The sequence below is a fragment of the Macaca thibetana genome, chromosome 3 (assembly GCF_024542745.1).
Source record: "Macaca thibetana thibetana isolate TM-01 chromosome 3, ASM2454274v1, whole genome shotgun sequence".
Taxonomy (NCBI): domain Eukaryota; kingdom Metazoa; phylum Chordata; class Mammalia; order Primates; family Cercopithecidae; genus Macaca; species Macaca thibetana.
This window is the reverse complement of record NC_065580.1, coordinates 78,235,775-78,460,000: the sequence shown is the minus strand read 5'-3', so window position 1 is coordinate 78,460,000 and position 224,226 is coordinate 78,235,775. Positions and strand designations below refer to the sequence as shown.

The following is a 224,226-nucleotide window of genomic DNA, read 5'->3' as shown; positions in this document are numbered from 1 at the left end:
CCTCCCATCTCTGCAAGAGGGCTAATTCTAAAAAATGCAGTTTGGCTTCGTAACTTGCTCTTGATCTGTGCCAAGATTTTAACGCTAAGGAAACCTGAATTTGAAAACATAACCCTGAAAACCCTGAACATGTTCAAAAATAACCATTGAAACAGATGTGCCCATATTTCCTCCTTTCTCTCTTGGGGTGTAGGTCTTAGCATTGTTAGATGGAACATCATTCTAGAGACCAGAATGCTTTTAGCTTTGAAAATTCAGAAAACATCCTTTTCTAAATTTTGTTTTTCTCAAATTCATATGCCTCGCAGCCTTCTTCCACCCACCTCCACATTTCTCAGTTAATCACTGGAACATTTACCAACAGGCCACATGGCTCTGTAGTTACTTGCTTTCAAAATAAAGCCATAATAGTTTTTATGAAAATTGGGTAAATATCCCTGCAATGCTATTTTAGTTACCAGTCCCAACAAGGCAATTACATATGGCGAGCATCCAGGATATCCTTTTAGGCTTTCAAGTTTCCTCTCAGTGTCATTACTTTACACAGCATTTAGCAAGGCTGTTTTTTTCCCAAGCTGCTCCAGTCCAGATCATTGGAAACAGCAAATTGGGATGCATCCAGGTCACCAAGAAAGGAGGGAGTGGAGGGACTGACCAAGGCCACCACTGAAATCTGAGGGGGACGAGCCAGAGTGTGGCTTGTCAGTTGTTCATCCACGCCTGGTGGCGACTGGCATTGGTTCTCCCAGGCAGCTGGTAGCTCAGGCCTTCACAACGGCATGTTGCTTCTCCAACCCCCACCTCTGTCATTCCCCAACTCCTCCCTGAGGGGAAAGGGAAAAATATTACTATTGTGTGGGTAGGTTGTCCGGGCCAAACGCTCTGCTAAGGGTGAGGTGAAATAATGTCTAGGAGAATTTGTCACACAGTGTGCCAAGGTTGGGATTGTAATTAATAATACTGCCAGGTTCAGCACTGACATATAGAAAGTGAATATATTTCCTTTAACCCTCAGAATAACCTTGGAACATTTGATATACTTGTTCTTGTTTCCCTGTTTCAAATGAGGAAACAGAAACTCAGAAAGGTCTAGTCGTTTGCCTGGGCCTGCATGCCCATTGTGCAGAAGACTGGGAATGGGGGTGCTCCAGCCTTCCCCAGCAGGGCCATGCGCTGCTTCCCAGGGGTACTTCTGGTCATGGGGCAGGAAGGGAGGAGGAGAAAGCAGAAGTGCCACGTTTAAATAATACAGCTGCAAACTTTCAACTAAAAATAGCACTTTGAAGTGTTTGCTTATAGGCAAAAAGCATGATTTGTGTGTCAGTCCCTCAGATACCTGGGAATGTATGGCTCTTCTTTTAGAGGTTGGAATGAAGTCTTCTCGAGCTCCCCAACACCTCATATTGAAGGGGAAGGTCACTACATACTGGCTTGGGTATTTAATACCATTTCTTAACTAGCTGTAGAATTTTTAAGACCCGGATTCAAATATTGCTACTACCTGTTAATAGCCAAATGGCCTGAAGCAAGTCAGTTCACCTTTCCAAGTCTCCATTTTCCTGTCAGGAAAGCAGGAATACAAGGTTTATCTGGGTTTTGTGAGGATTAAGTGAGATATAGAAAACATAGAGCACAGTACCTCCCACAGGAGGAGCACTTAAGACATCGAATTCCCTTTAGAACTTTAAAAGTCATTGATAAGAAATCAAGTTCTGAGTGCTTAGCATGAGCTTGGTACTGTGCAGAAGCACCCTGTCAGTTCATCCTCACAACATCACACGATGAATACTCATCATTACCTCCGTTGTTCTCATGGGTAAACAAGACCTCCAAGGAGTGGATACAACGTCTGTGCCACAGCACTATGGGATCCATCTCCAAAGTCCATTTGTTTCCAGGACAGTATGGTGCCTTCTCATTATCAATTTTCCATCTTATTTTTAAAGAAGAATATTATCTCTCTTGTTTATGATTGTGATTATTTTTCTCTAATTTTACTTTTTTGTACAGTACAATTCAAGGTTACCTCTAGTTATAGAGTAATAGTGTTTCTTATATAGTGTCTTTATAAATTTGTAAGTGCATGGTGAGGGCAAGAGAGTACGTATGTGCTAAATGTCCATGAATTATATGGCCAATACACATCACTGTGGCCTCTGTTTTTATTCTCATGTACTTCTACTTGTATAAACACACATATACACACACCCAACTGAATTCAGCACTTTTTAACCATGCCCCACTATCTTGAACGCTTTTATTTTTTTTTTATAGACAATTACTTGGCATCTTCATATGTGTACAAAATAATTAATGGAAAGTAGAATAAGAAAATTAGATGTCGTAATTAAAGGCTAGAGAAGATACTACTCAGCTGTCAAAGTTAAACATTAAATTTAGGTTATTAGAACTGGCTGCTGGCCTTGTGTCTGTGAAATTTGTTTTGCTAAGTAGTTTGCATTCATTCAGATGAATGTTGCTGTTGCTTTTATTTTCCTAATACAGGAAGTAGTAACTCCCATTATTATATTAAGCTGTTTCCTTTCTAAGACACTTTTGCAAGCTCGATCTGCGCGTTTCCTCTGTCACACTGATCTTATATACTGTATGTGTGCTTCCTGAAACCATTTAAGCATTGATGGAAATTATTAGTGTGTTAGTGCAGCCTTAACAGAGAAAAGTTACTTAGTCTAAAAACATTCTTTCCTCCACAAAGAACCTTTCAGTCTTGTATGACTCCATGTGTTGCTAATACACAGCAATTTTCATGAGAGACTGAGTGGGTTTGGGGTTTAGAAACAGAATGTTTTTGGAGTTTCCATTTCTGGACATGGATTCAAATGTGGCTCCTATCAGCCAGTAATTGGAAATAATAGTTCTTCTGTTGGCTGCCTCATCTATATATACATAGACAGGCCCCTTAGATTCATTTTGCCTGAGCAGGTGTTCATGTCACACAGAAAATTTTGTCACCCCTGACTTCTATGCATTCTATAGAGTTAAGCATTTCAACTGAGTTGTGGACTTCAAAATAATTTGAAGTTCCTAATTCACCTTCACCTTGTACCCCTAGTTGAGCCTTTGTGGTCAAACGTCGGGGAGAGCAGTCTATAGAATATCCTCTGTCTGATGGCCATACCCAGGAACTCATTTGGGGGGATGAAGAGGGTTACGATTTTTTCCTCCATGATTTTTTTTTTTTTTTTTTTTTTTTTTTTTTTTAGACAGAGTCTTGCACTGTTGCCCAGGCTGGAGTGCAGTGGCGCGATCTCGGCTCACTGCAAGCTCCGCCTCCGGGGTTCACGCCATTCTCCTACCTCAGCCTCCCAAGTAGCTGGGACTACAGGAGCCCGCCAACGCGCCCGGCTAGTTTTTTGTACTTTTAGTAGAGACAGGGTTTTCTACTGTCTCTACTGTTAGCCAGGATGGTCTCGATCTCCTGACCTCCTGATCCACCCGCCCCAGCCTCCCAAAGTGCTGGGATTACAGGCCAGTGAGCCAGTGAGCCCGGCCCCTCCATTACCTTTTAATGTTCCCCTTATCCTCTTTATATCTTCAATGTATACCATCTTTTGTAAGAAACAAGTTCCATATGTGTTATTGTGTTTTTCCTTGCTATATCGAAGAGTATTTAGCTTCGTTTGGTCTAAAAATTCTGTCTTGGTGATGTCCCTTGAAAATGTCCTGAAATTGATTATGGTGATGGTCGTACAACTCTGTGAATGCAGTAAGTCCTTATTTACTGTCATCGGTTGGTTCTTGGGAAACTGTGACTTTAAGCAAAACAATGTATAATGAAATCAATTTTACCATAGTCTAATTATACAAGCAGGAGTTCAGTTCTTATGATGCAACAATTTATGGTCACAAAAACATCACCAAACTTCTAAATAAAGACCCAAAACACTTCTAATATTTAACATTGAAATAAATCTAAGTTATATGTACATTTAAGAAAGTTTTTAAAAAAAAAAAAAAAAGTAAGATAATTCCTTACCCAATTCTTGGTGGATCAGTGAGTGACGGGAAGTCAGAGTGTTAGTGGGTTAAATTAATAAGTGTTGGCGAAGCGAAAATTCTAAGGCATTGCCTACCATCAGGCAGTTCAATCACAATCACAAATACAGTGGGCTCACCGGGTGCTTTTCTATCACAGTGTTTATTGTCATGTTTCTGTATAATTATATACTTGAAGGATTTTTTATGATAAATTTTATTTATTCATTTATTCCTTTTCCAACCTGCTTATTCCACTTCAGGGTGGTGGATGGCGGGAGCCTATCCCAGCAACTCAGGGTACAGGATGGGAACCAGTCCTAGACAGGATGCCACCCCGTAGCAGGTCACACCGACACACACCCCCACAGTCATTCACACTGGGACCCTGTAGAATCGCACATTCACCTGACTTATGTAGCTTTGGGATATGGGAGGAAGCTGGAGTGGAGCCAGGAGAAAACCCACTCAGATATGGGCAGAATGTGCAAACTCCACCCTGACAGTGGCCCTGGGCCAGGAAATCCTTTTTTTTTTCTCATCAACATTATAACAAAATGACATTATTCAAGGACCTACTTGCTGTGTACTACAAACAATTGAACAGTATGGTGAATTCTAAAAATGGGGTGAATTCTATGGTATTTGAATTATAGCTCAGTTAAGCTTGTGTGTATGTGTGTGTGTGTGTGTGTGTGTGTGTGTGTGTGTTCCCCCTTGGTTCAAAATTCTAATATTTAATAAGTTCATGTGCTTAGTATTAATTTTGCTTGTGGTTTTATAAACCTTTTCAAATTACTCCCCTGAGCCTTTGAATTTCCTAGCTAAAGAGCTGTAGTTTTTTTAGTATAACCTTATGTACATGCATTTATCAGTCAACAAGTACATATTTAGCACCTCTCTTGAGCTGCAACAGCCAAATTGTTATAGGAATAATAGTCATAGTAGGGAGAGAGGAGCAATTGCCACAGGAATTATTAATAATAGTTTTAAATAGTTGGAACTACAGCCATTCTGTTGGGAGAAGCACAATAGTGACTTAACTGTGATTGTGGTGACAGGGAGCAACAATTGAGTCCCTGCTAATGGGCCAACAGGGGAAGGGGTTGAAAGGAGGAGTGAGTGGTTTACATTACAAAAGGATTGTCTGAGAGCTGCTCAAGTGTGGTTATGAGGGGAGGTCAGGCTGGAGACAGAAAGGATGATAACCGTGGAGCTGTCAAGGGCATCTCAGGGGTTTAGGCAAGCGCTGTGGCAGCTAGACAGGGCCAGCTGAGAGCAGACATGTCCTGGCCCTGCCTAGCGTTGATTGATAAAAAGGAAACACAATGAGAAGATAACTGAGCAAACCAGGAGGCCTGGACAAGTGTTACAAAATTTAAAAGTGAGCCTTGGGAGCCATCAGAACCTTGGCTGAAAATATTTCTGGCTTCACTTTGACCAGAGTTGGACCATTTTGTGGGGGAATAGAACTACTGAAAGGTGTGTGTGTGTGTGTGTGTGTGTGTGTGTGTGTGTTTGTACATGAATAAAATGCTGTAATTGGCAGATGGATTGAAAAGAGTACATGCTTGACATCTATTGAACTGCTTCCTCCTGGCTGCACATATACTAAACACACACACACACACGCACACGCACACACGTGCCTGACTTTCGCTGGAAGCTTTGGGGTATATAAAAAAATCATGAACATCCAGACTGCTGTCCATATTCCAGTTGTCTCATTTGTGCTGACACTGCCCTTTGTATCATTTTCCTCTCCAGTGCAGGCTGCAGCAGCCAAGGATAATGTATTGCATTTAGTTGTCATGCATTAGGGAGACAGAAAGAGCAAAAGATGATGATGGAACAAAATGGGGCAAAATGTTAAATATTGATGAATCTGGGTAAAGGAATGTCCTCCCCATTTGACCCCTGCCGCCCTCCTTATCCCAGTCTCATAAGACTTGTACTCTTGCCAACTACATGGCAGCTCCAGTGGCATTCTTTTTGTTCCTCAGACAAACCAAGCTCTTCCTGCCTTTGAGCCGTTGACTCGGAGCTCTCTCTTCTCCCTGAGCTGCAGATGGCTGGCTCCCTCTTGTCATTTAGCTCTCAGTTGAAATGTCACTTACAAGAGAGGACATCCTGCTAACTGGAGTAATGACCCAATCACTTTCTATCCCTCTGTTTTAATTATCTGCCTAGACCCATCGCTAGCTAATAATTTTGTCTGTTGTGTTCACCGGTGTATCCAAAGAACCCCAACAGCACCTGTCTTTGGGTAGTGCTCAAAAACTATTTGTTAACTGAATTAACTGATCTAAATGCCCAGAAACAGGAGTCATTAAAAATGATGTCAGTGCCTTACGGATGTGCTTTACGCAAGAAAATGCTTCCAAACTCCAATCAGGGGACGTATACTCAGAGAAGACCTGGGTCCTACTTTAGAATATTGATGAAGGAATGCACACTTTTATATTTCAATTTTAATATTACCTTCTTAAGGTGTATAAAGTCTTTTTTATATTCTCCAGTCTAATAAGCCTTTTTTAAATTATGAAATATCTATACAAATTATATTGGTTAAAAGGACCACTGTCTCTCTATATATTTACATAATATGTATATTTATACAATGATTCCAATCATACAAGTAGTGTGACTATGAAGAAAAAAATGGAAAATATATGAAAATAATCATTTTAAGGATATGGAATTATGAGTAATTTTTACTTTTTTATCAAACTTGTTGCATGTGGTTCTATTATGTTTCTAATTTAGAAAATATTTTACAGAGACAAAACATAATACAGGATAAATATGATCAAATATTCATAAAACTGAAGTGCAATTTAGATATGGAAAGACTTTCCTGAATCTGGCATGCTTAGTGAAGCTTTACAGAAAATACTGGTAATTGATCTGTGCTTTGAAAACATTCATTGGATTAATGAGGATAAACAAATAGAGCATTTTAGGTTAAAGAAGCAGAATGAACAAAGGAAGGAAGAAACTAGCGCATGGGAGACTATGAGGAGACCATCTTGATTGAAAGAAAGCTCATGTTTGGGGGATGGTAGGAAGCAAGTTGGGAAGGTTAGGCTAGATCACATTTTAGAAGATCTTCAAAATTGGTCAGAGAGGTTGATATTAGAAGTGGAAAGAAATAAAGAAGTTCTTATAATAAAGAAATACGCTGGTCCTTCTCAAGAAATAAGATTCTTGAAAAGAAGGATAACATGATGGCGTGGGTGTTTTAGGAAAATTACTCTGTGCAGGGAGAGAAACAGAGCTGGCAGTTTGGAAGTGTGACACCAGTATCCATCTGGTGTCCATGGCAGACACCAAAATCAATCACAGGTCTGCTCTGCCGAGACGCAGCCTGAGAACCATCTTCACTGGCCCTCCAGTCAGCCAGTACTAATCAATCAGAATTGGCCATGAAACCTGATTGCCTCCTGTGTGTGTCAGACAAGTGAATGATAGGCAGGAGAAGGACAGGAGAAACCAGGTGAGAGCCCCAGGCTCATGACTTGGATTTTAGTAGTTCTGAGAATATAAGAAGGATAAGTATCCTGAGATGTTTCTTTCGTATTTGTAGGTTTGTATTTTAATTAGGGCCAGAAATAGAGATCTTTTTGTATAACTCATTATTCAGTTCTAAAAATGTTTTGCTTTTTTTTTCAGGGTCATTGTCACTGGTATACAGTTTCTAGGCACTTCCTAAAAAAAAAAAAAAAAAACTTAAATATTTAGTAAGCCTTGAAAACAGTAACTCCAACAAATGATATGCCAAAAAGAGACTCTCACCCGTTTTAATTTACAAAGATTTGGATGCACCTGCTCTGTCCACTCGTGGGAGTTAGGTTGTCAGAATATGTTAGGCCACTATTTTTGGTTTTTTAAGAAAAGGTTTTTTCTGTTATTTTTTAAAACTGGGTTTGAGATTGCAAAATAGCAAACAAAATTAAAAATAAAATGAAATTGTCTCATCTCTGGTGGAGGTGGGAGGAACTTCTACTTTGTCAGTGTGTGGGCTGCGAACAGAACAGAATGTTTATCTTAACTGCCTGTTGAAGTTGAAAAATAAAGTTAGCAATAGCCAAAAGGCCGCGTTTGAATAACTTGTCTCAAAAGGGAAAACATAAATCTAGTGGCAAATCAGCTCTGCTATATATGCTACTATTTATTGGATGTGTCTGAGAACATTGTAGCTTGACCATATAAAATTTTATTTCTTCCAACTGATTGGTTCAAGGTCACCTCCCAATACCTGTAATTCAAAGTTTGGTTGCTGGGACCAATGACAGTTGAATTTTTGTGTTCATAACCTTTCTTTTCTTTTTTTGTCTCTATTTCTTCTTTTTTTTTTTTCTTTTCATTTTTCTGTGGCTTGTGATCAAGAGCTTACAAGACCCTATGAAAAAATTAGTTGAAAAAGAAGAGAAGAAGAAAATCACCCAGCAGGAGAGTACAGATGAGGCCGTGCAGGAGCCGAGTCAGTAAGTCACAGGTTCCTTCCCTCTGCATCTTTCTTCCCACAGGTGAGAGTGACGTGGTTCTCGCTGACCGAACCTGGCTGGGCCTCAGACACAGACTCGTTGTCTTACTTCCTCACTTCTCAGAGTAGATGTATTAGCATCCCGGCCAAACCCCTTTAACACATGTTCCTGCTAGGTCGTGACTCACGTATCCCAGTAAGAGATCAGTTTCCAGGGGACCTAAAAGGGCACACTTGTGAGGAGCTGACTGGGGCAAGACAGGGCAAATGTCCCCAGCTCTCCCTGGCTCTCTGCCTGTGGCCTGAGCCCCAGCTTTGCACTTTCTCTGGTTTCTGGACCCTATCTGGTCTTTTGTCAACACTATATGCTCTTCTAGATAGGAAATCCCCTGGTTTTTCTCTCACTGAAGGAGCTTTCCTATGAAATTGCCCCGGGACACATGCATACTAAGGCATCATCATATGAAAGTGTTGGATTTTGGCACTGTATTTTCTACCATGCAGAATGTCTGTTTTCTTCTCTGTGAAACAGAGAGCAGCTTTGAGTACAGGAAATGACTACTCTATCTCCATTTCATGCTCCTTTTCAAAGAAGGTGCCTCTTGTCATTTTAAATACTGAGATGAACTTTTCAGCATGTGTGGTGCATGGTTACCATTCTCATACAGTGAGAAGGAGGTTTAAATGTGAATCTATATCGTTTTCTGTGGAGATGTAGTAGCTTGCAGGAAAGTAGTTAATCTTTGAACTGGCTGACCTAGGAAAACAAAATGGATGCCCTTGCTTCTATTCTCTACTCCTTTTCCATACACACAAAAATTTAGATGACAATCTTATAGTAAAATAGGCGTATACTTTTATTGTATTTCTAAATCAACTTTCAGACATATTTTTTGTCCCACAGGAAAATTTGCTGCCAATATTAGCCTTTTTAAATTTTAAAGCATATATGTACTAGGTAAATTTTTTGGTGCAGAATGAAGACAAGTTCCCACTGAAGGACAGACTGTAGAATATGATCTGAATCTAGTACAATTGGCTAGTTTAAGGTGAAGCAGTTTAACCCATTCCTGATGATGGTAATACTGCTAGCTTCATTTTAGTGAGCACCTGCTATGAACCAGGTACAATGCCAGGTGTTTTATTTATGTTAATTCCATCTCATGACAACCTTCAGTGATATCAAGGCTGGAATTTTCCTCATTGTGTAAAAGATGGAAGGAAGGCTCTGGAAGGTTAAGGGGCTGCCCACATACTCTTGTGTAGTAAGACGTGAGGCCTTGAGTGGGTCCCTGTACCTTCTTTTCACCATATAAGTTCATACAATCAAAATAAAGCATTCACCTTTACTTAGAAGGGGATTACCTGGGATTTTCTTGATTTGTTTTAATTAATTCAGATTTCTCAAATACTTTAGTATTTCATTTCAAAAGCTCAAAAAGTATAACCCAGTAACTATTTAAAATGACAGTGAACATTGAACATGAATTTTGTTTAGAAATAGCAGCTGAAGATGCATCATGGTTCTAGGAAGAAGGTTCGGAGGCACCAAGTGAGTCTCAGGGCAGTGATGTGTCTTTGTGTTTAAAGAGGTGGTGAGAGTTGAGTAGGAGACGGCCAGCCTGGATTTGTGAGTGGTCCTGCCTGCAGCCTCTGTAGCTGAGCTAACCTCTGGAGGTGTCCCCTCCTATAACACTAGGAATCAGAAGAAATCAATTCTGACTGATTTTTTACAGTTTTTTTACTATTAATTTTTACTGTTTTTTTAAAGTGATGACTGTATGCATCTATCTTATTTATATCTAGCTGCCCATCTAGATATTTACAGAATATTTGCCTTGTGATGAAAGCAAATTCAGATATTAAGATGCTACAGAAAGGGACAGAAGGCCAGCAAATTGGCATGTAAATGACTATATGTTGACGCTTCTTCGTGTGTGTGTGTGTGTGTGTGTAGTGTATGTGTCTGTGTTAAAAGTGAAGTAATATTGTACTGAAAATCTGGCTGTATCATAAATATAACACTGGTAGAACTTGACGACTAAATCTCTTTTTTATTTTAAGATTAATTTCATTAGAGGAAGAAAACCAGCGCAAGGAATCCTCTAGTTTTAAGAGTAAGTTTTGATTTTTATTTAGAATTGCTTCTGAAATATTACTTAATGTTCAACCGCCAAGTCATTTTCCTTTTTGGCAAACTCCTCCTAGGCCTTTCTTCTTTTTCAACTGAGAAAAGGCTAATTTGCTTTTAGACTCAGTTCTAAATGTTCAGATATCCACGATGTCAACCCTACAGCGTTACTGAGAGAGGCTGTGTATTGTGAACCAGAAAATCACATCACAGTCATGTCAGCAGCAGCTCTTCAGAGGGCAGCCACGACGGGAACTGGCAAATCACTGTTTCTTTTCACAGCAGATTATAAGATTTCTGCTGTGACCCTGACTCCTTCTAGTTTTAATAAGATGAGGCTGTGACCTCAGGAGAGGTGGATTTGTGGTATGTGTGGGGTGGGTGGGTATTTGTCGATGTTGGAAACAGATGGGAACTGCTCACTCTGCCCTGCCAGCTGATGCCTCAGCCTGCCAGTGCCGAGCAACCCCCGGATCCCTCAGGTGAAGTGAACCTGATGTGTTAGGAGAAGGGGTCAGAGCATTGGAAGGTGGCACAGTGTGCTGTGCAGGCTCATCAGCTATTTCTGTCTCCCGCTGTTACTGCCAGTTTTTTCATTGGTTCTTCACCTCACCAAGGGGTGGAGGGTTTGATAGATGGTGGTAGAACTAATGTGATGCAGTACCAAGCACTTCACTGGCACCCAAGCTCCTTGGAGATGCGGGGGAGTGTTTTACAGGTGTTATGAAGAGAACTACAATTACCCCAACAGTGTGTTTACCTGGCCTCCCTGGGGACATATGCACCTCTTCCTGCTTCACCCTCTGGTATGGTACCTTTCTGGAAGATAGGAGGAGGCAAAGCAGATTCTGGAACTTCCCCTCTGCTCCATTCTTCTCCTTCACCCTCTATCTTCCTTTTTATCTTTCTACCCACTTACTTCTCCTCCTATTTGCTTTTCTCCTATCTGCCTTTCAACAACAACAACAACAACAAAAAAAAAAAGACTCACTTTTTTGCCTCTAATGCTTGCTTCATGTCATCCATTCACGCATATACACCTTCACATACAAGTACTCACACACTTGTTCATTTGTTCAACAGATGTTTATGGAGCCACCTCTGTGCCAGGCATGGCGCTGGGCTCTGGGCATACAGTGGTGCACCAGACATAGTCAGTCCTTTCCGGGGTGAGGCTGACAGTCAAAAGGGGAAGCAGATGGTAATTAATCATTACACAAGTAATCCAGCAGCTCCAGCTTTGGTGGGAGCTCCAAGGGAGAGGTGCGGGGCTTTGGGCACATGTGATGGAGAGGACACAACTTTTTGAGGAGATCGGGAAACTGGCTAATCCAAGTGCTATGGCAAGACTTGTCAAAGCAGAAGAAATAGCCTGGGCAAAGGTTATGGGCCCAGGAGGACCTGGAGAAAGTCAGAGAAACCATGCTCCAGAGCATGACGAGGAGCAAGTGGCAGGAGGAGAAAGGGAGCAGCTGGGCCTGCTCTTGGCCGCAGAAGAGCTCTCTGTCTATGTGGATCCAAGCCCGCCAGCCTCAGTGTACCCACAGCACGAATCACTAATGTTGTCATAGTCAAGGTAATTGGATAGGAAAACATGGGTTCTGTGGGAAAATATAAACTGCAGCTTATTATATTTGTATGCAAGTTATAAATCTATATAAATTATATATTCATACAATATGCGACAATGCAGGGGAATCAAATTTTCTCTCGTTCCTTGTGCAGTATAATTGCTTGTGGTATTTGCATATTTTGAGATTGTAAATGTCGATCATCTTGTTTTATATATGCACAGAATAAAATCCATTATAATGAAGTATCATATTTCTTTTATTCTGTGACTTGCAGAAAGGCTAATGAACATATGAGCAAATCAAGTTTTAAGGTTGTTCTATTACAAACATACACACAGACACACTTTATTGTTTAGAATAGTTTTTGGTTCACAGCAAAATTAGGGTCAAAGTATAGAGATTTCCCATATATTCCTTTCCCCAACATATACATAGCCTTTCCCACTATTAACATCCTATACCAGGTGGTATATTTGTTATAGTCAATAAACTTACATTGACATCATTATCACCCAAAGTCCATAATTTACATTAGCCTTCACTCTTGGTGTTACACATTTTGTGGGTATTACAAATGTATAATGATACGTATCTACCATTACAGGACCATACAAAATAGTTTCACTGCCCTGAGACCCCCGTGTGCTCCACTATTCATCCCTTCCTCCCCTCACACCCTTGGCAAACGCTGATCTTTTTACTGCCCTCATAGTTTTGTCTTTTCCAGAATGTCATATAACTGGAATCATGCAATGTGTAGCCTTTTCAGATTGACTTCTTTCACTTAGTAATCTACCTTTTCATTTTAGCCAGGCCCATATGGCTAAAGTTCATTAGCATCATCAAGTAATAGTTACTTAAGTCACACACTTGTCCATGGAAGGAGAATTGTTAGATCAATGTCGTATGATTTTCAGGTTGTCTGCCAAACAAAGCAAAGATTCAGGGCTGTTAATTCAGCATTCTCTGAGAGCCAGTAGCAGGAGTCCAGTGTAATCTGAGGACCCCTGCTTCTGCCTGAGTGAGTTTGTGGATCCCATTTCTTCCTGAGACTGTGCATTTACCTTACACTGCAATAGCATATGAACATGCACGCCATTTCGAGTTGTTGGTAACCAGTTGCACACGTTATATTACAGCTGAAGATGGAAAAAGTATTTTATCTGCCTTAGACAAAAGCGCTACACATACTGCAGGCTCAGGTAATCTAGATTAAGGAAAACTACTCAATTTTAATTATTTGACTCAAACTCCTCACAAAATGAAACTAACTCATAATTTGTTTTCTTTCCTCTCCTCTAAAGGACCCATAGATGAACTGTTAGACATGAAACCTGAGGAAGGTGGTAAGATTTATGTGTTTCTTCGGGATTATGATTTGTTTGGTTTTTTTATTTTTTATTTTTTATTTTTTTTGAGGCGGAGTCTTGCTCTGTCGCCCAGGCTGGAGTGCAGTGGCCGGCTCTCAGCTCACTGCAAGCTCCACCTCCCGGGTTTACGCCATTCTCCTGCCTCAGCTTCCCGAGTAGCTGGGACTACGTTTGATTTTTTAAATTACTCTTTTGCATGTAAGAAAATGTAATCTTATTCTTTTTAATAGCTTTGCATTCCAAAGCAAAGTTTCTTGGGTGACAGTCTTTATAAATGACCTTAAATATGCCCAAGCACAAATTAGTATGGGGGATCTATCATCATTGGTATAATGAATTTCATAATGTTCAAACTACTACAGCTAAAAGTTATGTCAGGGGTCACATGCTATAGTAGAAAAAACATGGCTTTCAGAATCACACATGTGGATTTAAAAACTGGTTTTACCATAAATGGCCTGTATTTTAAGTGATTTGTTTCATACTTAAACTCTCTAAGCCTCAGTTGTTCTCATTAGTAAAATGGAAACAATAGCAACAGCCTTGGTGGTTTATTGTCAGAATTGGAGATCGTGTGTAAGAGGTACTTGATGGCCTCTAACACAGGGTTGTGTCAAATGGTCATGAGTTGAGATAGTAGGACTAGTAATGTTTTCTGGGTGGTTTACTGTGCTAACTCTCTACTGACCCTTAGGTAGATGCAGAGGGAGAGTTTGCTTAGTTAAGTCCCACACCCGAATTTACCAAACCTAAAATCACTTACAAAATAATCTCCCAAAAGAGAATCCAGAACCATGGATTTGAGTGAGACATGTATAGTGTTAAGTAATCCTAAGACATGGAGAGGGTTCAGCCTAGTTATAGCCTTAGCTCACCATCTGACCAAGGGTTTCTTTTTAATGATGTACCAAGAATCCAAAATACCCCCGAAATTTGGAGCCAAACTCCACAGCCTCCTATATCCTGGTGGCTGTCATGCAGCCTCCCCTGGCTTTACAGGTTTCTCACAGGACTACAGATTGGCTGAGGTCATCCTGCAGGCCCCAGTCAACCAGGGCAGACAACTCAGTTCAGCCTGGGCTTGATGTTGATTTAATTTACAGAGTGTACGAGGAAGAGAGTTTCTGGAAGACAGAGGATATTGGTTAAAGTTTTTTCAAAAGTAGAAAGGCACCACACCTCTAGCATTAAGTTTTCACGGTTTAGGGATATAAACTTGAGGACAGTTACCTGCTTTCCCTATTACTGTCTTATGACATGTAGAATACTATGCAGTATTGTGTGAATATCCATGCATGTTTTATCAAAATGACTAATCATTTGTAAACATTGAAATCATACCAGGTAGTGGAAGTAATAAGCAGCTAATGTAGATTGCTATACATGGTGTCCATTTTTGTAAAACATTTTCCTCCTTGGCTTAAGAACACATTACTTTGATAGAATAAAGGCATCTTTTACAAATTATTCTTTGGCAGGGATAAATATTTTATTCTTACCAAAATTAGGTAAAGACAATAATAGAACAAGCCTAGGTACCCACCACCCAGTTTCAACAAGTCTTACCAGTTAAGAAATGTATTTATAATCCTTCACATGCTTTAACTTACTTTGACAGGAAGGCTGTTATTCCTCTCGTTCCCAACATCTTGTTTATATAATTTGCTCTTTGCTTTTATTATCACCTTCTTTAATTTTATCATTTTAATGTTTGAATTTGACTAGGTAGTACATTCACATTGGGACAAAAGCCGACTTATAATAAAAAAAATACACAGTAAAAGAATCCTCACTCTCTTTCCTCTTCCTTAACCCCCTCCCTATTCTAATACTTCCATTCCCCCAGTGTATCTTGGTGTTTCTTTACCCAGACACAGCAAATACGAGTATGTATTTTGTTTCCCTCTTTCTTAAAAAAGAAAAAAAAAAAAAGGTTCTTGGCTTTAGAATTTAATTTTCTTTAACTCAGCAGTAAAGGTACAACCCTAACCCCAGTGGTCATGCATTTCTTCAGAGAATTAAATCAGAAATGCCGCTGCCTGCGATAGATGCTTACTTTTATAAACTTCCTCAAAAGCATGTGCCAGATATGTTGGAATGAGATTGACACTTGACACTTGTCTACTTATTTAAAACAGCTTTCATATCTCATTGGTTTATAGTTACAATCTTTGTTAGTTTTGTAGACTAGCAGTCCATACCCCTTTTTTTGAGCACTCTATGTAATTCTAAAGATAGAGATATTAATGTGCTGGTCCCTTAAAATGTGTAGTTGTTCTCAGGTAGAAGTATTGGTTTGCACATTGTCTCAGTTAAAGACAATGTCACATAATTTCTCTTTTCTCTTTCTCACTACCAACCCACACAGCCCTTCTTCAGGCATGAGCAGTGCTGCCCCACTGTCTGCCTCCGCTTCTATGTTGTCGATCCATAAGGTAGCATCGGCTTAAATATTAACATGGTCTGTAGAATAAAAATATTCTGTCAGTGCACAGAAAACTTGTGGTGACTGAAGAAAAGAACACTCATTAATTTGTTGACTTCAAAATGTGTGCCCTTTGGAAAACTGCCGGAAGGCCCAAATCCTGAATTAAAATACTGATTACAATATGCACAACATTAAACAGTCAAGAAATAAAAAGAGCTTAATCCAGGGATGACTGACTTTATAGGACTTGGGGGCGATAAGCTCTAGCACCCTGCTGCTTGGGGGCCGGTTCACTCCCAGTGGTAATTCTGTTAGACAAGTAATGGCTAAACCGTGGTACAATGTTATCAAAAAGCAGACCGCTCATGACAACAGCAACGATTCTCAAAGAGCCATTGCCCAGAAAATCACTCCCATTCAGTGTCATAATGACATTGGCTTTCTCCTACTAAATAGCTAATGTGATGGAAAACCAATATTTGACCACAGTTTATAAAACTGTTTTAAGTAAAAAAGTTAGTGACATTTTGAGCCACGTGAAAGTGCTCTCAAATTGCCTTATGACCACATGTGGCAATCTGACCTCAATTTGTTATGGAGAAGTCTTTGTGTTTCCCAAAATCCGGCCAAGAAAAATGAATAGCAGATACCTGAACAAAAAAGTGGTATTACAAGGCAGAAGAAAGTTCAATGAATTCAACTCACCTAAGTCTCATAAGTTGGCCTTACCCAAAAGATCCCTTTCTAGGATAAGACTGAGCCAATTAAAACAATTTTAATTCTCTATATTCTAAATAAAATGTTTATCTCCTGCTACTTCCTTGGTTGCTACTTCTAGACTTATGATTCTAAATTGTGGTTGCATGTCAGAATAATAGCTCATTCAACAGCTACCACAGGTGGGGGTGAAAACTTTTAGCCCACAGCAATCATACATGTTTACTTCTGAGTTCCTCCTGAGTCACTCAGAATTGCCTCCTGCAGTTATCCATATATTACCGACTAGGGATCTGACTGCTTCCTTGCATACGAAGTGGCAAGTACTAATAAGCACCTTCTCTTTTCTCATAAACTTTCCCTCCTCTCAGTCTTCCTCAGCACCCTGGGATGCACTGCGGGCTTGGATACTTTTTTTTTTTTTAACCAAATACTGTTCTTAGCTGATCACCCTGTAGCCTGTAGTGCTCTCTATAGATTTACCTTTTTAAAGATTGCTATAAAGATTCTGACTGGGGGCGGTGGCTCACACCTGTAATCCCCAGCACTTTGGGAGGCCACAATGGTTGGATCACTTGAGGTCAAGAGTTCGAGACCAGACTGACCAACTTAATGAAACCTTGTCTCTACTAAAAATCCAAAAATTAGCCAGGCGTGGTGATGGGCATTTGTAATCCCAGCTACTCTGGAGGCTGAGGCAGAAGAATCACTTGAACCCAGGAGGCAGAAGTTGCAGTGAACCAAGATCGTACCACTGCACTCCAGCCTGGGCAACAGAGTGACACTCTGTCTCAAAAAAAAAAAAAAAAAAAAAAAAAAAAAAATTCTGTAAAGATTCTATAAATATTTATCCCTGCCCTAAGTTTTATGTTTTTCAGTAAGATTACTTGTCTGCTAAGATCTACTGCTGAAATGGAGTAGTAAGCTTGGGGATCATGAGCAAGAATTTTTTTTTAGTGCCTACTTAGGGTCCAGTACTGTTGGTTTGTTGTTTGTTTTTTGTTTTGTTTTGTTTTTCGAAGAGTAGGAGTAGTTTTTCCTCTATCTGTTCTTTTTATAATCCATATCATTTTTCATCAGGGAAGTTCTTAGAAGCAGTGTTCTTGAGTTCCAAACAAGTACAGTTTGTTATAACATAGAATATGTTTTTCTTGTTAGCCATTGTCGTAAGGTGTTTTCCTCCCTATCTTCCCCGTACTCTCTTTGGGTGATGTGAGGATAGTGTTGGTGTTTGGGGTTTTTCATCTATATTGCAAGCGTGTGGCCTTTACGATTAGTCATAATGTCGAGAGTGGGGATGGGGGAGAAAACCAGAGAGATGGAGTCTTCCTGTTTCACACGCAGATGAAGGTAAATTAAGTGACATTTATCTGCCAGCTTTCCTGTGCTCTCGTTTTTGGTCTATGTAGTTATGTTTCCTTCCATCTTCTGTGTTCTAATTTATGCTGAGGTCATGAAACTCAGTATGAGTTCAAAAATACCACCTGAGTGAGCTGTCACCAATTTCCCACACTGCGTCTGAACTTAGAAGAGCTTCCTCTCTATGTGAGTTTTCACACAGATATTGCTCATTGGTTCAGGATCAGTTCTCCCAGGGAATGTTCTCCCAGGAGCATCGGGTTTTTATTTTTGAAAACTTGTGCAGTACAGAGCAAACATGCTGAGTGGATCTGTCATCTCAGCCTTTCTGCCATGGTGCCTGCATGGTGCCTGGCTGCCAGCGGAGCCATCAGACCTTAGAAACCCTCAACACTTTACAAAAGCTTAAATATTAATTTGTACATGAGATCCTTAATAGGTTCTGAAGTAACAGCAGAGTGCTGCAGTGAGAAAACACCTTGACCTGTGCGTCAGGGTCCCTAGCAAGATTGTCTGTAACTAATAAATTTTGTGTCATTGGGTAGGTTATTTAACCTGGGTGTCGTTTTCCTTATCTGTAAAGTGAGTTAGAGGAGATGATCTCTAAGATTCCTATTGGTTGCAAAAAAAAAAGTATGATTTTTCTCATTGGGACAAACCATCCGGTTCCCAGAATATGTTTGGGCAATGGCAAGTAGAGAAGTTCTGCCGAATTGAATGAAGGCTTTTCAGATGGCTGTGTGGATGAGTGGCTGAAAGGGCTGCATTCGTGCTTGACTGTAGAGGTCCTGAATACCACTAGACAGAGTGTTACTTTACCCAGTAGTCGGGGAGCCATTGAAGGCCTTTGAGTAAGTGAGTAATCTCACAGCCAGCTTGTCTAACTTTGCTTTCTGTTGCTTATAACAGAATACTGGCAACTGGATAATTTATAAAGAAAAGGGTTCATGCCTGTAATCCTAGCACTTTGGGAGATCAACGCAGGAGGATCACTTGAGACCAAGAGGGCAACAAAGTGAAACCCTATCTCTACAAAAGTTTTAAAAGTTAGCCAGGCATGGTGGCATGTGCCTGTAGTCCCAGCTACTCGGAAGGCACTCCAGCCTGGAGTACTATGGTTGCACCACTGCTCTCCAGCCTGGATGACAGAGTGAGACTCCGCAAAGAAAAAGAAAAGAAAAGAAAGAAATTGAATTTATTTCTTAGAGTTATAGGGGCTAAAAAGTCCAATTCCAAAGGGACACACCTGGTGAGGGCCTTTTTGCTGGTGGGGACTCTGCTGAGTCCCAAGGCAGCTTAGGGCATCATCACATGGTGAGGGGGCCGAGTGTGCTCCCTCAGGTCTGTCTTCCTCTTCTTATAAAAGCCACCAGTCCCACTCCCATGATAATCCATTAATTCATTAATCCATGAATGGGTTAACCCATATGTGAGGGGAGAGCCCTCATGACCTAATCACCTCTTAAAGGCCCCACCTCTCAATGCTGCCACACTAGGGATTAAATATAAGCCTGAGCTTTGGAGGGGACAGATACGCAAACCATAACACATGCTAAGCAAAGATACACAGTAAGGGAGTGTTCCTCTATGGAGCACCAGCAGCCTCACCAATGGGCAAACCCAGAAGGGCTCCCAGACAGGAATTTGTCTTTGGAGTTCCAGAAAGAACTTGGAATTGGAGGTAGAGATTGGAGAACCTTCTGAGGTGACGTTGGAACCCTAAGAATAGGAAAGATCTTCTATAGAGAATGTAGGGAAGGTATGATGGTTTGGGATGAAACCTTAAGGGCAGCCAGAGTAGGAGGAGGCAGTGGAGAAGGTACTGTCAGGGAGATGGGCGGTCATCCAAGAGAGCCGCCTCATGGGAACTCCCAGGAGATGGCAGCATTTCCAGGCCGGGCAGTGGTACAAATGATGCTGTACAGGTCAAGGCTTGGGAAAAGAGCATTGGAATTGGCAATGAGGATCTCACTGCTGACCTTCAAGAGAGCTACTTCAATGTAGGGTGGGGGCAGGAACTTAATTACAAGCAGCTGAGAAAAGAGTAGAGCCAAAGTAGAATATGTGGTTGTAGAAGGAAGAAGAAACCAGAACAGTAACTTGAAAGTGCGAGGGGACGGTGGAGAGCAACATCAAGTGAAGGCTGATTATCGTTGAGATAGGCACACATCTCCTGTGGCTAGGGGAAGGAAGCATTGGAGAATGAAAGACTAAAGATGCTGGATCTGAATAATGGTGGGAACACAGCAAGCTTCAGGAAGAAGGGGAGGGCACAGAGAGGGCTCATCTTAGAAAGGAGAGGCAATGCCTGCAAGTTCATGGAGTTGGAGACAGGTGAGGATGTGAGTACGTCATGTCTGTTGGCTCTTATTTTTGCAGCAGTGTCTGTGGTTGGGTTATCTGATAAGAAAGTAAACCTGGAGACTTAAGAGCCTGCAAGAGAGTGAAGGGAGCTTGGAGTAGCATCTGTGGGCTTGGCACCTGAGAGATCCCCAGCCCTTGTTCATCCTTTAAGACAAAAGCAGGAGTGGGGCACCATAACCGAGAAGCAATCCACGTCTGCATGGGTGGAAGCCCTGACTCCAGTTGGGAGTTTCTTACTAGAGTTTCTCCCGAAGAGCTTATCACATCTCTGCATGTGTCTCCATTTTCTCTCAGTTGACTTGAATTTTTTTCAAAGAAAATGATAGCATGATTCTCAAAAGCCAACTGACTATAGAGTTATTTCTCAAGTCTCAACTTGTGTGGTTACAGACCTGAACCTGTCCTTTTCTACTTGTAATTAGATTTTTCTTATGAGATATGTGTAATAATTTTAAGCATCTTAATTATCAGTACAATAATTGGGAGGTTTTTGTATTTTATGGTTCAAGTCAGTGCCAGTTTCATTGCTTTTAGCTAAGTGGTGTGGTGAGTTCTCTTAAAAGAGAAAATGTGCACTATGTAGCCTGTTAACTGTTGAATAACCAGGAAGCTAAATAAAAGGCTAAATTCAGTAGTAGACCTCAGTGTAGGCAGAATCTGTATTTAGAACTGGCTGTAGGCAATATCCTCACCAAGGGTCCTTTTCTCTTTTTGGTCACCAAAAAGTTTGAGTTGAATAGGATATGGTATTAATAAAAAGTTTTCTGATTGCAAGTGATAGAAAAACCCTACTTGAAATAGTTTAGGTTTAAATTTTTAAAAACAAAAAAGAATGTATTGATCCATGTAGTGGGGACACTCAATTGTGGATTGGCTTCAAGCAAGGCTGGATCCAGGGGCTTAGACAGTTTTGTCTCTCTCCACCTCTTCAGGCTGTTTCCCTCTATGTGTTGACTTCATTATCACTGGAAGCCTGAAATTTGCATCTTTAGAGATTGGAATCCCAAAGAAAGGGAGGTCCTCTTCCATTAAGTTTCTATATACCAAATTCAGGGAGGTGTCTGGCATGTGTCCACCCCTGAGCCAGTCACCACGGCCTAGGGGATGGAGGACTCTGGCCAGCCTTGCCGCTCATTCACTGGGGTGGAGGGTAATGAGTCATTTCCAGTGGCATCTCACCAGGATCACATGGAGAAGGCATTTTCCCAAAGGGAAGACTGAAGAAGCAGAGGGAAGGGATGCTGAGTTAGCAAAAACCACCAAAGTCCATTATAAACACCATAGCACAAAACCTAAACAATAAAAACAAAGATGGAGCTATTACAGTCTGTGGTTATTTTTAGAAGGCTTACAGTTTATTATTTGTTGTTGCTAATATTAGTAATGATCTTCCCTGGACAGACATCTAGGATTTGACTTAGTGAAGGGCTGTACAAAGCAACTGTAGGAGGAACATACGTCATTTCCAAGGTGCATTTGAAATTATCTGCTTCTCCAGGGTCTACACATTGACTTGACTTGGTTTCAATAAAACAGGTTTGGTTCAGTAACTATCTGGTTTCAGTCAGGGCAAAAAGTAAACTGTAAGAAAGGGTTTGGGCATTCCAGTCCTACCTGAAAGTAGGAAGTGTAGAGTTTTGTAATGTTAATAATCATTAAAAGGGTGATGCTGGGGAGGGGAGCATGCATAGATACAGGTGTTGATGGACGCATCCTGAGCTGCGAAGGTTGCTTTCCTTTCCTTTAGCTCCTGCCTTCATCAACACAGGTGGGCCACCTGCCTGACCTTACAGTCCTGCCTCGCCCACCACGTGCAGGCTCAAGTGGTTCCTGAACAGCCCTGTTAATATCACACTGTCTCAGAAGCCTGTTTAAAATGCCATTTTCCCCATCTTCTCACCCACAACACCTACAGGCTATGTCTTAGTGAGAATTTCTGTGATAAGACAAACAATAAGAATGCTTACATTAGACAGTTGTCCGACTAAAATGATGTTTTGCCACTATTTTTAAACCACAGTGACATGAGAGTGACTAGATTCTTCCCCTCCCTGATTTATAGCCTGTCTGCTCAGCACATCAGAAATCCCCTTCATCTTTAGATCTTTATGTAAAGTGTGATTGAAAATAGATCCAGTAAAGCCAACACAGAGAACTTAAAAAAAAAAAAAAAAAGAAGGCTTTACTTACTAATTATCTTATATATTTGAAGAAAACCTGGTCATCTCATTTAATATGACCATATCAGAATTGCAGCATGGCTCAGAAAAAAAAAATATTAAACATGATTTTTTTCTTCTCTTTATGAATTAACAACAAAAATGTTTATAGTTTCCAAGTGGCAATTAGATACCACCACAAAGCCACAGTTGATAATACTATCTGTCTTTGGTTCTCAAAATATGTAATAAACCCAATGAAAGGACTTGGTGTAAGATTTCTGATAGTAATGCTACTTGTATTCAATATTCAGTATTCTGCCAATGTTCGTAATGTAAGGATGGCTGTCTTCTTTAAGGCCTTCCTTCTGAAAATGCTACTTGTATTCAATATTCAGTATTCTGCCAATGTTCGTAATGTAAGGATGGCTGTCTTCTTTAAGGCCTTCCTTCTGAAAAGGGAGTTAGGTTTAAGGTGTATTTCTTTTGGTCTTCCTGACAACACCAAGGTGGCCCTTATTAACATGATAACCTTATGGATGAGCAAACAGAGACTCAAGGGGGTCTAAGGGTTTTACTGAAGTCACACAGCAGGGAAGGGGTGGACCTGAGGCTTCGCCTCTGATCTGGTGCTCACTTCAACTCCCCCAGAACTGTGTCTCTAGCCTGTGAAGCTCCCTGACCCGCAGCCTCTTTCCCTTTTATTTTATTGCTACAAAAGGTACTCAGGCAAACCAGACCCACTTTTCCTTTGCTTCATGCAATGGAGTTTCAGCAAAGTGGGAAGGAAGTAAGGATGCCTCTCTTGGGCATTGTTGAGCTTCTGGACATCCTTCCCTTCCCTGTCGTGCCCTGGACTAGGGCGTGGTGAAGGTTCTTTCCCCATCCTGGGTGGTAGGACAGGCTGCCACATGGTGTGTTGCTGTTCCAGCCAGGCAATGTGTATTGAGGGCTTGCGTGGGAAGATTTGGGAAGCTATACAAACAAGGAACTAAGATCTCCAACACGTTTTCAATCTTGGCTTTGTTTCATATCTGAGAAATGTTTTGGCAAATTTGCTTTTATATTAAAGAAAAAGCAAAACCCTAGAGTCTGATGCCCAGAAACTGAACTTGCTTTGGAGGACAGGGGACAAGGAAACATGGGATTAGAAATTTAATTCTATAAACTCTTAAGAGAGGCTATAAGAATGGCATGAACTTATATTTTGATGACCTTTTTCTTAAATCCAGCCATCACCCAGTCTCCCCCTTCGCAGCCCCCACAGCATTGATTCCTGAGGGCTTGAGCCCTCCGTGGTGATGTTTTGTTCTCTGTTACTTCAATCAGCTTGCCTGGGACCAGTGGCAGGGACCCCGGAACCCGAAGGTGCTGACAAAGATGACCTGCTGCTGTTGAGTGAGATCTTCAATGCTTCCTCCCTGGAAGAGGGCGAGTTCAGCAAAGAGTGGGCCGCTGTGTTTGGGGACGGCCAAGTGAAGGAGCCAGCAGCGCCCACTATGGCCCTGGGAGAGCCAGACCCCAAGCCCCAGACAGGCTCAGGTTTCCTTCCTTCGCAGCTTTTAGACCAAAATATGAAAGACTTACAGGCCTCGCTACAAGGTAGGTATGGTGGGGATCGAAATGGGGTTTTTTGTTTGTTCATTCTTTTTATTTTCAATCCAAAAGCACATTTCTTCCTTCTTTGTGTTTTTTAATGTTTTCTCTATTTTTATTGACTTTTAAACTGGAGACTCAGAATCACATTCCAACTTTATGTTGCAGGGTTTAAAATACATTCCTTTTCATAATTCTCCCCCTGTGTTAACATCAAAGGTTAGAGGAGTGGTTCTAAATCATATTGTCATCCTTGGATTTTAGACGACTTGTGGCATACTTGAGAGGATCAAACTGCTTTCATGGTCAAGGCCCTGTTGACTTGGCCACTCCGCCCTGAGTTCTCCACGTTCCCATAAGCATGCCCTCTTCCTGGATGCTGACTGACATTGCACGGGGCTTCTTCACTGTTTTTGCAGATTAAGTTTTATCTTGCACTTCTGCTCCCCTTCTGTTCTGATCCACCTCTCCCCTGAGGACCCCCAACTAGCTCCGCTCTTGTGGTTCTGCCCGAAACACAGGGCCAAACAGTACCTCCTCAGCCACAGAAAAAATAAGAGTCTCCACACTGATCAGAAGTGGTTTGTCAGGCCAGGCATGGTGGCTCATGCCTGTAATCCCAGCACTTTGGGAGGCCAAGGTGAGTGGATCACTTGAGGTCAGGAGTTCGAGAGCAAGCAGCCTGGCCAACAATGGTGGAAGCCCGTCTCTACTAAAAGTACAAAAAAAAAAAAAAAAAATAGCCAGGCATGATGGCACATGCCTGTACTCCCAAATCCCAGTTACTCAGGAGGCTGAGGCAAGAGAATCGCTTGAACCCAGGAGGCAAAGATTGCAGTAAGCCAAGATCGTGCCACTCTACTCCAGCCTGGGCAACACAGTGAGACTCTCTGGAAAAAAAATGCTGGGGGGGGGCGGTTGTCAACATCAGTAAGGGTTCAAGGTACACCAACAAGTGCTGGCTGAGAATTGCTAGCACTGGAACACATTGGTTTACAGGGCGAAGTCTGAAACTCAGGTTGAAATTCAAATTTTTAAGTTTGAGTTTCTAAACACACAAAGGAAACCATTTTTTAGTATTTCAACACTTTTTCCTTCTTTCATGTGACTTTAATTGTAAAACAGGAATCACTTAAGAAATTCTCAAACTCTTTTGGTTTTTCTATGAATTTAGGCTGTCTCCCTAATAAACAACATGTTTATCTGGCACTTAAAGCTAAGAACAAAACGGTAAAGCTGGAACGATTAAGTAATTATGGGCTATTAAAACCTCAGGTCTTTGGAGATGAGATCATGGACACAAGAGTTGGTGGGCAAGACCAAAAAAAAGTCTCTTTTTTTTTTTTTAAATGAAATACATGACTCCTTTTATCTTCCTTTTTTTTGTCTTGTTTCGTAGCCATTTCATTTATTTGCAGTAATGGAGGTAGAGAGAGCAGGGATAAATGAAATCCAAAAATGTTTCTCCACCCTGAGTTTCACCCCAGGTTTCACCACCTCATTCACGGGAGCTGCAAATGAATAAGGCTGCCAACTGATTAGAGTTTCATCCCCACCCACCTGTGGTGGAGGTGCTAACAAGCCCTGAGAGAGTCAAGGCAGAGCCCAGATCCTCAAGTGATATCTTAGGGCTACTGAGGTGTGTTGCAGAACGAACCTCACTCAGATCCTCAGCTTTGGAAACACAAGAGCCCCTACTACCCAGAGGGAATGGCTGGGACTATGTTCCTGCTTAGCCAGGGTGACTGAGTGTCAGTCATTGTAAGAGCCCATGCACACACATCCGCAGACAGCCAAGAAGTCAGAGCTCCACGCCCACTTCCTGAGCAGGCAAAGTGAGAGAGGCTCATCTCAGTGCCCACAGTGGGGCTGCCAGACGATGCCTGAGAGCTATGACAAGGGCAGCGGCCACGGGGAATTGCACTTCAGCCTTGCCCCATATACATGGGAAAGGCACCAAACCACATTGAGGTCTAAGGAGGGAGGTGTTCTGAGAGGGAGAGAGAAACACAAGCTCATGCTACGGAAAGAGAAACAGGAACTGCAAAGGGAGGCCATTTGTTACTCAGGCCAACAAAATCTCATTTGAGGTTGCCATCCTACTAGCACTTCAGCAAGTCTCTCATTCATTCAACAAATATTTACTGGGCCCCACTGTGTGCCAGGCGCTGGGAATTCAGCTGAGGACAAAACAGACAAGGCTGTCTGCTGTCCTGGAACTCACACTGTAACAGGATGCAGATAGGCAGAGAATAATAAGCATAATAATAAGCAAATCGCACAGTAGGCTAGAAAGTGATCAATGTTAGGGAGAAAAGGAAAAAGTAGAGCCTGGGGATAATGAATGGAGTTTTGGGACTGTCAGGGTAGTAGGTCAGGCTGCACAACTGAATAGGTTCTTACTGGGAAGATGAGATCTGAGCAGAGACTTGCAGGAGGTGAGAATGAACCATGTGGAGCTCTGGGCAGACAGAACAACCTGTGCCAATGCCTAAGGTGAGGACATGCCTGGTACAGTGAAGGGTCTTCAGGAAGGGCACTTGGCTGGAGCCAACTAAGCAAGGGGGAGGGATGCTCAGAGGATGCAGAGGCGGAGGCCAGGCCATACAGGGACTCATAGCTGTTGGAAGAACTTAGACCCTTTTTCAGCCCAAGTAAAACTGGGAGCCATCACAGCATGTTGAGCCACAGAGTAACATGATCTGATTTCCTATTTAAAAGGGTCATTCTGTCTGCTAAAAGTTTTATTTCCTCTGCTGGGATTCTATCAAGGTCAGTGTTAAAGGAGTTACCACCCAGGCACAGTGGCTCACGCCTGTAATCCCAGCACTTTAGGAGGCCAAGGTGGGCAGATGGCTTGAGGTCAGGAGTTTGAGAGCAGCCGGGCCAACATGGTGAAATCCTGTCTCTACTAAAAATACAAAAATTAGCTGGGTATGGTGGTGCACACCTGTAGGTCCAGCTACTCAGGAGGCTGAGGCAGGAGAATCATTTGAACCTAGGAGGCAGAAGTTGCAGTGAGCTGAGATCATGCCACTACACTCCAGTCTGGGTGACAGAGTGACTGAGACTCTGTCTCTAAAAAAAAAAAAAAAAAAGCTGAGTTAACTTGTAACTACTGTACTATTTCCTTTGCATGCAAACAGCTGCCAATTGAATACCTACAGAATTGAAATGATAGGAGGGAAAAATGCCAAACCTAGGTGGTTGAAATAAGCAGCCCATTCAGCTTCTGCCACACTTACAGATTCCCAGCAGCTGCTCCCAGTTCAGGGATCCTTGATCCTTCAACACATGTTTGTTACAAATGAAGGATGGACATTCTGCTTCCATAACTGATCCTATTGTCAAATTTTGCCTTCTATGTTTCTATCAGGACCCTCAGTCCCCTCAAAAAGGAAAGGATGAATGTTAACTTGAGATTTTTTTTTTCACTGCATCCATGGCCTAGAAAATCTACCTGTACATGGCTGGGCATGGTGGCTCACGCCTGAAATCCCAGCACTTTGGGAGGCCAAAGCGGGCGGATCACGAGGTCAAGAGGTCTAGACCATCCTGGCCAACATGGTGAAACCGTGTCTCTACTGAAAATACAAAAATTAGCTGGGAGTGGTGGCACGCGCCTGTAGTCCCAGCTACTCGGGAGGCTGAGGCGGGAGAATCACTTGAACCCGAGAAGCAGAGTGAGCAGAGATCACACCAGTGCACTCCAGCCTGGGCAATAGAAGGAGACTCTGTCTATTTAAAAAAAAAAATCTACCTATGCACATGAATAGTTATATATAATAGTTTAATAATTATTATTCAACATTGGCCACCCTATATTGAAACTGCTTCCCGTGATCAACCAGATAATCTCAAAGACCTATTTCAATAAACCACTTAAATGACTAAGTAGTCAAACTAAACACAGAGTAGAAAATCTCATTGGGTTGGCCAAGTACTGTGGCTCACACCTGTAATCCTAGCACTTTGGAAGGCTGAGGCAGGAGGATTGCTTGAGGCCAGAAGTTTGAGACCAGCCTGGGCAATATAGTGAGTCGCCATCTCTACAAAAAGTAAAAAATAAGAAAATTTCTTTTTAAGTAGCTGAGCATGCTGGCGCATGCCTCTAGTCCTAGCTACTTGGGGGGCTGCGGTGAGAGGATTGCTTGAGCCTGGAAGGTGGAGGTTTCAGTGAGCTGTGATCATGCCACTGCACTCTGGCCTGGGCAACACAGTGAGACCCTATATCAAAAAAATATAAAGACTATTTGGCATCCTGGCTCAGTGAAACACCGGGGAGGAGTTCAGAGCCTGGGTTTTATCTTACAATCCCCCCCACCCCTCCTCACTCTGAAGCTGGTGGTCAGGCCCCTTCAGTTCTCTGGGCCTTTACCTCTTATCTGTAAAATGAGGTCATGGACTTAGCTTCTTATCCCTGTGTTATCTTCTTACCCCTCGGTTAGTTCCTACTGCAGAGATGCGGAGGTCTAAAATTATATGATTCAGTGAATCTACAATTTGTAGATGGTAAAATAACAGCCAGCACTTGGTGTGACACGTGCTATGTGCCAAGAACTGTCCTGTGTGCTTTTCACATGGATGAACGTTAATCCTCACCACACCCTTCCCAGCCAGCTACTATTACCCGTTTTATTGCCTGGGAAACTGAGGAACAGTGGTTAAGTGATGTGCCCCAGATCACACTCCTGTTAATGGGCAGGCCAGATTTTGAGCCCAGGCAGCCTGACTCCAGAATCCATGCCTTTTACCATGCCCCTCGGTACAGTCTCTGATAGCAAAAGGGATTTCCCAGTGGGGCTCTTCAGGCATCTCTTTGGAAGCCGTCAGAGGGGCAGAATTTGTAATGACACCCTGGCCTGGGCATCCTGGTCGCACACAGGGATGGAGACATTTGGGGAGCCATAAAGGAGGAATGGGTGTGGGAGACAGAGGCTAAGTCCACACAAAATTGAATGATGCTCCACAATAGAATATTTGAAATTGAGATTGTCCTAGGAAATCATGTTCCTGTGTGCCAGCAGCCACATTCACTCTGGCACAACCCTGCTGAGTCTCAGGTTGTCCTGGCTGGCTGTGAGAGACTGGGGCACCGAGTCCTCAGGGACAGGCACCAGGACTGAACTGCAAGCTCTGGGCCACCTCCCCAGCTCCCTTAACCCGTCTCACAATCCACATTTCCCCCTCTTCTTCCTCCTTCATCTCTTCAGTTTCCTCCTCTGTCGTCTCCCTGGATTCTCCCCTGCTTTTCTACCTCTCTACCTCTCTTCTTTGTCCTCTCTCCTCGTTCTGTCCCCAGTCCCCTGGGGAAACGGAGAGGAAGGGGGATTTGGAGAACACTGACATCTTCTTTTCCTCCTACTTTAAGCTCTAAGAGTCCGAAACAAAGGAATGCATGTAGAATGAAGTTGTGCTGAAAATGAGAAGATGAAGTTAATTTTAGCTGGGATTTCTAAGAGTGACTGAAGTTATCAGCATGATAGGGGGTGGGGGTTCCTGTGTCATGCAGTGATGAGAAAATTGTGCCTTCCTGAGGCCTCTTTGTGTGAGTAGGAGGAGAGCCAGCCAAAGAGGCCACCTGAGCTGGAGACAGGCAATGCTGAGAGGCCCTTAGAGTCAATGTTCTCAATTCTCTACCCATTTCCAAAATTTAGAAGTAGACACTGATACTAGAAAGATTACCAGTGGCTCAAAATAAACGCATCAGGACATCTTTTAATTTAGGACTCTGCAAACCAAAGTTAGGAATCTTGTTCCAAATCCCCAAAAACATACAGCCCTGTGTTCCTTCACGGTGTTCGTTTTACCGAATTCTGAGATGCCGTTGCCATCTGGGTGGATTTCCATTTAAGGCTAATATAATGTCAGGCTTCGGGTTATCTCCATTTCACCTTTCATCAAACAGTGCTCACCTCTTGCCATTCCTGGCTTAGCCTGCCTCCAGGTAACTGACATTCCCAGTACTCAGAATCATGTGAGGGAAAAGACCATGGGGTATATTTTTAGTTTGAATGCAGAGCAGGCACTCTTAGCACAAGGCAATGGAACTGAGTTCCACCAAAGTGCAGCCCTTCCTATGCCTGCTGAGGGGCATTTGCAGGCCTTGGAACTCTGCAGAATTTAGTCCACAGAAGGAACTTTGATCTACTCCACACCCGTTTTATAGATCAGGGAATCAAGGAGCCCCAGAAAGGCCTTGTGACCTGCTTAGTTGTTGCAGTTGTTCCACCATTTGAATAAGGTCTAAACTCCTCAGCATGGCTTATAAGGTCCTTTAGGACATGACTGTCTCCTCACTGTCCACACCGCCCACATCTTTGCTTAGCTGTCTTCGTGGCATTGCTTCCCTGGAGAGCTGCGTGTGCTATCAGTACGCCTGACTCCAGCCATATCAAGCTTCAGTGCACCCGTCTGTCCCCACCATGGGGTCTTGGCACATGCTGTCCCTTCTCCTTAGAGCATGCCACTCACCTCCGCAGCATGCTGCTTGTCTTACCTGGCTAACTTCTCATCCTTCAGCATCTCAGCTCCAATGTCATCTCACTGAGGAGCCTTCCTTGAGTCCCCCCGCCTGAGCAGTCAGGGTGTTTCTGCTCCCCACGTCCATGACAACCTGTACTTAATCATTCCTCTCCCCTTACCTTATTGTAAAATTGATTCACTTTATTTTAACTTTTAATTTCTATGGGAATAGTAGATGTATGTATTTGTAGGGTATGTGAGATATTTTGATACGGGCATGCAATGGGTAATAATCACATCAGGGTAAATGGGGTGTTCATCACCTCAAGCATTTCTCATTTATTTGTGTTACACACATTTCAATTATACTCTTTGGGCTATTTTTAAGTGTGCTATAAATTATTGTTGAGTGCAGTCACCCTGTCATGCTATCAAATGCTAGATCACATTTATTCTATCTACCTAGATTTTTGTACCCGCTAACCATCCCTACTACCCCCACCCCTACCACCCTTTCCAGCCTCTGGTAACCATCATTCTACTTTCTATTTCCATGAATTGAATTGTTTTAATTTTTAGCTCCCACAAATGAGTAAGAACATGCAAAGTTTGTCTTTCTGTGCCTGGCTTAGTTCACTTAACATAATGTCTTCCAGTTCCATCCATGTTGTTGCAAATGACAGGATCTCATTCTGATTCCATTTTCTGTCTCTCGCTCGAGGTCGTCATGGGAACAGGGCCCATATTTATGTTGCTCACCATCGTATTTCCAGAACACAGCTCAGTGCCTGGAATACGGTAAATGTACAAAAGTACTTGCTGGCTGGCTGGCTGGCTGGCTGGCTGGATGGATGGATGGATGGATGGATGGATGGATGGATGGATGGATGTCAGGCAAGAAGTGGGGGAAAGGACAACTGACAAATGACACTAGATGAAAAGAAACCAGTCCTAAAATGGGAACCCTTGAAGATGATGCCCTCAGGGGTTACTCCTGTCGTCTACTTGTCTACTTAGCTTACAAACTCCCAGATTCCGATTAGGTTTACTGAGGGCCTGCTCTCTAGCCTCTCTCCTACCTGGTTTCATCTACAAGATCCCATTTTATCCAAACAACCCCCAAATGAGGCAGGACATTTTATCTCCCCCTTGCAGGTATGGAAACTAGGCCTGATGGGGAACTGTGGGTATCAGGGTGGTGCTTGGCCACGTGGTTGTGGTGTTCCCACTCTCCCCTTCACAGGCAGCCCCAAGAGAGCTCTCCAGGCTGTGATCCCCGCCCAGCCCAGGTCTTCGGCTCTCCCAGCTGGTAAATGACACCCATGGCAAAGCACAGCTCTGGGCGGTGTCCTTTGGCTTCACTTGCTGCTCTAGCTGGCCAGCCTTATGCTTGGCTGATTTAGGTTTTCCTTTACGTGAGTAAGGGGGGCAGCGTTGCTCTAAGAAAATTTTATATGTTTCCTGCAAATGGGTAGCACATTTGACATATCAAAGGATCCTGAAAGCTAGGGTAGTCATTTTGTTCACAGAACTCACTGCCCTGGTCGCTCACTCTTCACCACCCCTCTCCTGACAGAACTACTCTGAGATGGGCTGACATCTTTCTGGCCACACCTTCATGTTAAAAATGCCTCAGCCAACTTCACACCAGCTAGAGAACAGTTGATGGCAATTATGGGAATATTAGCAACACTAAGTTCTCTTTAAATAGCATTTTTTCCTGACAGAAGCCAAGACATTTGAAATCTGGCTTGGCATTCAATCTGTAATTACCCTCATTGCACCCTTCTCCTAAATAATTTCCAAAGTGATATGAATGAGGTTGAAACTGTAGCTGAGCTTAGTATTTGCTTTTTTTTCCATAAATAGTTGGTGTCATAGACATACTATTTTATCCCTTCATGCTCATGTAGTCGAATTGTTAGACTGATGCTTAATAACTGTTCTGAGAAAAGAATGTGACTTGGCAAACTGGCTGTCGTTTCTGCTTCACACCATGGGGAAAGGGAGTAATGATGCCCTGTGTGTGTTTGTGAACATTCTGAGGTGTACTGTTCCCATCATCTTAGCTCCCAAAGAGGGGATGTCTTCAGGCTTTATGATCTTCACATCCTCTGCTACAGAGAAGCCCCCAAATCCATGGATTCTAGGTGTTCATTGTATGGTTCCTGAGTGCTTCAGGTGAACAATATTTAAAAATCCATACTTACAAAGGAATTCAAGTAGAAGATATCTGTTTTGTCTATAAAGGAATCTGCCATTATCATCTTTTAAATCACATGTTTGAAAATATAATTTGTATTCCTGGGTCCTCTTATTTATTTTTTTATCTTTGAGATGCATTCTCACCCTGTCACCCAGGCTGGAGCACAGTGGCGCGATCTCAGCTCACTGCAACCTCTGCCTCCCGGGTTCAAGTGATTCTCCTGCCTCAGCCTCCTCAGTAGCTGGGATTACAGGTGCCTGCCACCACACCTGGCTAATTTTTGTATTTTTAGTAGAGACAGGGTTTCACCATGTTGGCCGGGCTAGTCTTGAACTCCTGACTTCAAGTGATCCACCTGCTTTGGCTTCCCAAAGTGCTGGGATTACAGACGTGAGCCACCACACCCGGCCTCTGGGTTCTTTTAAAGCATGACTTGATACACAGATGTTTCACTTATTTATAGCTTTTCAAGAACACGCACATTACATGATGGGAAGTGAGCTCCATTTTGACGTATAAATTGATTTCTGCCTCCTTTTAGGAACGTGTTCATGTGATACTTTGAAAAATACAATGCTTCGAGTCTGCCTCTTTTTTCCAGTGTTCTCTGCAGCTGAGTGTCATGCGTATTTTTGAAATGGGAAGAATTACCTTGTTTGAGTTCCCACTGTGTCACATAGCGTACAGGGATCGGGAGGGGTTGACTTCTCTACTCCCCCCTGGCTTTTCTGAGTCAGTTCCAGTTCTCTCTGGAAGTGTGGGCCCTCCAGGAACTCTGTCCGAGGACAATAGGATTGAAGAGCATAAAGCTGCAAGATTTGGAGTCAGCTGCCTGGGGGTGTGGAGTCCGGAAGTGGGCCCCTCTGATTCTTAGGAGTACCTCTCTCCTAGTCCTCACACTGGCCCGAAAGGCATCCTGTGATTCTAATCCAAATGGTGACTTAGGCAGCCTCAGCGACCAGCTAAGGAAGTGCTTCCCGAACTTTTACTTACATAACAATCACTGAGTGGTTGCTAAAATCATTTCCTGGGCTCTACTTGCAGGGATTCTGATTCAGTAGGTCAGCAATGGCTCATGAACTTGAATTTCTAACCAGCACATAGGTGATGCCCATGCCTCTGTTGAGGACACACATTGTGAGAACCATGGCTCTGAGAGACTGAGGGCAAGCTGCAGGGGTTAGGGGAAGGGTGGCATGGGCTCTGGAGGACAGGTGGGTCTTGGGTACACTTAGTGTTAGAGAAGGATTGCAGGAAACGGTGACAGTTACCAGTTACATTCAGTATGATCGGCATTGTTTGGCACACACAGCAACCACAACTGTAACTTTCCACATTTACCACTGTTTTATGTGATTTGGGTCTAGAAGGAAAATGGTCAGGGGCCAATTTTCTAGGAACCAGGGAGGTTATGTTATTCCTGGATTACACCAAATACTGGTTATTTTAAAAAACTGTTTTATTGCCATATAATTTATATGCCAAAAATTCACCCATTGTAAGAGAACAGCTCAAGGATTTCTGGTAACTTTATATTGTGCAGCCTTCACCACAGTCCAGTGTTAGAACATTTCTGTGGTCCCAGACAGCTCCCTCCAAGTCTAGTGCTTTTGATTGTTTGTGAATTCTGTTATGTATGTGTTCAAATACCTTTCCAATGAATAACAATGCCTTTTAGAACTCTTCGTATTTTTTCATTGTTCTAGAGTCAATAAATAGGTCACAGGCCACCTGTTTCATTAAGTTAGTCTTAATAAATAAGTTTGTGAGGTTTGTGCCATTTGCCTAAACTGAAATACTTCAACCAGTGCATATTATTATAATACTGAATATGTGCCAGGTACTGCTTTGCCATCTCTTAAAATAATGTTTTAGAAGTGTACTTCTCATGGTTTAAAAGAGTGCTCTGTTAATGTAATAGTCATATATTTGAACACCCATTGGGTAGCATTCAGTGCACTAAAGGATATAAAGATGAATAATACATTGTCCCTGGCTTCCAGGGGCTCAGGACTCTAGGAGATGAGATGAAAATATAAACTAAGAAATAGAGTATAATTCTATAATGAAGTCCACTGGAAAGTCTGAAGCTTAGAATGGCAGAGTGAACAAGTGGCATTAAATCCTATACTTTTTGTGCCATATACGGAGTGGCATTCTTGCTCTGGACATTGGTTTCACTGCCCCATCTGAACTCTGCCTTCCAAACATGATCTCTCTTGAAGGCCTTATCAGATACAAAGCTTTTCCTTAAAAAACACTGTGACCAGAGTATCCCAATAAAAGGATAACAGTTTTAAGCATAATGATCCCAACAGTGATGCATCCTCTGATGGTCTACATTTTATAGTGAGAATCAACAACCCACTTAATCAGCAAACATCTACCTGTGCTGTGTTAAGTATTTTGGAGCAAATTGAAAAACAAAAAATTTCTTGTCTCATTGAGAAGATAAGACTTGCATATATAGAATGAAAGCAGAGGTGCAAAGAAGCTTATGGTAAAGTTCTGCATTAAATATGAGTCATGCCAAAACCTCCAGGACAGACAGTAAATGCTGTGTGGAACTAGGTTTGCTGTCCCTAAAACAGGAGTGCTGAATGCCTCTTAACCATTCTGGGGCAGGCAGGGCACAAGGGGCATTATAGAACATGTGGTTGGGTTATACAAGGTGTATTAGTCCATTTTCACACTGCTATTAATATAAAGAACTGCCCAAGACTGGATAATTTATAAAGGAAAGAGGTTTAATAAAGGAAAGAGGTTTAATTGACTCACAGTTCAGCATGACTGGGGAGACCTCAGGAAACTTAAAATCATGGCAAAGGTGAAGGGGAAGCAAGGCATGTTCTTCACAAGGAGGCAGGAAGGAGAAGTGTGGAGCAAATGGGGGAGAGCTCCTTTTAAAACCATCAGATCTCACGAGAACTCACTATCAGGAGAACAGCATGGGGGAAACCATCCCCATGATTCAGTTACCTCCACCTGGTATCTCCCTTGACAAGTGAGGATTATGGGGACCATGGAATTACAATTCAAGGTGCGATTTGGGTGGGGACACAAAGCCTAACCATATCACAAGCCAAATACCATTGTAAGGGGGAGGCATAAAGTTAAAGAGGGATTTCTTTCCCCCACATATATTTGTACTGGACTGTCATTTACTTATCTGTATTAATTAAATCTCCCAATTTATATTAGCTATGTAGAAAATAAAAGGACTGGATCACATTGGAAGTTGAGAAAATGTGCAGTTACTAGTCCTATTGCTTCATTTAATGGTGTTCTCTTTTTTAAGCTTTTCCCCATTTGTGACAGAAAAACAAGGCACCTGCTTTCCTTAGAGCACCACTGATAATCTTTGGTATGATCATGAAATGATTGTGCTTGAGAAGAAAAATGGGCATAAATAAAGCTAAAAAGCTAAAATGCCTTATCCATAGCAATTGTTTGTTTCGTTTTCAGAATCTAACCTTTTCCTTCATTTTTCATATTTTTGGATTGGGTTTGTTGATGTATATCTCCTGTCTCCTCAAATGTATTCCAGTATGAGGAACATGGGAGAAATGTCTTATTTTTATTCAGAGGCCACCATGGTTGAGAACCAAGAACATGGCCATCAACTGGTGGGTTCATGTGACTTCTTCTCTAGATGTGGCATGCTCTGGTTTTGAATATTAGGCTGGTCAGAGAGCAGTGTCAGTCCTCCTCCTACTCCATGGCCAGTACCAAAGACAAGCAGTCCAAATGACAACAGCCCTGCAGTGAAAGGTAAAAACAGCATTTTATCTCCCTGAAATGACAGCTGCCTTCCTTTCCAGTGGCCTAACCCATTTTCTGTACTACTTTGCTAATTTCCATTTGAACTTCTAGGGCTCAAAGCAGGGCTGTGAGATGGAGAATTTTGCATAATCCCAGAAATTACATTCTGACTTCTTTTTCTGGCTTAATGTCCTCATTCATAATTCCCTTTATCAAATTGTACCTAATGTCAACGAGTCAAATATCTACATGTGATTGGGTGGTCCCCAAGTTTGGTTGGAAGTACCAAGGTATGAAAGGCCTCTGAGGTTTGCTATTTTTAGCCAAAAATACCATTGCCACCACCAAATAGGGCATTTAATTTGTGCTCCTCAGAAAGGGCCAGGTTTCGTAGTTGTCAAAAGAGGTCGTTTCAAGTTCATGAGATCTGTTCTCTTTTGGGACAGGTCTCCCAAGGGAGCCTGTGCTCAACTGAAGATATCATCTGTGTTTGCAGCTCTAGCTCTGTTTCTTTGGTCATCACTGACTTTCTCTTGTTGGCCACAGGAAGTTAAAGGAAGTGTTTATTCCATTATCATCAAAAAGTGTTCCTATGATGTTCTTTTAAGTGTTTTGCAAATAAGTTGCACCTGCTTTGTCTCCAACAGTGGCTGCCTGGGGAATGTGAGGATTGTCCCAAAGCACAATCACTGACTCCTCACAGCAAGGCCATGGTAACGCTCGGAGGACCTCCTAAGACCCTTGAGGAGGTTAGAAGGAAGGGGAAACAAGTGTGTAGCATATTTTCACTGGAGTCATCTTTAAGATATTTTGATATCCTCTAGCAAGAATAGAGATAGGCTAATCCAGTGAAATCAGTCATGCCCCATACAGTTTCCTTGGGCCACCTTCTTCACGACTAAAGCAAGATGAATGACTCCCTTTTTGTAGGCAGTACCCTGCCCACTCCCCCTCCAACTCAGCTATAGTGAGCTCTCTTGTTTCAGATAATCATATCAAGATAAACCAGGTGATTCCAGGGCTAATTGCACATGGAATTCAATGTTACATAGTAATAACTTGCATATTACCAACTAGTCTTGATATAGTTTTCTCACTATCATAGATACAACTGATTTTTACATGTAGATACATTGATATCTACAAAAGACTTTTTTTTTACAAAAAGAGAAAGGGAGGGGAATCAGAGGTATAAAGTGGTCAGTACCCTATCTTAGCATTTCAGTGCCATTTTGATGAAAGGATCAAAGACCCTGTTTATATTGATATAATCCCATTGCTTCTATCCCCTCACTAACCACTTTTAGCAACTTGTCCTACCAGTACTTTCTGAGACTCTTTTCAGCCAGATGGCAAGCACATTCCTAGCTGCTCTCAGCTAGAAGGATCACCCATCAGAGACATTTTCTTCATGTTTCTGACACTCCCACCTGTTGGAGAAGAAAAAAGGCACAGGTCATCCAAGCCAATGAACTTAGATTCTCATGTGGAATGATTTATGTCTTTTAAACAAAGCCTTCGTCTTACTTAGAAATAACTTGCATGAAGCACTCTTTTGAGAATGTTCTCCTCATCTGGAAAATAATTTGGCTGTATGATCGTGGTATTCAGGAAGTTACGGCAGGTGTTTAGGTGGAAGAGCAGAAGGGAGTATTCCAATGAGGCTGAAGAGTGAGGGGAATTGACCCCCTGGGAGAAGGGAAGGCATGTCAGGGCCCTCCTTTTGACAGGAAAGGATTGAAGAAGGCAATGACCCTGAGAGAAGAGGAGAAGCCAGGCCTGGGCGCCAAACGCTTTTGGGCCTGTTGCTTTGACGGGTAAAAAGAGTGGCCATAATCTTTCTCCTGACCCAGCAGATTTGAAAAGATTCCTCCAGCAGGCAGTGGAAAGCCCCTTGCTTTCTCAGCCATTCAGTCTGATTTCTGAAATAACTATGCTATTTCCTGGTTGTGGTGAAGTGGCAGGGCCTGAGGGTTTGAGCAGCTTTTCATGGGCGATGGCCATTAGTAGGGTTGGGGTGCAGGTGGGAGTTTGTTAACACAAGAGCTTGTTATTCACAGAGCTTCAGGCCATGATTTGGAAATGTTAACCAACCGGCCAACCAGCCACAGGAGTTGGAATTCCCTAACCGTTGTCAGAGACAGAGTGCAAAGGGATTTGTCTGATTGAACATCCTGCATTTTAAGATGACCTGGACCTGCCTGCATCCCGCATGGCAGAGGCGGCCATTTGGAAGGTGGGTTTGCTCATGTTTCCTCTTCTCTCCCCAGAACCTGCTAAGGCTGCCTCAGACCTGACTGCCTGGTTCAGCCTCTTCGCTGACCTCGACCCACTCTCAAATCCTGATGCTGTTGGGAAAACCGATAAAGAACACGAATTGCTCAATGCATGAATCTGTACTCTTCGGGAGGGCACTCACATGCCGCCCCCAGCAGCTCCCCCGGCGGTAGCAGAAGTATAAAGTGATCAGTATGCTGTTTTAATAATTACGTGCCATTTTAATAAAATGAAAGGGTCAACGACCCTGTTTATATTGGTATAATTATTTACTCTTATTTGGTTTAAAGGGTTTTCATGTATCTCTATGTGGATCTAAACAATACAGGATTGTCTAGAAGCGGTTTCCAGGCCGCCGCTCTCCTGCCTACATCCCATCATGGCTGCTGCGGTGTCACTGGGCTACCATGAGATCCAAGTTGAAATCAGGAGCCTACTTTGTAGGTTTGAATGACGTGTCCTGAAGCCTCAGAGGCAGCAGGAGACTATCAAAGCTTAGATGCCTCCTTCTCTGCCCCCAGACTCTGTCCCACTTGGAGGAGGGCTGTAGGAAGATTCCTTCCTGCCAAGCCACCTTCCAGTGAGCTCTGGATGAAGCTCTGGCCAACCAAAGACACTGTCCCCACAGCAGGTGCCTGGTGGTCCACGTGTTCTCACACAGGTAGAGGAGCTGGGCTTCTCGCCAAGGCACAAACCTTTCTATGGAAAGCAGCCATATTTGCAGATACCACTGTCTCCTTTTGTCCTCTTCGTGGCTGGAATTCAAAAGCATGTATTTCTGAAGCCCCTTGTGACATTGTTTTTTTTTTTTTTTTTTTTTTTTAATTAAACAGAAAAGATATTTGACATGCAAAGTCAAGTTGATGGAGTCTGTTGTGGGGACTCAGTGATGTGCTGAGGAAAGTGCTCTGGGTGTGGGTGTGGGGACTGGAGTGGGACAGAGGAGAAGGATGGGTCCCAACTGCAGCCTTGAAGCTATTGATTTGACCCCGTGCGCCACCCAGGTAAGGCAGCAGCAGGCAGGACGACACGGGGCTTGAAGGATCAGACGGGTGGGAGCCACAGTTTTACATTTGGGCAGCTCGGATACTCTGCCACTATTACACACCCCAGAGCTCTCCCTGCCATGCATGTCACAGGTGACCTGCTGAGGGCCCACACACATCTGTGGTAGCCCATGTATACCCCTTTCAATGAACTAGAGGCCCAGAGTAGGGGTGGACTCCAAGACTGCCCCAGGAGATGGTTCCCCATGACTGGTTGGGCCAGGAGGTCTCTCCTGGACTCCTGCAGCTTCAGTGCCCAGCTCTGAAAGGGCTTCCTGGGGCCACTTCCTGAAATACACACACACAGGAACGGCTCATGGAAGGGCCTGGCCACAGCAATCACCTCCGTCCCTACAAGACACCTTGGAGGACTGGAGATGGGAGACTGTTGAGGTGTTCTTTCTCTGCACAGGAAAGTGCACTGCAGGTGAAATGGGGCATGTTACGGAGCTCACGGAACCCTGCTCACATCCGGGCCTACCATAAGCTATCCAGGGGGTCTCCTTTGTTAGAATCTCATTTAACAGATTCCTCAACCTGGCATTGGTGGGCTTTGAGGGTATGAAGAGTTCAGCACCAGGACCTCACCTTATAAGCCTTCCCGCACTCACACAGGAGGCCTTGCTGTACCCCCAGCCTCTGCTCCCCACCCTGGGCCTGTGCGTTTGCTGTGCACATCTCCTGGGATGCCATCACAACCCCACCTACCCTTCCCGAACATACCCAGAGCCGACGTGTTCCACAAGGACCTCTCCAAGTGCACCCCCAGGTCTCCTGTGAGGAACCAGCCCTCACCTTTCCCTGACACTTCATCAGTTCCTTCCCTCCCTTCCTGCCTCTCTCCCATCTCGTCCAGCAACACTAGGATGGTGCTTGCCCTGGCCTCACAAGGACTGTGCTTTATGCATGTGCCTCTACCACTAGGTGCTATGACCCCAAAGAACAGTCTCCCTGTTTCTCCAAATCTCTGTCTCCCCAGCAGTCAGCACCCTGCAGTCACTTTGTCAGCAATGGATTAATGATTACAGGAGTCAAGCTGCCCTGTGTGGAATGTGGACTCAGTCCTAGTTTCATCCTGGTTCACATTTGCAGCTGTGAAAACCCTGCAACCACAGTAAGAAGATGAGGGAGGAGGTCCTGACTCGCTCCGTCCAGGCTGGAAGCCCAGAGAGCTTGGTGGGGAAAAGGGTGGGACAGCAACACAGGTGGGTTTCATCTATTTCAAATGGATTACTTTAAATACTAACAGGTGGCATTTAAAAGTTGCTCTGTAGGTGGAGGGGAGAGGATTGTAGTAGCTGGACAGGCTTCGCTACAAGGAAAAGGAAAGAATTGCACGTGGAGGCATTTTCTCCCCAAATTTTCTTGACCTTAAAAAAAAAGAAAGATTCAATTCCCTTTTGACCTTAAAAAAACGAAAGATTCAATTCCCTTTTCTATCTGCAATCCGCTTGGCCAGCCTCTTGATCCCTTTTGATACGCGTGTTTTGATCCGGGCTCACGCAAAGCCCGTGGACCACCTTTTCAGTTTAAGAAGCAGCAGCTGCTGCCTGATTCTCTTTTAAGTGGCCTGCGTGCCTGCCGTGCCAAAGGGCTTCCTCCAAGACCCACCTCCCAGACCCTCCTCAGCCACCCAAGGACTGGCCCTGGCATGAAGAAGACAAAGGTACCATACCCTCTTCCTGTACACTCCCACTTGTCCCTCATTTTCATTTCATGATGGGAGCCTGGTCTGAATCACAGTTGCGCTGAACCCTTTGGGGAGATTCAGAGAGCACCTGTTCCTGGAAAGCTTTCCTGCCAATCCAGGTGGGGCGGTCCACCAGCCTCCCTTCCCTGTCCGCCAGCCAAAATTTAAAGAATATACAAATTTAAGAGAGGGAGGCAGAGACAATTCTTTTTCCTTCTTTCCCCAGCTGGCATGGGCTCTTGGTGTACGTTATAGACTCATTTCCTTCAAAATGTAATTTTAGAAATGTCAAATTGATTTTTGAGCTCTGGGAAAGTGAGAAAAGCACCCGTCAGCTTCAGAATTAGAAATGCACCAACTTAGGACAAACCATCACTTTTTGTCAGTGGTTTTTCCTAAAAAGATGTGATCTACTCAGAGTTGGCAGCCCTGGGCGGCCCGAGGCATCGGTGGGCCTGTAAGCAGGGCTTATGCATGGTGCTATTATTACCAGACAGGGGTCCTGATCCAGACCCCAAGAGAGGGCTCTTGGACCTCATGCACAAGAAAGAATTTGGGGCGAGTCTATAAAGTGAAAGCAAGTTTATTAATAAAGGAGGCCAGGTGCAGTGGCTCACGCCTGTAATCCCAGCACTTTGGGAGGCTGAGGTGGGCAGATCACCTGAGGTCAGGAGTTTGAGACCAGCCTGGCCAACATGGTGAAACCCCGTCTCTACTAAAAAAAATTAGCTGGGCATGGTGGGGCGCCTGTAATCCCAGGTACTTGGGAGGCTGAAGCAGGAAAATTGCTTGAATCTTGAGAGGCGGAGGTTGCAGTGAGCCATGATTGCTCCATTGCACTCCAGCCTGGGTGAAAGAGCGAAACTCCATCTCAAAAAATAAATACATAAATAAATAAATAAATAAGTAAAGGAATAAGGAATGGCTACTCCATAGGCAGAGTAGCGGCATGGGCCGCTTGACTGAGTATACTTAGTTATTTCTTGATTATATGCTAAACAAGGGGTGGATTATTCATGAGTTTTCTGGGAAAGGGGTGGAGATTCCCCTTTTTGGAGTAATCACCTCTTTAAAGCATCACCTCTTAATACTGTTGAAATGGCAAGTTTCCAACGCATGAACTTTGGGGTATATATTCAAACCATAGTAGGCGTGGTGGGAAATGGGCTGCGTGCCCAGCTTTTTTCATGAGCTGGAGTCTTACCCTCAAGGACCAAGAATAGAGAAAGTTCCTTAAGGCAGAATTGGGATGCTGTTATTAGAGAAAGAAAAAAATGGATGCTAGACAGGAAAATACAAGACAATCACTCTAGTTTCCAGTGGAAGACTTTCAGGAAATGCTTTTCCAGTCTTTCAAGAGGGCAATGAAACAGGGTTGTTAAATAACTGCAGTGGTTCCCAAAAAAAAACCCTATTAAGCGCCTCCCACCTGTGCCATGAGGCCACTCCCCAGCAGGCACTGGGGCTGGAAGTTTGGAGCTCTTAGTGGCCCATTGAGAATACTGACCTTCCCGCTGACTTCATGGGATCACAAAAGGAGTCCTAGAGCTTTTTGCTTCCAACCTGCTCATATCCATGCAAAGAAACTGAGGAGACCAAAGGAACGTCAAGTACTAAGTTTAAAGTTAAGGAAACCCAAGACTAGTCATCACATTCCTGTGGTTACTAGTCTTGGTTTTCCAGGACTGACTCCCAGGCCAATGCTTCTTAAGTGTTTGCTAGGAATTAAAAGTTGTAGAAAACAATTCAAATGCAAAAACAGGCAAAACTCCTGTCCTTCATGACCGCTTTTATTTTTATTTTTTCAGAAGTTAGTTACTAAGCACACCCTTTGGGGATAGCATCCAGGAGAGACATTTAGGACAGTTGTTAAGTTTGCTCTGAAACCAGACAAAGCTGTGGTCAAGCCTGGGCTCTGCCTGCTATAAGTCATATACTCTCTCCAGCTTGTTTTCTCATCCATAAAATAGGAATAGTAACATTTCCTTCCACTTGGAGTCATTACAAGGATTGAGTTGATGTCCCCCAAAGACTTTAGTATTGTACTTACAAACAGCAACACTCGAGTGTGGAGAAATGTGCCACCAAAGTTCACTCTCGGTAAAATGTTGGAAGAGGGAAGGGAGAGATTTGTTAAAGGGCACAAAATTATAGCTAGATAGAATAAGTTCTGGTATTCTATAGCACTGTAGGCTGACTGTAGTTAACAATAACATATACTTCAAAATAGCTACAGGGAGGATAGTGAATGTTCCCAACACAAAGACATGATACATGTTTGAGATGATGGATATGCTAATTACCCTGATGTGGTCACTATACATTATATGGATAGAAACAACACTATGTACTCCATGAATATATACAACTATTTGTCAATTTTTTAAAATTAAAATTTTAACTAAATTTTAAAAATGTGGCTGGACATGGTGGCTCACTCCTGTAATCCCAGCACTTTGGGAGGCTGAGGCGAGTGGATCACCTGAGGTTAGGAGTTCGAGACCAGCTGCCCAACATGGTGAAACCCTGTCACTACTAAAAACACAAAAAAAAGTAACTGGGTGTGGTGGCAGGTACCTGTAATCCCAGCTACTTGGGAGGCTGAGGCAGGAGAATTGTTTGAGCCCGGGAGGCAGAGGTTGCAGTGAGCTGAGACTACACCATTGTACTCTAGCCTATGCAACAAGAGTAAGACTCCACCTAAAATAAAATAAAAAAATTTTAAAAAATAAAAAAAACACTTATCCTCTCCCAATGAATTACCTTGCATGAGACACGCCAGGCTCTCTTTTCTCTTCATATCATTTGTTACCTCATTCATAAATATGGGAATGGAGGGAGGAGGACAGGACTAGAAAGTCTATTGAATAAGTTGTCCCTGATTTTTCCATAAAGCTGGAAAAAATTCTGTGGTAAGACTAGGAGATATTAAGTGGATTCTTGCGTCCACAGACAAAAGGGACACATAACAAAACTCACCAATCTTAAAGGTATCTTGAGAACAAATCACTAATTGGAACACTGATAAACAGAAATTAGAATGCAGAGCAATTAAAACTCTCATGCATTGTTGACAGGAATGTAACATGGAAGCCACTTGGGGAAACAGTTTGGCAGTGTCACAGAAAGTGAAACACATGCTTACCGTACAACCCAGTAATCCCACACCTAGGAATTCACCCTGAAGGAACAGAAAAAAAAAAAGGATGTCTACACACCAGTAACAGACAAACAGAGAGCCAAATCATGAATGAACTTCCATTCACAATTGCTTCAAAGAGAATAAAATACCTAGGAATCCAGCTTACAAGGGATGTAAAGGACCTCTTCAAGGAGAACTACACACCACTGCTCAGTGAAATAAAAGAGGACACAAACAAATGGAAGAACATACCATGCGCATGGATAGGAAGAATCAATATTGTGAAAATGGCCATACTGCCCAAGGTAATTTATAGATTCAATGCCATCCCCATCAAGCTACCAATGAGTTTCTTCACAGAATTGGAAAAAACTGCTTTAAAGTTCATATGGAACCAAAAAAGAGCCCGCATTGCCAAGACAATCCTAAGTCAAAAGAACAAAGCTGGAGGCATCATGCTACCTGACTTCAAACTATACTACAAGGCTACAGTAACCAAAACAGCATAGTACTGGTACCAAAACAGAGATGTAGACCCATGGAACAGAACAGAGCCCTCAGAAATAATACCATACATCTACAGCCATCTGATCTTTGACAAACCTGACAAAAACAAGAAATGAAGAAAGGATTCCCTGTTTAATAAATGGTGCTGGGAAAATTGGCTAGCCATAAGTAGAACGCTGAAACTGGATCCTTTCCTTACTCCTTATACGAAAATTAATTCAAGATGGATTAGAGACTTAAATGTTAGACCTAATACCATAAAAACCCTAGAAGAAAACCTAGGTAATACCATTCAGGACATAGGCATGGGCAAGGACTTCATGTCTAAAACACCAAAAGCAATGGCAACAAAAGTCAAAATTGATAAATGGGATCTAATTAAAGAGCTTCTGCACAGCAAAAGAAACTACCATCAGAGCAAACAGGCAACCTACAGAATGGGAGAAAATTTTTGCAATTCACTCATCTGACAAAGGGTTAATATCCAGAACCTACAAAGAACTCAAACAAATTTACAAGAAAAAAACAACCCCATAAAAAAGTGGGCAAGGGATATGAACAGACATTTCTCAAAAGAAGACATGCATACAGCCAACAGACACATGAAAAAATGCTCATCATCACTGGCCATCAGAGAAATGCAAATCAAAACCACAATGAGATACCATCTCACACCAGTTAGAATGGCAATCATTAAAAAGTTAGGAAACAACAGGTGCTGGAGAGGATGTGGAGAAATAGGAACACTTTTACACTGTTGGTGGGATTGTAAACTAGTTCAACCATTATGGAAAACAGTGTGGCAATTCCTCAAGGATCTAGAACTAGAAGTACCATATGACCCAGCCATCCCATTACTGGGTATATACCCAAAGGATTATAAATCATGCTGCTATAAAGACACATGCACACATATGTTCATTGCGGCACTATTCACAATAGCAAAGACTTGGAATCAATCCAAATGTCCATCAGTGACAGACTGGATTAAGAAAATGTGGCACATATACACCACAGAATACTATGCAGCCATAAAAGAGCATGAGTTTGTGTCCTTTGTAGGGACATGGATGCAGCTGGAAACCATCATTCTTAGCAAACTATCACAAGAACAGAAAACCAAACACCGCATGTTCTCACTCATAGGTGGGAACTGAACAATGAGATCACTTGGACTCGGGAAGGGGAACATCACACACCGGGGCCTATTATGGGGAGTGGGGAGAGGGGAGGGATTGCATTGGGAGTTATACATGATGTAAATGACGAGTTGATGGGTGCTGACAAGTTGATGGGTGCAGCATACCAACATGGCACAAGTACACATATGTAACAAACCTGCACGTTATGCACATGTACCCTAGAACTTAAAGTATAATGAAAAAAAAATTTAAAAAAAAAGAAAATGCAACTAATACTGCCAATATTGAATAGAAAAAAAAAAAAGAACAGTGTAATGCAATATGACTGGTGTAAGAAGAGATTAGGACACAAACATGCACAGAGAAGACCAGGTGAAGACAAAGGGAGAAGACAGCCATTTACAAATCAAAGAAAAAACCCTTAGAAGAAGTTAACACTACTAAAACCTTGATCTCACACTTCTCACTTCCTAAACTGTGAGAAAATAGATTTCTATTGGTCAAGCCACTCAGTCCATGGCACTTTGTTACAGCCCCAGCAAATAAATGCAATAATAAGCAAAAAAAAAAAAAAAAAAAAAAAAAGGGAGGTCCACACAAAAACCTGTATGTGAATGTGTGTATCAACTTTATTCATAATCTCCCAAAACTGAGAGCACCCAAATGTCCTTCAAAGATTAAAAAAACTGTGGTATGTGCATACAGTGGAATATCATTTATTGGCAAATATGAATATTGATACACCACCGTGATAATCTGCAGCAATATCATGTACCCCCTGCCATGATGCAGTGGGATGGACACTTAGCCTCTGTGCTATTCTCTCCCCAAATTCATAACCCCAAGCTTGGTGTCAGAACATATCAAACAAACCCAAATTGAGAGGCATTCCACAAAATACCTGAGAAGTATCTGTCAAAAGTGTCCAGGTCATGAAAAACAAGAAAATACTGAGAAACCACAGATGGGAGGAAACTAAAGAGCCATGGCAACTTAATGCTAAGTTGGGGGACCCTGGATTAGATCCCAAAACAGAAAAAGGACATCATTGGAAAAACTGGTGAAATCCAAATAAAGTCTATGCTTTATTTAGTAGAGTAGAGCAGAGTAGAGTACAGTATAGTATAGTATAGTAGAGTGTGGTAGTAGATATACTATAATAGTATTGTAGAAATGTTAATTTCTTAATTTTGACAAGCTATGTAACGTGAACAACATGGGAAGCAGGGTAAAGGGCATATGGGAACTTTGTGGTATCTTTGCAACTTCTCTGTGAGTTTCAAAGTATTCTAAAAGGCTGGTTAAAAAAAAGAGAGAGAAAAATGCCGGCCAGGCGCGGTGGCTCACGCCTGTAATCCTAGCACTTAAGGAGGCTGAGGTGGGTTGATGACGAGGTCAGGAGATCGAGACCATCCTGGCTAACACAGTGAAACCCTGTCTCTACTAAAAATACAAAAAACTAGCCGGGCGAGGTGGCGGGCGCCTGTAGTCCCAGCTACTCGGGAGGCTGAGGCAGGAGAATGGCGTGAACCCGGGAGGCGGAGCTTGCAGTGAGCTGAGATCTGGCCACTGCACTCCAGCCTGGGCGACAGAGCGAGACTGGTCTCCAGATATCAGATCAGTGGTTGCCCAGGGCTGAGTTTAGAGGAAGAGTTCATTCCAAAGGGACACAAGAGATTTTTGGAGGGCAGCGGATAATGGAACTCTTTATAGATTGATTGTGTTGGTGGTTCCATGACTGTATGCATTTGTTAAAACCCATAGAGGTGTACATTAAAAAGAGGGAATTGTACTGTATGTAAATTGTGCCTCAGTAAGTATGATGCTAAAAAAAAGAAAGAAGAAATTGGATTCTGGATCCTCCACAGAGGGATGCCAGCAGTACGGAGAAGAGGAACCTCTGAGACATTACCTGAAGCTGAGAGACTCAGCCTGAGTTGTAAATTAGGGAGTCTCATTGGCCTCCAGCTCCAAGGAAGAGACGGCTACTCACACTGGTGTCCTCCTGCAGGGATCTGCCAGCATCCGCTTGTGTAAAGTCAGGACAGGCCAGGTTATGCTTTTACAAAATCACCACAACATCCCGGTGATTTAAAACAAGGAAGCTTGCTTTCTTTCCCTTTTGTGCTCTATTTCCAACATAGCTCAGTGGGCTCTGCCCCACAAATCCTCAGGTGCTCAAGCTGACAAAGGCATCACTGGCCTACAGCTGATCACATAAAACACAGGAATCTCTCCATCACAACCACAAGGAAAAGCTGAGCTGAGAGTCACGCATTGGCTGTTTTATGCTTCATCCTAGAAAGGGCACACTTCTCTTCCCTCCAGTACCCAGAACCAGTCACAAGGCCCTGCCTAATTGCAAGGGCCTGGGAAGTGGGATCAGATAGATGGACTATTTCTTGAGCACTATTATCTCTTAAAAAGTTTGTTGATCTTTAAAATGGGTTGCAAACTTTGCAACAATAAAGTCTAGTTTGTTCAGAGGAAATAAAACATGCTTTACAGTAGGGTTTTCTTTGTGTGCAGTTTTGCTTTTAGTAGACAAAGGTCTTGTAATACTGGCAGTTGTCTTCTTACAGGAGATTGGAAACATTCCAAGTGAACGTATCGAAAAGACCAAAATTCAAGATGACTGTCACTCCCATATACCCCACTTCTAAGCAGTCTTGGCTCCCATTTTGCCAGGAGAAACAGTCTTGGGCTAGGAAGTCATGCTCTGAGGCACAGGACCTCCTGCATTCAGCTGACTAGCTCAGGAAGTCAGTGTGGTAGGCCTTGCAGAATAACTTTTCACCCAGAGAAAAATCAGAGTTTATCATATTCACTCTTCTTTGATTCTTAGCTGGTGATAATATGAAACAGTTTGTCAATTATAAAAGCAAGAGATACCAATACAAGCAAAAGCAATGGACAGTTACTATAGAGCAATAGGAAACTCTGAGGGAGCAGGGCAGAGGGGTCCAGAAAAGACACGCAGCAGAGGGGTGTGCAGCTAGAGTGGGTGGACCATGCAACCAGCCCAGGGTGCTGAATCATTGTAAGGACTGCCCCATGAGGACTGAGCATGGCTCCACTTCTACTGTTTCTGTAAGTTTCTTTGATCAGTTGCACCTCTTTGTATTCTCCTCTGCAAACAGAATCTTTGGACTTAGTACAAAATAAACACCTATGTCCTATTCTCAGATCATTGGTAATAAACTGATCTGAGGGCCCTGCTGTTCTCAACATGCCCCAGTGCTTGCTCTAGAGTTCTTAAGCATTTAGCCACAGTCATTGAACCAGCGGGAATTCTCCTTGGCAACATGATTAAACTCAATCAAATGCTGGAGCCCCTCAAGCTCTCTCTATCAATGTCTTCCTCCCCATCCCCCACCCTGCTCCTATTGCCTGTCACTCTTGGAACATTTCAGTAGAACATCCAGACCACTGGATGTCCCTTCTTCTATTGCTGGGATGCAGCCGCTGACAGCATCTCAGTGTTGGGCAACTACTGGCCTCATTATTAGCAGGGGCAACTTGTTCATGATTTGCCCTAGTAGAGAGCTGACTGGAAGTGTTCAGGAAACCTCTGAAACCAGATAGGGTCTGATATGGTTTGGCTGTATCCCCACCCAAATCTCATCTTGAGTTCTAATCCCCATAATCTCCATGTGTTGTGGGAGGGACCTGGTAAGAGGTAAGAACCTGGTAAGAGGTAAGAATCTCCACATGTTGTGGGAGGGACCTGGTAAGAGGTAAGAGGTAAGAATCATGGTGTGGTTTCCCCCATGCTGTTCTCACGATAGTGAGTGAGTTCTCATGAGATCTGAGGGTTTTATAAGCATCTGGCATTTCCCCTGCTGGCACTCATTCTCTCTCCTGCTGCCTTGTAAAGGGGCGCCTTTTGCCATGATTGTAAGTTTCCAGAGGCTTCCCCAACCATGAGGATCTGTGAGTTGATTAAACCTCTTTTCTTTATAAATTACCCAGTCTTGGGTATTTCCTTATAGCAATGTGAGAACAGACTAAGACAGGGTCTTATACCCAGGCCCCCCTCTGCCAGCCAGTGAGGAGGCAACTAATTTTAGGAATGCCTTATCAGCTCAGGCTGGGTTATGTATCAGCCCATTGGGGCTTCCTTCCCCAACTACTTCACAGGGAACTCTTTATTCATTTTGGTATGAGGTATCTTCTTGCTGATATATCTGGCCCTGAACTGTGGTACCCCAAGAATCTGTTCTGCACTGAGGGTTTCCTCCCCTATCTTCTGTCCATGGCACAAAAAGAAGGCATTCCTAGGACATATACAGCATCTGATAGGTCAACACCCTTGCTTCTATCCTCTTCCAGAAATTCACTGCTATTTCTGATGGCTGTGTTATAAACTCTTTCTGACTTACTACAATAAAATCTATTCTGGTCCAGGGATTTATGGACCCCCTAGCCTCAATGGTTCTGTACATCCTCTGAGATATGTAAGTTTTTGTGAAAATGCACCTGTGTGAATGTTTAACTTGATGAAATGGTCTAGAGCTTCCATAAATTCTCAAAGGGGTGGATGAACAAAACAAGTCAGAAAAGTCGTGCTCATCCTAGGATTCATGCTGATGCAGAGGGTACCAAAGTGCTTGAAACTTCCCGTGAGCACTAACAGCCCACAGTCAACACATGTAGACAAGCTGGAGGTTCCTCTGGCCTCCTTTCCCACCACAGGGATGTAACTGTCATTTTGTTCTTGGTCCTCTCTCTTTGCCCTTAATGATCAAGTTGGCCATGCATGGGTCTCAGCAGTCAAACTGAGGTGTATTTTTATCTTGCCAATAGAAGCTGCCATCCTGGGTGAGCTGTGACTTTGGGTCCAGCTGGAAAGGAAGAAAATAGCAGGGAGAGAACAAATCCTGACAACACACTAGCCTGAGCTCTGGCTACCTGCAGTTTGCCACCCATCTGTTACCTGCCCTCAGAAGCAGCCCTGAAGGGAGCCCTTGCTTCTTGATCTTGGGCTTATATGGTGAACCTGTGATGAGAAGCCCAGAGCCAATAGCCTAGTTGTTCTGCCCTATAAACCAGGTCCGTGGTTAAAGAGAAAGCACCTTGAAAAGACAGGAATGGGTCAAGGCTGACACCTGAAGTGCCCTGGTGTCCAGGCCTTGCTTTTCAGGTCTGGGCAGGGTGAGGAGAGCTAGGCACACAGGATCATGATGAGCAGGGCAGATGATGGAGAACCAGTACATGCCCTCTGGCCTTTTCCACGGGCGATCAGTGTGGTCGGGTGCCTGACTGCTTCACCTACTGAAACCCAGGAAAACAGTAGACGACAGAGAAGGAAGTAGGTCACCCTCCTGTTGGATGAATGGCCTTGAGCTATGAACCACCTTTGTGTGTTTATTCTCTTCTCTCTGACCCTACATGGACTACGAAAAATAAAAATAGCTATCGTTCATGGAGTAGTCACTCTATGCCAGGCACTGTGCTATGTGCACATAAGCCCATGTCATCCTCTTAACTATACTACGGCATAGATTTTGCGTATGTGAACTTTTAAATTAAAATACATGTTACATACCATACAATTTACCATTTTAAATATATGATTCAGTAGCTTTTAGTACATTTACAAGGTCATGCAACGATTACCATTATCTAATTCCAGAACTTTTTTATTACTCCCAAAAGAAAGCCTGTACTTAGTAGTAGTGACTCCCTATTTCTGCCTACCCCAGACCCTGGCAACCACTACTACTTTCTGTCTCTGTAAATTTTCCTATAATGGACATTTTGTATCAATGGAATTATAGAGTATGCAGTCTTTTGTGACTGGCCTGTTTCACTTAGCATAATGTTTTGAAGGCTTGTTCATGTGGTAGCAGGTATTGGTACTTCATTCCTTTTTATTTCTGAATAACACTCAATTGTATGGATAGGACACGTTTGATTTATGCAGTCATCAACTGATGAACATTTGGATTGTTTCCACTTTTGGACTGTTATGAACAATGCTGCTATGAACATTTCTGTACTCGGTTTTCATGTAGACATGTTTTATTTTCTTTTTCTTTTTCTGGAGGGCTCCCACTATTCTCAGAACTGATAAGAATGATGTTTAAATTCTTTGTAAAAAATAATGTGGATTGGCTGGGCGCGGTGGCTCATGCCTGTAATCCTGGCACTTTGGGAGGCCGAGGCAGGCGGATCACAAGGTCAGGAGATAGACACCATCCTGGCTAACATGGTAAAACCCCATCTCTACTAAAAATACAAAAAACAATTAGCTGGGCGTGGTGGTGGGAGCCTGTAGTCCCAGCTACTTGGGAAGCTGAGGCAGGAGAATGGCGTGAACCTGGGAGGCTGAGGCAGGAGGATGGCATGAACCTGGGAGGCGGAGCTTACAGTGAGCCGAGATCGCGCCACTGCACTCCAGCCTGGGCAACAGTGCGAGACTCCATCTCAAAAACAACAAACAGACAAAACAAAAACAAAACAAAAAATGTGGATTTTTTTTCTTCCTTAAATTTTTATTATTATATTTTAAGTTCTGGGCTACATGTACCTTTATGTACAGAGTGGGCAGTTTTGTTACATAGGTATACATGTGCCATTGTGGTTTGCTGCACCCATCAACCTGACCTGTTGTCACCCACATTAGGTATTTCTCCTAATGTTATCCCTCCCCTATCCCCCACCCCCTGACAGGCCCCAGTGTGTGATGTTCCCCTCCCTGTGTACATGTGTTCTCACTGTTCAACTACCACTTATGAGTGAGAACATGCAGTTTGGTTTTCTGATCTTGAGATAGTTTGATAGTTTCCAGCTTCATCCATGTCCCTTCAAAGGACATGAACTCATCCTTTTTTATGGCTGCATAGTATTCCATGGTGTATAGGTGCCACATTTTCTTAATCCAGTCTATCATTGATGGACATTTAGGTTGGTTCCAAGTCTTTGCTATTGTGAATAGTGCTGCAATAAACATATGTGTGCACGTGTCTTTATCGTAGAATGATTTATAATCCTTTGGATATATGCCCAGTAATGGGATTGCTGGGTCAAATGGTATTTCTAGTTCTAGATCCTTGAGGAATCACCACACTGTCTTCCACAATGGTTGAACTAATTTACACTCCCACCAACAGTGTAAAAGCGTTCCTATTTTTCCACAACCTCTCCAGTATCTATTGTTTCCTGACTTTTTAACGACCGCCATTCTAATTGGCATGAGACAGTATCTCACTGTGGTTTTGATTTGCATTTCTCTAATGACCAGTGATGATGAGCATTTTTTCGTATGTCTGTTGACTGCATAAATGTCTTCTTTTGAGAAGTGTCTGTTCATATCCTTTGCCCACTGTTTGATGGGCTGGGTTATTTTTTTCTTGTAAATTTGTTTAAGTTCTTTGTAGATTCTGGATATTAGCCCTTTGTCAGATGGATAGATTGCAAAAATTTTCTCCCATTCTGTAGGTTACCTGTTCACTATGATGATAGTTTCTTTTGCTGTGCAGAAGCTCTTTAGTTTAATTAGATCCCATTTGCCAATTTTGGCTTTTGTTGCCATTGCTTTTGGTGTTTTAGACATGAAGTCTTTGACCATGCCTATGTCCTGAATGATATTGCCCAGGTTTTCTTCTAGGATGTTTATAGTCCTAGGTCTTATGTTTAAGTCTTTGATCCATCTTGAGTTGATTTTTGTATAAGGTGTAAGGAAGGGATCCAGTTTTAGTTTTCTGCATATGGCTATCCTGTTTTTCCAACACCATTTATTAAATAGGGAATCTTTTCCCCATTGCTTGTGTGTGTGTCAGGTTTGTCAAAGATCAGATGGCTGTAGATGTGATATTATTTCTGAGGCCTCTGTTCTGTTCCATTGGTCTATATCTCTCTTTTGGTTCCAGTACCATGCTGTTCAGGTTGCTCTAGTCTTCTAGTATAGTTTGAAGTCAGGTAGCGTGATGCCTCCAGCTTTGTTCTTCTTGACCAGGATTGTCTTGGCTATGCGGGCTCTTTTTTGGTTCCATATAAAGTTTAAAGTAGTTTTTTCCAATTCTTTGAAGAAAGTCAGTAGTCGTTTGATAGGGATAGCATTGAATCTATAAATTGCTTTGAGCAGTATGGCCATTTTCATGATATTGATTCTTCTGATCTATGTGCATGGAATGTTTTCCCATTTTTTTGTGTCCTCTCTTATTTCCTTGAGCAGTGGTTTGTAATTCTCCTTGAAGAGGTCCTTCACATCCCTTGTAAGTTGGATTCCTAGGTATTTTATTCTCTTAGTAGCAATTGTGAATGGGAGTTCACTCATGATTTGGCTGTTTGTCTGTTATTCGTGCATAGGAATGCTTGTAATTTTTGTGCATTGATTTTGTACCCTGAGACTTTGCTGAAGTTGCTTATCAGCTTAAGATTTTGGGCTGAGATAATGGGGTTTTCTAAATATACAATCAAGTCATCTGCAAACAGAGACAATTTGACTTCCTCTCTTTGTATTTGAATACCCTTTATTGCTTTCTCTTGCCTGATTGCCCTGGCCAGAACTTCCAAAACTATGTTGAATAGGAGTGGAGAGAGAGGGCATCCTTGTCTTGTGTCACTTTTCAAAGGGAATGCTTCCAGTTTTTGCCCATTCAGTATAATGGCTGTGGATCTATTATAAACAGCTCTTATTGTTTTGAGATACATTCCATCGATATCTAGTTTATTGAGAGTTTTTTAGCATGAAGGGCTGTTGAATTTTATCCAAGGCCTTTTCGTTATCTATTGAGATAATCATGTGGTTTTTGTCATTGGTTCTGTTTATCTAATGGATTACATTTATTGATTTGCATATGTTGAACCAGCCTTGCATCCCAGGGATGAAGCCAAATTGATCACGGTGGATAAGCTTTTTGATGTGCTGCTGGATTCTGTTTGCCAGTATTTTATTGAGGATTTTCACATCAATGTTCATCAGGAATATTGGCCTGAAATTTTCTTTTTGTGTTGCATCTCTGCCAGGTTTTGGTATCAGGATGATGCTGGCCTCATAAAATGAGTTAGGGAGGATTCCCTCTTTTTCTATTGTTTGGAATAGTTTCAGAAGGAACGGTACCAGTTCTTTGTACCTCTGGTAGAATTCGGCTGTGAATTCTTCTGTCCCTGAACTTTTCTTGGTTGTTAGTATATTAATAACTGCCTCAATTTCAGAACTTGTTATTTATTCAGGGATTCAACTTTTTCCTGTCTTAGACTTGAGAGGGTGTGTATTGTTCAGGAATTTATCCATTTCTTCTTGATTTTCTAGTTTATTTGCATAGAGGTGTTTACAGATATCTGGTAGTTTGTATTTCTGTGGGATCAGTGGTGATATTCCCTATATCACTTTTTATTGTGTCTATTTGATTCTATTCTATTTGTGTCTTCTCTCTTTTCTTCTTTATTAGTCTGACTAGCAGTCTATCCATTTTGTTGACTTTTTTCAAAAAACCAGCTCCTGGATTCATTGACTTTTTTTTTTTGGAAGGGTTTTTCATGTCTCTGTCTCCTCCAATTCTGCTCTGATCTTAGTTATTTCATGCATTCTGCTACCTTTTGGATTTGTTTGCTGTTGCTTCTTTTAATTTTGATGTTAGCGTGTCAGTTTTATATCTTTCCTGCTTTCTCTTGTGGGAACTTAATGCTATAACTGTCCCTCTAAACACTGCTTTAAAACCTCCCAGAGATTCTGGTATGCTGTGTCTTCATTTTTATTAGTTTTAAAGAACATGTTATTTCTGCCTTCATTTCGTTATTTACCCAGAAGTCATTCAGGAGCAGGTTGTTCAGTTTTCATGGAGTTGTGCAGTTTTCAGTGAGCTTCTTAATCCTGAGTTCTAATTTGATTACACTGGTGGTCTGAGAAACTGTTATGATTTCCATTCTTTTGCATTTGTTAAAGAGTGTTTTACTTCCAATTATGTGGCCAATTTTAGAATAAGTGTGATGAGGTGCTGAGAAGAATGTATTATTTGTTGATTTGGGGTGGAGAGTTCTGTAGATGTCTATTAGGTCCACTCGATCCAGAGCTGAGTTCAAGTCCTGAAAATCCTTGTTAATTTTCTGGTTCATTGATCTGTCTTATATTGACAGTGGGGTGTCAAAATCTCCCACTATTATTGTGTGGGAGTCTAAGTCTCTTTGTAGGTCTCTAAGAACTTGCTTTATGAATCTTGGTGCTCCTGTATTGGGTGCATATATATTTAAAATAGTTAGCTTTTCTTGTTGCATTGATCCCTTTACTATTATGTAATGCTCTTCTTTGTCTCTTTTGATCTTTGTTCTTTTAAAAGCTGTTTTATCAGAGATCAGGATTGCAACTCCTATTTTTTTCTTCTTTCCATTTGCTTGGTGAATATTCCTCCATCCCTTTATTTTGAGTCTATGTATGTCTTTGCATGTGAGATGCATCTCCTGAGTACAGCACACTGATGGGCCTTGACTCTATCCAGTTTACCAGTCTGTGTGTTTTAACTGGGGCATATAGTCCATTTACATTTAAGGTTAATATTGTTATGTGTGAATTTGATCCTGTCATTATGACGCTAGCTGGTTGTTTTGTCCATTAGTTAATGCAGTTTCTTCATAGTGTCGATGTTCTTTACAATTTGGCATGTTTTTGCAGTGGCTGGTACTGGTTGTTCCTTTCCATGTTTAGTGCTTCCTTCAGGAGCTCTTGTAAGGCAGGCCTGGTGGTAACAAAATCCCTCCACATTTGTTTGTCTGTAAAGGATTTTATTTCTTCTCCACTTGTTTAGCTTAGTTTGGCTGGATATAGAATTCTGGGTGAAAAATTCTTTTATTTGAGAATGTTGAATATTGGCCCCCCCTCTCTTCTGGCTTGTAGAGTTTCTGCTGAGAGATCCGCTGTTAGTCTGATGGGCTTCCCTTTGTGGGTAACCCAGCCTTTCTCTCTGGCTGCCCTTAACATTTTTTCCTTCATTTCAACCTTGGTAAATCTGATGATTATGTGTCTTGGGGTTGCTCTTCTCGACCAGTATCTTTGTGGTGTTCTCTGTATTTCCTGAATTTGAATGTTGCCCTGTCTTGCAAGGTTAGGGAAGTTCTCCTGGATAGTATCCTGAAGAATGTTTTCCAACTTGGTTCCATTCTCCCTGTCACTTTCAGGTACACCGGTCAAATGTAAATTTGGTCTTTTCACATAGTCCCATATTTCTTGGAGGTTTTGCTCGTTCCTTTTTATTCTTTTTTCTCTAACCTTTTCTTCTCTCTTTATTTCATTAAGTTGATCTTCAATCACTTTTATCCTTTCTTCCACTTGATCAATTTGGCTATTGATACTTGTGTATGCTTCATGAAGTTCTCGTGCTGTGTTTTTCAGCTCCATCAGGTCATTTATGTTCTTCTTTACATTGGTTATTCTAGTTAGCAATTCGACTAACCTTTTTTCAAGGTTCTTAGCTTCCTTGCATTGGATTAGAATATGCTCGTTTAGCTTGGAGGAGTTTGTTATTAACCACCTTCTGAAGTCTACTTCTGTCAGTTCATCACACTCATTCTCTGTCCAGTTTTGTTCCCTTGTTGGCAGGGAGTTTTCAGTCTTTGGAGGAGGACAGGCCTGCTGGTTTTTAGAATTTTTAGCCTTTTTGCACTGATTTTTCCCCATCTTTGTGGATTTATCTACCTTTGGTCTTTGATGTTGGTGACCTTTGGATGGGGTCTTTGAGTGGACGTGCTAGTCCTGTTTGTTTCTTTTCCTTCTAACAGTCAGGCCCCTCTGCTGCCAGTCTGCTGGAGTTTGCTGGAGGTTCACTCCCCACCCTGTTTGCCTGGGTATCACCAGTGGAGGCTGCAGAGCAGCAATAACTTCTGCCTGTTCTTTCCTCTTGAAGCTTCGACCCAGAGGGGCACCTGCCAGATGCCAGCCAGAGCTCTCCTGTATGAGGTGTCTCCCAGTCAGTATACACGGGGGTCAGGGACCCACTTGAGGAGGCAGTCTGACCCTTAGCAGAGCTCGAACGCTGTGAGGGGAGGTCTGCTGCTGTCTTCAGATACATCAGGCAGTGATGTTTAAGTCTGCTATAAGCCCCTGACTGGGGCTGCTGCCTTTTTCACAGACATCTGTCCAGACAGGAGAAATCTGGCAGACTGGCCATAGCAGCCTCGCTGAGCTGCAGTGGGCTCTGCCCAGTTCAAACTTCCCAGCAGCTTTATTTACACTGTAACCTTAAAAACCACCTACTCAAGCCTTCAGCAATGGTGGACGCTCTTAGGTGCACCAAGCTCAAAAGTCCCAGGTGAATCTCAGATTGCCGCTGTGCTGGCAGCGAGAATTTCAAGCCAGTGGATCTTAGTTTCCTGGGTTCTGTTGGGGTGGGACCCACTGAGCCAGACCACTTGGCTCCCTGGCTTCAACACCCCTTTCTAGGGGAGTGAATGGTTCTGTCTCACTGGCATTCCTGGTGCCACTGGGGTATGGAAAGAAAAAAAAAGAGTCCAGGCGCAGTGGCTCATGCCTGTGATCCCAGCACTTTGAAAGGCCAAGGTGGGTGGATCACCTGAGATCAGGAGTTCGAGACCAGCCTGGACAACATGGCAAAACCCCGTCTCTACTAAAAATACAAAAATTAGCCAGCTGTGGTAGTGGGCACCTGTAATCCCAGCTGAGGCAGGAGAATCGCTTGAACCCAGGAGGCAGAGGTTGCAGGGAGGTGAGATCGTGCTATTGTACTCCAGCCTTGGCGACAAGAGCAAGACTCCATCTAAAAAAAAAAAAAGAGCTCCTGCAGCTAGTTCGGTATCTGTCCAATTGGCTGCCCAGTTTTGTGCTTGAAACCCAGGGCTCTAGTGGTGTGAGCACCGGAGGGGATCTCCTGGTTTGCAGGTTGTGAAGACCTTGGGACAAGCGCAGTATCTGTGCCAGAGTTCCTCAGGCTCAGACCCTCAAGGTTTCCCTTGGCTAGGGGAGAAAATTCCCCGACCCCTTCTGCTTCCTAGGTGAGGCGACACCCTACCCTGCTTTGGCTCGCCTTCCATGGGCTACAGCCACTGTCCAACCAGCCCCAATGAGATGGACGGGGTACCTCAGTTGGAAATGCAGAAATCACCCACCTTCTGCATTGATCTCGCTGGGAGCTGCAGACTGGTGCTGTTCCTATTTGGCCATCTTGAATCCACCCTCAACCAAAAAGACCTTAAGTCTTTTTACTTTCTTGAATATACACCTAGGAATGGAATTGCTTGGTCTATATTTAACCTTTTGCAGAAATGCCAGACTGTTTTCCAAAGCAACTACACCATTTTACACTTCCACCAGAAATGCACGAGGGCTCCAATTCTTCCACATCCTCACCAACACTTGTAATTATCTTTTTGATTATGGCCTTCCTAGGGGGTGTGAAGTGATATCTCATTGTGGTTTTAATTTGCATCTACCTAATGGAAGTAGCTATTTGCTATGGACTAAATTGTTTACCCCATCCGCTCCCCACCAAATTCATATGTTGAAGCCATAACCCACCCCCCGCCGCCATGTGATTGTATTTGAAAATAGGGCCTTTGGAAGGTAATTAAGGTACAAGGAAGTCATAAAGTTGGAGTCCTGAAACAAAAGAATTAGTATCTGTGTGCGAGACACCAGAGAGCTTGCTGACTCTTTCCATTTTATTATTCTAATTAAGGAATGGATAATTATCTCCATTTTATGAATAAAGACTCCCATGCTCACAGAGCCATCCCTCACCCTTTTCTGATGCCAACGTCTGGACCATTTCTTCTTATGCCACACTGCCTCTGGGTTCCAGAATGTGGGAGGGACATATGTGTGGCCTGCCAGCTGACCAAAATCACAGATGGCACAGTGCTGAGACCTAGTTCAGTGAATAAGGGGCAGAAACTTGCCAAGAAGGAGAAATAAGTGAATGTCTGAATCTCCAAGTTGCTTTCTGTGCCCATGGCTTATGCCAGCTACAGATACAAAGATTAATAAGAGGGGCCCAAGGTCTTGTACACTGGTAATTCTCAACCAAAGTATCCAGTGCAGCCTGTTCAATGCTGGTATTCCCAATCTTCCTAATACAAATTCTTCCTAATACAAATTCTAAGGTAACAACCTCTATGACCAAAGGATCAATGTCCATCTCACATGTACCTACTTTAGGCAATCTCTGTAAAACCAGACCAAACAACCTGCAATAAAAAGTGTACTTAGACATATGAATTACAGTCAAGAACGATCTCTTGGCCATTTTCAGGCTTCTACAGTTTGCTTGGGGCAAGGAGTCCCTTTTAATTTTCTAGATGAGGCAGTTCAAGAAGCATAAACGAGAGGACAGATTTCTGGACTCCCTGGTGCCCACTTCACAAATCCATCTCAACTGAGTGGAAGGCTGTCAGTATGGGCCACACTCCAGAAAATGCTCTGTCCTCTGAACTAAAACTGCAGCCTTTCCCAAAGACTGCATTATGTAACCCCATTCCAGGCTTACATAATTTAATCCTGCTTACCTTACAGTATGAGGATGTTGGGACCATTTTTTTTTCTGGGAAAGGAGATAAAGCTTGAAATTATGCCATGTTGGGATTCTCCCACCGAGCCAAAGTTCTCTTTACCATGCCTTCTCTTAAGCCACTTTGATTTTAAGAGATGTCGCTCATTTACATTAAAACGAAATTGTTTTGCCGCCATTTCCTTTTTTTCCCTTCCCTACTTTTTCTCTCCTTTGATATTTAGAGATTAACATGCATTTTCTCTCAAATTACAAGGTTAACAGGTACTACTAGAGAATACTTAGAAAACCAGAAGAGCAAATGTTAAAAAAATTATCTACCCAGGATAAGCACTTTTTTTATTTTTTTAATTATACATTAAGTTCTAGGGTACATGTGCACAACGTGCAGGTTTGTTACATATGTATACATGTGCCATGTTGGTGTGCAGCACCCATTAACTCGTCATTCACATTAGGTATATCTCCTAATTCTATCCCTCCCCCCACCCCCTCCCCACAATAGGACCCGGTGTGTGATGTTCCCCTTCCTGTGTCCAAGTGATCTCATTGTTCAGTTCCCACCTATGAGTGAGAACACCTGGTATTTGGTTTTCTGTTCTTGCGATAGTTTGCTGAGAATGATGGTTTCCAGCTGCATCCATGTCCCCACAAAGGACACGCACTCATCCTTTTTTATAGCTGCATAGTATTCTGTGGTGTATATGTGCCACATTTTCTTAATCCAGTCTGTCACTGATGGACATCTGGGTTGATTCCAAGTCTTTGCTATTGTGCAACAGTGCCGCAATAAACATACACGTACATGTGTCTTTATAGCAGCATGACTTATAATCCTTTGGGTATATCCCCGGTAATGGGATGGCTGGGTCAAATGGTATTTCTAGTTCTAGATCCTTGAGGAATTGCCACACTGTTTTCCATAATGGTTGAACTAGTTTACAATCCCACCAACAGTGTAAAAGTGTTCCTATTTCTGCACATCCTCTCCAGCACCTGTTGTTTCCTGATTTTTTAATGATTGCCATTCTAACTGGTGTGAGATGGTATCTCATTGTGGTTTTGATTTGCATTTCTCTGATGGTGAGCGATGATGAGCATTTTTTCATGTGTCTGTTGGCTGTATGCATGTCTTCTTTTGAGAAGTGTCTGTTCATATCCTTTGCCCACTTTTTAATGGGGTTGTTTGTTTTTTTTCTTGTAAATTTGATTGAGTTCTTTATAGGTTCTGGATATTAGCCCTTTGTCAGATGAGTAGATTGCAAAAATTTTCTCCCATTGTGTAGGTTGCCTGTTCGCTCTGATGGTAGTTTCTTTTGCTGTGCAGAAGCTCTTTAGTTTAATTAGATCCCATTTGTCAATTTTGGCTTTTGTTGCCATTGCTTTTGGTGTTTTAGACATGAAGTCCTTGCCCATGCCTATGTCCTGAATGGTATTGCCTAGGTTTTCTTCTAGGGTTTTTATGGTTTTAGGTCTAACATTTAAGTCTCTAATCCATCTTGAATTAATTTTCGTATAAGGAGTAGGGAAAGGATCCAGTTTCAGCTTTCTACTTATGGCTAGCCAATTTTCCTAGCACCATTTATTAAACAGGGAATCCTTTCCCCATTTCTTTTGTTAGGTTTGTCAAAGATCAGATGGCTGTAGATGTGTGGTATTATTTCTGAGGGCTTGTTCTGTTCCATTGGTCTATATCTCTGTTTTGGTACCAGTACCATGCTGTTTTGGTTACTGTAGCCTTGTAGTATTGTTTGAAGTTAGGTAGCGTGATGCCTCCAGCTTTGTTCTTTTGGCTTAGGATTGCCTTGGCAATGTGGGATCTTTTTTGGTTCCATATGAACTTTAAAGCACTTTTTTCCAATTCTGTGAGGAAACTCATTGGTAGCTTAATGGGGATGGCATTGAATCTATAAATTACCTTGGGCAGTATGGCCATTTTCACAATATTGATTCTTCCTATCCATGCGCATGGTATGTTCTTCCATTTGTTTGTGTCCTCTTTTATTTCACTGAGCAGTGGTTTGTATTTCTCCTTGAAGAGGTCCTTTACATCTCTTGTAAGTTGGATTCCTAGGTATTTTATTCTCTTTTGTGAATGGGAGTTCAGTCATGATTTGACTCTCAGTTTGTCTGTTACTGGTGTATAAGAATGCTTGTGATTTTTGCACATTGATTTTGTATCCTGAGACTTTGCTGAAGTTGCTTATCAGCTTAAGGAGATTTTGGGCTGAGACAGTGGGGTTTTCTAAATACACAATCATGTCATCTGCAAACAGGGACAATTTGACTTCTTCTTTTCCTAACTGAATACCCTTTATTTCTTTCTCTTGCCTGATTGCGCTAGCCAGAACTTCCAACACTATGTTGAATAGGAGTGGGGAGAAATCACCCGTCTTTTGTGTCACTCACGCTGGGAGCTGGAGGCTGGAGCTGTTCCTATTCGGCCATCTTGGGCACGTCCCCCATAATTCTTTTTTTTTTTTTGAGGCATGATCTCACTCTGTTACCCAAGCTGGAGTGTAGCCTTAAACTCAGCTCAAGCGGTCCTCCTGCCTCAGCCTCCCAAGTAGCTAGGTCTCCTGGAGTGAGCTACTGCACCTGGCCCATAACCACTACTATTATTTTTGTTTACATTCATCTTTTTTTTTTTTTTTTTTTTTTTACCCACACATATATGTATTTTTACAAAACAAAGGGATCACACTGGTTTGTGACCTGTTGTTTTGCCACTTGGCATAAATGCTGCCCCACTTATTCAGAAAGTGTATCCTTCTAATGGCAGATATGAGTGTATCTCCAGCCTCCTTTAGCACTACTATCCTTCCTTTTTTGTTCTTTGCCAATTTAAAAGCAAAAAATTGTTGGTTTTTGTTTGTTTTTTTGAGATGGAGTCTCACTCTGTTGCTCAGGCTGGAGTGCAATGGCATAATCTTGGCTCACTGCAACCTCCGCCTCCCAGGTTCAAGCAGTTCTCCTGCCTAAGCCTCCCGAGTAGCTGGGACTACAGGCGTGAGCCACCACACCCAGCTAATTTTTGTATTTTTAGTAGAGACGGGGTTTCATCACGTTGGCCAGGCTGATCTCGAACTCCTGACCTCAAGTGATTTGCCCGCCTTGGTCTCCCAAAGTGTTGGGATTACAGGCATGAGCCACTGTGCCCTGCCTAATTGTTTTAATCTGTATTGCTTCAGTTACATTATTTAATGTAATTTAATGTTAAAAATGTTACAGTGCTAAAGGAGGCTGGAGATACACTCTTATATCTGCCATTAGAAGGATACACTGGCACATCCTTTCCAAACATTTGTTCAACATTTTTAACATTAAATTACATTATTTAATGTTAACATTTTTAAACATTTATTTTCATGTTAATCACTTCCTTTGAATTTCACCTTTCTTTTACATTAGTCACATATAAAGCAGTCAGCTAAGTTATATGCACTTTCTGCTGCAAATTGGATGATAAATGGATGGGCAGAAGGTGGAATCAGCAGAGGGAACAGGGGTGTTTACAGTTCTGCAGAATGGTCATGTTGTTTCCTTATCTTTCACCAAACATTACAAAAAGAATACACGCTCATTTTAAGAAAAAAAGTCAAATATTTCAAAAGGGTATATGAATATGATGAAAGCTCACCTCAACACTCTCCTTCCCTCACTTACCAGTTCCTCTTCCCCAGTGTCACCATCTTCAGCCTTTTCCTCCTACATCCTTACTGTCTTCACAGGACTTGCTTCACTGGCCATGGATTTGGAGGAGCAATCAGGAGAAAGGGTTAGGGATCTGAAAAGGAATAGCTTCTTCATACAAAGCTCCCAGGGCTTGCTGCAGGGTGGTCATTGGGAAGGGAAGCAGAAGAGAGAAACCACACCAGGTGTTTGTCTGGAATCAAATGGGCAGGTGAACAGAGAGTCAGCTAAGATTACCCTGTCTGCCTCGATTACAGTCCACAAGAAAAATGGCAGGCCGTTTGTTGCAGCACATGAGCAGTGTCCTTTGTTAAGTCCTGTCCCTTGAGTATAACCTGTTTCCTTTACAAAAAAGTAGAAAAGAAAGCCTAAGAAAAGTTTTGCTTTTGCTTTTCCAGCACGAACCCTTCTCCTCACTTGGCAGGTCCTTGTGGAGCCCTATACCCACCATTATCCATCTTGCTTCCAGACAGTGGTTTGAAATAACATCCATTGCCTGCAGAGTCATGCCCAATTCTGACTAAAGGAATGTCATCAATGTCATGCTTAAAGCAGATGCCAAGACTTGAGTAGAATTTGTGGTGTGTGAAAGGGGATCTACTCCTTGTTATCAGGAAATCTTTTGGAGGAAAAATGATCTAATTGTTCAAATTCTTAGTGTTAAGAAAATGGCTGTTATGAAGGAGAGAGCCCATCACCAAACTGATCTAAAGCCTTTGGGAAAAAAAAAATTATTTTTACTCTTCTCTTTGAGAGATACATATGGAATAAGACAGGTCATTTTAGAACCAGTGGGTCACCAGCCTCCTATTAACTAAAAGAAAGACATGAGGTGGAGATATTCCTCATTTTCTTGAGAAATTCTGCCTTTTATTCTTTTCAGCTTTAAAAACTGATCACCTATCCTGCTCCTTCTTGCATCATTTTCCACAAGAAATCCTTTTCTAACATGCAAACTGTTCAAAAAACAAAATTGTATGTGAGAAAGCTTTGTCTTAGACCTAGTCCAAAAGGGCTTCATCAAGCAGTGTCCATTCCAAAAGAGCAAGCTTCATTTTCTGGACCCAGAGGAGGACAGACTTATACGGCAAGGCTCTAGGTGATGGTGGAAATAATGGGATATGTATGGGAAAAGAGAGGGCTGTGGTATTAGTTCTCTAACCCCATGTAACAAATTACCCCAAAACTTATCACCTTAAAAATAACAAAAAAATTCTTATTTGACACAGTTTCTGAGGGTCAAGTACCCAGGGGCAGTTTATCTGAGTGGTTTCTGGCTCAAGGTGTCTCATGAGGTTGTAGTCATCTCAAGGCTTGGCTGGAGCTGAAGGATCTGCTTCCTTGTGGTTTTTGGCAGGAGGTCAGGGGCCTCCATAACCTCACCATAGGGTCCCACCATAAACTTTCTCAGTATCCTCCCTACATAGCTTCTCCCAAAGTAAGTGATCCAACAGAACAAGTACCAAGACAAAGCCAGTCTTTTTATAACCTGTTTTTAGAAGTGACTTCCCATTACTTCTGCAGTATTCTGTTCATAAGAAGCAAATCTAGCCCACACTTGAGAGGAAAATTAAGCTCTACCTTTTGAAGGGAGGAGTATAAAATAATCTATGGACAAATTTTTAAAACAACTACATAGGCCAGGCGCGGTGGCTTATGCCTGTAATCCCAGCACTTCGGGAGGCCAAGGCAGGCAGATCAGGAGGTCAGGAGTTCAAGACCAGCCTGGCCAACATGGTGAAACCCTGTCTCTACTAAAAATACAAAAAATTAGCCCGGCATAGTGGCAGGCGTCTGTAATCCCAGCTACTTGGGAGGCTGAGGCAGGAGAATGGCGTGAACCCAGGAGGCGGAGGTTGCAGTGAGCCGAGACTGCACCACTGCACTCCAGCCTGGGCAACAGAGTGAGACTCTAAAACAAAACAAAAAAACAAAGCAAAACAAAAAAACCCCAACTACATATATGATACAAGTTACCTACACCTAGTCTCCAGTCTGCTCTTTGGTGTACAGCAGAGGTCAGCAAAGAACCAGAAAGTAAGTATTTGAGGCATCGTGGGCCAGATTCTGTTGCAACTATTGAACAGTGCCATTGTACTGCAAAATAGCTATAGGCAATCCGTAAATAAATGAGTGTGGCTTTGTTCAGGAACACTTTACACAAACAGGCAGCAGGCTGGGTTTGGTCCAGGAGCAGTAGTTTGGCCCTGGAAGTCTAGCATACACAGTGACTTTGGTTCCTTGCTATTACAGTCTTGACAGAAATTCATCTAAGATGTCATGGCTCTCTGATCTCCCACCATCATATGTCAGTCACTGCACCTCAAAATTTAGTGGTGAGATAATAGGAAGACAGAAAAACAAATCTGAGAGATTTAGGTGGAGAAAACCTCAGGACACAGACAGTCCTTATCTTTGGAAATAAGAATGTAAAGGAGAGCTGGCTTGGTCCAACAGGGGGTAAGACTGTGTATTCCACTGAATCACTAAGGTTGAGATAAGGAAAGAAGTCTGAGAGGAGATGTTCTCTAAACAATTGGAACTATAGCAGTGGGATTTTGAATCAACATGTGAATTAGGGGATCCATCTTAATAAGGCTCCTACAGCTCCAAAGAACCATGAGTTCACCAAGAGTGAGTGTACAGGAGGAAATCAAGACTTGTGCCTATCAGAGAAGAGGGTAGACGTCAGAAGCTTCCCAGAGAGAGGTAGGGAATATATAGGGGACGATGAAACTTCAGAGCTAGATGTGACCTTAAACTGTGGGATGGGGGATGAGGGATGGGAGTAACCCCTCAGTTTGCAATATTCATAAATAAACTTAGCATAGGGTTACAACATGCAAGTTCTTAGGCCTAATATTCCATTCCTTGTTCCTGAGGTCTGATTTTGCAAATACTGTATTAACTTCTCAGGGCTGTTTATATTACTTATTATATGATTGAGACAAGAAGACAGGGCTGGGAATTCCACTTTCCTTCACATGAATTCACTTGCAATGGAAATTTAAAATTGTATAAGGTAGATAATTTCCTGCCTAAATAACATATACATAGCTGATACATCCCACCATTTAAAAAGTTATGTTTTATTTTTCTCAGCCAAAACCACAGCTACTGGTCACTTTTAAGTTCAATTTAAAGATCAAATCTTATCTCTTTGAGATGTGCTTTGGAAGTGAATAACACTCTGCTGATAAATTATTTCTCAGAGTGGTTTGTTCTTGTTTTCACGCTACCATATGGCCATGTCTGGATAACTGGGTATAATGTCAACACTCTTTTGTTTTGTAAAGCTTTTCTCCATCTTATTATGAATCTAAACAAAAAAGTAAAAAATTAATTTTATTACTGCAGCTTTGCTTGCAAGAAATAGGCAACTTCCTTTGAAATGATTTCATTGAATTTAAACTCATTTATATACATTCTGAGGTATAAAGTGATGTGAGAACAATGTTTTCTCTATTTAAAGTGATCATACTTGGGAACAGTACAAAGACTTGGAACTTAAGACCTCTAGAGCTTCTCACCTTGTGATGGAGAGTGTGCAAGTTAAATGCCAAGAAGAAGTCAGGTTGTAGAAATCTGATCCAGTTAGACACCCCACACCTCCAGAGATGCAGGTCAGGAACTCAATGAGTATGGAAAACTGCCATTACCCCGAGCCAAATTTATCTCTGTCGGGTAATGAGCTAACAACCCCATTCTTTCCAAAAACATGTGTGAACTATTCCAGTTTTACTAATAACTTTATTTAAATAAGACACAAGAACTTCTATACTGAAAAAATACAAAACAAAAGCCACACATTTCCTTGTGTAAAGCCATATTGTATGGTAACTCAAATACTGTTCAGCGCAATGGCTAGAATTAAACAGTACAATTATATACAAAATTTAAACAATTCCTGACAAATTTCTACAGCTGGATGTAGGATACATTTGAGCTCAACAACTTCTGGGAAATTTACATGGCAAAGCGTAAGCTTTAACACATTTGGTTCAAAACTTTAATATATGCTAAGAACAAATGTACAACACAATTAATATTTAGTATCTCATGAGAAAATAAAAGCACATCACTATAAATATCGTACATCAGATTTAATCACCAAGAAAGCATATTCAGTCCATTTTTCTGAAATTGATATTGATACTATTGCATTTTATTTGGACAAAAGCAGAGTGTAAGATCAACATATTACGTAATGCTAAACCAGATATCAGAAGTTAAATGGAGCTCATATTTATCTTACAGAACTAGTAATTTTCTCCCTTTAACCATAATCTACAAAATAGAGTATTTTCATCAAGGCCTGAGATTATTAGGGTTAAAGGTATCTGCTGCTGAAAAGATTGTTTTAAAAGGTTCCCCTGTGAAAATGACAAAAGTAAACTGAGTCCTTTTTTCCATGACAGTCTCCTACAATATAACACTGACTAATTTAAAGGAGCCAGAATGCACCTTCAGGAGAAAATATTACGGCAAACTTTGGTGGAAAGAAGAGAATTGAGATCATGACAAAATAATACACAGAATACACACGCACCCACACAAACATATACATATATATATCATTTCTTAAAAAAAAAAAATCAATGGTGTTGCTTTCTATAGACTCATCCTTCAACCGTCTTAGAAAATAAGCAAAGAAAAACCCAGGAATGAATGAAGGGAACTGAAACGTTCCTTTAACTTAGGCACATTGTTCCCCTAATTCTTAAGAAAATTGTGCCATACACTTTAGGTGCAGATGAAACAACTCTAGGTTTTATTGAATTGAAAGTAGTGGAATACAAATACAAAAACTTCGCTTTTGGATATTCTTTGTACTGAAGAAAACAATGAAAGTTAGGCTTTCCCACTGACCAATCAGGAATGCCTAGGGCTCTCTTCATACTTTGTGGAGAACTTGCGTCAAAAGTTTGCAAGTTAAAGGCTATTTTCTTGAGTTTCTGCTCTACTTCACATGTCGCAAATTTCAAAACTATTCATGATTATGTATTATGAGAGGCCTAAATGAGATAGCTTCAAACTATTGCTCTTCTAAGTCACCAAAAAACCTGCTTATTTATGTTGCAACAATTCTGAGACCCAAGTATTCTATGTAAATGAAGATCATGCACCTAAACTGCTTGAGGAAAACAATAACCAAAAGTATGTCACTTTTTCACCTGCAAAATAATTTCCAAGGGAGAAACTAAACATAAATATGTCTTTAGATAAAATGGTAACAGTTATGACCCTGATGGCTAACATAAACAAAAAAAAATCTCAACCATTCAGTCAAACACTTCACTTATTTTGAAATTAACTCTAGACATTCCTGTCTTTAAATTTCATCACAATGCGGAATGTTTATGTACAGTCTAGTACTGAACATTTTATTTGCAACATTGTAAGAGTCCTTTACTGAGCAACACCTGAACTTTTAAAAAAGCCACATGTACACATGTTGAAACAGTGAATGCAACAGTTGTTTTACTTGTAACCACATGACATAAGTGATGTCAAACACCACAGATTTTGCTGGTTCTCCTCATGTTCACCCATGTCCAGGATTATCATTCTCCTAGGATTGAATGCACTTCTTATTCTAAGAATGTGGAATGTAATGAGGAAAGGGAAATGCATAAAATAAGGAAAGGCAAAAGAGTGATGTTCCCTCTTTAGCTTTTTAGCTGTGAAATATTTAATATCCCAATATGATATACATTCCAAGTTACCTGAGTTTAGACTTCAACTGAAGTACCTGAAGCTAGGCCATAGGGTGGGCACTGTGCAACTGTTGTGGCCATTTTTTTTTTTTTTTTTTTTTTGCATTGTATGTATTACAGAAGTTAGAAACAAACACCTGGATCAATTGTAAACATAATCCTGAAGTACAGTATTTTCCATAGGACAAAACACAGCAAGACATTTTCTATTTAGACAGGCAACTTTTTGATATAGAGCTTATTTATACTGAAGAATCTGGAACAAAACACAGGACACAGTACTAATCTGTCAAACATACTATGAAATGCATAGTCTCCACTTAAAATGCTGAATGACACACACATTTTGCAAGCATTACTGCTTTCCACAAAAACTGCTGAATAGGAGTTCCGTCCCTGCCAAGATCAGTGTTTAAGAGATACTTTATGATGCTGATAAGTATTGGTGGTGGTGGTGGTGTTCAGAAAGTTTGTCACTCCATGCAGATAGATGTCTGAAATCTTGTTCCTAATCCATGGAACATAGGGTGGAGGCCAGCTCCCCCTTTTTTAGATGATCACATAGTTCTGAGCAGAGATGTGGTCCTCACCCTGCAGTTCCTGCAGAAGCTGCTGCTGCTGGGATGGCTGCTGGGCAGAGGCCTCCATGGAGCCCGCTGTGCTGGTGTCATCGGAAAGAGACGTAAATGAAACCCGGGATGAGAGCTGCTCAACGGTCAGAGCTGCCAAAGCTGAGCTCTGGCCAGAGTTAGGAGAGTTCTTGAGCATAAGGTCAGAAGCAGGTAAGAGGGGGCCTAGAAGTTTTACAGGACAGAAAGCTGATCCGGTTGGGATGAAATTAACCTTGTTTTTGTCAGGACATGAAAAGAGAGGGGCCGAGATAGGCTGACGAGACCTAAAACCATAAAACAAAATTAGATTTATAATCACGAACACAGAACAAGTTAAGCATTTTCTGAATTAACTGGAGTTCTCTAAAACAGCTAAAATGTAAATGGCAGGAGATGGGTTAAGTGTATACAGAGGGATAAACATCTTCCATAGCACAAGTCAGTTGGCAGACTATTCATGCACACAGCATGGAAGTGGTATTTGAGACAAAAGGATTTTCAAAAGAACCAGGAAGACAAATAGAGATCATTAGTTTGCTTTTAATCATTTAGGAAGGTAGAAAAAGTCTGCTATATTATAACTGAAGATTATGTAAAGTTAGAATCACCTTTTCTGTTAAGAAAAAGTACATCGGAGGCAGGGGGCATTAGTCCATCATATATTTAGTTTTAAACAACTTCCTCCTTTTTTCTTTCTAGATAGACCTCCACTAGCACAGACGGGGGGTGGAGTGGGGAGGGGAGAGTTTCAGTGGTCTCTCAAAAAGCCAGTCAGTTCAACAGAGGTTGGGTCCACAAGCCCTTCCTCTCCTCCTGTTCCCAGGAGCTAAGCCATCAGCTCCTGCAAGATGGGTCCTTCCAGATTGCAAGAGCACTGCACCCTCCACTAGGCACCTGCACTGGAACAAAGGCATGAGTGCATCCAAGAACCACACAGTCTTCTGAGCTACTCTGCCCAGTGTTTACAGCATGAACCTCTTTTTCTAATTTCATTTCTAACTTACACATATTAAAATTTCATTAAGAAAACCCCTTGTGAACAGAAAGTCTGAATAAACAAGCTAGATGCGGCTATAGGGCAGCTATAGGGAAGGAGACTAATCTCCTTCCGGCTTGTGAAGTACACTGTCTTTAAGCTAGTCACACATAGATACTAACTTTGCTCCTAAAGTCTCTTTGTTAGCCATCTAAATTAAGAGTTCTCGAAATGACAATTCTTAATGATTAAAAATAGATCTTTCAGGTAGTAAGAATAAGTTTCCAAGTTTCTTTGTATTGGCTTATACATTTCCAGCATACAGACTCCAATTCTCCTTCAGTAAGATCTCTCTTGCCTATTCAATTCTCTTTACATAATTTGCTTTTGAAACACATTATCAGCTGGATAGAGTAGTTGATTCATATGTAATCAACTGGTCTCAGTAAAAAGCTTTACAGCTTTGCAGATCCCAGCTGACAGAAAAGACATTACTTACGCCATTTCCTCAAAGACCTTCACTCGCTCACATCCCTCTGGGGGCTCCCGTTTGAACATGTAGCTGTTGTTTGGTTTGGGAGATGAAGCATACTTGGGTAACGGTGAGCTACTCCCACTGTCTGTAAATTTAAAGCAGTTATATTAACTAGTGATTGAAAGCTCTTTTAAATTAAATTTGATTTCCAAACAAACAGCCTTTTGCACAATTTATCCACTACTGCCCCTATGCTTTGACCACAGTCTCCTTTATTGCAAAGCTATTTCTTATACCCTGTGTAGTACATTTCTTCTAAATAAAAACTTTAATGCAACAGTAATCTGCCATACCACAGAACATAAAAAGAAGGACATTTTGGTCCAGAAAACTTTGAATACAACAGAGCTGTAATCCTGAAAACAAATATGTTATTTATTATGTATTTCAAGAATGCAACTGACGGGGCAATGTGCTTAAGTCATACAGAAGAATAAAACAGATTATAATGATACAGGGTTCTCCACATGCCTTCTCACTGCCCAACCAATTTAACAAAAATGAGTAATATTCATTACAAAAGTTCTTAGCAGAAAAGTTATTTTTGCTAAATATCATGAATAACACGTACGCGGGGGAAAAAGCAAGCTTATAAAATGTCTCTTTCTACCTACCCAGCATAAAAAACATAATTTGCTCAGAATTTTACCTTTAAAATGTTTATAATAAAAGGGCTTTTTCAGCAGAATTTATATTTTTGCTACTAGAAGACATGAGAAATCTCCAAACATCTCTACCTAACACATTTTCCTCATATTTTTGGCCAAAAAGAAAATGGTCTATTCATGAAAAGCCATAAAACCCATAAGCAATTTCTCCCTTTCCTACCTGGCAAGAGATTTTGGAAATTCAAATCCACTAAAATGTGTCATTATTTTTGTAAGATGCCAAGCTGTAAAGTCAGTAACATGTTTGTATACAATAGTCCTATTTAAACAAATTCTGACTTAATGCAAACCAATCCCCACTGCTAAAATACTAAGCACATGATCTATTGAAATGTATTATTTTCATCTATTTGAAAGACAGCACCAGTATCATAATTATGTTCGTCACAATTTTGGTAAGTTGCTTTAGTGTAGAATACAGGACACAGTCCAATATTCAGAAACTGAGTAATAAGAATGTTTTGTCATCATTAATGAAGTTATAATACACACTTAGGAAGAAGGCCCTTGATGCACACTAATACTTGTTAGTCTTGTGAATGCAGATTTATGCTTATATTTCTGGCTGGGAAACCACTGTCTGCAAAATAATAAGGTTACACTATTGGGAAGCTAGAAAACCACACAGTTTCTCTATCATTATTATGCATGATCCTACAGAGTAGGCACCAAACAGCCTCTTGGAAAAAATTAAGTCTCAAGAATGAAATTTGGTTTCTTCATATACTTCATATATTCAGATTTGAGAATTTTCTTAAGTTTAATATTTATCCTATATCTTGCATGAACAAATGGGAGGGAGGAGGAGGAGGAGGAATAGGATTGTCTCTCTTAGCCTGATACAAAGCATAACTAGCCTGATTGGAGGTCTGAATTTGCTGCTCTATTTAAGCTAGGCTAGACAAGACTGGTCCATGATTAAAAAATAAAAATAAAAAATACCTCAAATTTGGTGTAATATAAAAAATATGGCTTGACCTTACCTTACTATGCAAACATCAACAAACCAGGCAAAGGAAATATATGAGATCAAAAATACAAGTTAAGTAGGATAGATACCCCATTCTTCACGATGTGCGTATTTCACACTACATACGTGTATCAAAACATCTCATGTACCCCATAAATATATACGCCTACTATGTATCCACAGAAATTTAAAAAATAAAATTAAAAAAATACAAGTAGATATGGCATGAGATGCCTCCATGGAGATTACCGCTGGACATAACTTAGCCTACAGGGCACAAGCAGCATCAGCCTCAAACCATGGGCTTGATGCCATCAGCAGTCATGTCAGCAGTTAAAGATCCACCCGTTATCACGTAAGGAAAGTCATCTTGGCCACAGTTAGTCTTCTGTGTTCTTTTTCTTACTACATCATCAGGCCTATCACTTTCTTTCTCTCACTATTTTACTGATGGTTTCAAAGGACTTTCTCATAACTGAAGGCTAGATGTGAGTTGGATAATCTATCTGCAAAACTGATTATCTTCCTGTTAATCTAGAATGAATTAATTTTCTTTTTAAAGTATTTCTAATTTCAGAGGCTGTAAGTGAATTTTTTAACAGAGTTTTACCCTCTTAAACATATTCTGCTTTTTATATACTGCTATCCTAGACAGACAGTACTCAGTGTTATTATATCTTTCTGCCTTTTCAATAAAAATTGTTTTTTTAAATTATGTATTTAATATTAGGTGGTCTGGAAAGCTTGAAAGAAAAAGTTTTGAGACTATAAACAAATATTTGCTAAATCTGGAGTTTTTCCTTCAGGTTAAGTATGCAATTGGAGAGACTGTAAAGAGGGGTCAGGGAATGCAGACATCTAGTCTGGGGCTTTAGCTCTTGTTGTATAGTTCTATGTTACCTGGAATACAATCACCTCTCCGGATTTCTATATAATTAAAGGAACTGCCATTCATGAACTCTAAAATTCTGTGATTTTTCTTTAATAGTTCTAACATATAAAGATGACATATTTTACATATATATTTTTTCTTGCCTTACAAAGTGGCATGCTTTAAAAACAACCCATATGACCAACCTATGCTACTCATTCCAGACTTGAATGTATAAAATATTACTATTCATTTAAACCTCTGTGTTGAATTTAATAGCCACATTTCACTAACAGAACATTATAAGTATAAATATGCCTGCTCAGGAGATTCAAGATGAGAAGTCTCATGGTAATCTTAATTCAGTCTCTTTTGTTTACCAGTAATGGTAAGTTTTCTCATTCTGGTATCTCAGAGAATAATATAGGATCATAACTAGAAATACAATTGAGATTAGGTTAAATGTTACTTTATTACTTTTAACATCATAGCCAATGTCAATAAAATTAAATGCAGTGAATATATTTACATATTTCTATATTCACGTCTCATTTTTATATATAACAATCACTCAACTCTGAAAATCAAGAATATGGAAAAATGTGATTGCTGTTTTATAACAGATCATACATATGCATTTGCACCACATTTACCATTAAAATACAAGTAGCTTATCAAATACTTTTAAACATTCAATGATAATGAATTAAAGCTTAGAAAAATTAGAGAAGTTATTAAAGTTTGGAATTTCATATAGAAACAATATTCATTAAACTACATGTACTTGTATAGCTTGAGTTTTCTGAATTTCTTCTGACTTTTATTATATCTGGTATATTGTGGGGCCCATAATTCTTGTACACAAAATTATACATTTGGTCATACCACTGCACTTCAGCCTGGGTGACAGTGAGACCCCATCTCAAAAAATATATCACATATATAAAGGTTGATTCATTTATGCAGGTAGTATGTAAAATCTCTGCCATGGTTCTATCTAGCCCTAAGTCCATAGATGTGCATTATCTCTATCACACTACTTTATCAAATTAAGTAAAATAAATTCTAAAACAAGCAATAATAGAATAGTGGTTCTAACCAGAGTTTCTTTCACATTAGACTTACCAGTTGTTTTAAAAAGATCAATGTCTAGATCTCATTCCTGAAAGATTCTGATTTAATTAGTCTGGGGAGGAGCCAAGCATTGCCTTGGGGTGGGGAGGTGGGGGTAAAGCTCCCAAGTGCACCTGAAGCACAGCCATATCTGAGAACCAATCACGAAATGGTTAAGAACATTAGTTTGGAGTGAGGCCACCTGACTTCTTCCTAGGCCTAGGTGCATGGCATAGGGTAAGTCTGATCCCTCTGTTTTTTGATCTATAAAATAGATAATACCACTGACATGACAGCTGTGAAAATTAGGATAAGGGCTGGGTGAGGTGGCTCACGCCTGTCACCTCAACATTTTAGGGAGGCTGAGGCGGGAGGATCACTTGAGGCCAGGAGTTTGAGACCACCTGGTCAACATGGTGAAACCCTCTCTACAAAAAAAAAAAACAAAACCCAAAACCAAAGGACAAAAAAGGATTAGGATAGTGCCTGAAACACAGTAAGCTCTGAATATTATTATTATAATAGTAAAAAGTAACACATCATTTCTAATCTGAAAATTTAAAATGAACCATTTGAAAATTAAGTGCCTATTCTGCTCCCTCTTGAGAGAGGAGAGTAAAGGAAATGTTTTTAATAGATTTGTGTACTCTACTCAGGTACAAACAGATAAAATTTTGTTTCTGAGAGAGAAGCAGAATAATATCTGGAGTACTAGGTTGTCCAGGTTTATAACTGCCTGGCATGAACTCTGCCAGTTCAAGATGGCATACTTTAGTGTAAAGAGATGTATCATTCTGAAATTAAAATCAATGCTTAAAGCATGCAGATTCTATAGACTACTATGCAAAGAAAATACTTTTATAGTATATGCAGCAATAATCAGTAGAATGTAATTCTTATTCTATCTTTCCCAGGTAATTAACTGACTAGGAAAGTGAGTATACTTTACTCAATGACATACTAAAGCATAAAATTAGCCAAGAGTTAAAGTAGAAATATGATTGACTAAATAGTACTTAAACAAAATTACTACTCTAGTGTTAAAATACACTTATTCTGCTTCAGGAAATAAAATTATCAACTATAATGGGATTTGAAGGCCTAAAGAAATCAGGAGAAACACAGAATTGTATATCATTTCTTGGCAATAAACTTTAACAATCAGGTTGTATTACCAATTGTATTAAAAAGCCTGTATTTTCAGTTAACTCCAAGACCAACTTGGAAACTTACAAGTAAGGAGAACAGGCTTTTACAAACAGCCTCTAAGGTTTTTCTAAAATTCCAAGTTAACACCTTGTGAGAATGCTAAAGAATTGTAATGAACAAAGACATCAGTTATACATAAGATCTCCTTTAGATCAGCATTCAGCAAAGAGTAAAGGGGAAAAATGACATGAGAACCTTTTGTTTCTTACACTTAGAAACTTTGTTTCAAATCAGATTGATTTTTTAATAACTGGGACTCAACTTACATTCCAAGGCCCATTAATTAAATATTTATTATATGTAGGAGGTATTTTATATTTTGTAATCATTTGTCATTCCATAAGTATTAATTAAATTGATACCAACTTACAAACTAAGCCAAAAAATTACTCTTTAGTTTTTGTATACTCAAAGTAAGTACAGTGCTTCCTTCCACAACATAATCTTGATATGCAGAACAACAGTGCTAACTATTATTGTTGATAGGCTAACTACTCACTCTAAATCTGATATGACAATTAAAAATGAAAACAAGTCACTTTTAATCTGATATGACAGTTAAAACTGAAAATGGTCCTCAAACCAATTTATAGACTAAAATAATGATTCTTATAAATCTTTTTTTTTTTTTTTTTTTTTTTTTTTTTTTTTTTTTTTACGTAAGAAAGTGGCAGTCTTTTATTGCAAATATGCACACACTCTCGGGCGAGGTTCTCTGGTCCTCAGGTGTGGGGGGCCAGGGAAGTCGCGCCGGTGCTCTCGGGTGAGGTTCCCCGGCCCATGAAAACGGGGGTCGAAGAAGTCACGCGGGCTCCTGCTGGCGGCGGACTTTTATGCATTGGTACTGGAAGGCGGAGGGCAGTGGGCGGGATAAAGGCGTGATGGGGCGTCTCCGTAGGCGTGGCCGGGTAAGTTTCGATCTCTTCAGATTGACGTCACCTGGTGCATGCTCGGTTGATCTGCATCTTCCCAGGCATGGGCTGCATTTTCCCACGCGCGGGAAAGTTGGTGAGGAAGAACCCAGAAGCAACATGGATTGTGCCTCCTTATTCACCTTTCTCCATCTTGTCCTTTCTCCCTCACCCAAACAGTCCAACCTCTTATTGATTATAAGAATTTGGGGCGCCGTTGTCTGTCTGGCTGCTTCCTGCTGTTAGGGGGCATAGTTAGGGTCTGAGGTTGGCAGTTGGGTGTAGGGATGCAGGAGCATTTGGTTGCAGGTGACTCAGGTGATCTCTTGGACCTTGGCTCAGGGAAATTTTATTAAAATGGGAGCAAAATATAAGGCAAGGCAGAGGATTAGTATGGGAATTAGGAAATCACAAAGGGCACCCTGCCAAGCTAGGTCTTACATGACAGTAAAAAGTTGGGAAACCCACTGGTTGGGGGATGGGTCAGGAAGGAGGGTGTCTATGGGGTTTATGAGGGAAAAATCAGTTAAGTTAAGATGAAGAATGGTGAGGAAGCGGGAAAATTTGAGGAGGGTGTTCATCCTTGAGTAGAACCTGGTCACCTTAGGCTCGGCGAGGGTGACCAGGGTCTCCGAGTGTGGGCACCGTCAGTCGTCGTCCAGGTGTAGGAGCTGGAAGGAGCCTTCTGGCCGAAGGAGAAATTCTCAGAGCGGCACCAGTGGAAAGCTGGAACACTTGTTCGGTGTTGGTGGCTGGTTGGGTTGGGAGCCGGTTCGCTGGGGAGGAGGTTCGTTAGACCCCTAGGGGATGTTGAGGAGGGGTCTCCTCCCAGGTCGGGTTTCAGCACCAGCTGTTTTAATTTAATTTAATGTAACTTAATTTAGGAGAGCTAAGCAATTAAACATGAGGCCAAAGTACGTAAGAAAGTGGCAGTCTTTTATTGCAAATATGCACACACTCTCGGGCGAGGTTCTCTGGTCCTCAGGTGTGGGGGGCCAGGGAAGTCGCGCCGGCGCTCTCCGGTGAGGTTCCCCAGCCCATGAAAACGGGGGTCGAAGAAGTCCGATTCTTATAAATCTTATTGGTAAAACTAAACAAATTGGATTACACAAAATATTTTGTATCTTGTACAAAAGTAGGTATCTCAAGAAAATCACTATAATACAATCTTAATTTTTATATTGTCAAGTTTATTAAATGGCAAAATTTCCAGGAACATCAGTTGTTTAAAAAAAAAAAAACTGAAATCACATTGTTCATGTTAATATCCTACAACTGTGGTCTCCCAATAAGAGAGGCATGAAACAATATGCTGATGTGTAGGGAAAAAAAATCAGTGCAATATACATATTTACCTTTTATCTTTAAAAACAAGTAAACTTTACTAACATTTAGGGAAAAAAGAACATTGGAACTTCTAATAAAATTTTCACTACAATTTTAAATGTTCACTTAAATATTTACTGAGCATTTACTATGTTCAAAAGAGTAGGCAAAGCAAAATGCTATCAATGTTATCAGTGCAATATTAGATAAAATTTAGTATTTCCTCTTTTTAAAAAACATCTTGCTAAAAGGAAATGATCTTATAATGTCTTTAGGCAGAAACCAACATGGAATCTTAAACATCATTATAGTGACCTTAAAGTCTGTTCCATCTCCAATATTTACTACCTTATGGTAATCATTTCCACATCTCCCATGCTGGAACTTCATAAGAACTTTGCTGTTATCCTGATTTCCTCCTCCTCCCTCACCTCATACAGCTAATCAGCCACCAAATGCTGTTGACTTTTCTTCAGCCCCTTTCCTCCAGTTCCTCTGACCTTGCTATGCTTCCTCATCTTTGCCCTATACCTGTGGTCTCCCAATTAAGAAGCATGAAACAATCTGCTGACATGTAGGAAAAAATATCAGCAATTAAATATATTTATTTTTACATTTATACATACTTTTTATCTTTTAAAACAAGTAAACTTTAACAGTTTGTAGAATGAATTATATACATATGTCACCTAGAAATATATAAACTTTATTAGGGGTACAGATTCAAAATTGCTAACAAGGGTATGGAATAAATAAAGTTTGAAAATCACAAGACTAGACTATTAACATGGCTACTTATCTTGTCCTCCTACTGCTTCTACTTCTGTGTCAATGTGAGTTATAGTTCTTAAATGTGAAGCTGGTCATATCCTTTAGCTGACAAAGGATCTTTCCTTGGCTTTTCATTTCTCTTAGCAAAGCTTACAGGGGCCTTACGAAACAGTGAACTTTCTAACTCTCCAGTCAAACTGTTTTCTACTCTCCACCATTCACCCCATACCCCAACCGTGCAGTATCTTACTGTTCTCTACACACTGGGCCCTTTCACAGCTGAATGCTCATGTAAAGACTATTCCTTCTGCAAAGGCAGCAAGATGTAGTATCAGGTTCCTACAGAATATCTTTGTTGGCAGCTAGATGCCATGGAAGTTAGCTAGGTTACTTAATTTCTCTAACCCTCAGATTCTGGGACCTTTAAATAATGACCGCGTCACCGACCTATAGGACTGTGGTGATACTGTTGGAAATAATACAAATAAAATCACCTGAACACATTTAATCATCATAGCAATTCTATGAGACAGGTATCCCCAATTTATAGGTGAGGAAATTGAGATACAGATAGATTGAGTAGCTTGTCCAAGGGCACATAATTAAGTGGCAGAGCAGGGATTCAACCTGGCTGCCCCAGAGTCAATGTTCATTATTGTTACGCTACCTGTTTCACTAAGTTTGGATCTATCTCAACTCCAGTGTCTTCATTAGAGATGTGAGGAGATGACCAGATGAATCAAGTTCCTTCCAATCTAACATTCTGTTTCTAATTAAAGGCTTATAGCTCAGCCAAGAGCTTCATTGGGTCTGCCTTCTGTCAGTGTCACAAAGAGATAGTGTAAGGAGTGGTCCCTATGAGTTGATACTTCTCAGAGGAACACAAAAGATAATGGGGGAGGAAAAATCCAACAGATTCCCTTTTCCTTGAACCTAGTTGACACCTATTATTTTCCACCCAGTTACTATCAGAGTTTACTGGTTACCAGCAAGACCAACAGCAAGAAGGGGAAGATGAAACAGTTTTGGCAGTTACTTCCTTTCCCCTTATTTCAACAACAAATTTGAAATTCATGGCCTCTTTCCCACCAAGAGCCTATCACTAAATTTAGCATAATCTTAGTTTAATTACTCTTGGTTTTTATTTTTATGAAGAGTATCACACACTCTTCATGAACATTAAAAGCCTAACATAAAATTTAACAATTCAAAGAAAACACATTTTCAACATAGCTATAAAAATATATCCGTTAAAAAATGGACATATCATGAAGAAAGGTCTTAATACTCAAAAAAAATCTCCATTAAGCACTACACTGTGCTAGGCACTAGTTTATTTACTGACAGTAAAGCAATGACCAAAATATGGTCATTTACTCTTGTTGGAGCTAACATCATGGTAAATAGATAAGCGATTAAATGAAACATATATGCAGGTATGTTAAAATTTTTTGATTTGCTTATATTCTAAACAGCAATAATGGCTAAAACTGAGTTGTATACCTAAGTAGTTTTGAATTATGAATAATAACTCATAGACAGCTATCACAGTATCTGCCATTGGTACAATTGTTAACATTTTCAGAAAGAAGGGACAAGAGCATCTACTGGATACTTATTTTGTGCTGTTAGACACTGGAATGTATGTATCTTAAGATGCTGTCTTGAAAGAAAGATAGGTAAAACGACCTTGGGACATAATTCTAGAATAGATCAATTTTAACCTATAGACTAACTCCTTTGTTGGAATAATATCTTTATACTCTGTAATTTTACCACCAAAAGGTTCCTCTAGGATAATAAGCATCATAGAACCATATCAAGAGAATATTTTGATAAACACATCCAGGTTCAAAAGCAGTGATTTTTCAAGGTGTGGTAGCTCAAAGAAGTGTACCCATCATATCTGGTTTTACAATATAAACCCCCAAAAGAAAACTGCCATAAAATATTGGCTGATTACCTAAAAAATAGAGGGTTAAAGCATAGTAAGGGCACAGGTCAAAAAAAAGGTCAAGAAATAGAACCCTAGAGATAAATACAAGTATGTTAAAATGTATGTATAAAGGAATAGGAAGATGCCAAAAGCAGTCTGTTTCAGAAGTCTGCCTAGGGTCAAGCCTAGACCCTGGAAAGACAAAATAATACTTTTTTTTCTCCTAAGACCAAGGGAGGCTCAGTCCTAACACTAAAAGTTTAGCAATATGAATATTTACGAGTTAAATCACAGAATGAGTTAAATAGGCTTATATGCATTGGCTTGGGAAACTCTATCCACATAGTGTACACTGTTCCTTCAGGAAAATATAGCTTAAATTATAAGTAATCAATTTATGGACTCTTGGAATACAACTCTCAGTAGTTGGCCTGAATAAAATGATTCCATTTATTTCATGATTATAATAATCAATGTTTCCAAAATATCCTGCAAAACTGTAGAATTTTATAACAACTGCATAAGTGAACTGTGCCAAAGATCAATGATAAGTAGCTGACTGAAGTCTACATTTTGTGGCTTGCCCAGCACCAGTTTGGCTACCATCAAGCAATGCTGGCAGAGCTGCTTAAGCAACTAATATTCTGACACTGCCATCTGTATTACATAAATGGCTATTTTTGCTCCTTGCATTTTATTTTGGGTATGATAATGTGGAAGAATGTAAGCTACCTCTGAGGGTACATTCTGACGATGTCAAGATGAGTGCTCTTATTCTGGATCTCTGAATTCTCCGCACAGAGAAGAGCAGTAGTAGTTCCTATGGCTATTAGTTAGCCTGGAAACTTTATACATGTGACCAGTGTGACCAAGTTGCCTTCAATCTTTAGGTTACTGGAAAAATCTAGTAAAAAATCAAAACAAAACACCAAAAACCCATTCACTTGAAACAGTCTCTCAACAGTTGAAACTTTCTTGACAGAGTGTTTTTGTCCTGGCATTGCAATCCATACAGGCAAAGAAAAAAACCAATGTGCGATGCAACTAAAATTATTTTATAGGTCTCAAATGATACATAATTCATAGCAAATAGATGTTAGGAACACACAAAAATAACGTTAGCAAAGTCAGAAAAAGAATACGTATATAAAACGAATACTAGAAAAATAATCAGCTCACCAGCACATCCCTCATTAGGGCAGCTATTCACTGCAGCTATCCCTCTCCCCTCCATGTCTATCCAGGCTCCTACAGATGTCTGAACTAGTTACTCTACCACAGAACAAATCTCTCTACAGCAACTGCAGAATATGTAGGTACTCCAAATCAAATCAATTCTAGTTAACTTCAAAATTATAGAATTCATTCTGTTTTCATAATGATGAAAAGCTCTAGGAAAGCTATACAGCTTCCTTTTATGTCTCTAATAAACAAAACACCAATTTATGATTTATTGTAGAAAACATACATTATAGGAAAGAATTAGTATCTTTTTTTGAGATGGGAGTCTTGCTCTGTTGCCCAGGCTGGAATGCAGTGATGTGATCTCAGTTTGCTGCAACCTCCACCTCCTAAGTTCAACTGATCCTCTTGTCTCAGCCTCCTGATTAGCTGGGGCTGAAGCTGCATGCCACCACACCTGACTAACTTTTTGTATTTTTAGTAGAGATGGGGTTTCACTATGTTGGCCAGGCTGGTCTTTAACTCCTGACCTCAACTGAGCTGCCCGCCTTGGCCTCCCAAAATGCTGGGATCACAGAAATAGTATTTTTAAAAAACAGCAAAACCCAGAGTTTGGGCTTTACATGAAGAAGAAATGAGTCAGAAACTAGCCTACAGTTTGAATGACATAACATATTAGTTCCAGAAATTGTAAAATTTCTGGACAACTCCTTCCTTTATACTTTTAATATTCTAAACATCATTGTCTAATAGTGTATTATTTGTTTACATTCCTAATTACTTCCTACTAGACTATAAATTCCTTAAAGACAGATATCACATCTTAATCATCTCTATTTCTCCACTCTCTAGTACAATATCTGACATACAATAAATGCTCAACAAGTATTCCTTAAATAAACTAGAAGTATAACCTCAGTTGAAATACATAAATCTCAACTCCCAATTCTAAAATACCTATGTGTACATACTTACATATATAAAAGGGATAGGTGCTATTTTCATTTTCTCTTTATAGTGTTTGATTTGTTTGAGAACTAGAAACCTTGTATTGCATAACAGAGGGCTACACAGTATTCCAGGGAATAGTAACATCAACTTGATCTTAATCACAAAATAATGCCTCTCAGCTAAATATGGTAGATATTATGAAACTGATGTCATAGGGCTTTAATTCTCAAACTGAGGTGATCTTGTAGAAAACAGAGAAATGTCTTAAATAATTCTGAAACCCATTCTATATTTATAAGTTCTAAAGAGATTTTAAAAAAATCACTATTAAGCAACATTCATCACCACTAATTGTTTGCCATGTGCCAAAAAGTTGTGCTACGCATTTTGCTATATCTCATGTAACCCCAATAATGATATGAGGTAGGTATTATTACCCTATTTTACTAAGAAATATTTTTTAACTATTAGGAAAAAACCTTAGCTTTAGAGATGATCTGAACCAATGTTCTCATTTTACATATTAAACAAACAAAAAAAAGTATAAAGAAGTTAGTGTTATGCAGGCTTATATCTGGTATGTAAGAACAAAAGGACATAGAGGAAAATATACCAACAAAGGCAAACTTAGGAAAAGGTCTAACCTGTCTAAGAAATGGTCAGAATTAATATTATTAGATAACTGACACAAACTAGGCCAGAGAAGGTGATTTTGACTAAGCTGTGGAAGTTAAATAATTGATATTTTTTCCTGAAACGATTAGGGAAACTAACAGGTGATAATAAAGGTGATTATTTTTATAGCAGCAGCTACTATTCATTAAATCCTTGAGAATTAATGCAGGTTTTATGTCCAAACCTTCACAGGATTTTCAAATGCATTCCTATGGTCCCAAAGCCAGTGCTACTCTTAACTTCTATGTTATAACATCTCCTGCAAAAGACCCTGGCAGGAGAATGACATGATTATACCTTCTCATAATAAAATAGATTATATATCTTTAGGAAAAAGAGCTATTATATATTAAATAACACACACTGTTTGAAACTTATGATGTAAGTGAAGACCTGTGAGCTACAGAAACCACTATTCACTGGGAGGCCCTGAAGGCAATCTCACAACTAGTTAACCAAAATGGAACTCATCTACCATCTTCTCAATACCATTTTCTTTTTGGTTCAGCATCTCTCAATTATCCACAGTATTAAAGAAAACAGAACTCCAGAATTAATTGTCTAGCTGTACTACCACCATTATTTCTACTTTTCATTTTTACCCCAGGTACAAGTGTTAAGTAGCAAAAGTGGCCAACCTGAACTGTACTTATCCTTTCTACTGGCATAACAAAGAATATGAGTTTGGAATCAAGACAGACTGGTTTCTCCATTTACCACCTACACAACTTAAATCAAGTTACTATTATCATTTCCATTTACCTTCAAAACAAACATTCCTACTGGAAGCAAGATGTTTTATTGTGAAACATCCACATTAAAAGGTTGTGAGGAAGTGATTAAAGGTGTTTATTCTCACAGGATGCTTCAGTGAAATGAAAGTTTCCTAGTCTGACATTTTAAGACATGGAGGCTTCCCACGTGAAGCCAAGAGATATCTGGTACTATATTCAATATATCCTTAATGAAGGAAGGGGGTCCACAAGGCCTTCAATAATGAAAGAGTCAACAAGAAAGGGGAGAACTGTTAAGATCTACCCACATATAAAAGCAGAGGACAAAATCCAAAGTAGCTTCCACTTAACATCTAAGAAGAGTTACATATAATAAGTAAAAGACGTTAGACACAAAGAATATATACCTCATTATTCAATTTGTATGAAGTCTAGTAACAGGGGAAACTAAATTATAGTGATGGAAGTCAGCAAAGTGGTTACTTTCAAGTGGAGAGAGGAAGGATGCTATTGGGGAAGAGGCGCAAGGAGCCTTGTGGGATAATAAAAATCTTCTATATCTATACGTGACCTAGGTAGTGGTTTCATGAGCACACACATGTAAAAATTCATTTGGCTGAGCACTTATGATCTAGGCATTTTACATACAACAACATATCAATCATAGGGGATGGGGTCAATTCAGAACAAGGACCGTAAAACTAAGATTTTATAACCATATAACTTTGTATAGTTTTACATTTTTGTTGCCATTGACCTATTTCTCTATGGTGACAAGCAGTAAATTTGTTATAAACATAAGTTCAGTATTTCTTTGCAAGTAGGTAGGAAGGTAGAAGCTGGGCAGTCTACATGGCCTTCTGTAGCTAGGTCTTAGGGGGCTAGAAACAGAAAGAACCCAGGGAGTGTTGGCAGACAAGTGGTGGTAGACACAATGATAGAAGAACATGGAGAGATAGTTGGGCTTGATAGGAAATAAGAATCCCAGAGGGTCTCAACAGTTAATAATTTATCTACATACTATAATATAATCCCTGATGTCCTGTAGGTACTCACTGAGCTTTATAAACTTGGTTAAAAATACACTCTTTTCCAACAGAATTTTTAGAAATGATTTCCTCGCAAATCAATCTGATTATAAAATCTAACTTTAAGCTTGAGAAACATAAACTTTACCATAACCATCATCCGCTCTGGACAATACCAAGGAAAAGACCTATGTATTATATGAAGTTGTACACACTCCATTTTATGGCTTTCATTAGCTGTTAGAACCATGCGCTGTGCTTCTCTGACACATTTATGGAAGATGTTTGTTAGAGTCACAAAGAAGGGGGTATGTGAAACCAATGAACAAACAAACCTAGATTAACCAATCTTTAACAATGTCACCACTCAACAAAAGAAAAAAAAAGGATGTAATGGTCTAAGACAAGGTATAATGAGCAAGGCCCCATAACAAACCCTCTAAGTGGACGATTCCATTCTTACCTTTATCACGATCATAGAGCAAATCTTCTGTTGAGCAAGGGCTACCATCCTGGGATTCCGGGGGACAAAAAGGGGAGACACAGGGTGAATGACTGCTGCAGCTACTGCTGCGCTCCTGGACAGAAGGAGTCTGAGTGTCAATGCTGCGAGTACTACTGCTCCGGTAATGAGCAGGGAGTGGAGCTCTTCGACCATCTGGTATGTCCAACGGCTGTAAGAGGAATACCATTAAACATCCAAATGCTGGTGCATACATTCATCTACATAGAAAGCGCATAGTATTTCCTTTGATTTCCTATTCCACCACTACTGACCCAATTTATTCTTCAAAGGCTAAAGATCAAGCTTGTATCTTAAGCTAATTTCTATATATGTTACCTTTATTGAACTAAACATTTCTTTTCAAACAAACTGTTGGCCTTAAAAATTCCATAGCTCACTGTATGTACCTGTAGGTCAGCACATTCCACAAAACTCTTCAAGGACAGCAGGAGTCCTGTGCCTGGTACTACTCCTGGCACATGGCAGATATTCAGTAAACATTTGCTGAATGAATTAACAAAGCTAAAAAAAAATCACTTTGACTTGCTTGTAAGAAAAAGTGAAATCTCATATTCACAGGTACAGATTTTTCTGTTTGTTCTTCCTTCCTATTTTAATTTTTTAGAGGCCATGAACAGAACCATAGTTTCTATTTCCTTTGCAAATGATCCAAAATTTCTAATAAAGAGGTTTATTCTATTAGTAATCAATAGAGGTTATTAATGTAACTCAGAAGAATTTTAATATTAGAAGAATTTGGATGTCAAATTCTACTAATTTGGTATCCAACTAAGTAGGACTACTCGTAATTTTCCTTAGTTTGAATACCTTGTTCTCAGTAGCAGAAAGAGAAAAAAGGAAACCATCATCATAGAGCCATATATTTTGGACCTGAGGGTACCTCAGAGCTCACTGGTCCATTGTTTTGTTTTCACAAATGAGGAACCTATAGTTCAGTGACACAGCTAATTAAGTGGCATCAGAGATGCTGCTGCAGTGGACTCTTTCTACCTAACTACTCTGCTTCTGTAAAAATACATCTTACGCCATATTCTTCATTTGTGTGCTAACAAAGTGAGGTTAACAAGTAAAATTCTCTATATTAAGTTACTATATAATTGAAAATATTTGCTGTTATTAAACACACAGGATTGCAATGCTAGGGAAAAGAACCAATATGCTGTTAATTTATTTATAACTTATTTTCACTATTTATTGTGTCTACTGCTCTTACTCTGATCATTGTCATTTCAGAGATTTTAGAAACACTGTCGAGAGGGGAAATGAAGGAAGGTAAAATCAGGTGAGATTCAAAATGTATCAATATTTTCTATACCAAACAAGTGAAGGCTGAAATCCAAAACTTTGCAAATGAGAACTTCATTTAGAGTTCTGCCCCTGCTGCCCCTGGACTGGAGAAGAAACAAAGAGGCTGAGGGCTTTACTTGCACTACTAGCATGACATACTCACCATACAGAGAGGAGCCCATCTCCTCCCTGTGAGCCCTCGGCACCCCACCTTTCATCTGGTGGGGCTCCTGGCTCAGGCCAGCAGCACAGCTGCCCCACCCCCTGCCTGAACATCCTGGTAGCAGCGGATCTGTGTTTCTGAAGTGGAGGTCCCAGACGCACCAAAAGACCCTTTGCCATTACCACTGCAGTGGTACTCCCCTTGCTACCCTTGGACTAGGAAAGGAGCAAAGACCCTGAGTGCTTTAACCACACCTCCAGCAAGCTGCCACTGCCCTCAGAAGAGGTCAGTCTGTCTCCCCCAGGATCCCCCCAGCTTGAGCCCACAATGCAGCTGTCCTACTCCAAGCCAATCACACTGACTGGCAGCAGTTCTGCATTTCTCTGGGGTGGACCCCAGAGACGAGTGAAAGGCCCTCTGCCATAGCCACTGCCAAGTTCCCTTCCCCTGCTGCCTCCAAGCTCGGAGAGAACATAAAGCCTTAGCTCACCCCAGGGCTGAAGCCTGGGAGTGCCAAGCCAAGATCTGCAGCCAGCACTTGAGTGGGAGAGGAGCCCACACTTTCAGAGCACTGAGAGGGAGCACAGTTGCAATCATGAGGAAATACAGAAGAGCCACGTGGCTGAGCAAGAGCTTACCTACTGGCCATTACGCTTAAGGGCCATCAAACTTCAATCACAGTGCAAACTTCAATACAAAAAATACTTTGCTAATAAACCCTCCTGTGAAACTAAAGACAATAACTCAGCTACAAATAAAAACCTTGTACAATGCCTCAGACTCTAAAAACATCCAGAAAAGTCAACCAACTGTACAAATTATGCCACGGTTGAAGGAACACCAGCCCACACAGGTGAGAAAGAACCAGTGCAAGAACTCTGGCAACTCAGAAAGCCACAGTGTCTTCTTTCCTCCCAATGACCACATTAGTTCCCCAACAAAGGTTCTTAAACAGGTTGGAATGGCTGAAATGACAGAAAGATAGAATTCAGAATATAGAAATGAAGGTCATCAAGATTCAGAAGAAAGCCAAAACACAATCCAAGGAATCTAATGATTACCATAAAATAATACAGGAGCTGTTTGATGAAATGGCCATTATAAGAAGGAACCAAACTGATCAGAGAGTTGAAAAACACACTACAAGACTTTCATAATGCAATCCCAAATATTAATAGCAGAATAGACCAAACTGAGGAAAGAATCTCAGAGCTTAAAGACTGATTCTCTGAACTAAGTCAGATGAAATTTTTTTTCCTTTTTTTTTTTTTTGAGATGGAGTTTTGCTCTTGTTGCCAGGCTGGAGTGCAATGGCACAATTTTGGCTCACTGCAACCTCCACCTCCTGGGTTCAAGAGATTCTCTGCCCTCAGCCTCCTGAGTAGCTGGGATTATAGGTGCCCACCACCATGCCCGGCTAATGTTTTGTAATTTTGGCACAGATGGGGTTTCACCACGTTGGTCAGCCTGGTCTTGAACTTCTGACCTCAGGAGATCCACCTGCCTTGGCATCCCAAAGTGCTGGGATCACAGGCATAAGCTACCATGCCTGGCCAAAAAAATTTTTTTTAATGAATAACAGAGAATGAACAAAGCCTCTGAGAAATATTGTACTATGTAAAGAGACTAAATCCACGATGCACTGGCATCCCTAAAAGCGATGAGGAGAAAGCAAGCAACTTAGAAACCATATTTCAGGATATTGTCCATAAAAACGTCCCCAACCTCACTAAAGAGGCCAACATTCAAATTCAGGAAATGCAAAGAACCCCTGCAAATACTACACAAGAAGACCATTCCCAAGACACATAATCATCAGATTCTCCAAGGTTGGAATGAAAGAAAAAATGTTAAAGGCAGCTAGAGAGAATAGGCAGGTCACCTACAAAGGGAACCCCATGAGGCCAACAGCAGACCTTTCAGCCAAAATCTTGCATGCCAAAAAGATTGGGAGCCTATATTCAGCATTATTAAAGAAAAAATTTCCAAGCGAGAAGTGCATATGCAGTCAAACTAAGCACATAAGCAAAGGACAAATAAGATCCTTTTCAGACAAGCAAATGGTAAGAGAATTCATTACTACCAGACCTGCTTTAAAAGAGATCCTGAAAGGAGTGCTAAATCTGGAAAAGAAAGAACATTATCAGCCACTACAAAAACACAATTAAGTACACAGAACAGTGACACTATAAAGCAACTACACAATTAAGTCTGCATAATAACCAGCTCACAACACAATGAAGGATCAAATCTGTACATATCAATATTAACCTTGAATGTAAATGGATTGAATGTCCCAATTAAAAGGCACAAACTGGCAAGCTGCATAAAGAAGCAAGACTAAAAGGTAGGCGTCTTCAAGAGACCAGGCTCACATGCAAAGACACCCATGGGGTCAAAATAAAGGGATGGAGAAAAATCTACCAACCAAATGGAAAACTGAAAAAAGCAAGGTTGCTATTCTAACTTCAGACAAAACAGAATTTATACCAACAAATATCAAAAAAGACAAAGGGCAGTATATAATGGTAAAGGGTTCAATTCAACAGGAAGACCTAACTATCCTAAATATACAGGCACCCAACACAGGAGCATCCAGATTCATAAACCAAGTTCTTACAGACCTACAAAGAGACTTAGATGTCCACAAAATAATAGTGGGAAACTTCAACACCCCACTGCCAGTATTAGCCAGATTGCTGAGGTAGAAAATTAACAGAGATATTTAGGACCTGAACTCAACACTTGACCAAATGAATTGAATAGACATCTACAGAACTCTTCAACCCAAAACAATAGAATATACATTCTTCTCATTACCACATGGCACATAGTATAAAAACAACCACACCAATGGACATAAAACAATCCTCTACAAATTAAAAAAAAACTGAAATCATGCCAACCACACTTCTGGACCACAGTACAATAAAAACTGAAATCAATACTAAGAAAATTGCTGAAAACCATATAATCACATGGAAATTAAACAATCTGCTTCTGAATGGCATTTGGGTAAACCATGAAATTAAGGCAGAAATCAAGAAAGTCTTTGAAACTATGGGAACAAAGATACAACATACTAGATTCTATGGGACACAGCTAAAGCAGTGTTAAGAGGGAAATTTACAGCTCTCAAAGTCCACATAAAAAAAAAATCAGATCTCAGATAACAACTTAACATCACATCTAGAGGAACTAGAGAAACAAAAGCAAACCAACTCCAAAGCTAGCAGAAGACAAGAAATAACAAAAATCAGAGCTGACCTGAAAGAAACTGAGATGCAAAAAATCATAAAAAAGATTAACGAATCCCTGCGTTAATTCTTTGAAAGAATAAGTGAGAGAGACTGCTAGCTAGACTAATAAAGAAAAAAAGATCCAAATAAACAAAATCAGAAATGACAAAGGGGACAGTACCATTGACTCCACAGAAATATAAAAAACCCTCAGAGACTACCATGAACACCTCTATGCATACAAGCTGGAAAACACAGAAAAAACAGGTAAATTCCTGGAAACATACAAACTCCCAAGACTGAACCAGGAAGAGAGAATCCCTGAACAGAACAATAATGAGTTCTGAAATTGAGTCAGTAATAAAAAGCCTACCAACCAGAAAGAGCTCTGAACCACATGGATCCACAGCCAAATTCTACCAGATGTATAAAGAAGAGCTAGTACCATTCCTACTGAAACTATTCAAAAAACTTAAGGGGGAGGGACTTCTCCTTAACTAATTCTATAAGGACAACATCATCCTGATACCAAATTTGGCAGAGACACAACAATGACAACAAAAACTTCAGGTGAATATCCTTGATAAAAACAGATGAAAAAATCCTCAACAAAATACTGGTAAACCAAATCCAGCAGCAGATCAAAAAGTGAATCCACCACGACCAAGCAGACTTTACCCCTGGGATGCAATGTTGGTTCAACATATGCATATCAATAAATGTGATTCATCAAATAGAACTAAAAACGGAAACCACATAATTATCTTAATAGATGCAGAAATGGCTTTCAATAAAATCCAACATCCCTTCATGTTAAAAACCTCCAACAAACTAGGCACTGAAGGAACATACTTCAAGATAATAAGAACCATCTAAGAAAAACCCACAGCCAATGTCACACCGAATGGGCAAAAGCTGGAAGCATTCCCTTGAAAACTGTAATGAAACAAGAATGCCCTCTCTCACCACTCCTGTTCAACATAGTACTGGAAGTCCTGGCCGGAGCAATCAGGCAAGAGAAAGAAATAAAAGACAGCCAAACAGGAAGAGTAAAGGCACACGATCCCTGGTTGCAGACAATATGATTCTATACTTAGAAAATCCCATAATCTCTGCCCAAAAGCTCCTTGATCCAATAAACAACTTCAGCAAAGTATTTATTAAGAAACAAAACATACAAAAATCAGTAGCATTTCTACATACTAACAATATCAAAGCTGAGAGCCAAATGAAGAACACAATCTCATTCACAATAGCCATAAAAAGAATAAACTACCTAGGAATACAGCTATCTAGGGAAGGGAAAAATCTCTAGAATGAGAATTACAAACCACTGCTCAATGAAATTAGAAATGACAATATCAGATGGAAAAACATTCCATGCTCATGAATAGGAAGTATAAATATTGTTAAAATGGCCATACTAGCGCGGTGGCTCATGCTCGTAATCCTAGCATTTTGGGGGGCTGATGTGGGCAGATCACGCAGTCAGGAGATCGAGGCCATCCTGGTCAACACAATGAAACCCCGTCTCTACTAAAATATAAAATAATAATAATAATTATCTGGGCATGGTGGCACACGCTTGCAGTCCCAGCTGCTCAGGAGGCTGAGGCAGGGGAATTGTTGGAACCTGGGAGGTGGAGGTTGCAGTGAGCCAAGATCATGCCACTGCACTTCAGCCTGGAGACCGAGCAGCAAGACTGTCTCCAAAAAAAAAACAAAAAAAAAAAACCCCAAAAAGCCATACTGTCCAAAGCAATTTCCAGATTCAATGCTGTTCCCATCAAATTTCCAATGATGTTCCTCACAGAATTAGAAAAATCTATTTTAAAATTCATATAGAACCAAAAAGGAGCTTGAATAACCAAAGTAGTCCTAGGCAAGAAGAACACAGCTGCAGGCATCACATGACCTGACTTCATACTATACTACAAGGATATAGTAACCAAAACATGGTACTGGTACAAAAGCAGACATATAGACCAATGGAACAGAAGAGAGAGCCCAGAAATAATACTGCACACCTATAACCATCTGTTCTTTGACAAAGTCGAGAAAAATAAGCAAGGGGAAAGGACTCCCTATTCAATAAATGGTGCTGGGATAATTGGCTAGCCATATGCAGAAGACTGAAACTGGGTACCTTCCTTACACCATATACAAAAATCAACTCAAGATGGATCAAAGATTTAAATATAAAACCTGAAACCATAAAAACACTGGAAGATAACCTAGGAATTACCATTCTGGACACAGGACCTGGCAAAGATTTCTTAAGAAAGATGCCAAAAGCAACTGCAACAAAACCAAAAATTGACAAATGGGACCTAATTAAACTAAAGAGCTTCTGCACAACAAGAGTTTTCAACAACAGAGTACACAGGCAACCTACATAATGGGAGAAAATGTTTACAAACTATGCATCTGACAAAGGTCTAATATCCAGAATCTAAGAAATGAAAACAAATGAACAGCAAAAAACAATCCCATTAAAATGTGGGCAAATGGTCAGGTGTGATGGCTCATGTCTATAATTATAATCCCAGCACTTTGGGAGGCCAAGGCAAGAGGATTCTTGAGCTCTGGAGTTTGAGGCAAGCCTGGACAAATTAGCAAGACCTTGCCTGTACTAAAAAAAAAAAAAAAAAAAATCAGCTGGTTGTGATGGGACGTGCCTGTAGTCCTAGCTATTCAGGAGGCTGAGGTGGAAGTATCATTTGGGCCTGAGGGATTGAGGCCACAATAAGTCATGATTGTGCCACTATACTCCAGCCTGGGCAATGGAGCAAGACCCTGTCTCAAAAAAAAAAAAAGAAAGAAAAAGAAAAAAATGGTGGGCAAATCACATGGACAGACACTTTTCAAAAGGATATACACATGGCCAACAAGCATATGAAAAAATGCTCCACATGACTAATTATTACAAAATTGCAAGTCAAAACCATAATGAGATACCATCTCACATCAGTTAGAATGGCTATTATTAAAGAGTCAAAAAACAGGCTGGGTGCGGTGGCTCACACCTGTAATCCCAGCACGTTGGGAGGCCAAGGCAGGCAGATTGCCTGAGCTCAGGAGTTCGAGACCATTCTGGGCAACATGGTGAAACCCTGTCTCCACTAAAAAAAAAAAAAAAAAAAAAAAAAAAATTAGTCAGGCGTGGCAGCATGCACCTGCAGTCCCAGCCATTTGGGAGGCTGAGGCAGGAGAATCGCTTGAACCCAGGAGGCAGAAGTTGCAGTGAGTCAAGACTGCGCCATTGCATGCCAACCTGGGCAACACAGTGAGACTCGGTCACCAAAAAACCCAAAACTAAACAAAAAAGCCAAAAAAACAGATGTTGGCAAGTTTGTGGAGAAAAGGGAATGCTTACACACCGCTGGTGGGAATGTAAATAAGTTTAGCCACTGTGGAAAGCACTGTGGTGATTTCTCAAAGAACTCAAAGCAGAATTACCATTCAACTTAGCAATCCCATTATTGAGTATATACCCAAAGAAATATAAATTGCTCTACCATAAAGACACAAGAATACACATGTTCATCACAGCACTGTTTACAATAACAAACATACAGAATCAACCTAAATGCCCATCAGTGGTAGACTGGATAAAGAAAATGTGGTACATATATACTATGAAATGCTATGCAGCCATAAAAAGAATAAGATCATGTCCTTTGCAGCAACATGGATGGTGCTAAAGGCCATTATCCTAAGTAAACTAACACAGGAACAGAAAACCAAATACTATACATATTCTTACTTACAAATGTGAACTAAACATTGAGTACATATAGATACAAAGAAGGGAACAACAGATATCAGGGCCTACTTGAGGCTAGAGGATGGGAGTAGGGTGAGGATTGAAAAACTACCTCATCAGGTAGTATGCTTATTACCCGGGTGGTGAAATAATCTGTGCACCAAATTCCCATGACATACAATTTACCTATATTACAAACCTGCACATGTACGTTTGAACCTAAAAAGTTGAAAACTTCATTTGTCTACAGTATGCTGCTAAACAAAAACTATACCAACTTCATACAACAATAACTATTTTACTCTAAAGATAATTTTTAATTATTTACATACCAGTTCATTTTATAAACAAAAAAATGTGAACAAGATGTCTGGTTAACTATGTTGGAATACTGACATAGTTAACCAGACAATTTTCCTTTTTTGGCTACTGGCCAGTTCATGGTGATATTTTGATTAATTAAAACTTTGAGGTACACTTAATCATAAATCTAAAACTTTTAAAAATTATAAGTTTGTAGGTTATCCCAGAATAATTCTGATATGGCTACAATTGAAGTATGGCTTATTTAAAAGCAGAAGTACTTTACCAAGTTTTTTATTTTAGTACAGTTTTGCTTTTTAAGGATGTTTTTAAGGAATCAGCAAATATGTGAATTATCTCATCCTCTAAAAATTAGACCAAAAGTTTACATCCTTACATTACTGTTCTTAAACCTTACTTAATGTGTAAAGAAAACAGTTTAATGGGCTGGGCACAGTGGCTCATGCCTGTAATCCAAGGACTTTGGGAGGCCAAGGTGGGCGGATCATTTGAGGTGAGCAGTTCGAGACCAGCCTGGCTAACATGGTAAAACCCTGTCTCTACTAAAAATACAAAAATTAGCTGGGCATGGTGGTGTGCGCCTGTAATCCCAGCTATTCAGGAGGCTGAGGTGGGAGAATCACTTGAACCTGGGAGGCAGAGGTTGCAGTGAGCCGAGATTGTGCCACTGCACTCCAGTCTGGGCAACAGAATGAGACCCTGTCTCAAAAACAAAAAACAAAAAACAAGAGTTCAATGGTAAACAGGGATGCCATGATGTCCGAAGAATTCCTTGATGTTGTAATATATATAAAATTATAAACTTAACATGAAATTTTGAAGGAGAGTAAAACAGTATAACCTTTTGGGAGGGTAATTCTGGCAATATTCAAGATTTTAAATGTATAAATGCTACAACCTAGCAATTTCACTGCCAATTTTAAAATAGGGAAAAAGATCTAAAAAAAACATTTCTCCAATGAGAATATACAAATGACCACTAAAGGCCGGGTGCTGTGGCTCATGCCTGTAATCCTAGCACTTTGGGAGGCCAAGGCGGGTGGATGATGAGGTCAGGAGATCCAGACCATCCTGGCTAACATGGTGAAACCCTGTCTCTACTAAAAATACAAAAAAATTAGCTGGGCGTGGTGGCGGGCGCCTGTAGTCCCAGCTACTCGGGAGGCTGAGGCAGGAGAATGGTGGGAACCCGGGAGGCGGAGCTTGCGGTGGGCTGAGATCATGCCACTGCACTCCAGCCTGGGGGAAAGAGAGAGACTCCATCTCAAAACAAAACAAAACAAAACAAAAAAACCACTAGCACATGAAAAGATGCTTAACATCTTCAGCCACTAGGAAATGCAAATTAATACCACAATGATGTATCACTTCACATCCACTAATATTGCTATAATTAAAAAAGGACAGATAATCACAAGTGTTGGTGAGGATGCAGAGAAATTGGAATTCTTATACATTGGTAGGAATGGACAATAATGAAGACACTTTGGAAAAGAGTCTGGTAGTTCCTCAAAAGGTTAAACAGAGTCACCATATCAGCAATTCCAATCCTAGGTAGATACCCAAGAGAAATGCAAACAGTATATTCACACAAAAACTTGTATACAAATGTTTATAGAAGCATTATTCACAATAGCCAAAAAGTAAAACAATCCAAATTTCCATTAACTGATAACTGAATAAATAAAATCCATATAACTGATTAATATTTGGCCATAAAAAGAAAGTCACCGATAACAGGCTAAACATGGGTGAACCTTAAAAACACTACACTAAGTTAAAAAAAAAATTCAGTTACAAAAGGCCACGTTGTATGATTCCATTGAAATGAAGTGTCTAGAATCACCACCAAAAAATCCGTAAGCAGATTAGTGGCTGCCTAGGGCCAAGAGTATTACAGGGAAATGAGAGTCCACTGTGAAAGGATAAAATGTTTCTTTTTGGGATGATGAAAATGCTGTAAAATTGATTGTGGTGATGGTTGTATAACTCTGAATCTCTTAAAAACCACTGAATTGTACACTAAATGAGTAAACTGGATGGCATGTGAATTGTATCTTAATAAAGCCGTTACTAAAAAAGTACTTTTCAGACAGGTCGTTATATCAAAGAAAAAAAGGATTCAAATATCCCACGTAACCTTACCTTGGATACTTCTTCCTTCCCATTATTTTCTTTAATGAATACCTTTTCTAATTCAGGGCTTATTCCTTCTACATTGCAGGGCACACGTGAAACAGATGATTTTGGCACTGATATATTTGACAGTGGCATAGGAACTGACCTTGATCCAGTAGCCTATGAGATAAGATAAAGGTGGTATCAAATTATTTATGGTCAAAGCAATTAAGAACTAAGGAGTATGGTAAATATTAAAATTGAAACTCAATGAACAGAGTTATTTCTGACCTTCCAAATACAATAAAAATTCAGGTGCACATAGAGAAATTTAGGTTCTGTACTAAGAAAGTAAAATGAAAATTACATAGTCAAAATAATCATTTCAAATCCCTTTATGTAAGTATAAAGGCATAGCTGTATAATGTATATACTTGTTCAGTAGAATGGCAGAATCTTCTGCATTATTTACATTGTTTTCCTTTTTCTATTTCACGGGAACAGCATAGTTGAAGTCACGTAACTTAAATATATCACGTAAGTCCACTGCATAGCTCTGTATGAGTATGTTTAAAAGATGTTTGTTTTCTGTATAGTGACAATTACCTTCTAGTATCTTCCATTTCCATCTAAGAAAATCTGTTGGATTATTAAGTCATGTGGCAACAGTATTATGCTAAGCTCAACAACTCAACAATTTAAAGGCTGTTTTCAAAAGTCCTTGGCAGGAGTTCTCGAAAATTAACTACCACTAATAGTTGTTAAGTAAAAAGTGTAAGACAAGACTTTTGATGCTTAAGGATTTATACAACAGGAAAGAATAAGAAAAATAAAGATTAATAAGGTAAAAATTAAAACAACAAATGACCTCTATCTTACACTGAATCAAGTTGACATACACGATCTGTGATAAGGTAGACTGCTAATCATGGGTTAGCACACTAATAATATTTCCCATACAATGGTGTATTCTTGCCAACTGTGAGTTGCTGCTCATCAATGTCTTTTGTCTCTTATTGATGCATGAACTTTTTTCATATTGAAGTTTTCACTCTTTTTCATATATTACTATCAAGTATTTTTTCAAATACTGTTGACTCTTGAACAACATGGGTTTGACCTGTGCGGGCCGACTTACATACAGATTTTCTTCCACCTCTGCCACCCCGAGACAGCAAGACCAACCTCTCCTCTTTTTTCTCCTCCTCAGCCTACTCAACATGAAGACAATGGGGAGGAAGACCTTTATGATGATTCATTTCCACTTAATGAACACTGAACATATTTTTTCTTTCTTATGATTTTATTAATGATCATTTCTTTTCCCTAGCTTACTTTATTAAAGAATATAGTATATAATACATGAAACATACAAAATATGTTAAGTGACTATTTTATGTTATCAGTAAGGCTTCTGTGCAGCAGTAGGCTGTTAGTAGGTTAAGTTTTTGGGAACCCAAAAGTTACAAACAAATTTTCAACTGCATGAAGGTCGATGCCCCAATCCCCATTGTTGTTGAAGGGTTAACTGTATTTTATCAAATAGGTAATCAACTTTAATCAAATATTTTTCTTTCTGGATTTTTATGGTTTTTCATATTTAAATACTTAACCTATCATGATTTATTTTTGTGTATGGTGTAAAGTCTTAGTATTCTTTTCCCCACACAGTAATCCAACTGCCCCGACATTTCTTTATGGATTCTGTATTTGATTTCCTGGAGCTACTATCTGATAATCCCTAGACAGAGTGCCACTTAATTGCTATAATTTTATATTATATTTTCATATCTTGTAGGAAAAGTCCTTTCAAATTTTCTTTTCTATTAATGGGCACTGGTTTTTCATTGACCTTTGAAGACAACTTTTCAAGTAATAAAAACAATTCATTTAAAATTTGCACTGGAACTCAAAACAATTTCAGGTAAATTGCTATTTGAAAAATACTGAATCTTCCCATCTATTAATGTGTTAAGACTTCTATTTCATGTTCTCAAAGATGTATGGTTTACATATTTCTTGTAAGTTTGATTCCAGGTATTTTATATTTTTATCATATTTTCAAACATGTTATTACTAATACAAGAGAAAACTGAATTTGTGTTATGTTTATATTTTATCTAGTCATCTAGTTTCAGTTTTCCCCTTTTCATTATGGAAAATTCCAATCACAAACATAATTCAATAGAGAAACAAAAATAAACCCCCTGGTACACATAATCCAACCTCAAAAATTATCAACATTTACCAATTTGTTTCATGTGAACAACCCTTTTTGGTTTTTAGAATACTTTAAAGTACATTCCAGACTTCATATTCCACCTACAAATATTTCAGTATGTATAGCAAAGGATAATAATTTTTTTTTTTTTTTTTTTTTTTTTTTTTTTTTTTGAGACGGAGTCTCGCTGTGTCGCCCAGGGTGGAGTGCAGTGGCCGGATCTCAGCTCACTGCAAGCTCTGCCTCCCGGGTTGTTACGCCATTCTCCTGCCTCAGCCTCCCGAGTAGCTGGGACTACAGGCGCCCACCACCTCGCCCGGCTAGTTTTTTGTATTTTTTTAGTAGAGACGGGGTTTCACCGTGTTAGCCAGGATGGTCTCGAACTCCTGACTTCGTGATCCGCCCGTCTCGGCCTCCCAAAGTGCTGGGATTACAGGCTTGAGCCACCGCGCCCGGCCCCAAAGGATAATAATTTTTAAGAATAATCACATGGCAAAAATTCAATGTAAAATTGAACAATTGTGTAAGTCTTCTTTGTTAAGTCAATGAGTCAACTGATCTACTGTAAGTGCATTGGTATCCTAGAGAAAAACTGCTTGAAACACAAACAATATGTTAATTCTATCAGATTAAGAAGAAAAAGGAAGGCATAAAAGAATTTTCACTTCAAATGTCTCAGGCTTGCCAGTTTGTTTTACAGCTTTAATGAGTTATAATCGGCATACAATAAAATTCTCCCATTTTAAGTATGCAATTTGTTGAGCTTTGTTAGTATAGTCACATTTAGAACCTTCTATCATCCAAAAAGTTTCCCTAGGGCCTCTCTGTGGTCAATCCACATCCCTAAAACTTTGTTTTGATAATGTTGCCTTTTTGAGAATTTAACATAACAAATCATACAGTATGTAGCCTTTTGCTCCTGATTTCTTTCACTTAGCATGATGTTTCTGAGAATCAGTCATGTTATTCCATATATCAGTAGTTCCTTCCATTCTACTGCCTAACAGTATTGCATGGATGCAGGGTTTATGAAGTGTTTATCCACTCATGACTTGATATTTGTCTATTTCCATTTTTTTTCTTTTTTTTTTTTATTATACTTTAAGTTCTAGGGTACATGTGCACAACATGCAGGTTTGTTATATATGTATACATGTGCCATGTTGGTGTGCTGCACCCATTAACTCGTCATTTACATTAGGTATATTTCCTAATGCTATCCCTCCCCCCTTCCCCCTCCCCACAATAGGACCCGGTGTGTGATGATCCCCTTCCTGCGTCCAAGTGATCTCATTGTTCAATTTCCACCTATGAGTGAGAACATGCGGTGTTTGGTTTTCTGTTCCTGCGACAGTTTGCTGAGAATGATGGTTTCCAGCTGCATCCATGTCCCTACAAAGGACACAAACTCATCCTTTTTTATAGCTGCATAGTATTCTGTGGTGTATATGTGCCACATTTTCTTAATCCAGCCTGTCACTGATGGACATCTGGGTTGATTCCAAGTCTTTGCTATTGTGCAACAGTGCCGCAATAAACATACACGTACATGTGTCTTTATAGCAGCATGACTTATAATCCTTTGGGTATATCCCCAGTAATGGGATGGCTGGGTCAAACGGTATTTCTAGTTCTAGATCCTTGAGGAATAGCCACAGTGTCTTCCACAATGGTTGAACTAGCTTACAGTCCCACCAACAGTGTAACAGTGTTCCTATTTCTCCACATCCTCTCCAGCACCTGTTGTTTCCTGATTTTTTAATGATTGCCATTCTAACTGGTGTGAGATGGTATCTCATTGTGGTTTTGATTTGCATTTCTATGATGGCCAGTGATGATGAGCATTTTTTCATGTGTATGTTGGCCGAATGAATGTCTTCTTTTGAGAAGTGTCTGTTCATATCCTTTGCCCAGTTTTTGATGGGGTTGTTTGCTTTTTTCTTGTAAATTTGATTGAGTTCTTTATAGGTTCTGGATATTAGCCCTTTGTCAGATGAATAGATTGCAAAAATTTTCTCCCATTCTGTAGGTTTACTGTTCACTCTGATGGCAGTTTCTTTTGCTGCACAGAAGCTGTTTAGTTTAATTAGATCCCATTTGTCAATTTTGGCTTTTGTTGCTGTTGCTTTTGGTGTTTTAGACACGAAGTCCTTGCCCATGCCTACATCTTGAATGGTATTACCTAGGTTTTCTTCTAGGGTTTTTATGGTTTTAGTTCTAACATTTAAGTCTCTAATCCATCTTGAATTAATTTTCGTATAAGGAGTAAGGAAAGGATCCAGTTTCAGCTTTCTACTTATGGCTAGCCAATTTTCCCAGCACCATTTATTAAACAGGGAATCCTTTCCCCATTTCTTGTTTTTGTCAGGTTTGTCAAAGATCAGATGGCTGTAGATTGCTCTGTTCTGTTCCATTGGTCTATATCTCTGTTTTGGTACCAGTACCATGCTGTTTTGGTTACTGTAGCCTTGTAGTACAGTTTGAAGTCAGGTAGCATGATGCCTCCAGCTTTGTTCTTTTGGCTTAGGATTTTGGCAATGTGGGGTCTTTTTTGGTTCCATATGAACTTTAAAGCACTTTTTTCCAATTCTGTGAAGAAAGTCATTGGTAGCTTAATGGGGATGGCACTGATTCTATACATTACCTTGGGCAGTATGGCCATTTTCACAATATTGATTTTTCCTATCCATAAGCATGGTATGTTCTTCCATTTGTTTGTGTCCTCTTTTATTTCACTGAGCAGTGGTTTGTAGTTCTCCTTGAAGAGGTCCTTTACATCTCTTGTAAGTTGGATTCCTAGGTATTTTATTCTCTTTGAAGCTATTGTGAATGGGAGTTCATTCATGATTTGGCTCTCTGTTTGTCTGTTACTGGTGTATAAGAATGCTTGTGATTTTTGCACATTGATTTTGTATCCTGAGACTTTGCTAAAGTTGCTTACCAGCTTAAGGAGATTTTGGGCTGAGACAATGGGGTTTTCTAAATATACAATCATGTCATCTGCAAACAGGGACAATTTGACTTCTTCTTTTCCTAACTGAATACCCTTGATTTCTTTCTCTTGCCTGATTGCCCTAGCCAGAACTTCCAACGCTATGTTGAACAGGAGTGGTGAGAGAGCCATTTTTTTTTAGTATTATGAATAATGCCTCTGAGAAGATTCATGTACAAGTCTTTGTGTGGACATATGCTTTTATTTCTCATGGATTGATACCAAAGGGTGAAAATTCTAGGTTGAATGGTCAGCATAGGTTTAACTTCTTAAGAAAATGACAAAATGTTTGCCAAAGTAGCTGTACCTTTTTGTGTTCCCACCAGCAATGTATGGCTGTTCTGGTTGTTCTACATCCTCATCAACACTTGGTATTGTCAGTATTTTTCATTTTAGCTATCCTATCATTTGTTTTAATAGTCTAGTTAATTCACTTTGATTTTCTAAATATATAATATCCTATGTTAGTAGTAATAATTCTTTTTCTTACTGCCCTGTTCTAGAACCTCTAAACCACTAGAAAATAATATCAATAATTACAGACATCCTTGACTTGATTTTTTAACAATTACGCTACTAATATTTTATTGTTAGGATCTTACTATATTTGCAGTTAGTCACATTAGGAAATATCCTATTTTTAGTAAGAGAGTTTTTTTTAAAATCACATGATACTGAGTTTTTATCAAGTGTAATTCAGCATCTAAAAAATCAAATGTTTTTTCTACTTTGGTTTCCTGATGCAATGAACTAAATTAATACATTTACTAATGTTGAATCATCCTTATCTTTGTGAAACAAACTCTAATCGGAGTTTGTTTTGATATACGGCGTGGGTTTCTTCTGTTACATGACTATTTGGTTCCATGGGATATGTTAGTAATTATTTCTAGGGGAAAATAAAAACGTTAATCCTCAATTTCTTCATATGTAAAATAGGGATAAAATACATAGAGATACAGAGAAAGATGGGTAAAGGATCTGTTAGGAAGATTGAATGAGATAATGCCCATAGCTGCTCAATAAGTGAAGGAAGTAACGGTTTCAATCCAGGTCAGTATCATCCTTGAGACCACTATCCTCTGTTTTATCTGTTATTAAGAGAAGGCTATCCATTGAGATGGACTCTCGCTCTGTCAGCCAGGCTGGAATGCAGTTGCATGATCTCGGCTCACTGCAACCTCCACCTCTCGGGTTCAAGTGAGTCTCCTGCCTCAGCCTCCTGAGTGGCTGGGATTACAGGAACCCACCACCAGTCTGGCTAATTTTTTTGTATTTTTAGTAGATATGGTGTTTCATTATGTTGGCCAGGCTGGTTTCAAACTCCTGAGCTCAAGTGATCCGCCTGCCTCGGCCTCCTAATGTGCTAGGATTATAGGCGTGAGCCACCATGCCCGGCTGCTTTTTTTTTTTTTTGAGACAGAGTCTCACTGCTGCCCAGGCTGGAGTACAGTGGCATGATCTTGGCTCACTGCAAGCTCCGCCTCCCGGGTTCACGCCATTCTGCTGCCTCAGCCTCCCAAGTAGCTGGGACTACAGGTGCTTGCCACCACGGCTAACTTGTGTTTGTATTTTTTTAGTAGAGACAGGGTTTCACCATGTTAGCCAGGATGGTCTCGATCTCCTGACCTCATGATCCACCCGCCTTGGCCTCCCAAAGTGCTGGAATTATAGGCGTGAGCCACCAAGTCCGGCCGCCTGACTGCTTTTTAACAATCTTTTTATAACAATTTAACAAACTAGTAATTTAGTAAAGCTAAAGATTTATGGTTTTTTAATGCTGAAATGATGAATTCTCCTCCTTAAAGAATGAAAAGTAATTATTCAAACCTGGACAAGAAGAAGTTAGCCTACCTGAGTATGACTGATTGTTATATGGTTGCCATGAAGAGGTGACTGGCGATCTTTCTCCTTACTGTGACGACTACTCTGTTTACTGCGTTGTAGCTGCTGTCTCAGTTTGGCAATCTGCTTTGGGGGCAGGGAAAGAGAAGCAAGAAGAGAATAAAAGTGAATACCAAATTTTTATATTTATTTCTTCAGTTTTGGGGTATTGATTAAAAAAATTTCAAGTTTCTAAGAAGAGACAGTATTTCACCACAATAATTTACCCTTGAAAGTTTTTAGGATTAAGATTATTAAAAATGAGAAATAAATATATACTACAAATGCTTCACTTTTACAAATTTTAATAGTGTTATTGGTAAATACACTAACTACATTTACCTAGATTATTTCAGATTTTACCTTTGTAACACCAGAAATATCTTCCTATTTGAAAACCTTTTATAAGATGAAAAATAGTATTTCAAATGCCTACTGATTAAAATTAAACCTGAATTCTAAACATAGGCACATTAGTTTCTAAGTTCCTGTCTTACATAAACAAAATGAATCTGGTTTATCAATTACTAAACACTTTAAAATTGTAAATCCCATGATGTTGTGGAGAATCAAAGCTATTTAGTATTAGTAAATTATTAATATATTACTATATATATTGCTCTTCAATCACAAAACCTATAAAAACAAATATAATTTAGGGTATATTCTCCTAAAAGGAAGGTTCACACTTCTCTGGTTTCACAGAAAAGTCATTACTATAATATGACCTGGAATTCATTAAACTACTTACATATTTTAGGTGATGTAAAAAAATTTCTGAGTATTTTAAAGGAAACCATTAACAATTTGGGGGAAGTCATTTAATATTGGTATTATTTTCCTTGTAGAAAAGATGATGTTAATCAATTAATAATTATTCCCTGAACATCTACGATGAGCCCAGAGAGATACAACAAAGATACAATGTATTACAAAATTATCTAAATATTTACCTTGAATAACCATGGCAATATAAAGCACAATAGAAAATTACTATTAAAGCCTATAAATGCTCAAGGGTAAAAGTATATAGGTTGCTGAGAAAACTAATGTTTACCTGTGGTTAACAGTAGAAGAGAAAACAATATAGAAGAAAATGAAGCATTCAAACAAGGAAGAATTTATATCCTTTCTTTTATGCTGAGATCTTTAGATCCCTTTAAGTGTTTTAAAGCTCTATGTAGCTTATGGATCTCTCATAAAATGTGCTTGCAAAAGATGTACAAATAAGATTATGTTAATATTTGTGTTCCTTCCTCTCTGTTGAACTGACATAATTTTCTTGCAGAGAACATTAATTTTCATAAGAAAATGATCAAAATTTGTAGGTAATTAATATAAATCAAGACCGATAATTCTCTATGATAAAAAAGAAATAGGATTTCAAATTGTACAATTCATTTAATTAGGACAGAGGTATAAAAGCAAAACCAGAAAAGCTTATATGAAAGAGCTCAGAATGCCTAGAGATTAATAATATAATTTGTACTTGCTCATTTAAAAAATATTTAAAAACCTTAAAATTGATAAATATTAGTCAAGGCTTCTGAGATGTCAAAATAAGCTTTTTTCAAGGCTTCTGAGATGTCAAAATAAGCCAGAAAAGTTTTGTTCTAAGCCGACTTAACAAACCCTTGAAGATGAAAAGCCTACATCATGCTACAAACCTTACTTCACTTAGATTACCAACCTAAATAATACAATCCTATAGCTTTTCACAGGTACTGTGAATTCCAAAGACAGACCTTCTTTGGGATATAACATAGTTATGCTCGTGTTTACAATTCAGTGGGAATTAGGATAAAAGTCCATCTTCCTAAATATATATTATATACTTGGCATATTTCAAATTCTAGTCAAGAAGTATGTGAGAAGCCTTCTTTCAACTTGAAACAGGTCCCAATTACACTAGCTCCAACGTTTTAAAAAGTTAGGGAATAAGTCAGCTGGGTGCAGTGGCTCACACCTGTAATCCCAGCACTCTGAGAGGCCAAGGTGGGTGGATCAGGAGTTCAAGACCAGCCTGGCCAACATGGTGAAATCCTGTCTCTGCTAAAAAAAAATACAAAAATTAGCCAGACGTGGTGGTGTGGGCCTGTAATCCCAGCTACTTGGGAGACTGAAGCAAAAGAATTGCTTGAACCTGGGAGGGGGAGGTTGCAGTGAGCCAAGATCCCACCACTGCACTCCAACCTGGCCAACAGTGCGAGACTCTGTCTCAAAAAAAAAAAAAAAAAAAAAAAAAAACCATGAAAAAGGAAACACGTGATCCTGGGTCACAAGGAATAAATAATAACTATATAGAGAGAAATTAGCATAGTCACAAAGAAAAGATTAAAGCATTTATGAAATTAAATGAAGAAAAACCAGAAACTGGCCTTACTTAACATCTGAGAACCAGAAACACATTTTTTGAAAACTTAGTAACATCAGCTCTGTTTACTTGCTATTTTTGTCCTGTTTATTTCCCCCACTACTGTTAACATTTTAAAAAATAAATAAAAAATGCAAAACCAAAACCCTCATCCTCAAAAGACTGGTTGAGCACTTTTGCCTCAAGGACTGAAGAAGACAGAAATCTTTCTCAGAAAGAATTATATTCCACCATAGAGCAGGGAAATGGGAAATCTTAACTTAAAAGGATTAAGTGATGGCAGTGAGAAAGGAAGCAGGATTTGGGGGCTTTGGGAAGAGAAGAAAAAAAGAAGGGAGCTAGCCTAAAACCAGGAAAAATGTTATAGGTTATCACTAGCAAGAGACCTGGTGTCCTCAGTTCATCGTTCTTATCCACAGGTACCACTGCACCATGATACCAGCACAACCATCATAGGTAGCTGGAAAGAGAAGTAATCCTTATTTCTAGTGTTAGGACAATGTGGGAAGTATGCCACTGCTACCCTAAGACAGACCACTAAACAATATTTGCTATAGAAAGACCACCCATTACATACAGTGGTTAAGGTCTCTCTATCGCACTACTATAGGTTGGTTTATAAACCAAGATTCCACAGAACAGTGTTTCAGTGGGAAAAATACATCCTGGGTGTGAGACATCTAACTGATAACCAAACTTTTAAGACATAACCAACTCAAAACTAGGAAATTAATCTTGGAAGTTAGCTCCCCACAACTTAAGAACAACCTTTTGAAAAGAGAAAATCCAATACATAAACTATAATAATTTGTATTCAATAGTTAGAAACTCTGAATATTTAAAGATAACCTGCCCTAGGGTGCCATCTTTGGTTTGCGGTTTGAGTGTTAAGCAAGCATTAAGGCACCAGACTGAGGGGTAAATTCAGGCCAGACCAAGCTCTACTCAGCAAGCTGTAGCCTTAGCAGAATACTCAGGCTACCTGAGAGAAGACTTTTCCTTCACTAAAAGACACTGCCCTTTAAAAAAAAAAAATCTTATGCTAGTGGGGCTGCATCTACTTAGGGGGAGTGTTTTTATCTAATTCACACAAAGGTGACCTATAGGGTAGCACCTGTCCAGAACATGGTGACTAAAGCTAAAGTCCTATTTAACAGGAACCAAAAGTAATAACTAAAATTCTTTTCATCTTTGAAAACGAAGGCAGAGAGACCATTAGAATAAAAAGGCAGACCATGTACTGGGAAAAGATATTTACAACACATATATCCAATGAAGAATTCATATCCATAATATGTAAAGAACATCTACAAAGCAATAAGAAAAAGTCTAAGAGTAGGCAAAAGACTTGAACAGGTACTTAGCCAAAGAGAATATCCAAATGGTCAGTATGCATAAAAAAGGTGCTCAACATCATTCTAATGACTGAAATATAAATTAACACCCATCATAATGTCGAAACTTAAAAGATGACAAAACCAAAAAATGACAAAGACATCAAACAACTGGAACTCTCCTTCCATTGCTGGCGGTGAAGGGTGTTCTTTTATTTTAACATAGTAGCCTTGACCACAGAAGATTTTCTGGGGAAGTGCTTATATCCTCAATACTAGGTCACTCAAGGTAATAGCTCAAGAGCAGAAAGCAGAGACCTGACTCAAATTAGGCAAAAATTCTTAGTTCAGTTACCTGGATGGAGAAATGAATGACATGTCCAAGGCTGTAATTAGGTTCTAAGGTTCTTAGTAGGAAACAGTACTAACAGAAGAGAGAATCATGCTGATTACTGAAGAGGGCTGGGGAGCTATGCTTCCTGCCTTGCATGGCAAAGAGGAATGAGCTATCGGAAAATAGAAGACCTCTGCAAACACACAACTATGATGTCTATTTCTGTTAATGACATTTCTAACAATTAACAGACATTAGAACACACCCTCTTCATGTAAAGGGATATTCCTATAATAGAAATTCATCCTTTGCCAAATGCAGGTAATACAATTTTAAACAAATTATAATTCAACGTGCTGAAAATGCTCTGATGATGCACTTCTGCGTAATAACATATTCTTTCTAGCAATTATTAAGAGTAATTATAGGCCAGTTTGTCTGATGACTGTGTCAATTAACAATAGAAAAGCATCATTAAAATTTTCCTATCTAATTATTTATTGAGTACCAGCATTGTAGAAGGCACTCTGCTACTTGCTTTTATGTGAATGATCTCATTTATTTTTCAACAAAAGCACATGAGCTAGGTACTATTATTATTATTATTTTAGAGGTGAAGAAATACAGGTAGAAAGGTTAAAAAAAATCTTGCTAAAAGTCACACTATTAAGTGGTAAACAAGTGTTTGGACTCAGTAAGTGGAATTCCAGAGTCTGCTCTCTTCATCACCATTCTATACTGACTGGAGAATGAAGTTAACAACTCACAAGGAGATAAAGCTTTACAAAAATTACAGACAAATGGGAATGGAAAAGGTGACAAAGGCTGAACTGAGATAACTCCTTCCCCAAAACAATCACTGAAGATATTAACTCAAGTAATTTTTATGAAAATATAATTTGAAAAATCATGAATCTCAAGCTGTTATTCTCTTCTTTATAAAATGGGAAATATATGACAAACTTTAATGCTTTTAAAGATCACGTATCCCAAAAGAAAGGTCTATAGACTAGTTAAAAGCAAATTTTATATATTATATCCCTCAACACATAAATTTTATGTACTATATCCTGCAACAAAAATCTCAAATTTCTAAAAATAAAAATTTTAAACTTCTTCTGCCTTCTTATAAGTATGAATAATCAGTGTTGTTTTCCTGTTTTTCTTTAAAGTGTCAGTAAGTAAACCCTGATGAACAAAATGCTCTTCATTCGACACATGCATACAAACATGCACAAAGAAAATACATACGTGAAAGCACAATATATATACACAGGGAAGGGTCATCTGTAAGCACATCAACCCCTATACATCCATTCACAAACAGACATGCTTGCCCACATGCAGACTTCACATAAACCCACTGATCCAGGAACAGAGATTCCACATACCACGCACCCCTGAACCCCCAGATTCACCTCTACAGATATAGCTGGCTTTGGGAGAATTTGTATACACATAAGTTTTAATATGGAAACGTATTTACAACTATTAATAAACCATATTTGTCAACAGAGACATTTTAACAATACCAGACGAAAATTTAAAAACACTGTTCACAAACTCATCTGATGCCTCAAATTTATAATATTGCAGATGAGAAGAATTCAAAAACGAAGTATCTTCCCAAGGTGAAACAGCTAAAAAATGGCAAATCCAGTTCTATATCCTTCATTTGTAACCTCTATTACCTAGCAATGCTACTGAATACTGTGTGTTCAACTGTAAATAACTACCAATAAATAACTATTGGCTGATAATTTAAACCACTGAATAACTTTCTTTTTTAATGCTGGAGATATTACAAGCTGTGAAACTGAAATAATAATGAACGAAAATTTAATGAAGCGATTAAATGACTGTATACTAACTTACTGGTAAGTTTCTATATTTTTTGATAAACAATTTGTGTGACCTTCTAAATTGTTCCTATTGGGTCTGGTTTTTAAAATATAATAAAAGGATTATAAAATATATTTACAATGCAATTAATTTAGACAGAGACTTTACTGGATATATGTATTTTAAAAGGTTTATAAAATAATTCCTTTGATTTCAAAAAGATAATACAAAATATTCAGACTATTATCTTGTAGGTCCAGAGAAACCATTATTGCAATTGTTTTTCCCTAATATCATTACAAATATGTACTGAAAATACCAAGAATGAACAGAATGTTAAGGCAGACTGTACCCTCTCAGTAAAACTATAGTTTTATTCAAGTATAAGGAAAGTCTTACTTTAAAAAGGAGACCCTATCAATAATACTCATTAATCAATTTTGACTGGAAGCGAGAAACATCCCTAATCATTTATTTTACTCCTTCAGATGGTTCCATCTAAAAAAAATATAACCTACTAATGAGAGTGCTTACTGGTGAAATAAAGAAGCAACATGTGATTTTATTCTTCTTTCCACTGAATGCCTTAAAGAATAGTAAATCTATCTTTTTCAATTTTTGCTTATAAACATCAGAATAGCAAAAAAAAAAAAAAAAAAAAAAAAAAAAAAAAAAAAAAGAAAGAAAACAACAATATAACAGTTTTACTTATGTTCCCTCTGGGACAAAGAGCAAATGTGCTTACTGCTTGTCATAAAAGCAGTGGACTACCCAAGCTCAGTGTTCCTCTTCTATAATATGATCTACTGTATGTAAGGATCCATCTGAGTCTTCCTAATTTCCCCATGGGACTTGAGGTCCAGGAGAATTGACAATAATTTGATGTTCTTGATACTTGCTGTGCTGTGAATAATAAAGTCACCTGTCTCTAAATCAGGAGTCTTATGTCTTCTGCCAGTATTCATAAAAGAGTAACAGGTTACCTTATTAGATTCCAAGTAGGATAAAATCAAATCTAATACCTAAGACAGTATACTTCCTCCTTTACCTCAAATGAAAAGAGAGGAGTTTTAATGGAACAACTTGGAAAGACTGATGTATGTTCCCCATAATTAAGGGGACTGGTATTTGCTTCATACTCTGCACACTGAAAAGAGTGAGGTAGGATGATACAGATTTACTGCTGCATTAGAATAAATCTAAACTCCCTGTATTAACCAGACCCCCCCCCACAGCCCCCCAAAAAATTGGTGAGAGTTTCTCAGGAGCCATTTTGGAAATCTGAGTGTGAGCCATCATGAAGGATTGTCTTAGGTCCTTCTTAAGAGGGCCACCAAGAAAGGGAAATAGAGCTCAGCAGCTGAGAAGCTGAAGGTTATTTCTAGAATTCTAGAGGCTAAGGAGAGAGTAAAAGATAACGCTAACCCAGAAAGAACTGTAGGTAAGAGATGTGCAGAAGAGGGGATCTCCAAAGACCCATGAAAATATAAGAGAAGTTGACTTTAAAAATCTGTTAAGAAAAAGTAAAAGCTCTTATGACAGTAGCAGTCAAGTAGGAACGTTTCTATTCCATTTCCTTTTCCCTCATTTTTCCAAGCTCCAACCCCACAGAGGTCAGAAATAGAGACTGCGGAGTTAGGGAAAAAAAGAGCAAGAAAGAGAAAAGAAGCCCCTGGGATCCCTTCACCCATGATAAGTCACCCAGCAGCAGTACGCTCTGGGAGAAGGGAAGTAGCTATAAACATAAAAAGAGATGTAAGATTTGATCATCATAAGAGATAAGAAAGCATTTACTCACTTAAAGGGAACACAGGAGTTTAGGAGTGATCAGATTCTAATTTTCTATCATGGGCAGAAGAACTTCTGTCACTGAATAAAGGTAGTGGGAACTAATAATAAAGTCCTTTTGTGATTATCACTTAAAAGTCTTAGTTGTGTTGTCTAATATGTAATTAAGCTCTTTAAGAAGTAGACTGTATCTAAAGCTTCTTTTGAAATGGTAGATGCTTTACACAATACTGAGCATACAGTCTTACTCATTGGATGTTAATCAGATTTGACACTACATAAACTAATGCAGTGTCACAAAAGGCTGATAATGAATGCTAAAAAGTTATCTTAAGCATCTACTTTTCTTAGTTTTTACCCCAACTAAATGTGTGTGAATTAACTGTTGTAAAAAGTGGTAAGTATTCATTAAATCCTTATTTCCTTAGCGGACATCTTCAACCCTACTTATGCTTTATACATTAATTTTAAATTATTGTGTTATTTCAGCAAGGAAACACAAATCTAAACAATGGAAAAGTATATGCACACAATTGTTCAGAAATTAAACAAGTGTATAATCTAAATAAAGGCTGGGTTAGCAAATCTCCAGTAAATACAATGCACTGGAGAAAAATCAATCTTTTCATAAAGGGAAATGATGTTTCACTTGGATTCATTTCCTTAACATGGTCACAACTTCATTGTATACGAGCATTAACTGTGATTTCTAATAAATGCGTTGATAGCCTGGTTGCCATTTCTTTGTAAGTAATATACTTTTCCCTAATTGCTAGAATGTGTGTGTGTGTGTATTCTTGATCTACAGTTCCTTTATGCTATACTTAGAGGTGTTTTTTGTTTGTTTTTCCCTCCCTATTTCTCCTCATTGAAACTGGTAGCTTTTTCAATCTGAAGACACACATCTTTCTCCAAATCTAACAAATTTTCAGCCTTGGAAAATTTCTCTTCCCTGACACTATTCTTACATTCTGGAATTCCTCAGTTATCTTTGTCAACAAAAAAAGTCAAACTCTGTATTTGAAGGTATTTTTTTCTGAGCCAAATATGAGTGACCATGGCCCATGTCACAGCCCTGAGGAGAACATGTGGCCAATGTAGCTGGGGCACAGCTTGGTTTTATACATTTTATGGGGACATGAGACATCAATCAAATACATTTAAGATATACATTGGTTCAGCCCACAAAGGCAGGACAACTCGAGGCAGGGGCTTCTGGGTTATAGGTAGATTTAAAATTTTTCTGATTGGCAATTGGCTGAGTTATTATCAATAGAAAGGAATGTCTGGATTCTGATAAGAAGTTATGGAAACCAAACTTTTATTGTGCAGAAGAAGCCTCCAAGTAGCAGGCTTCAGAGAGAATAGATTGTCAATGTTTCTTATCAAACTTAAGGTCTGTGTTGATGTTAAATGCTGGTCAGCTTTTCCCAAATTCCAAAAGGGAGGAGGGTGTAAAGAGGTAAATCCACCCCTGCTTCCCATAATGACTTGAAACAGTCTTTCAGGTTAACTTTCGGTTCCTGGCTGAGAGGAGGGAGTCCACTCAGATGGTTGAGGGAGGGCTCTGAATTTTATTTTTGGTTTATGTCTTCCATGTCTCTTCTCTTTCACGTTTTAAACCTCTTTCCCTCTTTGTTCTACGTTCTAGGTGACTTGATTCATCCTAAGTTTCAATTTCAATTCCCAGTTGATAGTTCTGATTCACGAATTCTCTCTTCTGTTATGCCAACTTGACTTTAATCCACCCAACAGTTTATTTTTAATTTTATCAATTTTTTTTACAAGATTTGCAAGTGGCCCCCTTTCATTCCACCTGTTCTTATTTACTTCTTCTCTCATAGTGAATTATGACTTCATTTGAAAATCTTAAACATTTATAAGGTTTTTTTTTTTTTTTTTTTTTTTTTTTTTTTTGGAATTGTGGTTCTTACTCTCGTTTCCTCAGATGTAAATGATCCTACTTAATATGTCTGATATCTCTTATGGCAATATATTTCCTTATGTTTCTTAAGATATTTATTTGCAAGTTCATTTTATGTGGAAGTTTTATCCTCTGTGAACTCCTGCCTGCTGTGCGGTTGCATGGTTACTCACGCTCTCTGGAGATACACAGCTCCAGAGCAGGTCTAACATTAAGAAGACTGGAACTTTGGTCCTTCATAAGTAGAGCTCTAATCCAGGTGCTACCTCTACATATATTATAGGATTACACTCCTATTTTTGCCTAACTGCCTCATTGAGTCACAGGAAAACACCAACAGTGTCAGGCAGAATTATTTCAGGTATAGTATTTCAGGTATAGGTGCACTGCCTAAAACACAGTCCCAGTTCCCTACTTTTATACTGAGAATCCAGTTCCAATCTCCTGCCATTTGCAAAATACTTTTGGTTCTCTTTCCCACGAAGATCACCTAGGTTTCTGTACAATAGGTCCTTTCATTATATTGTTGATTGAAAACAACCAATTCCAGCTGGGGCCACTGTGTGGAGTCTGCAATCTCTCCCCATGTCTGCATGGCTTTTTTTCTGGGTACTCTGGCTTCCTCCCACATCCCTAATATGTTGCCGTGTCTAAATGTTCACAGTCTGAGTGAGTGTGGGTGCATCTGTAAGTGTGCCCTGTGATGGAATGGCATCCTGTCCAGGGTTGGTTCTCACCCTGTGCACTAACCTTCCAGGATACACTGCGGCCATTCATGACCTTGCACTGGAACAGTTGGGTAAGTAATTATAATATCTTATTATTCTTTCTTAAATTTATGTCCAGTTCACAGTTATTTCAATGTTTAAAGTTTTTTGGTCTTTATCTAGAAGTCTGGTGATGTTTTTATAACCAGAAATATGCCATAAGGACTTAACTCTTGTTTCTGTCCATTAGCCTACTTGGTAAAATTGGTTTCATTATACATCATTTCCTTTAAAGTCAGAGTTTCCAAGAACCTACTGACAACATTGAGGACTTACTGTAAGCATCAACATCCACTCATCACTAAGACTTTCTTTTCTACTTCTATGGTCTGTTGAGATTTTTCTTGTCTTAAATGTAGATAAAATGTATTTACTTATGATTAAATTTTTTCACACTGCATTCTTATAGGCTTGGAGCAAAGAAAGGCATAGTATATACAAGTGCTTTTGCTGACATTTTAATCAGAAATCCTGAAGCAAATTATCTGATAGGGAGAGTATACATGTGAATTATGAAGAATAGATGTGCCAGGCACAGTGGCCCACATCTGTAATTTTAGCACTTTGGGAGGTAGAGGCTGGACAATCGCTTGAGCCCAAGAGATTGAGACCAGCCTGGGCAACATGCCAAAAACTTGTCTCTACAAAATATACAAAAATTAGCCAGGTGTAGTGGCATATGCCTGTGGTCCCAGATACTCAGGAGGCTGAGAGGTAGAAGGATCACTTGAACCCAGGGGGTCAAGGCCTCAGTGAGCCGACATCACACCACTTCACTCCAGTCTGGGTGACGGCAAGACCGTGTCTCAAAAAAAAAGAACAAAAAGGAATGGATGTAATACTGTTTAATTTGATCCTATGTCAAGGAAGATGATGACACATTATTTCAAAAAGCACTGAACTTCAGTGGTCTGTAACTTGTAATAATATTTAGTACTTTGGTCAGGCACGGTGGCTGACGTCTGTAATCCCAGCACTTTGCCGGACTGAGGCGGGTGGATCACGAGGTCATGAGATCGAGACCATCCTGGCTAACATGGTGAAATCCCATCTCTACTAAAAATATTTAAAAATTAGCCAGGCGTGGTGGCGGGCACCTATAGTCCCAGCTACTCAGGAGGCTGAGGCAGGAGAATGGCGTGAACCCAGGAGGCAGAGCTTGCAGTGAGCCAAGATTGCACAACTGCACTCCAGCCTGGGTGACAGAGAGAGATTCCGTCTCAAAAAAAAAAAAAAAAAAAAAAAAAAAAAAATTAGTGCTTCAACAGTAGTTTTGATTTTTCATAATTTTCTCAAATTATAATTATTGCCATCTATTACAACTATTCTTCCTTTTTCATGTTTAGTCTTCACCCATGTACTCTCATCATATTTATAGCCCATTATACAGAATTTAGTATCTTCATGAAATACCATGAAAATCACATTAGTCTTTTATATCGATTCCCTTTTTTCAGTTTTATTGAAGTATAATTTACATTCCATTAACTTCATCCATCGTAATAGTAAAATTCATAAGTGTGCCTTGAGATTTCTAATAAATTTCTCATCAGTTTACAGAATTATACAATAAGAATCAAAATCCAGTTTTAGGAATTTTTCATCACCCCCCAAATTTCCCTTCATTCTATTTATTGCCAATCACCAGTTTCCTGGTCACAGGCAACCATAATAGGCATTTTTTCCTTTCTATAGATTTGCCTTTTCTGGAATTTTGATAAAACTAGAATCATACAACATGTAGTCTTACTCATCTGACTTCACTTAGCAAGGAATGGCAAGCTATGTTCTGCTGGCCGTATCTAGCCTGTCACATGCTTTTGCAAATAAAGTTTTACTGGAACATAGTCAAACCTACTCTATACTGCCTATGGCTGCTTTCACATTACCACAGCATTGCTGAACGAAGGCATACTTTTGAGATATTGAAGGTTTGATTCCAGACTACCACCACCACAAGAAATAAAAAATATAGCAATAAAGTGAGTCACATGATTTTTTTTGGTTTCCCAGTGCAAATAAAAGTTATGTTTATACTATACTGTAGTCTATTAAGTGTGCAACAGTAGTGTCTAAAAACAATATACATACCTTAATTGTAAAATATTGCTAAAAAATGCTAACGATCATCTGAGTCTTCAGCAAGTTACAATCTTTTTTATGGTGAAGGAATTCAAATGTTAGCTGACTGATCAGGATGGTGGTTGCTGAAGGCAGAGGCAGTTGTTGTAATTTCTTAAAACAACAGTTAGGTTTGCCGAATTGACTGACTTTTCCTATCATAACAGATGTCTTCGTAGCATACGATGCTGTTTGATAGCATTTTACTTACAGGACTTCTTTTAAAATTGGAGTCAATCCTCTCAAACCCTGCTACTCTTTATCAACTAAGTTTATGTAATATTCTAAATCTTTTGTTATCATTTCCACAATGTTCACAGCCTCTTCACCAGGAGTAGATTCTATCTTAAGAAACCACTTACTTTACTCATCCATAAGAAGCAGTTCCTCATTCAAGCAAATTTGATCATGAGATTGCAGCAAATCAGCCACATCTCCAGGTTCCACCTCTATTTTTCAAAAAGACAGGGTCTTGCTATGTTGCTCTGGTTTCAAACTCCTGAGCTTAAGTGATCTCAGCCTCAAAGTGTTGGGATCATAGGCATGAGTCACTGCACCCAGTCCAGGTTCCACTTCTAATTCTAGTTCTCTTGCTATTTCTACCACATCTGCAGTGACTTCCTCCACTCCAGTCTTGAACCCCTCAAAGTCATCCATTAAGGTTGGAATCAAGTCCTTGCAAGCTCCTGTTAATGATATTTTGAAATCCTCCAATGAATCACAAATGTTCTTAATGGCATCTAGAATGGTGAATCCTTTCCAGAAGGTTTTTAATTTACTCTGCCCAGATCCATCAGAGGAATCATTATCTATGGTACCTGTAAGCCTTACAAAATGTACTTCTTAAATAATAAAAATTGAAGATTGAAATTACTCCTTGATTCATGGACTGCAGAATGGATGTTGTGTTAGCAGGCATGAAAACATTAATATTTTTTTATATCTCCATCAGAGCTTTTGGGTGACCAGGCAAATTGTCAATAAGCAGTAATATTTTGAAAAGAATCTCTTCCTTTTTTTGAGCAGTATGTCTCCATAGTGGGCTTAAAACATTCAGTAAACCATGCTGCAAACAGATGTGCTATCATCCAGGCTTTGTTGTTCCACTTTGTAAAGTACAAGCACAATAGATATAGCATAATTCTTAAGGTCCCCACGATTTTCAGAATGGTAAATGAGCACTGGCTTCCATTTAAAGTCATCAGCTGCAGCTGGGTGTGGTGGCTCATACTTGTGATCCCAGCACTTTGGGAGGCCGAGGCAGGAGGATTGCTTGAGCCCAGGAGTTCGAGACCAGCCTGGGCAACATAATGGGACCTTGTCTCTATAAAAATAAAAAATGATTAGCTGGGTGTGGTGGTATATGCCTGTAGTCCCAGCTACTTGAGATGCTGAGGTAGGAAGATTGCTTGAGTTGCAGTGAGCTATGATCATGCCACTGTACTCCAGCCTGGGTGACAGAGCAAGACCTTGTCTCAAAAAAAAAAAAAAAAAAAAAAAAAAAAAAAAAAGCTCCTAACAAGAGAGTCAGCCTGTCCTTTAAAGCCAGGCATCATCAACTTCTCTCTAGCTATGAAAGTCCTATAGGACATCTTATTCCACAATAAAGCTGTTTTGTCTATATTGAAAACCTGTTAGTGTAGTCACCTTCATGAATGATCTCAGCTAGGTATTCCAGTTCACTTGCTGCAGTTTCTACATCACCACTTAGTACTTCTTCACCTTGTACTTTTACATTATAGATATGGCTTCTTTCCTTAAACCTCAGAACCAATGTCTGCTGGCTATAAACTTTACTTCTGCAGCTTCCTCTTCTCTCTCAGCTGTCACAGAATTGAAGAGAATAGGGCCTTTCTCTGATTAAGTTTTGGCTTACGGGAATGTTGTGGCTGGTTTGATCTTTTATCTAGTCCACTCAAATTTTCTCCGTATCAGCTATAATGCTGTTTGTTTTGTTATCATTCTTGTGTTTGCTTGAGCAGAAGTTTTATTTCCTTCAAGACCTTACCCTTTGCATCCACAGCTTGGTTATTTGGGTGCAAGAGACGTAGTTTTTGGTCTGTATTGGCTTTTTACATGCCTTTCTCACTAAGCTTAATCATTCCTAGCTTTTGACTGAATGTGAGAGGTAAGACTCTCCCATTCATTTGAACACATAAGAGGTCACCGTAGGGATATTAGTTGGCCTATTTCACTATTATTGCGTCTCAGGAAAAAAGGAAGACCAAGAAGAGGGAGAATGATGGGAAAATGGCAGGTCGATGGAACAAAGCACATCCATACATTTACGGATTAAGTTTGAATGATGCTGCTATTAACATTTGTGTATAAGTCTCAATGTAGACATGTGTTTTCATTTTTCTTGTACAGACTTTTAAGAATGAAATTGTTGGGTTGTATGCTAAATTTCTGTTTACCTTTTTGAGGAACTAGTAAAGTGTTTTCCAAAGTGGGGTTTTACCACTTTATATTCCTAACAAAGTCTGAGAGTTCCAGGTCCTCCAAATCCTAACCAATGCTTGGAATTAATCCGTCTTTTAAATAATAGTCATTGGTGTGTGTGTGTGTTAATTATATCTCACTATGGTTTTTAATTTTTTTTTTTTTTTTTTTGAGTCAGGGTCTTGCTCTGCTACCCAGGCTGGAGTGCAGTGGCATGATGACGGATAGCCCACTGAAGTCTCAAACTCCTGGACTCAAGCAATCCACCTGTCTCAACATCCTGAGTAGCTGGGACCACAGGCATGCACCACCATGCCTAGCTAACTTTTGTATTTTTTTGTAGAGATGACATCTTACTATGTTGCTCAGGCTGGTCTTGAACTCATGAGCTCAAGAGATCCTTCCATCTCAGCCTCCCTAAGTGCTGGGATTATAGGTGTGCACCACCACACCTCCTTCATTGTGGTTTTAATGTTCATTTTCATAATGACTAATGAATGATGTTGAGCACCTTTTCATGTGGTCATCTGCCATTCAATGTATGAATTACTCTTTGATGAAATACTTTTTTATTATTTATTTTTAAAGATTTAGGGGGTAACGTGCAGTTTTGTTACATGGACATATTGTGTAGGGAAGCCTGGGCTTTTTTTTTTTTTTTCCCCCAAGACAGAGTCTTGCTCTGTCGCCCAGGCTGGAGTGCAGTGGCCCGATCTTGGCTCACTGCAACCTCTGCCTCCTGGATGTAAGCGATTCTCCTGCCTCAATGCCCAAGTAACTAGGATTGCAGGAGCCCACTGCCATGCCCAGCTAATTTTTGTGTTTTTAGTAGAGATGGGGTTTCACCATGTTGGCCAGGTTGGTCTCAAACTTCTGACCTCAAGTGATCCACCCCGCTTGGCCTCCCAAAGTACTGGAATTACAGGTGTAGGGGACTGCGCCCGGCTGAAGTCTGGGCTTTTAGTGGAACCATCACCTAAATATTGTAACCATTAGGTAATTTTTCATCCCTCACCCCACTCCAACCCTTCCAAGTCTCCAACATCTATCATTCCACCATGTCCATGTATACATATTTTTTAGCTTCCACTTATGAGTAAGAACATGTAATATTTCACTGCTTCTGAGTTATTTCATTTAAGATAATGCCCTCCAGTTCCATCGATGTTGCTACGAAAGACATGATTTCATTCTTTATGAAATAATAGTATTCCATTGTGTGTATATATACATATACACACACACAGACACACCACATTTTCTTTATCTGATCAGCCATTGACACTTAATTCCTTATCTTTACTACTCTGAATAGTGTTGTGATAAACATTTGAGTGGAGGTGTCTCTTTGATACAATTTCCTTTATTTTGGGTAGATATCCAGTAGTGGGATTACTGGATCAAATGGCAGTTCTGTTTTTAGTTCTGTGAGAAATCTCCATATTTTTGCATAGAGGTTATAGTAATTTACATTCTCACTAACAGTGTATAAAGCATTCCCTTTTCCTCACCAACATTTATTATTTTTTTGACTTTTTAATAGTCATTCTGACTGGTATAAGGTGCTATCTTATTTTGATTTTATTTTACATTTCTCTGATAATTAGTGATACTGGGCATTTTTCATCTCCTTGTTGGCTATATGCATGTTTTCTTTTGAAAAATGTCTGTTCATGTCCTTTGTCCACTTTTTAACAGGGTTATGTACTTTTTTTTCTTGTTGCATTGACTTCCTTGTAGATTCTGCATATTAGTCCTTTGTCAGATACATAGTTTGCAAATATTTTCTTGCATTCTGTAGGTAATCTATTTTTTCTGTTATTTATTTTGCTATGTAGAGGTTTTTTAGTTTAATTAACTCCCATGGGCCTATTTTTGTTGCATTTGCTTTTGAGGTCTTACTCATAAATATTTTGCTTAGGCCAATGTTCAAGTTTGTCCTAGGTTTTCTAGGTTTGTCCTAGGTTTCCTCCAAAATGTTTATAGATTCAAGTCTTGCATTTAAGTCTCTAATCCATCTTGAGTTAATTTTTGTATATGGTGAGAGATATGGGTTCAGTTTCATTCTTCTACATATGGCTACACAATTTTCCCAGAACCGTTTATTCAATAGAGTATCCTTTCCCAAGCATATGTTTTGTCAGCTTTGTCAGAAATCAGTTGGCTTTATTTCTGGGTTCTCTATTCTGTTCCATTGATTTATGTGTTTGCTATCCTACCAGTAGCATTCTGCTTTGGTTACTACAGCCTTGTAGTATACTTTGAAGGCAGGTAATGTGATGCAATAAACTTTTCTTCTTTTTTTGCTTAAGACTGCTTTCACCATTTGGGCTTTCTACGAATTTTCAGATTCTTTTTTCTAATTCCATGAAAAATGACCTTGGTATTTTGATAAGAATTATACTAAATATGTAGGTGGCAATTTTAACCATATTAATTTAAGCTCTTACAATCCAAGAGCTTAGAATGTTTTTCCATTTGTTTTTGTCGTCAGTGATTTCATTGGTGTTCTGTTCCATGCATTAATGAGAAGAATGTATATTACATGGCTGTTGTGAATGTTCTGTAAATGTCTGCTAGGTCCATTTGATCTAGAGTCCAATTTAAGTTCAGAGTTTCTTTTGTTGATTTTCTGTCTTGATGACCTGCTTAGTGCTGTCAGTGTGGGGGCTGAAGTCCCCAACCCACTATTATTGTATTACTATCTGTTTTCTTAAGTATAGCAGTATCTGTTGTATGAATCTGGGTGGCCTAGTATTGAGTGCATATATATTTAGAATTGCTATATCTTCTTGTTGAATTGATTACTTTATCATTATTAATGACCTTATCTTTTTTTTCCTGTTGATTTAAAATCTGTTTTATCTGATGTAAGTATGACTACTCCTGCTCACATTTGCTTTCCATTTGCATGGAATGTCTTTTTCCACCCCTTTACCTTGAGTCTTTAAGTGTCTTTAGCAGTTAGATGGATTTCTTGTAAGCAGGATATGGTTAGATCCTGCTTTTTAATCAATTCTGCTAAGCTACATCTTTTAAGTGGAGCATTTAACCCATTTATGTTCAAAATTAATATTGGTATGTGAGGTTTTGTTCCTATCATAATGTTAACTTACCTAGTTGCTTTGCAGTTTCAGTCGTGGAACTGTTTTATAAGACCTGTGAGTTTTATCCTTTCATGTGTTTTTATGATGTTGAGTGTCAACCTTTAATTTCCATGTTTAGAAATCCCTTGAGCATTTCTTGTAGGACTGGTCTTGTGGTGATGAAGTGATGAATTCTTTCAGCATTCACGTGTCTGGGAAATACTATTTCCCCTTCACTTACCAAGCTTAGTTTACCAGCATACAAAATTCGTGGTTGACAGTTTTCTTTTTCTTTTAAGAAGTCTGAAATTAGGCATCCAACCTCTTTTGGCTTATAGGGTTTCTGCTGAGCATTCTGCTGTAAGTTTGTTGGGGTTTCCTTTATAGGAGATTAAATGCTTTTCTCTTGCTGATTTTAGGATTTCTTTCCTTCATATTGACTTTAGATAGTCTGAAGACTATATATCTTGGTAAAGTCATCTTGCAATATATCTTTTGGGTTTCCTGGAGCCTCTTCTATTTCAACATCTAAATCTCTAGTGAGATGAGAGAATTATTCCTCAATTATCTCCTCACATAGATTTTCCAAACTTTTTACTTTTCCTTCTCCCTAAGGAAGAAACCTTCTCCCCATGAGTAAGTTTGGAGGTTTTACATAATCTCATACTTCTCAAAGGCTTTGTTCATTTTTCAAAATTCTGTTTTCTTTTTCTAGCTGGATTAACTTGCAGGACCTGTCTTCATGCTCTGATATTCTTTCTTCTCATTAGTCTAGTCTACTTGTTAAAACTTTCAACTATATTTTGTAATTCATTCAATGAATTTTTCATTTCTAAAAGTTCTGGTGGATTTAAAAAGTATCTCCTAATACATTTTTCATTCACATCTTGAATTGTTTTTCCAATTTCTTTGTATTGTTTTTCAACTTTCTGTTGGATATTACTGAACTGTAAATATCACTATTTTGAATTCTTTATCTGGTATTTAAAAGATTTCACTTTCATTAGGATCTATTGCTGGAGAGTTAGTATGATCCTTTGGAGGTGTTGTAATACTCTGTTTTTTCATACTTCCCAGAATTGTTTCTCTGGTTCCTTCTCATCTGGATAAAGTATCTCTTCTTATTTTTGAATTTACTTTTGTTTGGACATGATTTTTTTCCCCATCTACTATAATATACATTGTGTAAGGCCTTTTGGCTTTCATTCTGGGTACTTTCCACTGAAAGGAAAGTTTCTATGAGTTACTTGATTACAGACATGCTTTGTGTGATGGCTTCTCAAATACTAGTTGTAGAAGTGATGTACTGGGCATGTGAACAAACTCACTGTCTCTTGGGCCAGGATGGTGGAGGTCTCAGGGAGTTTATCTCATTACCCAGAACTGTGCACCTGTGTTAGCAGATTTTGTACTGGGTTGTGCAATTTAACCTACAGACCAATAGGTGGTGCTTACGTGTAAAGGCCAGCTGCAGTAGAAGCAGACAGGTATATGCTTGATCTTTGTTTACTGGAAGGATCTCTCTGTTGCCTCAAATTGGCCAGACTCTGTAATGCACAGTAGCCTAAGATCCCTGTTCAGTCCCTGATGGGGACAAAGCTGGGTAGAGCTAAACCACCAAGCCTGCTCTTCAATATTCCAATGGTGGACACAAGCACTAGCCCTGAAGCGGATGGTGAGAGGAGCTCCTCATAGAATGTGACAAGCTCTCTGTGTAGGGGAGAGAACTGCCCCAGCTCCATACCTAGGCAGGCAGGAACATGATTTGCCTCCCTGTCACACCCCTGTTTGGCACTCGGGACACTCTGATGGGACAGACAACACTGTCTATATCCAGGCTGCAATGTAGCCAAGAGCTGTGAAACATGCCTGTCCCACAGCTTGCTACCAAAATGTCTTTGGTGTAGAACCTGTCTTTGGCCTAAAACATACACCTTTGTGGCTCTCCTGATTTCTGCTGCAGGAACACAACAACTCCTCATATAAAGGGGGAGGTGCCCCACCTTTCACACAAGGCTGGGCCCAGCTTGAATAAATTCTTTTCTTATTTTTTAGATTTTCATTGTGGACACAGCCATACCTAATTGCCCTAGAATGGCTGTCTTCTGATATTCCTGTACCAACCTCCCCAGGAGAAGCCATGGCTGTGTCCGCAGCAGTGGACAAGCTGCAAAGGAGAGATATCCCTTCTCCACATCTGTGCTTGAGCACTGAGACCACTGGCTGCTGGGATGGAACCCTGTTCCTCCCCTGAAGAGCCAAGCACAGTGCCCATTTCTGCACTGGAAGTGGCAGCCACTCTCAGCCAAGTGGGGAGTTCTTGGGCAAAGGACAGCACACACTCTGGCCACCTTGTCATAAGGGGTACTCCTTTTGTGCACTGCACTTTCCCTTCCCTTAGGAGCAGCACTCCCTGAAGGATAGACCACTGAGAATCCTGCAGCTCCCCTGGGTCCAGCCAGCCCTATATGGCTGCTACAATCTGAGTGAGTGCCAGGGAATGTCTATATGGGATCCAGTGATGTGGAGACACAAGGGCTGAGGTTTCTTGGGCAGGACTCAGTCCCTCAACAGGTATGTCCCAAATACTGGATCTGCCATCACAGCTTGGGTCCTCGGGGAGGGTAAGCAACCCAGCACGAGGTGGTAGTCTGGGGTAATGCCCTTAGTAAGTCCCCAAATCACCACCCACACCAGTGTTTGGATTCATAAGGGCAGAGGAACTCTCAAATACCAGCAGTTTGCTGAGAGGGGAAGGTGAGCCAAAAACACTCCCACCTACCCTTTCAACAAAATAGCAAGTCCCTTGGGCTTCCTAGCCAATCTCTGCCAGCCTCTTTTTCCTTCTTTTTCTATGTCCTAGCTTCTTCCTGTGAGTTCTCCACTAGACTCCAGCACTCTCCCCTTAATACTCTATTCAAGTAATGATTATTCACTTGTAACCATGGTTCTTCTTTCTGAGACCTGGTGTCTGATGTCTCTTATCAGCCATCCTCTTCTCTGGTGAAATACTTCTATTCAAGTGTCTTACCCATTTTTAAAGTAGATTATTTATCTTCTTACTGATTTGTAAGAATTCTTTATATGTTCTACATAGAAGCCCTTTATCAAATATATGATTTGCTAATATTTCTTCCAGTCTGTGGCTTGTCTTTTTATTCTCTTAGCGGTGTATTTTGAAGTATAAACGTTAATTTTAATGAAGATCCAATTATCTTTTTTTCTTTTATGGCTTTTACTCTTGAGATTGTATCTAAGAATGCCTAATTAAGATACTCCAGAAGTTTTAGAATTTTAGAGGTTACATTTAGGATTATGATTCACTGAAAGCTGATTTTTCTTTATGGTGAGGGCTAGGACTTAAGGGTATTTTGTACATACAAATATTCAATTATTCTAACAATGATTGTTGAAAAGACTGTCTTTTTCAATTATGTTGGCATCTTTGGCTAAAATAAACTGACCACAAATACAAGGGTTTATTTCTAGACTCACAAATGTTGTTCCATTTACCTATAAATCTTTATGTGTGCCAGTACTATACTAACTATATTAATGTGGGTTCAAAGGAACCATTGAAATTGTGTAATATAATTCTACCAAATTTTTTGTTTTCAAAATTATTCAGACTTTTCTAGATCTTTTGTATTTTCATACCTACTTTAGGATTAGTTTGTCCATTCCTAGTAAAAAACAAACTAAAAAACAAAAGCCCTGGTATTTTCATAGAAATTGCATTAAATCTATACATCAATTTGAGAATTACCATCTTAATATTGATTCTTCCAATCCATGAACAAGTTAAGTCTTTCCATTTATTTAAATCCTTATTAATTTCATCCAGTAATGTTTTCATTATATAAATTCTGGAGTGCTCTGTTAAATTATTTCTAAACGCTTTTATCTTTTTTGATGCAACTGTGAATACATTATTTTCTTATTTTTTAATTATTCATAGCTACTACCCAGAAATATAATTGATCTCTGTATGTTGATCTCATATCATGTAACCTTGGTAAACTTGTTTATTAGTTATAATAATATATCTGTACATTCCATAGGAGTTTTTACATATAGGATTATGTCTTCTGTGAATAAAGAAGTTGCACTGCTCCCTTTATAATCCGAATGTCTTTTTGTTTTCTTGCCTGACTGCACTCGCTAGAATCTCCTGTACAGTAATGAATAAAAGTGGTGACAAGATGACAGTGGACATCCTTGCCTTGTTCCTTAGGAGAAAAGCATTCTGTTATATCACTGAATATGAATAATCTATAGTTTTCTCATAAACGCATTTTATCAGATGAAGAAAGTTTTTTCTGTTCCCAGTTTGTTGAGATTTTTTTTTTTTAAATCATGAATGAGTGTTGAATATTGTCAAAATTTTCATCTGACTCTACTTAGGTGATTATGTAATTTATGTCCTTTATTCTATTAATATAATGCATGCCATTAACTGATTTTCTGATGGTAAACCATCATTGCATTCTTCAGACAAATCCCACTTACTCAGGGTATATAATGCCTCTTATTTATTGCTGGATTTGATTTGCTCATATTTTATTAATAATTTCTATATTTATATTCAAGATGGATAATCTTGTTTTATTTTCTTGAGATGTCTTTGCCTGACTTTGAAAGGAGAGTACTTATGACATGAAAAAATAAATTGGAGAGTATTCCTTCCTTTTCTATTTTTTAGAAAAAGAGTTTGGAAAGAATTAACATTATTTTTTCCTTAAATATTTGATCGAATTCATCAAATGTGACCCTGGGGTAGTCTCTGTGGCAAGAATTTAAATTATTTATTCAGCTTCTTTACTTGTTATAAGTTTCTTCACATTTTCTGTTTGTTCCTAAGTCAGCTTTGGCACTTTATACCTTTCAACTAATTTGTGTCTTTTAGGAATTTGTCCATTTCATCTCAGTTTTCTAAGTTGATGGCATAAAGTTCATAATATTATTTCATAATATTTTTTAAGTTTGTACAGTTGGTAGTAATGTCACCTCTTTCACTTCTGAAGTTGGTAATTTGGGTCTTCTTTTTTTCCAGTCAGTATAGCTAAATGTTTGTCAACTTTAGTGATCTTTGCAAACTTTTAGTTACATTGACTTTTCTGTAACACTTTTCTGTTTCATTGGTTTTACTTATTCTTCATTTTCTCATTCCTCTGCTTGTTTTTGCTCTGATTTGCTTTTCTTTTTCCAGTTTCTTAAGATGGAAACTTAAGTAATAAATGAGAAACTTTTCTCTTTTTCTGATATGTGGATTTAAAAGTGTAAATTTTCCTTGAAGCACTGCTTTAGCTGCATACATAAATTCTCAGTTGTGTTTTCATTTTCACTCAGCTGAAAATATTTAAAAATATCCTTGGGTTATTAGGAAAGTGTTGCTTAACTGTCAAATATTTAGGGTTTTCTAAGGTTTCTTTCTGTTATTCCGCAGTGACTGGGTGTTTTCTATCTATGCATGTCAGTTAGGTCAAGTTGATTGATAATATTGTTAACGTCTTCTATCACCTTGCTGATTCTCTAATTGGTTTCTGAATAATGGGATGCTGTCATATCATTTCTCATTTTACATTTTTTGCTTAATGTATTTTGAAAAGCAGATGTTAGATGCATATACCCTTATGATTGTTTTAAGTTCTTTTTGCACTAACCTTTTTATTATATGAAATGTTCCTATTTGTCTTCAGTAATCCTTCTTGTATTAAAGTCTACATTGCCTGATATTAATATATCTATTCCAGCTCTCTTATTGTTACTGTTTTATCTTTTCCCATCTTTTTGCTTTCAGTCTGTTTGGTTTTTAAAAAATATATATATATTTTTAAATTTTTAAAAATTTTTAATTATTGTGGGTACATAGTAGGTACATATATTTATGGGGTACATGAGGTATTTTGGCACAGGCATGCAATGCATAATAACCACATGAGAGTAAATTGGGTACTCGAGCATTTATTCTTTATGTTACTAACAACCCACTTATACTCTTGTAGGTACTTTTAAATGTACAATGAATTACTACTGACTATAGTCCCACTGCTGTACTACCAAATACCAGGTCTTACTTATTCTTTCCAACTTTTTTCCCCATTAACCATTCCCAACTCCCCACGGCTCCCCACCCAACACTTCCCAACCTGTAGTAACCATCCTTCTATACTCTAGTTCCAAGAGTTCTATTGTTTTGATTTTTGTATCACATTAAATGACTGAGAATATGCAATGTTTGTCTTTCTGTGCCTGGCTTATTTCACTTAACATAATGACATCCATGTTGTTGGATGAAACTGGATGTCATTATGATAGGATCTCATTCTTTTCATGGCTGAATACTACTGCTTTGTCTGTAAGTACCACATTTTCTTTATCCATTGATCTGTTGATGACACTTAGGCTGCTTCCAAATCTTGGCTACTGTGAACAGTGCTACAACAAACATGGGAGTGCAGGTATCTCTTCAATATACTGATTCTCTTTCCGTTGGGTATGGATCCAGCAGTGGGACTGCTGGATCATACGGTAGCTCTATTTTTAAGTTTTTTAAAGAAACCTCCAAACTGTTCTCCATAGTGCTTGTACTAATTTACATCCCCATCAACAGAGTACAGAGGGTTCCCATTTCTCCACATTCTCAACAGCATTTGTTATTGCCTGACTTTTGGATAAAAGTCATCGTAACTGGAGTGAGATGATATCTCATTGCAGTTTTGATTTGCATTTCTCTAATAATCAATGATGCTGAGCATCTTTTCATATGCCTGTTTGCCATTTCTGTGTCATCTTTTGAGAAATGTCTAATCAAATCTATTGCCCATTTAAAAAATCATACTATTAGGTTTATTCATACAGAGTCCTTTGAGCTCCTTACATATTCTCATTATTAATGCCTTGTTAGGTGAGTAGTTTGCAAATATTTTCTCCCATTCTGTAGGATGTCTCTTCACATTGTTGATTGTTTGCTGTGCAGAAGCTTTCTAACTTGATGTTATCCCATTTTTCCATTTTTGCTTTGGTTGTCTGTGCTTGTGTGGTATTAGTCAAGAAATGTTTGCCCTGACCAATGTCCTGGAGAATTTCCCCAATGTTTTCTTGTAGTAGTTTCACAGTTTGAGGTCTTAGATTTAAGTCTTTAATATACCTGGATTTTATTTTTGTATAAGGTGAGAAAAAGGAGTCAGACTTCTTTCTCTGCATAGGGATATCCAGTTTTCCCAGCACCATGGATTGAAGTCTTTTTCCCAATGTATGTTCTTGGTACCTTTGTCAAAAATGAGCTCATTTTAGGTGTGTGAATTTGTTTCTGGATTCTCTACTCTGTTCCATTGGTCTATGGGTCTGCTTTTATGCCAGTGCCATGCTGTTTTGGTTACTATAGCTCTTCACTAGAATTTAAAGTCAGGTCATGTCATTCCTCCAGTTTTGTTCTTTTGACTTAGGACAGCTTTGGCTATTCTGGGTCTTTTGTGATTCCATACAAATTTTAGTTTTTTCATTTCTGTGAAGAATTTCATTGGTATTTTGATAGGAATTGCACTGAATCTGAGATTGCTTTGGGTAGAATAGACATTTGAACAATATTGATTCTTCCAATTAATGAACATAAAGTATCCTTCCATTTTTCGGTGTCCTCTTCAATTTCTTTCATCAGTGTTTCATACTTTTCATTGTAAAGATCTTTCACTTTTTTGAATAATTCCAAGGTATTTAATTTTATCTGTGTCTATTGTAAATGGGATTACTTTTTATTTCTCTTTATATTCTTCACTTTTAGAATACAGAAACACTACTGATTTTTCTATGTTGATTTTGTATTCTGCAACTTAACTGATTTTGTTTATGAGTTTTAATAGCTTTTTGATGGAGTCTTTGTTTGGGTTTTTCCAAATATAAGATTACATCATCCGAAACAAGGATAATTGGACTTTTTCCTTTCCAATTCAAATACCCTTTAATTCTCTTTTCTGATAACTCTACCTAAGACTTCCAGTACTATGTTGAATAACACTGGTGAAAGTGAACATCCTTCTTCTTCTTTTTTTTTTCCCATTCAGCACGATAATAGCTGTGGTTCTGTGATATATAGCTTTTATTATGTTGAGGTATGTTCTTTCTACAGCCAGTTTTTTGAGGGTTTTTAAAACGAAGGGATGCTGAACTTTAACAAATGTTTTTTTAGCATCAATTGAAATGATCATATGGCTTTTGTTCATTTTGTTGATATGATGTATCACATTAATTTGAGTTTGCTAAACCATTCTTGCATCCCTGGGATAATTCCAACTTAGACATGATGACATGATATTTGTAATGCATTGTTGAATTTGGTTTGCTAGTTATTTTGTGGAGGATAGTTGCATCAATACTAATCAGATAAATTGCCCTATTGTTTTTACTTTTTTGATGTGTCTTTGTCTGTTTTTGGTGTCTGGGTAATACTAGTCTTGTAGAATGAGTCTGAAAGTATTCCATCTCCCTCCATTTTTTGGAAAAGCTTTAGTAGGTTTGTACTGGGTGTTATTTTTTTTCTGAAATAATTTTTTTATTATTATTATACTTTAAATTCTAGGGTACATGTGCACAATGTGCAGGTTTGTTACATAGGTATACATGTGCCATGATTGTGTGCTGCACCCAATAACTTGTCATTTACATTAGGTATATCTCCTAATGCTATCCCTCCCCACTCCCCCCACCCCACGACAGGTCCCGGTGTGTGATGTTCCCCTTCCTGTGTCCAAGTGTTCTCACTGTTCAATTCCCACCTATGAGTGAGAAAATGCTGTTTGGTTTTTTGTCCTTGTGATAGTTTGCTGAGAATGATGGATTCCAGCTTCATCCATGTCCCTGCAAAGGACATGAAGTCATCCTTTTTTATGGCTGCATAGTATTCCATGGTATATATGTGCCACATTTTCTTAATCCAGTCTATCATTGATGGACATTTGGGTTGGTTCCAAGTCTTTGCTATTGTGAACAGTGCCGCAATAAACATACATGTGCATGTGTCTTTATAGTAGCATGATTTATAATCCTTTGGGTAAATACCCAGTAATGGGATGGGCTGGGTCAAATGGTATTTCTAGTTCTAGATCCTTGAGGAATCGCCACACTGTCTTCCACAATGGTTGAACTAGTTTACAGTCCCACCAACAGTGTAAAAGTGCTCCTATTTCTCCACATCCTCTCCAGCAACTGTTGTTTCCTGACTTTTTAATGATTGCCATTCTAACTGGTGTGAGATAGCATCTCATTGTGGTTTTCATTCGCATTTCTCTGACGGCCACTGATGATTAGCATTTTTTCACGTGTCTGTTGGCTGCATAAATGTGTTCTTTTGACAAGTATCTGTTCATATCCTTTGCCTACTTTTGTTTGTCTTATTCTTGTAAATTTGTTTGAGTTCTTTGTAGATTCTGGATATTAGCCCTTTGTCAGATGAGTAGATTGCAAAAATTTTCTCCCATTCTGTAGGTTGCCTGTTCGCTCTGATGGTAGTTTCTTTTGCTGTGCAGAAGCTCTTTAGTATAATAAGATCCCACTTGTCAATATTGACTTTTGTTGCCATTGCTTTTGGTGTTTTAGACATGAAGTCTTTGTCCATGCCTATGTCCTGAATGGTATTCCCTACTATTTATTCTAGCATTTTTATGGTTTCAGATCTAACATTTAAGTCTCTAATCCATCTTGAATTAATTTTTGTATAAGGAGTAAGGAAAGGATCCAGTTTCAGCTTTCTACATATGGCTAGCTAGTTTCCCCAGCACCATTTGTTAAATAGGGAATCCTTTCCCCATTTCTTGTTTTTGTCAGGTTTGTCAAAGATCAGATAGTTGTAGATGTGTGGTATTATTTCTGAGGGCTCTGTTCTGTTCCATTGGTCTATATTTCTGTTTTGGTACCAGTACCATGCTGTTTTGGTTAATGTAGCCTTGTAGTATAGTTTGAAGTCAGGTAGCATGATGCCTCCAGCTTTGTTCTTTTGGCTTAGGATTGTCTTGGAAATGCGGGGCTCTTTTTCGGTTCCATATGAACTTTAAAGTAGTTTTTTTCCAATTCTGTGAAGAAAGTCATTGGTAGCTTGATGGGGATGGCATTTAATCTATAAATTACCCTGGGTAATATGGCCATTTTCATGATATTGATTCTTCCTATCCATGAGCATGGAATGTTTTCCCATTTGTTTGTGTCCTCTTTTATTTCCTTAAGCAGTGGTTTGTAGTTCTCCTTGAAGAGGTCCTTCACATCCCTTGTAAGTTGGATTCCTAGGTATTTTATTCTCTTTGAAGCAATTGTGAATGGGAGTTCATTCATGATTTGTCTCTCTGTCTGTCTGTTATTGGTGTATAAGAATGCTTGTGATTTTTGCACATTGATTTTGTATCCTGAGACTTTGGTGAAGTTGCTTACCAGCTTAAGGAGATTTTGGGCTGAGACAATGGGGTTTTCTAAATATACAATCATGTCATCTGCAAACAGGGACAATTTGACTTCTTCTTTTTCTAACTGAATACCCTGTATTTCTTTCTCCTGCCTGATTGCCCTGGCCAGAACTTCCAACACTATGTTGAATAGGAGTCGTGAGAGAGGGCATCTTGTTTTGTGCCAGTTTTCAAGGGGAATGCTTCCAGTTGTTGCCCATTCAGTATGATATTGGCTGTCGGTTTGTCATAAATAGCTCTTAGTATTTTGAGATACATCCCATCAATACCAAATTCATTGAGAGTTTTTAGCATGAAGGGCTGTTGAATTTTGTCAAAGGCCTTTTCTGCATGTATTAAGATAATCATGTGGTTTTTGTCTTTTGTTCTGTTTATATGCTGGATTACATTTACTGATTTGCATATGTTGAACTAGCCTTGCATCCCAGGGATGAAGCCCACTTGATCATGGTGGATAAGCTTTTTGATGTGCTGCTGGATTCGGTTTGCCAGTATTTTATTGAGGATTTTATGAATCTGAGTGTTCCTGTATTGGGTGCATATATATTTAGGATAGTTAGCTCTTCTTGTTGAACTGATCCCTTTACCATTATGTAATGGCCTTCTTTGTCTCTTTTGATCTTTGTTGGTTTAAAGTCTGTTTTATCAGAGACTAGGATAGCAAATCCTGCCTTTTTTTGCTTTCCATTTGCTTGGCAGATCTTCCTCCACCCCTGTATTTTGAGCCTATGTGTGTCTCTGCATGTAAGATGGGGGTCTTCTGAATACAGCACAATGATGGGTCTTGACTCTTTATCCAATTTGCCAGTCTGTGTCTTTTAATTGGAGCATTTAGCCCATTTATATTTAAGGTTAATATTGTTATGTGTGAATTTGATCCTGTCATTATGGTGTTAGTTGGTTATTTTGCTTGTTAGTTGATGCAGTTTCTTCCTAGCATCGATGGTCTTTACAATTTGGCATGTTTTTGCAGTGGCTGGTACTGGTTGCCCCTTTCCATGTTTAGTGCTTCCTTCAGGAGCTCTTGTAGGGCAGGCCTGGTGGTGACAATATCTCTCAGCTTGTTGAGAGATGCTGGCATATAGTTCTTGTGCCATGGTTTTCCGCTCCACCAGGTTATTTAAGGACTTCTCTACACTGGTTATTCTAGGTAGCCATTTCATCTAATCTTTTTTCAAGGTTTTTAGCTTCTTTGCGATGGGTTCAAACTTCCTCCAATATCTCTTGCTTGTCTGTAAAGGATTTTATTTCTCCTTCACTTATGAAGCTTAGTTTGGCTGGATATGAAATTCTGGGTTGAAAAATCTTTTCTTTAAGAATGCTGAATATTGGCCCCCACTCTCTTCTGGCTTGTAGAGTTTCTGCCAAGAGATTCACTGTTAGTCTGATGGGCTTCCCTTTGTGGGTAACCCGACCTTTCTCTCTGGCTGCCCTTAACATTTTTTCCTTCATTTCAACTTTGGTGAATCTGACAATTATGTGTCTTGGAGTTGCTCTTCTTGAGGAGTATCTTTGTGGCTTTTCTGTATTTCCTGAATTTGAATGTTGGCTTGCCTTGCTAGGTTGGGGAAATCCTCCTGCATAATATCCTGCAGAGTGTTTTCCAACTTGGTTCCATTCTCCCTGTCATTTTCAGGTACACCAATCAGATATAGATCTGGTCTTTTCACATAGTACCATATTTCTTGGAGGCTCTGTTCGTTTCTTTTTACTCTTTTTTCTCTAAACTTCTCTTCTCGCTTCATTTCATTCATTTGATCTTCAATCACTGATACCCTTTCTTCCAGTTGATCTAATTGGCTACTGAAGCTTATGCATTTATCACGTAGTTCTCGTGCCATGGTTTTTAGCTCCATCAGGTCATTTAAGGTCTTCTCTACACTGGTTATTCTAGGTAGCCATTCATCCAATCTTTTTTCAAGATTTTTAGCTTCTTTGCAATGGGTTCAAACTTCCTCCTTTAGCTTGGAGACGTATGATTTTCTGAAGCTTTCTTCTCTCAACTCGTCAAAGTCATTCTCTGTCCAGCTTTATTCTGTTGCTGGTGAGGAGCTGCGTTCCTTTGGAGGGGAGAGGCGGTCTGATTTTTAGAATTTTCAGCTTTTCTGCTCTGTTTTTTCCCCATCTTTGTGGTTTTATCTACCTTTGGTCTTTGATGATGGTGATGTACAGATGCGGTTTTGGTGTGGATGTCCTTTCTGTTAGTTTTCCTTCTAACAGTCAGGACCCTCAGCTGCAGCTCTGTTGGAGTTTGCTTGAGGTCCACTCCAGACCCTGTTTGCCTGGGTATCAGCAGCGGAGGCTGCAGAACAGCGAATACTGCTGAACAGCAAATGTTGCTGCCTGATCACTTCTCTGGAAGCTTCATCTCAGAGGGGTACCCGGCCGTGTGTGGTGTCAGTCTGCCCCTACTGGGGGATGCCTCCCAGTTAGGCTACTGGGGGGGGGGGTCAGGGACCCACATGAGGAGGCAGTCTGTCCATTCTCGGATCTCAAACTCCATCCTGGGAAAACCACTGCTCTCTTCAAAGCTGTCAGGGACATTTAAGTCTGCAGAGGTTTCTGCTGCCTTTTGTTCGGCTATGCCCTGCCCCCAGAGGTGGAGTCTACAGAGGCAGTCAGGTCTCCTTGAGCTGCGGTGGGCTCCACCCAGTTTGAGCTTCCCAGTCAATTTGTTTACCCACTCAAGCCTCAGCAATGGCAGGCGCCCCTCCCCTAGCCTCACTGCCACCTTGCAGTTCAATCTCAGACTGCTATGCTAGCAATAAGCGAGGCTCCATGGGCATGGGATCCTCTGAGCCAGGCGTGGGATATATTCTCCTGGTGTGCCGTTTGCTAAGACCGTTGAAAACGCACAGTATTAGGGTGGGAGTGACCTGATTTTCCAGGTGCCGTCCGTCACAGCTTGCGCTTCCCAGGAAAGGGAATTCCCTGACTCCTTGCGCTTCCCAGGTGAGGTGATACCTCGCCCTGCTTCAGGTCACGCTCAGTGGGCTACACCCACTGTCCTGCACCCACTGTCCGACAAGCCCCAGTGAGATGAACCTGGCACCTCAGCTGGAAATGCAGAAATCATCTGTCTTCTGCTTCATTCATGCTGGGAGCTGTAGACTGGAGCTGTTCCTATTCGGCCATCTTGGAATCGCGCTGGTACTAGGTGTTCCTTAAATGTTTGGTAGAATTCAGCAGTGAAGCCATTGGGTCCCAGGCTTCTCTTTACTGGGAGACTTTTTAATCTGGGTTCAATCTCTTTACTTGTTATTGGTCTGTTTGGGCTTTGGATTTCTTCATGAGTCTGTCTTGGTAGGTTATACGTGTCTGGGAATTTATTCATTTCTTATAGACATTCCAATTTATTGGCATATAGTTGCTCAAAGTAGCCACTAACGATCTTCTGAATTTCTGTGGTATCAGCTGTAAAGTCTTCTTTTTCACCTCTGATTTATTTGGGTATTCTTTTTTTTCTTGGTTATCTTGGCTAAATGTTTGTCAATTTTATCTTTTCAAAAAACTAACTTTTAATTTCAATGATCTTTGTAGTGTTTTCTTCATTTCAAATCCATTTTATTTCAGCTCTGATCTTTATTATTTCTTTTCTTATACTAATTTTCAGTTTGATTTGCTCTTGCTTTTGCTGCGTCTTAAGATGCATTGTTAGGTTATTTATTTGAAGTTTTTCTTCTTTTTTGATGTAGGCACTTAGAGCTATAAATTTCCCTCTTAGTGCTCTTTTTGCTATATCCCATAGATTTTGGTATGTTGTGTTTCCATTATCATTTGTTTCAAGAAGTTTTTCAATTTCCTCCTTCATTTCTTCATTGACTCACTGGTCATTCAGGAGCCTATTGTTTAATTTCCATGTGCCTGTATAGTTTCCAAAATTCTCCTTGTTATTTTGTAGTTTTATTCCACTGTGGTCAGAGAGGATTCCTGGTATTATTTCAATTTTTTTTGAATGTTTTAAGATATCTTTATGACCTAATATGTGGTCTGTCTTTGAGAATGATCCATGTGATGAGGAGGAAAATTTGTGTTCTGAGGCTGTTGGATGAAATGTTCTGTAAATATCTATTAGGTCTATTTGTTCTACAGTGCAGATTAAGCCCAATGTTTCCTTGCTGATTTTCTGTCTAGGAGATCTGTCTAACACTGAAAGTAGGGTGTTGAAGTCTCCAGCTATTATTGTACTGGGGTCTATCTTCCTTTTTAGTTCTAATAATATTTGCTTTATATTTATATCTGGGTGCTCCAGTGTTGGGTACATATATACTTACAATCATTATATCCTCTTGCTGAATTGGCCCCTTTATAATGACCTTGTCTTTTCTTACAGTTTTTGACTCTAAATCTATTTTGCCTGATACAAGCATAGCAACTCCTGCTCTTTTTTGGTTTCCACTGGCATGGCATATCTTTCCATCCTTTTAGTTTTAGTCTACGTTTATCTTTATAGGTGAAGTGTGTTTCTTGTAGACAATAGATCATTGGGTCTCTTTTTTCTTTTTTTCATCCATTCAGCCACTCAATATCTTTTGTTTGGAGAGTTTAGTCCATTTACATTCCATTTTATTACAGATAAGTATGAACTTACTCCTGCCATTTTATTATTTGTTTTTTTGGTCTTCACTTTCTTCCTTCTTTCCACCCTTCTTGTCTTCCTTTTGGTCATTTTTTTCTGGTGGTATGCTTTCTTCCTTTTATTTTTGAGACAGGGCTTCACTCTGTTACCCAGGCAGGAGTACAGTGGTGTGATCTTGACTCACTGCAACCTCCACCTCCCAGGCTCAAGAGATTCTTGTGCCTCAGCCTCCCCAGTAGCTGGGACTACAGGTGTGTGCCACCACACCCGGCTAATTTTTGTATTTTTAGTAGAGACAGAGTTTCACTATGTTGGCCAGGCTGATATCAAACTCCTGACCTCAAGGGATGTGCTTGTCTTGGCCTCCCAAGATGCTGGGCTTACAGGCGTGAGTTTCCTCAAAATAGCTACTTTGAATTCTCTCTTAAAGGTTATATGTCTCTATTTCTCTAGGACTGGTCCCTGGTGCCTGGTTCATTTGGTGAGGTCATGTTTTCCTGGATGGTGCTAATTATTGTAGATGTTCCTCAGTGTCTGGGCATTGAAGAGTTAGGTATTTATTGTAGTCTCCACAGTCTGGGCTTATTTGTGCCTGCCCTTCTTGGGAAGGCTTTCCAAGTATTCAGAGAAACTTGGGCCCCAAGCCCAAAAAAACTGTGTTTTTTGCAGATTTGTAGAGGTATAACTACCACCTTGGAGGTCTTGAAAAAGATCTGGGAGAATTCTTGATTACCAGACAAAGACTGTTGTTCTCTTCCTTTACTTTCTCCTCAGCAAACAGGGGGTGTCTGTCTGTCTGTCTGTCTGTCTCTCTCTCTCTTTAAAGCTTGCCAATAAAAAGTTCTGACTGCTGCAATGGGCGATTCTCCCCTGGCTAAGGTTAGTCCAAATGCTCCCTCCATGCACAGGCACTGGCTGAGGCCAGTATGACTTTATTCTTCACTGTGGTACGACAGTACTGAGTTCAGTGCAAAGTTTCCCAATCGCTGTGCTCTTCTTCCTCAAAGTGCACAGATTCTCTCTGTGCTCCACACAATTGCTGCCAGGGGATGGAGGAGTAACATCAGCAATTCAAGAGTGTCTCTCCTGGCCTACTCAATGCCTCTTTAGGTGCTATGAACTTAAAACTCAGTACTGTGATTGCTCACCTGATTTTAGGTTCTTGTGAATGGTGTTTTTCTCTGTGCAGATAGTTGTTAAAATTTGGTACTTCAGTGGGGGGTGGGAGGGATGAACGGTGTAGGCTTCTATTCCTGTGTCACAACTTTGTTTGTTTACTTATTCTTCCTTTCCTGCTTTGTGATATTTTTTAGTATGCTATTTTAATTCCTCTTTTTTTTAAATTTCTGGAGTTATCTTCTTAATAACTTAGCAACTGCTCTAGGGATTATGTGTCTTAATTTATCACAATCTACATCACAATAATACTTAATTTCAGTCAAATAGAAACTACAATATACGTCCTTTTCCTAACTCCTCCTTTGTGCTATTATTATATATATTTCATGTACATCCTATAAATCCAACAAAACAATGTTGAAAACTCCTTTATATTTACCACATATTCACTATTCCCAGCACTCTTCAATTGTTCCTATGGATACAAATTATTATCTAGTGTTACTTCCTTTCAGTCTGAAGATTTGCTTTAGAATTTCTTATAACACAGTCTGATAGGGAGAAATTATCTCAAGTTTTACCTGGGAATGCCATTTTTTCACCTTCACTTTGGAAGACTAGTTTTGCTGGATATTGAATACCTACCTGGTTGACAGTTTTTGGTTTACTTTTTTTCTTTCAGCACTTTGAATGCATCAGGCCTCATGGTCCCCATCACTTCTGATTTTAAAGTCAGCTGTTAAAGCTATTAGTGGTCCCCCATGTCTGATGACTCATTTTCTTTTTCTTATGGTTCCCTTTGTGTTTTCCTAGTTGTGGTTACTTAAACTTCATCAATCTGTAGATTGTTTTTCATCAAATTTGGAAAGTTCTCTGTCAGTATTTCTTTGATTCTTTTTCTCTGCTCTGTCTCTTCTCTCCTTCAACTTTAATCTTTTTTTTCCTTTCCATTCTTCAGAGTATATAAATTCTATTGACTTATCTTCTAATTCATCGATTCTTCTGCCATCGCAAATCTATTGTCAAGCCCATCTAACATTTTTATATTTAGTGATTGCCTTTTTTAACTCTAGAATTTTGTTTCCTTCTTTTTTTAGAATGACTATCTCTTTGTGAAAATACTTTTTTTATTTTTTATTTTTTTTGAGACGGCATCTCGCTCTGTCACCCAGGGTGGAGTGCAGTGGTGCGATCTCGGCTCACTGCAATCTCTGCCTCCCAGGTTCAAGCAATTCTCCTGCCTCAGTCTCCTGAGTAGCTGGGACTACAGGCGTGTGCCACGGGGTTTCACTGTGTTAGCCAGGATGGCCTCAATCTTCTGACTTCATGATCCACCCACCTTGGCCTCCCAAAGTGCTGGGATTACAGGCGTAAGCCACCATGTCCGGCCTGTGAAAATTCTTTATTCATTGAGTCCTTGTAGTCCTACTTTCCCTTTAATCATTTAATCATGGTTTCCTTTATTTCTTTGATGTCTTTGTCTGCTAAATACATTATAAAAACACATACAGTTTCTATTGACTGCTTTATTTTCCTGAGTATGTGCCATACTTTATTATAAAAACACATATAGTTTCTACTGACTGCTTTATTTTCCTATGTGCCATACTTTTTTGTTTCTTTGTATATCTCAAAACTTTTTGCTGAATGCTAGATATTTCAGATAATACAGCAACTCCAGATTCTGATTTTCTCCCGAGAGTTGTTGTCTACTTGTTGTTTCTTAATGGTCTACAAGTCTGTTTCTCCCGCAATGTGTGACGGCTTATGTCTCTATTATTTTTTGCCTGACTTCTTAAGACCTTTTAAAGCAGGTCTCCAGTGTTCACCATAGTGTTTGGCCAAAGACTGTACATTCTGTTCAAACATCTCAAGCCAATAAGGGTTCTATTTCCTACTGATAGGATTTGTTTGTGGACAGAGGACAGCATTTGAAATTCAGGTTTTTTACAAGTCTTCCCTGGTTTTATTTCCAGTAGCCCACTTGAATTTCCTCTGCACCTGTTCCTAGGCTGTTCTGGCCAGGAACACATCAGTGGCCTGGGCCCACTCTGTTCTCTGCTGTGCATGTCCACAGCCTCCAGTCAACCTGGGATATGTGGGGAATTTATCAAGCTCCCACTACTGTCTTACCTCTCAAAACTCTCTATTAAACTCAACTAGTCCATGAGCCTACTGCTGGCCTCAAACTGGACTACAATCTTAGACTAATAAAGTTGTTGGCTCTCTCTGTTTACTTGCCACAAAGATCACCATTTTAACCTACAATGCTCCAAAGCAAGCGATTTCTCTACAACAGTGGAAGCAAAGCTGCTGGTTTTCATCCTGATTGAAATGCTATGCAACAGAGCTAAGGAGAAGGAAAAGGAGAAAAGGAGTAGCACCAGATCACGAAATTTGTGCTATTCCTACCCTATGTTCATTAGTTTTCATGAATAAAGCTTCTTAGTTTGTTTGGTAAAGTACTCAAACAGTTGTTTTGACAGTTTTGTCCAGCTTTATGGTTGCCTTCTGTGGAAAACAAATGTTCTCACTGAATCAGTCATTCCTTTTTAATAGTGTATGTCATCTATTACTGAAATCCAGTTATCGTTCAATTAAAAATCCAACAAAAGAGTCATTAAAAACTCTTTCATATTTACCCACATATTTACTATTCCCAGCACTCTTCAATTCTTCCTATGGATTCAAATTAATATCTGGCATTACTTCCATTCAGTCTAATGATTAGTAAATCTTGGTGATAACACTAAGATTGTATTTAACTCTGAGATAAAAATACAAGTTCACTTTTTTGTTATTCATATGCTATACAGAGATATGTAGTTACAGTAAGCTAGAGATATTAGACTTAGTTTCATTTATTTTTGTTGCTGCTGCAGAAAACTGATTTTTTGCATACATGTACGGTAGGCAGAAGGAGCTGAGTAGGTCTCTACATCCATACTATAAAGAAGCTGCTAAAATGTAATACAATCATAAGTAAAATCATGCTAATAAACTATATCTATGCAGTCCAGACACCACAGTATGTAAGGGATACTGATAACCTATAGTATATAAAATTATACAAAGAGGCCTGGAAACTGGTGTATGAAAAAAATTTTGAGAGAAATGTAAATGTTTACTCTGGAGAAAAAAAATGACTTACTGTTGGCCTTTAAAAGACTTAGACTTACTCAATATTGATCCAGAGGGCAAAGTCAAAACTAAGTTATCTAATTCTAAGTTCAATATATAAGAGAACATATTTAACAACTTAAAACAATTAAACTGGCTCTTTTTATAAAGTAATGAGTTTCCCTCACTAAGAATGATCATGGCCTGGTGTGGTGGCTCATGCTTGTAGTCCCAGCACGTTGGGAGGCCGAGGTGGGCGGATCGCTTGAGGTCAGGAGTTTGAGACTAGCCTGCCCAATATGGCAAAACCCCGTCTCCACTAAAAATGCAAAAATTAGCTGGGCATGGTGGCACATATCTGTAATCCCAGCTACTCGGGTGGCTGAGGCAGGAGAATCACTTGAACCCGGGAGGCAGAAGCTGCAGTGAGCCAAGACTGTGCCACTGTACTCCAGCCTGGGTGACAGAGTAAGATTCCACCTTGAAACAAACAAAAAAAGAATAACAGAGATTCGACGACCATCTTTTAAGGAGCATTTATGTAGAAGATAGACTAGATGACCTTTCAATTCTAAGTTTCTGTAATTTATAAAAACAAATAAAAAAGAATTCAGATGGATAAAACTATCAGGAAAAATAATCCAAAATATACATCAAGATATGACACCTCAGGTTATTCATAATAAATAAGGAAATGGGTCATAGAAACTAAGTTTCTAAGAAGCATGGATTACTGTTGGGTTCCAAAGGGCAACAATATATTGGATGTCATTAAAAAGCTATTAGATCGCGCCTGTAATCCCAGCACTTTGGGAGGCCGAGGAGGGCAGATCACAAGGTCAGAAGATCACGACCATCCTGGCTATCATGGTGAAACCCCGTCTCTACTAAAAATACAAAAAATTAGCCAGGTGTGGTGGTGGGTGCCTATAGACCCAGCTACTTGCGAGGCTGAGGCAAGAGAATGGCATGAACCTGGGAGGTGGAGCTTGCAGTAAGCCGAGATGGCGCCACTGCATTCCAGCCTGGGCGACAAAGCAAGACTCTGTCTCAAAAAAAAAAAAAGCTATTAGAAACAGAAAACATTGTCCTACCATTGTACAAAGCTATATAGCCTATAGCTCTGGTTGCTACAACTCAAAAACAAGCAAGCTGAAGAGAGAACAAAAGATAACTAAAATGAACAAGATAGAGAGTATTACATAAAATTAGACTTCACTCTGGAAAGGCTAAAGCTGACTGAGAGCATAACAAATATTTAGAAATGACACAAAATATACAAATAAGGTAAATTTAGACTTGTTCACCAAAATGTAGAATGCAACCTACCTAACTAGAATTTGTACTAACCTTACAAATACCTTAGAATTTATCCTAACCTTACCCTAGAATTTGTCCTAACCTTACTGAAAGAGGTAAGGTTAGGATAAATTTTAAAAGTGTCATTACATTCAGGAAATACTAAGGTAATCTCCTAGGACCAAAACAGGTTACAGACGGAAAACAAAAATAACTTACCTCTTTTAGTTGATCAGCACTCCCCCATGACGCAGAACGCTGATGTGACCTCTTTTCTGCACCCTCTTCTGCCCAACAGCTAGGTGTCTTTAAAAAAAAAAATAATAAATATATATATATATATATATATGAAATTTTATCTCTACTTCCTAATCTCAAGCAACTGAAACATATTTCACATTCTTAGCACATACCAGTTAGAGAACTATACTGAAATCCTTTAAATGCTAAGAGTTTCGTGACCCTGTGAAATGTTTAAAATATTCTGCCATATTCTGAATTATATATGCTCAAAGATGCCTCTGAGTCATCTTAATTAAAATGTTTGATATCTTCACATCAATAACATTAATAACTTAATTATAAAATTCAAAGGGAATTGTAAAGATACGTGTATTGGTGTTTTTAAAGAGAACAGCCAAACTAAATATGAAATGGTATTTCCACTAAATTTGACAGAGGTAAAATGAATGAAAGTATCTCAAAAACAGTAGTATTAAGAATGACCTATATCCAAATATTTAGCCTAAGGGCTGACTGTACTACTTTTTCTGTACTTGGGGAAGAGTAAGTATTAGTATCTTTTTTGAAAAATATCAGGCATCTTTATATAAAAAACAAAGTTATTATAAAGGTGAAAAAGATTTAAAATAGTAAAATATAAGCTAAATAAACAGAATATAAACTAAAGTAATACATCTTCTAAAAAACCTGAACTGTATGTCAGAAAACATAATCATTTTTATCTAAAATATGATTTTCAGTTATTTAGCCATTAATATATACCTCAAATGTAAGACAAACCACTAAATCCCAAATAATGCCATACAGTGGTAAGACCATTTAATAGTCGTATTAAAAAATTAAACAATAGGCTGGGCACAGCGGCTCACGCCTGTAATCCCAACATTTCGGAGGCCAAGGCGGGTGGATCACCTGAGGTCAGGAGTTTGAGACCAGCCTGACCAACATGGTGAAACCCCATCTCTAAAAAATTAGTTGGGCCTGGTGGCGGGCGCCTATAATCTCAGCTACTTGGGAGGCTGAGACGGGAGAATCACTTGAACCCGGGAGGCAGAGGCTGCAGTGAGCCAAGATGACACCATTGCACGCCAGCCCAGGCGACGAGAGTGAAACTCCGTCTCAAAAAAAAAAAAAATTAAACAATATTAAAATATCATCTTTAATATATGAGAAGACTCTTGTGTAATGTAAATTAGAAAGGATTAAAAACCACTACTTAAAGGGCAATGATTGTCACAGTAACTATATACAGCTTTAAAAATTATTTTTCATTACATGCTTTTTCATTACATGCTGAAAAAGGTATCATTTATATTAAGGCTATACTTGTGACTACATAATATATAAGTTCTTATGAAGAAGTCATCAGTTCTATTTTATACAGTTCAAAATGCTTGTGGAAAACTTTTAAAATAATCACACGTCTTAAAAGTGATGATATTCAAAAACCACTAACAAATGAATGCTAGCTGAATAAATACAAAAATAAATTGCTTGGGCAGTTCACAAGTAAAATGAAGCTGTTAAGTCAATTGACAGAGTAAAATATTTTATTCAATCAGCAAGTCCATGGATAAGAGGTATCAATATATTAAATAAGTTGCTTATAAAACACTTACTTACTAGAATTTCCTATGTTCCGTCCTAGATGACCTACTCTGAAAATAATTCAGCCTCCAAATAATTGTATCCTTAATAAATTTATTCCAAAATTATTCAATTGTTTAGTCACTTTTATTTTGATAATTTATATAACTTAATGTTTTTACCTGTCTACGAACTGAGCATTACTCTTATCAAAAATGAAAAGATTAAGGATCATAACCTTTATAACTCAAAGTACATTTACAGAAAATGAGTTAAATTTTTAGCATTTTCTGTAATTATTCAAAATCAACATTTATAATGTGAATTACGTTCATTTTGTACAGCTCTTTTTTCAAAGGACATTTACATATACTGTATCTCCAACTTACAGATACATTAATAGCCACAAAAATTCTGCAACTGCTTCAATACTGGCAAGCATGTCAATGGCAAAAGGAACTAAATCTGAGTTATCTCACAGATTATCTTCTTTTTTCCTATTATACTTTTCTTAAAAATGAATGTGAAAACCTATTCAATTATTTCAGAGTGTACTATTATTTACACAAAAGAATTACCTACAAAAGAAGTTAGTAGTATATGTACAGTTATGTGAACATAACAATGTTTTGGTCAATGATGGATGGCATACATAACAGTGGTCCCAAAAAATTATAATGAAGCTGAAAAATTCCTATTACCTAGCGATGTCTTGATGATCCTCATCTTGTGTGGGCCTAGGCTAATGTGTATATTTGTCTAAGCTTTTTAAAAAAAGTCTAAAAAGCAAAAAAAAACAAAAACAAAAAAATTAATAAAAGCTTATAGAGTAAGAATAGTTTGGTATGGTTGCACAATATGTTTGTGTTTTAAGCTAAGCGTTATTATGAAAAGATCAAAAAGCTAAAAAAATTAAGTTTATAAAGTAAAAATGTTATGGTAAGCTCAGGTTAACATTATTGAAGGAAGAAAAATATTTGTTATAAACTTAGTGTAACCCAAATGTGCAGTGCTTAGAAAGTCTATAGTAGTTTACGGTAATACCCTAAGCCTTCACATTCACTCACGACTTATTGACCCAATCAGAGCAGGTTCCAGTCCTGCAAACTCCATGCCATAGTATATGCCCTATACAGGTATACCATCTTCTACCTTTATATATTTGTACTGTACCTTTTCTATGTTTAGATATTCAAATACCACTATGTAAGAACTGCCTACAGTCTGCAGTACAGTAACATGTTGTATAGTTTTGTAGGCTAGGAGCAATGGGCTATGCTGCATAGCCTGTGTGTAGTAGGCTACACCATCTAGGTTTGTGTAAGTACACCCTATGATGTTTGCACAGCGATGAATGCCTAATGATGCATTTCTCAGAACATATTTCCTTCTTTAAGTGAAAATGACTATAGTTTTTAAAAGAGAAAAATGACTGAGTTCTCTCAATCATGTGACTATAGAATGCATATAATTTAAGTATAGTCATCAGAGTCTTAACTTTCCAAAAATATCCCCCAAAGAGTAGTTTTAATTCCATCAATTTAAAAGTATGAAAAATACTCTATTCTACAAATATATTCTATAGATTGCATTGTCCAATACAACAGCTACTAGCCACATGTGCCTATTTAGATTTAAATTAATGAGGATTTAAAAAAACTAAAGTTCCTTAGTCACACTTAGCACATTTTAAAAGCTCAATAACCATCTGTGGCTACTGGCTGTCATATAGGACAACACAGATATGGAACATTCCCAATACTGAAGAAAGTTCAATTGGAGAGTTGTGTTCTATACACTGATCACCGATTTTTAATGAGTTATTTTAGCCAAAACAAAACCAAAAGATGGCTACCAAAATCAAATCTATTTAAAGCTGATGGTTAAGAAGTCACAGAAGGTGAACTAACTTGAATCCAATTTATTAAACCTGTGTATTTGAGAAATGTTTTACCATTTCAATCAGGAAAATAACACAAAGTAGCAAAAGTTCTTTCCTTTCATATCAGTAAGCAGCCCCTTCCAACTGGTCTGTTATTCTGTCTCTTAATCTAGACTAGAATTTTTTAAATAGTGCTACATATAACCATGCCCTTGGTGTTAACAAGAGTAGACAAAAAGGGTACCACAGTCAAATAAATTTAGGAAAAATTGTAATATCATACCATCATTTAAAAGAAATGAAACTTCTGTACACTTGAACAATGCAGAACTAAAACCTATCTGTAAGACTGTTAACAAAAAAAAGGTAGTTTAAAAAAAAAAAAAAAGCCTCTATGTGAAAAGGATATCTATAGGTAGAAGGGGTCCTTTTTTATTCTCACTCCCTGGAAGTCACCAAAGTCCAGACCATGAAATTTCTTTCCAGACTCTAGGGCCATCCTCCCTTCCAACCTGTGTGAGAACCACTTTTTCTCTAAGTAAAATACAAAGAGAACAATCCCACTGCACAGGACTAAGGAGGCTTCAAACTGAATACCATTAGAAAAATTATTTTTGGTAGATCAACCAAGAAGCTTAAATACTGGGTGCTTTTGTTATATATATCTTTATTCACTAACTAGCAAGGGCCAATATGCTTTTTAGTTTTATCAACTTCAAACCAGCTCAAACTAACTCCTAGCAAAAAACATTCTGTGTCAACGTGCAAAAGTCTAAAGCCATTTCAAAAAAAAAAAATCCATAAACAAAAACATCACAAAATTCTTTAATCTTGTTTAAATGTTAAAAAATCTATTTTTCTGTGGTTCATCACTGGTCTTAAATTTTATTGTAGTTTACAATCGATTACAGAAATATGAGTACTGACTGCTAATTATTTTATAGTACTTAGAGCAATGATAAACCTAGTAAGAAATGAAATGGAATTAGCTGAAAAATCAATGATACTTAAATTAAGAATTAATTATGACCACAGACTAATCTTAAATTATAAAAAACGTTTAGAATAGGTAATGACAAACCCTTCATTATTTACAAATATTTTTGTTTACAAAAATTTGTTTTTCTTTTGACTAATAAATAACTTTTAACTTCTTTTAAAACTTTTTAAAAAATATTATTTTGAAAAGTCTATCCTGATGAAGTATTACAAAGCAGCACAAAAGACTGTGGTTCTAGTATAATTATCCTTTGCCTTTCTGGGAACAGTGGTAACCAGATATGGTAAATAGCTGCCTTGGTTAGCAAAGAGTGTAGAATAAGGCAGAATTCGGCTCAAGCAAAACACTGTGAAAGTTAAGATTGCATTTTTATTTTATGTAAAGTTGGAGGTTTTTGTTTAAGCTTTGGGAACTCAGTAATAGCAGCAGTTATATATTCAAATTTTTTTTATCAAGCTCCAACTCTATGCTAAGTTTTGTGCTCATTATGTTAGACCAGTTTCAAAGTGCAGTCCCCAGATAAGGAGCAGCATCATCACATGTTAGAAAAGCAAATTATCAGGCTCAACCTCAGACTACTAGATCTGGAACTCTTAGATAAGGCCCAGAAATATACTTCTTACTTTTTAAGCAAGTTTTTCAGATGATTCTGATGGATTCTAAAGTTTGAAAACCAGTGTTAGACTAAAAAATTGAAATCAATAAGATACAGATTCTGCACTCAAGATGTCATGTTGACCATATACCCACTCATTTTTCTTGCTACCTTTGAACATGTTATTGTTTCAAAATCTCTTACATCTGACAGAAAATCAGCAACACAGGTGATTACTACATACCAACAAAAATATTTTTCACACCATTCTAAAAAACACCCACTGAAGTCATAAAAACTAATAGTGCTAAGATGATGACATGAATATCACCAATAGGATAACTAAGTAATGGAGGAGGGAGTAGTTTTCATAAGAATGTAAATACACTCTCCTGCACCTGAACCTATAGATTTGAAGCACCATTTCATATTTGTAAGACAGCAAACACAAAATAACTACTTCTGACTGAATGAATCCTGACCTACCAGGGATTGTTTATTGAATTTTAGAGCCCTCACATGCTCTGGGGTCATTTGTATCATTTCTATGCCATTTCCTACCAGTCCAGACTTAATGTTCATAATTGTATAATCAATAGTTGATACTAGTAATAATGACTTTTCCTGTCCACTTAATTCAATATTATTATATTTAAACCTGGTAACAGTAAAATACTATCTATTCTAATCAAAGGCAACTAATATGTATCAGTGTCTATTATGTCATAGATACTGTGCTAGAAGCTTAACATGGATTATTTCATATAATCCTCATTGCAATAGGCTATGTTAATAATAATAGTTGTCCCCCAAAAGCTGTTAGAATTCTAATAGGATGGAAAAGTTTTCCCTTGGTTTATAATGGTTCCTAACAATATGGTATCTCCCATATCAATCATTCACTTATTCATTCATTTATACAAAATAGTATACCTTGAGAGGCATATTGCTTTCTCATACCATACCATAAACTATGACCTAATTTTAAACTATGATAACTCTATGATCTTAATTTTTTTTTTTTTTGAGATGGAGTCCTTGCTCTGTCACCCAGGCTGAAGTGCAGTGGCGCGATCTCGACTCACTGCAAGCTCCGACTTCCGGGTTCACGCCATTCTCCTGCCTCAGCCTCCCGAATAGCTGGGACTACATGAGTCTGCCACTACATCCGGCTAATTTTTTTTTCTTGTATTTTTCGTAGAGACAGGGTTTCACCATGTTAGCCAGGATAGTCTCGATCTCCTGACCTCGTGATCTGCCCGCCTCAGCCTCCCAAAGTGCTGGGATTACAGGCATGAGCCACCGCACCTTAGCCAATCTTAATTGTTAAGGCATAATGTCTCTAACATAAAAATGTCTTTCTCAGTAAATTCTGTTTAATAATATCACACGAATTTTTCATAGAAAATTGATACAAGTTATAACAGGTTGAGAACCAATGTATAGGTCAATGTATAGAACCAACACAGGTCAGGGGACCAGAGTAAGAGTGTTATTCCTAATAAATACAACCTATTTCACAATTTTACCTAGAGGGGCAAAGGCATGAGAAAGCAATGAAGAAAAACAGGTTAATTTTGTTTCCAGCTAAATGCTTCTTATAAAGAGAAGAAAACTGAGTATCGGGGTAATGGAGGTATGGGAAAGGCCTTTCACGATATACTTTCTACTTTCGAAACAAATGAACACATAACCTATTAAAATTAATAAGTACAATTTTGACTTTGGTGATTTTAGAGATGATTTGAAACTAATGAATAAAATGTTCAATATTTTAGTTATGAGTTAAAATCTTTCATCAATATAGCTGAGTATATTCCTTTAGCAACCAAACAAATTACTCCCCAAACCAGGAACATGACTAATTTCGTGTGAACTATTCAACTCTAGGATTCTACAATTCTCTGTCTCATAATTAGATGATGGCTGAGAGAAAAAGTAAAGGTGATCTCAACAGCCGTCAGCTCCACAAAAATAATTTAGACCCCTAGAATGCAATCCAAGAGGCAAAAACAGTTAAATCTTCAGGCTTGCTTCCATTTCATGAAGAAGTCCCCCAGCCCCTAAAATGTTTCAGCAACTGCTGTTTCTTAAATACATTTCAACAGCAAGCCCTTGACAAGGGCACAGGAAATTCAGACAGCTGTATAAAGTGTGACTTTTGGTCAGGAAATGAATTTCTGATCAGAGAAAAAACAAAGTTTTTTTTTATATCAGTAAGTATTTGAGGTACATCACCTATTCCTTTGACTAAAGTCCTCTCCAACCAAGCTCCTTTCAGGAATGGAGGAAAAGGCTAGGTACTTTAAATATGACATCAACAGAAAAGAATATATATGTTTTAGTTCAGAGTTAGTTAACTTTATCGAATGTTGCCTAAAGCCAAATGCTGAGTACTTAGTCTGGATCTGTTTCTTAAGAACAAATAAAAACAAATAGATTTCTAGGGAAAGATGCTGGCACAGAGGCAGGATCATTAAAACTCCATACACTGAAGTCTAATGAGATTAAGAGAAACTGCTTTATGTGCTTTTGGCATGTCTCATGTTTCACAGTTTAACTTTTAAAAATTAATTTTAAACAATAAAATACCAAATATAATAACAACATCACCTGGAGAAAGGGAAGTACCAGTATACATAATTTTATTTAAGATCTAACCACCTCATCTCTCACCCCTCAAAGAATACAAGTTTTGAAATCTCTCCCTGATACCAACCAAGAGACCAAGTGCCGTGGAAGAAATTAAGAAAATTTTCTAAAGTGCTACAAACCAAAAACATACTAGGCTAGTAAGTTACTTAGGTAAAATCCTTTCAGACCCAAGTGACAGATAATTCAGATGATATTTATACTGTGTTATGCTAGAGCACAGAGGAAGGAAATCTTGCAAAACCTTTTTATGAAGCAAGTGTGAAAATACTTTAAGGCTCATGAAAAAAAAGTAAGAACTCATTGCTGAATAATAAACAAATATAAAATTAACAAACATATTCACTGATGAAATGGCATTTTCTACATAAAGAATTATTCCTGATTAAAACAAGAAAAACCATTAGTAAAATAAGCATGCATACTCTATGTGTAAAAAGCACACATGCCTCACAGCAAATGTCAGTATACCTTGTCCAGTGAGTAAACTAGATACATTACTATTAGAGTCAAGAAAGAGGCCAAGGCAGCCGGGTCCAGTGGCTCACACCTGTAATCTCAGCACTTTGGGAGGCTGAGACGGGTGGATCACCTGAGGTCAGGAATTTGAGACCAGCCTGATCAACATGGTGAAACCCCGTCTCTACTAAAAAATTAAAAAATTAGCTGGGCATGGTGGCGGGCACCTGTAATTCCAGCTACTCAGGAGGCTGAGGCAGGAGAATCACTTGAACCCAGAAGGTGGAGGCTGCAGTGAGCCAAGATAATGCCATTGCACTCCAGCCTGGGTGACACAGCAAGCCTCCGTCCCCCCGCCAAAAAAAGAGTCAAGGCATTCAGTACCATAACTGTTAGTTTACCTGGTTCTGGGAGTGGTAAAAAATTCAACTCCAAAAGAGGACGCACACCAAGAAATAAATAATGAAAAGGATGTAGAATTACTATTTGGATGATTGTATACCTGAAAAACCAAAGAAAATTACCTAAAAAATTACTAGAAACAAGAAAAGTCAAGTTGAAGATGTCCCGTACATAAATTAGATATTAAATATCCTAATTACAACAGCAACCAAAGAAGACAAAATATTTAGATATAAGTTTAACAAGAAATGTGTTGTTCCAATAATTAGTTGTAAAATATTCTGAAGGGCAAACATAACACTTGAATGAATAAAAAGATATACCCCTTTCTTGGATAAGATTCAATATGGTAATAAATTCCCCTGAATTCATATTTAATTGTAATATAAAACATTTTGAGGAATTTGACAAATTACAAAATTAACTGAGAAAAATATGCAAGACTAGCCACACAATTAAAATGAATTATAAGCAATACAATTAAAATCATTCAGTATTTAAAAAGATATTAATGGTATATAGTATAGCATAGAGATCCAAATAAGAATGGAAATTTATGATATAACAATGGTATCTCACATCAGCAGGGAAAACATAAACTCTTGAAAAATAAATAAAGCTGGATATCACCTCATGCCTTCCATCAAAATAAACTCAGAAATATCAAAGATACAAATATTTTAAAAGAAACATAAAACTATTAAAAGAAAATATAGTTTAAATGAAATTTCTTAACTTAGAGTGGAAAAAATCTTTCCCAATTATGGTGTAACATGAAAAGCCACAACGCACAGACCACTGTAATAAACACAGCAGCCAGAAATAAACCCTCGCATATATGGTCAATTGATTTTTGACAAGGGTGTCAAGGCCATTCAATGGGAAAAGGACAGCCTTTTCAACAAGTGGTGCTGCAAGAACTGGATACTCACATCCAAAAGGACAAAGTTGGACTCTTACCTTATACAAAAATGGACTCAAATGGATCAAAAACCTAAACTTAAAGGCTAAAATTCTTAGAAGCAAAGAAGAAGAAAGCTTTCTGACACTGGATTTGGCAATGATTTCTTGAATATGCCAACAAAAGTACAGGCAACAAATGGAAAAATAGATAAACTGGACTTTATCAAAATTTAAAACTAGTACACTATCAAAATAATAAAAAGGAAACTGGCTGGGCGTGGTGGCTCACACCTGTAATCCCAGTACTTTGGGAGGCTGAGGCAGGTGGATCACGAGGTCAGGAGATCAAGACCATCCTGGCTAACACAGTGAAACCCCATCTCTACTACAAAATACAAAAAATTAGTCAAGCGTGGTGGCGGTGCCTGTAGTCTCAGCTACTAGGGAGGCTGAGGCAGGAGAATGGCATGAACCTGGGAGGTGGAGCTTGCAGTGAGCCAAGATCGCACCACTGCACTCCAGCCTGGGCAACAGAGCGAGACTCCATCTCCAAAAAAAAAAAAAAAAGAGAGAATAAAAAGGCAACCCACAGAATGGGAGAAAATATTTGCAAACCATGTATCTGATAAGAGATTGGTATCTGGTATATATAAAGAACTCCTAAGACTTAACAACAAAAAACCCAATTCAAAAATGGACAAAGGATATGAATAGACATTTCTCCAAAAAAGAAATGTAGATGGCCAAAAAGCAGATGAAGTGATGCTCAGCATCATTAATCATTTAGGAAACACAAATCAAAAATCACAGTAAGATACCAGGTGTCAATTATTTTTTAAAAAGGGAAAAAAGAAAATAACTATTGGCAAAGATGCAGAAAAACTGGACCCCTGGTTGGGCGTGGTAACTCACGCCTGTAATCTCAGCACTTTGGGAGGCCGAGGCGGGCAGATCACAAGGTCAGGAGATTGAGACCATCCTGGCTAACACGGTGAAACCCCATCTCTGCTAAAAGTACAAAAAATTAGCCAGGCGTGGCAGTGTGCGCCTGTAGTCCCAGCTGCTGGGGAGGCTAAGGCAGGAGAATGGTGTGAACCCAGGAGGCAGAGCTTGCAATGCGCTGAGATCATGCCACTGCACTCCAGCCTGGGCAAAACAGCAAGACTCCGTCTCCAAAAAACAAAAACAAAAACAAAACAAAACAACAAAAAAAAACTGGGACCCCTGTGTGTTGCTGACGGGAGTATAAAATAGTACAGCCATAGTGGAAAACAGTATGTCAGTTCATCAAAAATTTAAACACAGAATTACCCTATGATCTAGTAGTTCTACTTCTGGATATATATATAAAAGAACGGAAAGCAGAGACTCAAAAAGATATCCATACACTAATGTTGCTAGCAGCATTATTTACAACTGTCAAAAAGCAGAAACAACCTAAATGTCCACAGATGAATGGATAAAGAAAATGTGACTTTTTTCTTTTACAAGTTACACATAAAAAGCATTAAATCCATCACTTTATTAAAATATGTATTTCTAAAGGAATATTACTCTGCCTTAAAAAGGAAGGAAATTTTGACACATGGCTACATGAAGTCATTATACTAAGTAAAATAAACCAGACAAAAAAGGAAAATACTGTATGATTTTTCTCATATGAGGTTCCTAGAGTATATTCACAGAGACAGAAAGTAGAATGATGGCTACCAGAGGCTGGGGTGTGGTGGGGAGGATGGAGAGCTAGTATTTAATAAATACAGAGCTTCAGCTGGAAAAAGTGAAAAAGTATTAGACATGCATGGTGGTAATGGTTGTACAATAATGTGAATGCACTTAATGCTATGGAACCGTACATTTTAAAAAATGGTTAATTCATCTTCATTTATGGTAAATTTCTTTCTTTTTTTTTTTTTTTTTTTTCGTGCGGGGAGACAGAGTCTCACTCTGTTGCCCAGGCTGGAGTGTAGTGACGTGATATTGGCTCACTGCAACCTCTGCCTCCCGGGTTCAAGCGATTCTCTTGCCTCAGCCTCCTGGGTAGCTGGGATTACAGGCACAGGCCACCATGCCTGGCTAGCATGTTATGTATATTTTACCATAACTTAAAAAATAGAAAAAAAAATGAGGTAGGGATTTACATTTTATAAGGAGAGACGCCCATGATCCATCAAATGGAAAAAGCAAGTCAGTAACATGATATAAAGTATGATTTCATCTCTATGTGTATATGTTTAAACAATATATTTCTATAGGTACAGAAAATTTCTCAAAATATGTACCTGCCAAAAACACCTGTTAATAATACTTAAAGTAGTAGGTCTAGGGAGTTAGTGACTACTGTTCATGTCCTTCTATATTACATGGATTATTTTACCATCAGAAAGCATTATTTTTAAAACAAAATTAGACAAAACCCAAAAATACATAACCTGAAATATTTATTTCTTTTAATTTAGCTGAATTAAAAACATTCTGGGATAATTACAGAATGTCTATAAATGTATCACTAAGCATCCCTGCAAGAACTGAGAAGCACAGAGATTTTATAAGATATTATGATAGGATGTTGACCTTGGCAGGGAGCAGATTCCTAAAGTGGAAATTCTATGTTGAGGCAAGTGACTTTTTTCTTTTACAAGTTACATATAAAAAGCATTAAATCCATCATTTTATTAAAATATAAATCGAATCAGAAGCATTTTAAATCCTCATTTAAAAAGAAGGCGGCGGCAGTGGTGGTTTCTCCTCTTAAGACTGAATACATTCACTTGCAGAAAGCTTGTTAATGAAAATCAGCTCTGTAGATTAACACCATCATGTCTTCTAGTTTAATGGACATTTCAAGAGAGGTGACATTTTGAGGCTGAGGTAGCTTGTTTCCAGGGGCTGTTTTGGATGGACTACTCATACAAAGAAAATCGCATCTAATTGTATCAGAAAAAGTTTTAAGGTCCAGAAAACTCCAAGAAAGGTATAACAGGAAAATAAACTATTAAGATACAATTTTTTTAACGTTTAAATAAGATTAAGAAAACAACTTAAGCAAATGGCAAAACTCTAAGAAAAAAAACACTTCTAGCGCTCACTTTTTTTTCATTCTATTTTGATACTGATTTTATGCCCACAATGAATCTTTTGAAAAGCTTTTAATTAAGAAAAATAACACACTATGCTCTGAAAGGCCTACAAAAATTTCTTTAAAAGGGTTATACATTGCATAGTAGTCAGTAAAGACTAGATTATAGGATAGTAACCACACACTCTCCAAATCCAAATGACTTAAAACAGCAAAGGTTAATTTATTGCTCATACTACATGTATGGATCATTAAGAAGGCTATGCTTGTCACTGTCAGTGACCCAGATGGACAGAGTAGGAGTGAACAGTTACTTCCCCGTCAGAGAGAATGCACCAGTTCTTTAAAGCTTCTTCCCAAATCAAGTCTCATGGCCACACTTAACTTCAAGGGGCAGAGAAGCAGAATCCTACCATGTGTCCAGGAGAGAGAATGCCAATATCTATGAACAGCTCTAATCACTACTATACCTGGGAAGTTGTAGGAAATACCTCTGATTATTACTGTATATGTTATTTTTATTACTTGGCCACTTTACAAAGAATATATATTACTTTCACGTTTAAAAACACACTCAAACACAGAATTTAAAATTTGTCCAGAGACTATACCTAAACTATGGGGTGAAGACTGAGGAACAATTACTTTCTTATTACAGTAACCTTAATTGCAAGTTCAATTTTAAGAGTTGGTAATACATTTTTTGTTTTAAAAAGGTTGTATCTGCAAGGCTACAGTAATAAAATATTAAATTTCACAAATGGATTTTAGTTTTTCTTTCTACAAGGCTAAACAGATGACTCTAAATAACTGGCAGTGATCCATTTCTTCAGAGGCCTTAAAAATGTAAAGCTGTATCTTTTAATCCTCAGAATAAATGTGTGAATGTGCACATCGGGTATTAGTAACTTCAATTTACAGGAAAGAAAGCTTGACTGGGTCACAAAGCAGTTAAGTCAGTGGGCCATGAATTTTTTTTTTAGCATTTTACTAATAAAAATTTCAAACAGAACAGTTAAAAAAAAAAAACAAAACACTGTTCAGTGAAGGCCCATAAAGCCAATATTCAGCTTCTCTAAATAACATTTTGCTCTATTTGCTCCACTAGGTATCTATCTAGGTATCCACCCATCAATTGATCTTATTTTTTATTCATTTCAAAGTTGCAGACGGCAGTATACTTCATCTCTAAACATCTGAGTTCAGTATTTGTTTTCTGTTCATATTCTGTATTTTTAAAGTTAAAGTTATACAGCAAAATGCACAAGTGTACACTTGGGTAAGTTCCGATAAATGAATTCACCAACATAACTCAAACTTCTATTAAGACATATAACACTGGACAGGCATGGTGGTTCCGGCCTGTAATCTCAACACTCTGGGAGGCCAACGCTAGTGGATCACTTGAGGCCAGGAGTTCAAGACTAGCCTCTACTGGCGAAACCCCACCTCTACTAAAAATACGAACATTAGCTGGCCGTGGTAGCGGGGGCATGTAGTCCCAGCTACTTCCTAGCTACTTGGGAGGCTGAAACCTGAGAATTGCTTGAATCTGAGAGGCAGAGGTTGAAGTGAGCCGAGATCATACCACTGCACTCCAACCTGGACAACAGAACAAGACCCTGTCTCAAAAAAAAAAAAAAAAAAAAAAAGATATACAACATTTAACTTACAGAAATAGAGAGTAGAATAGTGGTTATCAGAGGCTAGGGGTCCTTGGGAGATGCTGGTCAAAGGACACAAAATTTCACTTATGAGAAACAGCTTCAAGCGATCCACTGTATATCTTGACGACTACAGTGAAATATATTGTATATTTGAAAATTGCTGAGAGTAGATTTTAAGTGTTCTCACCACACATAAAAAAATGTATATGTTAAATAGACTGATGTAATCATTTCAAATGTGTGTGTGTCTATCAAAGCATCGTGTTGTACACCATTAATATATAATTTTTACTTAATTAAAATTAACTAATTTTTAAATTAAATTAACATTTCCATTATCCCAGAAAGTTCCCTCACTGGGCCTTGATTTGAATACATGATCTGCTTCCAAAGTCTACAATCTTTTCACAACACTATGCTACCTCTTTTTAATATATAAACATACTAAACATATTAAATTTTTTATGTCAAGCTCTCAATAATTAAGGGAGCTGAAACATAGAAATATAAAAGGAAGAACACCCTGGAGACACCCTCCACCAAGGCCAAACAACCCAGGTGTTTAATGTCTGTAGCAAGTTGAGTATACCACCTTCCTTCCATCAATGTCCACTACATAATTCCACTACATAAATAAAACTACTTCTTCCCACCCTGAGTTCAACAGTTAATCCAGGAGGAACGGATGATGCCATAAAAAGTCTCATATGTTCATCTCTTGTATCTCCAATTAAACTAACAGATGGTTAGGGCAAGACCATTTCTTATGCTTGTGAGGCAAGAAGTAGGTTAGTGGTTAGTGGTTGCCATAAAAGGCAACAGACAGCTGAAGAAAAAAAGGAAACACTTCAGAATCAGCCAGGTCTGGGTTCACTGTCCTCACACTTAATATGTACTACGTACATATTACGTAACGATGTAATATGTACATCGATGTACATATTACGTAACGATGTAATATATAATATGTATGTTACATCATTACGTAATATGTACATAGTACATATTAATGTACAGCTATGTAATGATGTATAAATTACTTAACTTCTCTAAGTCTCAGGTTCCTCATCTGTAAAATGAGCCCTATATTTTACCTTCTTTTCAATGTCAAGCTTCTCAAATAAATGACCTACATCCAGATAGATGCAAGCCAGACAAGCCCTTATCCTGGACCTCAAAATTTAGGGGAAATTACTCTGGCCTTCTAGCAGCCATGCCCCTCGCCATGGGATAAGAGACCTTGGGAGCAAAAAGCATGGACATTATGAGCCCATCCTGGCTGTAGACTGTACTCCAGGTAATCTAAAACCAGGAATTTCCTGACCAAACAGCAGTAGGCCTGGCTTCTAAGGTCTGCAGACCCATTCCCTGGTTCTTGCTTCTTGAGGATGGCACTTGAATGTGAGGACTGGTGGGTCCAAGTATATGTGTAAAGCCAGCTTGAAGTATAGAATAGATTGTAGGGTAGGAAGAGAATGGGACTTAGGCTCAGATGAGGTGGGCCCAGTGGGCCTGGTGGGCCTGGCCCATGTGGACATACACCGGCACGTAACTCTGAAGAATCCGAGAATTCTTAGTTTAAACCTCATATTCCAGGTCCATATGAAGATTATTTGTCATTGGTGGGGGGGAGGACAAAGTATATTTTACTCAATAATTTGTTAATTTAACTTACATACATATAGTATACTGGCCTTTATATTTGCTGCAGACCCTGCAAATGTTACAAGTGGGCATGTCTACACATACTACTCATAACTTAAATGTGTATATAGTATTTGCCAAATTTGCCTTCAATAGTATCATACTTAATCACATAGTAATATCATAGGTTAGGTTTTATTAACCCCACTGCACAGATAAAAAACCAGACATGTGTAAGAAACATATCCAGTGTTCTTTTCTTCTATCTCCACATCACTCTCTTAACTCCCAAATATCTGGGTCTCCTACTCTACCATTATCTCCAATACTGCACTCTCCAAGATAATGTGCTTCTGATCCCCAAATCTGGTCCTTAATCACCACGACCTCTCTTTAGCATCTGATACTGTCAACAATTTTTCCTTTCTTAGAATAGCTTTCTCTCTGATTTCTAAGCCTTCACTATTCCAGTTTTTCACTTAGCCTTTCGATCTTTCTCTGGCTTCTCTTCTTTTTTCAGAGTTTTTGTGAAGAGCGAATAAGACAGTGTTTCTGGGTCTGGCGCAGTGGCGCATGCCTGTAATCTCAGCACTTTAGGAGGCTAAGATGGGTGGGTCACCTGAGGTCAGGAATTCGAGACCAGCTTGACTAACATGGTGAAACCCTGTCTCTACTAAATACAAAAACTTAGCTGGGCATGGTGGCGGGCACCTGTAATCCCAGCTACTCGGGAAGCTGAGGTAGGAGAATCGCTTGAACCTGGGAGGCGGAGGGTGCAGTGAGCCAAGATCATGATGGGCATGATCCAGCCTGGACAACAAGAGTGAAACTCTGTCTCAAAAAAAAAAAAAAACCAATATGTTTCCCTCTGGACACCGTCAGCACATAGCTACATTTCATATGTTGGTTTTTTTGTGAGTGTTTTTGGCAATCTAAAAAGAATAGCTACCATTTTTTAGTGCAATGTCACAGCACTAGGTACATATATACATAACATACATATGTATGTCTGTATTATCCTATAATCCTATTTTAATAAAAATGGAGCTTATATTGGTTAATAGATTAGCCTGTGTTAGAAATATGACTCCAACACTTTCTAGCGTTATACTCCCAGATAAATCATTTAAGTTCCCTGAGTGACTGCTTTTCCATCTGTGTAATGTTGCCATGGTCTTGTGAGAATTAAATGAAACAAGTTATAAAACAAATAGTACACCATACATAGTTAATAAATATTAACTACCTCCTCCTCTTGCTGCTTTCAGATGAATACATTAGTTTTTTTGTGTGTGCGTATACCTTTCCAAAAACTAAGTCCTCTATCACTTGACCTTCTTCCTTCATACTCTATAACCACATTTTTAAAATTTTTCTTTTTCTTTTTTTAATTATTATTTTTCAATTTTATTTTCTATACCTACATTTTATCATATTTGTGAATCTAACTCCTCTGGAAGGATGGTTCTGAATTAATTATCTGTGTCCAGATCTCTAATTGTCCAAGCCCACACCTCTAAGTTTTGCTAGTTATTTCTATTTGGAAATTCCACTGCCTGCCATATTAAACTTATCACCTTCCTCACTAAATGAAGAATGGAAAGCAAAAGAGTAGGGCAGCATAAAATATTACAAGGACAGAATTGATGAGATAGATGATAAAGCAGCAGCCAATTTCACAGCTTCAAGCTTGCCTGAGAAAGAAAATGACAAAAACTGAGAAGCAGAGTTTTACAGATCATGTCCAAAACTTTCTTTTTCCTCAGTCTTCAGACATGAAACTCTAATTATTCTATTTCCCTAACCTACAAAGCCCAAAATGTTCTTTCCTTTGAATGCCCTCACATTTACATACTCTATTCATCTAACATCTAATTATATACTGTCTTCTTTTACCAATTTTTATAAATGTGTATCTTATCTACCTAACTGTGCTCCAGGTTTTTTAAAGCCAATGACTAACTCTTATATTTTTAGTATTCTTCTTTATGCCAATAAATGCTGATTGACTACAGTTATGAAGGTATGGTCAAGAACTCAGATAATCATGAATAAAGATGTTTTCAGATTTTTTTCTGACATGGAGGAAAAGCTTTTCAAATCAAAAGCTCGGAGATCCTTCCAAAAATAGGGAAAATGTGAGAGTTAATTTATATTTCCCTCTGAAGGCTTTTAGTCTTGGTTTTAAACAGAAAAAAATAAATTCTCCAACAAGATTTCATTAGGCATGTGTTACTACTTTATAAATTATTTTCAAGAACTGTGCAAACTCTTTTTTAAAAAATTATATTTTTCTAAAATGATTACTAGTCATTTTAATTGCTATTGCAAAGCAATTCTTAAAATTAATGTCTATTAATTTTAGACATTAATAAATGTAAATGTCTAAAACCATGTAATATAGACTGATGTGCTATTTAAGTATTAAAGAATTTCAAAACTTCTAAAACCCAGATGACAAAAAACAATTCTTGCAAAGTTTATTTAAAACAATGGATTTTTCCTTTCTTCCTTGGTTGGATTTATTTCAAATTTGGGAAAATTTGATTATATTACATTTTCTTTACTGTGATCAAAACAGAAGAAGTGCAGGGTAAAAAACTGATTGTGATTTGTTTTTTTTTTTTTTACCTGAGTAGCTTTGTCTTTCATGCATGAAGGGTAGTGAACATGAGGATCCCGTGGCCACTGTCCTGTGAGGTAAGGTCCTGTTATTGTATCCAAAGAGGAGGTTCGCCTTATTGTACTAGAGGTTCGAACTTGCTGAGATTTTGCCCTGTCCGCTACAAAAAGTGAAGAAAAAAAAAAAGAGTAGTCATTAGTGAAGAAAATAAAATTTAAAGTTCTTTAACTTCATAGTTTGTAGAATGTCATCCTGTCAATTTTCCCCATTATATGTATATTTACACTAATAGCCCTGTTGTATGATCAGATGAAATGTATGAACCATGTCCCAAGGAAAATACATTCATGTTAAATCTTACATACATTTCCAGGGCTTCCACAGACCCTATGAAGACTATCCATTTTATATAAATCTGCATATCATCTCATTGCCATTATTTTAATTAAGACTCTCATTCATGTCTCACCTGAACTGCCAGTTTTCTAACTGCTATCCCTGTATCCATTTCAACTAAATTTTACAGTGTCATGCCCAAATAGAAAACATTTCCATGGTTAGTCATTGTCTTTAACTTAAAACCTGTATTATTTAGTATGACATAATAAGCTTTCACAATTTGGGTGCCATATGCCTCAATGTTTAATATCTTGCTATTCCATAATCCCATGCTAAGCATCACATGAATGGCCTGTGTTTTTCCAAAGGTAAAATACACTCTTTCTGCCTCTGTACATTCTACTTCCTAAGCCTAGAACTCTCTTTCTTGTTTACTTGGCAAATCCATTTATCTTCAAGACCAGCTCAGATGTCACACTGACTCTGTGAAAATTTCCCCAATGCCCTTTCCTCTCCCCTTCCAAGATATACTTGCCTGTCTCTGCTTTCAGGGCACCCTAAGCCTGTTTCTCTCCCCCATCAGAGCATAAGTTTAAACCCTACAGACTAAATAGGAGTCAACATTCAGTACTCACTTAATAAATATATTCACAGCTATACAAAAATAACATGCATAAATAACTTTATATTTTAATCCAACTTCCTCATTCACAGACGAAGAATTTGAGGCCTAGAGGGACACTGAACAAGAGACGCAAACAAGGGACAGAGGTAAAAAGAACCCAAAATCTCTAGACATTATACACAGTTCAATCAATCTGCCATAACTTCTCCTTTCCATAGGGGTATCACAAGTATCTCTGTTAAAAATTAATCACACTGAATACCGAATCTATAAGGAAACTATAGAGGACTTTCCATATATCCATCCTAAATAATGTACTACTAATGTGCATTCTATGATAGATCCAGCAGATTTACAGGTTCACAAGACTAAGAGTCTTTTCAGAGTCATATCTCACATCAAAAATGCCTTCCTCTTTACAGAGGGTGAAGAAACATTTATTATTGAATGCTGTCTTTTACCTTCCTGAAATCAGAATAATTAGTTTACCAGAAAAACAGAACAAAATGCATGTTATCATATTATGCAGATAATAGCTTAGAACTACAGTTTTTATTTTTTCCTTTGACCCAAGAATTGTAAGAAAAGATCTGAAAATTACCAGAGTTCCTCTTTATCTGTATTACTTTAGCTCCAATTGTATTGTACTGAAGGCAGAGAATCCAGTGGAACCCATTTCTATTCTTTGGAATTACCTGAAATTTTCCCTGTGACCAAAAACATGGTAATTTCTTATAAACATTTCATAAATCAAAGAGAAGGTATTTTATTTTCAGAATATATAGTTCCTTGTCTTATATATCAATTGAATTAAATTATAGAATATAGGAATAATTATCAGTTTTATCTGTTACAGACTTAGAAGAGTATTCTAAAATCTTTAAACTACTATTGAGTTCTAAAAATTCTCTTTATTCTTTGCACGTTTTTGACCTTTATATTTTAGTTCTATATTATTTATCACATATAGATTCTTTTTTTTTCTTCTTTTATTATACTTTAAGTTTTAGGGTACATATGCACAATGTGCAGGTTTGTTACATAGGTATACATGTGCCATGTTGGTTTACTGCACCCATTAACTCGTCATTTACATTAAGTATTTCTCTTAATGCTATCTCTCCCCCAGTTCCCCCAGCCCTACGACAGGCCCCAGTGTGTGATGTTCCCTGCTCTGTGTCCAAGTGTTCTCATTGTTCAATTCCCACCTAGGAGTGAGAACACGCAGTGTTTTCTGTCCTTGTGATAGTTTGCTGAGAATGATGGTTTCCAGCTGCATCCATGTCCCTACAAAGGACATGAAGTCATCCTTTTTATGGCTGCATAGTATTCCATGGTGTGTATGTGCCACATTTTCTTAATCCAGTCTATTATTGATAGACATTTGGGTTGGTTCCAAGTCTTTGCTATTGTGAATAGTGCCACAGTAAACATACGTGTGCATGTGTCTTTACAGTAGCATGATTTATAATCCTTTGGGTATACACCCAGTAATGGGATCGCTGGGTCAAATGATATTTCTAGCTGTAGATACTTGAGGAATTGCCACACTGTCTTCCACAATAGTTTAACTAGTTTACATTCCCACCAACAGTGTAAAAGCGTTCCCATTTCTCCACATCCTCTCCAGCATCTGTTGTTTCCTGACTTTTTAATGATCTCCATTCTAACTGGTGTGAGATGGTATCTTGCTGTGGTTTTGATTTGCAGCCAGAAGAGAGTGGGGGCCAATATTCAACATTCTTAAAGAACTTTCAACCCAGAATTTCATATTCAGCCAAACTAAGCTTCATAAGTGAAGAAGAAATAAAATTCTTTACAGACAAGCAAATGCTGAGAGATGCTGTCACCACCAGGCCTGTCTTACAAGAGCTCCTGAAGGAAGCACTAAACATGGAAAGGAACAACCAGTACCAGCCACTGCAAAAACATGCCAAATTGTAAAGATCATCGATGCTAGGAAGAAACTGCATCAAATAACGGGCAAAATAACCAGCTAACATCATGTCAGGATCAAATTCACACATAACAATATTAACCTTAAATGTAAATGGGCTAAATACCCCAATTAGAAGACACAGCCTGGCAAACTGAATTAAGATTCAAGACCCATCAGTGTGCTGTATTCAGGAGACCCATCTCATGTGCAGAGACACACATAGGCTCAAAATAAAGGGATGGAGGAAGATCTACCAAGCAAATGGAAAGCGAAAAAAAAGCAGGGGTTGCAATCCTAGTCTCTGATAAAACAGACTTTAAACCAACAAAGATCAAAAGAGACAAAGAAGGCCATTACGTAATGGCAAAGGGTACATATAGATTATTGACATCAACATTACAGCTTATATGCATCACTATTATAATTTGTCCCATTAATTATTTTTTAAATTTTATCATACTGAATATTATGACCCCTTTCTGCTTTCTTTCTGTTAATTTGCATGGTATGCCCACCCTTTCATTTACAAGCTCTTAAAAGATTTTTTATGTGTATCATAAAACAAAGTGTTTTTATACCTTTTGAAAAAAACATTGCAGCAAGCCTTCTGATTGTACAAGGTGAGCTTATCCCACTTATATTTATTGTTATAACAAATCTGGTTCACCTTGTCATGTAATTTTTTCCTATTTTGGAATGTTTCCTTGCTACTTGCTTTCTGTTTCATTGTTTGTTTCTTCTCCTTTTATCTTTACCTCCTCCCCACATCATAGGTAACTTGGAAGACACATAAACTGTTTCTAGTTCTATTAACACGACTAGAAGTTATTTATATTAATTTTTAAAATATTTTTCCTCGTGATAAATACCTACTAATTTTAGCAACACTGGGAAACAGAAAAGTAACATCTCCCATTATCCAATTTATAATAATTTGTTTAAAATTTTAAAGTTTACTTTAAATTCCTTCCACCATGAAGAAACAAAAGACAACAAACTGTTGAGAGGCAAAGCCAACATTTATCAGTTGACCTCTAAATTTAAAAGGCCTATATAAAGGTCAGCTATAACCAGTTAAGGAAACACCATTCTAACTGAATAACTTGCGCCTCTACTTAAATTGCTCCAAACAATTTGAAAAGTTGTATGTAGTCCATTTAATTATTAAAACTCCTTTTAGTTTAGTAAATAAACAATAGGAACCATTTTTAATGGTTTTTTTGAGGGGGTGGTGTTAAATTTATTTTGTGTTTTCTACAGATGGTCTCGTTCTGTCACCCAAGGCTAGAGGACACTGGCATGATCACAGTTCACTGCAGCCTCAAACTCCCAGACTTAAGTGATCCTCCTGCCTCAGTCTCTTGAATAGCTGGGACCACAGGTGCGCATCACTACACCCAGCTAATTTTTTAAACTTATAGAGATGAGGTCTCACTATATTAACGAGGCTGGTCTCAAACTCCTGGGCTCAAGCGATCCTCCCACCTTGGCCTCCCAAAATGCTAGGAATACAGGTATAAGTCACCACTCCCAGTCTTGTTCTTTTTAGACACAGGGTATTGCTCTGTCGCCTGCCCAGGCTGGAGTGTACCGGTGTGATCATAGCTCACTGCAGCCTGGAACTCCTGGGTCTACAGTAGTTAGGACTACAAGTGTGCACCACCCCATCGGGCTAATTTTTAAATTTTTTGTGGGGATGGGGGTCTCGTTGTGTTGCTCAAGATGATTTCAAACTCCTGGCCTCAAGCAATCCTTTCCCTTTAGGCTCCCAAAGCACTGCGATTACAGGTATGAGTCACAATACTCAGCCCATTTTAATGTTTTATAATGAGTTAAATACATAAATAATCTATAAATGAGTCCCTTGGTCTGTATAACAATACTCTAATCTATATTTACTTTCACTTATTTACTCTATATTTACTTAATTTTTCTATTTTATATATATATGTGTGTGTGTGTGTATATATATATATATATATATATTTTTTTTTTTTTTTTTTTTTTGAGACGGACTGTCGCCCAGGCTGGAGCGCAGTGGCACGATCTCGACTGCGAGCTCTGCCTCCCGGGTTCACACCATTCTCCTCCCTCAGCCTCCCGTGTAGCTGGGACTACAGGCGCCCACCACCGCGTCCAGCTAATTTTTTATATTTTTAGTAGAGATGGGGTTTCACCGTGTTAGCCAGAATGGTCTCGATCTCCTGACCTCGTGATCTGCCCGTCTCGGCCTCCCAAAGTGCTGGGATTACAGGCATGAGCCACCGCGCCCGGCCTATTATATTTTTAATCATTGAATCTTTACCTATCTCTTTAAAAAGATCACACACTCTACCCTTAGTGTTCACTTTCTATAACTACTCTGTCCGAACTGTGGTCTTCAAATTATTTTGACTAGGTGTTCCTATTGGTAAATATATAGGCATGCAGTAATGTGTAGCTGCTTCTTTATGAACTGGATATCTATGATATTGCTAATATGTTATATATTATAAAACAGAAAAATATAAATGTATATGTAGGAAATAAAAAATAAAAATACAGAAATATTTTCTTTCTGTACCTCAAAAAATAAATTTTGGGGGGCAATAACCTATTTAGAGACATTAAAAGTTTGACTATACACTCTAGAAAATATCCTGCTGCAAAAAAGTCAACCAATTCTTTGGAATCTGTGACTAGCAGCCAAACTTTTCGATTTAATAAATTTAAACATGCAGTCAGCTCCTTCAAAAGGTCATTATCTATTAATAAATTAAGTTTTGGCCATGGCAATCAGAACCTTAAAACCTAAATACAAAACACTCTAAGGTAGAATGCTTAGGAACACTAGAAACTAAGAAAGATAAAGTACAGTATAGCTTCTTCGGAAAAAGACCCAACCACACAAACAAGGCATTTTGCATGCAAATAAAAGTTGAAAGTAGTTACAATAAAAGCTACCTCCTGAGCCAGCACAGTGGCTCACGCCTGTAATCCCAGCACTTTGGGAGGCTGAGGTGGGCGGATCACCTGAGGTCAGGAGTTTGAGACCAGCCTGGCCAAAATGGCAAAATCCCGTCTCTACTAAAAGTACAAAAATTAGCCGGGCGTGGTGGTGGGCGCCTGTAATCCCAGCTACTCAGGAGGCTGAGACAGGTGAATCGCTTGAACCCAAGAGGCAGAGGTTGCAGTGAGCCGAGATCACGCCATTGCACTCCAGCCTGCGCGACAAGAGCGAGACTCTGTCTCAAAACAAATAAAAATAAAAATAAAAATAAAAAAAATTTAAAAAACTGAAACCAAAAAAACTACCTCCTCAAAAATGTAAGTCTGAAAAAAACAAAGTAGGCTCTCTTACAAAACGAAAGTGCCAGAGTAAAAGCAAACCAGGCTGCTCTAATATATAAGTGAAATTTAGATTTTAATAATTTAATTTCATTAAATAATTTAACCCTGAGTCTGAAAATTTTATAAACTAGCTATAATATTCTATAGCTACTTTATTTATTTATTTATTTATTTGAGACAGAGTCTTACTCTGTCACCCAGGCTGGAGTGCAGTGGTGTGATCTTGGCTCACTGTAATCTCTGCCTCCCAGGATCAAGTGATTCGCATGTCTCAGCCTCCCGAGTAGCTGGGATTACAAGTATGAAACAACATGTCTGGCTAGTTTTTGTATTTTTTGTAGAGACAGGGTTTCACTATTTTGGTCAGGCTGGTCTTGAATTCGTGGCCTCAAGTGATCTGCCCACCTCGGCCTCCCAAAGTGCTGGGATTACAGGTGTGAGCCACCACACCCAGCCTCTATAGCTACTTTATAAAATCTTTAACAGGTAGTCAGTGAGGTTTTCATGATGTTTAACTTCACTTATTCATATTAATTCAATCTTTATTGAAATCAAAATACCAAATTCATCAAGAACAGACTGAATACAAGACATTAAGTTGCTTTTCTTCAACTTTAAAATATCTGGAAATGATATAGTTCTTAATCTACCTAAGATCAAAAATAGCCAATAAATAAATACAGGTGGGGAATTTTCCTGTTATTGGTTCACTAAGGGTAAGCATAAATTTGCTAAAGCTCAATTTTATTAATAGAAATTTACTTCATTAATTCTGTAATGAGAAGTAATACCTTGAAAGCTATAGTTTTTAATGTATTATCACCACTAACATTAATTTTCTCCTTGTCTCGCAGTTATAATGATTTTCAAAATAAATTTCAAAAAAAAAAGGTAACAAAATAACTGAGAATACAGGATGTGGAAAGGTGACTGGTATGTTTTTCTACCCAATCTGTACCCAATATGTACATTAATATTTATCATCCAATAGAATTATTACTAGATTTCGTTTTCCTAAATTAGCATAATCTAAGCACTTCAACAGCTATTAACAGTCTTCCTTCTTGGCATATAGAATGATGAAACATTAGCCAAATACATGGGCCACATAAAATAAAATCACCAAATTCAAATGAACTTCACATAAGTGACAGAAAGGATACTAGTTGTGAATATGCTATCTGAAATAAAACTAAAGAGCAAAACTGAAGTTTTCTCAGTGTGGGCAGAATCTGAAACACTAATCAACCAAACCTGGAACCCTGCCACACACGCAATCTAGAAAACATGCAGAAATGACCATATGGCTGCCCTGCAGAATCTGGAAAGAAACCAATCAAGAAGCTGACAAGAAAAACAAACATGCTTCTGACCAAATGAGGCCTGACAAAACTCTGTAACCTGAGGTCCATCAGGAATAACAAACCAAAAAATGTAGTCAGGCAGCTATTTAGGCATGATTCTCTAAGTTATAGCTCACCCAATAAACTTATGTCAAATGACACACAAGTTAAGACATTTAGAAGGAGGTCTTCAATCTATTTTCAAAGAAAGCTCAAGCGAGTATCTTTGCATCAAGGTTGAAAAGAAAACTTCACTAATATGGCTAAAAGAAGCCTGGTAACAAGCACTGAAAAAGTACACAACAAATTAAGATGGAGCTCTGATATTTGGAATACATTTTTTAAAATTACATATATGGCAAAAGATATTTTTTAAGTTCATTTTCTTGGGGGGTGGCAGAATGATAGTCCTTTAAGGAACTTTAGCAAAGTAGTAATTAGTAGAAGGAGATTCATCAGCCTTATAAATTTCAAATGAATTCTGTTAATTCCAAACATCTAAAATCCACTGTGACTAATGAGTTCATATACTAATCACAAAGTATTAGCAACTACAAAAACAATTAAAATAACTGCCCAAAGGTGGAAAGTCATATTGTAAGCAAAAGGAACACAAATATTCCTAATCAGAAAACAACATTTCACAAAATTCTGTGAATTTAACTTCTAGTTAAAGCACCGAAGTTTGGAAAATTTTTTATCAAACGAGACAGACTCACTATTACATCTCAACTTATAAAGAAAAACTGTTTTTAACAAAAGCACAACAATAAAGGTTATAAAATGGGCTCTCTCTCCTTTTTTCTGGAGACAGAATCTTGCCCTGTCACCCAGGGTGGAGTGCAGTAGCACGATCTCGGCTCACTGCAGCCTTGATCTCCTAGGCTCAGATGAACCTCCTGCCTTAGCTTCCTGAGTATTTGGGGCTACGGGCAATTGCTACCACGCCCAGCTAATTTTTTTGTATTTTTTGTAGAGAACAGGGTTTTGCCATATTGCCCAGGACGGTCTGGAACTCTTGGGCTCAAGTGATTTGCCTACCTCGGCCTCCCAAAGTGCTAACTAATATTACTGGTCACACACCTTGATAATTAAGTAGGGAATAATTTTCTCAATATATGACATACAGGAAAAAGCATTTTCCCTCAAAATTTGCTTTTTATTTAAAGAGAAATAGAGGTAATGAACAGAAAAATATTAACTCCTCTAGTACAGGATACTACTAAAATTTTTCACCTGCTTTTACTTGGGATTGATGTCCATACATACAGAAATACACAGACATACATAAAACACAAACACACATACTCACATACTCTCCATATTTGTTCACGTAACAGTTTCACTTCAAACACTGATACAGAAACACAAACACCGTTAGTGTTTGAAGTGAAACCATTACCTTGACAAATATGAAGAGTGTGTATGTGTGTGTTTGTGTGTATCTCTATGTATATCTATGCAATATATGTAGTATTTTCTGTCCATTAAAGAGTAGTAAGTCAATATTCAAGACAGTTCCTTACATAAAAGTTTTGTCAAAGTATTCCAACAATATGAAGATGCTGACAGAATAGATTTTAACGACAGACAGACAGCAATGAAGAAAGCTGCTACACTTGAATGTCCCCTCCAAAACTCATGATGAAATTTAATTACCACTCTAAGAGGTGGGACCATTAAGAGGCAATTAGGCCATGAGGGCTCTGCCTTCATGAATGCATTAATGTTATGACAAGAGCAGGTTGTTATAAGAGCTAGGTCAACCCTCTATTGCTCTCTTGCCTTTCTACCTCTGTCACGGGATGACATAGTATGAAGGCCCTCACCAAATGCCAGTACCTTAATACGGTACTTCCCAGTCTCCGGAACTGTGAAAAATGAATTTCTTTTTTGTGAAAGTGCCAGAGTAAAATTAAATCAGACTGCTCTAATATATAAGTGAAATTTGGATTTTAATAATTTAATTTCATTAAATAATTTAACCCTGAGTCTGAAAATTTTATAAACTAGCTATAATATTCTATAGCTACTTTATTTATTTATTTATTTGAGACAGAGTCTCACTCTGTCACCCAGGCTGGAGTGCAGTGGTGTGATCTCAGCTCACTGTAATCTCTGCCTCCCAGGTTCAAGTGATTCTCATGTCTCAGCCTCCCGAGTAGCTGGGATTACAAGTATGAACCAACATGTCTGGCTAATTTTTGTACTTTTTGTAGAGACAGGGTTTCACCATGTTGCCTAGGCTGGTCTGTGACACTCTGTTATCGCTATGCAAAACAGATTAAGACAACAGCCAAACACAAGTTCAAGGACAATACAGATGGTTCCACATTTACGATATTTCAACTTAGAATTTTTTTACTTTCTGATGTGTTTATCAGGATATAACCCCATAGTACCTAAGTCAAGAAGCATTTGGACTTATGATAGTTTGATTCACAATTTTTTGACTTTACAATGGGTTTACAGGGGTATTAAATGCATATTTGACTTAAAATTTTTTTTTTCAGGATGTAACCCCATTGTAAGTCAAGGAGTATTGCCATCTACCACATAATAATGTCACAAAATATCTCCATAAAAGACCAAATATAAGTGAGTTGGGAGAAAGCATAAAAAAGTATTGGGCCATAGTGGTATCAGCATCTGTGTGAGAGACAGCAAAGGAATGTACCCAGGCTTCTGACGGTTCAGAGAACAAATTCACTAATAGGTAAATGTAAAGGGCCAATCTAGAATAGTAGCTAAATTAGGAGGAGATTCCACACAATCTGATTTGCAAGTGAAGGCAAAAGGACATCAACTCAATAAAGTCTGAGATACTAGAGCAATATGACTATGCTCATATCTAACAAAAAAGAACTGCTTCCAACATGGAATCCAACAGTAAAGAGAAATTACTGGGAGTCTAATCAAAATTGAGCAGACAGAAGCAAAGAAAAGAGAAGGTTGAGAAAAAGTTGCACAGTGGAGTCAGGGAGACAGCAGAATCGAGAATTTTTTTTAAAGTCATTTTACAAAAACAATAAAAGTGGGAGCACTACAGCCTTGAAGACAGAAACGGTATCATGAACTATCCACCCTATTAAAAAGTACAAAAAAAAATCATTTTACTTAAAAGAAATGAACAATAGAAAAGAATAGCAGATTCTTCCTAAAGTTATCATAAGGGAATAAAAGCATACAAAGAATAAAAGATGTCCCTATGAATAATGAAAGCATGCCAGAAAGACATACCCATATAAGATGAATATTGTGACCTAACATTTCAAAGTAAGCTACAAATCCTTTTTTAAATGACAACAGTGATGAAAAACCTCAGTACTTAAAAAATATTCAGAAATGATGTGTTTGACAGCAAGGAAGATATGAAAACAGAGGTGATCAAACTCAGCAAAAACTTAGAAAAGATATCAAAACTTATTTTAGGGATGAAGTCTAAGTTACAAGAAACACAAGAATGAATAAACACAATGGGTAATGCCTTAACAGAAATAGGAAATGGTAAGAAAAAAACTATAGAATTAAAAAAATGAGGAGACAAGACTTCAAGAGAAATTAATATGTAACACAGGCAAAGAAGGTCCAACATATGTGTACAACAGGAGTCCCTCAAGAAATGACCAAAGGAACAAAACAAAAAATACTAAAAACTATAATTTTAAAAACTCTCCTAAAATAAAAGATAACTTGAAAGACATACTGAAAGGACATACTTATACCTGGGGAAAATAATCAACATACCAAATATATTTGATAAAGCTAAAGTAATCTTCAAGTATAAAGGTCACAGATTAAAAAACCTATATCTGAGTTCTTGCTATAGAACTAGCAAGGACTTACGGATTATTCCTATAAGTCTTTCCTGAAAATCTATTAGAGAATGCTCTTCAATCAAAAGCCTGGAAAGAAATTAACCTAAGAACTGGTGGAAGGTGTGAATCATTCAGTTAGCACCTTTGACAGAGAAGAGAGCAGTAGTATGTTCAGTATCTCTATGGGCAAGTCTTCCACCACTAAATGGAAGAAATGACCATAAAAGGATAGTAAAATTATACTATTTCCCTCTCAACACATTTGAATTTAAGACTATAGATTTCCAGAATGTTTGATAACTAAATGTGAGTTATTAAATTCTTTCTAGAGTCAGATATATATATACACATATATATGAGAGAGAGAGAAGAGAGACAGAGAGAGAGAGAGAGAGAGAGAGAGAAAATAAATAAATTTTCATATTCCTCCAATGTTGTTGAATTGGCTAACCTTAGAGAGAGAAGTTTTCTTCCTAAGTAACCTAGTAAAGAAATCAGCTCCCACTCAATCTAGAGGGGAAAGTAACTAAAATTGGAGGATTCACACTAAAACCATCAATAGATTTTTGCCTATTCTCTCCCTCCAAGCCTGACACTCACAAAGTTCCAAGTGCATCCTATGGAAGTCTATAGCAAGAACCAGGAAGGGATTAAGAGATAGTAGTTCCTTTTATGGAGAAAGATATTTACCACGAGAAATGCTGGGATGATGGGCTAAAGGGGTTGAAGAAAGGGCCATATAGAAAAGATAAAAGCCTTCGGGAAGATCTTCTCCTTGCAATGGGGTAAATCTAGAAGGGCCTCTTAAGGAACAAAGAGAATAACCAGGCTCCTTCCACACCACCTTACCCTCTACTGGACATGTCAATAAAGAATAAAGCATCCCTAAAATTATTTTCAAGGCCAAGAAAAAGCTGATTATGACTATTAATATTATGGAATCTCTACAAAAGGACAATCTAATTATGCCATGTAAAATAATGTATTTAGATAGCTATATGCCTATAATTTCTCTAATTCTGAAAAGTAACATTCAAATTCTGAATGTTCAGAATTAGAATGTTACTTTTCTAATTGGAAAATTATCAGCATTGTTATCTCCTATTTGAATAAAGAGCAACAGCTAAATATAATACAGAAAACACAACAGTCTCCTAGACAAGTGAATAGCCCTTCTCATGATATCTAAACTGAAAAGTTGTAGAATTCCAAATCCAAATATATTTTAACACACAATTTATAAACAAAAGATTCAAGCACTTAAACACTTTGCTTATGTAATAATTACAAATTAGCTCGTAACTGCCTAGTAATTGGGTGAAGAGTTAAATCCATGGTTAAATGTAGAAGAGATTAAGGGGAAAGGCTTAGGAAAAAGAATAACTACTTAACCTAAGGTATGATTGCCAGTCAAGCTAATCTACTGCTGCAAAGCAAATGATAAATAGAAATCTGTACTGAAATATGTCTGGATACCACTGATTTGCTTAATGCAAAATAATCTAGTAAATTAAATATAGCCTACAAGCTGTATTCTCCCCACGCCCACATTGTGTCCTCAAATCCAGCAATGGTGAATATGTTGTTTACTAGGAAACACAATTAGCTACACTTTTCTAGAGTAAACCCAGAATAACTAGACTCAACAGAATGAAGGCTTCAGAAACACAGATGTTTATTCTACCATTTACTTTCATATATATTGACACCAAAGAATCAAATATGTAGCTGTGAAGCAGTAGTTTATCCAAAATTAAATGCTTCATAAAGTTGGAAATGGTCAAAAGCTGCAGAAAATATCCTGAAGGAAAATGTCTTACACAAATCACAGTTTTGCAGAGTTCACGAGTAAAACAGAACACAGTAAAACACCAGTCTATGTCTGCATACACAGAACACCTTCCACCTCAACAATTCTACAAATATTGTGTGTAAAAGATTGCCAGAAAGTGTTGCCAAGGACTGAGAGCAACTGAAGAAAGAGAACAACCAGCAGCATAAATAAGTGTAGAACAAAGTGCCATAAAATATTGGAGGATAGCATTATGCTTTATTTCTCTAAAATAGCCACAAAACTGGGCATTATTATCTTAGTCAAAAAGAGTCAATTGATATTACCGATTGAATTGTGCTTCAGTCAAAATGGCACTGTCCAGGAGATACAAACAGACTAGAGTCACAAAGTTTGAGTGTTTACTGTATTTAAATTTTTCTCCTCAATGAACAATTAAAGAGTACTATTCACCCTAAGCGCCCAAGAAATGAGTGAATTAATCTCAGATGATAGTTTTAGATACAGCCTGAATCATTAACAATACCTAGAATACCTGGGGCATTTGGAATACAAAACCGAATAATACCTCCAGATGTACTGGACTCATCTCAAAGTAGGAGGAAAACAAAACCACACCAAGCCAGATAGCTACAGTGGATTTTTTCCTCTCCTCTCTCTCTCCCTTCACTTCTGATTACATTTTTAAAATCCTTTCAATGTGTGTAGTATTACCAGGTGACAAGAACTGGACTATGCATGTTAGGAGCATTATAAATAATGTAGCTCACTTATTTCTCATGGAAATGTCCCATCACACACTTGTATCTCTCTCTTTTCACCTATATCTCAGCTATTTTACTTTCACTTTAGAATGAGAGAGAAGAGGAAAAAAACTAACATTCAAAATCTGTTTACTTTGCACTTAAATGATTAATGCAAGACTTATCTACCAGGAGGTATGTTCCTAAAAAGCAAGAATGTTGTCATATTTTCATTTATCTGACACCTAGTATATCTACTTACAAAACATTTGTTAAACTTGTGGATATCACAAGTGGTCTCCTTAGCCTTTACTATGAAATAAATATTCAAAAATTTAAAATCGCCTATTCTGGACCTCTATGCCGAAGCAGACTTTTGGGAAGAGCCTCAAGTAGAATAGCTCCATATTTCTCGTTAATATTCTTTATGTGAGGCTTATCTAAAATCACTGTGAATAAAGTACAAGACAGTGAAAAAAACAACTTGAATTCAGGTCCAATTGTCATTCTATTTTCCTCATTTATATAAAAGACTACGATTTCTATGCTCTGACATTTTACAAACACAAACATAGAATGGATTGATGGAGTGTCTCTTGTACTGACAGAGGTACTGCCAACACAAAATTAACCATACTTGTCAATGTGACAGATTAGATAAGGAAAGACAGGAACTCCCAAGGTTAATTTTCAAAGTGGCTCCAATAGCAGCAGCTAGTGAACTACCTTCTTCAAACTCTAAAGTACAGTAAGGGTGGTAATGCTAGCAGCTACAATTTAAAATTATAGCTTTATTTTTATAAAAAGTTAGTGCCTTATCACAATAAAAGCCCAATATGCATTTTATTACCGAGAGATTGGTTTTCACATGATCATTTAGGAATTCAGACTTCATTCATCTTATGGCTCCACCATTCCATTAGGGCCTTGGTCAGAGTCCTTTGCTAGATTCTCTGCATCCAGTTGGCAGATGAGGGAAAAGAAAGAATGAGGAGGACCAAATGAGAATTTTTAAATTGAACAAGAATGAAAGTGTTCTTTATCATTTAGTCTTATCTAACTGCAGCAGAGGTCAGCAAAGAAAAAAATACATAACTGCAAAGGGGGCCAGAAATTACAGCCTAGAAGTAGGCTCAAGTGGGAGAGAAAAGAGGATTAGGTGAACAAATAGCAGTTTACTATAGAAGACTTTTTGTATTATTAATAACTCTATTTGTCTAAATTACTCTTGGAGACAGTCTGAACCAAATTTTAAAGTGACTCCCACTGCATAACCATCATAATCTGTCACCATAAATAAGAAAATCTAACTTAATCACCTACCTTACTCTCCACATTAGGTTCTTAATGACATTTGGTTATTTTCAAAAGTCGCATCTACCCCTAAAAGACAGATTCACTCCAACAGTATTCTAAATTAAATTCTCCAAAGACATTAAAAAAAAAAAAAAAAAAGGACTTCAAAAAGACTAGAAAACATATATAATTCCCCAAGGTGATCTCTTGGAATAGGTCTGAAGAGCAGTGCACTGTTTTTCTTAAAGGATGGTCAGGACTCTGATAACTTATTTAAAAGTTCTTAAGATTTGTCAAAGCAAGGTGGTATGTAATTTCAAACTGATGATAGTAAGTGTGCATTAATAACAATACAGAAAAAAAAAACTCTTTGCTCATCAACATTAAAATATATAACACCAGTTGAACTTTCTGGATCCTTTTAACATTATAAATACAAAAACCTTATTGTAAACTGTAAACTCTTGTCAACAGAGACTCCAGTGCTGCCTTAGTTCTAAGTTTTGGGATTTGGGGCCAAATGGAGATGAAAGACTATATTCTCATATACCAAACATCATCTTACTGAAAGACTACTACTTTCTCTCCAAAAAGCATTATGTCTATCATTCTCATCTCATCTCCAAGACGACTCTCATTCTCTTGGTACTGTTGTTCTCAATTTAATATCATGAGGAAAATAATCTAATTGAAACAATTCATACAAAGATAGTGAGTTTCAAGGATGTCTTTTCAGAGATATGCATTTTAAAAAATAAAATGGTGGCTCACTCCTGCTACCCCAGCTCTTTGAAAGGCCAAAGCGGAAGGATCACTTGAGGCCGGGAGTTTAAGAACAGCCTGAACAACATAGTGGAACCCCATTTCTTAAAAAAAAAAAAAAAAATTAGCCAGGCATGGCAGTATGCACCTGTAGCCTTAGCTACTCGGGAGGCTGAAGTGGAAGGATCGCCTGAGCCCAGGAGTCTGAGGTTACAGTGAACTATGATTATGCCATTACACTCCAGTCTGGGCAACAAAGCGAGACTCTGTAATCAATCAATAAATGACTGTCAACTCAAAAGGATCTCTAAGTAGTAAAATGTCAGGCAATGTGTTAGAGTGAAATAGAAACGTTCAAGTAGAGAAATATATTTGGTGGGCAATGAGATCCCAAACAGTCCAGAATTCCTTCCCTCAAGAAACCAACATTTCAGATGAGATGACAAGTATCTTAAATAGTGACAGTACAATGTAAAGGTGTAAATATAGTGCTTTGAATATTCAAAGAAAGTCACACTTGTCTTTACCTGGAAACGTTAGGAATATTTTGCAGAAAAGCATGATATTTGAAAGCTGTTTGCAAAGAACAGTTAGGGGTTTTCAGGCAAAAAGCATGTATATTAGAGGCACAAGTATTCCTGACAGGAAAAATATACCCAAAGAAAGTGAGTTCAGTTTGGCAGGAACACAAGGTACACAGTGGAGGTTAGTGAGATGAGTCTTTTACCCCCAATTCACCAAGGAACCAACAGAAATCTTTCATCAAAATCAGTGTGTGTGCGTGTGTGTTTTTTGAAGAAAAACTGTGCTTATAGCAGTATAATGATTACATTAAAGATGCAAGACAACTGGCATGGGAAAAGACTTAAGAGGTGACAATTCCAAAAGTCCAAGCAAGAAGTAATAATTAGGACACGGAAAGAATGAAAAAAAAAAAACCCCACCATGTTCAGGAAATAATTCTGAGGAGGTAAGACAAGATATAGTGACCACAAGGATGGGAGAAATGAGGGAGGAGAAAAAGTCAAAGATTATGCTAGTAGGAAGTAAGAACTCAATCCAATGACATTCTAGGTCTGAATATCTCTTAACCATAAAGAATGTGTTCCATCGTGCCAACAAAAGAAGAAACCAACTCCATTTCTGTACCATGTCTCTGAGTGTAAATTTAAGTCATTCAATACTCTTATCTTGATAACTATGCTTCTAATCATATCTTATTACATATGAATCTTTAAAACACATGACTCAAACTTGCAATTATATAGAGTAAAATCTGTTGAATTTTATTAGTTTTATTCTCAGTAACACAGAAAAATGCACTAGGTCACTTTTTCTTTTTTCCTTTTTTTGAGACGGAGTCTTGCACTGTCACCCAGGCTGGAGGGTAGTGGTGTGATCTCGGCTCACTGCAAGCTCCGCCTCCCGGGTTCACGCCATTCTCCTGCCTCAGCGTCCCAAGTAGCTGGGACTACAGGTGCCCGCCACCCTACCCAGCTAATTTTTTGTGTTTTTAGTAGAGACAGGGTTTCACTGTGTTAGCCATGATGGTCTTAATCTTCTGACCTCGTGATCCGCCAGTCTCAGCCTCCCAAAGTGCTGGGATTACAGGAGTGAGCCACTGCGCCCGGCCACACTAGGTCACTTTTTCAAAGCATGTAAATTGAATACGAATTCCTGTACCAAGAGGATATGATATATTCTGTTTTGTGAAAAATAGGTTGAATACACTTTAAAACTTTTTATGCAGATGGTAACAGGATAAAGAAGATAAAAACCATGAGCAAAACATCTAAAGACAGTTATAATAATACTTTAAAAAATTCAGATTTGTAAACTTGTAGAATGTGTAAGGATCATGTCTGTTTTAACTTGCCATACAGAGGTACCAATTATAAAAATACCCATTTCCAGCCAATAGAAATGCAGTAATTACACTTTTCAATGCCTGTTTCAACTTTGAATTTAAATACCAACATAATCTTCCACTCAAAAATTATAAAGCCAACCCCAGCAGAGAAAATTATGATGTATTTCTTAAGAAAATTAAACTGCAGATAACAGGATTGCTATTCTAAAATTATATGATTCAGAAGAAAGGATTTACATCTAAACTGATTTATTTTTCTCCAAATCCACACACAACAAACTTATATCTTACCAAATAACTCTGAGGTAAACAGTTTAATCAAGGTGTTCGGCATTGCTTCCAGGAAGGAAATATAACACTATAAATAGTAAACTTCCCTTGAATCACAAGGAAGACATTCAGGAATATGTCTAGTTGGGTGTTCACTGGTTTTTTTTAATTCAAAGTTTCAGGATAGATGTGCAGGAAGGACGTGCAGGTTTGTTACACAGGTAAATGTGTGCCCGTCATTGGTTTTATCTTATACAAAGTGAGCAAATCCTAAGTCACTAACTCTCAGTATATTAAAATTACCTAAAGTATTATGCAAACGTGATAATGAACCTCTACTCTGTATGGAGAAAATGTCAGGAGCCAGGGATTATCCAGTGATTGCTGAAAAAGGAATGTGAACTTTAGGGTGCGCATGCTATTGCTCTCTTTCTCTTTCTCCCTCTCCTTCCTTCCCTGTCTATATCTCTCATACACATACATACACCATTTCTCTTGGTCCTTAAGTATATACAGAAACAATAAATTAACACCAGCCTGTAGAAATATACAATTATACATAAAATCATGATCTACAGCACTAACCATATTTGTAGTCTAATTATGCTTATTGCTCTGTCCCCCTGACAGTGACAAGAGTAGAATGTTTTGTCAAAGTTTTTCTTGGAAGGAGAGAAATATGAAGCTGGTTAGGAATAATTTCCTAGGGAATTATAACTGAAGTAATACTTTTTTTTTTAATAAGGACAAAATATTCCAGAAAAAGTCTTGGAATATTTATCCAATATAAGCATATCTTTTCAGAGAAATGTGAGAAAATCATTAGTATATATGAGTTATTTCCCTTTTAGGGGTTATTTGAATACCACATTCCTCAGAATTGTAAAACTCAAGACTAGAAAGGGAATGGAAAAGATGTATTCATGTTCATTTATAATAGCTTCTTAGGATATTAATTTTGCTAAATTTCAGTAGAACATTTTATTCAGCAATGAGAAATTACACTATTCAGTTAATATGTTTTTACAACCTCAGATGAACCTCAACCTTGTATAACTGACTTCCTAAAAAGTTTGTATAAATAACATTTTGTAAATTGGATCATTTTATTTGCACATAAGTTATATACTGTGTAGAGCAAATAACCACCTCAAAATCTGCTTTACAGTTTAAAGTTTTGACATTACGATGAAGTTCAAATTAATATATAATTCACATTCTCCTTACTTGGAGCTCAGTATTACCACAGTCTTTAGGAGGGACTATAAAAACATCAGAATTTTTAATTTGAAGAGCCCACCAAATTTTGGGCATGGATGGTTTAGTTTCTCTAAGTATAACAGACTCAGGGTCAGCAGTGGTGGCTCTCTATTACCAGCAGTTAGGAAGCCCAAGGTGAGAGGATTCCTTGAGCCCAGGAGTTCAAGACCAGTCTGGGCAACATAGGGAGACCCATCTCTACAAACACTAAAAAAGTAGCCAGGCGTAGTGGTACACACTTGTGGTCCTGGATGCTCAGGAGGCTAAAATGGGAGGACTGCTGGAGCCCAGGAGGCTGAGGCTGCAGTGAGCCATGACTGCACCACCGCAATCAGCCTGGGTAAGTGAAACCCTGTCTCAAAGAAACAAACAAAAATTCAGAAGCTGATTCCATGGAGCCTCACTAAATCAAAATTCACTTAATAGAACTTTAAATGTCACTTAGAAACTCACTCTGTGGAAAACTATCTTCTATCTTTTACAACGTGGACTATGCTGACATCACCCATCTTTATCCTACCTATCTCTACCAGCAAGAGCACCCAGCTCCTTCTATTTTGTGTGAAAGTCTAAATCAGTGTTTTTCCACCACCATCACTGAATAACAGGCCTTAAATGAACATAAAAACCATCAGTTACCTAAATTATTAGGCATTTTTACAAAATGGACAACACAAATATACTCTATTAATTTTAACCTCTGTCAGATATTCAGAGGACTTGCATGCCCTGACAATCATTGTTCATGTAGCTGGGTTCAAATCACTGATGTGAACATATATAGCTAAACAGAAATCTCTATATAAACGTTATGTAAGGATTTAAGGATTTAACAAATATTCACTGCAAGCCTGGCTTTCTAAACACCAGAAACCATGGTAGATGCCGGAACACTAAAAATGACATGGTATTATATGGTGAAGCACAGATATGCACCAAAATTACCTTGAATACAGAGTTATAGAAACATTGAGATAAATGAAAAATCATAATTAAACTATTAAAGCCTCTAGAATCACTACATTAACTATGGAATAATACAGGGGGTCAAACAATCAAAGATTCAGCTACTGCACTATATATTTTATATTTTGAGGCACTTAATTCAATAATGGAATAATATTTTTAAATTATTGTTAAGTCCTTAGAGACTAGACTTCATAATGGGAGACTTTTAACAACCCACTGTCAACATTAGACAGATCAATAAGACAGAAAAGTTAATAAGGATATCCAGGAATTGAACTCAACTCTGCACCAAGTAGACCTAACAGACATCTACAGAATTCTCCACCCCAAATCAACAGAATATACATTCTTCTCAGCGCCACATCGCACTTATTCCAAAATTGACCACATAGTTCGAAGTAAAGCACTCCTCAGCCAAATGTAAAAGAACAGAAATTATAACAAACTGTCTCTCAGACACAGTGCAATCAAACTAGAACTTAGGATTAAGAAACTCACTCACAACTGCTCAGCTACATGGAAACTGAACAACCTGCTCCTGAATGACTACTGGGTATATAACGAAATGAAGGCAGAAAGATGTTCTTTGAAACCAATGAGAGCAAAGACACAACATACCAGAATCTCTGGGACACATTTAAAGCAATGTGTAGAGGGAAATTTATAGCACTAAAGGCCCACAAGAGAAAGCAGGAAAGATCTAAAATTGACACCATAACATCACAATTAAAAGAATTAGAGAAGCAAGAGCAAACACGTTCAAAAGCTGGCAGAAGGCAAGAAATAACTAAGATCAGAGCAGAACTGAAGGAGAAAGAGACACAAAAAACCCTTCAAAAAATCAATGAATCCAGGAGCTGGTTTTTTGACAAGATCAACAAAACTGATAGACTGGTAGCAAGACTAAGAAGAAAAGAGAGAACCAAATAGATGCAATAAAAAATGATAAAGGGGATATCACCACCGATCCCACAGAAATACAAACTACCATCAGAGGATACTATAAACACCTCTACGCAAATAAACTAGAAAATCTAGAAGAAATGGATAAATTCCTGGACATGTACACCCTCCCAAGACTAAACCAGGAAGAAGTTGAATCCCTGAATAGACCAAAAACAGACTCTGAAATTGTGGCAATAATTAATGGCCTACCAACCAAAAAAGTTCAGGACCAGACGGATTCACAGCCGAATTCTACCAGAGGTACAAGGAGGAGCTGGTACCATTCCTTCTGAAACTATTCCAATCAATAGAAAAAGAGGGAATCCTCCCTAACTCATTTTATGAGACCAGCATCACCCTGATACCAAAGTCTGGCAGAGACACAACAAAAAAAGAGAATTTTAGACCAATATCCCTGATGAACATCGATGCAAAAATCCTCAATAAAACACTGGCAAACCGAATCCAGCAGCACATCCAAAAGCTTATCCACCATGATCAAGTGGGCTTCATCCCTGGGATGCAAGGCTGGTTCAACATACGCAAATCAGTAAACGTAATCCAGCATATAAACAGAACAAAAGACAAAAACCACATGATTATCTTAATACATGCAGAAAAGGCCTCTGACAAAATTCAACAGCCCTTCATGCTAAAAACTCTCAATGAATTTGGCATTGATGGGATGTATCTCAAAATACTAAGAGCTATTTATGACAAACCGACAGCCAATATCATACTGAATGGGCAACAACTGGAAGCATTCCCCTTGAAAACTGGCACAAGACAGGATGCCCTCTCTCACGACTCCTATTCAACATAGTGTTGGAAGTTCTGGCCAGGGCAATCAGGCAGAAGAAAGAAATACAGGGTATTCAATTAGGAAAAGAGAAAGCCAAATTGTTCCTGTTTGCAGATGACATGATTGTGTATTTAGAAAACCCCATTGTCTCAGCCCAAAATCTCCTTAAGCTGATATGCAACTTCAGCAAAGTCTCAGGACACAAAATCAATGTGCAAAAATCACAAGCATTCCTATAAACAAATAATTGACAGAGAGCCAACTCATGAGTGAACTCCCATTCACAATTGCTAGAAAGAGAATAAAATATCTAGGAATCCAACTTACAAGGGACATCAAAGACCTCCTCAAGGAGAACTACAAATCACTGCTCAAGGAAATAAGAAAGGACACAAACAAATGGAAAAACATTCCATGCTCATATATAGGAAGAATCAATATCATGAAAATGGCCATACTGCCCAAAGTAATGTATAGATTCAATGCTATCCCCATCAAGCTACCATTGACTCTCTTCACAGAATTAGAAAAAACTACTTTAAATTTCATATAGAACCAAAACAGAGCCCGTATAGCTGAGACAATCTTGGCTTATGGCTTTATTCTTTTTGCATAAGCAAAAAGAAAATATTCTTTTGCTTATGCAAAAAGAATAAAGCTGGAGGCATCACACTACCTGACTTCAAACTATACTACAAGGCTACAGTAACCAAAACAGCATGGTACTGGTACCAAAACAGAGATATAGACCAATGGAACAGAACAGAGCCCTCAGAAATACCACCACACATCTACAACTATCTGATCTTTGATAAACCTGACAAAAACAAGAAATGGGCAAAGGATTCCCTATTTAATAGTGCTGGAAAAACTGGCTAGCCATATGTAGAAAGCTAAAACTGGATCCCTTCCTCACACCTTATACAAAAATTAATTCAAGATGGATTAGAGACTCATAAAAACCCTGGAAGAAAACCTAAGCAATACCATTCAGGACATAGGCATGGGCAAGGACTTCATATCTAAAACACCAAAAGGAATGGCAACAAAAGCCAAAATTGACAAATGGGATCTAATTAAACTAAAGAGCTTCTGCACAGCAAAAGAAGTTACCATCAGAGTGAAGAGGCAACCTACACAATGGGAGAAAATTTTTGCTACCTACTCATCTGACAAAGGGCTAATATCCAGAACCTATAAAGAACTCAAACAAATTTACAAGAAAAAGCAAACATCCCCATCAAAAAGACGGCAAAGGATATGAACAGACACTTCTCAAAAGAAGACATGCATATAGCCAACAGACACATGAAAAAATGTTCATCATCAATGGCCATCAGAGAAATGCAAATGAAAACCACAATGAGATACCATCTCACACCAGTTAGAATGGCGATCATCAAAAAGTCAAGAAACAACAGGTGTTGGAGAGGATGTGGAGAAACAGGAATACTTTTACACTGTTGGTGGGACTGTAAACTAGTTCAATCATTGTGGAAGACAGTGTGGCGATTCCTCAAGGATCTAGAACTAGAAATATCATTTGACCCAGCCCATCCCATTACTGGGGATACACCCAAAGGATTATAAATCATGCTGCTATAAAGATACATGCACACGTATGTTTACTGTGGCACTATTCACAATAGCAAAGACTTGGAACCAACCCAAATGTCCATCAATGATAGACTGGATTAAGAAAATGTGGCACATATACACCATGGAATACTATGCAGCCATAAAAAGGATGACTTCATGTCCTTTGTAGGGACATGGATGCAGCTGGAAACCATCATTCTCAGCAAACTATCACAAGGACAGAAAACCAAACACCGCATGTTCTCACTCCTAGGTGGGAATTGAACAATGAGAACACTTGGACACAGGAAGGGGAACATCACACACCAGGGTCTGTCGTGGGGTGGGGGGAGTGGGGAGGGATAGCATTAGGAGATATACCTAATGTAAATGATGAGTTAATGGGTGCAGCACACCAACATGGCACATGTACACATATGTAACAAACCTGCACGTTGTGCACATGTACCCTAGAACATAAAGTATAATAAAAAAATTATAATTCACTGAAGGTTTAAACGATTGTTAGCATTTTATAGCAATAAAGTATTTTTAAAATTAACAAAAAAGAATATTTTAAGATTAACAAAACAAGTATTAATTATAATTAATTTCATTACTTTTCCTAAATCTCCCTATTTCCTAAAATTCCTACATACAATTGTATATGGTTTCTTACATCATTATAGTCAGAGGCCATCAGATTTTCTTCAGTGTTCCATACGCCCATAAAAAAGAAAAGTCACAAAATATGATTCATTTAACATTGTTTGCTTTACCAAGAAGTTAACTACAACATGTATTTCATTGAACAGGAATATCTGTATAAACACATTATTTTTTGACCACACGTTTAATACAAAGTACAACGGGGCAAGTGTCCTAAAGATTAGCTAACATAACTGAATAGTAATTAAAGGCTATAAGTCTAATATTTTTTATAATTTGATATTATTTTATACAAATGAAGATACTCATACCACATGATCAAGCACTGTAACTCCTACATAGACAATGTTCACAGCAGCATTGTTTCAACAGCAAAAACAAAAATAAATAAAACTCAAATGTCCATCAACAGAAGCATTCATGTAATACTATACAGCAATAAAAATGAAAGCCACAAAAGTAAACATTATGCCATCTATACAAAACTGAGAAACATACAAAATTAACATTTCATTTAGAGATACCTATGTACAAAGCAAATGACCAACACAAATTTCCAAATAATTACTTGAGAGGGACAGGGTTCTTATGGGACATCTAAAGTGTAGGCAATATTCTAGATCTTAAGCTGGCTGATGAGTACACAGATATTCATATTTGTTATCCCTTTGCCTTATAAGTACATGTTTATGTATTTTGGCAGTACATAATACTTCATTTTTAAAAAAAAAAACAGTAAAAATGTGAAAGACTTCAAAAAATGAAGACTACCATTTATGTATAACAATAAAATTATTGTAAAAAAGTATACAAAGAAAATGCTGAGTTCTTCCAGTGCCCTATATAATCAGTATTAATAATTTAAAGGGCGATAATCCCAGTATGAAAAAAATGACAAGCTTTGACACAAAATCTGAACATCTGCTTTCCTGGCACTCTTAAGTTAGACAAGGGTGAATATGTTAGCTACTCAATTCTGCCTCTTCATCTTTCATCTGTACTTAGATTTTTCTTTATCTTTGGATTTCTTTGGACTTCTGCCTCAGTCCCTTTTTACTCCTTTCTCTTTCGTAAAGATGTCTGGTATTTGGATTTGTGACTATTACTATAATGGCCATTCCTCTCTCGAGATCAGATACGACTTCGGTTCTGAGTTCAGTCTCTCTTTTTACTCTTTCATTTCTCCCAACAGCTTTCTTCTTCTTCATAGTGACCAAACTCCAAACTTTCTCTATAATTATCTGGATTAGTATTTTTGATAGGTATGCAGTCTTCATCTTCTTTTTCTTCAGAGCAGTGATGGGTTTTCTTCTTGTGTTTTTTACTTGTAAGTGAGTGACTTGACTTTGAGTCTTCTGCCTGCTCATCTAATACAACAGCATATTTTGCCTCCTGTTAGGGGTTTATCTTTCAGAACCAAATTAGATGGTTTATCCTGTTCCTTTTTATACTCTTTTAAATCACTCTTGTTGTACTTCCCACCTTTTCCTTCCATTTAACCTTTGTAGCAGACTGGCTAAAATCCATGTTTTCTTCTGTCCATTTTTAAGAAGGCTTTCTCACAGTCTTCTTCCTTTTCAAATTCAATAAAAGCATACATCTGTAATCCCAGCACTTTGGGAGGCCGAGGCAGGTGAATCACTTGAGGTCAGGAGTTCAAGACCAGCCTGGCCAACATGGCAAAACCCTGTCACTACTAAAAATACAAAAATTAGCCCGGTGTGGTGGTGCACGCCTGTAGTCCCAGCTACTTGGGAGGCTAGGTGGGGAGAATCACTTGAACCCAGGAGGTAGAGGCTGCAGTGAGCCAAGATCACGCCACTGCACTCCAGCTTAGGCAACAGAGTGAGACTCCATCTCAAAAGAAAGAAAAAAGAAAAGAAAAAGACAAGACAAGACAGAAAGAAAGAAAAAGAAAAGCATAACAGAGGGTTTCTCCTGTCTTCCAGTCCCAGATAACTTCACAACTTCTTATTGGCCCAAATCTAGAGAGTATTATATCCAGATCCTCATCTGTAGTCACTGGATTCAATTTACAAACACAGCAGATTTTTCTGGAGGTTTAATATCTGCATCAGGTAGGTCTCCTACCATTCTAAAAGTAAAGCCTGAGTTTTAGCTTCTTTTTCTGCCTTTAGTTCTTCTACTTCTTCAGCTGACCTTCCTTTGAAATGATCAATTTCTTCATCTGCATCAATTCTACCACTCTTTAATTGTTCACTTGTAGGTTCTGGTGATAGATCAGGGATTAATAAATGAGGAGTGCCATCAAAACGGATCATCTAAAATCACTGTATAATTTATCCTGATATCCTGATATGGTACAAAGTCCTTGTCAACAAAGGTCTCATTAATTTTCTTAATTATGTCAATGCCTTCTGTCACCTCACCAAATACTGTATGGTACCATCAAGGTAATCTAGATTTTCTCCTGTAGTGATAAGAAACTGAGATCCCTGTTGATCACTGCCATTATTCACCAAGGACATTGTGCCTTTCTTCTTGTGTTTAACTCTTGGGACGTTTTCTGTCTCAAAAAAGCTCACTTCATCACCATACAATTGGCCAAAAATAGACTCTCCTCCATGACCAGTCCCTATAGGATCAACAGTTTGTATGATAAAATCCCTTTGTACACTGTGAATAAGGCAATAATTGTAATATTTTATTTTGTACAATCTCAAGAAATTAAAGCAGGCGAGTACCTTCTAGATGCTTGGCACTGCCATCACAAATGTCCTTAAACCGTGGTACCTGCTCTCAAAAAGTTCACAGTTGCAAGGCTGCTGCTCAGTGTACAAATCAACAACCACATTGCTCAAAGTAGTCTCCAGTAGAACCACCATGGCACCCACTCCTTCTCGGCTATAAACCCTGGGGAGGTTGCTAATATTTCTTTAAGGCAAAAACAAAAAGTCGATAGAAACTGAAAATAGGTAAAGTCTGATTATAAGAAAGAAAAATAGGGCCAGACCCAGTGGCTCACACTTGTAATCCCAGCATTTTGAGAGGCCGAGGAAGGCAGATCACTTGAGGCCAGGAGTTCGAAAGCCCATCTCTACTAAAAATACAAAAAAATTAGCCAGGTGTGGTAGCACATTCCTGTGGTTCCAGCTATTTGGGAGGCTGAGGCAGAAGAATCACTTGAACCCAGGAGGCAGAGGTTGCAGTGAGCCAAGATCGTGCCACTGTGCTCCAGCCTGGGCAACACAGAGAGACACTGCCAGAAAGACAGACAGAAAGAAAAAGAAAGAAGAAAAGAAAGAAAAATGGGTCACTGTGCATTCAACAACCAAGGTTTCAGGTAAATGGTGACACAACACATGAAAAGTTTGTCACTTCCCATTCTAGCTCAGCAATAGCAGATATTTAGCCAAAGTCAAGTCCTCCTTATCTCAACAGCTTCACAAGGCATCACTGCCCAAGATTACTACACAACATTATTACTACATATTACTACATTACTACACAAGAAGCCACATCCAACAATACAGTTCAGACTTCTGCACTAATGTATATGTGTGCAGAGAAAGAAAGGGCCAGTGACATCATCCAAGGCCAAACTATAGTATAATATTATAATATGTACAGGCAGCAAGATACATTAGATCTAAGCATGTTATGGAAACCATAGAATGAAATGATTAATATTTTAAGCTTCATCTAATGAAAGAAAGATTAATATTTTAAGCTTCATCTAATGCCACAAATAAACAGAGTGGCAACTTCAAAACAGAACACCAGAAAAAGCCCAAGCTAACTTAGAAATAAACAATTCATATATAAAATCGAAAGCTCAGTGAGAATAGTATATTTCTGAACAAGGATAATAGTATATTTCTGAACAAGGAAAATCAGCTAAGAATTTGACCCACTTTTTGTTACCCAAAAAGATAAAAAGTGAGCAAATGCAATTCCCTGAATGCATTTCTTTCTTTTTTTAAAGAAGAGGTCACTCTGGAATGTAAAGTATTAATAAACCTTTAATATATACTTTTTAAGCTATATGATCAAAATATTGCAGAACACTGTAGCTTTTTTCAAGAATCTAATTTCTAAGCACAGTCTAAATCCTCACTTCTGCAATACTAATGAAACTGCATTTAGCAATGTTTGCCAATACCAGTTTAGTTAAGTCCTAGATACTTAAATGATCTGACTTAAAGCAGAAAGAGGACAGCTGATTGATTCTTTTAGGGGCAAAGTGTCAGAGTAACTCCAAGAATACTTTAGAAGAAATAAAATTGCACTTACGGAACTTCAAAAGATATTATAAATATATTTTGTTTATAATGAGCTAATATATAATCCAATCTATATTTTACTATGGTATTTTTGTACCTTCATGGAAAGATCACTTCACAAGTTTGTATGAGGAATAGTAAAGTTTCCATATGGCTAGACTTGATGTAACCCTGAGCCACTGAGTCCTGTTTTTATTATCTTCTAAGATACCAGCATTACACTTCACTAATTCAATGTATAACTGATATATTTAACTAGAAAAGTAAATATAATTACAGAAGAAATGTTATGAGAAACTTTATCCATCACAAAGACTCTATATAATACTTTTAATCTCCTAACAACAAATACAATTTCTAATATTACTTATAAAAGAAAATCATTTCCACATTAACTACTATGCAGAACTTACAGAAAGCACAAATGACATTGAAAAAAATGCCAAAACACCCTGGAAGAAATTATGAAAATAGAGATTAAAATTTATTTTCTATATTATATCAACTAACCTAAAAGAAGTAAAGAAGTGAAACAGCCAAGTAGATATAAACAAAATTTTTTAAGGTAGTGTGCCTTGCTTTGCCATGACAGTGTTGTATAAAAAGATACTATGTTGAATATTGCTAAAATATCAAAGGATGATAAATGTAGAGAATCGTAATGATGGGGCTGAAGGTAGCCATATACTACATTATAAATGGGCAGATTTTTAAAAGTTTACACTGCCAAATATGAATATACAAAAAGGAGACCTTATTCTACTCAGATTTTGAAATGTCAAGTGAACGGAAGTTTTTAAAAATCAAATGCTAAATTCTGTCTAAACAAAGTGATAGGTCCTTTAGGGACCAAAGGGAAGGCTCAATGATGGCATACTTACTGGGGATACTTGCAGCTATTTTAAGTTCCATGCACACTAGGGTCTAGTCCCATTTAGCTTTCTCTTCTTCCTTCACCGCCCCAAAGCTATATTTAGCCTTTCTATGACTTAACTGTATAAGCAGTGGGATAATACATTGTGCATACTTTCCTGCCCCATAACTAACTGGGTTCCAACAACAACTTTCAGCTATCTTGAAGTCAGGACTCAGAGCATTACAAGAGCCCTGTGCATGCTGCCTGATCTTGGGCAAATTACTTAACTTCCCAGGACCTCATTTCCTCATCTGTGAAAAGAGGTTAATAAAAGTACCTTATATTGGATTCTACCAAAGATTAGTAGTTGGCATAAAAGCTCAATAAATAAAAACTTTAAGACTCATCTAGCCTAATAAACTTTTTCTTTTCAATAGCAGAATCTTTTCCCTACCCAACCAAAATCTTATAAAGCCTATTCCCTTCATTTTAAAGACACAGAAGATAAGATGCAGAGTTAGTGGCTTATCATAAGTCAAATGTCAAAACTGAAAAGATAACTCAAGTTTCTTGACTGCAAACCTAGTATTTCTCAGGATACATTTATGTGTCTAAGACATATCTATGGAACCATTTGGAAAATAATTGCTCTGGTCTTTCATTTGATAATTAGTTCTAGAGAAAACAGCCAGGTTATACCATCAAGGACTAGTCCAGTCAAACATGCTTTGCTCCACCTTCATCAGAAAAACAGCAAATAATCCCAAAAGCAAATTTATAGTATCAGTTATAGTGCAACTCTAGTCAGTCAATACTCATTCAGTCTTATTCTCATTATCATCTATAGTAATCATTTTTATGTATATAAGTTATCAATAATAGTTATTAATGAAGCTAATCAAGCCACAAGGAGTTAGTTCCTTTATGTCTTGTTCACTGTGCTTAACAATCAAGTGTGTAATAATGTTAGAAAATGTTTCATCAGAAAGTTAATTTTTTAGTAATGTAAAAGTTAAAATTAGCTACATGAAACTATTCACAAAAGTTTTCTTTATGGCCATACAGAATAAATAAGGAATTATTACTGTCAGTAGTTAATAAGTATTTGATCTTCAGTAACACTAGACAGGAAGTTGTAGCAGTTTTTGCCTTTTCATTACGAAACACATCTAGATGGTTGGTGGATTTCTTAACTTTTTTTTTTTTTTTTTTTTTTTTTGAGACAGCACCCCATTCTAGTACCCAGGCTGGAGTGCAGTGAGGTGATTTCAGTTCACTGTAACCTCTGCCTCCTGGGCTCAAGTGATCCTCCTGTCTCAGCCTCCTGAGTAGCTGGACTACAGGAGTGTGCCACCATGCCCAGGCTAACTTTTGTATTTAGTGTAGAGGCAAGGTCTTGTTATGTTGCTCAGGTTGGTCTTGAAATCCTGAACTCAAGCCATCTGCCTGCCTCAGCTTCCCAAAGTGCTGGGATTACAGGTGTGAACCACCATGCCCGGCAGGATTTCTTAACAATTCTAATAACCTGGTAGACAATTTTGGACACTGACCTTGCCACACAACCATGGGTTACTAGTTTCATTTCTTTTCTTTTCTTTTTTTTTGAGATACAGTTTCGCTCCTGTTGCCCAAGCTGGAGTGGAACGGCGTGATCTTGGCTCACTGCAGCCTCCACTTCCCAGGTTCAAGCGACGTTCATGTCTCAGCCTCCCAAGTAGCTGGGATTATAGGGGCGCACCACCATGCACAGTTAATTTCTGTATTTTTAGTAGAGACAGGGTTTCACCATGTTGGCCAGGCTGGTCTCGAACTCCTGACCTCAAGTGATCTGCCCACCACAGCCTCCCAAAGTGCTAGGATTACAGGCATGAGACACTGCGCCTGGCCCACTAGCTTCTTTAAATCATCATTATTTTTGGTGAGCCATCATTAAGGTGTACTATGGTGAACTTCATTAAGTTATATATGTACACAGTTCAACCCACAAATTACAGGCTCTTGGAAGCCTGCTGTCTTTTGGGAGGGCTGAATCAACCTAGTGCCAGTTGCTGGGACAATCACCTGAGACCAGTCTCTGTTTAGTGAATCCTGAAGCTTTCATCAGTTTAGCACCGTATGTAATTAACTTTTAACATTTATGAAGAGAGAAAAGGGGAGAAAAGCACTTATATTCACTATAAAGTGATTCGAGGACAGTACAGATTCTGATTACATGTAAGAAAGGCCAGATACAATCATGTTCCTATCTTCAGAATCAAGAATTTCTCTCTGTCTGTCTCTCTCAGGAACAAGAATTTCTCTCTCTCACACACACACACACATTCTCTCTGCCTCTCTTTATGCAAGAAAGAAATGGAGAAAAATGGCCAATCCATCTATATTTTATTTTAGTTACATTCAACAAACTAGGTCTCACATTTTTAGACATTCTGAAAATGTCAGATCATATCCCAGCACAGCGTAATAGTGCCATGGAAACAAAAGAAAACCAATTCCTTTGTCATTCTTTTAGCTCAGAAATCACAGCTGATCATCAACATCAGAGTCTTTTTTAGTTAGGAGCAACAGGATAGTTTTATGGAATGAACACTGGATCTGGAATGAGAAGATCCACATCCTAAATCCTTGCTGAATCAAAGTATACGTTGCTTAGTACATAGTTAGCACACAAATACATGTTTTCTTCCTTCCTACCTACAACTAGAGACACAGCATAGTATAGGTGAAGTCACTGAGGTATTCATGAACTTGCTTCTTGGTATGTGCCTCAGTAACATTCACCTGGAATAAACAACACTGCTTAAAGGTATCTGCCATGTTTGTTCATGCTACAGTGAAATACTTTTCCACAATTTGTTCATAATATAAGTAAAATCCTTAGACTTTTCAGAATTATTGCTAATCCATTATAATTTGTTTTTCAGAATAAGCTCAAAAATTCTTCTAGAATAGCTACATGATGAGTCAACTTATGGTCACTTTCAAGGGTCCAGATGAAGAGTAGCGGGAAACACAGGTAGTATCTGCTCTTCCATCAGTCCCCTAGGCTTTCTATATCAATATATGAGTACTTGTATTCTCTTTCCTCCACTTACTTTTGGCAGAGACCAGAAGTTACATAAATTCAACCTCTTGTTAAAATAATTAAACAGTATGTAGCACAAAAAGACTGTCAGTGATTTAGCTTCTCAGACACTTAATAAAAGAATAAATTATATACTGAAGACAAAAAACAGTGTCAGACACAGACTAGGACAAGGGCTGCCAAAAAGTCTATCTTGGTGGTGTCTGGAAATGTTAAGTTCTGGAGAAAAGACCAAACTAAAATTAAGAAGAACTAAGTCATTAGAATATACTCTTTAGCAGATTATTAACTACCTGTGAATGTTTTAATAAAACAGACTTCTAGAATTTTTTAAAATTTCAGACTAAGGAAAACCCTCTCCGACTAGCCATTTGTTGAACACTGTCATTTATTTCCATTCTATTCACTGCTGTGGAGCCCAGTTACTCCTTTATTTTCTTATTCACATGTAGTCTGACTTATCACAAGTAAAATAAAAATCACAAGGATGCCATTATCCTTCAACATTTCCCCAAAGTACAAATGCTAATGTGCATTAAGTCCTTGCAGAAATGTACAATGCAGTTCTTCAGTAAAAAGTACTGTAATTAATAAAATGATTTCCAGTTCAATATATACACACAGAACTTTACATAAGTTAAAAACTGATTAAGGTGATTCACACATGCTAGGTATTCAATATTGAATACAGTTAGAATAACAGTTATTTGAGAGGAATATAATCTTTGAATATAAGACAGATTTTGATTAAATAACTATAAATTCATTTATCTATTTTGCTAGTCACTCATTGATCTAGAAATTTTAGGCACCATGAGATAACTGATGGAAAAAATTAGTTCTGTAAATAATGAACACCGCTGCTCTCTAGTATAGTTTTCTGAGAATGAAAACCTTTCCCAAAAGTCAGTATGTGAAACCTGTTTATTTAGAAAAAGCTAAAACGTTAATGTATTTTCACTCTAGTAGAAGAAAGCTCTGAAACAAGTTTCTATAAGCACTCTAGGAAAATTAATTAATTTTAAAATGGAAAGGGAGGATCTTAATTTCCAAGAATATCAGCCTGAGAATAAACTTTATAGAAAGAGAATATCTGAGTATCTCTTTTAAAAGAGAAAAAGTTATTAAAATGTTTTGTATTCCACTGAGAACAGTATAAAAATGACTTAAAAAGATACATTTAAGGAAAAGATAAAAACTGAAAGCAAATGAATTAACAGGCAAACATATTACATGCGGTTAACATTATATTTGTATTATCTCTTAGAATAGAATAACTTCTTTATGTATAAAACAATGTGGCTCTCAAGATGCTCATGAAAAAGTCTAATTAAATTTCACTCTAGAGTTAGCAATCTGGTAGCGTATTAGGCCTAAATAAACCTGATATGTTAAATCAGGAACCAACACATGCTATTTTTCATAACAGGAGTTATATAAATTACAAGCTCTTCCATGTTTTTATTAGATTTGGTACACTTAAAAATAAGCTGTATTCTCCATCCAGAGTACTCTAAATATGACTGTTATTACATCTTTTAGAACTTATAATTCATCCTAATGCTCTATCTTTACAAAACACACACACACACACACACACACACACACACACAAAGATTTGCATTTCCTACTTACTATCTTGGACAGTAAAACTATATTTGTTCTATGTTTAAATCCATGGGTTCTGCTCTGTGAGGTTTCAAAAAGAAGCAACTTTATTATATTTTCCTTTGGTTGTTACTAATGATTTTAGCTTAAAGATCATTAATTTTAACACTAACATCCTGCTTTTTCTCATTTGAGTTGCTCTATTTATCTCAAAGGTAGACTTTATGTATTACCATTACAAAAAAATAACTATTTGCATAATACTTTATGATTTTACATCTATTACAAACACATCACAGGGAGCCTGAGGATTCATTCAGCAGCCTGTCATTCACCACTGCAAGACCCTTCAGAACCAAACAAGAGGGAGGATGACATTTTACTAATGGCAAAAGTACAGAAACGAATGTAAATAACAAACCTTGAAGTTTTAAAAATACAAAAGAAAAAAAGAAAACAAGCAAAAAGAGGATGATCCATGAGCACAAACAAAACAGTTTCAATTTGTAAAACTCCATGTCCTCTATATATACAGCAAGGTGTTTGGCAATTTATGTATTTCTATTATGGTAACCATTTAAATTATTTAAAACTATGCTACAAAAATAAAGGAAATTACCATTTTTTCCTGGGTTGTATAAATTAATATTATAATAATATTAAAATTGACTATTCCTATTTATAGAATTCAGCTTTTCCTCAGCCTTGTGAAACAATCTGATATCAATTCTCTGTTACTCTAGCCTCAGCCCTACAAATATTCACATTAAGAATGCTTAAGACGCAGATAATGACATAATGTATTTAGAAATTGTGTTGTTTCATAATTTTTTGGTAAAAGAATCATAAAAAAATTTTAAGCTTCCCTATTTTCTCCTATAATCATCACTCCAGATGAAATGCATGAAATACTGAATGCTCAGTTATGTCACCTTTAGTCCAAATGCCCACAGCACTTGCGGTTTTTCATAAACAATATGCCTTTATACTATATACCTACCCCTTGAGCCATCAACTACTTAATGTTTTAAAATGTAGTTTCAAACGCAGTTTTAACACCCTCTTGCGTGCACACACACACCCCCACATACACTGAAGTGTGCAGAAAAAGGAGGAGGTGGAGAGCAGAGGAAGAAATGGAGCACGTTGTTGTTTTTCATTCATGCAGTATAGTGATGTCAGTGTCTGCAGCAGCAGTGGCAGCGGCAGGAGCCTTGACCAGTGGAGGCTAAAATCCACTCAAGTCAGAACCTTACAGCATTCAAAAGAAAGTGAGAAGACAATCATTCTAAAAATTAAATCAACTGTTCAGATCATGGATTTTAAATGGCTAAGGAAACAGATTAGTAGGACAGTTTTAATTTGGGTAGCGGGGGTAAAAGGCGGGACATGGAGAAGTAACATAGGAGTAATATAATCACGGAACTGGGGGTACAGAAGCCCGCATTCAAAAATCACTTCAATGTAAAAAACTGACAAAACCACCTGGTGTTTAAAACAGTAGAAAAACATCTCTAGCAAAGAAAGCCCTTGCATTCCCAACACAAGCTCTCTGACACTGCAAATCTGTCTGCTGCACAACCAGACTCAGAAAAGTGTTTTCATCATGATTGCATTAAAATCGCATTAAACTCGGATGTGCCATACTACAACAAAGAGAATAGTTTAAGCCAGATCACAAATTTCATTAAAACTGCTTGATGATGGAGCATGTAATTCCTAAGCAATTAAGCCTTTTGAAGGATGCAGAAAAACAAGTTGTACTATTATCTGTTGTAAGATGTTAGTGTTTATATACAAAAGGGGAGAAGGGTACTAGATGACCATTATGTTGTTGCAGCAATTGCTGAAACTTCTCTTACTCACATCCACAAGACCCACAATCTGCAATGCTTATTTTATGCCTCTTAGTGCCTACAAGAAAATCCCAAAACTCAATTTGTGCACTGTTGAAGCAAAATCACTAAAAAATTTATGTAACTGTTTTCTGTTCATTCTCTTATTTCTCATTTCATACAGTTCTAGAAAATGTGCAAGAGTTGCATATGGCATTAATCTGTTAGAAAATGGTGGCCTTTTCTATAAAATACAGCCAAAGATGTGTGTTCAGTTGTGGTCATTATTAGGGCGATCACGTTGTTTTCATTCATTCATTCAGGATTTGCTGGAGGATGTCAGTTTCTGCAGCAGCTGGCTTGACCTGGGGGAGGAGTGGAGGAGCATATTCCTCCCAGTGCATACAGATTACAGGATGTATTTCTTGGTGCTCATGTACTCATCCCACTGCACTACATCCTACACTGGTTCAACATCAAGTGGTCAGAAAACAAGTGCGTTAGCAACATGCTAATTACAGGTCTGAAATATTAAAACAAAAACACCAAGACTGCAATGTATCATAACGCAGACAACCACTTTCTCCAACTCTAACACCTTCAAGAAAACTCCATTAAAAAAAAAAAAATTCCACATACCACATAATGTACAGACTTTGACAGTGTTTCCCTTCCAAGCAGAGATTTTTCCACCCAGCATGATCTGTTCCCTCCACAATGCAGCAGCAGCATCTGTAGCTCTAGGCTGGTATCTAATAATATTAGCTATTCCACTCTCCCTTATGAGCTTTAAGTCTCTGTTTTGGCTAATCTTCCTTTTCTCCGCCAGGGCTCAACTAGATCATGCACTGTGTCCCTAGACATAAACAAAACCAAAGCAAAACAGAAAACACTAAGGGTAACCCACAGCATCCACCAGCTCACCATTACCTTTGACACCTAACAAAAAAGAAACTTGAGATCCTTCAACAGCTCAACTGAACTGTTAAGTGTACTTAAAAATGGAAGGAAAAAGCGAACACGTTCCACAAATAAGTTTTCAGAAATTTACCATGAAAATCTCCAGTTGAGCATAAACTGTTTCCAGTGCAGGAGTGCTCTGATGCATGAATATATAAAGGGGAGGGGGAGAGAGAGAGGGGGAGAGAGAGGGAGAGGGGGGTGGAGGAGGGGAGAGAGGGAGGGAGAGAGAGGGAGGGAGAACTGAGGGAAAAAACCGTATACACTTCAATTGCACATTCAAAACTGTCCCCTCTAGCAGATATCATTACATCCAGCCGATATCCTTACATCATAACTAATGCCACCATCACTCTAAAAAATAAAAAAATTATCCCGGTAGTTATAGGCACGTTAGGAACTTTGCAGGAAAGCACAAAGAGACTGTAGAGATTACAACCACCACCTTATCCGCTGCTGAAGAGTTTGTGTGCGTGTTTAAGTGTTTCGCCCAGCTCCTCTTTCCCCGGCTACAAACAGCAAACACACGAATGAGCTAGCCAGCTCTTAAACTGAAAAACCTCTCGAAGCAGGCGAGTGATGGAAGAGAAAATCTGAGGGGCGGCATGAGGGTCAAATAAAAGTTGCTTTTCAGTTCGCTCCTCCAAGCCCCGCAGCGACCGCAGGGGGGTGAGATTCCCAAAGCCACTTTCACACCTTCGATAATGCACTAGCAAAGAGAAGCCCGAAGAGGCTGAAGTTTCCACGGAGGGCACCGTCGGGGAGACGCAGCCCGGGAGGACGGGAGGGTTGGGCTCGCTACCTCTGCACACGGGCGAGCCGGGGCTCCGTCTCTCAGGTGAGCTGCTCCTCCGGTGGCTCTCTGGGGACCGTCTCGGGCGGCCCTTGGCCCGCGGCGCCTGCTCGGCCGGGGCTGCGGCCGGCGGCGGCGTCGGGCTGGACGGGCTGGGGCCGCGGGCCGCGCCGGGCCCCGGAAGGCTGCCCAGCGAGGCGGCAGCAGCGGCGGCGGGCGGGCGCGTGGGACTGTGCTGGCTGCCCCGCAGGAGCTGGTAGGGCACCGTAGCGCGGATGGGCTGCAGCAGCCGGCCGGCTCCCGCAGCCGGGGCGCAGCTCACGCCGCCGCCCGCACCGTTCCCGCTCCCGGCTGCGGCGACGGCGGGCGGGGACCCCGCGGCGCTGCGCCTCATCCTCTGCGGCGGGGGATGAGGGGTCTGAGAGGAACTGGAGGAGGATGAGGAGGCAGTGGACATGGTGGCTCTGCGGGCCCTGGACGCCGCCGGCCGACACGGAGGCGCGGGGCGGGAGGCGCGCGAGCGTGTGGGAGCCGGCGCGATAGTGCGTGCGAGTGTGTAAGGGGGAGGGGCAGGGGTATCGCTGTAGGGGAGGAGTCTCGGGGCTCCCCCTCCCCAACGCACACCCCCGCCGCCTCGGCGAGGGGGGAGGGGAAGGCTCCGAAAACAAACGTCCAACGGCCCCAACCGCCCGGCTGGGCTCGGCGTGGCGGTCACGGCCGGGGCCGCAAGGAGCCCGGAGCCGCCGCCGAAGCCACTGCTCCAGGCATCGCGCTGACAGGGCAACCGCCCGGTTTACGCAGCCCCGAGGGCCACTCGCAGCCTTCTCCTCAGCCCTCGCGGGGCTGTACGCACGGGAGAACCCGTCAGCTGCAGGGAGGGCCGGGACCCCTGCTTCTGGGGACCAGGGTAGAGAGAAAGGGCCTCGAGGTGCTGGCGCTCCTCGGAGTCCGCGCCGCCGCCGCCGCCGCCGCTTCTACCCACTCCTCACTCGAATGGCAACTAATTCGCCCCAGCCGCACCCCGCCCCCGGCACCGCCTCCCAGCGCTCAGGACCCGGCAGCTGCCGCAACGAGCATTTCCATTGGCTTAGGGGCTCCCCACCAGAACTCGAGTGATTGGTTCTGGAATAGGAGTGAGAGAAGGAGTGTCCAATGACAATGGTGTCTCCTACTTTGAAGGTGGGGCGTGAGGGGGTGGCAGCGTGAGGTGGGGGTTGTGCGCGCAGTGGGGAGCGAAAAAGTTGACAGCCTTGAGGTAAGAGCGAGACTAGGAAAGTTGGATTGTGTGTGTCCTGCGCGTGTCCCGACACCCCCAGACACGCAAACGCCGCGCTAGGCAGGTTGCAGGGGCTCCACCCTCCTGGGCCGTCTGTATGACTTGAGACGGGACTCATGAGGCAAACTTTAATTTGCAAGTACACCTGCATCCGGTGGGATGTTTTAGTTAGAACCAGAAAACGGGATCTCTTCCCCTCTAATTTTAGTAAGCTGAGTTTTCGTGACCAGTAGCCTTATTAATCAAAAGAACTTCTGGTGAGCAGGCAAAATGTCTGGAACCTGGATTGAACAAAGTAAAATACTTTTACAGCCTAACATTTGTAATTATGCAGTGAAAAGAGATGATCAAATTCTGTGTTCCAAGACAATAACCCTGAATAGCAGGGGTCAACAAGGAATTTTACGTCATTACACCAGCAGCTAGATATATTAATGAAGGGCGCCCCTGCCTTTTCCGAAGCAGATAGCTTCTTGAGAGGAATAAATACCAGATGTAATGTAATAATCCATTGTGGTAAATTTGTTTTTTATTCCGCAATGAAACTGAAAGGGTACAAAAATTTTGGATGACTATCAAAAACCTAAATTTATCCCACAGTAAACCAAGGTTTTAAACCTTAATCAGAAGCAATTAATGTAAGGATCTTCATCGGATAACTTTCATTAATTGTCAAGAGGTTAAAAGAGAAGCAGAATGTCAGATTGGTCTACTCGTGCTGTCTGCCCACACTGACAAACTTCCTCTTATTTCAGGCACTATATGCAGGGGTCACTTTCACGTATAGGAGCCATCTTTCTTTGCTTCCTTGTGTGTTCAGACCAGAAAGCATACCGGGTTCAGTAAAAAAAAAAAATTGATGAAACTCAACAAAAATACAAAAATTTCATGCAGTACTTCATAGTTCCTCACTTTACCACATATTAGAATAATAGCTAATGTTTATTCACCATGTGCCAGCCGCTATTCTAAGAACATGATGTGTGTTAATTTATTCAGTCCTCATATAATCCACAAGGTAGATACCATTATTATCCTTACTGTGGTCTCAGTTGTGGCATAAATAAGCTGTCTTGCCTGAGATCACACAGTTAGTATATGGGAAGCTAAAAATTTCAAGACTGGCTCAAGAGTCTGAGGAAGCCCTCTGCTATAGTGCCTGGCAGCTCAAAGCTGTGGGGTACATAATTTGTAGAGTATGTATTGACAGTGGCCCACAAATCTCATCTGTGAGGTAAGTTTCCATCAGTTTAAAGGAAATTCTACAAATGAAGACAGACCACTACTTTTTTTTTTGTTCTCCAGAATAACATATTTTAATTATGAATACAAACTTTATACTCTTCCAAATTTTATATAATTGGCCTACCTCATTAATTTAAAAACTGCATTATATTGTGTGTAAAAAGAATGATAAATGATTTCTTTTCAGTGACTTTTTTAGAATAGCAAGAACAAAAAATCTGACAGATTAAAAATATGTAAAGCTGGCCAGGTGTGGTGACTCATGCCTGTAATCCCAGCACCTTGGGAGGCCAGGGGCAGGGGATCACTTGAGCTCAGGAGTTTGAAACCAGCTTGGGCAACATGGCAAAACCCCACTCTACTAAAAATACAAGAATACTAGCTGGGCGCAGTTAGAGAGGCTGAGGTAGGAGGATCACCTGAGCCCAAAAGGTCAGGAGATCAAAGCTGCAGTGAGTCTTGATCACACCACTGCACTCCAGCTTGGGTGACAGAATGACACTCTGTCTCAAAAAAAAAAAAAAAAATTAAGGTTTTTATTTTACATGCAGGTAAATTTCTGAGTTGTTGCTTTGATTACAGCATAGTTGCATTATAGAAATGTCATCTCTAGCTACTCCTAAATATACTTATGGAACGACCTCAACATATTAGGTTACAATAATTCTAAATTTATACTCGGTCACAATCACAATGATCAATTGGATCTAATTTGGATCTAAAACAACATATCTAGTCATATTTTAAGGACTTTCTGTGTTTCTTCAAATCTACCACAGCTGACTTAGACGTCTAAAGCAAATCTAAATAATCCACACAGAGAAACAGAATTAGTATGATCTTAAAACACTATTATCAGTTACTGGTAAGTCATTATGACCAATCTAGAAGTTCAGTCACTTCTCTTTGCTGTAGAAACCTTAGTTGTCTCTTAAACCTTTATTCTCATGAAGTAAGTACCGATCTTCATATTTAAGGAATATAGGCTTCAAACAAATCAAAGGTGGCCTAAAATAAATTAAACTCAGTGCCTGCTTTCAAATGTCCATTTGTTGGGTTCTTGATAATACTTTATTCTTATTGAGAATGATAGTAAGCTCCAAGGATATATAGAAGCTTTAGGAAAATGTTCTTAGTAAATTGGAAACCCCCTAGAATGAGATGTGGATTGCTAGGCTAGAAGAGCATTGTTATGCTATTTTGCTAGCTATGGGGTAGTTAGGCCTAGTGCCAATTTTCCATACTGCTTGAATGTAAGTGTAACAATCTCTGAAAATCCTATGTAAGGCTTAAGGTTAACATTGACCTCTTACTATGTTGTCCTGTGTAAAGAAGACAAAATTGAAGGCACAATTTGGTGGCATGAGAAATACTTCGGTTTCAGTAGCCCCATGCCGTGGCTATCTGTGGGACAAGGATCTACCATTAGCTAATCTGAGGTAGAATCCTGTTATATTTACTTCTTAGTGCAAATATGGTAATAGACTACATTTTAGGTTAAATTAAAACTTGGAATCATTGGTTACATATGATTTATATGCAGCCCCATGTGGAGAGATCATAAGACGAAGAAGCCACAGAGCCCACAGAGCTACCAAAACCCTCCACTTCTAGCTCCATCTGGGTTTGCCTGGCTGAGCATCCAAGGCCCATCCAAATCTGAGAGGCAGTCCAGGCTGTCAGTATTTGCAATGAGGTCATGGCTGGGAGAGAACACTAAACAGATCTGCACTGATGTTCATCTTAAGCTGATTAAACTCTCTTGTAGATTGATTCCTAATAGCAACAACCACAAAAAAGCCTTGACTGAATTTTCGTCCCTGGCAGATGCTTAAATTAAACTCCTCAATGCTTGTGACAGCCTACGTGCACCTTCGCACAAGGTGTTCCCTCTGCCTGAAAGGTTCTTGTCCAGATATCCACACGGCTTGCTGACTCATTTCCATCAGGTCTTTACTCAAATGTCACCACCTTCATGATGAGAGCTTTCCTGAACACTGTTTTAAAAATTGTAAGCTCCCCTAGGCTTTTCCTGCTCTTTATCCTACTCTTTTTCCGGAGTACTTATCAGCATCCAAACCATAATATATTATAATTATTTTTTGCTTTGTCTGTCTAGAATAGAACAGCCTTGAAGACTTTTTATCAGTTTTGTAACTGCTGAATCTCCACAACAGTGCTTAGTATATGATAGATGATCAATAAATATTTGTTTAATGTTGTTAAGAGTGGCAAATTTTAGCCAGTGTTTGTCTTATGAACTAAAACTTGTGCTTTTCCTCAGGGAAAAAAAAAAAATGTAACAGGTGTATCTCTGCTACAAAAGCACAGTTGCAGAGTAGAAAAATATCTGATGTGGTTACTGTAAACCACACAGATATTTGTATTGAAGCTGCCATTTAAAAAGACAGAATACCTTGTATTATGGTTGTTAGACCTACTGGCTCCTGGAGGCTCATCAGAGGTTGAAAATGGAAAATGGGGGCCAGGTGTAGTCCCAACTACTGGCAAGGCTGAGGCAGAGGACTGCTTGAGCCCAGTAGTTTGAGGTTACAGTGAGCTATGATCACGCCACTGCACTCCAGCCTGGGTGACAGAGTGGGAACCTATCTCCAAGAAAAAGGAAAATAGAATTGGCAATGGAGAAAAGGCAGTTGAAAAAAAGGATAACTGAAATAAACAAACTGAAGAGGATCACTTAAGGAGTGACATCTGCTGATTGGTATTTAGTTCTAGCTCACTATTAAGAAGAGCTATTCTCAAGAGGCCTATGTAAAGGAACTGAAAATAAATGATAATTAAGTAGGCAAGACTATTATATGTAAATAATGAAAACTTTGTTTCTAAAAGAAGTTCAGAAGAAGCAATAGTAATAGATATTTTATTTTTAACTGCAAGGTCATCAAGAATAAGTGTACAGTTATTTCTCAAAAATAGAAAACAGTAATGAAAACCCCTGGTTTTTCAGTTTTCATCTCCACAGCAGCTCCAATTGCCAACTATGATGCCAATGGCACCTCCTATGCATCTTAAGCTGCTGCATAATACTCTCACCATTTAACTAAAATACTATATTATATAAAGTCAGCACATTCACAGGTAAAACTTGGGGGCCAAAGAACTATAAATATTCTCTTTCCATGCTGTGACATTCTATTTGTTTTAGTCCCAAACAGAGTGTTCATAATACATGAAAGCAATAGTAATCCTATGAAGGGAATATGTTTGATTATCATAATGTTATTTTTTAATGAGAGTTTCAAGTCATTAAAGTATGTCATAAGTGTCTTCCTATGTGGCCAAATCTTATTTTTTGCCACATGAGTAAGTGTGTTGAGGGACTGTTGTTAGGGTGCCATCAATTCATCAGCAGTGCTGGACTAGAGAAGTTTATTTTTCTTATTTTAAACTTTTTGAAACACAATTTTCAGAGTGCCCTACTCAGCATCTTATTGAAAAGGTCCATATTAATGCCCCTAATAAGCCTAATTGGGGGCTTAGTAGCAACAATACTAGCATCAAGCCATAGCAACTCCTTATCAGGTTACTTATTGAATGTTTGTGAAGTGTCAGACACTGTTTTACACTCTGTTGGGTTTACCTGTTCTCACACTTTGGTAAATAGGAGTAAAAAGATATGCCAACAAAGCGAAAGCCATATCTACAGATTTGCCTTGCATAAAAAAAGATGTAAATAGAGTATTATGGAAGTGAGGGAAGGGAAAGCTCACTTGAGAAAAGGCTTCAGGAAGAAGAGTATGAAGAAGTCATGTAGGTAGGAATGCATAAAACCAGGCAGAAGATGATTGGACAGTCTGTCTTTGGCTGATGGTTAATGGAAGATAAGTCTTGGCCTGTTGATGACAGGTCATGGAGGCCCTTGGTTGCCAGGTAAGGCTTGCACTTTATTGGATATGCAGTGAAGAGCTGTTGAAGATTCTTGAATGGGTGAAGAGAACATGAGTGGAGCTGTGCTTTATGAAGATTAATTCAAGAATTGCTTACAACATGAATTAGAGATTGATGGTTGGAAGATGATGTAGAAGGTTTAGAGAATACTCCACATTAGTTTAGGTGACATGAGTTAGGGGAATGACAAAGGACATGGAGAGGGAAATAAGGTGAAAGTCATGTTCCTTCTCAGCTGATGATCATGTGGACTTTGAAAGGAGAACCCCAGACAGTTGTGAAGATTCAAGCTTGGATGCCTGAGAAGACAGTCATGGCTTTAACACAAACAGGGCAGCTAAGGGAAGGAGGAGGTTTGGTGAAAAGATAATGAGTTCAGCTATAAATAAAATAACCAGAGAATATTCAAATGGAGACAGCTGTTAAATGACAGTGAAATCGAGAAAACAAGAGATATAGATTTGGGGGCTATCCATGTCCATGTGGTAGTTGAAGCCATGATCACAAATGAACTTGGCAAAGGAGAAAAGCATAGAAATAAAAAGAGGGTGAAAAACAGAATTGTGAAAATTTATACATGAGTCATGGAAGGAAAAGTAAAAAAAAAAAAAAAAAAAAAAAAACGAAAGAAAACAATACTAGAAAAGAAGGCAGGGCAGAAGTACTCCTTCCTTAACAAAACAGAGTTCAGAGTCTCAGAAAATAAGTTTGGTAGATGCTTCATGGGGCATCTGACAAACTAATATCCCTCTTCTCTGAGAACCAATCCTCCCCCAACACATAGAGGGTTTGGGCCTGACAGCTATGTATGTACCAAATCCTCTGGCCATGGTTGATTTCACCTGAGTTCAACAACTGACTAAAGCTGGGCCAATTAAATTTTCTCCTTTGGGAATTTGAAATGAAGAAATAAAATGTTTTTCTATAAAGACTTGTGCATGGAGTGGCCATTTTCTGTCACGGGAACACAGAAGCAGAGGAAACCTGCCTTCTGAGAGAAAAGAATGAAGTGAGTTACAGAAAGAAGGAGAAATCAGACCAGGTGACCAGAAAGAGGGAGACAGTCTGAGAGGAAGTTCACTTTCCCATGATGATTATTTTGTTTCTTATGCATTTTATTCAATCCTCCAAAACCACCCCAACTCCAGCCCCATTCCTGCTGATACATCTCCACTATAGTCCCACCATTAAATCTATGATTTTTTCAACATTTGGATCCATTTCTTTTTCCTTTCTGTACAGGTAATACATGTTCTCCTTTCCTATCGAAAGCCATCTTCTCCACTTCTGATTTAAATTCTGTCCCTCTTGTCTCTCAGGGACTTCATTTCTGCAGTTATTATCTCCATCTTCTTCATCATCAAATTATTGATTTTTCCCGGTAATGTTTGAACATGCTGTTATGCCAACATTTATTTTAAAAGGCAAAACAAAGATTCTTCTGCCATCCCTTTCCATCTACGGTCCAAATTCTTTGATCTTGTCCCAGCAACACTTCTTGACAGAGATGTCTACATGTTACTTCTGATTTCCTATTTAATCCTATTAATCTACTATTTTCCTATTTAGTCTATTCCAATCTGGCTTCATGCCACTGAAAACTGCTAATCAACATCAACTGCCTCCATACTGCCAGACCCAGTGGATATTTCTGGGACCTCTTCCTATTCCAGCTTTTAGCAGTTTTCCACATAGCTGGTCAGGCTCAGTTCTTTAAAAAAAAAAAAAAATCTTCTATAGGAGTCTAGGACACTGTACTCACCTGTTCTCTTTCCTACTTCTCTAACCACTACTGCTCAGTGCTCTTCAGGTTCTTCCTCCTCTAGTCCCCTCTAAAAATTGGGCTCTGTTCTCTGCTTGCTTCTCTGTAAACTCATCTTCTTGGTAATCTTAGACATTCCCATGGCTTTAAATACTACAAAATGCTGGCAACTCCTAAATGAAACTCTCCAAGATTCATATTTGTATATCTAGTTGTCTGTTTGATATGTCAAGTCCCCATGAATACTTACTTCAAGTGAATGTGTCTAAAATGGAACTAAAATCTTAATTTCCATATTCCTGCTTTCTCTTAACCTCTGAGAAAATTGTCCCCATTTTTCCCCCATTTCAGTAAATGGTTTCACCATCTATCCAGTTATTCCAAACAAGAAACCTAGACAATACTTTTGATTTCTCATTTTTCTCTCCACCATCACCCCTCCAACCCATCAGCTAGTCCTCTCATTTGTTCTTAATAAATAGATGTCTAATCCATCCACTTCTCTCCATCTCTTCTGCTGTTACATTAAGTCAAACTACTGTCATCTCTTACCTAATCTATTGCTGCAGCTACTCAACTTGTCTCCCAGCTTCTACTCTTGCCTTCTTTCATTTAGTTTCTACTTATCAGTCAGGGTAAACTTGGAAATATGTTGAGCCACGTTTCCTGCTTAAAAATGTTCAGTGTCGGGCGCGGTGGCTCAAGCCTGTAATCCCAGCACTTTGGGAGGCCGAGACGGGTGGATCACGAGGTCAGGAGATCGAGACCATCCTGGCTAACACGGTGAAACCCCGGCTCTACTAAAAAATACAAAAAACTAGCCGGGCGAGGTGGCGGGCGCCTGTAGTCCCAGCTACTCCGGAGGCTGAGGCAGGAGAATGGCGTGAACCTGGGAGGCGGAGCTTGCAGTGAGCTGAGATCTGGCCACTGCACTCCAGCCTGGGCGACAGAGCAAGACTCCGTCTCAAAAAAATAAATAAAATAAATAAAAAATATAAAATGTTCAGTGTCGGCCGGATGCGGTGGCTCATGCCTGTAATCCCAACACTTTGGGAGGCCAAGGCAGGTGGATCACGAGGTCAAGAGATCAAGACCATCCTGGTCAACATGGTGAAACCCCGTCAATACTAAAAATACAAACATTAGCTGGGCATGGTGGCACGTGCCTGTAGTCTAGCTACTCGGGAGGCTGAGGCAGGAGAATCACTTGAATCAGGGAGGTGGAGGTTGCAGTGAGCCGAGATCGTGCCACTTCCCTCCAGCCTGGCAACAGAGTGAGACTCCGTCTCAAAAAAAAAAAAAAAAAAAAAAAAAAAAAAAGAAAAGAAAAAGGGGTTCAGTGTCTTCCAATAACGTTGCAATGAAATCCAAAGTCCTTAAAATACCTGACTACTTTTGCTCTACTCTCCTCCTCCCCTTTTCAGTTCCAGCCACAATGCCTCCTTTCACTTCCCCTGAAACACTCCTGCCTGGCCTGCATACAGGTGTATCCTCTGCCTAAATCACTTCTTCTACCTCCCTGCTCCTCAATTCCCTTGAAATGCCACGTCTTAGAATGTCCTTCCTGAGTCCTCACCCATCACTAATAACCTATAATAATCTATCATTAAGTCAGTTTTTTTCCATCTATTTTGCTCATTAAAAGTTGTCAATAGACATTTGTTTACCTCCTAATGGCAAGTCTTTCCTACTAGATTGTAAAGTCTCTGGAGGTAGCGACCTTGTTTGTCTCTTCTGTTCACTGCTTGATCACTTAACACCTATGGAGTTCCTAGGATATACCACGTGTTCAATAATTACTTGTTATAACTTTACTTGTTGCTGATGGCTTCATCGTTCATTATTCCAGTCCTTGTACAGTCCTACTATACTTTCTCTGGAGAGTTTCCTATAGTCTTTTTTTTTTTTTTTTTTTTTGAGATGGAGTCTCGCTCTGTCGCCCAGGCTGGAGTGCAGTGGCCAGATCTCAGCTCACTGGAGTTTCCTATAGTCTTATACTCAGATCCCTTTTGTCATTTCAATAATTTGAGTAGGTTTCTGCTCTTATATCAAATGACCACTAATTGATGCAGCTTTGGAAAGGATAAGGTGGTCAGTAATGTCACATGCTGTTGAATGGGAAAGCAGTTTAAGAGCTAAGCAAAAAGCACTGGATCTCATCACTGATCATGTTCAAGCCAATAGTGTTCATAAAATATGGCCCAATTGAAGCCAGGTTACAACTAAGTTAACAAGATGGGTAAGAAGGTAGATGCATCAATGCAGAATATTCCTTTTAAGAAGTTTAACAGTTAAAATAAGGCATGATATAAAATGGGATCTTGGGGTTCAGCAGAACCAAAGAAAGTACATGTTAGTTTGGTTTAAAAGAAAAGAGAGGCCAGGCGCGGGGCTCACGCCTGTAATCCCAGCACTTTGGGAGGCCAAGGCGGGTAGATCATCTGAGGTTGGGAGTTCAAGACCAGCCTGACCAACATGGAGAAACCCAATCTGTACTAAAAATACAAAATTAGCCAGGTGTGGTGGCGCATGCCTGTAATCCCAGTTACTCGGGAGGCTAAGTCAGGAGAATTGCTTGAACCCAGGAGGCGGAGGTTGCGGTTAGCCAAGATCATGCCATTGCACTCCAGCCTGGGCAACAAGAGTGAAATTTTGTCTCAAAAAAAAAAAAGAAAAGAGAAAAAAATGTCTATTGATATACCCATAAGCCAAAGAAGCCAAAGGAGAAAAAAATCAAGAAGTGTTTGAATGGGGAAGAAGATTAATAGATTTAGTTTCTATTAGCATTAGAGGATTTGATCAAGAGCACAACATTGACAAAAAGGCACAATGTTTCCCCTTCTACTACAGGAAGGAAGGAGGATAAGAGGTCAAAAGTAAGACAAAGTTTTGGATAGAGCAAAGGGAGGTTGAGTGTGGCCACTTCAGAAGGTAGCAAAGTCATCTACAAACCAATTGTCAAGGAGAAGATCAGAATCTCTTGAAAGACTTTTCTGAACCATACTTCCAACCCTTCATTCCATCCCTTACCTCCCTGCCCAAGACTTGCTTTCCACTACCACCATAGCAGACACTCACTGCTACAAAAGGCCATAGTGGCTGATTAAGTGTGCCTTACTTCTTTGATGGTGCTATGGTTTGAATGTTCGTCCTTTCCAAAACTCATGTTGAATTTTTTTTCTTTCTTTCTGCCCCCACCCCCTCATGTTGAAATTTAATTGCCATTGTAATAGTATTAAGAGGTGGCACATTTAAGTGGTGATTAGGTAATAAGGACTCTGCCCTTATGAATGGATTATTGCCATTATCATGGGAGTGGGTTCACCCCTTTTATTCATTCTCTCTCTCTCTCTCTTTTTGCTCTTCCAGCATGTGACACCTTCTGCCATGGGATGATGCCACAAGAAGAACCTCACCAACTGCTGGCACCTTGATAGTGGACTTCACAGCCTCCAGAACTGTGAGCCAGTAAGTTTCTGTTCATTATAAATTACCCAGTGTGTGGTATCATTATAAATTGCCCAGACCGTGGTATTCTGTTACAGCAGCACAAAACAAATTAATACAGGAAGGGTGGAGTAGAAAACAGTACAATCAGTGAAGAGTAAGATAGTCAGAAGCGAATATAGGGTTGAAGAGCTCTGGCATCATGAGGAATATGACAAGGAAACAAAACTGTGTTTTCCAAACATGTGAGACCATCAGGCATATCTGGGTCCCTTGCTAAAAACACAGATTTCAGTCCCCTTTCCTGGAGAGTCTAATTCAGCTAGTCTGCTGATTGGAGGGTTAGGATTGTATAATTTTTAACAAGTTTCTCAGGTGATCTTTATGATCAGGCAAATTTGCAAAACAGTAGATTCGAAATAAATAAAAGTTTACCAAGTATAATTGCAGGACCAAAATATTATCTCCATTTTCAGCCAAATACATAGAAACATTGATACCTGACATCAATTCATGGAAATTACCAAAAGAAAACAGCTTTTAAAATTCTACCTGTAGAATTTTTTTTTTAAAAAATATCTAAGAGGTCTATTCATTTTACATGATTTGTATCTAATTCTATGGTTCCAAATAATCTACAGTGGTATTTGAAAATATGAGACTGGGTTATAGATTTTTTTAATTATAGCAAATTTCACTGAGGAAAAGGGAAATGGACCTGACTGGCTAACAGTTATTATTTATAATAATGAGTCAGATATTTTAAAGCCTGTTCTGCTTCTAGTTGCTTAACTCTCAGATTAATAAACTAAACATAGTAAAATCTAAGATTTTTAAATAAAATCTTGAGCACACTAGCAGTACAGCAACTGAGAATAGATTCGGGTCCTTGAAAAATTTCTTTCCATTTCCTCCTAGAAAAACTGATTTGTATTGATACACAATAGTCGCAGCCCATTGTGGGACTGCTTTCTGGGACCACAGAGCCCCTCTAATTTGTACCAGTTTTTCTCCATTCTAGTTGATCCTGACCATCAGGTATAAATTAGTGCTAAACCAATATTAGCTGATACTTCCCCAGGTGTGGGAAGTGAGGAAACCTGATCACACGAACAAACACAACCCTTCCTGGCTACATTTAAAATAAGATGGCTATTATTATACCGTGCGGGAAAAAGAATTTTTTTGTTGTTTGTTTTTTAATCAATCTTATGCCACCTAAATTTGTATTAACTTGACATGGTGATATCAGTCATCAGTTAGAATCCATTTTTAGTTAGAGATTCCCTATCAACCTTCACACTTTTTTCATTCTTTCATGGGGTCTCCTCTTGCCCTTCCAACTTCTTCTCACCCCCAGCCATGCCATGTGCCTTGCCCCACACCCTTTTTCATTTCTAGCACTACTCAAGAGGTTGCGTGGAGGAGCCCAGGGGAGTAGGTTTACATACCTGCTTTAATTGCTCACCTTGGGCGGAGCAGTGTCCTAAATAAACTTTAGTTTTGCCACAGCACCATTACTCAACAAAGTATTTTTACAAGTGTCACTTAATAATACAAAAATAAATAAGGCACTTAAACTTGTTATTGAGGAAAGAAGCTTTAGCTGCCCACTTTCTGTACTCAGGGTCCAATCTCGCTTCACTTGTGCTTAGAAAACTCTTCAGGAGTTTTCTTTAAAGAAAATCAGTTAGAGCATAAGTGCTGTGAGCCAAGTCTAAGTACCTTTACCCTTGAAAGGATTAGTTCCTTTATTAATTATCAATAACAAGGAATTTTGTCATTTTTATCAATACTTTCCAGTCATAACTATTCATAGTGTAACTATGTATTCAATGGTTTCATAAATATCAAAAACATATATATGTAGTACTTAGCCATAGATGGGAAGAGAAACAAATGTTCAAAATTCCAAGGAAATGATGTGACTCTGCATGATTTTTTCCCTACTTTATAGAAACTTCACAGAACTTTTATATGCACTTTCAGATCTATGACTTTTTTGTATCACGGCAACAATTCTGTGACGTTAGAACATGTATGCTGTCTCCATTTGGCAGATGGGGAAATGGAGGCCCACAACCTTGGCTGGGGTCACAGATAGCACATGAGAGACTACAAGTAGAAGTCAGGTCTTCTGATTCCTTCACTATAAAAATTGGGTGACTTTTTTCCCCAGTGTTTTTTCTTCACTATAAAAATTGCCTCTGTAGCAAGAGCCAGGGATGTAATTGAGAGGCATGGATCTTTTCCACCTTGGTCTTTGAAAGACCTGTGAGCTAATAGTATATGCAAGAGAGGACACTTACTGCCTAAGAGATTGATTACCTACATTCAGGGCAACCCGATGATGCACCCTGATAAGAGAAGGGCCTGTGTAAAGGTCCTAATTTGTTTTAAATATCCAGAATTCCTGATTGGGAGGCAGGGTGTGGTAATTATATATCTAACGTTTGGCTAATTGTCTCCATATCCTCACCTTCACAGATGTCTTTCAAACATTGATAATTACAGGTTTCAGACCCAAAGCCTACAAATTCATAATCCACACAGATGACATACTAAAATATACTCAAACTTGTAAGTCTGAAGACAATTTCAGCACTATTGGACTTACATTAAGAGAAAACTGCTTAAAAAGAGGTACCCTTTATTTCTATGTCATAGCTATACTTTACCACATAGATGTGTCATGGTTTCACCGTGATCTGAGGAAGTGCACATAAATTCATTTGCCTCTAAATGTAATCAAAATTAACAAAACAAGTAACAAAAAAGAAAGAGTATGTAGATAACCCCATAGGAGTAAAACTGACTCAAATTAATGAAACCAACTTGAAACAATGAAGGAGCTGCTTCTAAGTAAGATAAAGAATCAGAACCAAGAAATAAGTGCAGCACAGAAAAGCAGTCATCCTTGTCATGATGGGCTACAAGTACAACCCGAGTTAATTACATCATAAGTTCTTTTTAAGAATTCAAGCCAAGCATTGTGGCTCACACTTGTAATCCCAACAGCTTGGGAGGCTGAGGCAGGAGGGATTGCTTGAGACAAGAAGTTTGAGACCAGCCTGGGCAACATAATAAGACCCCATCTCTAAAAAAAAAATTTAAAAATTTGCCAAGCGTAGTGGTGCATGGCTATAGTCCCAGCTATTTGTGAGCCTGAGGCAGAATCATCACTTGAGTCCAGGAGTTTGAGGCTGCAGTGAGCTATGATAGTGCCACTGCACTCCAGCCTGAGTGAGATCCCATGTCTGTAAAAAAAAAAAAAAAAAAAAAAAAAAAAAAAAAAAAAAAAAATTAAAAAAAAAGAAGGAAAGGAAAGGAGAAAGAGAGAAAGAAAGAAAGAAAAAGAGAGAAAGAAATTAAAATAAGAATCCAGCAAGTTCTTGCTATAGTGGCATCAACATAACAATAAATAAGGTGTACTCTTACACCTTACACCACAATCTCTATCACCACCCAGAGCAATTATAATAAATCCTGCCTAATTTGGGGTCCCACAATTTAGGATGGTCTTACATTTAATAAAGAATTATGGATGTAGACTCTAGAAAAAGTCAAATGATTTAGCTTTATTTAGTTTGCAGAAGAAGTTCAAGGAGGGGTTAGTCATGGCCTTCAGGTATATTTAGTGCCATAGATATTGGTGTTTGGGGATTTTTCATCATAGAAAGAATGTAAGGAAATTAGTTAAAGATTTAAGAGGAACAGGGTAAATAAAAGCATATGTTCAGCATTCACACTGCTATGCACTCTATGTATACTATCTCATGGAATCTTCACAGATACCCTGCAAGACTGATAGAAACCAAGAATGAGGAGGTAGAAAAGTCAAGGTTAAAGTCAAAGGTCAAAGTCCTTTACCTCGTATTTGGTCTTAGGGTCTGTTTACTTCCAGAGTCTGTGCTACAGGACCAACTCACTGTAGTGCTACATTGGGCAGTGTTATGAAACTTTCTGCTATCATTAAATTCAAGAATAGTTTCTAGAGACATATATCTAGGATAGTGATACAGTCCTGTCTGAAAATAGAAAAATGGACTATATTCCTCTGAGGCCACCTTCAGCCCTGCAATTTTAGATTAAAATTCAGATCAATAGAGCTTTAGTCCAAGGCTTTTACTGGGCACATTTTTTTAATCATTAAAGATCTGAGGCCTATAGCATGAGTAAGACTTTAGCTATTTATATTTAAAGTTTCCTCCGCCTACTTAAATATCCAACATTGAGAAATTAGTCTAATAAATTAGAGTATATCCATATAATGAAATTTTGTGTTATTGTTAGAATTATGTGGAAGAAATTTTAATGACATAAGAAAATGTCGATGACATATTATCAAGTGAATTTAAAAAACCAGAAAAACCAAACTCAACTGTAAAGTATGTTTCTAATTGAATTTAAATATATATTTACATATGCATATATAAAAACAACTGAGAGAACATATGCCAAAACATTAATAGTAGTTCCCTGTGGTTAATGGGATAAAGGATGACTTTTATTTTCATCTCTGGTCTTCTTTACATTTTTCTAAACTGAACATGTCCTACATATATTATTAGAAAGAATGCTTTGCACATACCACACACACACGTAAAATGATTTTCTGCAAAGGTTTTAAAATTTAGAATAGAATAACATTGTATTAGGAATGGAATTTTGTATAGGGTGAGGAAGAATTTATTAAATAGCATAGAGCCCATTGTTAGCAGCAAACTGTCACTCTGTCCAACACTGGAAATAAAATCAGCTTTTCATATAATTTCTTTCTTTTTTTTGAGATAGAGTCTCACTCTGTTGCCCAGGCTGGAGTGCAGTGTCACAATCATGGCTTATTGCAACCTCTGTCTCCCAGGCTCACGTGACCTCTCACCTCAGCCACCTGAGTAGCTGGGACAACAGGCATGCACGACAACACCTGGCTAACTTTTGTGTTTTTTGTAGAGATGGGGTTTTGCCATGTTGCCCAAGCTGGCCTTGAACTCCTGACCTCAAGCAATCCGCCTGTCTAAACCTCCGAAAGTGCTGGGATTACAGGTGTGAGCCACTGCATCTGGCCATAATTTCTTATTATGCTAAACTATCATATATAACTATCAGAATTCTTTTAGCCCTTGCCTAAAACCCTCTACTCAGAAGGCACACAGAAGACACACAGCTAAGCACATGATACTATGTGTATAAAATGAAGGTAATAATCATACCTAGCTCATGGGGTTCTTACAGCTTAAGATGTAAATAAAATCATACTTCTAAAGCTAGGCCTAGCTCAGTGCCTAGAATATAGTAAGCACTCAATAAATGTTATCTTGTTAGTTATGTTCTTATTGTTAGCTAAAGAACAGAAAAATTCTGCAAAAAAATGGTTGTCGATCTAAGAATTTCCTATCAGCCACCTGGCACACATACTTAGTTTTAAAATAGTCTTGCAGTTAATGTAGATGGCATCTAAAGGAAACTTTGACACATCGTAATTATATAGCTCATTTCATTCTCCATACTTATCAAGGTTTTAATGAGTAATGAAAACAGGAAATGAAGTCATAATATAATTCAATTTTTAAAATCATTTTTTCTGTTTATATTACCAAAAATGTTTGCAATATCAATAAAATGTTAGAACTTTGTAATTACAATGTTATTTGAATTTTTATTTTAATGTAATTATTTATTATATTTGTCTCTCTGGAGATAATTTTTAGTTTTATTTGTGATTAAAAGCAGCCTTGAAATTAGCTATGTCCTTTACTATAATACAAAGAAAAAGCACATCTAAGTTCTTTGCAAATATCATTGTCCATTTGGGCACACACACACACCACAGACTTGTCTCAATATATTTTATTTTCTATTTTTTTGAGACAGTCTCACTCTGTCACCTAGGCTGAAATGCATTGGCATGATCTTTGCTCTCTGCCATTTCTGCCTCCCAGGCTCAGGTGATCCTCCCATCTCAGCCTCCCTAGTAGCTGGGACCACAGATGCACACCACCACACTTGGCTAATTTTTTGTATTTTTGGTAGAGATGGGGTTTTACTATGTTGCCCAGGCTGGTCTCAAACTCCTTAGCTCAAGTGATCTGTCTGCCTCAGCCTTCCAAAGTGTTGGGATTACAGTCATGAGCCACAGCACCTGACCTCAATATTGTTCTGGGTTATGTCAAGCCTTGCCCAGCTACTCAGAAGGCTGAGACAGGAGAATCTCTTAAATCCAGGAGGCAGAGGTTGCAGTGAGCCAGGATCGCACCATTGCACTTCAGCTTGGGCGACAAGAGCAAAACTTCATCTCGAAAAAAAAAAAAAGGTGTGTGGCATCTCCCCTCTATATCTCTCTTCCTTCTGCTCTGGCCATGTGAAGTGCTTGTTTGCCCTTTGCTTTCTGCCATGACTGTAAGTTTCCTGAGGCCTCTCCAGAAGTTGAGCAGATGCCAGCATCATGCTCCGTATAGCCTGTGAAACTGTGAGCCAATTAAACCTCTTTTCTTTATAAATTACCCAGTCTTTGGTTCTTTATAGCAATGCAAGAATGGACTAATACACTCATCTAGCTTGTTTTCCAGCTAACAGGTTTATTTTTGGCCCAAGGAAGCAGGACACTGGGGAAGACGGGGAGGTGCTCAGAGGTGGCTCAATAAACCATAATCATTTAGGACACAGCTGGATAAACTGATTCCACCAATGATGATAGGGTCCCATACTTTCTTGCATAGGCTCAGTGTGATTCTTTAACTTAATGAAAATTTCACATTTTAAACATTTATTTTATGTTTCTTTCTGTTTCTATCACATGCTTTACAGATAATCCATTTTAAAGCAAGAAAGCAAGATAATTCAAGGTAAAAATTCAAAGGGGGAAAGGATGGGAGTCTATGAAAGTTTGTTCCCTTACCTTCTCCCACTTACAGCTAATTTATATTTGACGAAGTAGTGGTTGTATGTATATATTACTCTTGTGGATAAATAGGGGATATCTATTTCTCTTCCCTAGGGAAAAATGTATGACTGCAAATTTGGAAACTAGACAGGATCTGCCAATACAGGGCAGAATGTTAAAAAGAGGATGAATTTTGATTTCAGAAAATTTAGAAGAAAATGGATTTCTCAGGCAACTGAAAGAACATATTTGGATCTGTTAAGACTAAGGGAGGCTTCAAGAGAACAGGACTTTGTGTTGGACAGACTATCTGTGACAGGGAAAAAACCCCTTCTCAATGATTAGGGACGAATCAGTTAACTGGCTTGAGTTTCACATTCTTCATCTGTAAAATCTGGTGATTAGACTGGCCCAGCAAAAGATATAATACACATAAATTGGAATGAATCTGCATTTTCCAAGCCTGATGAATTTATTAAAACTGAATTAAGTCACTAACTGGCAGCCTGAAGATGCAAGGAAAGAACTGAGTCATGCTTCTTAAGGTAAAAGGGCAGTCTAACTGAGAATTTTGTTATCTCTGAGGACAAATTACAAGGAGATAAAGACACTCAAGATCACATGGAAGGCTTCTGCTCCCACTTAGAGACTGCAATGTAAGGTATGGAAACAGAATATTCTCTATAGAAACATAAATGTTAAAATATGAACATTTTTGTTCTTATTTCAATCCAAAAATAAATAAATGAATTAAATGTCAAAGATAGCCATTCTAATTTGGAACTTCTCTGTTCATAACCTATTATGTAGTGGGTACTAAAAATCTGTTCATGGTGTATGACTGAATACTGTCTATGAAATGTGTAGGTGTTAAATAAATGCCATGGTTTATTTATTATAAGAAACTTTTTACATTTTAACATCTCTGAAATGTGGATAAAATTTTATTTTATTTTATTTTATTTATTTTTGAGATGGAGTTTCACACTTGTTACCCAGGCTAGAGTGCAATGGCACAATCTCGGCTCATTGCAACCTCCACCTCCCCGATTCAAGCGATTCTTCTGCCTCAGCCTCTCCAGTAGCTGGGATTACAGGCCCCTGCCACCACGCCAACCTAATTTTTGTATTTTTAGTAGAGACAGGGTTTTACCATGTCGGCCAGGGTGATCTCGAACTCCTGACCTTAGGTGATCCACCCACCTCGACCTCCCAAAGTGCTGGGATTACAGGTGTGAGCCATTGCACCCGGCCCTGAAATTTGGATAAAATTTTAAATGAATGGCTTGTTGTTGTTTAATTGGCAGCATCGTTTTTCTTGGCACCACTTAAAGCTTAAAGTTCCTCCTGACAATGCTTTTCCTTTTTGCTCACAAGACCAGACATTCTCATGAATGTTTCTTTAGCATTTTCCAGCTTATCCTAAGATAATTCACAAATATTAAAACATCTATGATGTCCCTATTGAAGACAGTTCATCCAATACCTCATGATTTGATTAAATACTTCATCAAATCTAAGATACCATCATAAATTGTGCCATTATTTTAAGTGGTGCCAAGAAAAAAATCCCTTTGTATTGTGCTAGAATTCAATGATACACGGCAACCCCTGGAAAAGATTCATTTACCTTAATAATGTCCATAATAACAGATATAATACGTTTTCCAGGCATTATATTTATCCATGGTTTGACTGTAAAAGGTCTTGTACTTTTAAAAGATCTATAACCTCATAAGATTCATGTAAAGTAAATGTATTTTTTAAAACATAACTAAAGCATTTTTGTCACCCTATTTATATCAGCCCAAAACAGCATCAGTTCTTCAATAAGGGCTTCAGAGAGCTTAAGTTAAAGGAACATAGTAGTCAATTAGTTAGTACTATGGCAGATTTAAACCCAAAACTTATTGTTTTAAAAAGATGAATATATATGCACACACACACATCATATACAGGTATGTAGATAAGGCTTGGAAGGGTGTGTCACAAGTTGTTATTTTGGAATGGAAAGTATCTGAGTTTGTTTTTTCCTCATCTGTGTTTCTAAATTTTGCCATAGTAAGCATGTATTGCATTTGCAGTAATTTTAAAAAGCAATAAGTATGATAGCATTTCCCCTTCCCCCCTTTTTTTTCACAGTTAAACAGTGGGTACTGTAAAGTACAGCTGGCATAGTTAAGGATGTATCTTCAAAGATGCATTGGCTTAATTTTTTTCCTACAAAGTTACAGGCACCATCCAGTCCAGCCACAAAGCCCAATTTAGAGTTAGCCCTACATGAGACAGTGGGGGCCCACAAGCTAATGTAGAAGAAATAATCTTCCCTCCCTATTGATAGACATGGTGACTTCTACACATTTCTATGTGTTGACAATATATGCATACACTTGCAATTTGCCTTCTCTGGCCAGGCCACAGAAGAGGGCAATTCACTTAAATGCGTAATTTTCTTTTTCTTCTTTGTTTTGCATACAAATATATGTAACAGTTTTATTTACAATACCCCAGAACTGGAAAGAAGCCAAATGTCCATCAACATGTGAATGTATAAACAAATTGTGTACTATCCATACAATAAAATACTACTCAGCAATAAAAAGGAATGGACTACTGGTACAGGTAACAACAAAATGCATAATTTTCTTGACCTGGGTTTTTTTCAGAATGCTGGAGCTGAAGAGTCATTTATTTATTTGATGTCACTTTAGTTTGTTAAAGGATAAAACCCTTTTAGTACAGGCTTTTCTCCTACCATAACCACATTTATGCCAAATTTAAAATATTGGTAAGCCTCTTTGAAAATCAGTTGTAGAATAAATAAAATGTCTTTTGTTGAGCTATTAACACGATTTTAGGATGCTGTGCCTTCTTTACCACCATGTATTTGTAGAAAATTATATTTCTGCTTTTTATATTATTCATAAATAAAAGTCAGTATTTTTCAGTTCTTCTTCAAATCATGTTATTAACATTTATTGAAATATAGCTTTCTTCTTTCATCTTAGGTGTATAATCTCATCAGCTTTGCAGGAAAAACAGATACCCTTAAGGTCTGAATTGGCATTTGAATAGATAAGCTCACTTTTAGTCCATGCCTAATAATATTACATTATTGTTTAGGAAGAGATAGCAAGCTATGTCATATAAATTTTTATATACTCTTTCTGTCATCGAATAACAACTGAATTATCCTACTGTTAATAGGATTCATATAAAACTGTGGATGATGTCTAGCTACTCTATTTTTGCCAGAAGGAGAACACAGATAAACATTATGCCATGGCCATCATTTCAGTGACTTTAGGAACTTATATGCAGTTAGTGCCTCTTCACGTACTGCTCACAAAGCATGTTCTCCAGTGATTTCAGAGAGATGACAAGAGGGACTCCAAAGGAGAATTTACTGAATGTTTGTGAAATTTGGGGCAATAGAGCCTCTCTAAGTCTCAGTATCCTCCCTGGTGAAAGAAAGATGATAATTCCTTCCTCACAGGATGGTTGTGACTACTAAATGGGATAATGCAGTTAGACAAAAACAGTTTGTGAAGCACTATGTTGGTATTATTATAAGGCCAGACCTTATTAAAGTCAGTACTTTAGATGGTGTACAAGCACACAGAGTAGCCAGGGAGTAGGCTCTGGAGAGGGGTACAGACGGGACAGGCTGAACACTATTGACCCTGGAATTACAAAACCCACTGCCAGAATATCCTGGTTTGCAGTACCAATCATGTTCATTCAAGGTAAAGGGCACACTCTGCCTCTCTCATAACAAAGGAATTCCTCCTCTGACAAAGATGCTGATGTCACACAATTTAGTATCAGTAAACATGGGCGTATTAATGGAAAGGAGGAGGTTAGCATTCTCTTGAGGGAGTTCAAGGAAGCTTTTCCAACTGGGAATTGAGGTTGGTGGGGAAATATGACTTAAACAGCTAATGGGCATTAACTAAATACACCACAACAAAGGCTGGCCAGATAAAATATAGATGAACTATCCCTGTCTCCACATGCACACCTAACACCTGTTAACATAGCAATTGTGCACCCCAAGTAAGAGAGTTAAAGATAACTGATTAGATGATTCCATTGTCCTCAGTAGGAAGATACCTGGTAGCTGAAAAGCTCCGCTCTATTTTCTGTTAGCAGAGATTCTACTACCATCATCTTCTTGTTTTGCAGCAACGGAGACAAAGGGGATTTTCCTGAGCAGCGTCAGTAACAAAGAAATGAGGCAAATTATTAAGAAACTGATGGGCATTCATTGAAGAGCAACAAATATGATTTATAAGTCTGAAGGGACTGCCTTCAGAGGGAAGACGAAAGAGACAAGTCTCCCAGCATTACCACGTGGCTCTAACGGGACTGGCTCATCGGTCACAAGTACTTGAAGGGTGTAAATAGCGGGCACAGAGAGAAATTATTTAGTGTCCAAGGGGACAGCAGGAAGAGTGATGGAAATGAAAGTCAAAACAAAGATGATTTAGGCAGCTGAACGAATCACATGCCCTAATGGAGGGATCTATTATAGGCTGTACGGCATCATCCCTTGGGAAGGGTGGAAACCCCATCACTTGTGCCATTTACAATTGGAAAAGGCATTAAAAAGTAGATCGGCATGTTGGAGAGGGAAAAAACACCACAGGTCCTCAGAGAATCAGTGGGATGACTTAATAGGTCTTCTCCATCTCAAATTACTGTGATGTAGTTTGTATGCTTGGGGACCTGAGGTGCTAGAATAATTTTTCCATCATTTGGGCTTCTTTACTATTACTACAAGTCCTCGTTGAAGAAATGATAACGGGTCATGGAATGCAGTTTCTGCATTGTAAGTGGAAGCCCACAGTGTACTGATGCTTTAGCATGAAGGCAGAACTGACTGCGATAAGTTTCGCATTGTGACGTCAGTGTAAATAAATACAAACATAATACCAATGAAGTCCCAAAACAACATACATATATTGATTGAGACCAAAGGCAGAGGGAAAGGACCTTTGTCACAGATGGTGGCTGACTAAATGAAAATTCAAGTCGTTTATTCTCTCATCTAGAAAAATACATGTCTAAATACTTAAAGTCTATCTTTACAAAAAAAGAAAAAAAAAATGGCCTTAAAACTATCAAGAAACATTTACTGTGTAGGAACTTTAGGACCCATATTTTGAATGTGTGCTGTATTTCTGTCCACAGCTGCAGTTGTAATTAGCAACTGACACATTCTGAAACCCATGGTGGCCCAGAAGAGCACATATGTGCACAGGCTGTGCCAACCTGGGGCAATAACTGCAACTGAAAGGAACGGGCATAGCTTGGTCAGATGGAAACTGGGGCAGGCAGAGAAGGGCTGGTGTTACTGTGATTACTAGAAGGAGCACAGCTGT

At 38.7% G+C, this 224,226-nt stretch overlaps 2 protein-coding genes, 1 long non-coding RNA gene and 1 pseudogene across 23 annotated transcripts in view; 2 read left to right on the top strand and 2 right to left on the bottom strand.

The window, feature by feature from the left end:
• Positions 1–39,152, top strand: part of ICA1 (islet cell autoantigen 1) — a 155,724-nt gene extending 116,572 nt beyond the window's left edge. For 12 of the 16 annotated variants that reach the window (XM_050782972.1, XM_050782964.1, XM_050782974.1 and 9 more), the window contains exons 9-14: positions 8,386–8,483; positions 10,547–10,599; positions 13,327–13,389; positions 13,492–13,533; positions 23,914–24,186; positions 38,884–39,152. In XM_050782972.1, coding sequence (XP_050638929.1) covers positions 8,386–8,483; positions 10,547–10,599; positions 13,327–13,389; positions 13,492–13,533; positions 23,914–24,186; positions 38,884–39,005 — 651 coding nt within the window. In that variant the 3' untranslated portion in view covers positions 39,006–39,152. Of the gene's footprint in view, positions 1–8,385; positions 8,484–10,300; positions 10,388–10,546; positions 10,600–13,326; positions 13,390–13,491; positions 13,534–23,913; positions 24,187–38,883 lie in introns of all 16 variants that reach the window. The other 4 variants (XM_050782976.1, XM_050782978.1, XM_050782975.1 and 1 more) reach the window with 2 other exon arrangements.
• A 29,150-nt stretch (positions 39,153–68,302) lies between these two features.
• GLCCI1 (glucocorticoid induced 1) lies at positions 68,303–201,440 on the bottom strand. Of its 5 annotated transcripts, XM_050782961.1 has the most exons (9): positions 186,950–187,651; positions 164,155–164,260; positions 162,598–162,749; positions 144,073–144,159; positions 105,244–105,360; positions 98,204–98,356; positions 87,217–87,427; positions 72,373–72,493; positions 68,303–71,181 (listed from the first exon to the last, which is right to left on the bottom strand). In XM_050782961.1, the coding sequence occupies exons 1-9, from the start codon at positions 186,998–187,000 to the stop codon at positions 70,836–70,838; spliced, it is 1,344 nt and encodes a 447-aa protein (XP_050638918.1). In that variant the 5' UTR covers positions 187,001–187,651; the 3' UTR covers positions 68,303–70,835. The 5 variants fall into 5 exon arrangements, with proteins under 5 accessions (XP_050638918.1, XP_050638914.1, XP_050638915.1 ...); XM_050782957.1 differs by lacking the exons at positions 164,155–164,260; positions 186,950–187,651 and adding an exon at positions 200,330–201,440; XM_050782958.1 differs by lacking the exons at positions 164,155–164,260; positions 186,950–187,651 and adding an exon at positions 200,330–201,440 and having other exon boundaries at positions 105,244–105,357.
• Positions 187,026–199,190, bottom strand: LOC126949972 (peptidyl-prolyl cis-trans isomerase-like 4; annotated as a pseudogene). The gene is made up of 3 exons (XR_007724004.1): positions 189,713–199,190; positions 188,861–189,661; positions 187,026–188,539 (listed from the first exon to the last, which is right to left on the bottom strand). The product of XR_007724004.1 is annotated as a peptidyl-prolyl cis-trans isomerase-like 4 (transcript).
• Positions 201,441–201,502: 62 nt separating the features above from the next.
• Positions 201,503–219,608, top strand: LOC126949977 (uncharacterized). Its single transcript, XR_007724017.1, has 3 exons — positions 201,503–201,575; positions 211,882–211,980; positions 218,957–219,608. It is a non-coding gene; the product is annotated as an uncharacterized LOC126949977 (long non-coding RNA).
• The last annotated feature ends 4,618 nt before the right edge of the window (positions 219,609–224,226 follow it).

What these genes read in the sequence shown, in the direction of transcription:
- GLCCI1 (XM_050782957.1), bottom strand. Translation starts at nt 200,777, where the DNA reads ATGTCCACTGCCTCCTCATCCTCCTCCAGTTCCTCTCAGACCCCTCAT. An exon ending in TGAAAGACAAAGCTACTCAG is followed by an intron (nt 144,160 to 162,597) that starts GTAAAAAAAAAA and finishes TTTTTTTTAAAG; the next exon opens with ACACCTAGCTGTTGGGCAGA. An exon ending in GGAAGGAAGAAGTATCCAAG is followed by an intron (nt 87,428 to 98,203) that starts GTAAGGTTACGT and finishes TTCCTCTTACAG; the next exon opens with CCGTTGGACATACCAGATGG.